A 205,025-nucleotide genomic window follows, 5' to 3' on the forward strand; every position below is an offset into this window, starting at 1 on the left:
CTGGGGACGCCATTAGCGGTACGACCAATTTAGTGGGTCACGATTATATGTATGTGTGTGTGTATGTGGGGCCATTAACCTCTGTGTCAGCTGGTGGGGAAGCGGGTGGAAATACCTGGCTTTTTCCTCTCTTATGTGGGGTTTCCACGCCCGAAGGTTGGGCTTGTCTTTGAAGGAAAGTGGTAATGTTACACCCGATTTAGGAAGGTGGTAGTGAGACCACCAAAACATGGGCAAAAAGTAACAGTGTTTGAGCTTTCAATCTTCTTTAAGAAAAATCTGATCATTTTAGCGCTAAAATAAAGATTATGGGTCAAAATGAGAAAATCCGGAAAACAAGAAATTAAATGACAAAAATGGTAAGAAACACAAAAACGTTTCTAAACAGAGAACGTTGACATTCAGGTGATATTCATATCATATAAACAATTCATGCCCATAGTCTAAAATCCTGTGACTGATCCACATGCAAGAACAACGAATAAAAAACATGTTCTATGCTGATGGAGTTTTGTCAAAAATGTGCACAATTAGCATTTAAAGGAGCCACATTATGTCTGAAATGTTACTCTCTAGTCATGTGATGCACTAAAATTATTACTGTAAGGAATAGCAGATATAATCTGTAATCTTTTAGGCAATAATAATAAAAAAAATACAGAAATAGTGCAGATTTTTAAACTAAAATCCTGCAAACAGCAAAAAAGCTGCATAAACTGTCAGTCTGACCTGAGTGTATTTTGGGTGCAGCAACATAAAGGGTCTAAAAATGTGTAAGATGTGAAAATGTGAACATGCAAAAAAATCACATCAAATAACACATGCAAAAAAGAAGTTAAAGGTCTAGTCCACCAATATTAAGTGTGTTAAAAAGAGAAAATTCTTACCTGAATAGTTCTCAAGTGCAGGGCAGGTTTGACAGTTGTGTGTGTGTGTCTGCTCTGAGCCTCATGCAGAGATATAAGTACCACAGGTGAGAGCAAAGGCGTTTACAGCTGTGGACACACCCACAGTTAGAGAGCTTAGAGTGTGCGAATGATTTTTTTTCTCTTTCCTACAGATCCCCCTTTCTCTCTCTCTCTGTAGCCGCTCTCACTACCTGCACAATAAAATGTGAAATTCTCTAAATAAGCTAAAAAGTGAACTTCTGAAAGACTTTCTCCCCCCGTCTCCCTCCTCCCTCCCTCACTCCCTCCTCTGTTTTAAACCTTCAGGGGGACCGCGGCTGTGACACAGAGGAAAACCAGATTTTCCATCAATGTACTACCACAATGGTTGGAACACACACACACACAGCTTTGCTATCATGCATGGAGGTGCACACATATATGCACACACAAAGAAAATCACTGAAAAATAATAAGGCCTCAGCTGCCAGTTGATACGAACTACAAGTGAACTCATAAACTGAAGTCACACACACACACACACACACAGTTGTATGCATGCATGCGCCTTAAGTAAGCCTGGGTTTTCCATTTGTGGCTGCAGGAGAAGCGCAGGGTCGAGTCAGAAGATATTGTGGGTTTGGGTCAACTGTGTGTGTGTATTGCACATGGTAGGTCTATTGTGGGGAGCGCCTGGCTCTGCATTTCCTCTTCCTCATCTTGCAAAGAGAATCCACTTAGCAACAACCCGCACCAAACTCCAGCGGGTAAAGACATCTCTGAGTATTAGTGGGAGTTATAGCAGCAGTATCTTTGTGGCATGAGCCTGCCAGATCAGACCACTGCTGACTGCGTCATTCTGTTTTGGTGGGTCTCCACCAGAAATTAGGTTTTAGGGTGAAGAAACAAATGTCTTTCTTGCTGGAACAGCTACCCCAGTCTTCATCATCATCATCATTTAGTACAATTACATGGTTTTAATGTGTTTTGGCATTATTCAGAAAAATATTATATTTTTACTAAGTACTTTATAAGTAAACAAATAGTTCTGTTTAAATGCATCAGATTTTCCAGCAGTGGCCAGCTTGTTCAACTGTGAGACACACACAGCATTCCTCACTCACTTAAAAGAGAGCCTGTCCACAGACCACCATGATAAACTGTCCCACTTTACAGCAGAAATAAACATGTTTACAGCATGGTACAGAATTAGGCTAAGTCTTAATTTTCATTTGGGGACATTTGTACAAGGATAAAGGCTATAATTAAGGGGATGGCCACATCTTTGCCTATATTTAGATTTATTCATGTATTTTTTTAAAACCTAAAGGAGTCATCCTCTCCATCCACTTTTATTTACCCTGGATGGAGAAGATGGATGCATATCCCTCATATCAGTAGTACTGTATCATAACAGTAGCTGCTACATTTGGAATGAGACCTAGGAAAAAATATGCAAACACAGTATGTTGTTTACATAAATTAAATCATTAAAGCATTGTCACATTCAGACAGTGAACTATTTGTGTACATGTAAACATACATACAGTTTCTGAGACACAACAGCACCTAGTACCACCCTTATGTGGAGCTACAGAGATAACATAGACCCAGTGTAGGTCATAGATCATAGATCCTGCATCTATGTGTAGCTACAGCTATGAAGTAACAGGCAGACATATTCTGTACTCCATACAGTTACGTTATGTGTACTGTACACACACACACACACACACACACACACACACAGCCCTTCTAAGGAAAACAAAATTATCACCTCATGGCCCCTCTACCCCAAACATTCCCACTCCAGTTATGTCAATGGAAAACGGAATGTGTGACATCATCACCTGAACCCCCCACCTACACTCACACAAACACACAAAACTATTAGTGTGTTGACTGTAAGTTGCATGGACAGCCGCGGTGTGTGTTTCTTCTGATTCCATGCCAACCGGAGAGAGAGAGAGAGAGAGAGAGAGAGAGAGAGAGACTAAAAATCTGAATGGACTGCAGCACCTAATCAGGACAGAGATGTGAATGAACTCAGTTGAAACAAACACAACTCCAGTGTGACTCAGCGGGGTGACTGATGTTTGTATCGCTTAGTGGCCCCGGCGCTTGTTGGCGCCATGGTAACCGTGGCGTCTTGAATTACTATAATATCATTAATGTGTCCGCTTCCACTTCTGCCCTGTTATTTTAATCTGTGTGTGTGTGTGTGTGTGTGTCTGTGTGTGTATGAAGTCTATTATATTCAGAAAATGTTTGTATGGTATGCACTGTATAATGTGTGTGTGTAGCCAATTTGAAATGTGTGTGTGTATCATTATGTCTGACAGGATATTGTGTGTGGTCAAAGTGTGCAAGTAGATGTGAGTGTAAGATAAATTATGTGTGTGTTTTTTTGGGATCTATTACAATGAGAGGGGAGGATTAGGCAAGGTTTTCCTCTTTCTAAGATGATGTTTTAGTCCAGCTGACCCATTTACCCCCATGTATAAACACACACACACACACACACGTATGCCGGCTTCATAAATGTAATCAATATTAAATGTGCATTTTTGTGTGTGTGTAGTTGTATAGTATGTTACACACACACAAACACTTAGCTAATTCAGATTGACAGGAGGAAAGTGGAGTTTCCACAAGGTGCTTACTCACTGAAGCTCAAGGTGTGCGCTCGTGAGGACACACACATGCAGGAGTAGTGGAAATATTAGCAAAGACCAGAATTGTCTACAACAATTACCAGAATAAAAGCCTTGGAATGTGAAGCTGTGAACTCGTCTGACAGTCTGCACGCTGAGGAAATGAAGAGGCAGTCAACAGTTTGGATTGAACTGTGCACAGAAACATGTTTTAGTGCAGTTTTAATGCTTGATATGAAAGTAGGTAAAAGGTTGATGTTGGTATGACTGTAGAAGTATCATGTGTGTTATTGCAAGAGAGAGAGAGAGAGATGCAAAAATAACTCATTACAGCTAACACTCACATGTGGAGATGCAGAATTATTAATGATCAGTCATGTTCTGACTGGGCGTCTGGTGCTGGTGTTATAGTGTGTATTGTCCTCTGATGCGGGACTGACGGCCTCCTGACATGTCTCAGTGTCCACTGAGTGTTTCTGGATGACACTGCATCTATTACTATTGGTTGGTGAGTGTGATATTTGATTGGCAGTAGTGGCATCTTTTAATATTTTGTTTGCCTTTATGCATTTGAGTGTGAGAATGCATGTTCATGCCTGAAAAACATTTTGTGGGAAAATGAATGAAAGCTTCAAAATAAAACTCAGACAAGCTAATGCCAATAGAATGATAATAAACAGCATAATATCACAATGGAGGGAACACAACAATTTAAATACAAATATACAACACGTATTACCAACATGAACATGTAGGATGAGAGACCAGAGGACTCACATTAGCTCTTCATCCAAACAAACCCAGTGTGACTCCATCACTGGGACCAGTAAGCTGCCCTCTCAGTGTTTTTTGAAGAATAATGAGAAAGGGAAGATATAGCTGCAAAGAGAAACAGAGGTTTTAGTGAAGGAACTGAATGTATGATCACTCCAACAGTGGGCTCACTCCATTTGGCTGCTACTGTATATCATTATTTCCACAAAAAGACTAAACTCGTCTTGTTTGGCACGCTCATGCTGAACATGGTCTTGTCAGTCCTTGATGCGCCTTCAGGATATCTTGGCATCTGCCTCAGCAGAAATCTCACAGAAATTCATGCATATAACAGCTGGATTTCCCCGTCCCATTGTAATCTGACAACATGCAGCTCTGCGGTACAAATCAGCGCTTGTTTCTCCCGTGGGTGTAAGAGTCAATCAAATAAGACAGCACACACAGATATACCAACCTGGCCAGCTGAGTCAGAATGCCTGGCTTTGCAGCGGGTGGTGCAGGTGTCTCCTCTTCCTCACTTGTGTTCTGTGTTGTCCCAGGATGTACTTCACCTGAAGTCCCACTTCCACTCACTTCATTGACACGCTGTAGGAGAAGACATGAAAATAACAATAGACCTAAAAAAGCAGCAGGCCATACCATAACGAATGTTGCTGCACAATCAGCTAGAAATAAATGAAAAACATCAGTGGCTGCAAATTAAAAATGCAAAATTATCTTGATATATAAATGTGTACTGCTCTATATCTATCTCCTTAATTTGTTTGTGCAAACAGCACTATGAATTCACCACAAACTTCAATCTTGTCGGAGTGTGCAGACTTGTAAAAAATATTTTTTTTTCCACTTGAAACAAACTTTGAGAGGAGAAAAAAGGCAAAGTTCAAGGTGGAAAAAAGTCTGAGTGGGCAAGTGTCGGGCGAGACCAACGGCTGTGGATGAGAAGAGTCATTTTAGGACTTTGTTGCTAATCAAAGTGAAGCACATCACCAGAAACAGCACATACACACATGCTGGCTCACAGTTACACAGTAACTCATACAGCCTGATGTAATGCCATTATTAACCTTAATCACACTTGTTATCCTACCTGTCTGCGCTAATGTTAGCCTGAGGCTGCAATAAAGACAGAGATGCTATGAGTGTGTGCTTATATGTGTTAGAGAGAAAATAATGAAAGGGTGCTGTGAGATGGAAGACGAATTGTTGGAATCAGTTAATTCTAAACAACTGCAGGCTGAAATGAAGGATGCGGAGGAGTGTGAATAATCAGTTAAATGTTATGAAATGAACGATAAAGAAGAATCACCTCGCCAGCATATCCTGGACCTCCTCTGACCTTCAAGCACTTATGGTCCAGCTTGCTGTTGGTTCAACACATTTGTTTTGTTAGAAACCTCCATAAACATTAGAACATGGATTTTCTTGCACATGTTTCCTGGTATGTCCCCCTGCAGGCCAGATTTGTGTGATATCTTTCTGATTGCTTAAAATTGATTATAGTAAAACATTTACTTCAAATAATCCTCAGATAATTGTCACCTCATCTGGGACCCCGATTGTTGATTTAATTGTATGATAAATGACACTTTCACAGATTATTGGTGAAACAGGTAGTCCAGTTTATCAAGAAATCCACCTCTTTTCATAGAATGCATTTTCTTCACTCAGTAAACAAACCTACATCTCTGGATTAAAGATCATCCAACACCTGGAATACATCATCAGGTCAGTGTGTGAGCATGTGCTACATTTTGTTGATTCACTGTGGAGCTACTGTGAAACTATAGAGTTTTTTTTTGAGATTGAGCCAAGTCAAGTTTGTGTCAAAGGTAAAAATACAATGCAGCAAGAAAGGAAACAAGGAAAAGTAAAGCAACTGTGAATATAAACTACAATAACCAGTGAAGAGCATAATGCTGTATGTGCATAAAAGCTTCATTTTTTGTCCATTGTGCGTTCACACTTGCTCCTCGAAACTTTACTGTTCCCATTTTTCCAGCAGGTTTAACACAAAAACAAACCATCTGTCGCTGCAGGCCTCATGTAGACACACACACATCAGTGATGCAGCAGAGCTCTGTAGTGCAGTACAGTTCAGTGTGTACTGTATATATGTTTCTCTGTGTACTAACCTTTGTAGGGTCATATCAATGCAGTGGTCAGTACATGCTCAGTGACTTCTCGTGAGGTGATGGTTAAGGTCCTGCTGTTAGCAGGTGTTTACACAGTTTGTGCATCTGAGTGTGCGCTCCTCCAGTGAAAGATGATTCAGTTTACATTAGTACAAACTAGATGAAGGACAAGACCTTGTTGTGTGTGTGTGTGTGCATTTGAAACAATAATTTTCGCCCCGCTGATCTGACTGTCAGAGTGATTGAGGTGGCGCCCGTTCGCCTCTTGTCTGTTTCATAACTGCGTGAACCACTGGAGCGTGTGAGTGTGAAACAAAGTGGTGGTCAGAATTGATTTTATCAAGGAGAACATGAATTTTCATTTCTACAGTGTTGGTACAGCAGTGAGCATGTGTTTGTGTGCAGTGTTATGTTTGTTGTTGTTATGGGCTCAGTTATAACTGTAAGCAGACACAATGCATGTGCATGTGTGCTTCTTTGAAAGCTAGTGAATGACATCGTCACGTGACGGTACATATAAGCTAATTTTGCTATAAAAAAGGAAATCAGAGGAGTGTATGTTACAGGAGAATTTAGTTGGATATTAAATACATTAAAAAGTAAGTGACTACATATGTTCTGACAACTGCAGATATATTTTACAGTAGTAGTAAGAACACTCACCCTGTCACTATCACCTTTCCTTCAGCCTCCATGTCCTTGATTAATGCCTTTATTATAGCCTCCTCTAGTGGTGAGTGTCTCCTACAGCGCTTTGGCTGCGGCTCAGAAACAGAATTGACGTGCCGCATGCCCTTTTTCTTAAAAAATAAAAACAAAACAAACACACCGGCCTCCATTAGAGCTCAGTTTTATGTAGATAATTCACTATTGCACTGTATTGCCACGCCTACCACACTCCAGTGCATGATGCTTGTGTTTATATAAAGCGTACATACTACATCACGCACATCTTTTATGAGTAATATAAAAACAGCTCACCTCTTCTGTTTGCCTTCCTGAAACAAGATAAATAAGCATGTGTGAGATTAGGATACATAAAGAGTACATCAGTGGGTTTGCTTCCTCATGGTTAGCTAAACAGCGCTAGTTATGCTTTATAACACTGGAAAGCTGCAGACCTGCAGATGTGTGATCATCATTCTGCATGTTTTTCTCCACGTACAGGATGAGAATAAAAGGGTAGAAATGTAAGTTCTTCTCGGCGTGTCTGCACACACTCTTCCACCTCTTCTTATCTGGAGTAGCTAAGGTTAACAAAATAAAAATCAACTGCAGTGCTGTATAATGATGTAAGGTGCAGCTATCGTATTGAACAAATGGCACTATTTCATGTGATTTACAACTTAAACACAGACATAAACACCAACATCAGCTGAAGGATACATGGAAAGACTGTAAAGTGGGTGGAGGAGAAGGGTTGAAGACTGTCCAGGTTACCGAGAACAGTTCTGATCATTTCCTGAAAGGCAAAAAGAGTGGGAGATACATAAAATGTGAATATTACAGTAAATAGGCCAGCAGCCATGATTACCTCCATTTCCTGATTGAAGTTTTCTCCCATTACATCATCTTCTCTGATAAAAGAAATGAAACACATTAACTATTTTCACAGCACATATTTATTAAAATCTGCAAATGTGATGGCAACATCTGTCAGTGTGAGTGTCAGACACTTCAAGTGTACTTGAGATAATAAAGAGTCTTCTTCATTCACAATGGAAAATGGCTCCAAGGCATTCTAGGGTCAGATGTTTTTGTTTTACTATCTGATCCTCCATGTTTGCAGATGAAAAGGGAACACACATCAGGCCATGCAATAGTAGCCATTAAAGGCAGTGGTGTTAGAAGAACTGATCTACAAAAGAAGCGTATCACTGTTGTTCTCTTGCCTTAAGCTAAGCTATCCCCCAGGAGCTTTCAGCATAGAGGGAGAATTGTTTAATGCTTTGAAGCTTTTTCCATAGAAAAGAATGTCAGCATGGAGGGAACTAAGAAAATGGGTGTTTCCCAGTGCAGGTTTTGTCTTGATGAGAGATATAACCAGTTTAATGGAGCACAGTGTTTGAACTGTGAGTGGCAGTGATGCTTGAGAGATGTCTTGCCTGTAGCTGGTGCCTCCTCTGATCTTGATCTTGTAAATGAAACTACCAGCTTTAAAGAACCGAGTTTCTGGGAGTGGGAAGGAGAAGGCCTGTAGCGCCATGTCTGACCTAAATCCAAACGTTAGCAAATTTATGTAACAACTATTTAACTGTTTTGTTCAGCTAGCTAGCAAAACAGTATATTTCACCACTGCAAAGGAAACGTTACACTAGCTGGCTTAGGTAGCGAAATGTATAATACATTACTTTTATGACACAAATAAAAACTTTGTTCTCTAGTTCATTGAATTACCGTAATGTCTGCACAAAATGGCGACCAAGAATTCGCGACGTCGTCCAGCAGGAGGCTAAAGGTCTCCCTCTAGCAGAACTTCAATAGTTAAAAACGTGTCCGTCAATCAAACGCCTGTCTCGTCTGTAGATTGGCTGAACTGGTCGATTTCCCGCCCTCTGGTCAACTGGGCATCTGTGATTAGCTGGAGCTTCTTCCAATGAGCGGTGTCAGAGCTAGTGTCACTATGGTGACGGAGAAAACCGCCCAAACCTCGTGTCACGTGTTATGTCAGCTGACCAGACATTCATAGCGGTTCCTCGGCGTGGGTAAACTCAGAAGTTGAGTGTCTTTACGTGCGATACTTTCTGCTATAAACATTGTTTTCTGTGGTTAATGAATAGACGATATAGACCTGCACCTATATGTCAAGAGAATTCCCCACAGGTGAGATGGAAGTGTTATCTACTAGCTTTCTATTCATTTACCTTAGTTTACGCGTTTCATGTTTAATAATTACTGCATCACTGTCGTTTACTCAGCTGTTCTCAGTGTCACAGTGGTTGCATGCATTAGCCACAATGTGATGTTATATAACCGTGTCTTCATTATTCTAACAAGAAAGTAGCAGAAGTAACAAACTCTTGTCTTTCAAATCTGTTTTAACGTTTCACTTTTAACTGTCTCCATCTTAGACGCAATTTGACCAATTAAAAAAATACAGAATTGCAGTCCAGATGTCTTCCTCCATCCCAACTGTCCTTCTAAATACAGGGGTTCAGATGCCCCTTCTTGGGTTTGGGACTTACAAGCTGTGTGGCCCTGAAGAAGTGTACCTGGCTGTAGATGCCGCCCTAGCTGCTGGTTACCGTGCCTTTGACAGTGCAGCAGTCTACCGAAACGAAGCAGACTTAGGTCGAGCCCTAAGGGAGCTCCTGCCAAAACATGGCTTGACCAGAGAAGATGTATTCATAACCAGGTAATGTGGAGGATCATCTGTTTTGAACTTCTGCAAAATCTGACTGCACATATGTTTCTGTTTTTTGCATATTGAACAAAGCATGCCTCTGTTGGTTTGAATGACAGAGCTAGATCACAGGGGAGTCACATGAATGAGTACTGGAGTGACTGTGCAGCTCTCTCCTTTTCTGTCCTTGCAGTAAGTTGGGTCCTAAGGATCAGGGTGACAAGGCCATGGATGGTGCCCTTCACAGCCTGTCTCAGCTGGACTTGGGTTACATAGACCTTTACCTGATCCACTGGCCTGGCACACAGGGTCTGGCAGTCGGCGACAACCGCAACCCAGGTAGTGTTCAGATAATGCCAGTATTTCTTTGTAACACAAATGCTCATGTGAAGCATTTTAAGTATCATTGTTCTCCATTATAGAACTCAAGCTGTCGTCTCACATTTCTTCTCTATGATGATAGAGTCCTAATTAATATTTGATCCCAGGACACCGAGCTCAGAGCTGGGCCACACTGGAGGAGCTGCACAGTCAAGGGAAGCTGAAGGCCGTAGGAGTCTCAAACTACATGCCAGCACACATGAGAGAACTAATGCAGAGTTGCAAAATCCCTCCTGCAATTCTACAGGTATAATGTGGAGGGTGGATGCAGGAGACAGTGTGACACAAGTGCAAAAGATAATGTTTTTTTTCTTTTGTGCACCCACAGGTGGAGTTTCACCCACGGCTGTGCCAGGCAGAGCTGAGGAGTGTCTGTGAGGAGTATGGAGTGTGTTTCCAGGCATACTCATCTATTGGGAAAGGAGAGCTAGTCACTGACCCTGTGGTCATGGAGGTCGCAAAAAGCTGCGGACGCACGCCTGCTCAGGTGAACTCTTATTATCCCGATTACAAATTTTTTGTGCAAACAGCTTGACATTCTCGTCTTTTGCTCTCTCCAGGTGCTGTTGCGCTGGGCGGTACAGCAGGGTGTCCCGGTGCTTCCTAAGTCATCCCATCCAGAAAGAATACAGGAGAACGCCAAGCTTTTTGACTTCACACTGAGTGATGCCGACATGGATAGACTGTCAGCTTTGGACTGTGGGCACAGATACTGCTGGGATCCATCAGAGGTGGCCTAAAACACCAGCATTAGGACACATTTTCCACGGTGCCACTGCTGCTTTTTTTTTTTTTTTAACAAAATAAGCATTTCACAGTTAGCAGCACATGACAGAATAAATGTGACACTGAGAGAGTCTGTTTTTCAAATGTGCAGTAACAATATGAACATTTTCCTCCCTATATGCCAAAAAGTTTTTTAAATATTTTTTTTTCTGTTTACAACTGTGTTCATGTGTCATTGTTGTTGTGCCAATAGGCTGTCGACAGTATTGTGAACAAAGGAGAAGCAGCATGCTCTGCTGGACACACCATGTGGTGGCACCATTACCTCTGCATATAGTTTTTAATTGGACAATGTATCTGCTGATATATATATATAAAAGTTATAACTTCTGTTTATATGTAGTGAAGAACAACAGAGAATGTCTTTAAAACCACTCTTAAAATGATTTATTCAAGACCGCATACCAGAGGCTTCACAGCTGTAGAGAACACACATTTACAAAAGTCATTAAAAAACAGAAAAAGGAAATATTAAAATCCATTTATCTCCACTCACATCTCCAGATTCAAGTAATATTAAAGGATGGTTGCAAAACTCCAGCTGCTCAGGCAGGTTTTTACTCTGGGGTGTATTCACTGCCACAAATGCTAAAACTAGAGCATGACTTTTTGATGTTTTCCTCACAGTCGTGACAATAAACACACCTCCACACAAGCTTTTTCATGAGCATAAATATGCAACAGTGTACAGTGAAGTTTAAGGCGGTAACTGGATAAGCAGACAAGGCTGGTTATGTGGCGTGACAACACAGGTTACAACATGTTCAACGTAGTTCATTATGACATTACACTCCTCCAGATATTTTCACTAGGGTAAAGCTTTCATGAGTGGCTCCAAGCTCTCAACACTGTGCACGTAGTCTCTGCCAAGCTGTCTCAAATGCACTTTGTGTGTCAAAGTCCAGGGATGTCTTTTAACATATGTGATCATATTTGATATCATAAAAACAGTGGAATCACATTTTAAAATTGACAAATGATTATCAAGATCCTCTGATTAAAATCCACATTTTGAAAAAGTTATAAAAACCCAACAATAGCAATCAAATGTATTCAAAGACGATACCAAGCAGCCCTGTAGCGTGCACAACCAAGCACTTCACCACTCAATGCTACATGCCGAGAGGAAGATAAAACGACACAAGTAGAATGCACCTTTTACCATTTCCAATAATCACATATCGATAAACAAGTCACAACTAGCCTAATTATGTTCACTGAGCTGTATAGAAATGCTGATCTGAGAGATGTTGTGTGTTTATGTGCTCAATAAGCTGCAAAATCTTGTATAAAACACATAAATATCATCAGATCAGCACTGCTAGAGCAAAGGCTTGACAGAATACGATCCCATTTTGCTCACATTCCAATGCACAATGTGAAAGTGAACGACCCACTTAATAACAAATTCTACCCAACACGAGTGGAAACCGATTCTCTTTCACAAACTTTACACATAGCTTCAAGAACAAGAACCTGTATTTAAAGGTGACTGGACTCTCTCAGTTCATCCTCTCTATGCACTGGGAGCTGAGTCAATGAGGCCAAAGGCTAAAGGCTACTGTGTACAGCAGTTTGTTCGTCCCTGCTTCTTTCTTTAAACACGCATGTAACGTTTATCACAACAGCCATGGATTGTGCACTGCCTATTGCTAGGTAAACCAAGCTTATTAAATAGCATGGTAAACTTGTAAATAAAAATCTGGCCCTGCTTATTATCCCCAACCCCCGATAAAATATTAACAAAATATTTACACATAAAAATTCTTATGTTCCTTTTTCTTTTTTGCTTTCCAAGGCTTTAAATAGATTTTTTTATTGGTTTTGTGCTTTAATATGTGTTTATTGTCATCAGCTATAATCTAACCCTGAAGTTTTACAAAAGATATTTATGCATCATCAGAGATTGTCCTTGTACAAGATTGTTCTTCTTTTGATAAATTTTACATATAAAGCAATTAGTGATAGTCGCGTACAGTGGTTTCTATGGTACTAGCTCACACATAGCAGAACAGGAAGTTGGAAAAAAGAGCCAGCTTGAATGCTTTAAAACACCATCCTTTCGTCTGCAGATTATTTTGTCACACAACTGAAGTAATTCTTATGACAAAACAACCCAAAATTACAACATAACAGACAAGAAGACACTTCTAACAGCATTCCCGCTGGCCTCCAGTTTTTAACTGATGTTTTGATTTCAGCGTGTTGATCTCTCCATCTACAATATACTGCATAGTGCTGATGTAAGAGACATCTATTAGCGGAGTGGTTATCTCTCCAGTCTACTAATATGCAAGTCTTTGTGTTTTTAAAGAGATCACCTCTCCTTTCTTGGCCCGTCTTTTAACCCTTTCTGTGGGATTTAGAAAATCAACAGTCCGTCCTTGTGCCTGACCAATTTCTACCATTACACAGTGGGCTGCCTAACAATATTCTTTACATCACCATTGACACAAATACAAAAAAATTAACTATATAAAAATGACTGAACTGAAAAGCACTGAGTACTTTAGTGCTGTCTACTTAAAGTCCCAGTCAGCCACCCATTTGTGTTCGGATCTTTTTTTGATCAAGCCAAACTTTTTGCTGTTGCAGATCACTTTGTTCCGATCTTAACTGTTCTTGGCTTCTTAATCCATTCATCCACCCTGCTTATATCTCCTACTCAGTGCGGTGGGTGTGGTTATCATGGTGGCTGTTCTCTCCCTCAGTCTCCTGATGACTAAAAAGGTAGCTCCACCAGCTTTTGGAGTGGTGCATCTGTTTAGCTGTTCCCGCACTCCTCACCCTCTTCATCCCCTGCACAAAACAGACACAGGCACATTGTTCATTTAAACAGACCAATCAAAAGCCTATGCCAAATATACAGCTACATATAACACTTGAATCTCATTCTCACCCCTTTGTCTAGCAAACTGTCAAACTCGTCGCTCATCCTGCGTAGCTGCCGGCCATATTTTTTGGCAGCCCACAAGGCAGGGGGAGCCGACCTGGACCGTCCTCTAAATGGAGCTCCATCAGTGGGTGTACCGGCCTCTTCTTCTCCTCTGGCTTGGAACTCCTCGTCTTTAGAGAATGTGGAAGCATTGGATTCTGAGTTCAGCCTGACCCGACCAGTCGCTACACAGAAGAATGGTCAGGTAAGAGTGGTGAGTTTCAGAGGAGCAGACTTATCTCAAGTCTTTCTTTGCACAATGCAGTATAATACATGTTTTAATTAGCTAACAATGCTAATTGTGTCCAAGTATTTCAACTTGTGTGGGAACCGGGTCAACTCAGCTCCAACTTCATTAGTAAATGGAACACAATATTCCCATCTGAAGTTCATTGTGGTCATGGGTACTTTTATATACGTTGGCAGTCTCCTTTGGACTGTTGCCCTCTCCTGGTACTACACATTTAATTCCTTTGTTGTATCCTACCTGGAATTCTGAGCTCAGGTAGGGTGAGATTGGGTCGCTTAAGAGCCTGCTTCCCTTGTCCTGGTAGTGATTGCTGCTGTTCTCTTTCCTCTACCTCCTCTGACGGTTCTGATTCAGTGTCTGAAATAGTGAAGCGCGCAGCCATCGTGACATCTGGAGAAATAACATAAACAGGGACAGAATGTCAGAGCATCATTCAGTACATGCACAAATCAATGTGACTGTAGTAACAGTATGTTGCCCTGTGAATTAATGGTGCTTAACCTGTAGGGGTGAACGAGAAAGACAAAGATTATATAAATAAAGATTATATAAATAAAGACCCTCCTTAATGCTAAATACCTGTAATCAATTAGACTATAATTTTGTAACCTTTTCACGGTGGGATTACACGTAAGGCAAGTGTTTAATAGTCATCACATGGCATCATCCATTGTATTGCCACTTGTCTAACACACCCTGCAGGCTATCTGTAAACTGATATTAGCCGGTCCAAAGGTATTTGAGGGTAACAACTAGCGAGATAACAGATTAGTTTTGACAACACAGATCCACATTTCATGTTAGAGATGTTTTGTCGGCACACAGTTGTTAAAACAGCCAACACGCCTGTTTCTTCCTGGTCAGCACACGGACTCGCTTGTTTTGTTGTTGTTGACTGAAGAGGACAAAAGAAACTTCCTACAGGGCGGAAGCGGCTACGGATAATGTCAGCCAACAGCGTTTGTGTAAAAAACGATTGTAAACAGGTTTTCTTACCCGAAATCTTTATAGCGTGGGTCCCAAGAGTGCTCTGGTGTCTTTAGTGAGCTTCATGCGGCCGCGTCTGTTGTTGTTATTCGTGTCTTCCCTTTTCACTGTACTATACAGTTTAGCTCCGCGCTCACCCAATGGCTGCGCGTCAATGCTCCGCCGCGGCGCGCTGACGTCACTGTTGCAGGCTAGAGGACGGAGCAGGGGCCTTGTTTGTCTCAGCCGGTTTACCGTAATGTGCTGAAGAGACACGCAACACGATTCATTGACAGGAGACAGGCAGCTTCCATTCATGTTTTTTTTTTCCATTTATAAATCAATACTAGAGTGCAGATCATGTTCTCATATCACACGTTGTTTCCACTTAATAACAATTGAGTTTAAATGTAATTAAATATATTTATTCACTGTCTGGTGCACCCAAATTGTACAGGTATGTCTACTGCTGTTTAGGTGTTGGGTGCTGATATCAGTGTCATTCTTCCTCATTGGTTCTTTCTTTTCTTCTTTTTGAGACTGGCAGGTAGTGTAAAAAAAGGCTAAAGTTGAATCAAACGCAAACAGTAAAGCCAGAACCTGTTTTATGCAACAGTTATGTGAGATTTCCTGGCAGATGTTGAGCCTGATAAGAAGAGGGTGGAGCTGTAGTCATGCAAGTGTAAACACAAACAGATTATACTGTGTTTATTACAAACTAAATAAACAAATAGTAATATTTTCACATTTATTTAATCATCCACAAAATTGAGTGCAATTAATTTTATTTAAACATCAACAGAATAGAGTTCATCTTAATTTGTTCCCTGTGGCACTTGGAGAGCACTGCGAACATAAGAGTAGTGTGTTGTCATACCCTTTATGAGCAGCAGGTGGCGTGGTAGCACAGCAAACTGAGCGTTCTTTGACTTTCAGCTGAGCTCTGCTGCTGTTTGGGCATACTGCTTCATCTGTGTGGCTGAAAGTGCAAATAAGTAAACCCATGATTTACCTGAAACCTTTTGCAGCGTGTTTAAACTCCAATGAATACTCCAATGTCAGGGTGGGGTGTCTGTGTAAATTGCTACATGAAGACTGAAATGTTTTTTTTAATTCATTTAACTGCAGAAAAATATTTTAGTCAGACCTAAATCTGTCCTATATGTGTGTAGGGAATTGTTAGAATAGAGCAAAGTTGTGAATAGAATGTGCTTTGTAATGTATGTCTTTTACTGACTGTCTCTCTTTCTGCTCTCTTGCACTTTCTTCACATCAGCGCAGAAAAAGTCAACCATGTAATTATCTACTATTTATATTTAGGTCTGCCTCTAAGCCTCTTCTACGTCCTTCGTTCCCCCTCTTCCCCCTTGGAAGATTTATAAAGTTGTTAATCAACACTTGAGCAGTACGAGCAGAGCATTTGTGGAAACTGTGATGGGACTTGAAGCGGCATGATGCAGCTTCTGATTTAGTGCATCCAAATAGAACTAATGTGAGTTTCTGAGCTTCGAGAAACATGCAAAGTCTGCACAGTCAGCTTCTCGTACACTGGTGTGTAGAGCAGCTCAACAAAATGTTCTTTTTGAACCCTATTTTGGGAGGGATTATATAGATATAATACATGGGAGTTCAGCTTGGATTTGGGAGCCGTTGGAGAATCATTTTAATCTGTGTGTCCCTTAAAAATGCCATCCATGAGAGTACGAGTAGGAGAGAACAAATGAACCTCTCATATGAACAGGATCATTTTCATACTGTACAGTGTGTGTGTGTGTGTGTGTGTGTGTGTGTATGCGTCTGCTGGATTTCAGTATAATCTGAAGGAGCCATACAATTAGCATCCATTTATATCTTCCTGTACCAACCTCACCCTGTCTCCCTGCCCCTCATCTGGTGGTTATTTTGGGAAGCAGAGGCGTATGCACACCCACACTGTCTCCAAACCACCACTCAGTGTGTATGTGTAGTTGTTTGAGAGCAAATGCAGCAGTGTTTCTGTGCAGCTCCTGAAATGTTCCTTTCAATACAATGACAGGGCACTGCTTTTCTGCCACCAACTGCAGCCACTGTCCTTTTAAATATTCTCCCCTGTCTGCAGAGACAGGTTCATTTTAACTCTGCAGAGGAGCTTTTGAATCATTTGAAGTGTGGAAGAGAAGAAAGGAAGGTGGTGTGAATGAAAAGGAGGCTCATTTGCTTTTCAGGTTCTGAAAAAGATGAGGGTGAGATGGTGTGAGAGGAAGAGACAGACAAAACTGAAAAAGCAACAGATGAAGGATCTATAGTGCAGCAGAGATAAAAAGGTGGCAGTAAATGTGACACACAAAAAAAAAGAGTCAGCGAGAGAGAACTCTGAGGAATGGCACATATGAACGTGATGGGAACATGGAAAGAGAGCAAACCTAACCTACATCAGAGTGAATACACTCCTGCAGCCTGCTCCTCCGACTCCAGCCCTTTCATCATTGCTCTCAGTACATGCTCATTATATACAGGCCGCTCCCTCGCTGTATTACTAAGTCACTCTGTGATCACAAGGCTGGCATATGGCAGCTTTCTAATTTAATTCACCCCACCCTTGTGTAACTTGCTGGTCTTGTAACCACGCTTTTACTAAGTTTGGGAATGAAAATGGTTTGCTTAGTTTTTTTTCAGCAGTGGATAAAAATACAGAAGTGGACTCTTCTGGTGTCAAGTGAAAAGTCTGTCAAATAATGGAGGGAACTCTCCTTGCAGTGCAGCAGTCAGCGCTGTGTCAGACACAGTCTGCTCCTGATTTGTTTAAAACCTACTTTTATCATCATCTTATCACTGTGTGTTATGAACTAGAACACACACACACATACATCTATCTCCACCCATCACTGAGATATATCTTGTCAACCTAAAAGCTACACACACCCATATTTGGCCCTGTGAAGCCTCTAATGTTCTCACTCACTGTAGTCTTGTTTTCATGTGGTTGGAGTGGTGGTGTGCCTCAGATATGTATAGCCTGCATGGTCTAAGACATAAGTACTCCATATGTGATGTTTAGGGTGCACTTATACACTCCTGTTATTATGTCATCTGATGATACAGCAGTTAGTGAACAGTTAACTTATAATTCACACAGGCTGTAAAAACAAGATGATGATTCAGATTTGATTTTTCTTTTTACTTTAACTTTACTAACATCTGAAAAATAGACTTTCACAATTTCAGTATTATTTTACTGTAACTAAATAATAGATCATGATACTCTAGCCATCACTGCACTGTGGCCATTGGTGTAGTTTTAATTAATTCAGCTTTTGTTAGCTAATCAGTTTATGTTTATTAGTGTGCAGCTTGCCTGCAGCAAAATGTATTTTCATGCTTCACTTGGTTATCATGCAGAACCATTTATACCCATATATACAGTAAGGAACCTACAATGGCAGTGGTTTGATGAACATACATGAACAAGAATGATTTCAAACACTTAATGATTCACAATGTGACTAAAGTCTAAAAAGCTTGCCTCAATTCATCTGGGTTCCTTTCCATCTTTCACAGCAGGAGTGGGTAATCCATCCTCCTTAAAGATTTTAATTGTTTTGTCTTGACAGTGATGAGAGGCAGGAAATTAAACGGAGAGGACACAACATGGGACAAAACAAGCGACACCTTCAGCTGGGATGACAGTACAAGGTATCTGCATTTAACTTCCTAATAACCTTATCATGTTCCTCATCATCACACACAAATACTAGTGTGTTTTTTAGTTTTTTAGTCTCTCTGACCCTGTGCCTCATATCTTTTTACCGGTCAGTATTCCTTCTTCTTCCTTTACCAGTGATCGTTTCTCTGTCTTGCTTCACCTCCCCATGCTCTTTCTCTACCTCCTTTTCTTGTACTTTCAGTTCTGCCTCTCCTGCCATCCTTTCCTTCCCCCTTGTATCTGGGTTGCTGTCTGAACTAGTTCATGGGGAGCTTGCTAGCTGATGGCGTAATTTCCCTTGTTTAATTGATGCTGTTGGATAGAAACAAGTTATTTCTTGGACTCAGTGCGGTTCTTACAAAATCTTAGGAGCCTGACAAGAAACAAGAGCCAGATAAATATCAAGAGGTAGGTAAAACTAAAACAAGGCAGACTGTGTTTGTTTAGCAATAACCGTTTGTGGACACAAAATGGTTTAATCCATTAGCAATTAGGCTTCACAGCCTCACACTTTTGCTTTACTCTGATTGCACTTTAAGTTGGCAAAGTTACATAAGTGCTGTAAAATACTGAGAGGGAAACAGCACAATTACATTAACAAACCATTGAATGCTAATGAGAACTTTCACTGACTGTTGGCTCCACAAAGTCCCAGTCAGCAGAACGGAAATGAGATGAGTAACTGTAACATTAGCATAACAATACAAATCTGCATAAAAATAATAAAATAAAAACCATGATAGATGGCCGTCATTACAGGGAAAGGAATTGAAATCCTTTGCCAATGATCCAGTGTATTTTTCACTATACTTCTTTTTTTAGCTCATTGTATTATTCAACTGCATCTTTCAGAGTCCAGTCCCTGCTGCAGGCTCTTGGACATTCCTTAAAGTGTCTGGAAAAAACACACAAATATCTACATCTGATGTAAATACGCCTGCTATATGTGTGTGTGTCTGTAGGCTGCACACATGTGTGTGTGTCCTGTGTGTAGTGGTATGAATCATAGTGAAAGGTCAGTATTGCTTGAGGGGAGAAGAAACAGAGGAGACAGAAGTGATGAATTGCACTTTGGGACCATTTCCCTGCAACACTGCAGGTTATATTGAACGGTGGGGTTGTGTGTATGAGACACACGCAAACAGAGAGGGTGCAGGTATGTGCAGACACGAAGTTAAGGTGTGTGTTATTAATCATGTGTGTACATTCGGAACACTGCGAATGACGAGTCTTTGCAGACATACATTATGAAATACACTGAATGGCAGTGCGGCATTAAAATGATTTAAAATGTGTTTAAGATCGAATTGTTTTGTTGTTAAAAATACATGTGCAGCAGCTCATTCTCACAGGCGCACTGATAACTGTGAAGTGGAACTTTCATTTCTGGCTTGTTTCACTTGCGACTTGTCCTTTTGTATTTGTTGGCTGGAACTGTGCAATAGCAACAAACTGCTGGGGTGCAGAGGTAGGTTGACGAGAAATGTTTCAGTTTTGATAAATAAGTAGATAGATGAATGAATAAGCGTCTTGTTTTGTTGTTATTGAGTTTTAAATGGCAGCTCAATGACTGGTGGGACACGTGCAGGGATTGTGTGTGTGTGTGTGTGTGCCTTCGTTTTGTGTGTATAGACTAAATGGTGTTTGCCTTCTGATTAATCAGTGGCTCCCTTTCAACACAGATCAATAAGCCAGCTACCTGATGGAGATGGTCCTCAGCTGTGTGTTTGTATCAGGCATGTCTATTTGAAATGTGCTAAATATGTGGGTAAGCAGATGGACCCTGAATGCTACAGAGTGCTACAGTGGGGTGTGTACGCTCATAACTGTCTGTCCCCAAGCTAGGTAAGCGACTTTTATTGTGATTGACGACGCGCCTAATAGCCTGAACGCCACAGCAGCAGATGCTCTGACGTGCCTGTTTGTCTGTTAGCTCAATAATAACCTGGAGTGGACAAAAAAGAATCAACTGGTGGTTGTGGGAGTTTCATTGTTTTATGTGTCAAGACGTAGTGTATGTACAAGCAGGCAAGAATGTATTACCCTGCATGTTTCAGCAGGCATGAGAGAGACCCAGTCTAGGGTAAGGGTTATGCTCGTCTTTGCTTTTTTTTTTGCTTTCAAATTATCAAGGCTCATTTGCTCACAATCCTCCTCATCATCATTTAGTTGTGTTTCACAGCTCCCCTATGGACTGTGCTCAGCATGACTTACAATTGCTTCAGTGGCCTGATACACGAGTCTGAGTCTTATTCTCATGAATAATCAGGAGCCAACAATGCTTTATAGGGTTAGAGATAAAACAGAATGGCTATATTAGTGTGCCGCTGTGTAATCACGGCCAATATTCGGGCTGTCTTAATAAGTTCAAGAGAGGATTGGAAATGAAATTTGGCCTCTAATAGCCTTTATTTACCAAAGATCGTTTTCTCTAATCACAACAGTCTGCTTTTCACACATCTGCATTAGTAATACTGGTTGTTTTGCTTTCTCTGCCTTGCAACATGATTTCATAATAATATGTTCTGCTCCAGGAAGTGAAAGTGATGTGACTGCAGATTATTTTGAAGTATGAGCTAGGTCAAAAGGACATCATTCATCTTGGCTTTATGAAGAGCAATAATTGACATTTAGAGGTTATACTCTTACCTGCTGTTTCTGCTTTTTGCCAAAGAGTTGGATGAGAATTAATTCCTTATATACTTATATACTACTATATGAAGAACATGGGTTTACATGCAGCTAAACCCATGTGATGAACATTTGAGCTTTTTGTCATTGTCATTGAAAATGACAGGCACTGTCTAAGAGGATGGAGAGCAGCATCCTGTCGCACAGAAGACCACAGACAAGGCGTAAGACATTTTTCTTAAGAATGTGTCCATGCACACCAAACACCAGTACACTAAGTGTCTGTCTGATATTCAGAGGAGATTCTGCGAGATTTCTCCAAATGTTTCTAACTGCAAACAAGACTCAGGTCCACTATCTCTAACCAGAGGTGACAGAACAATTGAAACACCAGAGTCTCTAGTTCCCAGAGAAGCCTATTTCAATGAGTTCTCTAAGCAAGGTGAGGGCCCACCACACTGATCTTCAGAGACAGCTATGGGCGTTTTTATATTTTTGCCCATAAACAAATGAGGAGCTGAGATTCTAATCTACAGTGAAGCAGAAGTCTGTAAAATCACAACATGGTTTATGGTTTTTTCTTCTCAGCCTATTTAAATGTGGGAGTTGCAGCTTTCTGCACTGATTCTTTGCTTTGAGGTCTCCGTTTGGAATGATCCTTCACACAATAGAACAAATGAATGTCGAACAAGAAACACGTGTTAGATATCTGAATACAACACAGTAGCAAGTGTATTGGTGGTTGCATTATCTACAGACAGCATAGAGCGACTTCAAAGCAGCTCTAAAGGGGACGGGTGGAGGAAACAGCAAGGAGGCCAAATCAGTGTGAAGAAGAACTAGCCTAGTTTTTAACTGGCTTTTGAGCTGTGCCAACTGATTGTCTGCCAAAGTCTGTGTAACACACGGCACAGTGTATTGTTCATCCAGGGAGGCGATCCAAAGGCAGCTTGAAAGCTGTGGTTGTTAAGAAGACTGAAAAATGCAGTGCGACGTGTCAGAACCTGCAGCACTGGTACCGAAGGAACACTTTTTCTTTTTTCTCATCCTTAACTGTCCCACTGGGCTAAGGTGACATAATACTTTGTGCTTGTGTGAGTACATGTGCAGGGACATTTGGAAGACTAATTAAAATATGAGGTAATCTCTGTACTACACAGACAGAAATAGTACTTGAAGTGTTTATATGTGCTTTTTTCATGACATGCTAAAAGAACTCTTGCATTGATTTCCACTATGGAATAACATCTGTTTTAAATGCAGTGCTACCTGAGGAGGATCATCATCATTCTGAAATTGCTGGCCTGGCCTCCATGAAATATCTTAATATTTCATGGATAGCAGCAATTATCTTTCAGCCTTTAAATGCTACACTCAAAGACCCCTCTGCTCGGTGCTACAGTCATCATTTACAGCCATATTTGAGAAGTAAAGGGCTCCCATTGCCATAGAAACCATGTAGAAATGTAGCTTTCGCTGAAGATATTGTTGTGGCTTGTTTGGCAGCATAGTAGTGAGGCAGGGAGGATCGCACGTCGAGGCGATAGGGGAGGGTTAATTGGCACTGAATCTGTAATGTTTTGATGGTGTGCTTTGAGGGGGAGACATGCAGTGGGAGCACCGAATGGTGTGTGGCAGTAATTTGAATAAAGTATCCCTTTATGCTTTTTTTTTTTTTTTTTTTTAAAAAAGATTCTCGTTATGCTTTGAATGGCTTGATAACATAGTGAACCTCTCCTGTCCTCATTGTGACTGTTAGATGCAGTGATGTATCACCTACATTCTAATCAATTGGACTCAGCCTCCAGCAGTTTAAATTGGCATTTGGAGTTGAATTAACCGAGTTGTCTCAGACCTTTTCTTGAGACTCATTAATCAATGACTTGTAGTGTTCAGCAATAACAGAAACAAAGTTTTTATTCTTTTTGAACAGTTGTGCCATTGCTTCAGCTGAGTACACAAGCATTCTGGGAATCTAATTACAAAGGCAACATAAAGACTGTGATCATATTCCTGCTTTGGTTCTGCCAATAAAGGAAGTTCTGGGAACTAAGCGAAGCGTCCCACTGTGAAGCTCCACCAAAAAAGTAGGCATGGCACAGGCCGACCTGTGTTGGCCATAGTTGTGTTACTATGAACATACTCTATGCCGAATTAGGGTGTGGACTCTTTGAGTGACAGGTGATGCTACAATAGGTCAGATAGCATCGCCAGCCTGTGATCTGCTACACTCACACTCCACTGTGTATCAGCCAGGAACTCTAGGACTGAAGTCAGGCCAGAGGCACCACTCTTCCAGAAACATGGGTGACATCACAGAGGGTGTGTCTACCTTTGTATGCTGTGTGAAACTTGCACTGTTTCTGTCATTCCTCCTGTGACTCTTGTAGATCTGTGTAGATCAATGTATACATTTTTTTCACACTTAATGTGTACCATGGCTTTTAGGGGAGTGAGAAAAGGACAAATTAGAATAGAGGAGATAAAAGCAGTCATTTTTTTCATTTGTAATTATTCTGACTGAGAATATGCAGCCATTCTCAAACTCCATGGTCTTCATTAGCAAAGCTCTTTAATATTTCATGCACATCCATTCACAGAATCCTCAGTTCTATTAATTTTCAAGACTTTACTCTGCTCAGCAGATATAATAGAAATCTGTGTGTGTGTGTTAGATGTATTAGCATCTGTATGTGTGTTGTTCTTTTTTGCATAGTGTGCCATATTGTGTATGCATGTGTGTGCAAATATGCTTGTTTGTCCAGCTATGAATTTGCAGATAATGCATTTGGACATGGTTGGTCGAATGAGTGTAAAGCTGTGTTCTCTCAGCATACCTAAGAGTTGGATGGAACTCTTAGTGTGTGTGTGTGTTAGTGTGTGTGATGTCCCCTTGGGGTGTGAATTAGCTTGCGGTGTAAAGGCCATGCTTCAAGCTGAGACAGAACTCTGATCAACTGTGTCGAAAAGACGGATAATGTAAAACTACTCCCTCCCCTCTCTCATTATTTACACCAACAGGGGCAGCACCCCTCTTTTTCAACACCCCCCACCCTCCTCCCGCACTTTCCCCATCTCATCAGCACCCATCTCCCTCATCCCTTCCTTGTCCGCTCTCTCGGCGTTGTTCCTGCCCTTCTCTCCCTCATCGATCTCCCTCCCTCACTCCCCTCCTCTTCTTATCACATAGGAGACTATCCTTCGTCTCCCCTGTAGAGAGGTCAGGCACAGCACAACAGCACCTATCAATACATGAATTAATTCCCATCCAAATAACTGATAAAACACATTAACAGTTCACTACAATGCACAGATGTGGTGATTTCCTTTCCAAGAACAACTTTTTCACAGCATTATTAATCTAATCAACACTTGTTGATTGTCAGAATATTTTTAGCAACTGTTTTTACAGATTCACAGGACATGGGGGTAGAAAGATGCAACAAATACTACAGCCAACAGACATATTCTTTTTTAAAAGTTGTCTTTTATTCATTTATTGATTACAAAAACAGTTCACAGTTTCAAATGCTGTTCATTTTTCCAATACTTCTATTGTAGATTCTTGTGTAATCACTCTTGTTTAACATATAATGATTACATAGGTAATCTCTCTTGTAATCTGGTTTGATTTGCTCCTCAAATTTGCACTACAGAACAAAACAAGTGCACCTTTTTTAATACAGCTTCAATTTCTGCAACAGTAAACCTAAACAGTCATCATTCTTCACTTTCCTTTGCTCCTCTCCTCCCCAGTGCTCCAAAGGACAAATAGTGTCCATCAGTGCAGGGGTGATGCTGCTGGGAGTGCATGCTCCTTTGGAGAACATTCATCCTCTGCCCCCCCACCACACAGTGGCACACACTCTCACACACACACACAGACAGTAATAGCCTCTGTCTAGCTCTGTGCCTTATCCCTGCACTCCTTGCTCACATCAGCTCATCCTTCCTCAGCTTCATCTCTTTGGTTTTTTATTTCTCAGTTCCACCTCTCTCTCACTCTCTCTCTCTCTCTCTCTCTCTCTCCCCCTCTGGTGATGGAGAGAGAGTGAGATCCAAAGTGCGCCTGCTCTGTCGCCGCCACCGCTTCAGAGGAGGAGAGAGGTTTATTCAGCAGCTGAATGAGGGAAGGAACGGAGGGAAGGATGAACAGATAGAGGGACGACTCACTGAATCCATGAACGGATCCCGACCAGGGCTTTTTTCCAGAGTACCGAACCGGTGAGAAGACGCAGAGAACGTGGGTATTGCTGCTCTTTTTACTACAAATGTAACCAATAAGAATTGTTTAGTTGCTTCTGTTACTCACATGTGAGAGCTGTTTGTGTGACAGGAGACAGTCGGTTGTAAAGGCATGTAGCTGCTGCGCGAGGTGCAGGAATCACTTGGCAGTTAATTGCAGCGGGTGTTTGCACAGATCAGTGCGTAAATTTGGAGCAAAGAGTCAGATCAGGCGATCTTAGAGTAAAAAGACTGACGAGGGTAAATAAGACCGCGAAGGAATTCACTGGACACCGGCGTGCCCTGCATGACCGGGGGTCTTCCTCAGGTATGTGCGACAGCGCAGAGCCCTGCCCTCTCCGGGAGACGCCTTTTCTTTAGCCGCTCCAATTAAGCATTTACCCGGCGCACAGCCTGGAAGGAGCGAAGGTGCGTCTAGCATCAGGGAGTCCTGACCGGCGCCGGCGGAGCAGAACGAGGCTCCCTCAGCTGGAGTGGCAGCCTCGGTGCTAAAAGGGTGAGCGACATTTCCCCAAAAACCTATAAGGGTATTTCTAACCCTGCGGAGCGGGGCTGTGAACCCGTTGGCCGGGGAGATTAGGGTTAGGGATATTGACAGGAGGTTATTGCATGCGAGCCAAGTCAGAATAGACGTCGCAGCCAAATTGCACAATAGCAGCAGGTGGATTATTCTACACATATAACTTTATCTCTTGGAGGATTATTGTGTTTACATGTTTTGTTGCGACAATGATTGTGTAAGTTTTGATGCAGATGATGGTGGAGAGCATTGTGACTGGAGTTTCAATGATAATAATGATGATATGGGGGACAATGATATATACTAGCTGGACTAATGGCTGCCTGATTAGGATGGCACGATGATGATGATGGAGACTTTTTTCAACAATGATAAATAATTAAACTAAAGATATGTCACCCTCTCAATAATTCAAGGACCCAAGCTGTCTAAGGAAATGTAGGCTATAAATTAATTTGCATATCTCAAACCTTTCCAGCTTACATCAGCAGCGAGAAGTCTTTGTGTTAAGCAGCTTTGATGCTGTCTAGCTGGATGCTGCTACCCGGTGGGCTTTTAGTGACTGCAAGAGCCAACATGGGCCATGTCTGCAGGGTGGTGATAGAATATTTTGGACTATTCAGACATGCAAAGTTGTTGTTGTCAGCAACTTAGGCTCCAAATTGTATTCTCAAGTATCCTAGCTGGAAGATTAAATTGAAGTAAAATAATAAGGGTACTTTATTCACTTAATTTGTTAAAAAGTGAGTTGAGTTGAATTTCCATGAGGAAACGATGGTTTCTGATTTAAAAAGCTTTTTTATTGCTCTCATCCAACTGGAACACAGTAGCTGTAGCTTGTTTTGAGCTGCCTGGGTGAGCAGTCTGACTGTCAATGACTGCACTGCCAGAGAATCCAGGTGTTTGGAAGTAAAATCACATGCATTTATTCATTATTTTTCTGAGCAGCCTAACCCTTGAAGCATCAATATTGACATTGATTTGGTCAAGCTGTCACATTTATAGTTTGTCTCCAGGTTTGTGTGTGCGCTCTTAAGGTTTGCTGCTTCCATACCTTGTTATTCTGCTGTTGCTACCAAAAATATCCAAGACTTATTCTCTCTGTCTCTCTCTCTATCTGTCTGTGCCTTGTTCTTTTCCTGTGACTGTGTCTTCAAGTAATCCATTAATGACTTAAAAAACACACTCACGTCTTGACTGGAAAGCGGTAACCCACATCTCGGCCTCTATTCTTGTCCATGTTAAGCTGATTATGCGCACTGATAACACTGGTCTCCGGTTACTTGTGTTGTTGTAGTAGTTACTTTCAGCATAGTCTGTCAGTCCAGAGAGGGACAGGAAAGTCCCTGTGGTCATAATCATCTTCTCTCCTGTGAATGTGTGTGTGTGTTACGTGCTGGTAGGGGTTGTTAGCCCTGGAGATAGATGGCATGGTGACTGGTGTGGCAGGATAGAAAATGATGTTGACAAGTTGTGCAGTTGGAAGGATTGACTGTGCTGTATTATTAGATAAGAACATACATTACATGTGGTTTTTAATTCAGTAATTATAATTACACAGCAGGCTGCACTGTAGTTTAAGTGGTTTGCTAGTCTCTTGATATACTAATCACTAACCAATTATTTTTCTGGCCTCCAGGGTTAAAACAGCTCCTGATGGTGATAATGTTATTGATTCTGAAAGTCATCATTTTCAGTGTTGGTCTTTAGAGCTTCAAAGTGTTCAATATTATTTTAATTTGAAAGACATTATGACTTGTTTTAATGGTTTATTTTTAATAAATACAGAATTGAACTAGTAGTCTGTGATATAAATTAAAATATACTTTTTTTTAGCCTTGTTAGAGCTTTAATTATTACTCAGCATCACCAAATACAGCCTGTTTTCCCAAACATATCCCCACAGGAGTCATCAGGGACCGAAATCACAAAGATTCTGAGAATCCCCTCAGAGAGCTCTTAGATCTTAGTACGGACTCTTAGCTTAAAAGTGATTTAAGAACACAAGAAGGAGCAGACTGAACATTTGATCTTAGTGAGGAGGCGTGGTTGACCCCATTGCTAAGTGTGATGCATTGTTTTAGGAGATGTGATTGGCTGACAGGAAAAACAACAGAATACATCTGAAGCCTTGTTTCAAATGATAATGTGATCATAAACACAAATAGCTTGGATATAATCAACCTATATGATATTAATGCGGGACTACTTTCTAAGCTGTTAACAGCTGTAAACTGTTTTTCACTTTAAGAACTCTCTTAAGGGCCATGTAGTTTGGTGAATCACTTTTATCTTTACTAGGTTAGGAGTTAGTTTAGAAAATGTCATAATTCTGAGAATTGTCTTAGAATTTCACCACTAAGGAAAATTCTTAGCGCTAAGAATCTTTTTGAATATGTAGCTTCTGGGACGCTTCGTGTCTGGTGTAAATACTCTTAATGACAAAAATGGAAGCATTTCACAGCGGCTGTTGCTACGCTTCTGTTACGCGTCCGGCTATAGAAAATGTCATAATCCTGAGAATTTTCTTAGAATTTCACTACTAAGGGAATATCGTAGCATTAAAACTCTTTGTAAATATGGCCCCAGATTTTTACCTATCGCAAACTTTTTCTCGTCAACAACCTTTTAATTTAGTTTCTCTTGTTTTCGGAAAATGTTTTTTTATTCCAAATTTAAAAAATCAGGCATTTTAATCTCACTGCAGCCTAACAGTGAGTCCCCCCTGAGATTTAAAGCATGGCCTTCTGCCTACAGGTTGATTAAGTAAGTCACTATAACAATAGAATGCAAGGACGGTGATATATTGTGCTGTTCATCTCTTCTCTTGCTTGACAGAAAGTCATTGCCCTGTCCTGTTGTATTTCATGCAGGGTTCAACATTTATTTAAAAAAAAGTGCCAGACACCACACTGCCCAAACACCGCATCACATAGTGCCAGCTCAACGCCTGCTGGATTGGTAGAGCATGTACTGTGACTGACAGCCAGGAGACTGCTGGGAATGAAAAAAGAAAAGTTTCAAAAGTGTTAAAAGTGTTGTGACCAAAGTGCAGAAGAATTTAAAATCAGTAAAGCACCACTACCAAGTATCAAAGGAAGCTAAATGCCCTGATAAAAATCAATAATCACTTACACAGAGGGCTGGAACAATATAGTTTCAGATATATTCTAGTTGAATTCCCTCTCTGTGTTTAAAAATCCTATAAAGATGAGTAGTGCTGACCTAATATCCCCCTTATTCCCCTCCTGGGACCAAACAGGTTGGCCAGGCCCCTCACATCATTCATCCCACTCAATTTCCAATCACTCCCAAAGCCTCACTTCAGGGATTCATTTGACACGTTTATTGCCAAATGGCGTGATTTCCAAGCTGGGTAGCAGGTTCAGACGTATCAACAGTGATCTCATTTTGCATGGCTGACTGATTTGGCCTCTCTCACTTGTGTACCTCACTTAGTCCTTCAGGGAGAAAGTAGCTGATGATGAACTGAGTTGTTAATGGCTCAGGGCACCGAATGTGGCATGCAGCAGTTTGTTTAGTCCACATATTGACCACACCAGGTAACTGGATTAGAGCAGATACAGTGGGGAATGGGGCTATAACTCCCAACACCAATCAGTTACTGTATATTTGTTGTTTGAACTCATGCCTTTTATCACCACCACCACTTTGTTTACACATAACACCTTGTGTGAACCCATACTGTAAGACTCTCCAAAACATATCTCACTGGCAGGCCGTCCTCACCAGGATAATGTAACATCAGGTCCAAATTTCAGACCTTTAAAACAGAGTGGGTGTTTCTGCGCCCGTCGAAAAAATGAACTTTACCTAACCCCTCACACTGTTTTAATGCTGAACCTTAACTAATTATTTTACTGAAAAGCACAGTTAACAGTGTACATCTGTGCATCCCCACACATGGCTGCTGGAAGATTCCTATGCAGAATGAGTCATGGAGGTCCTCTTGCCAAGACCCCAGTGACCAGGTTATCTTATCGATCTTCAAAGGTTAGCTACATCTCGCATGACTTCTGCCTTACAGTAATAACCTTCATTACCAGTGTCTGGCATTTAAAAAAACACAAACAAAACCAAACAAACATGTGCATGCACACACTCACAAAAGTTGATGCAGAATAACAGAATATGGACAAATGAACCTACCAGTAGACACAGACACACTTGATGGCGCCGTCATCAGTCATCCCACCAGTTGATGTTTAAACATGAGCTGGACATTGATATGCTGAGAGGCTGCCCTGCTGCTGCTAAGAATAGAAAACTCCAAGGTGGAGGGGAGCCATTTGTTTTATGAGGAACCTCAGTATACGACACACACTTGGACTGTGTGAGTGTCTGTGAATCTGTCTTACTCTGTGTCTGTAGCTGTCTGTTTCTCAGCGTGTGTGATCAGTGTGCGATGATTCACAGGGCAGACTGTCCTGAAGATGTTGTTATTGTTGTTCAGGCAACAACACAGATTTACAGATGCCCATCAGTGTGAAACTGTGCTAAGTGGACAAAAGTGGCAAAAGTGAATATGATTTGTGAAAGATAGAAGAAGCGACTGATGAGGGGAAAAAACACGCCTCATTACGTCCTTTTCTCGACAATCTCTGAGGGCAGACTCGGTGCAATCTGCTCTTTTGAAAGCGTGAATGGGAAGCAAGATGTGAAATGGACAATCACAGACTTGTCCAGCCAACTGTGAAAATGGGCTCGAGTGGAGCATACATTGACCTTTAAAATCCCTCCAGCCCCGGGCCAATTTTGGAATCTAAAAAAATGAACCCAAATTCAGTCCAACAGCAGCTCCACGACATGAAAGACAATTGGGAGAAGCTCCCCTTGGCTCCAAGCACAACAAATGATGGCCATTTGGGAGGAGTGTTCTGCTCTGTGACCTTCTCAAAATGGTGGATTGTGATTTAATGACAGCTCAGGTGGAAAGGGTTAAAGGTTTTCTGAACAGACAGGCATGAATAGGTCTGTATGTGAAGTGGACAGGTGAAGAAAGCAGCTCTTTGAAAGCTGGAATAAGTGAGCGGCCACTGGTTGTTGAACAGATGAAACGCTTGTTTCAGCAGATTCACAGCTTTAATTTTCTCTTGGTTTTCTGCTCACTGTGGCTCCGAGTTCATCTACCTCTCACCCTCCCTGGTGTACTCTGTTATTTTTGTCTTATTTTCCTTCTCCACCCCGTTTGTACAGCTTTCACTCTTTAATTATCTCCATGCCTCATCTCTTCATGCCCATCTTATTCCCTCCTCTTCTATGTTTATTTCTCTCTGTGTAAAATTTCCACTGCTTTTTATAAACCCTAGATTCCTGGGAATTGAAATAAGAAAAAACACCACCTTCAAAATAAATGTCTGCTAAGGAGGGCAACATTTCACAGGGGATTTAATGCTATTTTCCTGTGCTAAAACCTAAATTAACTTATAGCTAATCAACAACAATTAACATCATTCAAATATAATGGCCAAATCAAACATACTCAGAGTGCATATAGTACAGCAGTGCAACAAACACCTCCATCCACAATGTTTTTGTCCCTCTGAAGCATCAAAAACCAGCTAAAATAGACACCACTTTCAATCTAGTTAGCACGATAAAGATGTTTATATGCTGGCTCATTCTGCCACACAGCCTCTCAGAGATATTAAAATGGATAAGAGGATATGCTGAAGGACACATGATTTTCTATGGCTGGCATTCTGTTTTTAATCCATGCTTCTTTTAGGGATTTCCTTTATAATCTAACATATATAAAACCAGGAGAATTAGAGTTAATAAATTATGATAAGCCTATTAATTTATATGTGGCTGCTTAGGTACGTGAAACTAAATGATTATTTGAAGTCGTATTTCTGGCCACATGATAAAAGAAATACACGTTCTCATGAGGGACATGGTTGCCGCTTTATCAGGCAAATGCCTGACACTTTACTGCAGGTATTTAGTTCCATGAAACTAAAACCAGGAAGAAGTTGAGGAGGGCTGCAGTACTAGCACCTGCTACCACATTCACAATCATTAATGTAAAAATATTGAAAGGTGCAGCTGTAAAAATCTGGTTTTCTATTGTGGGAAACAGGGATCTATATTCAGAAAGTAATAACTCTGCAATCACAGAAAACCAATGAAAGTGTAGACTGATGAGCCCGTATGAGTTACAGCTGCGGAATACAATTTTTTTCTACAGTTTCTCTCTTTTACTCACTCTGATTACCTCCTCGGCTGTCACGTCACTCATCAGGTTCACTCCTCTCCCTCTTGTTATCCCCTAATCCCTCTCTAGCTCACCTCTGTTTCCCAACTCACCCCATTACTCCTTGCTTCCTCCTCACCTTGTGCCCTCCTCCATCCTCTGTCTGTCACTCTTGAGTTGTTTACTACCTTTATCCCCTCTGCCTCACCCCTCTTCACTGTCTCATCTTTGTGCAATTTCCACAATCACTCCCATATGTCGTTGTTACTGTCTCTTCATGCTCAGCTCAACAGCTGAATTGAATCACTTTATCTTACATTTCATTTCCGTGTTTCTCTGTTTTTTTTCTATCCTTGTCCTCCTGCCCCTTTTCTTCATTTCATTTGGTTTAATCTGTCACAGCAGCATAGACCCAAACCTGGATTATATAATCTGATAAGAGCACACACACACACACACACACACACATACACATACAGGCTGTCCAGCCCCATTGCATGCATGACTGCAGGCTAGTTTGTCATGCAATTTGTGTGTAATGGTATGTTCACGAGTGCATGCATGTGTGATTGTGAAATCTTGCAAGTGTCGGCTTCATTGGAGCGGGTGGTTGGTCCTATACGTGTGTGTCTGTGTGTGTGTGTGAGAGAGAGAGAGAGAGAGAGAAGGAAGGATTGTGATGTCTGCTGATTTTCTGATTGGATTAAAGAAGGGATGAGTGTCGTAAGCAAAGGAAGGATAGACGTCACAATGATAAATAATAAAATGAAGCTGGAGTGGATGACAAGCGCCACTAAAGACCCATAATCCAACCGGTTGTCATGCTATCGCCCCTGTATTTGTCTCTTTAATGCACATGTGCAGCTTTTCTCTCTCAGTTTCTCCCTACTCGTGTTCAGAGATCAGCCATGAGTGTCAGCGTCATTCTGTAAAATAATAAAATAGTTTCCTTTCTTTGCTTGAAATGATGTCCTCTTTTGAAATATATTTTGGAGTGTTTTCACTACTCTCTGTTGTTTCTGTAAAAGCAAGAAAAGGACAGTGTGTGGGTTTTATCATATAGCAAAGCGCTGAGCTAATGAAAGACTCAGTTCCATTTAACTTCATTAGTTTTACCACAGCTCTGTCGCTCCCATTTCCTGAACACAAACAAATCAAACGCAGTCATGTTATCCATCTGCTCTGTTATCAAACTCTACCGCTTCTTGGCATCGCTCACAGACCCAAACTCACGCACACACACACACTCAGTCACACAGTGTGACACACCTCTTTTTGGCATTGATTTGAAGAAGCAGTAATTTCTCATCACCACAGGGGTATTTACTTTTGAAATTAAAGAAATGGAGGAGAGAGAGAGAGAGAGAGAGAGAGAGAGAGAGAGAGAGAGAGAGAGTGCAGGCGACTGCCAGCTCTTTATGAACATGGCTGAGTGAGGAGCCAAAGGACTTGTAAAGTGTTTCCAAGCAGTGACAAGGCAGGAAGAATGATAGAGAAGAAATAGAAAGGAATCGTGTGTGTAAAAGACAAATTAGTGAACACTGGCTGCCATTTTCACCATTGTTTAGTAGCCCATTACTTCTCCATGCAATAGCACAAGGAATGGTTTGTCTATATGCACCCACTCAACTTCTCGTTTCTGTTGTTGTACTTTGCATTTATCCACAAACAAGTCAACCTGAACCTTTATTTATGAATCTTTATTTATAAAGTGATAGCTGGTCCTTTCAAACCTTGATTTCTTTTATGGTTTGTAGTTTGGAAGTCACTGGGACTAAACTGCTTAGCTACTCTGAACGATTGTGACATAAACATGGAGAGAAGCTTTGCAGCATCCAGGCTGAGTGTAGTGCAAACACTCTGAGACTGAGGTTCCCTTAGGATGGCTAGCATTTATGTGTGTGTTTCAGAGAGACAGTGCTTTTATGTACACCATAGATGTGTTGAATTTTGTTGTAAGCTTTATGTGTGCACACGTTTGGCCCTGCAGCGGAAAAAAACAACACTTAAATGAACACCCAGTTCAGATGCGTTGTGCTGTGTGCACTGGTGTGTCACCAAGTCATTGTAGCAAAAAGAAATCCATACGAGTCAAGGAACACTGTAAAAGCCACATGGAGGCATGGTACGTCACTGTGAGTATGCAAAGTTTAAATGTTCACTCTGAGTGTTCATGTTCATTTATTTATGCATGATAAGTGTGTGTGTGTGTGTTAGCCTGCTAGCTCCCTCCGGCTCTTTTGCTATCCTCTGTGTGACATTAGCAAGGGATGGAAGTCTGAGCACCGTGCTGCCAGTACCTCTCAACATCATACACACATACACACACACACAGAGGCACAAACAAACAAAGAGAGGCTGGCAGATACTGGATATGAACATCTGCAATATGACTTGCGCTCGGGGAGAGCAGAGTGCGCGTGTGTGTTAGTGAGCTTGAGCAAAAACATATCTATGACTTCCCATCCATAGAAAGACTGAAAGAGATTATGCTGATTGTGGGTTGCATAACACCATACGGGTAATATGCGTTATGAGATTGCATACATTACATTATGTGGATTATCTAAAGCCACAGTTCAGTTCCGTCAAACTGCCGTGATCAGTTAGAGGGAAGCTTGCGTACACTCTCACAGCATGCAGTCCACATCTGCATACAGTTTGCATACAGTTATGTTTGTAGCTCATTAGGAATCACAGAACACCTGGACTCTATGTTACATTAAATGTACGACTGCATGAATGCATGCGTGCAGAGAACTTCACAACAGGGATTTGGATGAAGTGAGCACAACGCTCATTTCAAGTGGCACCTTCTGCTACTTTATGTACATTATACTAAGTAGAACCAGGCAATCAAAGTCGAGTGTCGTGCCATCGTGTCATGTCATCCGGTGTAATTTTAAAAATTGATCAGGCCAGATGGTGATCCTGGAGCTCATCATGATTAAAGAGGATTGAATAATGAATAAGAGTTTAATTTCATTTCAGTATTACCAAATTTTCCCTTTCATCTGTCATTGAACTGCCAATATGTCAGTGTGAAATTATTTATCATTTATGTAGTTTATGTAGTTCATCTGTAGCTGGCTAGCATGTAAAATGTTACACTGCCAGTTAGTTCCTGGGATGGAATACTTCAACAAGACATGCAGACGAATCTCTCTGTGGTAACCAGGCCTGTAGCCTTTGTTGGGATTAAAGCCACCTTAAGCCCCTTTCTCACTAGATCAAATGCACACACATACACACACACACACACTACACAACTACATGGCTTTTGTCTAAAGTGGTAAAGAGTATAGCTGGTATGCATCCATCCAGCACTGAACGGTAGACATGAACATGCTACATTTAGTTCCTCTTTAAGTACTTCTGTGACTTCACTTTCTGCAGCTCTTTGCAATCTCTCACAAATTTTCCTTTCAAGTGGTGCATGATTATCATTCAGTCAGCACTGAGTTGGAAGAGACTGAAGTAAAATATATAAAACAGTTCATTTTTAAGTTTAATGGAGGTGATTGATTTTTATTAGGTGCCCTGTTTAAAACGTACCCACTAGTTGAGTCCGCCCAGCTGTTATTCCCTCTGATCCTGGATCATGCCTTTCCAAAGGTCTTACAGTAATTCACAAATCACTGTTCATTAAGTTCATTTTCTAATGTAGAGGTGGAATGAAACATTCATACACACTCCTCCATTCATCTGGCTGCGGATACTTCACCAGACCTCTCTGGCCTTGTAGCCTAAAGGGCTCGGTGACACTTTTCTCATTTCCTGCTCTGTATCGTTCTGCCGTAACTCTTCTGCTATCATCTGTGCTGCTCCTTTCTCTGCTATACATGTGCTTAATGTTTTTTTTCCTCACGCGTATCCTCTTCCTCCTTTCTGTTCCTCTCCTCCCCTTGCTCCACTCTGTATTTACCAGCATGAGAATCTGTTGCAGCTTCAAATATGCTTTTAGATGGATCAAAGTAGATATTAAGCACTAATGCACACACACACACACACATCCACAGGCACATGCATATGATCACACCACATGCGTCCATCTCCACACCCTCACAATGAGCCTGTTGCCAATTACTGGCTTCAAAGACAGAGTGTGTTGTCTCTGAATAGTGCACACCACACCTTCACACGTCCAAACCCACGCCATGAACTGACCATGTTATCTGGGCATAGAAGTACACATAGATAACATGCATAAACATTAAAAATGTATGAAAGTGGAACATCAGAAACATTAGACAGAACCAGTGCGTGGCTTTCTGTGTGTGTGTGAGAGAAAGGAACATAGAAGTGTGTGCACTGAGGGTGTGCCAGTGTAATGAAGGCTTGTTATTCTCAGATGTGCTGGTTAAGTAGGATGTTGGGCGAGGGTCAAACACTTCAAACGTTTCTTTCATGCTTTGCTTCAGTTTGGTCACATCGACCTCTGAATCTGTGGATCGATTGACCAACCTTAATTGGACTCATTTGGGGGCAACAAGTGCTCCCTAATAGAACTTTGACATTCACATGCACACGCTCTGATGAAGCATTGTGATGGACAGGCGCTTTAGCAATGTGAGTAATGCAGTGTTCAATAATACCATAATACCAGAGTCTTTTGTCTTTTTAAAATCTCATTTTTAAGGTATTCCAGTAATGTTCTGCTTTCTGTGATTTACTTATTTTTTTAAGAGCTGGAAACAGCGATGAGGTTGGTGAGAAGACATCAAAACAGCTGAAAGACACTAAAGTGCCCCATAAGCTGAGAGCAAGTGCAGAATTAGGTGACAGGCCTGTTGTTAAAAACACTAGTCATAGTTGTAGTAGATGCTATATGTTGTTTGTCACAGCTACACATGTGAGTTTACAACTGCAGTCTACAAAGGTATTAAGTGTTTCAGACACCAAATCTCAACATCTTCAATCATTTTGCCAATCAAAGGGTTTAAACTGCTTGTCAGAGGCAGCAGTTTAATTCATATTTTAAAGGGAACATGACAGGCTGGCAGAAAGTGGGTTTCACTCACATTTCCGCTGAAATCTTGTGCGTACATGTGTTTTTATTGACCTTCTTCCCCCTTTGCCGAACACATGCAAGAAAAGTGTATCGATCCAAAGATAGTAAAGCGGCCGCTGGGCTCTGACTAAACTCGTTTCACTGAGGAGTCCTCATTTCTCTTGTCTCTGTCTCACTCTGGCTTTATCTCTCTGTGTCACACACACAATCACCCACTCCTCTCATACCCGTAATAATAACGTTAAAGACTTTTGTATCTCATTAATCACCATAGCAACAGTATTGGCCCTACTTTCTGCTCTCCCTTTCTTTGTTTAACTGGCACGCACACATTTGTTCTCCTCCACTACACAGTCAGATATTCTGGACTGTGTTGAATATTATTGGATGTGATGTCCTGCTGATGCACACTCATTGTATCTTAGATTTTGTTGCGAAAGGATGTGCTGCTCCATTCTGTTATGATGTACACGTGTGTGTGTGTGTGTGTTCGTGTGTGGTGAAGAGTGTTAGTGAGTGTGTGGGTGAAACAGAATGAGTGATTGTCTGCTGAAGGCTGTGGCAGGTGTGTAACCCCCAAAGGGCAGAGTTACATTGTTAACAGAGTAGCGCTACATCTGTGTGTGTGTCTGTGTGTTTGTGTGAGTGCTCCAGGGACATCTGCATTAAGTAATGTGGGTTATCATTTGTTATGTAGGATGTATAAATGTAGAAATTGAGTTTGCGTGTCTGTGTTCGGCACCGTAAAGTGCTGTAAAGCAGGTGAGAACAGCTCAAGATGTGAACACTAATGTTATTGGAGCGTGTGCTGCATAAATCGTTTATGGTGTTTGTGTGTTCATGCAGCTGATTGTGTGTTTGTGTGCAATCATCACCCTGAGGGGGTTATACAAACACAGTTTCGTATCAGCCACTGCACAAAATTGTGCGGTGTAGTGAGGGGATGTGAGATAGGATACATATAGTAATTTTAATGGAATCTGTTTGTTATTTTGTATGCACAATTACAAATGAGCAAAGCAGGGCTGCACAAGGTATGATTTTCATCCAGGAAGCCAACTTGGTGGCATCCAGGCTAATGTAGTTTTGACAGTTATACCACATGATCAGAAATCGGGCTCGATTACGTAGTGGGATGGATGAAGTATTTGTAATCTGCGGCAATGTGTTTCGGGCTGTTTGTTGAAGTATTGTGCCCGTGGAAATGTGCAGTTGATGCGGTTGCGAAGAACAGTCAGCGGCAAGTGCTCTCGGGACACACACATGAGCAATAAAAGTAACATTCATTTTAGTAACATTTATACAGATTAAAAATTGCAATTGTTTGACAGCCCTAACATGCCCTGTGACAGTGCGAAGGCGCAAGACATCACAGCCAAGATAGCACAAATGATCGCAATGAGTAACCTGCAGTTTGCCTTTTTAGAGAACCCCGGATCGGGACACCCCTAGTTATAAGCACCTTTTGGCCTATAGGCAGTGGCGAGGTCAAGTTAGAACAGGCAGGAGTGTGATAGTGTTTATTTGAAGTTGTAACCTAATACTACTGTAGTACTGCATTTTATAAATGCTCCATTACAAGTTAATATCTTGCATTAAAAAATTCTGCACCAACATAAAAGCACTCCCTCTGACTTGTGTAGAAGCATGTGTACATGTACATACTGTACGGTTTTATTGTAAATGTATTTTTCTGTGTAAAATTGGGTTGGACGGTGAAACAAATCTATCCACTATCAGTAATGGGCTGCTGGATCACTGATAGCATCACTGATAACATTCAACTAAATAATGAGGCTGCATGTCCAATGCTATCCACTACAGTGGACTCTTCACTCAGCTGATTGGAAAATTTTAATGTCACCCAACCATAGCAAAATTATTGATTTCTATAATTAGTGGCAGTGTAGCTGTGTAAACAGCAGAATGATTATTATAACAGACTTTCATGTGGTTACATTCTATTATTATTATTATTATTATTATTATTATTATTATTATTATTATTATTATTATTTATTTATTTATTTTCTTAATTTTTATTATTATTATTATGGATCCAGTTTGAAATGACAGATCTTCAGCTTCAGCCAAGTTGGGCCCAAGTAGATTAATTTTGTTCAGTGTGATTCTTTAAGTGAATTCGTTCATAGAAAATTGGTTGAGCTTGTGTCTCGCTGGCTGCACCAGACTGAAAGACATTAAATCAGAGAAGTACTGCTGAAGGTGTTAGGTGAAGGGATATTGCTCTCAGCAGGGACTGGGAATTTGAGGACTTGGGCAAAATCCATAACAACTGTGGAGTGAGGTTGTTATGGTGGAATATCAACTGTGTTTTTCAGCTGTTTCAGATCATAACTGTGAACGAGCTTTAGGATTTGTTGTCCCATGGTGTGTTGACACTTTATTGGCTCATAATTTTGTCTGATTGTTTATTTAATTATTACACACCTGTTGGGGATTTGCCTTGCAATTCCAGGACTCATTTTTCTTGCTTGTTGGTGTATTTTCATGTCCTCTGACAGACTGCACAGACATGCCATGTTTGAAGTTTAGTGAAAGAAATGATGTGAAGCTTTTGTCTCAGCCTTGGCTGCTGACAGTGACAGTGCTGGCATATTTGGTGCCCAAGGCAAGATCACCAGTACTCAGCTTCCTTACATGACCTCTGAAAGAGTGAATCACGCAGTGGGCACTGCTTATAAGAGCCTGACATTCTTTAAATCATCAGCTCTCGAAAATATTATTAAAAAAAAAACACTTGATTGCATATTTAAGCAGACAGAGCAGAAGTGATTCAGCAGAAACCCCAGCAGTGTGTGTGATTACATTTTGAGCAGGCGGGTGTCAGGCAGCTAACGCCTCCTGGTCATGTAGAAGCAAAGACATCATGACTTGATGACTTGCAGTCAGACCTGTCATCTGCCAGCCTGTCTGGCTGCTGATATTGAGTGCTCCTCTGGGCACAGGCCTAATGGTAGCACTGCTGAAAGAAAAGTGCTCTGTGAGACCTCTCCTGACATGTAAATTGTGGATTCAACAAGTCTCTGGGACTCTGGGAGTTTTGGTGCAAGAAATTATCAACTTATATTATTAAACATTGCCCCTGCAACCCAACCGTAGATAAGCGGTTTTGAAGATGGATGAATGAATTAAACGCTGTCCTGTGTACTCTCCACCAGCCTGCCTCAGTGTGATTGAGGTATTGAGGCTGTGATTGGGATGTGTTGGTTGTATGGATTTGCTGTGCTTAATGAGGCCCATTTGAGAGTGAATTGGGGCTATATTAGCTCAGCATGCTGCTGGTTACACTTTTCCTTATTTCTGCCTTGCAGATAGTGTAGTGTATTTCATTATTTTTCAGCATTTAAGTTAGAATGATTCCAATTGGATGGCATTTTTTGTAATTGATTGATAATCCCAAAACAGCAAATACCACCATATATTTATATATTATATATTGACTGTTATTGGCTACTAGCAAAGACCCAAGAGTGCAATCTTATAAATTAAATTTCAGCAAAAAAATAGTAAAAGCTTAAATGTAGCCTTAAAAGAGTTTGAAAAGGCTACAGTAGCTACAGTAGCTTCAGTGGTTACTCCATTACACTGACCCATTTCATCTGTCTAAATCCAGGAGGACCATATACAGCATTATAAGAACATTCAAGGGTATATTTTTCACATGTCTCATTTTCATATATAACCCACTGTGCATGTCCTGATCCAGAGGGCACACACACTGAGCAGGTCAGACAGCCAGGTGGTAGCAAAGTTAAACTCCCAGTTGTGAACAGTGTCTGAAGACAAGTATGAGTCATCGCCTCAGCTGACTTACACACCTTTGAAAATGCTCAGTGCCCACCCGTTCAGTCTGTGTGTGTGTGTGTGCAGGTTATTGACTCTGTATGTGTGTCTTTTGGCAATGCAGACAGCCAAACAGGCAGTCAGCTGCAACAGTGAGTCACTTAGTCACTCACCCTCGACTCAATATGCTGCCATTCACACATGGCTGCAACACACACTGAGGTGTGTGTGTTTGTCTTGTATGTGGGCTTGTATTTTTACATTTAAGCCTTTCATTAATGTTTTTTTTTACATCTCTCTGTTGGGAAACAGTGCAGTGCATGTGAAAGACTGTGTGTGTGTGTGTGCTGGCTCAAGTCCATATTTGAGAATAAACTGCATGCATCTCTTTGACCTTTGGAGTTCCCTTGGTTCGTCGCACACCACTGCTTCACTATAGATCCACACACTCTGTTTATTAGGTATCTGTGTGTGTGTGCACTCTACAGGCACACTGAGAAGATGAGAGAGAGGGAGGGGAAAGGGGAGGGAGAGACATAAATCTTTAATTTGGAGTCGAATTTGTGCGATTTTTAAAATTGTTCATATATAATTCATAGCAGCGTCATGAATGGAATTAAAGACAAAGACTTACAGGGATAAAAATACACAGGCAAGTAAAAAAATGCTGTATTTGTGCTTAAATGGCTTTTGACCAGCTGGTCAGTCACATTTTGAGTGAAATAACCCTTTAACTGGTCACTAATAGATGCTGAATGAGTGCAGGAGTTTTATTGTGAGCTGTATGGATCCTGGCTTTGATCAATACCTGATTTTGTGCCTTGGTTCATCACAGGAAGACTAATGAATACATGAGTAGGTAATTGAAATGCATGCTTAAAAGGGTGAGAGCTTTGTCTGTTTCAAACTAAATCCTTCTAATATGATTGGGTCAGTCTAATAAAAGCGTATATTAGTAGTTAAGCAGCGGCAGTATGAATGAGGCTGGGTTTTGTTTTTCTCTCTTTGATTAATTGACTCAGTGTATTCAATTTAAAATGTTTTCCTTGGGTCTAAATCTTTACTACTTCCAGTGTTGACATGATTAGTTTTGCTGAGTCTGACTTACCCACACTGCCTAATTTGTAGCCATATGTTCCAAAGATGCTGACGTGTGCAGATGGTGCTGTTTTATTGCATTGGTGAATGAATAAATCAATAGTGCCAGAAAGAGAGGAAAAAAATGGAGGAAAGTGGCAGCGGGATGGTTGAGAAAGAACAAAGAGAAGGACAATGAGCAGCGTTATCATTAAAGGTAGGGTAGGAGATTTTGAAAACTCAGTGAGATTCAGCCAGATTTTGAAAGTAAACACACGCCCCTTTCTCTCGGAGTTCACCCCGAAGCCACGCCTCCCAACCAGTCTGTGACTTCGGCCATCATGCACGTACCTCTCTGGTGCGCGCAGAGCAGGAAGAGAGTGATAACCAGCCAATACTCTGCGCAGGTGTGCCTCGCAGGATTGGCTGATGTTTTCAGCGTTTTATAGCTTCCACAGATGATTAATATTCTTCGTTTAAAAGCGAAACTGCTGAACTAATCGGTTGCTATCGGATTGTAAAGAGAAGTTACACTACACTGCACACTACACTAACAAAAAGTGCATCAGAATAAAATCTCCTACCCTACCTTTAAGGAAAGGGATGGAAAAATAAGAATGCCATGGCAGGTGGCAGTGGGTGAGAGACAGCAGAGAGATGAGGAACTTAAAAGCACAGAGTGGTGGAGTGACGAAAATGCAGCTGCAGTATTGTAACTGACTACAGTCAGTAAAGATGATAATAAAACAGAGATGAGAGGGTGATGTAAAGTTGGAGTAAAGGGCTGCTGCAGCAGGTGGAGGATGAATGGATGATTGCTATGGAGATGGAGTGTGGGACAAGATTAAACCTAATTAGAACATTTTAATGACTTTGTAAGGTGAAGTGAATAGAAGCCATTATGCTGGTCATAAAGGATGGAGACAGACCAGCTCTTTAATGAAGAATAACACTGATTTCAACCAGGATCATTTTTTGTGGAGAATTCTATGTATGGGTGTAATGGATTATGTAGAGCTAATGAACAGCACAGGGACATAGAGATGAGGCAAGTGCAGACCAGAAATGAAGAAATGGCACCGGTTTTTTTTTTTCATTTTACAGGGTGATGAAATGCCAAACTCACCATGTTAATCATACTGATTCAGATGCACCCATAAGTGTCTTATATTATATTGTATCTGCTGAGTAAAAAATAAATCTAACCAATATTATGCCCTGTTTTTGGAATAACTATGATTCGATTCAAACGCTGTCATTTCTCTGAGTGCAGTTGGCATGCAGCTCTTGTCCTTGTTTGTCTGTGCACCAAACGTATCGGCACCCACAGAACCTCAGAGACATTCTGTCTTATCTAATATGACACTTAAGAAAGATCTGTATCAGAGGCTGAAACAGGGCGACTTAGGGGTCTCTCTCTGTCTCTTTCTCAGAACTGGTAGCACACAAAAAGTCTTGTTTACAGGGGTTCAAGTTGCCATAGAGCACAGAAACAAAAAGTGAGGCTGCTTTCAAACCTCACACAGACATACAGTGGGGAAAAAAAGTATTTAGTCAGCCACCAATTGTGCAAGTTCTCCCACTTAAAAAGATGAGAGAGGCCTGTAATTTTCATCATATGTATACCTGAACTATGAGAGACAAAATAAGAAAAGAAAATGTAGAAAATCACATTGTAGGATTTTTAATGAATTAATTGGTAAATTCCTCAGTAAAAGAAGTATTTGGTCACCTACAAACAAGCAAGATTTCTGGCTCTCACAGACCTGTAACTTTTTCTTTAAGAGGCTCCTCTGTCCTCCACTCGTTACCTGTATTAATGGCATCTGTTTGGAGTCGTTATCAGTATAAAAGACACCTGTCCACAACCTCAAACAGTCACACTCCAAACTCCACTATGGCCAAGACCAAAGAGCTGTCAAAGGACACTAGAAACAAAATTGTAGACCTGCACCAGGCTGGGAAGACTGAATCTGCAATAGGTAAGGAGCTTGGTGTGGAGAAATCAACTGTGGGAGCAATTATTAGAAAATGGAAGACATACAAGACCACTGATAATCTCCCTCGATCTGGGGCTCCACGCAAGATCTCACCCTGTGGGGTCAAAATGATCACCAGAACTGTGAGCAAAAATCCCAGAACCACACGGGGGGACCTAGTGAATGACCTCCGGAGAGCTGGGACCAAAGTAACAAAAGCTACCATCAGTAACACACTGCGCCGCCAGGGACTCAAATCCTGCAGTGCCAGACGTGTCCCCCTGCTTAAACCAGTACATATCCAGGCCCGTTTGAAGTTTGCTAGAGAGCATTTGGATGATCCAGAAGAGGATTGGGAGAATGTCATATGGTCAGATGAAACCAAAATAGAACTTTTTGGTAAAAACTCAACTTGTCGTGTTTGGAGGAGAAAGAATGCTGAGTTGCATCCGAAGAACACCATACCTACTGTGAAGCATGGGGGTGGAAACATCATGCTTTGGGGCTGTTTTTCTGCAAAGGGACCTGGACGACTGATCCGTGTAAATGAAAGAATGAATGGGGCCATGTATCGTGAGATTTTGAGTGAAAACCTCCTTCCATCAGCAAGGGCATTGAAGATGAAACGTGGCTGGGTCTTTCAACATGACAAAGATCCCAAACACACCGCCCGGGCAACAAAGGAGTGGCTTCGTAAGAAGCATTTCAAGGTCCTGGAGTGGCCTAGCCAGTCTCCAGATCTCAACCCCATAGAAAATCTTTGGAGGGAGTTGAAAGTCCGTGTTACCCAGCGTCAGCCCCAAAACATTACTGCTCTAGAGGAGATCTGCATGGAGGAATGGGCCAAAATACCAGCAAAAGTGTGTGAAAACCTTGTGAAGACTTACAGAAAACGTTTGACCTCTGTCATTGCCAACAAAGGGTATATAACAAAGTATTGAGATGACATTTTGTTATTGACCAAATACTTATTTTCCACCATAATTTGCAAATAAATTCTTTAAAATTCCTACAATGTGATTTTCTGGATTTTTGTTTCTCATTTTGTCTCTCATAGTTGAGGTATACCTGTGATGAAAATTACAGGGCTCTCTCATCTTTTTAAATAGGAGAACTTGCACAATTGGTGGCTGACTAAATACTTTTTTTCCCCACTGTAAATCAAGTTTTTTAAGGTACTTGGTGAGTATGTTGTTCCAAGTGTCTTTGAGAACTTCCCGTAGTTTCTTTGTTGATTTAAGTTACTGTGAGACTCTAGATCGTGCACCCTAGTGAGTTCTTGTTGTCTTGTATAGCTTGAGTTACTGCACCAAAGCAATTTCCCTGCGGGGATTATTAAAGATATTCTGATTCTGATGTTTAGATGGGAGCTCTGTGGGGGCTCCACCATCTGTTGCAGGACTCTTTTTTTGTTGCTAAAGGTACATCTTTATGAATATAATTATGCATCTCTGATAGGATAGCAAGGATTATTAGCATATACACATTTAAAGTGCTTTAAATATTTACATAGCACTGTTCAGTATTACGTTGTGTGTCCAGATACGTTTTTGTTATTCAGGAATTCGCAGCTGAATGAAGGTGAGGAAGCTTTAACAACCACCTCTTCATGCACACACTGCACTGTTTATGCCTGATGGTCCAGTTGGTGACGTTCATCTCCAGTCCACTATGTGAGGAAATGTACCACTGCCATTACCTTAGCTGCACTGTTGAGTGGAATATTGAGCTTTAATGGAGGCGAATTTGAAGTAGCTTGTATATTACCTTTCACACATATGCACACACACTTTGTCCTCACCGTCACACTGTCCTTCAAGTGAGGTTCTAACTCGGGTAAAGTGAAGACAGGTGAAAAAGTGCAATGGTGGCAGAGACACAGCGCAAATGCTGGAGCTTCGTAGTCCCCACAGACCCATATTAGGATGTTTACACTCTCTCTGTCGCCAACATTTAATATTTGAGAGCTTTGAATTTAATGCAGGGCTTAGTGGAGTGCTCCAGAGGCTCGTTTATTTCACTGCTAGCCAAGGTGTCATGAAGGTGATTTGTTAGTGAGCTGTGAGAGAGAAGGGCATCTGCATCTTAAGTGATTTGAGGCTTTATGTTTGCAATTTTATGTGATTCATACGTAACTAATAATAATGCTGTTGAAGGTGGTAAGAAATTGTGTGGAAGACATTTTTTTTTGTTTTAATTTTAACAATGTGTGTGTGTGTGGCTTCGTGCAGCCAAGGCAGATGGTGATGTCAAATGCAGACCACTGAAATCAAGTGCTCTGACATCATGGAGCAGCAGTCATGTGCGTGAGTGCGTGCATTGTGCGAATGTTCATTCGGGTGTGTGCTGCAGAAGGTCAGGGTGACTCAGGGACTAACTGCACCTGTTTGTTGGAGGCTCTGTTTAACTTTGTCTCTCCGCTCTTCACTTTTCCCTCTGTAGCAGCGGGGTGGTTTCACCCATGGCTGCACACACTCGCCAAGCGTGCTCAGCATAATGAACGAACACACACACACATGCATGCGGGCAGCAGCTGTAATTAACTGCTAACGGCGAGAAGCCATTATCATTACAGGAACGAGGTGGGATCAGACGCTCCCACCTACATAATGGACAATTAGTGTGTGTGTAGTCAAGTGTCCAGCACAAACTCTCTTCAGGAAGGGAGGCAGCGCTGAAGCATTCTTCTCTGACAGTAACATTTGACAGGAGTTCCTGTCGTTTCTGAGTATAAAATAGGCTTTAGTGCAATTTCTTCACTCTTCTCACGTTAACAAGACATTATATGTGAGTTGGTCTGAGACACAATAAAGTTTCTCCAAATGATGGGGATAATGGGATAAATGTTAAAATGGCTTCTGTAATTTTTTTAGTACCATTATATCAAATGCTTCGATTGTCTCTACAAAGACTCACTTCACTGTGAGGTGTCAGATCAAGCGTAAAGGTCTGAATAATCAAAGGCATTTTCAATAAACTGCCTGTTCTCAGAAAAAGCATTGTATTAAACTTATTTCTTGATATTACTCAAGTCTGGATGCAGCTACAGTCTGTTCCTGTTACTATATGCAGCACAAAATCATGGCTTGACCTGTGAAGTTAATCTACAAGCTGCAGCAATCTCTGAACAATGTTACAATTATATAGATTTTAAAGCAATCTGTTTCTGTTGTCTTCACTGAAAAAGAGGCAATGATCCTAAATAAAAATTGGGACATTCACCCAGTGGCTTTAGATCCAGCTGTGGACATTGAGGCTGAGGTGAAAACTCAATGTTATTCCAGTTTAATGAGTTGATTTCAGAGCCAGAGTATTCCAAAAGCAACTTGTGCTAATCTGATTTTTCTTCTTTAATCTCTGGCGGTTACAGGATTGATTCCACGTTGTCACAGGATAATGGGTAATCTGAGATGGAAAGCATTCTGAAATAAAACATCCAGGGCTCGCCTGCTAGCCAGAGATGAATACATTAGAGGCCAGACAAATTGGATGAAATAGCCCCCCACCACCACCCTCCTCCTCCTCCTCCTCAATCCCCTGCTACTCCGGCTTGAGCTAATGGAGCCACTATGAACCCATGGCCAAAGTGCTCTGCATGGCTGCTGTTGAAATTGATCCCAGCATCCACTTCACAGATTATACTTAAAAACAAGCTGTTTTGGTCTCGTTCCCTCCTCATCTTTCATTGTTAATACATTTCTCAGAGAACTCTAACAATTCAAAACAGCTGACTATAATTCAGTGCTTTTCTTATGGTGATTTCATAGCATCTTCCTAGATTCTTGGTGAAGACGGTGTCTCTGTGACTGTGTGAGCATGTGTATTGGATTTTTATTTCTTTTCAAGGTTATAATTTAGGACCACACTGTCCATATTAGTCAGGTCGTATATCTGCTCCAGCTCCTTACCTTTCCATCTTGAAAATGCTGCCTCATTTCCTGTGCTCACTGCTCCCATTCCTCCTTCCTTCGTTTGTCAGTCACATCATGAATATAAACTGTTGTTTCCTCTCCTCTCCTCTCCTCTCCTCTCCTCTCCTCTCCTCTCCTCTCCTCTCCTCTCCTCTCCTCTCCTCTCCTCTCCTCTCCTCTCCTCATCCTTTATCGATTGAGGCTCCTGTTAATTAACAAAATTTATTCCTAATGAGCCAAACACTGATTACCTTGTTCCTCTCTGAGAGCCAACCCCTTGCGCTGCTTCAGACAGACGTCCAAACACGAGGTCAGAATAATCAGACTGCACTCAGACCACAGCGTCTCTCCACTGCACCACTGCTGATATGACTTACATCACCACAGAGGTTTCACACCAAATAGCTGGAAAATGGATGCTTCTGCGGCCAAACTAAATATCATGGGACGATGTTTGGGTTTCTGGGCATTTAGGGTTTATGTTTCAAACATGTCTCACAAGAAAGGAAAAAGAGGATATACGTGTTGTGTGTGTCAGAACAGCCAGCCTCCTGCTGTTCATCTGGTGATGCAACAGTCAGCTGGTTGAGACTTCAGTACAGAGAAGAGAGAGAAGAGCTATCTCTTCAGTGACTTCTTTGAACTTTAGTGCTGTACACAGTTTACACTCACTTATCTCACAGAATGTTAGTTACCCTTTTAAGATCAGATGTCAGAAGCAATGTAGCCTGTCTAGACCAAGTGGCTGTGGCTCAAGTGGTAGAGTGGATGTCCACTAACTATGAGGTTAGCCATTTGATCCCTGCCCTGGTTACATGCTGATGTGTCCTTGTTCAGAAAAGTGCAGTGGTTGGGGGCAACTTATGCAATGTGAAATAGTGTAAAGAGCTTGAGTGACCATATAAATGCTGACTTTTGCATATGCCCAATTTTTTTACACATACCTAAGTCTCAGCAAAGTAAGTCCACATCAGCTGGCTCCATCACTCTGAAGCTCAACAAAGGCTCATGAGTGATTGTCAGCTAACCCCCTTTAACTAGTACTATAACATACAGTTTGTTACTCCAAGTTAAGCTTGAATGTTAACGAAGCAGCCTTAGAAATGTTAGTGGCTTTCTATAAATCTTGGGCAACAGCATCCAGTCCTTTTGATGTATCCATCATATGCACTTGCTGCATTGCACATGTGGGATGACATCAATTTTATGATGCTGAATTCACTGCTTTTTGTATTGTCATACAAAACACTTGAATGTGTAAATGGAGCTTTGTAACATCCAGATGAGTGCCTCTTTCCAACCACAGTGGGATCCAAAGCAGTATGTGCGTGTAGGAGTGCTGTTCAAGTCCTGCACTTTTCTCTAATCAATGCTCACACAAGCAGACGGCTAATCCTTTCACTGAGCTCCTCTAACTAGTCAATAAAGACAGAGCGCCGAGGAGAAGACCCAGACTGTGGAGACATAACACAGCACAACATTATTTGTAAGATGAGCATTCGAGGGTGAATCAGAATCGAGGGAATTTAAGTGACAGGGAGGTGGCATGCTGACGTGGTACGTCCCTAGAAATGGTTCTGGGTCCTGGGTCTCTCGCATTGCTGTCTGGTTTCATTTGTTTGTGTGTGTGTGTCTGGGTAGGTGTCTGACCTTGAAGTAACCAGGTCCATTCAGATGTTGATTGCTGGGCGTCTCTTGCACCACAGCTGGTAATGCTGTGTATTGATTGGCTGCCAAGCTCCCTAGATTTTCCCCTCATAATCTGACTCTGTCCTTTTAGCTCCTTCCTCCTTCCTCTGTCTTTTTCTCCTCTGCCTCACTATACTGCTATTCACAGGCTGGATTCAACTGTCAAGCTCACTTATCTGCAGCTAAACCTGTGCCACTGTGTTTCTGTTGTTAGTGTTTGTCAGTGTGCTAATTGCACCTGTTAAGTCTTGCCAACCTTGTTGGTTAACTGCCCTAGTCATTACAACAGTGGCAGCAAAGGTCCATCCACATTCATTTGCATTTTACAGTCATTGTTTGCGGCTGTGTGTGTGTGTGTGTGTGTGTGCAACGAATATGTCAACTCGGGTGTGTGTTAGTGCTCAGCCTGACAGATGCATTGACTATTCTTTTCCTCATAATAGCAGTTAAAGTCCTTTCTAAATACTTCACATTGTGAACAGCTGTCATTTGCATGTGTTTTAAATTGTTGCACTTCCTCTGCTTTCACCTCGCTGTCCCTCTGTGCATTAGTCTACACACACACACACCCACACACACACCTTCATTGGATTTATGAGTAGGTTTGCACAGATTGAGCTCAGGTGCATGTTTCGGTTCCCTGTGTCTGTGTGGATTTTGAAGATTTAAAAACAAAACAAACATTATTATTAGATGTGCTGCAGCATATATACAGCCTTCAGCCTTCACATTGCTCTGTCTGTAACATCATGTTTATCCCATATTAAAATATCACATCATTATATAGTACAATAATATAAGAGCCTAGAGCATACCACACACGGACATGGCATTTTTTCCCCACGTGACATCATGTTACATCTTAGCTGCTTCATTTGTTGATTATTGTTTTTTAGGTTTTTCCATGCCTTCAAGATGGAATCATACATACTCTCTGACTGCCAGTCTTGGTCTCAGAAGCTTAGGTGGTAGCAGGATGACATTTCATGGGTGTTGTGCCACCGCTGTTGTCTATGTCAGTTTCAAGCATCATATTTGGCACACCACCTCTCAGTGTGTTCCCACTCCTGTATGGTCTTATAGTACATTTCCACGTTTTAACAATAGATTAATTATACTGCAGAATATTCCAGTCACATAACTGAAGCCTGAACTCTAAATGCATTATTCATGCTGTCATGGAAAATCATCCCACACAGTTCTGACTGGATCAGCTGACACTTCAATTAAACCTAAAGGTCTTTATGTGAGGATATCCAGTGTGTGTGTGACTGTTTATTTCATCCTGTTATTGTAATCTCCACTTAACAGTTTAATATATGAGGAAACCCCTCTTATCTAATTGATTTAGTTAATGTTGTCCTGGTGAATAATATGCCAACATTACTCTCAGGTTTCTCCCTTCTGGATCACTCTCTCTCACACACACATACCCATAATGATAATGATAATAACTTTCCTAACCCATTAATCACTGTGGTAACGCCACAACAGCACAGAGGCCCATTTATTCTCTGAACCCCGCTCTCTCTGATCATCCCGGCTTTCATTTCAATATCACACACTGTACAACAGGTTTGCTCCGTTGGCACTGCACTCAAGATAAGTGCGGCTGTGCTCTTTGTTTGGCATTAGTGCCAAAATATTTGCAGCACTGGAAGGGAGAGCTTTGCATTGTGTCACAGTGCAATATAAATTACTTCATACATTTTTTAATTCACTGAGAGCAAGCAGGGTCTCATAAATATGGTGACCTTATATTTCTGACTGCAGCAACTTCTAATCAATATTATATAGAAGCATTCGTTTCTTGAGCTCTCATACAGGCTGATTTGAGAACACATAAATGACGAGTGGGATACAGGTTATCATGACAAAAATAATTGCTTAGAAATCATTTTAAATTTCTGTAAAATAAGTTAATTTTTTATTTTTCATCACTCTGCTTGGCTCACTCGGGACTTAAAGTTGGCTCTAAACTTTGTTGGCTGCATTTCTTTTACCATACACTGATAAATGTGTTTAAATTATGGCTGCAAATAATGACTGTTTTTGTTGTTTATCTGCTGAATGCCAATTTCAAAGTTCTTTCTTCATTAGTAGCTACAAAGCTAATTAAAATAGTCAACCTGGTCTATTTACAGTCTACAAAGCACAGATCGCACATTTACAAGTAGAGCAGAGGTTGAAGCAGTCAGATTCTTCACTTAACCATATCCCATAGTGATTAAAGCTGTGAAGCCCCTCCCGGCCCTGTGCTACAACTGTCCCTCCATGGATGATAAGTAAAGAGTAAGTGGATGTATGGACAGAGGAACGAGAAAAAACTGTGACTACATATAAATTGCGTCTATATTTAGAAACAGAAAAGTGACGAGAAGAAGCACGAGGACTGTGAAAAATGGCCGGCTTAAAGAACATGATTGGCCCTACACTGTTTCCACGGTGACTAATGGGATACCAAACTTATTATCACTGTATGGCAGGAAGAGAGTGGGTGATGCTTTGAGTGTGTAAAAAGATAAAGCTGAGAAAGTGTGTTTAAAGAGAGAGTAGTTACGCATACCAAAGTGTGACCTGTGAAGAAATGTCTGTGTGCTGACAGGTGTACTTTGTGTGTGTGTGTGTGTGTGTTTGCATGCGCTTACTTCAGTACTCAAGGATATAAGAGAGAGATCAGGAAGGATTAATGTAGCCTCCAATTATACTGCTCTTGTGTTTTCTTTCTCTCCCTCCCTCCATCCCTTTCTTTGACAAACACACATGCATGTACGAGCAAATGACCTCTGTCCCTTTCTCTCTCTTTTCTCTAAGCTCTTGGTGACAAGGGGATTTCCTTTTTATGAAGATTGCACATGTGGCACAGAGAGGGGCAGAGAGGAAGCGCGGATTGGGTGAAATAACAGAATAAAATAAAGGTGGAATGAAATGAAGAAGAGAAGCCAGTGCTAACAGAAATAGGAAGAAACGGACGAGGAAGATGAGAAAGAAAAAGAGAGCGAGAAAAACTTGCATCATCTCTCTAAAACACGCCTGAGGGTGGAGGAGGATAACATTTTCACCTTCAGTGACTCTGAAACAGACACACACGCACACATTTACAGACATTGATTCACCTCATTTGCTTCTTGTTGATTAACTTTTGTCACAGCTGCATCTTGATTCTGTGGTTGTGTTTATTTTAAAGCTGTGTGTAATCGTCTTCTTATTCTTATTTCTATATATAATTATATAATAATTAATTATCTGTAATACAAAATTATAATTACATAGAAACACAGTCAGTAATGCAGTCATTATGAAGCATCTGATCCACAGTCCCTATCATTTTTGACTGTCCAGTGTAACATGACTTGTTACAGTTTGTCTGCACCAGGATAAAAGAGGCATGATGAGTGTTCACATGGTGTGTGCTCTCCTGTGGCCTTGTCAGGAAATGCATGGTATAAAATGTTGGAGACGCTTGTTGCAGATGGGATGTGAGATTTGCTTTATGTTGTAAATCGGTCTGTGTTAACTCAAATTATAATGTCTCCTAAACCTGACTAGGACTTTGGACTTTTGTCTGTCTTAATTATATACTACTTAGGACATATGAAGTAGTTTAGGCCAGCCACTGCTGCTCCTGTTCACTTGCTCTTGTCCAGCTGGGAAAGATAAGACAGATTTTTTGGTTGTGTCCTGCCTCACATTCTGCTTTCTGTTTGACATGTGCATGCCAGCTGACTAAACAAAAGGACCTCGCTTGTTAACAGAAATCAATCTTAATATGTTAAAGTGCCTTGATTGGCTGCATCTTTACGATCAAGATATAGATTTTCCAATTAATATATTACTGTATTTTCCGGACTATAAGTCGCACTTTTTTTCATCTTTTGGCTGGGTATGCGACTGATACTCAGATGCGACTTATATATGAAATATGTTCTGTCCCTCTCCTGACGGTTCTCTTTCACCTCCAGCTTGTCCACACTTTGCATTCCGAGCATAGGTGACGTGCACATTCATGGAACGTGCGCTTGCAGCTGAGTCGATAGGCCGACAGGTCGCTAATTCCAGACAGCTATAGCACACAGTAGTCTGCCTTTTACTCATTTACAGGATATTTATAGGAGTTTCTGTGCGGTGAAGCTAATAATTTCTCTGTGTAAGGACTTGTAATGTGTGTGTCTCACACATAATGTCCTGCAGCCACACTGCTTAAGTTAAGAGGAATTCAACAGGCAACGTTATGCTAAAAACGTAGTGATTTACGCTGGTGTGACTAATACTCTGGTGCGACCTGTAGTCCGGAAAATACGGTAATATCTTTTAAAAAATGTAGCATCCACACCACACACCCCTACAGAAAATCAATCGGCCGCCATACATACATACATACACACACAAAACCCTGACACACACACAAACCCCACTGCCATCATATCAGGCATCATCTTTTCTCATATTAATGTCACAGCCCATTAAAACCCTTTTAACCTCATTTGGCTGATGTCCCCGCCTACACAAACTTTCACATGTTTCTGCAGCATGAAGGAAGGACAGAGAGAGAACGGATGCACAATTAGAAGGGTGAGAACTTTGGCTGCAGGCCCACATCTCCATACTTTTTGTAGTTTTATGTGACATAAGAATGTGTAGAAGTTAGATCCTATCACAGCAGATAAAAGCGGAGGGGAAAAAAAGCTAGCTGCTTCAGACAGGACCCACATTGTCTTGGTAGCCTGTGGTGAAATTGGTATTCTGTACTCTTCTGGGAATAGAAAAACAGCAGCTACTCCTGAACTTCACTTCACCTTCTCTTCTTCCTTAAATTATTTTGAGGCTGAAAATTGTCTTAACATCTACCACAAAAGGATGAGATGTTTACAAATTGTGATTTTTGAAGGATAGAGCAAAACAATAAATGTAAATAAGAGAAAAAAGATGGAGGTTGAGACCAGAAGCTGTGAGATTACAGTGCTTGCTGTCCCTCTCTCTCATTCTTAACCTTTGTGACCTTAGCTTCAGGCTTGATCTGCACATATGACGCAGGCAGACGTCGAGACATTACATGTAATGCCCTGTGTGTGCATGTGTAGCATATGCTCTACGTACTGACTGCTGTAGGGACCAGTGACTGATGTCTGTGTCCTTCATTCTCTCTAAACTTCAGAATGTACATCTCAGAAATGTTCTTTGTTTCAGTAACATTTTACATGTACAGAATACTGACTTAAAAAATACACAATTCTTGTAGACAGCATAGATCACTGGATTTATTTTTTAATGTTTTTTTTTTTTACTTTTGTTGAAGTGTTCGTCTGTAATGGCTCTTGTTAGTTAGCACATGGTTAAAACAACCTCCAGTAATATATATATGCTAATAGCTGAATGAAAACTATTTAGTAATTGTGCTGATTAATTGTTTCAGTAATCAATCGATCAAAATCAAAATTGCAGTTCTTTGGAGCCCTATTCTTGTGGCGATGTATTTTGAGCGTGTTTGTCCTCAGAGTGATGGATGTGCTCATTGCAGATCGATGTTGGGCACAGTCTTTCAGGGAGCAACTAACATTGAGTAGTACTGACCACACACACACAGACACACACTGTTTTCAGCCTGCAGCTGTTGGCCAGAAAAGGATTTGAGCAAAATACACTTCAAAGATAAATGAGCCTCCTACTAATTATAATTTAAAAGTGAAATATCCAATGTTTTGATTACATTCCAGAAAATAATTAGCCAGAATTTTGCACCTTCTTTGCCTGACATGACTGCAGTGACCTGCCTTCAGATATTCACTGTCAACATTTCTGCAACACTAAATGGCAGGAGACTGAGGAACAGGTGCATCAGAGTCTGTCGTGAGCTCCAGTGGGATGCATTTAGCAAGCACTCTGAACCTGTTTGTGCAACAACAACATTTAGAAACAGATTCCGCTGTCAGTGAAGGCACCACACACACATCAGTCTGTCTGAATGTAGAGTGAAAGACTATGCATCCTGTAGTGCATTTGCGGTAGACAGCTGTCAGTCACTGTACCCTTCAGAGCTGTGCACACACAGATCATAAACCCAAAGCTCACTGATGCATGTGCAACATTTTGCAGTGACTTATAACACTATTTTGAGGGCACAGCCCGGCTGTCCCTGATGTCTTTCGTTTTTGTTCCACTGGGTTGCGTTCAGCATCGCCTTAAAGCTGCACTGTGAGTATGGGCAGTGCTTTGCAGCACTCTCTAACGTGCTTGGACAGCTGTATCCATGGCCCAGTGGGGCGCGTTCACTATCACCCTTAAATCTGCCTAATTACGCATCTCATCAGCTCTTCAGCCACTCGATAGCTGTAATCCTAGCGACACACGCATACAACACACACACACACACACACTCTCTGTTTCTCCACCATCTCTTTGCATCCCTTTCTTGAATTTCTTGGGTTTTATCTCAGCCTCTTATATTTTTCCTTCCCTCAACATTTCCCTCCTCTCTGCTGCCCCTTTTAACCATGTTTTCCTCCTCTCTCTCTCTGTCTCTGTTATGTCATGCTCCTCAGCTCTCCTCTAATCTTGTCCTAACCAAGGAACCAAGCTCTTTGAGCTCTGTGTACCACGGGCCAGTGCAGCTTCTCCTCCATCCTCCCACAATAACTTCACCCTCCTGGGTTTGCCTTGCTGCCTCATTGCGCCCTCCCCACTCCTTTCTCTATTCCACTCTCCACCACCACCAAGCCCCCCCACTTCCTGTCTCCCCTAAGCCTGGAGCCTCTACAAGTCCAGCCAATGATCAGTCACGCTTGCACACACTCACACAACGGTCCCACAGACACACTCACAACCCACACAACACCAGTAAATTTGCAGGGAACAACTCATATAAGACACACACATAGAACCAAGATCAGTTATGCTGGCTTTATCTTGCTCCCTTTCAGTGTATGTGGTCGAGGGAAATAATAAAAACATTAATGTCTGTTAGTATCTTTTTTTTGTAGAAAAGTAGTTCATAATTATAAAACCAAATCACTGAGGCTCAATCACGTGAGAAGTTTAGACCAATTAAAGAAAGGGGTGGTCCTCATATTTTCTGACCTGATCTCCTCCTGTAGGTCAGTGTTTAAAGAACCTAACTGTAAAGTCCTTGCCTGAGTAACGAAGACCTCAGTCTGCACTCACATCCTCACAGGTCTGACGTGAAATACAATCAGGATCTGCTTCCATTTATACTTTAAAAGGTATAATTACAATCTTATAATCCACTTTAACGCCCCCTCATAGCCTCAAGTACAGGAGGTGCAGCAGGCTGCCAACCACTGTGAAGGTTACCTACAAATGGTGTTCTGGCTCCTGCCGCTGTGGTATAATATAGAGAACCTGAGACAAGTTCAACATTATGCAGACCATAGGGTCTGTTTAAAAGATGGACAGGGAGGATGAGCAAGAGAAAAAGTAAGGAATGACAAATAAAAGAATGAGAGATAAACGAATAAAATAATGCAGCACACAACCGAGCTATAAAACCAAAGAAAACAACTCTGGAAGTGAGACAGAAAAACCAATAAAAATATAGTTGTAGTCCTCAGAGAGTACATAAATCCAGCCACTACTGTGCTGTACTTATATAAAATGCCTCTATCTGGAGGGCAAACAGATATTACAAAAACCAAAACATTTTTTGGGGGCTGTTTCAAGAAGCTGCAGGTGTTTTGCATTCAAATGATGATATGATCTCACCTCAGTGACCGAGTGTGTGTTTTTATAGCTTCATGTGGGCATATGACTTGTTATGGCAGCTGTGTGAAGAGAGGACAAGAGGACATGGACACATAAAGTATGAATGTTAGCCCATGTTAAAAAATGTGATGAATCAAATGTCATCTAAGCCTTATGACATTGTGTGTATGTGTGTGGTGACTCGTGGTGCAGAGAAGCACATAGCTGATATGATATAAATCAGCAACCATGGTCAGTGCTCTTACTGCTCTCAGTAAGTGAGCTGAAGCTTGTGCGTGTGATGAGCTTCACAGTGCATATGAATAGAATATGTGCATTGTGTGCTGTCATCTCGTCCCGCTGCACCCTCTGGAACATGCTGCACAGTTTCCAAATTCACTTGTGACTCAAATATGTGCATTCATTTTGTGATGAAACAAGTTTTGTGGTGTCCCTCTTTTGTTTTAAGATAAAATTGGTTTAGATAGTTGCAGTGTTTTAGATTACAAGTTTGATTGCTGGATTTGGCCGCTTGAGCGACAGACAGTTGCCGTATCACAGCGCGAGTTTCCTGCTCCACAATTGCCCGCCCCCATAAACTCTGCTCGAGCTCCCCCTCTTTGTCCACATTTGGAGTTTTGGCGGACATGACGCTGCCAACATGGCGGCCGTCAGAGCGTCCCGGAGCCTCCCACCGAGCCTCAGAACGGCTCCTCAGAAACAAACGGGTGATGTCATCTAAGCTCTGCCCATAGTTTTTACGATCAATGGGATGAACACACAGGGATCCAGATACATAAACATACATGTTCTGTTTTTAGAGACTGAAATATTGACCTCATGTCATGTTTTTCTTCACTTTCTCCCACTGTTTTTTATTCTCTATTCGGTTGTGTTCAGACATTGAATAGAGGTTTGATGCAAATTAATTTTGTTTACCTATTAACCGGTTGTTTTACCAATAACTTTCAATTATGTAAACACGATTCAAGGAATTACCTTATTTGTCTGCAGCTGTTCACAAACAACACCTGTTAGCTGGTTGATTGACAACAGAACAAAACACATGCGACAGCTTTGTGTGTGTGTGTGTGAATTTATTACTGTCTGTGTATTTAAATATGTGGACATATTTTCATTTCTGTACATGCCTACATGCAGCGGGACACATGCATGAGCATCACTGTCAAGTCAGACGAGGTCATGGTATATATGTGTGTGTGATCTGTCAGAAGGTCTTAAGTCTTATACAGGAAGCCTTTGGGAAATAAAACACATGCACGCACAAGGATTAAGAAGTCATTCTAATACAGCTGTTCCTTTGCTTTCGAACCACTTAAGTTATGGAAAAAATGCTGCTATCAAACATCTAAATGCAAATAAACCTTTGGGAAAATTACCAAAATAAAAGCATGTCACAGCTACTTAATTTTTGTCAGAAGAAGTGTTATTTCTCAGCATCTGTTCCTTGTCTCATAAGTGTACTTTATAAGCAGACATTTCTCAGTCATGCAGCCTTGCACATTATTATTGAAAGGTGGCACTAACTCTGAAAATTAAAGAGCAGCTTGACTCTGCCCAGAAAAAGGCTAATAGCTTTTTCAAGCATAAATGCAAATTATGAACACCTTGACACAAAATAGACCCGGTAAGCTAAAATCAAGCCATAACTGCACATTTAAATCAGTTTTAAAGCTACAGTGTGAAGCTGTTTATGAATGCACATGAATGGTTTACTAACAGTCTTACAACATACACTCAAGGCTAAAATGCATTAATAGCAAGGAAGTCTTTCCACTTGTGTCAGCAGACACACATATTGTAGACTAGACAGCCACAGATTTGTTTACTGATGAGGACGACATGAAAGGAGCGATGAAGCTAGGCTGAGAGGAGGTGTGAAAGAGAGCGAGCAGAGGAATATGGAGAGGTGCTAAATACATGTAGTGGTGAGCATGCAGCGTGGGCAGACATGAAGGAGGAGGACACCAGGACTTTAAGTTAGGGCAGGGGAGGAAAAGCAGGTGGTGAGGGTGAGAGGGAGGTAGAGAGAGAGAGAGAGAGAGAGAGAGAAAACAGGTGATTTAATAAAAGCAGGAGAAAAAGATGAAAGGAAAGCACCACTCTGCAGATAGTCCTTGGATTTTACTATTGATCACTGACCGCCTACTGAGTATCAATACTAACATGATGAATTATTGTGATACCAATGACTTCTCATTGTTGCCTTTTAACAATACCATCCATCACCAGACAGACAAACAAAAAGAGAGAAAAAGAGCAAAACCCCTGGTGTGTAAAAGTCAGTGACTGTGTAGTCTCCAATCAGCTGTTGTCAGTGTCTAAGAACAAGGCTGGATAACAATTGAAAAAATAACTTCACGCTCTGAAGGGCTGAAGAACACATGTTTTCAGCTGCTGATAAAGACCTTGAATTGGATACCCTTCCTGTATACAGTTCTGTAGTGGTTGTATGAAGTCTGATAAACCTCTAAAGACTTGTAGAGTTAAGGTCAGATCTCTGTAGTAGAAGTGTAAAAGCTTGAGGCTACATCAGCTGTTACTAGCATAACACACTTAAATCTCTGACAAAATAATGTAATAAAGTTATTAATGGTAACAAACAGCAACTAAATGAGATGGCAGGGCATTTGCATACCAAGAGAATGTGGGAAGATTACAGTAGCAGCCAAGATGTGAAAGTTTAAGACATTTTAATACTTTTATCACTGTAAGCCAAAAACTTATAGCAACCTGTGATGCAGGAGTGAAGTCATTTAAGGAAAGAAGGAATAAAATAAGAAAAGTAGAGCGGGAGAGAGAACAAGGGAGAAGAGGGAAAGATGGTGAAGATGGTGGAGGAGAGAAGTGATTTTAGTATTGAAGTGACAGGTTGTTGTCAGGGCAGCGAGACCCTGGAAGATAGATGAAGACAGGGTCAGCGACTCCACTCTAATGTCACGACAGATGACTAACTGTGGTTGCGTGTGTGTATATATAGGTGTGTGTGTTTGTGTGAAAACAGGGTCAGCATTTTTGTCCAAAGCTGACTAACCCTGAGAGTTGTGTGTGTGTGTGTGTCAGTACAAGGTCAGCAGCTTCTGCACCACGGGGCTTGACAGAGACGGTTTGTGTTTGTCTCTGTTTTGTGTGTGTGTGTGTGTGTGTACATGTGTGTTTCCGATGGTTTGACCTAACGCCGCCAGATCAAATGGCTCTTTTTCTGTGTTTTCACTCACAGCATATTAACTTGACCCGCCTCTTCGCCTCCTCGTCGTGGAAACATATTGCTGATGTATCTCAGCTGCTGACTGCTGGTTCCAGTTTAACGTATGTTTACAGGAATCTGCAGCAGTGATCTGCACAAACATGCAGCGTCTGATAAGCGTGTGCGTAGAGATCCACTCATGAAAGACCACATTCAAGGCCCCTCTACTGCACTAGGGAATTGTTGAAATACTGAAAAATCAATTTTAAAGCTCCTTGTAATGTTAACGCTAAGTACTGTACTGTCTGTTCCCCCCGTTGAGATGAGAGCCTGCCCCGAGTTAGAAGAATCAGCACTGTTTGAACATTTGCACCTTCAACGCTCACTCACACCAAAATATTCATGAACAGTGGAGCACTTGGGGATTTTGTTTGCCCGTCTCAAGCAGCACATCTTTAACTTTGCCTGAAACTGAAGGATTATACAAACCTTGAATGTGCATGAATTTTAGGCCTCTTGTGGGATTAGCACATCAATGACCCATTATCACATGTTGCAGATGTAAACAAACACTTTTCTATGCACGCATGAAGCAGACATGGAACAACACTCTTTGTTTGTTGATTCCTGGTTCCACTGTTTGCTTTGTTTTTCTCTGTTTTGGTCTCCACCTCCTATTGAAGCGAACTCCTCTAAAAAGAGCATTCATGTAGCTATGCACTCTTTGGTGGTTGTGTGACGACGTGGTCTGTTTTACTGCTTTCAGCATGTCTTAATTAAAGGCCTTATATACTGATGGGAATGCTGAATTGGAGTAGTTCATGTGAACGTTGGTACTGAAAGGTGAAGTAATCCCTGCTGCCTCTTTCTGTCTACCTCCAGGTATTGGACGTCACCCCACCCTGAGCTGACCCAGTAGAGCTTAGGAGACTCCAACGAAGAGCCCACTGCGTTAGCAGAAATGGCTTCTGCAGCCATGTCTGGACCTCAGTCTTCTCTTAACTCCCCTTGCTCATCCCGCTTCTCCTCTTCTCTGCTCTTCCTCCTCCTCTCCCTTCTGATGCTGCTGTCATGTCCTGGATCAGTTCATGCAAGTTCATCAGAGAACTGTTCAGCTAGTGGCGACCCATGTCAAGAAGGTAAGTGGATCTAATCCCTGAACTACCTGCAGTTCAATGCGAATAGGGAGGGATTATCATGATTACATATAGATTTATGTACTTAAACCTTTCAATGAACATGGCTCACTGAAAGGGTTAAGTAAAGGGTTGAGCCTCCAGTTTAGCTATCAGTGAGCAGTCTCAGCTATGCAAGCTTTACAGTGACAGACTGCATGTTATTAGAGAGGCAGAAAGTAGTGAGATTATCACTCTCAAAAAATTATTTGTATTTTTTCTCTGTCTTGTTCAGGTGTGGTTCTGCCTGTGTGGAACCCTCAGAACCCTTCTGTAGGGGATAAAGTGGCACGGGCTATTGTTTACTTTGTAGCGCTCATCTACATGTTCCTGGGTATGAGCATTATAGCGGACCGATTCATGTCATCTATAGAGGTAAGGAAATGAATGAAGAATGTAGCATAGCGATTAAAGTGGTTATATTATACCATACCAGACAATAATTTAGTCTTTCGTCTTTGCTGTTTTCGTTCCCCTCCTCTGCAGGTCATAACCTCCCAGGAGAAGGAGATCACCATTAAGAAGCCAAACGGTGAGACCACAACGGCCACGGTCAGAATTTGGAATGAGACCGTTTCCAATCTCACTCTGATGGCTTTGGGCTCTAGTGCCCCAGAGATACTGCTGTCTGTTATTGAGGTCAGTACAATATGAGCCGGGTGACAACACATTAGATCAACTGATACGGAGTGTAATGGGAACACAGTAATCTGATTTTCACCCTAACTGTAGGTGTGCGGTCACGGTTTCGAGGCAGGTGATCTGGGTCCCAGCACCATTGTGGGCAGCGCTGCCTTCAACATGTTCGTCATCATCGCCCTGTGTGTGTATGTAGTTCCCGATGGAGAGACGCGCAAAATCAAACACCTGCGGGTGTTTTTTGTCACAGCAGCCTGGAGTATCTTTGCCTATATCTGGCTCTACCTGATTCTGAGTGTCTTTTCCCCTGGGGAGGTGGAGGTGAGGACAGACATAAGTAGGAGCTGTTGATGGAGGAAGAGGAGGCCTCTGGGTACGAGAGAAGCTGTTAACCCCTCTGTCTCTTCTCTCCTTTAGGTATGGGAGGCAGTGCTTACCTTCCTCTATTTCCCTCTCTGTGTGGTCCAGGCCTGGGTGGCTGACCGCCGCCTTCTCATCTACAAGTATGTCCGCAAGCGTTACCGTGCCGACAAGAATCGTGGCATCATCATCGAGACAGAGGGTGGGGCAGATGGAGGGATTGGAGGCATGGATGGAAGTGGGGCTGCACTGGGTCCAGGGGGCTTCACCAAGATGGATATGCTGGAGCTGGATGGACAGTTAGCATTGAACTGTCACAGTGGGATAGACGGAGGAATGATGGAGGAGGGAGGGGGGAAGGATGAGGAAGATGAGGCCAGGAGGGACATGGCAAGAACGCTGAAAGAGCTGAAACAGAGGCACCCAGATAAAGACATGGAGCAGCTGATCGAGATGGCTAATTATCAGGTCAGCAGAAATCATACTTATATTATATATATATATACAAAAATTTCTGTTGGTTGTATCAATACCACACTAATTAACTAACACATGCAGTTGTTAGCTGCCGTGAACAAATACTGACTGTATGTCAGCTGGTGGGAGATGCTGGGAGTCTGAGCTCATACAATACTTGGTTTATTCCAGCTCTCCAATTCTCCACTTTCAAGTTTTGACTCACTTTCTGAACTAACTCAGTGAAACAGTGTCAAACACATCATCAAATCTGATCTGCTGCTGTGCTCCTCCGACAGCAGCACTAAGGAGGAGATGACACACTGACACGTTCAGCCGTGAACAAGGTCTTCTAGGTGATAGCTGAGGTGACAGTATAAACTTGTTAGAGAAAGAAAATTCTCAGTTTTCCAAAGGAACTTCACAGCTGTTTATCAAATGATTTAATTTTATTATCTGTATAATTGCATCAGTAAATTATATAAATAAATAACATTTATGTTTCCTGAATCGAACACATTCACACCAGCTCACATCAAGATGAGTCTAAATGTGTGTATTTCAGTGCCTAAGAACAAAACAAAGCTGTTTTTAAGCTCTGACTGCAGAGCAGAAGGTGACTTGATTGACAGCACTGTAACATGTAACCCCTCTGCCATCCAGGTGATTATTTTACCGGTAAGTTTCATGAATGTTAGATTAATGAAAGCTCATTCTTGACTTTTTGAGCAGTAGCTTGACAAAAAATATTAACTTGAGGTCCCTTGCTGCCTCTGTGAAGGATGCAAATCGACCTTCAGTTAAGATTTTTTGAATATCTTAGATGAAAGGAGCCACGGAGCCAGAATTTAACATTTAGTTAGATTTGGTATTAGTTAAGTTAGATTTCAGTTTGTCACACTTGTCTGTTAATTCCTGTGAATAAATAAACGTAAAATAGATGGCTCTCAAACACACCCACACATCTCCCTCTCCCTGTTATAATGCAGAAAAAACTGGCAAATTAAGGATTTCCGTGTTAACTGCAGCAGCTGTCCAGGTCTCTCTGTGCCTCCCCCCCTTCTTTTCCATCTTAAGTCTTCTGTTTTGGTAGTGAAGGCATAAAGTGCACTGGGCGGCTCCCAGATGTTTGTTTGCATCCCTACCCACTGCAGCTGCTCCCTCTGCTCCGTGCCATAAATACGAATGACAGCTGCCCTGTAGATTAAACTCCACTGAGTAAATTAAAGCCTTTGTGTTCATAATGAATCACGGAATGAGAAATTAAATAGTTTTTACAAGCAAACATGTTCAGCAAAAAAACAAATCGTTTTTTTCCCAGTTAACTAACAATTACTGATGATTTCCATCTAAAGAGCTGCAGATTGTATGTGGTAAAACTGCCTGCTCACTTTCCTCAAATTTAAATAAATTACCAGCTCCGAGGCCACATTTAATCTAATGATCTCCACAGCTACAGTGGCCTGTTTGTTCATTTTCAATCTGTTGGATCGTTAGCATAATACATTACTGTTCAGCCATACATTTATATTGAAATCATTACTTATAGGATGATGGGGTCATTAAATCTAAAGTTTGTAGCTAAGTGAGACAACTACTAAAGTCTGGCACTTTACAAAGTGGATTTTAAAGTTACATTTTGTAACATTGTTTAACTAGTGACTTATTTTGTTGTCTGTGTTGGTAATATTTGTACCTATTTCTAGCTCTGTCACTGACCTTTGACCCTGATTAACCTCCCTGTGTGTGAGGAACCTTCCAAGAGAGATTCACTGTCTAACCTTTAAATTAAAAGTGAAAGCTTTCATAAATGTTCAAGTAATCTGGACAGACATCAACATGAGTCTGTTCATTCATTTTGTGGTTTTGTCTTTCAGGTCCTGATGCAGCAGCAAAAGAGCAGAGCTTTCTACCGTATCCAGGCAACCAGGATGATGATCGGAGCGGGCAACATCCTCAAAAAGCACGCAGCCGACCAGGCTCGCAAGGTGAGGCGGGTCTCCATTTAACATGATATTTACTGCTACAGCATGAGGATGCAGTGCACCTGACTGTGAGTGTTTTCCAGGTGGTAAGCAGCAATGAGACCCAGGCCCAGGAGGATGACCCTTACACCGTCAGGCTTCAGTTTGAACCCTCTTTGTACCAGTGCTTTGAAAACTGTGGCTCCCTGAAACTGACTGTTGCCAGACAAGGAGGAGACCCTGAAGTCACTGTCAAGGTGTGTGTGTGGAATAAAAGTCTGTGTTTGATAGAAAGACTCCTAAACAAAAATGTTCTCTGAAGAAATTCCCCTCACATCCCTGGCAGTCTTCCTAATCTCAGACTAATTGTAACATGTTCTCACCTCCAGAGGATATGAGCAGCCGTGTTGTCTTTTCTGTTTGGATGTTGTAACTCAAAGAAAACATGTATCCTTTTATAAAGAGTTTAACTCTGGCCTGATGCTCTGAATAAGAGATCTCTTTGAATGATATCTATCTGTTTGCTGTTACTACAGAGGCTTTGTGAGTCTGTTTCCTCGGTTCTTTGTATATACAAACGATCATGCAGCATCAGTGATGTCTGCAGAGGCATGCTGATGGCATACCCTCTGTCTGGGTTCTGCTGAAGGGTTGTTAAGTAAATTGGCCTATTTCACCCACACACAGGCTCTTCAGGAGTGGTAGAAGAGCAGCCCTGTAAAGACAAAAGAAATGTTTTTTTTCAAAGAGACGGCTTGATTAATGTCTGATGTGTTGGACATTTCCAAGTATCTATTCATAGTTCTAGGCTGCTGTCTGATTGGTCGATATGCCCAAGAGATGTTTCAAGAAATTAGCTCTGTACTCCAGCTTAGAAGCTTCAGCAATTTTAGCCCAAGGAGTCTTTTAAATCCTCCAAAACATTGGCCTTCATTTTGAAATATAATATGTATGTTTTTAGTCACTAAGCTTTTTGTTACTTTGTTACTAGGCAGGTGGGATTTTATTACCTATGTTATGTCAGCTTGGGCTGAAAGCTTTTTCTGGATGGCCATAAGCAAATGTTAACAACTACAGAGTTAGAACCTATGTTTTATTTTTAGAAAAAATCTAATCATTTTTCTAGAGGAACATTTCATTTTCAGAAATAGGGGCATAACAAATCAGGACACATGGATTATTGGTACCAAAAGCCTTATTTTCTACATCTCCATGCAAAAATGAAACAATTTAAAGCATATATACCTCACCTCATTTTAAATACTCATAGCATGAATTACTGCAGCTTTCATTTTGTATTAAATAGAATTATCGTCTGATTAATTAGACTGACACACTTCATATGATGTCAGTCCCAGGCATTTTCATTTTCAGGCAAGTTCTTAAATTTCTGTTTCTTGCATTTTAAAAAATACTGTTTTGGAGAGCAGTGCTCCACATTTATTACCAAGCCTCAGTAAAGTTTCAAGAACATCAGCCAGCCAGCTGAAGGATGCATGCAAAAATAAATGTAGCGCTCGCTGTGTCACTTATACACATTTCATGAAGTGCTATAAAAATAGCAGAGCCAAGAGACTGACTACACCAACACTGTCAGACTCACTGATTCAGCTTTGTCTACAAACTAAAACACATCATTTGAAATCATTTTTATACATCTGGTCACACATTCTGCTCATTGTAGGTAAGTTTGTTTGCAGCTGTGCATATAGGGAAGAGAGGATTAATAAACAGCAGATGGAGAGACAACAGAGATAGGACAGGATGCAGGGAAAGCTCTGTTGTAGTATCTTCAAAGTCTTTGTTATCAGCCTGTGTCTGACCACAGGGCTCGGTTTAATGAAGCTGTTTTTCTTGTTCTCTCTCACCCTCTGTCCCCATCTCCCCAAATGCCTCTTCTCTGTCCTCCTCCTCTTCTGTCTCTCTCCTCTTCCTCTCTCTTTGTGTTTATCTGCCCTTTTCATATCTGCTCACTTCTGTTTCATCTTTGGCGTCTCTTTGCGTTCTTTCTCTCTCCCCTCATGTTTCTGTGTTCCCTTCTCCCCCAGGTGGATTATCGCACAGAGGACGGTACAGCCAATGCAGGTTCGGATTATGAGTTTGCAGAGGGAACGCTGCTGTTTAAGCCAGGGGAGACCCTCAAAGGTAAAAACGGCGGTGACAGTAATAACTGATGGCATATTTTTAAAAAACATGTCACTGACTCTGACGCTCAAATAGCAGAGGTCATATGCAGCACCTGAGGTAGAATCTCTGCAGTTATGGTTTGAAGAGTTTATTGGATTTAATCTGTATAAAGAGAAACACCTCTAATTATTTAGGAACAAATGCAAGATCTCAAGGGGACATTTGTTTTTCCAGAGATCACAGTTGGTGTGATTGACGACGACATCTTTGAGGAGGATGAATATTTCTACGTCCACCTCAGTAACCCTCGTGTGGTTGGTTATCCTGAGATCGGCACCTCCCCTCTGGATGCCAGCCCAACCCCGAAAGCGGTGCTGGGGGACAACCACACAGCTACAGTGACCATCTACGATGACGATCACGCAGGTAAAAGCAATCTATGATATATTATACTGCTGTATTCTGAGTAGTTGTAGATGGAGCTGATGTTTAGAATAGAATAGAAATACTTCATTCATCCCAAGCTGGGATGAGATTAGACGTGTTTTCAGACCTGACAGATGCAATTTTCTTTCTGTCAGATTTTGCAGAAAATTCTTTATAAAATTTTCACATATTCATTTAAAGTGGCTTTAACAGGACTGTGTGATGTGCTGCATGGTCTGAGCCTATCATGGCTTCAAGATTTCCATTGAGGTTTAAACAGAATTTCTTCCATCTGCTGCTAGTCCTGTCCCCACCTGAGGTTTTACATGCACATGTTTGTACAACTAAACGATTACGTATTCTCTGGTTGTTTTAGCAGCCTTAAAATTCAGCTGACATTTTTCTGGTGAGAACAGGCAGGAAGTTTCTAGTTGTGCTAAGCCTTACTGGTGTTACAGGAAACACATCGGGTGCCTTAAAATACTGTGTGTACGCTGCATTACCTGCCTATTAGCACATGCAGATACATTCCAGTTGCATGAGACGTGTATGATCAAAGCTATGTTTGTCAGGATTCGTACTTGAGGTGGACACAGATGCGAAAATACAAAGCAGATTAAAGTCAAAACTGTCTTTATTTACTGACCGGGGGGGCCAGAATCAAAGTCTCTCCGTGGAGCAACAAAAAAAAATCACACTAAGCGTGGCACTTAGCTTGGGTTGACAAGGTTCTTAACAAAGAGCAAGGTTCAAAAAACAAAACAGATCCAAAGCATGGCATACGTGAATACATGGATGAACTCGATCTGGAGCAAAGGCTGGCAAGGCTTGGACATGGCCACAAACACACAAACATGCTAAAGCCTCCAATACACTGTGCGAAGTCTGTGTTTAACACCAACTCACACAGTATGAATAAAACACATGCGATGTCAAGTTAAAGCTCACGATGTATGTGCTCACACTGTATGGTGCAATGGTCGGCTGCGACGTCACTGCTCACACTACACACGAATTCAGGTGCTCAGGTGATCACATTGAACTGGAAATTAAACATGTCTAACCCGGAGCTGTTGCTGTTTAAAGGAAAAATCTAAGTCAGTCACAATCTGTGCTGGGTGTTGCTGCCTCAGCTCATCAAATATAGCCCAATGTCCAATGCCGTGTGGGCGCCACCATGTTTGTTATCATCTGAAACAATTTCATGTAGGTGCAGTGATGTCGAGCGTGTTCGGCAAACGCATGCGCAGTGGGGGAAAAAAAGACTTTGGGCCGTATCTCTGCTTAAACTGTGCGATACTCTCACGAGGGGCGACAAAAATATCAAACATGTCAGAAATTCAACCAATCATTCGATCACCATTTGTGCGACATTAATTGCCCTATGTGAGCCCCAGTACACTGCGCAATTAAAGCCGCACGACAAAGCTGAAATTCGGCCCGACCCAAAAAAAATTGTACGACTCAAAATTCTGGTCAAAATCGGACCAAAAAACGCACAGTGTATGCCCGGCTTAAGACGAATTGGTACTGAGTGAAGGAGAGACACACACTATATACACAGGGAGCAGGGAAGACAATGAGACACAGGTGAGACACATTAGAGAGAAGCAGATGATCACCAGGAGAGGGAGAACACGAGGAAGGGGAAGTCAAGACACCTGAAACGAAAGGTGAGTCAGTGATATCAAAATAAAACAGGAAGTACAAAACTAAACAGGAAGAGTATCAAAATACACAACAAAACACCCAAACTACAAAATAAAAGCCCTGGCTCAACCTGGAGTCCTGACAATGTTCTTCACTATGGCATGTCATGCTTTACAGTAGGCTAGGCTAAAGGCCCTACTGAGAAGGATAGTAGGCTGCCTTAATATTTTCTGGTTAATAGCTCTGATATCATAAGAAGGGGAAAAGGTTCCTTTTGTTGCCTCTTTTTTTGGCTTCAGGACTTTAATAACATCCAAAGAGAATTTAAGTGAGGAAGATGAGTGGTGAGTGGGTGTTTGCCTAATGCTCATTATCTTTTATCCAGAGAGAGTGGGTGGTAATCTATTATCCTCACACTATACAGTTGCCTATATACTGTATACCATGGAGAGCAAGCTAGTGAGTAGGAGTGTAGGTGTTTATTAACCTGGTCTTTTTAGTCTTTCTCCCCTGTGAAGTACCTCTTTCATTCTTTTCTTCTCAGGCATTTTTACCTTCGAGAGTGCCACTCATAAAGTGAGCGAGAGCGTAGGCGTGATGGAGGTGAAGGTGCTCAGGACATCAGGAGCTCGAGGCCTGGTAGCTATCCCCTATCGAACCCTGGATGGCACAGCTAAAGGAGGGGAGGACTACGAGCAGGCTGCTGGGAAGCTGGAGTTTCAGAATGATGAGACCATGTGAGTACAGAGACATTATCTTTCAACAGTTCCTGAGGAGCCACCTTTCAATAACATATCCTTGAGCATTCTTTTCTTTTGATGGGTTTTGTCAAAGAAAGGGGTTGACATATTTTTGAACATAAAACACACCGGTGACACATTCCTCCTGCTCCGGGTTCCTTTCTGTGTGATTGACTTCCATTCACATATTGCTGTGTGGGTTAATCGAGTGTTTCACGGTATAAATAGCTCTATTAGGTAGATAACAGTGTAATAATTCTGCTTTTCAAGGTAGGCTACTCTGCATTAAATGCTTGCACACACATGTGCACACCCACACACACTCGCAAAATTGCTCTGGCGTCCTTGGGCGCATGCATTTTTAATATGCTGATGTTAGCAGTGTTAAATTGACCAATACATAAAGCGGTTGGGAATGCAGTTTCCTAAGCGCCTCCTGGGGCCCATAAACAGGTACTGTTTATGTGTGTGTATGTGTGTTTATATATTCATATATATATATATATATATATATATATATAGGATTTGACTTTTAGATGTAAGGATTTTTTGATTGACAGAAATAGATAGACAGTGAGTCACAGTTGGAACAGAGAGTCGATGCAAGTTTATCAAATCAGTGAGTGTGCTAATGGGGAGCTATGGAAAGGTAAAGGTAAGGTAAGAATGTCTGGTCGGCTCCTGGTGCATCAATATGAGAAACTAAATACCAAGTTGACGTCAGAGGAACTGAGATTGCTCCAGATCAGATTAGCTGTTTTCTTTTTACAAGAGGATTATAAAGATCGCTACAGTATGTCAGAAATCATACGTTTTTAGGTCAAGAACAAACAGTAAACAGCAGTAAGGATCTTCCTCTGCTGGGAGTGGATTAGAAGTGCAGAGGTTGTCTACATGAAGCTTTTGATGATCACTGTTGGGACCATACTTCTGCCTTTCAATTAGGATAAGTACATCCTTTTTCAAGAAGCAGCGCTCGTGTACTCTGACTGTGATAAACTGCTGTCTTTTTGGAGCCAACAGCGACCATATTTGGATGAGCGGGTGAAGGAATGGATGGTTTCAGGCGGTCATTTTTGGAAAAGCTTTATGGGCAATCGTAAAAGGCAGCGGTGGATCGATAAGCTAGTGTTTCCATGTAAAAGAGTGTGAGGAGTGAGTGTTACGCCGGGAGGTAACCTCCCTGGTGTACAGTGATCTGTCCTGTTGTCTCTCACCTCTGCTTTCATATCTCATCTGTAATCTCTTGTCTCCTCGTTCTTTCTAACCGTCAGGACTCGTTTGCTTTCTTTCACTTTACTGCGGCTTTAGTCGGACATGCTGTATTATTAGGGTCCATTCATTCACTGCTGTTTTATGAGAAGTCCAATTACTTCATGACTTTGGGTTTAAGTTGGCTTAGAACCTTCCCTCATTATCAGTATCCTATGAGCTCCTTTGCTCTGTTTGTTTATCCCTCTGCTCTCCCACTGCCTCTTCCTCCACTTCTTGTTGCTACAGCTCTTTGTTTTTTCTTTTTATTATGCTTTTGAACTGCTTGTCAAAAATCCCACTCTATGCTAAAGTAACCCTTCTTTAATCTGCCACTCTGTTTGCTCTCTATCCATTGACCCGTTTTCTTTTTTTTTCAGTTTTCTCATTACATTGTTCTCATTTGTCTTTCATTTTTATTTCTCTCTTTCTTACCCATACTGTGTATATCTGGTATATTTTTTAGTCTTTTCGCTCATCTCCCCTTCCTCACCTTCCCCTTCTCTTCATTTGCATCTTCCTCCCTCCTTCCTTTCACCTTTACTTATTTATTCTGTTTGACTCTTCATCATCGTTTTGCCTTCCTCTCGCTTTACCTGGCACCCTCGTCTTCCTCTTCCTCTCCATCCATCCTTCACTTTCTAAGCTGGTACTCAGGAAAAAAGGGACTTACTGCCAAAGCAATTTAGCTGGATCACACACCAGGCATAACTCAGTGTCCACACCCTCCCGTCACTCCCTTTTGTTCCTCCTTCATACACCTTCCTTCAATCTGTGTAATAGTTTTGTTTACCCCCTTTGTCTGTTTCCTGCATTTAAGCAACCCCACATTAATCTGTCAACTTTTCTTGGTCACGCTGTCTGCTGGAATGAGCTTTTAGAAAAGCTCGGCAAAACAGTAAAGCAGTGAAAGAGGAAGATGAACTGAGAGAGAGGGGAGGATGATGAAGAGGAGGTGAGCTGGGTGCTGCTGAAAAAGCTTGGAAAAAGCTTAAAGCCGATCCAACATGAGAGGAAATGACACTTAATGACTGATACGTATTCTTACAAAGAAGTAGTCACTTTTTCATGCTTTGGTTTTAGTTGTCAGTTTGAAGGGATTTTTTTTTTGCCCAGCCTATCCTGACCAGCGTCAGTTATTGTAGCATCGCATCCTCCTGTGTTGTGTGAACACATGCATGTAAAATCTTTTTGGACTCATCACCATGGTAGACAAGAAAATGCTTGTTGCAGATGACCTCTAAAGTCTGCTGTCTTTTAAAAACCACGACTAACAACCATATATGTTGTTTTACTGTGAAAACAGCTTTATGTCTTCTTTGAATCATCTCTTTTGTGACTCTAAGACTGAAAATCTATCAGTATAATCAAGTGGTGCCATTTGGAAGATGCTGGCCTGCCTGAAGTCAAAAACATCACTGCGGTCTTTAGTGCTGCATATAGAAAAAAACTCCATCCTTAGAACAGAGTCATGAGTGTGTGTATGGTTTGCTGCGAGCTTTTAATATATGGTATAATATATTCACAAAGGAGCGTCGCACAAGACTGTCAGACTAAAGCTTGACAAAAGAAACAAGTCTGTAGGCGAGTTGAGCGTCCGTGTGAAGATCACAGTATATGTGGTACAGTGTATTCCGTGCCACTATAGCGTGATGTATAAAGTATTGTGCATCTATATTTATTCACTGTTCTCCTAGCATATACAACAATGAATTCTCCCTCTCTCTTTGGTCAGCCAATTAGTGCTTCTTTAATTTATCCCTCTGTTGTGCCCCAGTGGAGCCTACAAGTCTATCTCAGGTATCTGTCTGCAGCTCTGCATTTATCTGTTCCTCTTTTGTGTGTTTTATTAATCAGAGGGAGTGTGTGTGTGTGTGTGTGTTTGTGTGTGCAAAAGTGAACTGTGTATGTGAGAGAGATACACTCAGTGGGGTGCGTTTATTCTTAGCCTTCTTCTGACCCGCAACGATGAACAGAGTCACAGCCAAGACACTGACAACTATGTGACTGAGTGTGTGCGTTATCGGGTGTGTGTGTGTGTGTGTGTGTGGTCCTCTCCCCTGGCTGCTCATTATAAATTTGAAACAGGTGTCGCCACCAAACTGTGCCAACGCCTGTTCAATTACTGCCTCACCCTCAGTGTGTGTGTGTGTGTGTGTGTACTTTGCATACGAAAGCATCTCTAACATTATTACATTTTACACATAAAAGCTAGTATGCCAGTTTACAAGCAAAGATGTATTTAACCTTTACTTCATAATACATCTTTCATCATTCTGTCACCACAATATTACAGTTTTTACCTTTATACCCCTTGAGGTTACAGTTGTTATTCTTATTACACATTTTCTTCTCACAAGATTTTGGGACCAACACAGTTTCCTGCAGTCTAACTTTGCTTAGATTTGCATGTGCTTGGCTGTCAGTTGCCCAGGTTGCACTAAGTTTGTGTGTAGGTTGTGTTTCATACATGGCAACTTGTCTATTGTCAAATAAATATTGGCTGGATATTCTCTATCAGGATGCAGTCACTTTCATCCAGTACTGGCAACAACTACTGGCCAGTTAGTCGAGCATGCTAATACTCAGAACTAACATTAGATTCAGGCTTGGTGAATTATGCTTTGGAGAAACAACACAATTCAACCACTTCTCTTCCAGTTCTCGTTATTTTAAACTGTCTCACAGAGCTCCACTCAGACACCCATGAGCAGAGTTAGCACTTCACAATATTGGGTTTTATCTGTTGTAATTCCAGCATCCTGCCATGTAGCGTTATGTGTTAATGAAGCCCAAACATAACTTCCTAGTGTTTCTGACAAAACTGTCAGAGGAGCTGTGATCATACATTAGCTGCCGGTGAAAGAGAACTCAGCTAGCAAGTTTTTAAACAACACATTTTCCCTTTGGCGAGATGTTTCTTAGAATTAAGAGAGAGACGGAGGAAATATGAGGAAAGTGAGTGTGTGTATTTGTGTGAGTGTGTGTGTGTATGTGTGTGTGGGTGGATGGGTGGGTGGTGCATGTCGCAGTGCTTTGTAAAGTGTTTGATTTTTGCAACCTGTTTCTCCGTCTGTCACCGATGTAGGGTGACTAACCCAAAGCTGTTCCCAAAATAAAACATCCTTTGAACTCTCAAATCCCCTAGAGCTGTGTGTGTGTGTTTCTGTGCATGTAAACAAAAATGTGTAAGTGAGAAATTTGTGCACGTGTGTGTGTCAGCATCTCACTACTGTACTCACATACAGTGCACACACTCCAAACCATCATGGCATCTGCCCTCCTGCTTATCAGCTCACTGCCGGATAACCTGTTTATCACCATATTGAGATTGGACTGGTTTTAGACAGTAGCATGTATTGTTTACCACATGTGGAGTGCTGTGCATGATGGGTAATGATACAATTAACCATTATACAGTAGAAAAAAACACGAGTGTGGTGCTCCTTATGTTCATTACTTGGACGTTTTCCCTCTGCTTTGTGTGAAATTCACACGTTAATACTGCCAAGCAGTGTCACAATCACAGCGTGCATCCCGGTTGGTTAGTATGCATGCTGCTTCCTGCTGGGCATATTTATGCAGCCAAGTTGTTATTAGAAAATCATAAAACGCTTCAACGTGGGTTAAAAACAGCCTCTGGTGAGGACGACGATGTGTTGTTGTTTGTGTATTTTGATATCCAAAGATTACTCGACATTCATGATTGCCATATTAATTTTTCTATATTTGATCATAGTGAAATTATGCAGCAGCATGAAGATAAATTGTGGAAGACTACATGAAGAAAGCACCTCCTTTAGTCATTATCTATCTGGTCAAATGTGCTGTGTAGAAGGCAGATGTTTGTCCGTGATGGAGAGGAGCTTTGACGACGTCCTGCATACAGATTGTTCAACTCCACCCCCCAGGACCGAGATGACCTTGTTAATAAGTTCATGCATGTTTAATTTAAAATGCTGCCAAAGTTTGTACAAACTGCCTGTAGGGTTCATGGTACAGAGGAGAGGAGAGAAGTCTGCTTTGCATTCATTGTGCATAAATGATAAATTAGATTTTAAAGTATCTGGTGTTTACGTGCCTTCATGTTAGAAGATTGTTGCTTTATGGATGGGTTATACATACATGATTAATAAGTCTGAAGGTGTATGCTCAACAGCTAGATTATTGTGATCAGGTTCACCTTGGCATAATTAAAATTAGCAAGTGAAGTAACCACCTGTGGTTTTATACAATGCGCAGCAGGTATGTGCACATTTGTTGTATTACTCTGATGTCTTCCTTCTTATTCTTCCAGCTTCGTTCAGGTTGAAATAACAGCCTGCGAATGGACAGATAAACACGTCTTCTCCTCCCTCTGTTTCCACCCCTTCTCTTTCGTTCCGCTGAGGAGCGTCAGGATTCCTCCGTCACCATGAGGGTGACATATTCCTTTTTCGTCTTCTTCCTGTTTGTTGCCTTAGCAACTTTTGATCCCTCCCATTGAAAGCACAACAAAGAGGAGATGACAGAAAGGGAAAACAGAGGGAAAGATAAAGAATAAAAGGCAGACATTATAAGCACTTCTTTTATTTTGTCTGCTTTTTCTTGCCGTCACGTCTGCGCTGCAAGTTTAAGAACTTCATGATTACATTCTCCATTATTTCTCCCTGTTTTTTAATCTCCCGTGCTATTTCTCGTCAGATTCTGAAAGCGTGTGAACGCTTGCCTTCGTGTGTGTGGGTTTCATTGTTTGTTCTTTAATTAGTAAAACAAAACAATCATTGGCCAAGTGGATTATGAAGATTAAAGAGCAAATCACATTTTGGCGAAGTCATGGTCTGCCTGACAGAGAGAAAGAAAGACCGAGGAAAGAAAGAGATAAAGACGGACTGAATGAGAGAGTCAGAGAGCAAAAGAAGAAGATGAAGAAGAGGCCATCTTCTTTCTCCTCCTTCTTCATGCTTTTTGATTCTCCTATTTCCCCTCCTTCTGTATCCCCCTCTTTCTCTTCATCCCCTCTAATGTCAGAGCAGTCAAAGTTAAGTAGCTTAAGTCGTTAACAACTTTAGAAGTCCCCTGTGTGTATATGTGTGTGTGTGTAACTGTGTGTGTGTGTATGTGTAACAGTGTGTGTGTGCATCAGCTTCTGTTCATGCATCCTGTTTCGGCTGTGTATCAAAATCAAGGTGGCAGGCACCGTCTTTTGTTTGCCTATTGACATTTTCCTCCATACCACAGGAAATACACATACACACACATAGCACCTCCGGCTTCCTCTAAACACATTTTATCCCACTGTTAATCCATGCCTCTGGCCCCTCTTATTCACTCAGTGTCTTTTGCTTGCGGCTGCTATGCATTAAAAAAAAGAACTGATTTCTTGGTCCAAGGCGACGCCTGGAACCTGCACTTGAAAATGTGTAGTGCTCCGGTAGCATTTTATTGAAAGATGGCATGATGCTAAAATAAAAGAAACAGGCTTCCGTTAGAGCACTTGACTTTGAAATGCTCACCATGCTGTGGCTGTCTGGGTTAGGCTGTCTGTTTTTTCACTTGTGCTGTTGTTTTCTCTTCCCCTCCCTGTATTTGTCTCTTTGGTATACAATTCCATCGTTTAGCATCCCTGTTAGTCCTTGTTCTCCTTCGCTCTGTTTCTACTTCTTCACCCGGCATCCTCCCCTGTGGTTGTTTTTTCAGCCCTGTAGTTCCAGCAATTTTGCAGCCAACTATGCACACGCTCACACAAACACGCCCTATGGTCAGAGTCGTGCGCCCACATACACATGCGGTACCAGCTCAGGCACACCATGGCTCTTGCCAATGAATCCCTGTGATCAAACTCCTGCGGACTGCACACACCCTGTAATTATGGCTCACAGACCTCCCTGGAGCCCAGGCAACAGGCTGGTGGTGTGCTGCCTTTCATACCCATTTCCAGGCTCTCCAGTCTGCCCACCCTCAGTTCCAGTGGCCCCCACCCTGCATGATGACACCACATTAAAAAAGTCCTTGAGTTCACTGAGGCTCCAGGGCAGGTCAGCTGGGGTGCCACTTTCCATTTATTTAGTTGCAGTCAAAATTTTCTTACAGTTTTATAAACTGTTCATGACCAGACTTCATTGCTGCATGTTAGTAATGGTTTAAATGTGAACTTGATATTATAATTTTATAAAACTGTAGGGGGATTATTTCAACCTCTGCTTGCTAGAAAATTTAATATTTACATATTCACCCTAATTTGACCAAATAAATAATTAAACTAATCAATAACCACTATAATAAACTGATTAATATTCTATCCTCATAATAATAATAAACGTCTCTTCCTGCTCCCCCCCGATCAGTCTGTAGGCACAGCTTTACCCTCTGATTGATCAGACGATGTCAGTGACCTCTGTTTGTGGATGACTGGACGCTGCACTCAGTGAAATAATAATGTAACACAGGCTGGTGCTGCTGAGCCAGTGTGAACAGAGAGAGAGAAATGTCCTGATTGCAAAAAGCATGAAAGCAGTTCTGGTAGGAATCAGGTGCAATCAGGTGATGAGCGGCTGCTAGCAGCAACTTAAATCCCAAGGTGAGAAGAGAAAAGGTTGGAGCTGGATTTAACAAAGTCATTTTCTACATGTTGTCTCTGAAACCATGTGGATGACCATGTCATGTGGATAATACAATCACTCACATATACAAAACTGCTTTTGTCCCAGTGTTAATAATAGAAAATATATACAACATTTGCAGCAGCTTGTAGTGAAGTTTGTCAAACTGCTCCTATCCATTTAACCACTTACATCAACCTATTGAAGACCCACTAGTGAAACCTGCGACCTGTTTTGGGTCTCAGTCCAGAGCTTGACAAACTCCGCTGTGACATGATGAATGCACACTGCTGTGGAACAATGATGAGCCAGTTCCTGACTGCACTACCTCAGGGTAATCTGGTATGATACACACACACACACAGACACACACATATACACACACAGTGATGTCAGAGTGATTAAATCACTAAATGCTTGTGGAGGAGACGATGTGACTCACACAAGCTCTCCATCTCAAAAACACATCTCACCCTCTCTCTCAGTACTCTTTCCAGTACACTTTCTTCTGACTCCATTTAACTCAGTGTCTGTTTATTCTCTTTATCACCCTTTATTCTCTTCTTTAGTTTCGATCCAGCTCTCTTCTTTTCCATCCTAATACTCTGCTCTCATCTGCACTCAGCAGCCATACGTCTATCACTCACCTGTCTTCTATCTTTTTCTTTTTGGCCTCCTCCTCAGCTCCATCTGTCTTCTTTTTACTGTCGTCTCTTCACTTATATTCTCCCCATCACCGATATCTTCTCTGTCTCCCTCTTCATTTTGCAGGATGATATATTATCCCTCACCCTTTTTATTGTTCATCCATCCCTTCCTTCCGCACCTCTTCCGCAGTCTCCTTTGCTGCATCACTTCATTTACCCTCCATCTTTATCACCCCTTTCCTCCTTTCCTTTAAATTCTCTGATGTTTGCTATGTATGATTGAACATTCTCATCGAAACTGAGCTTAAACAAACTTGTAGACACACTTGTAGAGGGTCAGCATAGGTCAGACATGGTATAATGTGAGCACACACACTCTTCAGCAAGCTCTTGTTATTGTACTCTGTGGCCTGTGGTTATTGATTTCTTTACAGTGCCATAAATGCGTTGCCAAAAAAACTTGGTGTTATGACAATTTTTTAATAGTCAGTGCATGTTTCAGTTGTAGTGCCTTTCAGCCTGTATTTTTGGTTTATATAATAATAGGCAACTAGACAGGAAACATAGCCTTACTGAGCTATAATAAGACAGCTCTAATAAGATGATAGTGTCCATGTGATCACATTAGCTAAGTCCTTTTATAGCTACAAATTGCTATATGACCCTGAACTGTCTCTAGAATACCATTTTTGAATTATTGGAATTCATCACTACTCTGGCAGTGATATGTTTGTGTGGAAATATTCTACCCAGTAATTTCAAAAATCCCCAGGACTGATTTGCAGCAATCATTACATCATTCTGTACAATTCAGTGTTTATGTTTTTAACTACGCTGGGATATGTTCTGATTCCACTTGAGGCTCAGTAATATTCTGTGCCGCTCACTCCCGTCCCTCTCACTAATTTCCCCTGATAGACAATGATATAAACCTCTCATGACCTCCAGGTTATAAACACACTTGTGCAGGTGTTGGGAGTGATAGATAAAAGACGGAGGAAGAGGACGCAGGAGGAGAGTGAAGGTGTCACAGGAAGATGAATAGGTTTAAGGGACGGGGAGTAAATGAAAAGAGAGGAAGAGAGACAGACAGACACGGAGTCAGCGGGGAGAGGAACAGATGAATAGCTGGGAGAAAAGACAAGAGGAGACGAAAGGGCAGGTAGAGGTCGGACGAGCGAGAACGGGAGCAAATGACGGCTAGAGGGCGAGAAGTAAAACAAATAGGACGAGAGGAGGACAAGGAGAGTGGCTCACATTTGGTAAGGCCAACTGTTGGCACCCTGGGTGGTGAATGGAGGGATGAAGGGAGGAATGAGTGAAGGAGACAGAGAGGGGGGAGATTTTCCTGTGCCAGGGGCAGAGAGAGAATGAGGAAGAGTGTGTGTCTGTGTGTGTGTGTGCAGTATGAGTGAAAGCCTTTGGCAGAGAGCCGCACGCAGGCCTGGCAGTGGTTGGCATGGCAATATATATATCCCACTGCTTAAAAGCCCTCACCTTGAGCTGTGAATGGCAGTCTATCAACCCAAGGTGTCACATGCAGTGGATTGTCTCTATTTGTGAGGACACCTGCGGACTACATTTACTATCTGATTGATGACGTTTTAACGTTTTCCTTTGAAGCTCTGTCTGTACAACCAAATGGGAAATGGGATGGACGTTTTTAGCATTCTTATATTAGCATTTAGCTTAAAGCATCACTGTCCCTATAGAGATAAAGCTTCACAATAGTGTTAGCATAACTGTAGATCCACATTCTCTTATTATCCTCTCATCTTGTCCCTTCAGCTGTCCCTCAAGGTGTCAGCTTCAAAGTGAAGCTTATTAAGCTAAAAGGTCTCTCCCACCCCGACTAATTAGATTTGAGCATATTTGTTGGGTGCACCAATAATCCACCATATAAACTAATTTCACAGTTAATTTACAAACACCTGTTGCATAGGTACACTGTCTGACAGAGATTATCTAGTGTCAGCCAATCAGATTTGAAATGTTTCCCTGGCATGATATAATCTCCAATCCAACATAATAATGAGAGAGAGGAATGTTGCATTGCAACATATTGCTTAAAGAAATATATACTCTACTGCCAGAGAGTGGCATATACGATGGGTTAAGCTGTGAAAAAAGGACAAAGGACAAAGTCCATTCTAATGTCCTCTTCTAACAACATATGGCTGAAGTTTGTGATAAAGCAGATTTTGCTTTTGTGTTGTGACGTTCATCAAACAGCGTGCCGCTCCATGGCAGCTCCTTACATGACCATATTATAAATACTTGATGGGCAGTGTTAAAACATACATGAGAACAGACAAGAAGAGAGAGGAGGAGGGCAGAGGTACAAAGGATGACAACAGACGAGGAAGGGCGAGCACCAGTCCCTCATTTGTCTCTCTTTGTCTCAAACACTACATGTGTTTCATGATTTTTCAAGCCATGACAAAGAAGAACAGACAGAGAGCAGTCACAATGAAGTCATGTCTGACTGGGTTGTCTGTCTGTCTTGTCTCTTCATTCTTTTAGAAAACATTTTTTCCCAGGCTACATTTTTGTGGCTGTATAGTTGTCTTTAATCTCTCTGTCTGTCCTTCCCTGTTGGCTGATCTATCCTTCATCTTTACATTCATTCGCTTTTTTTATTTCTGTTTGTTGCTTTTTCTCCCAAGCCTTTGTGTTTCCTTTCCTCCATTCTCATTTCTATCTGTCCATCTCTCCACCCCTTGAGAAGACTGATGCTAATGTATAATTAAAAGCTGCTAAAAGGGTCTGCAGTGTACAAGGAGGGAGCAGGAACTGGCAGCCACAGCATTTAAACAAGATTTTCCTGAAACACAACAACTATGTCAGGTCAGCCACTGTGTACTCTATCCTGATCATCACCACGGCAACTCCTTAATGAGAGCTTTAACGATGTCAATCGAGTGTGTGACATGGATGTTATGATGTGGTGTCAAACATGATTTTATGGTTCATTTACCTTCTGAACGGAAAATATAGCACAGAATGGGAAAATGAATCTGATGTTGAGCTGGCAGGAGACAATCTGATGCTGATGATGAAGGTTTGCATGTATGGCGACTCAGAGGGTTCAAACACCTCTCTAAAGGCTTCTAAGAACCTTCCAACAACTTAAATGAGGGACAAGAGTTTAGGCCAAAAAGGTGTTGATGTGCTTTTACTCTGATTTTACTTACTTTCAGTTTCAATTCTTTTTCTCCCGTTGTGTCTTTTTTGCTTCCTTTACACTCAACACAGAGAGAACAGGCAGAGGCCGTCAGTTCAAGGTGATCTTAAGAATGGTGTTCCCTGAGTTTGAAAATCTGCAAGACTTCGAAAAACGGCTTAAATATCAGTCTTGTGGCTGCTTAATTATTAATCTATCAGTTGAAGTAGTGCAGGTGAAGCTTCCTCGACTCTTCATCATCGTGTACCATTTTTCCCAGGACTGTGCTGTACCCGCCGCCACTTCCCAGTAATGACAGAAAATGGCTGGCAACACACTCCGTTATATAAGCTGTTACATAAAGTCAAAGTGTTTGGTCAAAGCCCTGACCCATGATGAACGAGCCACATCAAAAACCTCTGAGCTGACTCACAGATTCATACACTCACATGAGTTTGTGTGATTCCCTTTGGAAGATAACTGCGCCGTGATTCCTCTGTGCCCGGGAAGCTTCTGTACCGTCGGGCTTAACCCTTCAAGATTCTTTTCACCTTTTGAATAGACACACATTCGACAAGAGGGGAGAAGTGCCATGTGTCTGTCTGTCTTCTGTGATTGACATGCTCAGCTACAGTAAGCCCTCATACTGTCACTGTGAATCAAATTCTGCATGCATATGACACAAAAGGTGCTAATGAATGGCCTTTTGCTTTTAATAAACCATATATATGCAGTCGCTTCACACTCATATGCAAGAAAAAGGGGCTTTTTATCTAACATAATTCACTTCCTTTCACTTGATTTTTGTCATTGTGCATATTTCCATGAAATTTTAATGCACTTCTTTCTCTCTGTTTAGTTTTTTCAACCTCTTGAAACCTGTTAAGTGCAGTCTTGTCCTCGTGAGACCATCTTCGAGTCACATCGCCACACACAGTAGAGGTAGCAAAAGATGCGGGGGGGAAAGCAACACACTCAATTAGGACACATAGCCATGGAGACGAGCTGATTTTTTTCCTGCTTCCCTGTTAAAAATCTAACATGAGAGGAATATATTTTCCAAAACTGGAGCAGAAACTCATACATCTGCATATTTCAGCCCCCTGTGCCGGTCCAGTGGACAGTCAATGTCATGTTGTGCAGCAAAGGCTAATACTCAACACTCATTCATGCAAATGGAATGAATTGAGTCTGAGCTGCGGAGGAGGCAGAGACGTTGTGAGGGTGGATGATGATCAAGGCAGAAAAGAAAGAGTGTTTGCATGTGCAGTCACATGTACATGTACACAAACTGTACGACACACTGCTGACTCTGTACAAGTCTGTACTGTGTGTGTGGGTGTCACCTGATTTGAGATCAGACCTCATTCATCTCCTGTCCGTGTTTTTTTTTATCATTTTCTTGCACACATCCACCTATTTTTCTCTCTCTCCATGTCTTTCTCTCATCTTCATTCTCCTTCCTAACCGAAGCCTCTCTAATTCTTGTCCTATTTTTTTTCTTTATTCTCTTATTGTACACATGACACATTTCCTGCTGCAGAACGTTTTTTCCTCATCTTCCTCCTTATTTCTCTTTTTTCCTCTCTTTTATTCCTGGTGGAGAAGAAGAGAAAAGTAGCTCCTCTGGATTAGCGCATCACATGTGTGTGTGTGTGTGTGTGTGTATGGTAATGTATGCATGATGTGATTTGTAGCATAGCCTAATCCTACACAATTCAATGCAGATGTGATTTCATTAGCATGAACATGCAGTGTATGTGTGTGTGTGACTGATCTGAAGACCAACTTAAACATGTACAGTATATGAGCTGTAGAAGACACTGTGATGTTCATGTACTGTATATTCATGTACTGTGTGTGTGTGGGGGGGGGGGGGGTGTTTGATACTCCTCTTCATGCCTTCATGGTTTCCATGCCAACCATATATGCTCTATAATGCCTGTAAGGGTTTCAGCTTCTAACACCCGTCCTCTCCCTTCCATTCTCCTCCATCTCTTCTTCCTTTGACTCCTCTTCCTCACCAGATGGCAGCTGATGGAGTAATGGAAGTGTCATTCATGTTGACGTGGATGGTGATGCCATTAGATTTTTTTGACTTCAATATACAGTTAAGCCACTGGTGTAAAGATTGGATTATAATTCAGTGTGGGGTGTTACAGAGATCACAGATGGATGTGTCATATATCATCTGTGCATTAGAAATTAGAAATTGGCAGCAAATGTGTGGCAGCTGCTCCACGATAACAAATTACTGCGATGCTGTAATTTGATTCAGTGATTTTTAAAGTTAGTTTTACTAAGACATACAAGTTTACTGTTGGTGGTTGGTGGAGGGCCATTTCTTGCATGACTGGCAGAGGAATCTTCTTGCTACCTTCTCAAATCTTCTTCTTCTTCTTACCTTTTTTAATCCTCCATATCTTCTTCTGTCCCTCCATCTTCTCCCTCCTACGCACATCCGTGATGCAACTTTGTTACTCATCACAGCAGGAGACCACTTAGTGTGTACGTGGGTGACACAATTTGTGTGTCTGTGTGTTGTGCAGTTTCTCATTAAGTGTTCCATGATATCATTAAGGGGATAATATCTCCCCCCTTAAGAGCTTTTTATCGCTCAGCGCTGCCTCTGCTGGCCTCCTTTAAATTGGTTTTGTTTTTTGTTTTTTTTGTGCTTCTGCAAAAAAAGCTGATCGAAGGATTTCTGAACCTGCTGGTGAAGGATTGTGTGTGTGTATGTGTGTGTGTGTGTATTCAGACCAACTCATATCGTTTGATCACATGTTGCTCTTCAGGTTTGTGCATTTTATACACTTTCTTGAATCTCTATTAAACAAAAGCTGCTGTGTTAGCAGCTTGCATGCTGATTGATTCATTCTTGTATTTACTTTGATAGTGTGACAGTCGAAGGTGGTGAATTCCTTTAAATTTTTTTTTGTAAAAAATCCTTTAGATTTGGCTTTGTGGTCTACAGATTACAATGTATAAACTCCATTAATCATCAGTACAGTGCTGCCAATGCATGCTGGTAGGCGAATAAATCTAACCGTACAAACAAAAAACACAGAACAAACAATGGTTTCCTAGAATGTGACAACTGCTCATCCGAATTATTCAAGCTTAATAACTCTGCTCCCACAGCATGAGATATGTTTTTTTATGCTTTGAATGACATGAGTGGAGTTTATTTTACAGAACGATTGAATCCATTATACGGCTTAATTGACATGACAAGTGATTACTGAGTTTCATTCAGTTTTGTCGAGCCGATTCAAAAGTAATTTATTTTTTATAATTTTCGATTAATATTTTATCATAGCTGATTCATTTTTATTATAATTAATGTGGGAAAACCCAGATCACCTGGAGTAAAAGTCCGTGTTTATGATACTGTCAGATATGTGGAGCACCATAGACTTCCTGCTATACTGCATCCACCCTCTGTGATGACCCCATCACTGGGCAGGCTGACCGAACTACATGGTCCAGTGCTACCAATACAATATATTAAATAAACTAATGTGGGATTGTAAAGTCACAGTTTACAAAATTAATGAATCTGTTTAGCTATGTTGATGTAACTCAGTAGTGCTTAATGGGTTTTTGAACAACATGAAATGCTGCTGCAGCATAACAGGCATAGTGGCCAGGTGAAGGTTTGCTCGGTGCTCTCCTCCTTCTCTCCTCTTCATCTCTGTTTGAAGCCGCAGCCAGTCTGTTTTTCAAGTTTTACACTTTAAAACTTAAATATTTTACCATCTTGTCTTGCTGCAATTTCTCTGTGTGAATGTGAACAAGAGATTTAGAGGTTCAACCATGACAAAGAACAGTAAAACAGGAGTGTGTGTATTTATCAGCCTCACTCAAGAAAATTAGTTGTTTACTGCTGCTGATCTCTAAGATATTCCTTCTCTCTCTCTCTCTCTCTCTCTCTCTCTCTCTCTCTCTCTCTCTGTCTCCTCAAAATCCACACATCCACAGTGGCTGCATATCAAAAATAGAACTGCAGCCAGAAGAAAATGGAAAGAGATGGAGACAAAGATATAAAGAGAGGTTTGCTCCACTAAGTAATGAAATGAGGTCTTAACCAATCATATCAAACTGCCACTCAGTCATTCACTTCTGTAACAACTGAAGGATAAAAAAACTTATCCATTAAATTGATTTACAGCTTGCTTGATTCAGTTTGGGGCTTTTCAATCAACAATACCTTTTGTTGACCTGTCATTCTTTTATTTCCCCTCCATGCTGCTCTCTGGAAGTGTTATTTCTGGCAGTGTTCATTGAACCTGTGTGTGTCTGTGTTTGGTGTCAGTGTGTTGACGGACTGGGGCGGTAAGGCTACTGTCTGATAGAAGAACTTTCTGGGGAGCAGGTGTCAGAAAGTAACAAAGTAACAAGGTGGATATCTCTCTCTCTCTCTCTCTTTATATATATATATATATATATATATAGAGAGAGAGAGAGAGAGAGAGAGGCAGGGGAGGACAAGGAACATATTTAATATTGTGTTTTTTCAGCCAACATCACCATGCTAATGCTAATACCTACAATATGTATATATAAAAAGTGTTAATTAGATCAAAGTTTATCTGCAGCTCCTGTGAATTTCACAACCAAAGTGTTCTCAGAGCTGTGTTTTTGCTGCCTACAGTCTCATATTAGAGCTCTGCACAAGCACCCATTTTCTAATAGCCCTTCATATTCATTACAGTGCTTTACGTGTATAATTGAAGGTTGAAGGTTGAAGCCTTCTGTGACCCTGAGCACAGCTTTTTAGAAAATAAATAGCTGGGTGCAGCACAGAGGAAGAAAAGGAGCAGAAAAATAGAAAGACATGTGATGAAAGTCTGAGGAAAACAAGAGAGAAAGAAGGAGGAGGTAAGAGGAGGGGTAAAAGAAGAGGAGGACACAGATGGGAGTGCTCTATAGCCAAGTATGAATAATGAAAGCACTACAGTCGGTGTGTTTACTCAATTATTGCTTGCTATGTTTACGACTGTCCCAGGTGTTTAGCTGAAAACATGCTTTCTTGCATGTGTATGTTGAGCTGAGTTGTGTGTGTGTGTGTGTGTGTGTAGCATGAATGTGTGTGTAACTAGTGGAGCATGAATGTGTGTGGGGGTGGCAGCCTGTCTGTTCATACAAACCACAATCTGTGGAATATGTGTAATGTAAAACAAGGGAAACTTTGTGCGTGTGTGTGCATGTTCCCGTGTGATTTGTTTATGTTTGCATCTGCAAGGTAAACAGCTATCCTTCACCGTGTGTTTGTGTGTTGATCTCCTGAGTGTGTGTATTGACTCGTAACCCCTCATATCTCAGTGGAGTCCATGCAGTACACTCTTCCTGCTCTCTGTGCTTTACATTTTTACCTCTTTTAAACTTTTTTGCACTCTTTTTTTAATCTGTCGGTCCTCCTAATTCTGTCTTCTTGCCTTGTCCAATATTTTGATGAGATCAAACCATCAGTGGCAACACCATCTGCTGCTAGCAGATAAATAATCAAATGTGAACTTCAGCACATTATTTTGATGACAGTACAGTGGAACTTAGTGACAAGAAAATACTTTAATCTGGATTTGTATGAAAATGTGCTCCCTAAACTCGTATATATATCGTAATATATATATATATATATATATATATACTATACATTAACTATAGCTAATAGTAGCTGCTCTCATCATGCACAGTTGTCAAACTGCAGTTCCTCCCATGACTTCTGGTGGCTGCCTCCAAAAGCTAGTCAGTTTACTTTACTGCCTGGTACATCAAAATTCAGTTTCCACATAATTTGCCAGTCACTCGTTTCAAATATTCAAATACGGTTTTTGTGATTAAGGGTGTGACCAATACAGGCGATTACTAATCCAGAGCACAATCTTCCTCTTCCTCCACCATTAGTTTAGGTGGGGACACTCTCTGGATGCTGTTACCATGGCAACAGACTCAAACTGACATTTCAGAAGCCCATAGGATGACATCACAGGTTCATCCAGTGTTTGAGTTGTGGAAATGTGCACGTTGCTTCAACATTAATGCAAAGTTTTTGTTAACTTGTCACAGTGTCACTTTATGTAAGATAATAGTAAGATGTTATGTAAGAGTCATTCTAGCATGTGACTGGATGTGATTAAAACAAACCAACCGCTGTCCTCCTTCCTCCCCTCTGGTCCTGCTCTGAATGCATTGGCATGTATGTGTAGGTATTCTTTCCTCTGTTGTTTCACATCTGACTACACAATATTTGAATCTATTTTTTGTCACTGCTGTGCGTGGGCTGCTGAGGCTGATGTGAGGCTGGAAATAGCAAATCCACCCAGTTTTATCCACCACAGCTGTTTGAGCCCACCAATAAAAACAATGCCTTTCCACTTGTCTACCCCTCCATCACTCTCTCACGTTCCTCTCTCCATCCTTCCAGGTATGCTCCACCTTCCATCTCTACTTTTTTTATTTCTCTGTTGAACCGCAGCCTTTTTGCAGCATGATTGTCAACATGACTGACAGTGTAGCAAATGATGACACAACCAAGTGGGAATGAACTCTCTCTTCGCCTCCGTTTGCCAGATACAGATGGATAATTATGATGACGATTATACCCCCCTCAGAGCAAGAGAAACAGTTTTTACATCAGAAATTAGTGATTTAGATTTTCTTACAGTGATGTTTATATTTGATACATTACACAGCAGTGAAATACATTGTGAAGCACACGCTGCTTTGAGGCAGATAACAATGTTTCTCTCTCTCTTTGCTGCCTCATCACGCTGCTATTTTCAAAAGTCCCCTCACCTTTATTTCCAATTTCATTGCTGTATCTTCGAAACTCCTTGTGCTGCGTTTTGGGGCTCTCCCCTCATCACTCTTAATTGAAAATATCTCAGCGGTGTCTGTGCTGCACTTACATCACTGTCAGCTGGGGGAAAATGATATCAGGGCTTGGGGGAGGACGTCAATTTAGCCTTCATCTTCCTCTGCAGGAGAAACAAAACGAGTGGAAGACATGCTGATTTTACTTCCTAATTGTTATTTAAGGTTAGTTAATAAGATGGCTGTGGATTGTGTTGGAGCAGTAGAAGTGACCTGCTGTCTGATTACAGCCTGACGGAGTGAGACTTTCTAAGTTTTAATCAAGTGCTCCAAAGACTTCTGAAGCGAACAACCTTTTATTATGAGCAAGAACATAAAACTGAAAGGGTAATTACTGGAAAATGCTCCCTGACTCTCATCTTTCTTTTCTCTTCTTTTACAGGAAGATAATTGAGGTGAAAATTATTGATGATGAAGAATACGAGAAGAACAAGACCTTCATCGTCGAGCTGGGAGAGCCTGTTCTGTTGGAGATAGGACAGAAACATGGTGAGTCTGTCTGACTGTCTGTCTGACTGTGTGTCTTAATGTATGTGTGTGTGTGTGTGTGTACAAAGAGAATATCAAGAAGCCAGCGGAGGGAGACAAGGACATACTGGCAGACAGAATGAAGTCTTTATTTAACCATGGTCAGAGAGATGCAGGCCTCCTGTCAGGCGTGTCCATCGCTAAGAAACAGGGTGAGACCTGCATTGATCACCTGAAGCCTCCAATCTAAACTCATCAGATTAACGGAGGAAACATTTCACTTTGAACCAATAAGGATGTGGATTTAAAAAACAAGCAGCCCTGAGATGTGAGCTGTTTTTTAAGCAGTAGTGTCCTTGTGAGAGGCAGGGCAGGAATAATAACTCTCAATCACTTTTTGCTGCACTTCATCACCTCAAACACAGAGGTTTAACGTATAATTTCACCGGAGTGCAGATCATTCCTGCCTGACGAACTGCTTCTTCTCTCTTTTCCAACTTTCTGAATCCACACATACTGGACAGAGAAATCTAAAACATCTAAGCTCCTCAACTTTTCTTTTTTTAAAGCGTAAGAAGCTTTCGTTGAAAACTTAAAAAGCTCATTACAGCAGACAGTCAGCTACTGTAATCTCTGGCAGGTGACTTGAGGCTAAAAAGAACCAATTCCAAAAGTCAATAAGTAATTTCTGCAGCTCAACTTGTTGTGCTCTCACTTCTGTAAGAAATTCTCAATTCTGCCACACTGAAAGTTTAAAAGAAGAAGAAAAGTCCTGCCTTCCTCACCTATATTACACTTCTTTGTCTCTTTGCACCCTTTTCGTTCCTTCACTAATTTATTCCTGGCTACAGCCCTGTATAATTTCATTCAGTGTCATTTGCAGAGACTACATCTTCTATACTTTCTGCAAAACAGCAGCAGTGCAGTTAAATGACTTCAGAGCCATCTCACTCTCCTTTCTGCTGTGCTAATGGTGCAGTTTCTGGGATGGAAATGTCAGTTGTTCAGTGTCCTGCATCGATCACCATGAAATTAGATACAGACATTCTGTTGTCTCCTCAGCAGCTGAGCTCTCTGAAAACGCACAGCTGAGAGGTGCATCACACAAAGGGGGTTATGTCACCCTGTGGGGGTCAAACGCTTATTGTTTAAAACATTGAGACCAGGTACATGTGTGGCTGTAGGCCTGCGTACAGAGCTGGATTTTGGCAAGGTCCCTACAGGAGCCCCGACCCAGGTTAGAGGTGCTGATGCTGACAAAGACACGGTTCCTCATCAGGTCACTATGTGAGCAGACAATTTTTATGTCTACCCAATTTAGACAGTCAAGGATGGAAAGCTCAGTCTCTTTTATTACTCTGCCTCTGAACACACACAGACTCTCCTGCTGGAGTGCAGGTCCACAGTCTGCATGTCTGACATGAAGAGCCAACAGCCTGGGGCATGTTTCATTACAAGGGAGTATAATTGGTTTTATAACGCTGTCACAGAGTGAGCAGACTGACACACACACACACACACATTGTATCATATACTGTGCATTGCTTTTCAATTCACAGAGCAGGTTTGCACTGACATACAGACATATAGATGAATGGAGCAGATGATGAATCCTGCGCATGTGATAATAATGAAGATATGAATATGGGAGAAGAATGAAATTCCTTGTGGGTATTTATATTTATAATAACAAACAATGTTTGACAGCCTGGATTTCCCATGTGACATGTTAGTGTTTGAATATTGGACAATTTACGAATTATTAAAAAAAATGAATGATACGTAACGTCTGTATAACCCTACACTGTTGGTCTGTTCACCTCTCTGCCTCCACAGGTGACTCCAATGAGAACAAGCCATTGGTGGGAGCAGAGGAGGAGGAGGTGGCCAAGATGGGCTGTCCCAGTCTGGGTGAACACACACAACTGGAGGTGGTCATAGAAGAGTCCTACGAGTTCAAGGTATTCGTGGATATTGCTGTTGTTTTTCTTTGTCCTTCTACCAGCTGTATTTCATGTCTGTCAAGTCCCAACTGTTTAATCCCTTCAATTCCAAATAAGGATCAAGAAGTTGAAATCCAGCCAGTTAAACAATATATTAGCTATTTAATAAATACTTTACATCGAAAGTGCACTTTACATTGGATCATTTTAATTGTGTAGCAGTGAAACAGTTTGTACTCCAACTGTGTTTGTCAGTGTTTTACTTTACTTTAAGTGTTACCCATAATCCTTTGTTCACAGATTTCATTTGCTCATTTGTCCGTTTTACCATCTTGTATGTGTGTGTGTGTGCAGAGAGCTGTGAACAAACTGCTTATGATGGCTGAACAGGTTTTTCTTTTTCTTTTTTCTGTGCATGTGTGCATGTTCCTCAGTCCAGACGTTACAGTCTGAAATGTTGTGATAGTTCTCACACCTCATAGGTGACTGCAAAAATACAGCACTTTTCCCTTTTGATGCTGCCTTTGGCACAGAGTAGAACTCCATGCAGGATGATCAGTGTAAGCCCTGTCAGCTGAGTGAGGATAATGACTGCTGGTGCTCTGCTCTGTAGCTCTTGTGAGCTCTTCTGCATCAACATCTTTTATTATTCTTCTTCTTTCTCGCTGCTTTAAAGACAAATCTCAAACTAGCATGCCTGAAGGTGTTTCCTAGATTTAACAGGGAGCACCAGTGAAACAACCACTTTCATGGCATCCTATTAATTAATATATCATATAGCTCAGAGTTATAAAATACACACTCTCTGTAATGTGGGCTTTAATTAAAAGGGTCACATTTTCCTCTTTCTGTGTGGCTGCGAGTGAATTAACAACTTGAGGGTGGTGTCTTTCCTGTTCTTCCTGGTCTGTGCGTGTGTGCATGTTTTTGTTTGTGTGAATGTGTGTGTGTGTAGAGTACAGTAGATAAGCTGATCAAGAAGACAAACCTGGCCTTGGTGGTGGGAAGCAGCAGCTGGAGGGAGCAGTTTGTCAGTGCGGTTACCGTTAGTGCAGGTAACACACTCCTGAACATTTATTTAATGTATATGATCACTGATAAGTCTCTCTGGATGTAGAGTTCGTTGCTGTCACTGACTTTTGACATTTTTGGGAAATTTTCCTCTAAAGAAGGAACCTACCTAAGCATAACTGTTGGAAAAAAGTTGGAGCAAAGATGTCTTAATCTTAATATCTTAATATCTTAGGATATCTTAATCCTCTGTCATGGTTGTTTAGTCAGCTATAAATGACTACTTCATGCTACGGGATGAAGCTCGGCTGGTTTAGTCCATACCAACAATGATAATTTCAGGAAGTAAACTGCTAAAGCTTATTTTGAAGAACAGCATCCCCTGTTTTTAGAGAAAATGTTGAACATTAGAGTACTTGGTAGGTGGCTGTAGGGAGAGCTCTTTATGCTAAGCTAAGATAAGCTAATTGCATGCTATGGTTCAGGTTAAAATGCTGCAGCTGAAGTTTATTTGTTCCTAAAGGAGATGACGATGAGGAAGAGAGTGGCGAGGAGCGCCTGCCATCCTGCTTCGATTACATCATGCACTTCCTTACCGTCTTCTGGAAGGTTCTGTTCGCCTTTGTCCCGCCCACAGAGTACTGGAATGGCTGGGCCTGCTTCATCGTCTCCATATCACTCATCGGCGTCCTCACTGCAGTCACCGGTGACCTGGCATCGCACTTCGGCTGCACGATAGGACTGAAGGACTCGGTAACGGCCGTGGTGTTTGTGGCGCTGGGAACATCAGTGCCAGGTGAGGCCAGAGAGAGTGATACAACACATAGGAAGCACAAAAAAATAAAGGGGAGTTTACAAGTTTATATAACAAATAAAAGGAGGAGCACTGGGCCTTCCTTTTCTATCTGATTTCAATATTCAGCTGCCCTCGTCTGCAGGCTGGAGATGAAATTGAACAGTAAAAGCCCGGCTCATCACAGCCTTCAGCCTGGGCTTGTCTCCACCCGGAGGGAACACGCTGTCCCAGAGCTTTAATTCAATTCCCCTCCTCATTCCCCCCTGCCAGCCACTTTATTGTTGCCCCTCTGTATGATTTATAGAAATGGCTCCTCTGCTACTCTTCCGGGCGGTAACTTTGATGGTCTGCGGCGAGGTCTCTGGAAAGTGTTTTAATCAGTTCCTTCAACAGCCATGTTGTGTTGTGTGGATGAGAAGCTGTAAACATGGATTTCATATCCATTATCAGCTGTCACCAAACATGTTTGGTGGCTTTTCATTTTTCTTCTTTTTATATTCTGCCAAGTTTTATCTCCTCATCCTCTCATAGACCAGCACACGTATCTGCTCGTGCCCCATCACGGTCAATTTATTATTCCAGCTTGGTGTTACTTTGCTCCTCTCTTTTTTTTCCTCCGCTTATTGGGTGTTGTGTTTTTGCTATTGAATCATCCATCATTCTGACCTGCATGTGTTGGGGTGCCCAGGTGTGTGTGGGTGAAAATGTGTGTTCTCTCAGTGGAGGTGCTGCGAGTTAGTGTGCAGGTCATTATAACTTCCTCTGGGAGTGTTTGGGTGTGAGTGTGAGAGTGTGTGATCGCTTTAAAACTTGTTAGAGACTCTCACCTTCTCTCTTGTTTTCCTTAAACCCTTCCCCCCCCACCCTCCCCCTCTGGATTCATTAGAGCATTTGTGAATTATTACATCAGAGACACACTGGAGAATTATTGGGCCAATTTACACCAAATTTGCCGATTCAGGCAATTAGAGGCCAAATGCTGATCGGGGGGCTCTGTGCGAAGGCTGTGCACTGCAAAATGTTTCTGTTAAAGAGCTCATTGGTAAACAGCTGAGCCATTTAAATAGTTAAGTGGGATTTGTTGGTGAACAACACTCGCACAGATTCTTCCCTAGAGAGCTGACATTGGTTTAAAGGCTTCATCTCACACGCTGGTACATCATCGGAGGAGTAAAAACAAACCGGCCTCACGACGGTCGAAACCCAGCTCATGTTCCCTGCATGAAGTCACAGAGTTTATACTTGCCGTTTTCTAAGCTACAGATGGCTGTATTGATTTTTGATGGTTGCTTTCAGCATTTTCAGACCTGTGAGGCTGTGGTTTGTGTCACAGACACTCTCAGGATTGAGGCTGTGTAAACCCAGAAGATGAAAATAATCAAGTTAAACAATCTACAGTTATGGATAGTTATCAATACGTCAAAGTGACAAAAAGTTCAGTTAATATAAATAGATCCTTTTATTGATTATATCAATGATATGGAGTGATATGACTTTATATTTATATTTCTTTATATTTAGATAAGACTGGAGTAGAATATAGCCTAGTCTAAAATAGCATAGCTATAGCATAGCAAGTTTCATGACCAGATCCGATCCATTTCTGATCAGCCCTGTCAGTCTCACAGTCTCTTTTTGTGTGACCCACCAGCAGGATTATATCGCTTCCATCCTCCTAAAAAAGTTGAGCGGATATTTTCATGTTAGGATATGAGTTTCAACTAATCTTGCAGACATTCAAATAAGAATTGAGACTCATCTCAGCAGCCTGTGTCTAAAAATAGAAATAAGCCGACATACAATAACTGGCAGCTGTTTCCCTGGTGTTCCCTGCCAGCCCAGTTGTAGAGTCTCTGTGCTTCTCATCCAATTTCTTCTTATAAAACATAATTAAATATTCAGCATCAGAGAGCTCACTCATGCACACTGATTGGTACATGTTGATGCCGCTATGTGACTATGAAGACTCACAATGCTTCTTCTCCCCCATCCAGACACCTTTGCAAGCAAGGTCGCCGCCATCCAGGACCAGTACGCAGACGCCTCCATCGGCAACGTCACAGGCTCCAATGCCGTCAACGTTTTCCTAGGCATCGGCGTGGCGTGGACCATCGCCGCCATCGCCTGGCGCTCTAAGGGCCAGCCTTTCAAGGTGGACCCAGGAAACCTGGCCTTCTCAGTCACTCTTTTCACCATCCTGGCCATGGTGTGTGTGCTCATACTGCTGTACCGGCGGCGGCCAACTGTGGCCGGTGGCGAGCTGGGCGGGCCACGGACTTGCAAGTTGCTGACATCACTGCTGTTCGCCATGCTGTGGCTGATTTATATCATGCTGGCTTCACTGGAGGCCTACTGCCATATACCAGGATTTTAAATAGAGGAGAGAAAGGGAGAGAGACCCACTGCCAACATGAAGAGATAGAGAGAAAGAGAGAGAGTCAATAGAGGATGGGCTTTGTGGCAGATCTTTACATTTTGTTGCTTCCAATCAGCTGGCTGCTGCAAAGAAAAGTGAAGCAGGTAAAGTGAAGCATAAAGGTGAGAGCTCACAGCAACAACACCAGAGAAGCAAGAAGTGTGTGTGGTGTGATGTTGATGGGGAGAGAAGATGAGGATAAAAGTAAGAAGAAGAAGAAGAAGACTTGGGCAGCCTCTTCACACTCCCTCTCTCACTCTCTCAGTCTTCACAGTTTTGCGGTCGTCATGGGAACACTTTTTTGAACTGTCGGTGACTTTAAACCTCTCTTTCCATTAAAACACACTGGCTGTCAATCAAGAAACACACACACACATACATTTGTGGGCGAGATGATAACTGACCGCTTCTTTCTGGATACACTGTGCAAAAATAATCCTTCTAACCCACAACACACACTACAGACTCTACACACTCCTCCACCCCTCTCTCTTGCCTTACTTTTAATCTCCTCTGTAGGAATAGTTGTGATAATGAAGCGCCGTAGTCGCCGCCAACTAACCTCCTTTTTTTATTTGAGCCAATCCCAACCTCCCCCCCCTCCCCACTAACCACACTTTTTTTCAATTTTAATGGCGTCACGTGTTGATGTTGTTACCGTGCAATTGTAAAAACAACAACAACAAAAAGAGATATATACATGGAGCATGCCAGGGAAGAGATAAAGAACGCTGTCAGGATTGGACGTTGGATCAAAAAGTCCAACTCCAAACAGCTGATTGTTGCAGAGCTGAAGCATTGCGCATGTGTGAGGTGCACTGTTTACACTCCAAAACACGGGGAAATGTGGAGAGACTTATGTAACATGGAGAGACGTCAATAACATGAGAAGGACCAATCCGGATGAAGAACAGAGACTCTGACGGCAATTATAAAAGACAATGACGGTGTTGTTGATGACAAATCAAAACTATGACCAGTGTTTCTAATTGTACATGATAATATAAAAAACTTTTAGTGATGTGTGTGAGAAGACATGAATATCTCATTTATGTTAAGTCACCCTATGTGCAAGATGATTTTTTTCATTTTTGTTCTCAGAAACTTTGCAAGTGGACTCATGGACTGAAAGGAGTCAAGTGGGGAATCGTATGGCAGCTCTGAAATATCATGTGACAAGGATGTGTCTTCAAAAGTCTCTGTTATCCAAAGATTTGATGGAACATTTGTCACAGATCACGCCACAAGCTTCTGGTTGTAGTCACTAAAAACAGTTGTTTCAAGGGTAAAACTCTGCTATTTATTTAGTTCTTGTGAACTGTTGGTGCGTGTGAGAGTCAGACATGGTGTGATATTAGCTGCTGTTCCTGTCTGAAGAAGTGTTGACGCCCAGATTTGCATTACATCGTGGTAATACTGCAGTCCTGCCCTGAGGCTGGACTGAAGCGGGGCAGAAAAGGCAGCATATGGCCTGTCAGTGCGGATCATTCTTAAATTAAATGCATTCTCCTTGTTAAGAACAGAATGAAAATTGGAACTGTGCAAGATGCCGTTTTTCTCCTCAGTTGCCCCCCATGCTGATTGTAAACTTCAAGGAAATTTCTCCTCACGGAAACAACAATTTACCCACGTTCAGTCCCACCTATATGCAGCTCAGCCGTGACCAGCCTCAGTCAGAGCTTTCAAAAAACAGAAGAGGGTTAATATAGTCCCCAAAACAGTGACATCAGCAGGTCCTCAAACAGCTGTTGTCTATCCCACATGCAGTGATGCCATCTTGCTCTGTTACTTGACTGCAGATATTTAACTGTGCTGTCCAGTTACCACCTGAAGAGCTTCTCTGGAGTCAGAGCGTGTTCGGTGGTATCAGGGCTGCAGCCTGGATTTCAGAAAATACTCTGAAGATACTGCTAAAAAAACAAGTTTGGAAAGTGGTTCCTTTGAGCAGCTGGGATGTAAACAGGAAGTCTACTGGTACAGATTTCAACCCAGGCCCACTACAAGTGCTCACCCTGTATGGTCAAAGGTCCTTTGGACAGTGTTTTAATTGAGCATTTGTCTGGTGATTCCAGCTTACTGTGCCATGAAGTCAGTGAGTTTTGCAGGTCGGATGCCAGTTATCTTCACTGTCTGTTGCATGCAGCTCTAAAATGTTGAGCAACAGTCTGTTATTTGTTTTTATTTGCTTCTCACTTCTCAGTTCTCGACCTTAAATGTCACCAAACTCATGTCTAATATAAATTTAATATATCTGTTTTTGTTTGTGGGTGCAGCTCCTACCCTGCTGAGGCTCCAGGACACCTGCCGAGCCTCCTTTTTTATTTTTTTTTTCTCAATGACTTACGCTTTTCTAACAGTTAGCAGTTTAAGAATGAGTGGGCAGGATAATAGTGCTGCTGACGCCACAGGAACACAAGAATACTGGGACAGATTTAGAAATGTAGGCTTTTAAAAGGTTGATAAAGCTGGATCCATACTCCGCGAGACAAAGAGCGGAGAACGCGCTCCACGGGTGGTAAGAGATACAAAAAAAAGGTCTTTTCCGCACTGAGGTACCATACTCCGCGAGACGCGTGTGTGCAGAACTCCTCATACGGCCCGCCCACTAAACTATAAGGAAAGACTTTACTGAGTTTTTTTACACACCACAAGGACTTGTGCCATGGCAAGAGGGCATTATACAGAGAGGGTGCCTGCAACAGCGTGAGATGTCCGGCGATGAGTTGTGAAAATGCGACATTAAAAGTAACAATAGCAAAGATTCAGTGTTTGTGCCTTTATGACCACATTTGCACATCTACTGTGTTCCAATGTGCCTGCGATACTTCAAACTGTCCGGTGATGAGCTGTGAAGATGCGACAGTAAAAGTAACAATAGCAAAGATATACAGACATTGTAAACGAGCCTGTTATGCCCGGGTATGTAGGAGTATATAGAATGGTAATAACAGTCACCATCTGGTATGTGTGAATGGCTGTCTGGAGTTATTGGTGACAAATCACCCTGACTTGCCTTTCTTTCTTTCTTTTATTGCTCATCATGCAAACCAGTATGGTCTTATCTAAATCTGTTGAATCAGCGCTGTTTATACACCTACCTATATACCTGGAGAGGCTCTTGCGCTTCTCCACTTTCATCACGCCCACAATAAATTCCGACCAATCGCAGCATGGTTGCCGCACAGCCTTGAAAGACAAAGTTCGGCCCGGACCCTGTGCACAGGAGTGCGGATCAGCGGGCGGTCAGAGACAAAAAATGACGTCATTTTGTGGGCGTAACGTCTGCAGGGGGGGAAAATGTCTTTGTCTCGCGGAGTATGGATCCAGCTTAAGCCTTGCTGGAGGACAGCTCAGTGTGTGTGTGTGTGTGTGTGTGTGTGTGACTGTGTGTATCTGTGCATGCTTTCTAAGTGAGTGAAGAAATGCAACCATATTTTTAGTCTTTTTGCCTGTTGCTTAGCGACCATCTATCTGCAAGCCGTTGTCTTCTTGACTGTTGCCGGTGTGTGTGAGACAATGTGTGTGTCACACTCTTTTGGTATCTCACTTTGTGTGCTCTGCTTGCCCTTCTCGTGGTCGTATAGTTTCTCATTCATCTTTCTTTTCATGTTGCTCAACATATGTTCATCTTTTCTACATGTGTGCTTCTTTTATTCTGCCTCCCCTTTCTTGCATGTCTATCCATATGTGCGTATTTGTGCCTTTATGTGTGTGTGTGCCTTTATGTGTGCGTTAGTTGGTGTTGTAATCTCCTTACAGGGGCTCGCCCTATGTGTCCCTGGCTGAGTCCCATATGCTAGATTAATGAATTTGAAAGCCAACCTGACCCACAGTAAAAATGAGTGGAAATTGGATTCCCTGCCTAGTATGTGTGTGAGTATGTGTGTGTGTGTGTGTGTGTCAAAGAGAAAAATACATATATTGCACCAGGTACTCTTCCCATGCCAGGTGAGTGTGTGTATGTGTGTCTGTCTGTCAAATAAGATTAGCTATCTAATAGATCTGGCTGTCGATCAAGACTGAGAATAGATGCTGGCACTTTGGTTAGGAAAGTGTGTGTGTGTGTGTGTGTGTGTGTGTGTGTGTGTGTGTGTGTGTGTGCGCCAAATGTTACTCACTTCTTCTCCCGATTGGCTGATCGCTGGATGAAGACATGTATGCTTAACTGTTTATACACATGTAGTGCACTCACAAGATTATTAAACACACACACACACACACACACACACACACACACGATGAGCCAGATGTAACATTTATATTAGCTAGAAAATGACTACAGTGGTCACCTGAGAGAAAAATGGAAAATGTGCACATGTGAGTATGTGTTAACAGGTGGCATATTTACATGATCTTTTTTGCATTACTCCCATGTTTTATACACAATTATTGATTTTTTTTAACTTATGAAGGCCAAAGTCATGTGACAGGTTCATGGATAAATACAGTCAGAACATAACATTGCATTTGTGAAATATTCCAAAATATGCTGAATCGCCAAGAGCAAACACTGCACTACACAGATGTTTCTTAATGTAAGCCTATACAAAGTGTATAAGTTGCCATCAGTTTGTTCATTGGGTTATATTAGTAGTCTGTGACACCACAAAATGATGCAGCTAGCATTAGCTCAGCAACCTGACCACTGCTGTGGTTCTTCACTGATAGGAAATAACACTACCGTGTCAAAATTACATGAGTACGTACAGAGTGTACAGTATATTAATATGAATCAGTTTTACAAGGTGAAAACCAATGAGAAATGAAGGCTTCTCTTACTTTAGAACACTTTTCTCTGATTGGCTGGTGCTTTAATGTTTTGGGTGATGACCACTCACATAACTGGCTCTACCATTAAAAAACAGAAAAAGACACATTTCTTAAGTAATGTAATTGCATAATAATGAGTTGAATGTTTTATGAGCATTTATTCATAGTATATATTAGATATTGCATCTCATTTCTTTTATAATATTTATTTCTTTACTCTTGGAGCCCTTAAGAAAATGAGGACACATGTAAATGTTGATGATGAACAAATTCATAAAGAACCAATGTTTTTTGTGCTCTGATTTTGAAACATGCATGTGTGTGTGTGTGAATTAAACCACATGATTAGATGTTTTTTTCTGTCAGCCAGTCCAATGCTCTCTGAAGTTTTATCCATGTTTTTTTTTTCACTTGACGCTCATGCAGCCCTGTTTATGAGGTCACAAAGTGCTTTTTATATGATATATCTGTATTTTAAGTAATCTTTATTATCATGTTGTTGTTTTTATTTGTTTGTTTTCATGACTGTGTTGTGTTGGTGTTTTTGTTTTGTAAAAAAAATCTTTGGAGAGCAGAACAACAGCATAAGAGTGTGTTCCTATTGTTTTTATGAAGTCTCTGTGTGTGTGTGTGTGTGTGGGCACGTGCATTCCTTTATATCATTCATATCACTCCGTCCATGAGTGTGTTGGTGCATGAATTAAACTCATTCTGAATACAGTGTTGATGTTGGAAATGTTGTAGTAAAGAGTAAAGTATTTTTAAATGCTGAACATGACATGATATGAAAATGATATAGATGTTTACGAAGACCAAACTTTTCTTTTCTCTTTTTTTCTCAAATATAAAATAAACTTGACTGGAAAAGAGTAATAAGCTTGGAAAATAATAATATGTGTCTGTGTGTGTGGTCGAGTAACTAACAGTGGACACAGTCATCATTATGCACGTGACTATATATTAATAAAGGATAAAGGTTAAAACTTTGAGATTAAAAAATGAGATACAAATGGTAAAAACCACACTGGACAACTGCATGAAGCTTTATTTTTCTAAGTCATTTTGAGTCAAATATACTGCAAAACCGTCTGTGTGTTTATGTGTCTGACACAGTTGAGTAATTGAAAATCTGAAGAATTAATCAGAGGAACTTGTCACAGTATGAGCAGCAGAACATCCTGATGTTACTGAACAGCTCATGACAAAATGACATGAAGCCTGAAAACAGGCCTAAACACCAAAGCAGGGTGCAACAAGGTGATAAGCGAGATCATGAAAAGAGATTCAGGAAAGAGGGAAAACCTGGAAAACAGCATTTATTATTCTCAGCGCCAATGACAGTGACAATAATCTGTTTTCTGCAGGGGGCTCACTGCATTTCAAACATCTCTGATCATTTCATTCATTACTGAGCTGACACGATGATGTCATCAGTGTTTGGGGACAATAAGGAGAAACAAGCATAAGGGGAAATGTAGTTTTCTTTGTGTGGCCCTCCTAAGAACTACAGCAGTCTGTCCTGCTGCTCCTGCTTGTGCCTTTATTTCAAACTGCAAATATTGTTTTTAAAATATGACGGCCTCTTTGTCACTGAGCATGCTCAGTCTGTCACTGTATTAACACTGTATTGAAAGTCAAACAGAACAGAGAGCCCTGTTTCAACCGTCTATTTGAACTTATATGAACTTACCATGCGCCATGCTGTATCACATTTTACCTGAGGCCACATTTCAGAACTGTCTGAAAAGGGGGGGGGGTGTAATCTGGTTTTTCACTCATTATCTCTTCAGTGAAAGAACCATGAAAAGGTCAAATTAGCATCATACAGGAACAGAACGGTTTGGGCCTGCTTAAAAAAAAACATTAAATAGTTGTGTTAGTGTATTTAGAGAGGTTCTGATCTAACCAAGCAAAGGACCATCAAGTACCATCAAGACACTAAGTAAGCTGTGTTCAGCTCCTGACTGCAATGACCTGGTGCAGACCAAAACAGTAGACATATAGTGGATTTAGTCAGGTGGTCAAAATGGGACTTTTTGCGACTTTGTTTTGGAAAAACATAATGTGTATGGTGGTTAGCTGTGGGAGACAGATATTTCGTTTGAACTCCTTGAAGTTCACCCTGACATTTGCTGCTTGAACCTGTTCCTTCCTGGCTTTTTACATTAACTTCAGTAAACATGCAAAACTGCCTCACACTGAATTATCTCATCAGCACTCACCTCTGCTCTGTAGCTGCTACAACAACATGGCAACCTGAGAAACACCATCATATTTATAGCACAGGCTGGAGGGGATGGTTGGTGGACACACACACACACACAGGAACACACACACCATCACCGCTGTGATGCTCACCATGTTTCTTCTTATTTGCTTTTAGGCACTTTGCGTGTGGGGAGGTGAGAGTGTGTCCACTCTCTGCATTACAGTGCAGGTGTTGTTTGTCAGCAACATCCGTTTCTAAAAATCAGATAATTAAAGGCCCAAACTTTTAGGAAACTTTTTTATGTTTCGCATGATTTTCCTCTGCTGCTCTCTCTCTCTCTCCTGTTTCTTGTTCTTCTCTGTCAGTTTCTCAGCGATGAAGTGGCAGCTGTTATTCCCACAGCAAGCCGGCGGTAACCACAACGGTGAGACACGTCTCCATCCTCCGCTGGAGGAGAACGAGTGGAAGAGTAAACACAGCAGTCCTGAGGGAGAGATGGAGGTGGAAGAGGCAGACGGAGATGAAAAGAGACAGGGAGGTAAAAAAAAAAGAAGAAGAAGAAGAAGAAGAAAAGATGGAGAGCTACAAAGTGTGTGAGAGGCAGACAGAGGAGGAGGAGGAGACCACAATCTGAGACAAATGGAAGCATGAGGAAGAGGTGATGGAGTTGGTGCTGACACAGATTCATCCTGTGGGATGAGGATGAGGACAGGAAGTGACACGCTACAGTAATCCCCTCTCCTCTCTCATGGGTCCAAATGTTTGCTCGCACGCATAAACCGATTTTGACACTTTTTAGTTGCTTAATTGGCTCTGCAGTTTTAACAAACATCTTATTAGTATTCACCACACAGAGTGTTGTTTCTCACCTCCCAAAAAAAAGAAAGCATAGAGTTCTGTTACAGTCATTTAGAGACATGAAAGGAGGCAGCAGGAGCAGCTGCGCAGGAGACACAGACGGGTTTCATCACTCAATTTATGTGAAATGATATAACAGGAAGTTTTGTCAGTGTTTATTACAAAAACATCTGAAGTTTCCTTTGATGAGAAATGTGATTTCTCATATTTATCTGCCAACACTAGCTGTTTGAAATTCAATTAAAAGCATCAACCATGCTAAAAAGGAGCTTCCACTAAAGAGGAAATGTACTTTAAACATAATCTGCATTCCAAAAGCAAGAGGTCAAAAACATTGACAGTAAATCTTAGGGAGCAATTTAAAAAAGATGAACTAAATGGAGCAGATGGTATATATATAATAATCAGAATTCACCACTGACTTTGGATAAAAATGTGCATAATCTCCACCACCTGACCGGCTCCTCTGAGACTCCATTGTGTTGCTGATTACTGCAGATTTGCAGCAGGTAATCAGTGATGGATTATATTTCTATGCTAGCCTGCTCGACCCTGCTCAGCAGCAGCAGCAGCAGCAAGGATGAGAGAGGAAACCAGAGAGAGGAGAGGGATGTGTGGATGAAGCTAGTTGTGTCGCATGCTTTCGCTCCTTGCCTGCTCTGACTATTATAACACGTCTTCATGTTGTTTTGCTTTTCTATGTAGTATTACAGTATGTCTATGTGCTAATTAGAGGTCAGGGGTCAAGTTGAGCAGCTCTAATAAAGATTAAGGATGAAATAAATGAATTTAGAAAATTACATTCACCAAAAATGAACACAGGAATCAACTGAAGGATTAAATTAAACACATTATTCTCTTACCTATGCATTATGACCTAACTAAATTATTTTCCACCTATTTATTTTTTTAAGCATTATTTTTGACACACATGCTTTTCTTGCACCATTTAAAGTGAGGCACCTGGACCTGTAGAGTTTTCTTGAAGACTTTTCGCTGCTCCTCCTCCAACCAGATGCTTCAACCTTTTCGAAGTAAAAATGGACGTGTTTATTACAACGGAATGAGAGGTAAATGCTCCAAAAACTGAAGCAGAAACATCGTCTTCATCACAAAAAAAACAGCCTGAGCTTCATCAGAGAAAGTTACATTTATTACTGAATGTTCAGTAAGATACTTTATATTAATTATGAAGGAACAATAAAATATTACATCTGAACCATTGTATAGTATTCCCTTTATATCCGACAATCATATACACTACATGTACATAGTTAACAGAACTCTACACATCTTGTCTAGTGTATATCTCATGCTGTCTTGTTCTATTTGATGTGTACAAACATGGCTGCTGCTTTTAATTCTCTGAACTAGTCCAAAAGTAAAAGATGGTCTCATTACTGCAGAGAAGGAAATGGGACAGTGAGGAAGAAGAGAGAGAGAAGACATGACAGCCAGGAGCCTCGGGGTGGGCCTGAGGGGGGACCAGTCACACCAAATGTCTAATAGGAGTAAAGTCAAGGAGTGATGTGTGTGTGAGTGTGTGTGTGACGCTAAAGTGAGCATACTGTGTAATAGTACGCTGCTGTGTTTTTGTCAGAGTATGATATTGTGCGTGTCTGTTTAAATGAGAGTTTTCGGCGTAAGCAGGACAGAAATAACAGAGGTTAAAACTCACGGTTGACAAGAAACAACCCCCAGGCTGCAGTCTGGTGGGAAGGAAACTAGCTGAAGGCAAACCGACTGCGCTTCCCTCCACGCGCTCACTGTGCCAAAGCCGCACGGGGCCACAGTGAGCGAGTAGTAAACTGAAGTAAAACAGTTTGAGAATTAGGTTACAGTTCTCCTTTCGAATAGTTCTACACATTATTTTTTTTTCCTTTCGGTGACTCATGGATGTGACGTTTGCACAAAATAATCTGCAGTAGCACTGACTTTATGATTGATTACAGTGCACATGCTGATAAGCACCTACATAAGGTAATCACACAGGGCGTTATTTAAAAGAAACCAGGAACCTGAGGTGACGGCCATGTTGGTGTATATGATGTACATGTGAGATGAGATCATTTGCTGGAATCACACATTACATCCTGCTTATGTGTGGGCACATAGTACCTGTTACACTTTAACACATCAGTGCTAGCCTGTAAGTTACGCTTCTGACATCATACTGGAACTATGGCAGCAAAAAACAGCATTTCTACAGGTCAAGTACCTAAGGGGATGGTTGTGTTTACGATACATACACACATATGTACAGATATTCTTCTTCTCTTGTGTTCCCTCCCTGTAAAAGCCTGATACACTGTGCTATACAGTGTGTAACTGCACTGAGGAGGCATGTAGTACTGTGTATGACTGTTGGGCTCCTCACAAATATCACTATTTTCATTAAAGTGGTAACCTTTGTTAACTAATACATTGCTTTGCTGGACTGTAAGCTTTGATAAAAGACAGGAGCACATTTTAAAAAATCATCTAGCATGTGATGTGAAGATCAAGAAAAAGCAGTTTTTCATCATACAACCTGTTTTAAAAACCTTTCTTGTGTCTTGTACAGTTTACAGTGTACAGTTTCACTTAAAAAGACAACTACTGACACTTTACACAACAAGTAAAATCATTAGAAAGTGGTTGTATTGAGAAACAAACACAAAAAAACAGAGAGTGGTAAAAGTGCATAAAAGAAAGGGATGTTTGTTTTCCTCATCAGGAAAAACTTCTCGAGTACCTGATCCATCATGTATCAATCACAGTCAAGGGCAACGGATGGTGCTGATTTAGATGGACTTGGAATGAACCGGAATGTGCTTGATGATGTGTTAAGAAGACTAGTGGCAGTTTGAGTCCACTTCAAACATTTAAAGCTCAGAGGTGAACTGTCTCCACTTATCAAAGGTCAAAGGTCAGTGTTTTGATCCAAAGAAAGTGCCTAAACCAGCAGGTGTATGTTGTGGCTGTGTTGTAGAACATTGCAGGACAATGTGTTTTGGGGGGGGGGGGGGTAATCAGACAGACAGGCAGCCAGTGCTCATGGAAAGATGGAGGTCAGATCTAAAAACCCTCCTGTGACCCCTCTCTGACGTCCATCTCTCACTAGCACTTGTGGTCAGTAGTAAAATACACTTTTAGATCTACACACGAAACAAACACACAGTACCATCATTGTAACCCCTCCTAGTGGGCAGGAACGCTGTTAAAGTGAGGGGGGGAAAAGCATAATAAATACAGAAAGCTTTGGTAGAGACAAGATAGTGTATCATTCAGTTTGTCCACACACACACACACACTGTGGGAGCAGTGTGGGCTGTGTTAAAGGGCAACATCAAATACAATTTACATCTATTTATAAACAAAATGGTGATGGTGTGATTTGTGCCTTAGTTAAAAGCAGCAAAAAATGATAAAACCTATAACAAGGAAACGCACGTTTGGTCATTTAGTCTGAAAAGACAAGTGCATTTTTAATGGAGATGTCAAAGTGCAGCTTTAAGTCACTCCTACAGTAGTGTTGCTAATTTAGCATTTGATGTGCTTCTCCAGGCTGCCAGACCAGCACACACACAGCTTTCCATTTAGTAAGAAGTATTACTGTCCTCAAAAGCAGATGCCTTCTCTGGAGATTAACTTCTGGCCACACACACACACACTGAGTTCAGTAATCTCTGATATTTGAAAACTCATCCACACACTGTCCCGATGATGTGTGTGTGAGTGTGTGTTATGTTTTTCAGACAGGGAATAAATTGGATGGGATGAGCATTTTGGAGAATGAGCCACTGAACCAATAAACCACATCTGTGTGTGTGTGTGTATGTGTTCACACATAATTTAGAAAGCGTTATGTCACTTAAACAGGTTCCTCACACACATCATTTGCAGACTTGTGTCTGCTGACCGACCCTCACACAACCTTGGATGGGATTTGACTGGAAATTAAAGGCCAGAGAGTTTATCCCGAGACAGGTGTGTGTGTGTGTGTGTGTGTGTGTGTGTGTGTTGGGGTACAGTATAAAAAGGATTATCAGAGCAGCTCAAACTGCCAATTAAATAACACAGTTAAGGCTGCAGCACCACCTGTTGGTCAGCTGCCACCATTACAGCTAAAAGTTAAAACAGGATAAAAATACACTCCTCTCCTCTGCTCATTCATTTCTCTGTGCAGATTCCGACATGTTCCTTATTTGTATGATGTTTTTGTTGTTTTCTAAACAGCGGGCCAGCCAAGTTTAACCCTGTCCTTCTGTTAGGACATTTAACAATTTCCAGAAATGACACAAAAGCCTTAAAGCTGCCACAAATAAAAAGCATCAGCAAAAGTTCAAAATGAAGCTTGTGTTGTGGCAAAACTGCAGAAAAGATCACAAAGAAAACGGGAGAGAATGTGACATTAAAAGCAGGACAAAGACGAGAAAATACACATAAAAAAAGTTTGGTTGATTCTTCCACAGAAGAAGAGCTATGACATGTCACCTGATGGCAAAATAAAAAGCTCTGTAGACATGAACAAAACAGTCTGTAATAAAAAAAAAGGAATAAAATTAGTGAATACTCTATACCATTACTATCCCAAATGATCATCAATATAGACCCCTGTTGAATGTGTTTGTACAACTTTAACCAAAGGACAGCTCTGCCTCTGACAGGACGGGAGTAGTGGACGATGACGTGGAGTCAGCCAATGAGGTGTTGCTATTGTCCATGCTCCAGGTGCTCCGGTTTGGCGTCGAAGGGTAAGATGGCGTGGAGCAGTTGGAGGGTGGGCCGGAGCCCGAGCTCGGGCTGCTGTTGTTGGACAAGGCTGAGAACAGGGCATCCTTACGGAGAGCTTTGTTTTGGAGCTCCACCTGAAGGTGCTGGCAGATCTCCTCAGGTAGTCGCTGATACTCCTCCTGCAGCTCCCGGTCCAACTGAGACTGGAGCTGGAGAAGAAGCAGGACGAGGGAGAGAACGTTTTGTCTTATGAGCATTATAACACAAGCTATAAATAACAAACAAAAACATAAAAAGTGCAAGATCTTTGATGATTTATTTAGCAAAAATTAAAAGAAGTACAACCTATTTCCATGTTGTCATGGAAACACAGCTGCAAATAGTAACAGTAATAGTTTTTCTCTCTCGTTTTGCACATCATTGAAAAATAAACTTGTCACATCTGGGAAATTAATGGAGCCAGGAACCATTAGCGTTAGCATTTTACAAGAGATGGTGAGTTTGAGAGCTCTTGTCATTAGCTGCAGAGTATTTATTCTGATGCATGTGTGTCTGCTTACCAGTGGAAGCTCCTCTTCTATGTGTTGCAGCACCTCCCGGTGTCTTAGCATCAGCTTGTCCTGCCTCCTGGTCTGCTCATCCTCCAGCTGCCAAACAGAAGTAGAAAGTCAGAAACAAAGAGCGGACGAGGAAAGGCCAAGAGCACAGAAGATAAAGTTTTAAAGCAGCGGGGTAAAGATGATGACAATGGCAGAATAATAAATAACAAATGGGCGCTCTCAAGGACTGTTGATGATAAGAGAGTGCATGTGACGGCAGGCATAGAGTGGGTACTTACCCCACGGATTAAGGCAACAGAATCATGAATATGTTTCCTGTTGATCTCATTCAGTTCCCTAGAGAGAGAGAGTGGATCACAGTAACGCCTGACTGCCAAACTTTATCTTTCCTTCTGCTTAGACACAAGTTTTAAAAAATGTATTTCATTACGTTTCAGCCTTGTCCTTGTCACGGGTCTTAGCTTCACTGATGCTGTTTTGTCTTTTCCTGTCCAGGATCTTCTGGAGCTCTTTTTTCTCCCTGCAGACACATTAAAGCAAAAAGACACCTAATTATCATGCTGGTGTTGACTTCAGATCCAGGTTCCTTCTTTCTTTCGTTTTTGTCCTTATAGGGCTGTGCTTACCTCTCACATGTCTCCCTGAGCTTCTTCAGCTGAGCTGCTTGGCATTCTTGAGCTGTCTTCTTTAACTTCTGAAAGGCCTAAAAAACAGCACAGCAGACGATGACCCACAAAGTCTGAGAGGTCAGCTGGTGACTAGCGCCGCGTGGGAGATCATATTTAAGAATTCATTAGAGATCACATTGAGGATGTGTGTGTGTGTGTGTGTTGTGACCTCTTGTAGGTGTGCTTGCTGCTTCTCTCTTTCCAGTGAGTGAAGCTCTTGTCGGAGCTTCAGGAGTTTTTTCATCTGCCCTTCCCGCAGCTGCACCGTCTGCTTCTCCAGCTCCTGATCCAGCGCAGACAGCTCACGCTGCACCGGTTCATGGGGTTCACTGAGTAGACGGTGCAGTCATGTGAGACCATTAATGGATGTCACTCTGCTGTCTGTGTAAAACTTCCTGACTAGCTTTTAGTGTTTCCTCCTGCCATCTGCTGACACACTCACTTCAGTCTTTCTATTGAATATTTACATCTCTACACCCCCCCCCCACTCCACCTCACACCAATCCATCAGTGTGTCCTTACTTTCTCTTGAGGCTGCGTTTGAGGCGTTTCTCCACCTGACTGCGTTCCCTCTGAGTTTCAGAGAGTTTCTGGCTATTGTGGCTCTTCTGCTCCTTATTCAGATTTGACACCTACACACACACACACAAATTCTGTTATGCAGAACACAGGAAAGGGTTTGTTGTAGGTGTGGGAAATGTTAGTCTACCTTTTTTAGGTGTTTCCTGCGCAACTCTTTTAGTTCTTTGCTCTGTTGCTTCAGCAGCTTCACGTAGTTCTTTTGCTGCTTCAGCTCTTCTACAGAAAGGACCTGGATGTCTGAGAGACAGACAGACAGACAGACAGGCGTCACGTAAATCCTGTCCTCGTCTAGTTTGTTAATTATCTACACACACCTCAAATGCAACAAACAAAATGATTTCACACATTTCTTTGCAGAAATGAATGATCTTACCTGTCAGAACAGTGGCTATGAGGTCCTCCCTCTGAGTTGGTGCTACACAAGCACACACACACGCAGACAGAAAGAATCACAAGAGAAGAAGCACGCACACACACGGCGCATGTGAATGGGTGATGAACAAATGAACACTGTGAATGAATCCCATTTCTACTAAATCTACTGTTAATCCATGAAAAGATGCAACTTTGGAGATGCATTTATTGGCTCATATCTTCTGGAGAAAAACAAATGATGCTTATTGTCAACACAATGCAGTGTACACTGGTCCAATGAAGACATAAGAATGGCTGTTAGCTCATTTTAACTTATAACACACCAGCCTTTACTGGATAAGACAACAAATCTTATCTTATCTTTGTGTGTCAGTGTGTTGTTCCTACCTGGTGCAGGCAACTTGTTTATGTCTGGAGATTCATCAAAGCAGGGAGGGACCACAGGGAAGGGGGAGGAGATTTGGCCTGATGTAATGACTTCACACCTTTGCTTTACGTCTCCATCTTTGGGCTGGTTGGGCACATGCTGGACAAAAGTAATACAGAATTTATAAAGTCATCAATTTCATACTTTGTTTTTTGCTTTTTATGAACATACAGACCTCACTGTTGTCCTCTAGGAGAACAGCCAGCTGTGTCTCTCTCTTGTGTAGCTGACTGATGTGTTTAATGGGGTTGGTGAGAGCCTCTGCATACTCTGAGAGTACACACAAACACAGCATTAATGACAAGTCTGTTGTTCAAAACTGTACATTTCAGCAGGAGATATCACACTTTTCCTTTAAAAGCAGATGTTTCCAGCCTGGTGTGGCCTGTGTGTTCTTACCCTGGTGTTCATTGGGGATGTAGTCCTGAGCTTCAGTGGAAACCAGGAGTGAGGGCAGCAGAAGTGGCTGATTCAGCTCATTCTTCAGGTTGATATAGTGGAAACCTGAGGGGAAAAAACTATTTAGAAATCAGATGGACTTTGTCAAAGCTTTATGTTTGAGTGTTTTGTGTGTGTTTACCTGGCCTGATGGATGACACCGGGAGAATCCTGTGCCCGATAAACTTTCCATTTTCCTCAAACACAGCTATCCTCAGAGAGGCCAGTGTTGGGAGGACCACCTGGAGGAGTGGAGGACACTATTAGTGTTAGGAGAAACACACAAAGGCACAGAGAAAAATCCTACTGACATCTGTGAGGTACCTTATTGAAGACAAACATCTCATCATCCCACACAGGGTCCAGAGAGTTTCCATTGGATGTTTTGGTCCTGTACTTCCTCTTTGTGTCAGCAGGAAGTCCAAAAATGTCCACTTCTACATACACACCCACCTTCTTATCTGTCAGGAACTGGCCTGAGATCACCTGGTGGAGGTTAGTTATGCATATTTAATACAACAATTCTTACATCATGGCATCAGGCACAGAACTTAGACTGTATGAACCTTAATTTTGACAGTATTGGCAACTATCCCATCCACTATGTTTTCTGTGAAAGGGTCAAAGTGTTTGTCGGTCCTCCTCATAAACTCTGGTTTCAGCAGGTAGCCACTGTGGCCATTGTACTCGAACACTCCCATGTTCAGCTGCATAGGGAGGTCTGAGAAAGAGAGAGAGAGAGAGAGTGAGAAGAATGATAAAGTTTATTATTATTTTCTGCACTATGACTTTGCTAAATTCACAGAGCCAAACTTCAGGTAAACAAAGCCCCTCAGTACTGTAATGTAGACCTAACTTTTCCTTTATAATTTTCTGGGACTCACCAAGAGTCTGGAAATTAAGCGCCACCATCTGGCAGCCGACATTCCAGAAGAGCTGAGGCATGTAGTTGGAGCTGTCCACCCTGGTTCCTTTAGGGTAGATTCGGCTCAGCTGGTTCTTATTGTACCTGAGAAAGCGCTGTTAAGGATTAACACCATATACACATGTGAGGAGCCGTGCATGTGCAGTGATGTATCTCATGGTGTTGTGCCATGCGAGACTTTTTGTTGGTGATGTAAGGACATCGCAGCAACACATGCTCTCAGTTTCAGTTTTTCATGTTAGTATGGCAGCAGACATTGCTTGTATTATTAAATTTAAAGCAGGACATTTAGTTTTGAGGGACGGCACACCAGGCGTCAAGAGGCTGACAACTTCTAAAGGATACTCGACAAACTCAATAGGGGAGCTCTTTAAAGTGTCCATGCCTTTGGTTTCCACAAAAGACGACATCTCAAAGAACTTCCTTCTTTCTGGTGGATGAGAAAAAAGGACAAGGGAGATTTATTAAGATAATATCTGGTATATGTGTGACAGGAATGAACATGACCCATACGTGAGTGCACAGTCTGTCTGCCTAATGAGCTACACATTAGGGGTGCTGAGAGCTAACAAGGCTTGTCCTGTCTCCGTCTCCCTCTTCATCATTCACATACACACTTACTAGTTGCCACTTCGAAGGTCTTAAATTTGACAGGTTCGATGTAGTTGACGAGAGTCGACATCTCCTCTGTAGCGTTCACCTCACTGCTGGCAGTACCCTGAGGGAGGCAGATACCACCGATCCATCAATCAGCCCATCAGTCGATCAAACAGTCCATCACTTTTCTGACGGCTCCTACCTCATCAGTGTTTGGCTTTTTCAGCTCTGTCACTGGTTCTTCCTCTTCTTCCTCCTCGCTCTCTCCTTCACCTCCTAATCGGACGTGATGAAAACAACTTGAAAATGTGAGAAATTGTACAAAAGTCTGGCACCCTGTCCACACATTTATTCCCTTCTTTAACTAACCGATGGACTTGCGAGGCTCAGAGTCTTTGACCATCCTCTCAGCCAGCTTTTCCTCCCCGTTGGACAGGAGCTGGCTCCCCTCGCCGTCTGTCAGAGGACAGTCTACGAAGATGACAGAAACTCTAAGTGTCAAACTAAAAACTTTTTAATTTGTGAACCCAACAACCCACCACACCACAGGAGGGTTTCTGCACTCACCATTGTTGGGTGACGACTGCTCCCCCGGCTCTTTACGTCTTATGCTGCCACTCTCAGACGGTCGGTGGTGGGGATGCTTCTTCTTGTTTTTTATAAGGATCTTTCCCATCATCTCCTGTGGTGAGGGGAGCAGCTGACCTGGGATCAGCTGAGTTCATATACACAACACCAAGGGTCAGTTTTGTCACAGCATTTTATAAGCACACTTTTATGACCCTGACATCAGGCAACAAGATCACTCTGTTTAGTTCAGCTAAACGAGTTAGAATCATGTTGTTTATATTTAATTGTTTGTTTATTTCAGATTAAATCTCAACTTCCTACTGATTACTTTAGTGAAGTTCATGTCAGATCTGACTGCATAGCAGTCTTACCGGATATTTTTCCAGTGGATCGATGAGCAGTGCATCTCCAAAGATTGTCCTGCAGTACTCTGCCATCTTGGCCTGCTGCTTGGCTCTGACAGGACACAGGACACAGGTTAGTTTCTGCTTTACGTTGATGACCACAAAAAGCAACATTAAAACCCAGCACCAAAGCAATAAATGTTGGCAGGACGTACGAATCAACGTGGTTTTCAAAGGACAGGATGACGGGGTACGGCGAGGTCTTGAAAGCACTCTCTGCTATCGCTTCAATGACCTCCTGCAGTTACAGAAAGACACAGGTGTGAACAAAACAAAAAACAAAAACTTAACTGCAGCATTCAGTAACACATGATTCCTGTGTCTCCCACCTTAAAGGGGATCTCAGTGGTCATGGTGAACCCGTGTGTGATGTAGGGTTCCTCGTCTTGCGGCCGGCCTTTCCAGCAGTCCAGCTCAACGCAGCGGCATCCGGTCAGCAGCACCTGTCTGTACATCTCCACCGACGACAGACCGGTCAGCTGACCCACTACAAGGACAAGGTTCAAATGTAAATGGAGTGCGGAAAAGAAGAAGAAGAAGAAGTGAAGTTTGCCTGCTTTCCGACCGTGTTTCACCTGTGAGGTATGTGTTGTGTGAGGAGTTAATAAAGTAGTGAGACAGCGGCTGGTTCATGTCGTCGATGATGTCCAGCCTCTCTGGAGGGACGAGGCTGTTTTCTTCACCGCCCAGGTACCGGCTGAAAGCCTGCAAACTGATCTGGTCTACAAGAGAGGCCGAGAGCAAAACAGAAGATGTTTACTTCAATTATAAAAACAGTCGATTTAATCAGACTGAGCAGCATCCATCTGCATGTGGCTATCAAAATAACTGATTGGATCTGAAGGGCAGCGGCTGGACTGAATTAAAGTTATCTGTCCTAGCAGAAAGCTCCTGTTCACAGACATCAACAGGCGCAGAGGTCAGCTGCAGGTTAGGCCTGAACACCATGGACTGCAGAGTGGATCATCTTACTTATTGTGGCTTAGCAGAGTCCTGGCAGAACTGCTCATGGTTGCTTTTGTTCCTGAGTTTTGAACATTTTATCCACAGTAGAACGCACAAAGGAACACTTAATTACTAAATGAGTCCCACATTTCGGACATGTCCATGGCCAAGAATTTCTGAACACCACTTGCTGTAGTAAGAACGAAGAATATCTGAAAATGTATATCTGCTGCTGCTAATGAACCTGCGTTAGGCACAAACAGATGCAATTTACAAAAACACACAGCTGTTATCTAGCAGAATTACATCATTCTGTTGGTCCATTTTGGAGCACAGGAGCTGATAAAAAGGTAACAGTATCCAGGTCAAGAGATTAATATAAAAGTGGACGCCGGTTTGGAAAGAAGCACAGATGATGCTGCATATCTTAACACAGTCACAGACCTCTCTCCAGTTGGCTGATGTTGGTCTCGTATCTCTCCATGATCTGTCGGACTTGCTCCCTTTTCAGTGGAGGGTACAGCACCTCGTTCAGCCTGGAGTCTCGCTGCCGACGGTTGATGAAGTCCATGAACTGGTCCAAAGAGATGAAGGGCTTCCTCTTGGAACCACTGGAGCAAAAAGAAAAGTGTCTGGTTCACATTGAACATACAAATATGACTAAAGCTTATTCCACAAGAATCTGGGGTGAGAGCTGAAATGTGTTCTTTTTTGTGAAAGTATAATGTGCCACATACCATTCCTCAAAGATGCTTTGTATCTCAGGCCGCAAACATAAGCTGTCGAGAAACTTCTGAAAGGCCTCCCACGTGAAATCATCTGGCTTTAGTCCCTCTGACTGCAGAACAGAGATGTTTGTGTAGGAAGAGACAGAAAGAGAAGAGAAACTGACAAACTGACTACACCAGCACAGATAAACTACTTTCTTAATGAATGTGAGTGCCTGTCTGCTCGACTGAAGTGGTTAAAGTTAGTTTCTGTGTGGATGTGTGAAGAGGTCGGCACAGTGACAATTTGATCCTGTGAACAGTCACTCAGCCTCACAGCGGCCATCTGGCTGCTGCAGCTCACTGATACACCAATTACTCACACATGCTGCATACTAACCAGCTGAACACACACTTATCCTACAATATTATAATGTATGTATATATATTCATATATATATATATATATATGCATGTTTTTGAGTTCACTTAAGCTCATACACAATTAACAACTGTAAATTTATTTATTTAATTTGATTTATTTTTTGCACAGCACGTCTTTCCCTGTGCGACCAGCAGAGGGCACCAATGCACAGAAATGTGAGCAGAACTGCTGACTGCACAGTTTATACAATCTGGTCTCTTTTTCATAAAAGAATGTCTTGTGACTCCAAACTGATTTTTGAGAAAGATTGGGCTGATTCATGAAGACACAGGATACCTTGTTTTACCTAAAAACCACAAGCCAGAGGTACCACTGCAGACACAGGCAAAGATTTAAACAACAAAGAGAAGCACATGCTGTATTTCCATTGAACTCTCAGGTTTGAAAGAATGAATGGCTCAATGATTGTTCTTACTTTAACAACAGATGATCTCTCAGAGATGCCACATTTAAAAGGAAAAATCCTGTGATGCCAAAAAACCTTGACATTAAATTAAACTAAGAATTCTCTAATCAACAATAAGTATCAGTGCACACACTCTGATTGGATTAGTATGTTTGGAAGAGCAGTAGCTGGACCCTTCAACCACTACTGTTAATGCATTTTACTGTTTATCCATTACTCATATAGTGTATTCCAGCTGTTTATCCACTGTGTGCCAACTGTTTCCACTGTGTATCCATTATTGTTGGCTATGTCAACAGTTTATTCATCATTTAGCTTTATAAAAAGGTTATAAAATAATAATATATACTGAATCCATTAACTGTTTTAGCTAACTGCATTCACTGTTTATCCATGTTTTTGATATCTTCTTCATTATTTTTAGATATGTTAGTGATGCTAACACCTAACCAGTTCCACAGTTTATTTTTAGCTATGTTAAATGTATTATTGTTGCACTTTTACCTGTTTACCCATTTGTACTTTTAAACAACTGGATTTTTTGTCATTTAATCCATTATATTGTAGTTTATTCATATCTTATAGATATCAATTTAAACCTAAATAATCATGCATGTTTGATGCATGCAATGTAAATCAGAAACCAAAAGGTAATTAAAATGTAAATGAGCATGTTTTCAGGTGTTCTATAGGCATGCAGCCTTTTTGTTGCCTTCCTTACATTGCAAAGGCATGCTAAGAATGCAACTGTATGGAGCACCCTGGGGCAGGAGACACACATCTGACCACTTCAACCTGCTGTTATGTAGAAACCAAATACAACACACACACATCTTAAGTAGCCCTGTGGTCAGTGATTGCATTTGATCTTACCCTGTTGTTGACGAGGCCACACTGCTCCAGAGCCGTCTCCACCCTCTTTTTATCAGAAAACATCTTCAGAATACTGAAAGACACAGAGTGGACAGAAACAGTCAATTTAGTGTTTAGAGTTTTTTTATTAGAACCACACTAAAGCCATGATTGTTCACATCTAATTTAAGTCAGCAGAAAAGGCTCCAGGGCCGACTAAAGAATCACACATCAACAATGAATAGAGATCAAATAGACACAAGAGAAAGTGGAACAGAAACAAAAGAGAGGAAGTACAATCCTGTCTAGAGTTTAAAAGTTCTTGGTGCTGTGTGTTACTCACTTCTTCACTGGAATCTTCCCATCCTGATTCACTTGGAGCTTTAATTTAGTGTACCTGAATCCAACAGAGACAGTTTCAGAATAATGATCTAAAAGTCTACTTCTCATGTCAACACAAGATACACACAAAGCCTTACGCTTTGAGAAGGTACGTGTTCCGTGATGCATTCTGGGAAAGTATGTTTGTGGCCAAAGTGAACAGCTCATCTGTCCAAATCTGGAAACACACACACACAGGCAAGAATGAGGGGATAAACGGTGTTGTTTGACTGTTCGTCTAATGTCAAAACTAAGTTAACATGTTGCTATATACAGTGTAAAACACACATGCGTACACAGGAAATAATCCCTCTTTACAACTCCTAAACATGCACATGCCTTTAAGTCAACATTGTAAAGTGAGTAATCAGCATATGGCCTGAGGGGAGTGAGTGAACCAGATTGGAAGCAGGAAGGACGTGAAAAGCAAGAAATGTCATAAACTAGAAGTAATTTTAGGAGATAATGAGATGTTGGTTTCCATGGTTACCTTGGCCGTATCCTCCTGCATGGCCTGGAAGTTCAGGTAGGAGATGTTGACCAGGTCGCTGCCATAAACGATGGTTACCAGCTTCCTTTCAACGTTCTCCTTACCGAAGCCCAGCACCTCCCGCACCTTGGGCTCCTGACACATTTAAACTTTTTTTAGGATGCTTCATTTTATTGGCACACACACACACACAGCATGACAGGAACAATAACACGAGCACTCAGCAGACAAATACAAACCCATGCCCATGTCTCTGTCTCCTGGGAGCAGTAAATGTGATGCATGCGGTGCAGCACTCTGATCTAATTAACCAAACAGCCCTTTCCTCCTTTTTAGTCCAGCCTCTCTTCCTACCACAAACTCCCTCTCACACACCATGTCCTTCTGTCAATTATAGATCAATTAACCATAATGACTGTTTATAAAGAAATATGGAGCCAATGAAAGGCACACAATGCAGAAGAATTGGTTGAAAAAAACGCTTTGCAGAAAGACAGTTCACAGACCTTACTATCAACTGTTTTCTTTGGAACTACTAGAGAAATAGTGCTTGTAAAGCATGTGACAGTGTGCTCTGTTCAATTTCTACTGACAAAAATGTCACCGCTACATGTATGTTTTTTCTGAACCTGAATTAACCTCTTCTTTTAATGACATTTATTTGAAGAAGTGTTTTAACTCACATGATGAATACATAAATAAAGCTAATTGCCCACTATGTTCACCAGGCAGAGTGAGTGTGAATCAAAACTATATCACTACTATAACACTTATCTAAAAGATGCTAAAACACTCTGCACACACTTGAACTGTTAATCAATAATATGTGGCTTATTACTAGTGCTTCTGTCTGAGCAAGCTCTGCGCTCTTGCACAACAACTTCCTTACTAACAGCCACTGGTTATATCACTTCCTGTCTGACAGTCCATCTGTCAGCAGGCTCATTAACGCTCCGTCACCTTTGTGCCATCAGCTGAGAGAGGAAACACACACATCTTTTGGTGACAGTCACACTTGAGCATCACATATCTGGTCAGTGGACTACGGAACTGACAGCAGGTGGTGACAGCTTCTTTCTCTCACACTCTCACAGACGTGCACAGATACATTGCTGACCTTTGGATGTTTGGCGTATTTTCCTGTTCTGGTATCCCTGATGGTGCTGATGTCCAGAATCTCAACCTCCTGAAAGACAGAAATATTTGACTAGTAAGATTTGTGTTATTGCTTTCTGAGGTGAAGACTGTGTACACTATATTGATATACACAACTTAGTGACATAATATTATGGTAAGTCATTTAGAAGAGGAGCTGTTTACATTACACAGAAATTCACAGGTACATTTCTCTTATTAGCATATTACTTGATGTATTTCGTGCAGTCTCAAGGCCATGAGCGGTTCTACAAATTGGAGCCCCAGCAGGTGTTTGTTCCCACTTTTTCAGTTGTTGGCACATAGATAAACACAATCCTGCTATTTACATACAGTGTGGGTATATGGGGGAAAGGTATGTTTATACAACATGGGGGCAGTTTTACTTCCATTATTTATGGTTTATGGTTTATGTAAGATGCAGCAAGCAGAAATGCTGATGAAAGAAGAATCTGACTTGGATGAATGGGGGGAAAAAGAACAACAGTTGAACAAAAGCTGGTGCAAAAATGAATTCCTCAGGCTAGGAGCTTATTCTCTGTCTACAGTCTCTCCTCCTTCCATTAAATCCTCTTTTATTTATCTTTTATCTGACTCTCCAGCTTCTCTAGACACAGTGACATATGATGAGCCTAGACAAAACAGAGGTACAGCCAGAAAAGTGCTTACACACACACACTATCTTGGACATATCTTTAAAGCACATTTGCATGCTTAATGCTGAACACATACCTTTATGCATGCATACACATGCAAACAGGCAAAACAGGTAGAAGGGAGCAACATATAACAGCAGGTTGAAATTGGAGGGCTTTTGTTGTCTTGAGGCAGATGTAAGAAGAGGAAACGAGAATGGTAGGGCTGGACAGGAGGAGGAGAATGTGGTCATAAACCCAGCCATAAACACAGAGAAGCATGCATGCATTCTGCTGTGTAAATATTTGTTTAGCTCCACACTCATTCCCTGAGCTTTTTTACTTTATGGCACATGTCACCCTTTTCTCTGTGACATTTTTATGCATTTCTATCCATTTCATTTCACAACGGGTCATTTCAGAAAGCTCAAATGTTTTGGTTTCTCTTCCTGTTATTCTGCATCCGAGCTTATAACTGTCACAGCTTGTCAGATGTCTCCTTGGCCTCGTTTTTCCCCTCTCCAAAAACAACAGCAAAGACACACTGAAAGTCACCACTGCCGGACTAGGTAGGTAAAACTCATGCCTTCCTCATTCCTTCTTCATTATTTCACTCTTGCTGTGATGTCACCGCCCTGTAGGCCATCTATTCCCTTCAGATTGGTTGTGAGTATTAAAGGTCAGAAGTGGTGGACCAATTGGGCTAAACTTTGTCTCAAACTTTGTCCTCTGATTGGCCTGTGGAGAATAACTTACTTCTTTGGGGAATACTACACTTCTGGGTCTGTAGGACGGACACACACACACACACACACACACACACACACACACACCAGACTTACACCCCTCCTCTCCCACAGGCCATGGTTTCATTCTGCCATTGCCATGGTGACTCCTTGGAGACCAAAGTAATGAGACTACAACTTTTTCTGTAGCCTGTGTCTTTGACAGTTAACATTTTCTTTCTGGATAGAAATGTGAAACGCACACACACACCTCGACACACACAAGAAAGTAGTAATATCCACACAAGCATATCCTCAATGTGCAGGTCTCGACTTGTGAAACATCCTGACCTGTTGAGTAAGACAGGGTGTGTATGTGTGAGTGTGTAGGTGTGTGTGTGTGGAAAAGCCTTGCAAGTCGGTGCACATTGGATGCATGTGACACTAAGGCAGTTCATTGAAGATGAGCAGAAAAGTGTCAGCATGTGATTGTAAAAAAGTGTGTGAACCCAAATGTGAATATGTGTTTTGCCACATAGTTGTGTATCTGAGCGCATGACGTGGTGTGTATGTCCGTGCGAAGGTCGGTCATCACTGAGAGCACATTCCTAACATATTCAGGCCTTCTGCTCAGTTAGCGTGTGTGTATCTGTGAGTTTCAGTGTGTAATATTTAGCTAGTAATGGCAGCTGCAGCGCTCCATTCATCTCTCTGTGCTAAGCCCAAACACAGCTCACTCTATTTATCACTTCAGACTAAGCTGCAGGCTCATTACTGCCCCAAATGAGTCTGGGTGAGAGTTTTCCAGGAGTCATGTTGTGATAAAGTGCTATAATTTATTGTAATTTACTGTTTTTGCTGGACTAAAGCACTCTACTTCTGCCTGTCTTATGTATTTCTGTCTGATAACTTGAATTCCTACATTTCCCAGAATGCACTAACAGGGCTGTAGATCACAGGTAGCCAACACCTGCACCGCATTCTTGTCTATTCAGCCTTTTTAGTGACACTTCCTTGGAGTGTCACTAAAAAAATACTGAAAAAAAATTATTGCTAATACTTCCTATTAAACATAATAAAGTTGTTCATCTGAATACTTTATTGAGCTTACTGACAGGTGGCTCTGTAGGTTATATGAAGTTTATCTTAGCACAGACAAAAAAATAGACAACAAACAACAAATCTATCAACCAATACCCTTGAGCTCAAGAGAATCTTGTTTAATTATTACAAAGTTTATACTTCCTTCCTCTAAGAAATCATTGTCAAAGCTAGTTGTGTCCATGCTGAAAGGCGACCTTTTGATGCATCCATAGGAGTTGATCCAGTAATAGGTCAGCCTATATTTAGGCACCTTAACACAAGTACGGTAAATGTGTTGTGATTTGGGCCTTGTTCACTTTCTCCTTTCCTTCCTCCATTTCTTTGATTGACTTTACACTTCCTCTCCTCCCTCCTGCCCTGCCGCCGTCCTCCATTCATTTTCTTAAGATTATCAAAATATGAAAGGGCAACTAAACAATCAAGAGAGCGCCACTCCTTTCCTGTGACGCGCCTGAAAGATCACCGCCGCTAAATATGTCTCAGATGACCAATCACAGCTCCTATCATGTGGCACATGATGACGGCATAAAGGAAACTGATCCTCCGGGAGTATTTGTACATATACACTTGCATGGACAGTGCCAGAACAGCATGCATCTGCACCAGAGGAGAGAAGGCTCAGACAGAGGAAGAATTTAAAGGAGATAGAATCAGCAGAGAACAAAGAGAAGTTCAAACTGTTTTACAGCTGCGATGGGAGAGTTGGCAAGGTGTTTAGAGAAAAGGGAGGCAGACACTTAATACTCATGTGAAGCCAGGGGCAGCTCTATAACTCTGTCATCTGTTACATTTCCTCTGTGAATATCAATAAGATCTCACTCTCCCACTTTGCCCCTCCTCCATCACTCCCTACTTTATCTCTTTCACACTTGTCTTTCTTCCTAAATCTGTGGTCTGCAGAGAAAATGAAGAGCGAGTACATTAACATTCACATTTTAAACAACCATTGGAACTGGAGTGATTTAGACTGTGTGTGAATCTGCACAGAAGGAGAGAAGATGCTGAATGAATGGAAAAAATCAGGAGAGAAACAATAAAACCTGAAAGAGAAACAAAGACTGTGCACAAGAAAGGAATAACATTATCCCTTATGGAGAAGAAAAGCAAAAACAACAGGAACATCAATAAATTAGACACACACATAAACAACACAGTCATGCCAAACGTCTCAAATAAATACGGGCCAAACACACACACACACACACAAAATAAAAATAGTTGCAGTAATCATAAATCTGTCATAAAACACAAACACACATGGTTCAAGTTGGAGCAAACCCGCATGTGCAGCCACCCACAACCCACTAACACACAAAACACACACACACAGGAGACAGAAAGCTGGAATGTGAGTGTGTGCTCACTCAACACACTTTTTGGTCTAGAGTTAGGTGAAGTAAAGTAAGAAGCTATGCCTGCATGGAATCAAGCTTAGTGTTAGGACTGTTGGGGTGTTTTCAGAGGGGCTGGGCCTGGCTCTCCTGTGGCTGATGACACACCTGGCGATCTGGCTCCACTTCCTCATCACCTCATAAACTTCCCTTTATCTGCTAGGAGCTACAGCCAGTCGGTGCCAGATCACTCAGTAACACTTTCTAGGCCACCTAGAGTTAACTCTAGTAAAACGTCTTTGTGATTAAATACTAGTCTTCTCAGTGGTAGTAATCCCGAAACTCGGTTTCTTTGTCAGGTGGACATTCAGCCTTGCAGCCTGGCCTCCTGCCTCTCACCCCTCTGGGATACTAAAGCTCACAGAGAGCCTTACTGGACTATTCCCCCTGTTTTCCTGTTAAATCAATAAACTGTTAAACCAGCTCCTGATATCAGAGTCTGCATCACAACACTTAGCTTAGCATAAAAACTGCCAACTGCCTCTCTACACTACAGAAAAATTACACCCAACCAGGTGTAGAAATTGGAGAAGTAATGAGGTTTTCCTGACTTAGAATTGGCCTTTGGGGGATGATCTGCATATAGTGACAGCACGAAAAACATTTTTTTCTTTTGTTCATGTAGAAAACAATGTATATTATATTTATAACAACAACAAAAAACACATCACACCACATTGGAGATTCAGTGGACGAAAAAGAATGACAAAGATGTCACATTTAAGGTGAAGCAACACAAGTCACTGCTCTGCTGTAGGAACTATCATAATTAACAGCCAGAAAAATAAATATCTAAATAAATCTTCTAAACAAACAAGTATACAGTGACATGTGTAGACACACTCAAACAGCCACACACCCAGACTGTGCAGGAAGCATCTGCTTAGACAATGGATTCGATACCATGCAACGTCTCAGTTCTTCTTCAGCGAAATTTCTATATTGCAAAAGTGCACATGTCTGTGCATAACATATTTATAAGTGTGTGTGCGTGTGGGGGTCAGTATGCCTCTGCCTGTATGTGAGTTAAAATAAAAACTGCTGTGCCATATGCTCAAACTGATAATGTCAACAGAAAATAAAACATGCGACCATGTGGAGTAAAAAAACTAAAAAGAGAAGGAGGAAGCAGTCACATTATCAACTGACACCCAGCCACCTCCCCTGTGAACCAGTGTGTGTGTGTGCATGTGTGTGTAATAATGACCAAAAGTGTGTTATGTAAACCCAGAGTCAATTCCTTGTGGATGTTTGACTTGAGCCGGGGGCATAATCTCTATTAGATCTCCACTTACACCTGCCAACAATCATGCTACTAACAATTCACCTTGCTCATTTACAATCTCACACTCACACACTGCTGCTACATTAACACCAAAAGTCACAAGTCAGATACTGATAGAATAAAACAATTCAAAATAATTAAAACAAAATGCTGAAAATATTTCAAACCGCTAGAAAACAAATCATGTCACAAATTGATGATGAAGATGAAATAACAGCTTTTCTTACAACCATACCTCAGCTGTGACCACCCACTAATGATGTCTGCCCTAAAATCCCATCAAATGTAACACCTGACACAGTGGAGTGGGTTTTTGTTTGCGGTTTGCGTGTTCAGGCTCTCAGTAGGTCAAGGTATGTGAAATCAATTCCACACCATTAGACGCTAAATTGGTGCTCGGTGGTGGCTCACTTACATCCCTGGGGGGCAAATGTCTGAATGTCCAGGTGCTATTGACATGACCTGTGCACCTTTAAGGAAAGAAGGAGAGAAGGAAGAAACAACAGAGGAAAGGAGGGAAATGTAGACAAAAAAGGGGCTATTTGAAGAAGGAGGAGTGAGGGGTGGGTGGGAACAGGGGGCAACAAAATTCCCCAAAACCCCCATGTCGGCGTCTGAACAACTTCCTGCCCACTTTCCCACGCCAAGAGAGAGAATGAGAGAGATTAGAAGTGTTGTTACAAGAAATTAAGGAGCAATAACTGTGCAGAGACGTGACCATGTGAGAAAACTGAAGCATCGATGAAGAAGAAGATGGGAAGAGAGGGTGGAAAAGGATGAGGTGAAAAACGTACATAGCAAGAAGAAAAATGCAGAGCAAAGAGGGAGGAAATGTCATCCTTCAGTTTATACAAGAGGAACAACTTTTGCCTCATCTCTCTGATGCCTAGCAGCTGCCCCAGGACAGAGATGTGGGGAAGGGAACCGGGGAAGAGGAAGATAAATTGAAGAGGGATTATCAGCCCAGAAAGAGAGCAAAACTGTGAGAAAGCGGAAAAGACAAAGTAAAAAAAATGAAGAGACAGGGAGTATTCGCTGCTGTGCCAGGTTCATTTCAACTTATCTCATCGTGGCAGGTGAGGCTGCGCTCAGCCAGGATCAGCCTGACCGCGGCGCGCAGCATATCAAACACTGCTGTTCATTTACTGGAAAGTTTTAGCTGACAAATCATCTTTGCTGGCAATGATAAGGAAGATAAGTGCAGGACAAAGCAAGGGTTCATGACTAATGTCGGGCAGGGCAGTGGAGAGACCAGGCGTTACACACTTTAACTTGAATCATAACATTTTGTCTATTCTACGCATCTCAGCTATTTATTTTCCAGTAAAGATGTGACGTGTAAGAAAAAGGACATTTTATCCAAAAGTAAAGGTTAAAACTGACGTAGTAGAATGGCTGTTTCATTAGAGAACTATCCTGTTTAAGCATATTCCATTTATTCACTTATAATAATAATAATAACTAATGGCTCAGGTTTAGATAACAGTTCAACCCTTATCGTCTATCTGTCCCTATTATTTTAACCCAGGGAGCATCTGTTTAATACCCAAAATGTCACCTTTACATGCAAATGTAGAGAAAGAGGAGAAAAGTTTGGCAGGATGACAGAAAAAGGACACACGTAGCCGGATTAGCAGGAAGCTTCACGCATATGTTGTAACAGATGTGTGGATTTGAGATATGCATGTGGATCTTGTGTAACGCAGGGCCACCAGCATGCACTTTGCCTTCAGCAAAGGCTCATCTCACCAACCTGCAATGGGAGTGTGTTCTCGCAAAACACAAATAATTTTGGGGTCTCCCTGAGGGGAACTATCCACTGAGGAGCCTTGAGAACATTTCTGCAAAGACATAAAGACATGACAGACCAGTGCATAGTGGTCAACGCATGCAGTGTTTGTGTGTTTCTGTCAGCCACAGTTGGCTGTTATCACCACTGTCTCAAGCATAAATGGGAAATTCTGGCCTCAGAGTACGGACGCACACAAACACAAAGGTCTTGTAAGCTGAACCTCTGAACCTTACACAAAGATGGAGAGAGGGAGATAACTGAGAAAGAGGATGGGAGGAAGGGGGCAGAGGAAGAGGGAGAGATGTGAACAATTACTATAGATGGATGGATATGGTTCTCAAGAAAAAAGCTGCCACCACAAAGACGGTGATGAATGAAGTTTTGGAAAAAAGTAAAGAAATATTTAAAAGAACATGTTAAACAAAGGGAAGCTTAAAAAGAAGGTGACACAAAACAGATGGAGGTGAGATGAGACGAGGAGGAATAGAGGGATATGAGATGGAAAGAAGGGTGAGTGAAAGAAACCAGATTTGATGTGGAAAAAAAAGATAAAACAGAAAGAAAAGGTGAGAAGATGGAGGAAGGAGAATAAACATGAGGCTAATAGGAAGATGATTGATGGAGCGATAGTGGAACATGCGTCTCAGGGTTGCTCATAGGCCAGCATTCCTACAAACGTTCACACACTTCATCTTTGATATTTGGGAGGTGTGTAGGCCATCTCCTGTCTTTGTTGCCCATAACACTCTTCTCTGGAGACACATTTCACACGTTTCTAGGGGACCATAACTGCACCCAAAGCAAGAGACAACATAACCGAGTACATTCCCAACAGATTTCTGCCTTGCTTCTCAGAGCTGCTACTCAACATCGTTTAGGCAGCAGCGGCTCAGTGGTAGAGCAGGGTTGTCCAATAACCGGAAGGTCGGCGGTTCGACCCCAGCTCCTCCTCCCGTCATTGTTGTGTGTCCTTGCCTCCAGTGCACTCACTGGTGTATGAAAGCGTATGAGTGAATCGGCGGTGGTCGGAGAGGCCGTAGGCGCACCTTGGCAGCCACGTCTCCGCCAGTCTCCCCCAGGGGAGCTGTGGCTACATCTGTAGCTTACCACTGCCACTGTGTGAATGTGGTGTGAAAGAATAATGCATCTCAATGTAAGTGCTTTGAGTGCCTGCCCAACAGAGCAGAAAAGTGCAATATAAGACCAATGCATTATTATTATTATTGTGTGTGTGTCGTCTTACACATAAACCCCATCAGTAGATATGATATGAAGTTAAAAAAACACTTTTTTCAGACCCTGTTTTGGCTTCATTCATTTTGTCATCAGCATTAACACACATCCAGATCAAAAGAAAACATTTATTTTAGGCCACCATAGTGAAGATGTGTCCTCCTGAACTCCAGCAGCAGAGCTGAGCTTTTATGCTTTATGTGAGTCTGTCCTGAATAAAGTGCAATGTCACCTTTACAGTATGACACATTCATTTTTCTCAACCTGCACATTGCTAGAAAAGAGGCTCATGACATTTTTGGGTCACAGACTTTTGGACGTCCTTGCTGAGATACTTAAATGACTTTGGGCAGCGTGATCCAGTTCTACACACTGGCCAGGAACACGGTCTAAAGCGGTTAGACTACATCTTGATCATGTCCAATAGAGAGAATCTATTTTTGGTTTACAAGCCCTGACATTCAAAGTAATAAGAAGAGAGCAGCAGAAATAAAAACTGCACAGGAGATACAATATTTCGGGCAGCACTATTCAGAGAAATGGGTTCCACCCAGAATACCCATTCATCTGTGTGAAAGCATATTAACTGTTCTCATTAACAATAGCTGGATATCTGTGTTGCAGTGTCCTCTTTCTTTTCAGCTTGGAAATCTCCAGGGGAGCCACAACGCTGAATTAAAGCTTCACTCTGGGATCAGTGACTACACAGTCACTTTGAAACAGGACTTCTGTAAAGTCACAGCTCATTTCCCTTTATTCAGGTGTTCAAAAACACAATCTCTTAAGAAGGCAGCAATATAAAACTTTGGAACAGAACATAAATGAACTACTGTTATTAGTCACTGCCTACTTATGCCTACATTTCCCTGTAATTAGCCATAGTGGTCTGGATGTTTTGAGGCACATTTCATCTTTAGTGGCCCTGACTGTCAGCGAGCTGCATTCCCGCTACTGAAATAAGAATAGTGGCCACAATCCAGCAGAGTCACGCCAACATTAACAAAGATGAAAAGCAGCAACGGAGGAAAAGTCAAACATTGTGGCACATGAGGCAAATGAGGTGGAATTAACTGAGCTTTTTGCTAGCATTTCCAGGACAGCCGCCCTGTCTTAGCAATGGTTGTGTAGTGTTAAGATAAAATCTGACAGCAATATGAAAATGAATCATTTGCATAGATGGAGGCCAGCATACACACATATGAGAGATTTTACATTTAAATTTCTGTCATCACACTCAAGGAATCAGAAATGAGTGATCTGACATGTTCTGTCTCCACAGCCTGGCCTCTTTTCACCTCCACCTACACACAACACCTAAACAGCCTCCTTTATAACACTAAAGAAAATCTATATCACTGGAGAGGGAGCTGAATGCCAACATGAACAATGATAACAGCAACCTTTCTGGCTAGTTCGATTGCAAGGAAGAAGGGAAGGTGTGTAGACTGTGCGTCAAAATAGCAAGGAGTCACGCAACCATGGTGAGCATCCACCAGCAGGTATTGTTCTCTCAGATGAGGTGATATCTAAACAATCTCCTGTTTCATGTTGTGTGTTTTCGTACGACCTTTTGTGGTTGGGGAGTGTAGAACAGCATTTACCAGCCAACTAAAAAGATCCAATGACTGGCAGCCTGACTGCTTGCTAAACAGTGTCACAGTTGCACCCCAGGCGACAAATGGCCTATTATCTCAATAACACGCATGCACAAGTGAGACATCAGGATGAGTATTTAAAGCTTTATGTGAATGCATGATCACATACTGACGCACGTGCACACGCCGGGTCGGCGTAGCTGTGGCCCACATACGGACACACAGAGCACAGTGATAATATTGGCTATCAACAGGTCATTCCATACATGCCTTTAGGATACACAGATAGCCAGAAATAAAGAGAGAGACAATGTGTGTGTGTGAGAGAAAAACATAAAGAGTAATAGGGAGGGGTGTGTGGAATTCAACTGGGCTGAAATGTCCTTTGATCCGAGCGGCCTCACACCAACATGACATAGAGTATATAGAGTAAATAGAGTAGATGGGGAGATGAATGGGAGATGCATACATGATCTGAAGATAAAACTAACTTTAATATAAACCACCTATAATTCATCTAAACTACACCAACCTGATCAAAATCTCTGCCCCCTGCATCCTGCTTACTCGCTGCTTATTGCATCTGGCTGATTATGTCAGCTAAATGCCTAAAATGTAAAATTCAATATTAGGAAACTAATGGCCACCACAGATTGGGGGGGAGGGGTGGCTGCTGGGAAGTAGATGGATGGATGGAGTGGGTTAAAATGGAGGGCTGATGAAGACCGCAAAGACAACAGGCAGAAGCAGGATAAGGAGTCGGAGGGACAAATTGATGAAACCCATTTTGACTAATGGATAAAACCACACAAAGCTTAATGTAAACAAATAACAAGTGTAGTACCCCATAATAGCACTTACTTACATTTAAAAACCCATTGCGGCTTGCTTAAGAGTGGTCCATTTTTGTTTTTGTCAGAACGTTGTGAAACGGTTGACAGTCCATTTGGCCTATTTTAGGCCAAATATTTTTAACACCAAACAGTGTGTGTGTGAGTGTGTCTTACCAGGTTGGACCCGCCTGTCCAGTAGAGGAAGAATCCATCTGGATCAACTTTCAGCGTTACCAGCGTGGGGGGCCCGCTGCTGGGCTCCTAGGCAACGACAGAAATAGACATGTTAGAAGGACAAACTACTCACAATAATAATAAAAATAATGTTTGTTCACTCACACATCACACAGCAGCATGTACACATCCTGAAGCATACTTTGATTGTTTACAACACAGGCCTTATTTTTACAATTCTGGCAATGGCTGGGGGGGGGGGGGGGGTAGCCACCTTATGTGACCATAATAACTAGAGGTGTAAATTAGGCCTGCTGAGGATGACCACCAATAAATATACATCCCTTCAGTTTACATCAGTTCTGCCAACATGTGTACCATATTATTTTAGTTTGATCACTACTGTTCTACCATCGATTACACTGAATCCCTGTGTTCTGACATATACTTACATAAGGTTCCTTTTATACTGGGAAGTACCTGCCATTAAGGAACTCAACAACACCACAACAATGGCCTTCTAAGAACCACAGTCATCTTCAGTTCCTGCAGTGCACACCCACAGACAAACATATAGGAACTATGAAAATGTTGACTATTGTGTGTCTTAGTCCAATATAACTGTATGACTAAACTAAAACAATTTGTAAATATGAGGACTATCTGACCATACATGTTTTCATTTTGCAGGATGGTCTGCAGAGAGGGCTTCAAACAAACTCACCTGACTGCCTGCATGCCTGACTGCCCTATCACTAAACTAGGCTTGCTAACACAAGATAAAGCAGCAATCCTGCTCAAAGGAAACATTAAACCATCTGAAAAGTAATATGCAGCCAGAAGCAGTGTGGATTTTGACCCAACGGATCACAAATGCAGACTGCTGATTTGAGGCAGGTAAAATGGCAGGTAAAAATAAACAGAACAGTTAGGGTAGAGCAATCTGGATTTCATTTGAAGTGGATCAATGAAACTACATTTGAAATATGGCCAAAGTTAACAAAAATAAGACCCATGTTGTGAGAAACAATCAATTAGTGTACAACAGCTACTACCCTTAAGTAGAGGACATGTGAGTTGGAGTAAGCCGGTAATGGCAGCAGTGGAAGTACCTGCTATTATTGGATCGTACACAGATAGATAGTAAGACAGGAAGACTGTTTATCACACGTTAGGCAACAGCTGTTTTGAAAAACCACACGCTTTGGCCAGCATGGAGATCTCATTCATGTGCAGCATAATGATGACACAGGAGCCTGAATCAACATGTCATTAGCATCATCATTATGGGGTCATACACAAGGTACTGCGAGCGCATACACACATAAAAAAATACAGATGTACCCGCAGCCTCTGTGTCTGTAATTATACTCATACCCCAGTCAGACAAAAAAAACAGACATCCTGAAACAACATGATGGTTCAGAATCCAGATGACTCATGGACACACATGTCGTCATCTGCATCATCGACAACATCAGAAGGGAAAAGGTCTTTCTGTAACCCACGCAAAACTGTCCCACCATCATACTATGAGAGGAAGGAACACCGACCATAATCACAGGCATTTAATAATGTGGGGAAGAAACAAATGAAATGGCTTCATATGATTTTAATACAGCAATAATCAATTATAAAGCAATAATGCCATTTAAGAGTAAAATTCTGCATCAACACTGTAAAATTAATTAATGCAAATTAATTTTACAGTAAAGCAGACAACCAAGAGTCCATAAAATGACTCAAGCTATAAATGAAGACATTAGAGCAGTTATAAAAACACATTTGGACACACAATGCCAAGTCTTTTCACTGCTAAGCAGATCAGAAATACAAATATAAATCACCTCGCACTGTGTGTAACCTTCAGACAAAGCCTAAGCAGCCATTACATGTTAGCTTATCATGCTAACTCTCAGCGAGAAAGGAATATTTTGTTCCTTTCTACTGTTCCTTAAAAACTCATTCCTTTTAAAAATGTACATTGTTATGGCACCTTGAGCTCAACATACCTTGAGTTTAGGCTCCAAGGTCGGCTAACGGAAAGAGAGAGTTAGCACGACGGGTAAATGTTTGGATTAGGAGAAGGATGGAAGGAACAAGAGTAGAAAAGGAGGGAGGGTTTGAGAAGGAGTCAGGTTAGAAGAGTATTAACTATCATTAATAGTGGTCACAGTATTGGTATAAGACATATACACTATTTGCTAGCAAGCTACCTACTTAGCTAAATTGCTAAAGTTTGGGTCACTTGGAAATGTCTTTATTTATTTTTTTTAATGTTTTTTTTTTTACATAAAGATAACATTAAAGTAATCAGACATACAGTCTAGACATTATTAATGTGATGAATGACTATTCTAGTTAGAAAAGGCTGATTTTTAATGTAATATAATCAAAGGTATACAACCATCACTCCTCTGTTCTAATGATACATTGTGTTAGCAAATCATGTTAAAAAGGCTAAAATGATTAGAAAACTCCTGTGAAATAATGTTAGCACAGCAGAACTGTTATGCTGATCAGAGAAGCTATAGAACTGGCCTGGTGACCCCAAACTTTTAAAAGGTAGTGATTTACAGTATGTCTGTAACCCTTTAAACAACCAGTAATCCCCTTAGCATTAGATTTGTGCTGAACATACCAACCCTGTGCAGCGCGGGGAGAGAAGTACACGTGATCAACAAAGAGATTTCAGACACAACTTGATGACTTAATAAGTAAAAAGTGGTCGTCCATGGCTTAGATTTAGTGATTCTGATGCAAAACAACGCTTCACTCTGCACCATCATCAAGCAACAAAGACACCAAGATGACCCAGTGACCCAATAACTGCAAAACATTCACTTGTAACTTTAACTGCAAAACGGCCTAGACCCTATACATTACTGAACTTGTGACCTGTGTTTATACTCACTGGTACAACTGGAAAGCTTAATAAACTCCATTTCACGCTGTGATTTGTATGTTAAGATTGTGACCTGATGGGAGAGGGCCCAGGCTGTACTGTCTTTTCCTCTTTCAGTGAACTTGCAAACCTGCCGCCATATAGCTTGTGTTTGTTTATTTTTTTGCATGCTAGGTTGGAGTTTAACACAGCTGAATTGAATGCAATGCAAATTAAAAAAAGGCCCTTATGTGTTATGCTCCACAGTATATTACATGCTCAGACATTTGCAAATCAAAATGCCTTTAACAGGCAATAGAGTTTTTTTTACCACCACACTAAATACATGGGGAAATTTAGAGTAGAGCAGCAATCAATATATAAAATAAGATTCAACAGAGAAGAGAGGAAGATCACAACATCTTCACTTAACACCAACACAAGGCATCGCATTGTTGTGTTGTAATATTCCTTTAGCAGTTCAAAAGCTGCCTGTTGTCACCGTTTAATATTAACAGAGCAGTAGACATTCCTCAGTGTTCACAGATAATGCAGCCCAGACGAATGATTCTTAAGCAGTGTTTTCATATTACAGAGGGAGAAAATTAGCAGCCCTATATTTCAACTCATGCAGAATGAGCAGCAGAGAATTATATCACTTGGTGTTTTTGCACTGCAGGACCTGGAGGCCGGCAGCAGGTTGCACAAACATCGTCCATTAATTGGCCGTAAATCAAAACGTCTCATATCTTGATTGTCGGTGTGATCAGCAAACACAACCTGCACCTTTTTATTGGTTCATTTGTGACTTTTCCTTTGCGATCATTTCTTTGTTACTGTAAATGGTGCCTGCAGGTTGAACTAATCAGTGTTGAGCCCAGCTTGCGCTTTTTGTGCAGGCAGCTCAATAGTTTCAACCTCATAGTAGGTACTTTCCCCCTTTCCTTTTAAAGTCATGAAACAGGTTCTACAGGGAAGTGCCAGTTCCTGTGGTGGAGACATGCATGATGTCCCTGCAGTGAAAACCACCACCTATGTAGGTTCGAGTTGTTTAAAGTGGACCAAATCACTGGGCAGACAAGTGGTTTAATTTCCTTTTTGACTGTCGTTCGCCCTTGTACATTCAGCGTCAATACACACTTTGCCGTAGATGGGGAATTCCAATGGGAACAGTAAACACAGATTTACCCAGAGGAGTGTGATCCACAGGCTCATGTGACCAGAAATACAATAACATCACCCATAAAGCTTTCAAATAAGACACACACACCACTGTGGTTGGAAATATTTGCATGTTCTGCCTTCTGAGTTTTACATGTCTGTCAGTTGCTTTCTTGCTGTTCACCATGACACACACACACACACTCACCCTCACCCTCTGAGTTTCATGATTTATCCACGCCCTCCACCAAATTCTTTCTTTATTTTTGTTAATGATTTAAAATCAAGCAATAAATGCCACACATTCTTTGCTTCCAGCTTCAATAAAGTTTTGTGCTGTTGGTTAAAAACAGCTTGTAACTGAAGATTGAAGCCAGCAGATAAATCAGAATAATCAAGTCCAGTTTAAAACCTCTTTCTCTTGTTTTCTCAGCACAAAGGTTACCTCTGAAACGAATGGTAGCGTGTAGAGACCTAAACAGGAAATAATTAGTGCAACCTCACGCAAACATCAGCACACCTTGTTTACCGTAAACATGCACCCTATGGTGTGTTTCTGTATCAGAGTGGGTGGTAGCTCTATAATTGGTCTTCGCCCCACACTCTAATTAACCACCATATCTAGACAGCGTCTGAAGTCTCGCCTGGCTTCCTTCCTTTCTGTTCATTCTTTCATGTCAATCATTGCTTCAGCTCCAACTCTCTCTCTGCAACATTTTGATTTCTTTCTTCCTCTTTAATTGATTAAAGGCCACATCTCTCTCTCCAGACCCCCTCCAGGTGCCCTGAGCTTCAGAAAAACACTTTCATTACCTGACTGTAATGTCACACACACAGTTTCCTTGGAGGGACCACCCTCTGAAGCTGATGTCTTACATGGACCCGATAATGAGCACCTCCATAAGTGTATGTCAAAGTCAAACACATGGCTTCTCTCCCTGCATACTATCCTCACCACAGATTAATGTGTGTCTGTTGTATAATGCCAGTCAGGAGAAAACCATTAGTGGGAACCTGATAAAAGTGGCTGCTCCAAGTACACCTTTGGTCTGTGTGTGTTCAGTGTACAGGAGTGGTGTGTGAGAAAAAGGGCCAGTGTGCACTTTGTGCATGTTTCAGCTGCTTTGGCAACGCGGTAAAAGTTATGACTGTAGGTAACCTTTGGACTCCAGCTACTTTGTATGCGTCCCATTCGTTTGCTGCAGGTGCTGCACCATTTAATTCCACCACAGGGTTCATTTAACTTTCATCTGATCACACTGACTATGCAGCAAATGAACCAATCAGCCATGTTCTACGTGTTGAACAACACCCCAGTGTAAACAGGTTTCATTAACCTATATACACCGGGAAGATTCGGCGTCTGATTTTTTTCCTCTGCACTGTACCTCCACTGTGAACATGCAAATTACTGTGTAGTTCACTGATGTGTTACCAGCTGAGATATTTACAAAAATGAAGATACACCATACACCACTTTATTACAAGCTAGTTTGAGGACTGGTTTTAGAGCCAGTCTTGAACCAGTTCTTCAAGTTTCCTCAATTGAAGAACCATTTGGCAAAGACAAGTGGCACCAACCCTTGGCTGGTCTGGAACCAACAACGGCTCACCTCAGATCCTGGAGGCAGGGTATTACAGACTGACTGAAAATTTGTTAAAAGCATTTTTAAACAGCAAAGCGTGCCCTTTGCAGAATTACAAGAAGACAAACACAGTCAGCTCATGCCTCCCAGCATTTCCAGCCACCCTTATTCACACCCTTAATTTGCATGTCTGTCTATCCTCATACATTTAGTATGTTTTGTTTAATATTACCCAAATTTTCTACAAAACAGGGCACACTATATCATTTCAACCAGAAAGACGTTCAGAATGAATATGAGGGAGCATCAGGAATGAAAGAGAGTGAAGACATAACGTCACTATGACAGCCAATGGAAAAACAAACCAGTTCTTAGAAGGTTACAAGTTGAACTCCAACCGTACCACTAACAGACCAGAACTACTCACTCATTCAGACACTGGAAAGTTTTACAAACTCATCAGTTAGCAGCACAAGCAGTAAAAAAAGGAAAATCACAAATTGTGCTTTCTGAGATTGATTCTGAGATCAAAATGTGACCTTTTTTACGAGACAAATGAGCGCATAGTGATGCTGCTTTTATAACATCTATCAGACAGTTACACTGGCAATTTAAGAGAAATCAAAACTGAAGACAGACAGGAGGACAGTAAGAGAAGGAACTAAAAGTCAGGAAGTAAACAAGACAAAAATGCCAGGAAGCAGACAGATGAAGGAGGAGTGATAGACAGATTACAAAAAAATGAACAGAGAAGAGATTGCATGGGAGATACAAGGAGACAGTGAGGCTCCATGTGTTATGAGGAATATCATTAGCAGAGTGAAAAAGGAGGAATGGAGATGGAGCAGTCCAGATGTCAGCCCCACACTTCACATGTGGCTGTGGTTGACCTTCCACCTCCCTCCCTCCCTCCCTCTGTCCATCCAGCGCTTGTTTCTCACCGCTCTGTCAGGATGTCAGCAGTGCTTTGTCAGTGTGGCGTCAGACTTTAGCGCCATCCTGCATCTCTTCCTCCTCCTCCTCCTTCTATTTCTTGGCTCTAATCTCACAAATATCTATTTTGAAAAGGCGCTTTTGTGGCTCATTGCTTCCAAGTATCAATCTAATGCACAACCAAGATTTCCTGTCGCATAGGAACACTTAGAATAAAACACAGAAAACAACCATGCAGAACGCCCTAAAGCACCTGAACTGAAGCTGAATAGACCACACATTTGTTTATAGATGGTCCTCAAAATAAATGGACATAATGGCAACAGTAGTAAGAAAAGCTGGTGTGAACATCAGTTTGATGAACACACAGCGGCAGTATCAAGTGTCCTTAGCATCCTTTGCTTAGATCATAGTGCCGCAATTATGTAAGGTCTGATCAAATAATCCCAACCAGACTGCAGAAAACAGCCCTGAAATGCAACATTTTACGGTGCATCATGATTCGTTCAACTTACAGGGATTCGAGACTGAGCCAAACCCTCTAATCTCAAAAAGGATGTCAGCTCTGCCCAATTAATGAGTGACTTTGTGTTTCTGTGTTTTTTGTTTGCAAGCCCTGGTCTGCAGTGTGAATATAAATGCACAGTCCACTAATTTGGAAGGGAAAAGGTGCAATTCTCCCATCTGGTTCTGACCAAAGAAAACATGTTGGACCCTAAAAAGAAGAGCCCATACAGTGGAAAACTCTGCATAAGAACTGAATGTTGTGGTGCCTTGACATACATTTTTTATATCAAGACGCTCTACAGCACTCAGACAGAGCGCCAATCTGCTCTGTAGACAAAATGTCTGCCTCTGTTTGTTTAATTAGTCGTTCAGGGGGAATTTTAACCAAATTCCAGTTGGAATTTGTCTAAATTGAATTGTGGCTGTAGCAGCAGTGGGCGGAGCAGGAGCAGCAGCAGTGACGACGGCAGCGGTGGTGGCAAAAGACTGAGGGAGAGAGTGGGAGAGAAGGAAAATGCTTTGGCTCTGGAACCTTACAACAAGCTCGAACAGGAAGTCGTTGAACGTGAAGCGCACACCCAGAACAAAACAACCACACACACACATACGAGCACACATGTGTATACAAGCCAAAACACAGGGGGAAAGAGGGTCAATTTGGAATGCATTCCTCCTCCTCCTCCCCCGTGCATGAGTCAGTGTATGTGTGTCATTTGATGTAAGCTTCCCAAAGGCCACTGAGAAACAGAGGTTTTGTTGTGGGAGAAAGAGACAATAAAAGTAGGAGCAGATTACAGCAGGAGTGTGACTGACAGAATCCAGCAGAGGAGAAGGCTGACAGGATGTTGGGAAAAGATGAAAAACTGAGCCATGTGGAGAGAGGACAGAGTGATGGGGAAGAGGGGAGCAGAGAGGGACGGGGTCAAATGTGCGGTAAACACACTGCACTGCCCTCAGGCTGATTCTGTGAGTGTGTTAGCTCTTATCTGACTTTGCCTTAAAGGAATACACCATGGTTTTTTGCCGCAGCAGCAGAACAACTTGTAAGAACAACTCAGGCGTACATTGCTCTGAGATGACCAATCTCGCCTCAGTCAGTGATAAGAAGATCCCCATGGGAACTAAACCTGTTGCTGCTGCCTGTTAAGTCTGTTACATAGTTTGTATGGATGAAATTTACTGTATCTGTAAACTTTAACAAATTGCATTTTCACACTCATGTCATATTCTTTCCAAAAGATGTTAAGATGTAATTTTCTATGTCCGCATTTAGTTATCACATTTGATTAGGTGGTGTTGGGTCAATAAATAGACCTGGCTTCCTGCCACTTCAGGGATGAGGATAGCACAGCCAGGACAATAAGCGAGCACTGCTTGAACTGACACAGACGAAGACTGCTGATGAAGCTGCTAAAAGTTGAGGAACAAAGAGGAGAAAATTAGGTTTAGAGTGGCTCATCTTTCCATCACTGTAGATCTAAGCTGGGGGCCTTAACACCTGTGACCAGTGCAGTCACGTGAACGAGGGTCACATGTACTCACTGCAGTCCAGTGTTTCTTCAGGCCAAGCAGAAGCACCATTTGAACAATACAGTTAGTTAGTTTGATGAACGATGGACTTCAGTATTCCTGCTTCAGATTCTGGACACTCCATAGTGGGTTCAGTTGAGGATCATAAGACCTGACTGGCTGCAGTATGAGAAATACTGACCTACTGATTTTAAATCAGCATCTTTGACATCCACTCCACAGCACAGACATGTTCTTCCAAATATTTCATGAAATCTGTAGATCTGACAAAGGCCATTATGCTTCCTCTCTCTCATCTCCATTTATTCTTCATAATTCATTCGTTGACTCAGCTAATAAAAGGAAACGGGGTTTAAAAAACACACTGATGTTTTTGAATGTGCACGCACTTAATCACCAGCATAACCATTTCCTGGGAATTCCCTTAGAGAGAGAGAGACAGAGAGAGTTAGTGTGTGTGAGAGGGGAGGAGAGGAAATCAAAAGGACATGGCATTCACTGTTTGCGTGACAAGATGCTCCTTTTAACACACACACACACACATCATGTTTCATTTTTCCATTTTCCTTTTGATGAACGAAAAATCAACACCTAGCCTGACCTGTATGGCACCAGCTTGCACAATACACACACACACTTTACATGCAACTGTATTGTAAATCCAGGCGTCCACAGTTTGAACCCTTCAGTCAGCCACTTGGTTAATCATTAATAAGCACTCAGACACATGGACACACACACCTACTCTCTGCACAGGGAACGCCAACACACATAATTATTATGGTCAATGACACGGGCAAGCGCATGTCCAAATCGCCAGACACGCTTCTACAGAATTAACGCGCGGAAGGAAACTGGAGCCGGGAAATTGTTTTAAAATGTGATTTAAAGAGTCACAAAAACACATTAAATATGTAAATTAGGTTTTTAAAGACATTATTTGCAGAGTCTCTCAACTTCTGACACAGACCCTGCAGAGACAGGTGTTTTCTTCTCTAATCTGCAGGGGAGGGGAGAAAGGGGGGAGTACACAGAGAGGAGAGGGTGTGTGAGGGCGTCTGAACTTAACCGGAGCCCGACGAAAACCGGCTTGACAAGAAATCAGCACAACACACACATTCACACACACCACAGCCTGCTGGCGACTACAGGGGAATTCTTTTTATACCACAGATCTGATTTACACCTCACAGATATAGTGGGCTTCTGTGTCCCGCGCGGGAGTATGCACACACCTGCACACGAACACACATTGTCCGTGTCTCACACACTTCACAACAGTGGGCCTACTATCATGAACAGGCTGTCATGTTGTCCAGAAGCGCCTCTTGATCCAGACATCATTTCACTTCACAAACTTTTAAACATTCTCTCCTCACCTCGTCCCACTTGATGAATTTGCCCCCCTTCTTCAGCTCTTCGAGGACGGACACGGGTTTGAGCTGCAGCGCGTGGACTCCCGGCTTGGCCCCGGCCATGACGAGGGACTCCCAGCCCGGGTGCCAACGCCTAAACCCCGGCTACGGCGAGCTGGACTCCTCGGAAGAAACAAAACGCTCTTCCTTCCTCCTGGTTCCACACAGGAGCCCCCTTGTTGTCTTTCCTTTCCGGGGAGAAGGTTAATTGAAAGGCTGGGCGGAAGTTTTCCTGACAGTGTCCTTTAGAAGTTAGTGAAGCTGACCGAGAGTTTGAAGAACATGAGGAATAAAATCCAGAGAGAAGGACAGGACTTGGCTGTTTCAGCGCACACCGCCGCTGTCTTGTCCTGTCCGCGTCCACGCAACGCGGTGGCGCGCCTATAATTCCCCCTTTTTTTATTATACGCTCTGATTCATATATTTGTTTATTTATACAGAGTCCTTTAATCGCGCACTTGAGCCCGGAGAGAGATCTTTTCCTTCCTCTCTTCCTCCCATCTGGTGGACCCCTCTCCTCTCCCTCTCGCTCCTCTACCAACTTTCTCTGCTTCCTCTCTCTCTTGTCGCCTCGTTTCTTCTTTTCTCCTCCTCCTCTCCTTCCTGCATGTTTTCTGCAGGGGAAAAAAAAGGAGAATTTCTGAGAGGAGTGAGAGAGTCGGCGTCAGATAGCGCTGAGTGAATGAGAAATTAGAGAAAGAGAGAGAAGGAGGGGGAGTCGGAGTTTGTGTAAATGGGTGTGTTTTAATTTAGTTCCTCAGCCTGCTTGCTTGTCTCACTCAACAGAATACATTAAAAGTACTCTGAGCATGATACTGTTAATGTATGTTTATTGATTTTCCCTCTAGTGTATTAACATTAAAGTGCTGAGAGTTTACAGTCAATATGCAGATTAAAAGAAGAGTCCAGAAGAGGTGAGGTGAAACTGAAGGATCATGTCCCATGATGCAACTCAAAGTTGTCTGTTGGTACTAGTAGGACCCATGCTTTTTGATGGATCACTCTGATTGGCTGTTCAGTTTAATATAAATATGTTCACAACGGTGCAGAAACTGTAGACCAGCTGATCCACAATCAACAGATGGCATGAACATAAAGACTGAATTTTCTACATGCTAGTTTCCTAATAAATGAAAAGAACTTTATATTTACTTTTATATTTATTTTGTTGTTTATTTCTGTATTTATTTGATAGAAATAGCTGCTGATCACTGCAAAAGACAAGCTAAATAATGAAATAAAGCAGTGTAGCATCACTGATACACACAGGTGCCTGATTCTCTGTGTTGACATCTAGCTGGCACAGTCAGTGTTATTAAAACATGGCGGCACAGTTATTAGAAATCACAGTAAGCAGCTTAAATGTGGTTTTTGAGCTTCTGTTAGGCAGCCAGACTGAAGGCATGTTTTATACATGGCTGTGTTACCAAAAACAGGAAATAATAACAAGGTGTGTGGTAACTGAAGCCACTCTGCAGGTAACTTTTCCCTTCAGTGGCTGCGTATCATGTTTTAGGAAGAGCAAATAGTCCCACTGCCAAGCAACATTACAACTACGACTTCTCGTAAAAAATAAAAAAAAATAAAAAAAAATTGCTACAGAGCAACAGATTTTCTGGCAACCGTCGCCATTCTCCAACTCCCTAACTACACCCGGCAGGAATGTGAGCTATGCTGCAGCCTGCTGACTGACTAACTAACTGATTCTTGGTGTGTATGATCAAAAAAAATTGTAGCAGGGGGGAGATTAAACACAAAAAAAGGACAGAAAGCAGTCCATCAGACTACATATTTGTGTGTAAAACATGCGGCTGTGTTACATGACCCTGAGTGAGCGAGTGCATCCAGCAGGAGAGACATTGTTAAACAATTCAGCAGCTAGACAGACTGGTATCTCTGTGTGTGTAACTGAGTCCAGGCAGACTGGTGATTAATCTGATCTCGCAGATACACTGTGTGTCCGGCCTGCCACAAAAACAACAACAACAACCTAAAACAACATGAACACATGCATACGTGTCCTCTCAGCGGGTTATTGTGTGACTCTCTGCTGTATAATAAGATGCACACACTGTCATATACACACACACTTCATTTGGGCAAACAATGTTGTATTGAACGCTGCATTTGAAGTGCAGACACCTGTGCTGTCAATAGACCTCCTCTCTCTCTATCTCTCTCTCTTTCTTGAGGTCTCTCTATCTCTATCATGTCTGCTGCAGTTTCTCTCTCTCTCTCCAACAGGTGTCCCACTGGACTGTTCTTGGGGTCCTTACCTTAAGCCACACACTTATCAATCAACCCTTGTGTTAAGTTAGTACACATTACTTTTATTTTGAATAAAGGGATAAAACTAAAAGCCTAACAAACAGAGCAAAGGGAAGTATCATTTTAAGAGATTGGAATGAAAGAGACAGAAGTACTCCAGCCAGTGTAAGATCTAATCATATTCAGGCATTTAATTTTCATGCAACAAGGAGGCCAAGACCTCCAGTCCTCCCAGCTCTCTGTTTAAAAACTGAGAGTCGGAAAGAAAGAAAAGGTAAACTCAAAAAAGAGAGCCTCATAAAAGACACAAAAGACGGACAGCAGAGGTTCAAAATGGAACAAAGCAAGGGACATATGGAGATGATGTTGTGGAGAAAGGGAAAGACCCCCAACCACTATTCTCCCCTCTCTCTCTCTCTCCCTCTTTCCCTCTCTGTCTAGTAACAGCCAGATTGTTTTCTCCAACGCAACGCCAAGGACTCACAAAGCCACATTGTGTAAAGACACACAGCCATATTCACTGTCTGTCCTCACACACGGAAACAGACTCCAGCATGTACAGCATACACACACACTAGTTTTAATGGGAACGGCCTGACTCAGTACCAATAAAAAGTCGATCAGATTACTGTCCTTGGCGTTCTGAGATTTTGGCCTGAAGTCGCTGACAGTAGACTGAAGACCGGACCTATCTGTCTCCATAACACTGCAGGATTATTGTCCCTGTGTTTTGGAGAAATGCTACCATGTGGGCGTGCAGGCAAAGTGCTGATTACAGTTTTCGCCCTCATGCACAATGCAGATACACTTTGCTAAAAACTATGATTTACATTCATTATAGCTGCATTCATACCACTCCAGTCTGTCCAAATGATATCTGAATGTGTTCCAAACACACTCTGATGCAGATCTTCACCGCCTCTGGATGACTTCATCATGATCTTATACTGCCCTCTAGTGGCTGCACAACAACACTGAACTCCCCTGTTGGTTGTGCAACAGTTGGGAGGAATGTGGAAGTACTGGTTTCAGCTCTGCTTCAGTTGCAGCCTGCCCCTGTACACCTGTCAATCTCAGCAGTGCATGTGTGCACAAGTGAATCTGTGTGAAACTGCAGTGTGTACAACAGCACATTACATATACAAGTGTAGGTTACAAAATAAACACATTTTGATGCTTTGAGGGAAAGAATGTGCTTCCTGTTTTACTGAATATGTATTTATTGTAAGTATATCATTGATAAAAACTCAGAGGAACTGAGACCACTTATTGTATATCAACAGCGCCCCTGTGTGGACAGAAAACACATGACACTGTGCATCAACAAGTAAGCCAGAAACAGGCTCACAACACTAATCACCTATATAAGTGGAATCTGACTTTAAAAAAAACGTTTTTAAGCAGCTGTTTTATAATCTTATACGATGGTGCAGTATTCAGGAAGTTTTTTAGTCTGTGTGAGATCAGTGTTTTTTACCCCAAAAGACATTAATTTGAAAAGACATGTAGCAGCGCACATTTTAAATAAACAAAGTGCTTACCTATTAATGCATTCTTGTGTTTTCCTACATTTTAGTCCCAAAACAGGTTCAATGGTCACATCTGTCTGCCCTGTACATATCACTGATAGGTTGAGTGTAAAGATGCTGCTTGCTTCTATAAACACACACACACACACACAGGGGCCACAGTGTTGACTCTTTATTCTCACCATATAATCTAATAATCTGTGTTTTACAGTGATTTGCAGGCTTGAGATTCTTATAGAGATTACTTTCACATCCATACACACACACCATACTTATATAGGCCTACTGACCTTGTTCATTTCTACTCCACCAAGGCGAAGAGATTTTGCATATTACATGCTAACATCATACTGACCGCCCTCTCCAGAGGTCTGCAGTCTAGCACGAAGAACCCACTGACACTATAGATTTGTGTCAAGGTTTCTTTTTGTATAACTGTGTGACTGTGTTTTTATAACCAGGCACATTTGAATGTGTAAGTTACCTTGTGTGTGGGTATGAGTGTGTGTTGATCTGTCTGTGCTTACTCAACTGTAAGTTTCAGACATGCTCACTGAATTATTCAGGCTTTTATGTCTTGTTGCCATGGTTGTCTCTGAAATGGTTGCTTGGGCCGGTAAGACACACACACACACACAAATATGAGCAATGTTGACAGATGTGAATACCCCCATACTCACACTAAAGGAGGAAATGAGTGAGAGACGGATTCACTCTCCCTCTCTCTACTCCCTCCTTCACTTCACGCTTCTATTATTATTAAAACTCTTGTTATTAAGCAGCCTGGTTGGGCTGTGGGCTTCCCTGCTGTTACACCACAATGGACAGACTGTGAAGAAATGCTACTGGTGAACTCTGTTGGGGGGGGGGGTTATTACTGCTAACGCCTGGTAATAGAGCACAAAGTCATTTTTTTTTACACCAACCCCAAACTAGAAAATCCAGCTGTTCCAGCTGCTGAATCTCAGAAGAGACATTTCACAAACCTGGGATTCTGTGTTGGGCAATGTGAAATGTGAGCTTGCAGTAAATCATAAAGTGTGAGATCAACGTGTGAAATTTTGCTCATGTCTACATTTCACACATTACTGGGAAGACATGAAAATAAGTGATAAACATTGAAAACAAAGCCTGATTGGTGCTGGATTATGGGTCCAATGTCAATTTTAGAGGTAAAAAAAGACGTATTGCAACTGGTATTCATATCATATTGAAAGTGTGAAAGTCAAAAACTGCAGTGCCCCTTTAAAAAAACAGCCAAATATAGTGTAAGGACAAAGAGCTCCACAAAGGTTTGCCTCTGGCCGGCTAACGGTGCACACGATGACATATAATGGGCTGTTTAGAAAGTCAAAGAGTTTGTCAAAGGTTGGGCTGCTGAATAGTTCCTGTGGATAAGGAAACAAGTCTTTGAAGTAGACAGACAAAAATAACGTGTTGAACCGTGTTAATGGGGGGGGGGGGTGGGGGGGGTGACCTGCAGGGGGGAGCTCAGTGAGAGGGGGGGGGGGGGGTTATAATGTAATAGAAATGAAAGTGGATTTAAAAGACGTGTCTGTGAAGAGGATCCACACTTTTTTGTTTTTTTCAGTGGCGCTACGTCGGATGCGCTCGAGTCCAGGAGAGCGCGCACGCAGTTCTCGTGGGGTCGGAGAGAGAGAGAGAGAGAGAGAGAGAGAGAGAGAGACGTGTGATTTCTCTTTGTACTGAATGAAGAGTTGAGGCCGGCGCCTTCTCTTTTTATATAAGCAGAGTTTGCATGCTGTAAATAGCTCATTAAGCCGGTTGCTCTTTACGTTTCGTACCAGCCGCTCTCTGTACTGAGGAAGCCGCCAGCCGCTGCCAATGTCCATCTGAGCGATTTTCTGGACAACAAAAGCATCAGGTCCAGCGCCGTTTCTTCTTCGGGGGATTTCTAGTCTCACGTTTTATCAGCTGGGATTTTTGCAGTGCGGAAAAAGCCGAACGTCCTCCGTCCGCTTTTCGCCTCCTTTCACACTTCCACACCTTAAGGGGGGGATTTTTTTTAAACAAACCGAGCGACAATGGCAGCTGTAACAAGCCCGGAGACAAGCCCTCAACCCCGTGTGTATTTCCAGACGCCGGCCGGCACCACGGAGGAACCGGAGACTCCCGTTCGCAAGCAGGGGCGCGTTACCGTCAAATACGACCGTAAGGAGCTGAGGAAGAGACTGAACCTGGAGGAGTGGATTATCGACCAGCTAACGGACCTCTACGACTGTGAGGTAAAGACCCCAAACAATAACCGGCCTCGTAACCGATCGAACGTATCGATTAGGCGGCTCTGTTAAGTAATAGTACTCCACGGTGTTGTTTCAGTAAGTCAGCCTGTGAGCTGTGGGGCTCGTCTGTCTGTGCAATGTTACAGCAAACTGTTGACAAAGAAACATTATCAGGCCCTTTGTCGGAGCTTTTGGCCTAGCCCGGCTCGTTCTGTAGGCTATAGTATGTGTGCCATGTGCTGATGAGGTAATGAAGACATTTAAAGCAGTATCAACATTACAGTCAGAGAACGTCGCATTAAAGGCTCGTTTTTAAACTCACAGGGAAGCTAAATGTGGCACATGTAGCTTTATAGCCCAGGCGTGACACAGGGAGCCTGTGTGCTTTGTTCTGATTGGCTGAAAGATTTAAAGCACACCTGTGAATTAATTTATTGTATTATTAATGGCTGACCGGAAGTGAGGGCTGATTTCACACATTTGTCCTCAAACATGTTGTTTATCTGCTGTTTGGAAGCAGTTATCTTTCAGCAGCAAAAGCAATGATCTATTGAACAAATTATATATAATGTTGTCCCTGTCCATAGTCATGACCGTGCACAACCACCAGCACTATCTAACTTTAGAGCTCCAGAGCACCAGCACGAGATCAGACCCTCGGTCATGATGACACATGAGAAGCCACTGCAGTTGCGATGTAACCTGGCGGCAGCTGTGGTGTAACTGCTGGCGTCAGTAGTTGGTAAGCTCATGTCAACTCCACTGAGCTGGCATTGACCCACATTCTATTCCTAGCACGAGGAATACGGCGACTTAACAGGTTTGGAGAATTCTTAGCTGGATGACAAGACGGGAGGCGGGAGTGCAGTGGGCTGGTGGAAGAAAGATGTTTTTCCAAAACACTTGCCTCAAACATATGACTAAGGCTATAGTCCCATGCAGACACTGACAATAAAGATGCAACTAAGAGGTGTTCCAAACATGCATATTCTACCTGAACACTCACTTTTCAAAGTCTGAAATTTCCCTTTTCTACCTGCACATAATGACACATGCACCCTGAGGTGTCAAAATTTATATCGCACAGACCCCACCAGAGTAACAACTTCAGATGACCAAACAATTTACAGATTTTACAGATTAAGACTACTTTAACAACTTTGTTTTAGCTTGACATCATCTGACACAACTTGGTCTACAGTCATAAACCAGAAAGCTTCCACTCCACCAGATATTACATCAAGCTACAGTTTAGCATGAGTACAAAGCTCTCAGGGAAAGCTATAAACTGATCATGTGCTGTCAGAGAAGCAGACGCCTTTTGTTTCTCCTAAATGTCAGCCGAGAATCTCTCCTGACGGGCAAAGTGACAGGGACGTCATGTGAAATCACACTGCAGAGTTACAGAGGCATGCCGAGGTGATTAAAGGGCCTGGAGTGGATTTTTAAATCAATGTGCTTTGATTGTCTGCCAATAATGGATTAATATCCTAGTTGTAGAGGCCAAAAAAGTCAGAGTAAATGAGCTCAGGAGAAAAGCTTAGCGGTGCTGTAAGGTGATGACAAAGTGGATCTTTTAACATTCTGCTTGGGATCAGAGTGGTTTTGTTTTTAATCCACTCTTTGCCGCAAGAACCCGATGATTGACACCAGACTGTTCAGTTTCAAGGACAAATACACATTCCTTCATTCACTCATCCATCTTTCATTAATTAATTTGTCCAGTCTCTCCGTCGTGCTTAATGCACTGCTGATTTGTAGTTGGTCTGCGTAAACAGGGTCACAAAGAGTACACAAAAACTGCGCACACAATGACTGTGATGATCTGTTGATGTTAGATAGTAAACCTGAGCCTTGCACAGATTTGTTGTGGTCAGTTCACAGGGTTATCAGGTTATTTAAATGGGATACTGATGATGTGTTTTACATATCTGGACACATGTCTTTCATTCATCTCTAATTGTGATGCTCAGTTTTTGGCGTTCATCCTCAGTAGTTCCCCATTTTCATTGTCCTGATCTGGTCCCTGCCTGGGCTGTTAGACAACAAAGAGATTAATTTACAGTCGCTTCACTAATGGAGACACATCGGGCTCATTTAGATGGGGAGATGGGGAGCACGTGCTACTGAGCAGTGTAACAGGAGAAACAGCTTTAGCTGGTCACAGAGTGGAAAGGGTGCTGGGAGAGCATGGATGGCATTTATGTATTTATCGCCATATCTTGCATATCATAATCCATATTTATCCTTTTCCTCTTCATTATTTCCAATCAGTCACCCCCTTTTTCCTGTCTCCTTTTGTTGCTCGACTATTAATAAAACTGCAAGGAATTTGTTCAGAGGGGAATTCATTATGAGCAATTTTCCCATTCATATAATCCTTTTAAACATGCTACAAGCAGTCAGCCAGTCAGTCCTGCCAGCCAGCTTGTCAGATTTTCATCCAGCCACTTAGTCAGCCTATCAGTCAGAGTTGCTATGGGTAATAGTAGGGAGCCCAGCCTTAGCATGATTCCATGGCAACAAGGCTTGTTAAATGTTTATGTTGGTTAACCATGCAGTGGAAAACGGGACGGGTCCATTTAGTAAAAAGATATTATTCATTATTCCCAGATTATAATAAGAGTCATTCAGTTATGTTGGCAGCTTACCTGCAGCTGATGTTAATGTGGCATTTGCTTTGTTAAAGAAACACTCGGCTGCTTTGTTGGCAAGCAGTCAGTCTGAACACACACATCTGCAGCTGCTGAGTGCATGGAAAGATTGGGAAGTAAGCCTTAATTATAATTGAGCAAAACATTTGATCTGATGTTGTGACCATTATGAGAGTGTAGGAAACTCTAAATAGTGTGTAACCAGTCACTAGCTTGTGACTAGCACTGTCTTTAGCTACTAGTGTCAGAGGACCGACTGAGAGTAACTTATAGTCTACCCAAAAGTTGGCTCATGAGTTCAGCAGTTTTTAGGATTCTATAAAAAGACAGTGTGTTGGACACTCTGCAGGAAATGTTGATAACAACTGCGGGCAGGACAACTAACATTTTTTTCATCTTTGTAAGGCACCGTTATAAGTTAGGTCAAAAACTAAGCCAATTTAAAGATGAATTTGACACATGTGGAACTTATCAGGTGGTGTTGCTGCAGGTTGTGGAAACAGCCGCAGTAGAGCCCTAAAATCCCACAATCCCCCATCTCACAGTTAACGTTATAAACCAAACTGTGATGCTTTAAAGAAATAAACTGGCAGTAAATGTTGGGATTTAATGATGTTATGGGGCACATAACTTACTTTTGGAGTGTTGTTTCTTCAAGCGTAGGTGCTAGTAAAATATTGTCTACACAATCTTTGTTGTTACTGGGCCTACACTCTATTAGTGGCTTTGGCTATAAGGTGCTAAGTGAGTTTGAGCTCCCTCTGGGGAAAGGAAAAGTGTGGGTTACACACAGCTCTGCTGTGAGTAAAATAATCAAATCTCTCTCCAGTCTTGGTATCATTTCCATGGTAACTGGCCTGTTAAATTTTTATTTGTCAGTAAAGGCTCATTTTTCCCACAGTTCACTGTGTTTTTCTTCGTCTGTACTGGAGTTGACCAGTAGCTACATAGTTAACCGTGAAGCAAGTGGGCGGCCCATTCCCCAAACTCCAGGGTCCTACGTGGCCACACAGACACACAGACACACACACACTCACGTAAACACAGATGGGAATACGAGAGAGAACAGAGGCAGGATTGGTGAGCAGGAATGCAGTAAACGGGGGAAGAGAAGGGAAAAAAGCAGAAGAGATGGCAAGGAGGGAAGGAAAGAAGAAGAAAGACAGAAATGCTTTGGTGGCATGTATCCATTGCGGCTGTATGCTGTAAACACCAGTCACAAAAGTTGTGGTATTTTCAGCACTGAAAACAGTTCACTGACCTCTGACAGCTGCTTGAGCTAAGAGTATAACATCGTTGAAAAGCAATAGAGGAAATAGAGCTCAGCTGTGACACTAGATTCATTGACTTAACCTGTTATTTAAAAAAAGGACCAGACCATTCTTGTTAAACCTGTTAAAGTAACACAGGAAGAGTTTATCTGTGCCCTTCAAAATAAAAGCATCTGTAAAAACAGTATAGTATTATAAATGAACTCAGGCTCTTCCCTAATGTTTCACTTTTGAGTGCTGTGGTCTCAAACATCAGACACTGTCAGGTCAGTAAGTACACACACGACACACTGGTGTTGTGTGTCTATGCAGGAGAAACACTCGTTAGGGGAAGCCTAACTGTTGGAACAGCTGTAATTTCACAGCTTTCCCGCTCATGGATTAAGTTGGCCTCCTTTACTGACTTTGTGCTATAAAATAGATGCATGCACAAAAACACACAGTGTGTGTGCAACATTTCCTTAAAGCATACACTTTAGGGACTGAATACCAATCAGCATTACCCTGTTTCACTTCACTGTGTGTGTGTAAGAGGGTAACTACAAAGAGTGGTTGTTACACAGCATGAGTGAAAGACTCCACTGTGTCTTTGTAAACACCCCCTACACCAGTGGACACACACACAGATAGACATACACACATCCTAATAGGTTACATGTGGTTGTACATGTTGAACACATAGTTCTCTTCCTGGTTGAGTGGGGTGGTGAGTCAGCATGTACTGTAGCCTGACCCACTGACTGGCTGTCTGAATGCCGTTAAAACATCCAGTGAATCAATCACCTTAGTGAGTGTGTTTTGGTTAGTGTGTGTGTGAGTAAGATCGGAAGGAAGTTAAGAACGCCAAGCGAGAGAAGGCATGGACGAAGAGGGGGAGGTGGGTGAGTCACTCAGAGGAATGTTTATCCATGTTGTCACAGGAAGTGTGTGAGAAAGGGGTGAGACAAACGCACAGGAAAAAAACACAATATTTACTTTCTCTGAAATGTACACACCTGTTGAATCACACTGGTTTCATCAAGTCAATTTGAAAATCCCTGTAAATGTCAGAAGGGTTTAATGAAGCACAGCAAGAGGTCAAGGACAGTATTTGTGTCAGATTTTGTTTGTCTTTGTACACCAGAAACATAACATTATTTTCAAGAACTACATTTTGTGTAGTATTTCCCCTTTCTACGTGACCTTCAAATCACAGTTTGAAAAGGATTTTCATTTGTGCATTGAGTAATCATACACACTGCTGATGATTGGTAGGGTGAAAACAGTAGCACTACATCAGCAGTCAACAAGGATGATTATTTTAAAAGAGAGTTGTTGGATTGTAAGAAAACAAACTTACATTTAAGGATGTGTGATCTAGACCGTATTCATTTTGTGGTAACCCCTACTTACGATGACGCAGCACACATGCTGCAATATAAATATCAGTTTACATGTTTGCTTTTTTGTTGTCGAGCTTGTGCTCTGTCATGTGTCAGCCAGTGTCCTTAAGTGTCAGCAGTGGCTGAGCTTGATGAGCCTGTCATTCCAGCCTTCGTCATGGGGGTTTAGGAAAACTATTCCAAAGTACAATATGAAAAGTTAAACAACAGATAAGAACCATTAGATTATGACACATGGCTGCCTGTAGCTATGTGGAGTTGCTTGTTCATTGTCATGAGAAGCCATTTATGTTTTTGTATTTTCCTGCTGTACACATTGCTTTTGTGCATCTGTTGGCATCCTCAAGCTGTTAACAGCTTCCATAAATATAATGACTCTGCTCACTGTACAGAATGATCCACAGTGTACAGTATCAGACTCTTCTTTTCAAACAGAGTGCTCTGCTGCTGTTTGTAATTAATTATATTAAGACTACACTTTGTTTCTCTAGCTTGTGCACCCTTGAGGAGGCATTTTAAAGTGAGCATGAGTGTAGTAAGTGTTGTTGTTGTTGCTATATGGCTCCAGGGTATTGTGTCAAAATGAAATGTGATATGTGATATGTTTTTATTGGCCTCTGTGTGGAAACCATTAAGCATTACTATCACAACAATGAAAGAAGCAAGCTGCTGTGCTAATATTGAACAGTTGTGACTGCCGCTGGCATCAGGTGATAATGTATCTGTGGAGTCGTTATCATCACAAGGTCTGTTTAATGGCGACAGGTTGAGTGAGGTAACACAGATCCACTCAGGAGGGTATTTTAGTCCCGGGGGGTGCATTTAGAGCAGACGCCAGTTGAGCTGTTAGTTGGCAGCACAGAAGCACAAGTCAGTATACTGTGTTTATTGTACAGTTTGTGTGCCAATAACAGACTGCACAGGAGCGCTCCACAATGGTTTCTCTGTATACAAATGAGGTCAGACTAAAGATGTGATTTTTGTTTTTGTAAATTAAACGTAGAGACAGACGATGTGTTTGCATTGTTAGTCTCTTCCCTGGCCTGGGGTAAGTCTCGGGGAGACTGACAGCCAACCTGTGCTCTTACTGACAAGGTCAGACAACATGGCACAGGTGCCATGTTGTTGTTGTTGTCTGTGATGTCAGTGTTATATAACTTCATGGAACTACAAAGTAGGAGAGAGTGAAAAAAACATGGCAGGATTCATGGTGTGTTAGGAAGGCTTTACTCAATGTGTAGTTATACACTCTGTGCATCCTGGTCTGGGCAGAGGTCATCACCATTTTTAACAGGAAAATAGCAGTTAAGCTTGTTATAGTCGGTGTGTCTTCTAACACGTGTTAGGATGTCACATATCACTTTTTAGTTTATGTATGTGTCTTTAGTCAAGACTGTCACTAGAATAAATTACGGTAAATCATTTAGTTTCTGAACAGGAAGGAACAACTAACCATATTTGGGCAATGTTTATAAGTTACAGGTTGGTTCACAAGTTGCTGATTCACCAGGAAGTCAGTCTCACCCCTTTATCTGCTGCATATTCTTATAATGATGAAATACAATTGTTAACCTGTTGCTTATGCTGCAAGCCATAAGCCAAAGGAGCTAATATAGTGACTTGACAGAGATGGCAGATTGGCATCAAAGGCAGAAAGTTCCCACTTAAAGGATGTAATTTGTTCCATTTAAACCTCAGAGCAGAGTAACACATTGAATGAAAAAACCTGCCGTAAAAAACGTCAGATAAATAAAAATAAAGATTAAACAAATAAAAAATAGACACAGACATAAGGCGGGCAGGTTTTTGATCAATAATTTCATGTTTAATCTTTAGTATGTTGTTTAATAAAGTAATTGAGGCTGTAACACCCACAGAGGGTGTTACATCCAGATTTCCTGCTTCAGACCAAGCCTTATCTCCCTCTTTTTGACTCTCCTGTATCTGATTAAATATGGAAATAACCCTAAAGCATTAGCTGATTAGATTACCACACTCTGTTGCCAATGTTTGAGAGGTCAGAGATTGTGTTGACGATTGATCTGCATGAAGGAATAATAATGTGCTCTAAATCCCTTTAGAAATCCACATGGATTATATCTCAATATTGTTGGAATGAATTAAAGGCAGAGCAAATAAACATGGACATTACTTGGATAAAAATATTGAATCTTAAAAATATTGATCTTCTTGTCTTCTATGCTGTCTGACATTACCAAAGTAAAGGAGTAAGTCATTTAGTGAGTGACATGGCAAATGAACAAAAAACATTTAAGCTTTTTGGGTGGGTGAGTGGCACTTGCCAAGAGTGGCATAATGATAATCTGCGGTAATCCGTGTGTGTATGCATTCTTGTTTTAATCTGCATGTAATCTCCTCTTTCAGTCCAATAGTAGTGGTAATGACTCTTCTGGAATAAAGTGGTGTGTGTGTGTGTGGTTTCAATGTAATGCCTCACTGTTTTGTATTACGTGTTTGCATCAGTGATACATTGATAGAGAACTGAGGAAAAATGTGTTTGTTGAAACACCTTGTTTGTCCAAATACACTTGCCCACACATAGCACACACACACACACACACACACACCATCTATATGAATTCATGCAGCACTGCGATTCCTTTCTCTGCTGCTCTCTGTAGCAGAAATGACCCACTCAAGAGAACATGGCGGGTGAAACTGGGCACTCTAGGCCTCACATATTAGAGGAGGAATTTTGTAATTGGGAGTGGGCTGAAGAGTGACACATGGTTTTGCTATGACAAAAAGAGAAGCTGTATGAAAATGTGAGGTTAGCTTTGATAGACAGATGGCTCATCCACTCACCTGCCAAGTATTATTTTGCAGTCTTTTTCCACACATGTTGTGCTGACCACTTGTTGCTATGCTTCACTGCTCCTGTCAATCATATTGGGGGACTGTAATGTCTTTACTCAAACCAAAAATGCATCACTCCCAGTCTGGTCATCTACACAGTGGAGAGTGGGAAAAGGTTTTCATGAGGAATCCACAGGTTAAATTTGTTATTATTCTGATCCTTGCTTGAATGATGTAAACAGCAGTGACGAACATGAAGCAGTTAGAAAGCATCATCCAACCCTGCCGGCGCTGCACAGTTACCAATACAAGTCTACCTGGGGCTGGTATTGACCCTGAGGGACCAGTCGAGTGTCTCCTGTGAGAGGCCGTAACACAGACACGTCCAGTCAACACACGGAAAACCACTGAACCGTTCAGTCAGGCCAAACAAGCTGATGTGTGAATCATTCAGCCAGGCAACCATGACTATAGGCAGCTTTTAGAAAGAGGTCAAGGTTAGGTGACATTTTACATTTTAACTCTGCTCTTTGTAAATAGACTTTTAGAATTGTGTGTGTGTGAGAGAGAAACAGAGACAGTGTCCTTAGACTGACTGAAATCAAGCTAGGCTTCTATACTATATTAAATATACTGTATATTTTCTACAAATGCTGTATTTTTTGTCACCTAGTTACAATGCACAAATCAAAAGTAGTGTGCTTTCCTCCTAATTATAGAGATGAGTGCTTGCTGGCATCATGTGAGGATTGGTTCAGTGTACTTGGAGCCTGCTTGGTTTGGCTTTCTCCTGCAAGATGTCTGAAACAGCCCACACAGCAAAGGGACACATTAGCATGCCCACATCACAACCAGCAGGCTCTGGAGTCTCTGCTTCTTTTTTTACTTTATATGACAGAGCCGTTTGCATTTTATCAGGAGCGAGATAGCAGAGAGGCTGACAGGGCTGCAGAGTCAAAACAGATGGAGGTACTGGTAGGATGAGCTGTCTTTAGAGAGATTTTATAACATTAATGGGCTACACAGGTCCTTATTTCTAATAATCAGCTAATGTGGGGTGAAAATATGACTGATTAGAACATTTAAATCCTATTTTCTAGTCCCTGTCCTGGCTATAAGCCAGCTATAAAGAGGCTACTTCAGATAATCTGTTTTGCCTGCAGGATTTTCTGTCTGCTTTTCATATGATTCAAAACAGGACATCATACTCTTCCTGTGAGGAAGTACATCCAACTGATTAGACGTGCAATAGAGATGACGATCAACCGTACACATACACACACCGTGGATTCAATACATTGCATTGATTAGGGATTGCTGTGGTTTATGGTTCATGGTTATGTGAGGCCACATATTCATTACAGCCATCAGTCACCACTCAGATTAATTGCACACACACTCAAATCACTAATGTCGCTCCGTCAACTCTACCCTATTTAGGTGTTTCTGTTAACAGATATCGCTACACCTCCCCCTGTTATCACTCAAGGTCACATGGACAGACAGGAAGTAGCAGGGTGCTCTGGTGGTTAACCCCTTCAGTGTTGAAGAGGCCTTTGTGTGCTGTTAGCAGTGTTAGGGAGAAGAAAAGGGAAGTTGACAAAACTGCTTGTTATTGTCAGACCTGCAGATTTCTGATAAGCACCGTGTGTGAAACAGAAGGGGATATAACTGAGATGGAAAGCAGCAGGCGATGACTGACACAATGCATCTCCAATCCCTTCACCCCCGTTGACCCCTCAGCGACTCCCCCCGCTCTCTCTCTCTCTCTCATAAGTGGTTTCATGCCCGTAGCGAAGTGGCTGAATCGGTATGTACTGTCCTATTACAAAGAGAGTACCAGCAAGAGAGGAAGACCATCAAAGGAGACGTAGAGATAGAGACAGATGGCGAAAGTGAAGCAGGAAGCAGGTTCAAGCCCAGTATTTTTCCACTGTTTCCACACTGGCCTTATCCTCTGTGTGTATATGTGTGTGTGTGTGTGTTACTCAGAAGACCATAGACAAAATGACCAGATCTGTCACAAGGGTGTCATGAATTACAAAGTCAGCTTCAGGCAACCCATATTAACTGTAGAAGTGCCTCCACTTCTGATAAAGTCCAATTTCTGATGTGACTGTTACAGATCCTCAGACATTGAGGACACAGATTTACAAGTCTGCAGTGTATGTGAAAAAGGGGCTGACTTGTCTGCGCATATTTCCATTTTTATCTGCCAGCATAACCTTACCTCCTCCACTTTGCCAGTGTTGTCGACTAGGGAAACTACAGCACAGTTCTGAGAACAAAAAAGGTCTTTGTCTTCAGTTTCTGTTCCATGTAGCCAAACCCTGGTTCTGCTGATGATCCTTCCTTGCTTTATCAGTCAGTGTTTATTTGATACACAGGCCTGCACATGCACTCAGTGTGGGAGTTTAAAGCTATTAGCTCATGTGTGGGGCAGAATCCCTCACATTTTTTTAACTGATTCTAGCTGCTCTGGTGTCAGCGATGCAGAGCTGTGAAACTGGCATGCAGACACAATGTCCTCTCAGCTGTGAGAACCAAAACACACAGTTCTGTCCAACAATGCCTGTGCTCTCAGAGTGTTGGTGCATGCACGTCTGTGACTTGTCAATGTCAGCGTGCACATATTTTGTACTTGGGTGTCCGTGCCAAGTCAACCAGCCAGGGGTAATAGTTTTAATGGATGCACACACTCAGGCTCACCCACTTTCTACAGTGTGAACACTCAGCAAAATTCCCCTCCTGCATATTGCTGGCCTCAATAAAGAGACAAAGGCGCACAGTGTCGGTAACATGTCTCACTCCATTTGTATTTTGTGCGTCTCCACACCACTGTGCAGAGAAAAGAGATGTTGATGGATGCATGAAGGATCAGCTCGCCCGCAAAACTGGCTTAAGTGTCATTGTTACCTGCCACACGGCCTACTTTTCCTACTTCTTTCCTCCTTCCTCCATCCTGTCTGGTCCAGCCATTACTTCCTCCCTCATTTATCCCCTCCACCTCTTTGTCTCCCCGTATCATAGCCAAACATTGTTTTTGTTTTGTAGCAGAACGGGCGCTTGGCCCATCCTGAAGTCGGGTTATTTTTGTCCTAGTTTGTTACTGAGGAAGTAGAAAAGCAAAAGTCGCTGCTCACCATCATACAGCTTCTGATGAACGTTGCTGCAGTACATTTTAAACATGACACACAGAGTTCACACAGGTCCTATCAAATGAATCAGTGATGTGGTCTGTTATCACTAGAAGACATGCTGAGTAATCCTTGTAGGTGGCCGCTGTGACCTACTTACACATCGAACATGAAGCTTCCTACAGGGAAAAGGTGTTGACTTATATCCACCTATATATATTAGTCATGTGTCTAAACAACACACTTCTCCCCGTGTGCACTGTAAAATCGCCACAGTTGAACTTTACAGTAATTGCCATGTCAACTCATCATAGAATCAAGAAAATCAGGGTGACAGTGATGGAAGTTTTAATTGGTTATGATGGCTGTGAAATTAACTCATGCACAAATAAAAACCCCTGCTCTTTTTGTCTTTTTCCAGCAGCCACAGTCAGTCTTTTTGCGACTACGAGGATACTGACCCACTGTGTGTGTGTGTGTGTGTAGCTTGTTTGTCCAGTGAGGAAGTCGTATCTGGCATTTGATCCATCCAAGCTTGCTGCAGCTACACAGCGCAGCCCCCCAGTGAGAGAAGTAGTACTATGACCCACACACACAAATATACACACACACAAACTCACTCGCTCTCATAGTGTCACATCTCATTTGGCTCTGTTCTACAGGAAGCCTCCAGATGATCTGTGTGTCTGTCTGTTGCCCACTCCCTGGCTCTCTGTTGGTGTTTAAATCTTATTTGCAAGTTTATCAGACAGAGTGTTATAACGATACAATAGAGTTTAAAATGTGTGTGACACAGGTGCAGGCATTATTCTGGTGCCGATAGAGAACCAGAGGCTTCTCTTAGTGTCATGAGTGTGTGTTGCCCAAAGAAAAACTGTAAAAAGAAATTTGCTGAATGTCAGTAGGAGCTTGAAGGATTATAAGACAGTTACTGTTAGTTTGTGGAGGTGGTGCAGAGGTTGCAACAACTGAGCAGGACTGGAGCAGGAACACCCCCTATAGGAGACCTAATGCAGTCTGTATGAAAGGCCTGGCAGCCCAGCACTTTGTTGTGTATATAATGCAGGGAAAAGGTGCATTAAACACCCAGATAATGATCCAAATGTTGTTTGGAAGCGCTGAAAAGAATAAAGCTGATCCTCCTCCTTGTTCCTCACCACACTCCTTTGTTTACAAACCTGCAGTGCGTGCCAATATCTCGCAGCCACCTTTTATTCCAGACCACATCTGCAGCCAACAGTAAACCCTCCAGACTCCAGACTAGTTCAGTAAGTCAGTCTGGAGGATTGTTTTGGAAATCCTCCCTCGTGATTCCCTGCTTTCTTTGTGTCTCCTCTCTGAAGCCTGTCTTCCGGCCTTTTTCAACATCTCCCTCTCCTCTCCCTCCTCCTCGTCCTCTCTCTTTCAGCCTCCTCCACTCAGCTGCTCCCTCTTCTCGATATGCTCCTTAACCTCTTACCTTCCTTCCTCTTGCCGTTCCCTTCCCCCTCTCACAGATTTTAACAGTGTCTGCTAAATCATTTTTAGTAAGCTGCCTTAAACAAACATCCTGTATGCTTTTCAGTACATATTACATGAGCATCTCTATTAAAGTTTTAAGACACAGAGCCAGGCTTGGTTTTTATATCCACTGGCTTCCTTCTTGCTACAATAGCACATGGAGCCCACATGTTGTGCGGATCAGTCTTTGTGTGACACCTCCCAGCCTTTATGTGTGTGTGTTAATCACAGACAGCTTCAATATGTCTGCAGTGAAGCTGTGTGTGTTCTGTAATTGCACAGTGTGTGTATGTATGTGTGTGTGAATAGCTTGTTTTAATAGTGTGTATTTTTTTCTCCCTCTTAATCTCAGTCATTGTGCACATGTCAGTCTTCTGGCTCATTCTTGTCTGTGTTGATGCTTACAGTAGGTCTGAATGTCGGCGCGTGTGTGTGTGTCTGCGTGTGTCCGTGTGTGTGTGTGTATATGTGTCTTGCTTTGCTGACAGTAAGTCTGTCTGTCACCTCCAGTCTCTATCTCTCATACACAGGCTGTCCTACTCTGAAATAAATCCTCACACCCCACCCTACACACACACACACACACACACAGATTTATTAATGCACATTTTATAATTCTTTAATCCATGTGGGTGATGTTGAGTTTTCACCACAAAAAACTACAGTTGATGTGTGCGCTCAGCATGCTGTGCCTGTATGTGTGTGTGTGTTTGTGTGTAAGGGGCAGTTGGGCAGGTGCAGAGACAGCTGGTGTGGGCAACTCTAACCGAGGGGGAGGACGAGAGTGAGGGAGAGATTCCTGGAGAACGACATGAATGTAGGGTAGCAATTGAGCTGCAAAAGAGGGGAAACGAGTGATTTGTACGAGTGTGGTCGTGTCAGCAGTGGTGAGACGCTTTGATAAAACACACTGAGACTCTCTGTGTGTGTGAGAGACAGATGAAGAAACAGATAATAATAACAATCAGGAAAAAAAGTGATTAGATAAAGAGAAGTAAATTAACTCATGTGAACTCTGCTTCCTTTATTCAATGTTTTTGCTAAAGGCGAGTGTTTCCTTAAATTTCATTTTACCGATTGGGCAATAATTCCGTTGAATAATGTCAAAATGTTTTCTTTCAGTACTTTGTTTTAGTGTCAATTAGTACAACCACCAGATATGATCAGCTTAGCTTAGTGTGATAATGTATCACAAGCAACAGCATGTCTTCAGTTGATCTTACATTTGGTCACATTTACATCCTGGGTGCTAGCCGTTTCCTCCTGCTGACCCTCATTTTGCTATGCTAAACTAAGCTAAGCAAAGCTAAGCTAAGCAACTGCTGAGCAGATACATCAATTTTCACATCAATAGTACATTAACTGTAATTGTGATTTGTCTGCTACAAACAGGATCCTGCTCTTTTGTGTCTCACTGATATCATGCCTGTGACCCCCACGTGTGTGTCTGTCGGGCATAGCGCCTCCTGCTGACACACAGACATGTTTGATTTCTGTAGGAGTTAAACATTTAAAGTCCCATCTTTAAAACTGTTGGGATATGAAAAAAATAAAGATAGTTATTTGTGCTTAAGTAGACGTTTTCTTTGTGTACTTTGTTCAAAAAATCTGTCCGCATGCCTGTTTCTTTTTGTCTCTGCCTATTTTTTCCTGTCATGTACATGCAGGTGGACTGTAGCACAGCACCCTCTAGTGTTCAGACATTAATAGCTCCACATCACACAGGCCGAGGGAGAAATACTGTACTCGCTGGTCTATTTACAAACAAGCACACAATATAACACAGATGCCATGAATAGAACAGAGATGAGGATTTCGTTCCATGCAGGACACACTGACAGTCAGCTGTCATGTAGAAGTTCAGCCTCTCACTCTGCTCTCCTCTTGCTCCATGTGTTGTAGGAGGAGGCCATCCCAGAGTTGGAGATTGATGTGGATGAGCTGCTGGATATGCCCAGTGATGTTGAACGGGCAGCCAGGGTCAAGGTAGGACACGCTCACATATCGGTGTGAAAGCACACAAAGAAACCAGAGCACTGTTAACATTATATGTGTTTTATTGTTTTACAGGACTTACTGGTTGACTGTTTTAAACCTACTGAGGTAAGAAAAAAACAGTTTTATTGTTTCTTAACGATTATAAAATGTAGTTTTTCATTTTTCATGTGTTCTTTTCTCTAGGACTTCATCTCAGAGCTGCTGGATAAGATCCGAGGGATGCAGAAGCTCTCCACGCCTCAGAAGAAATGATGGCATCCTCCCTCCTCTTCCTCCCCTCATATATTCCTTTCCACCTCAGCCCTCACCTCTTGTCTTCCTACCACACCCCGTTCTTTTATTTTCACGTCACTTTTCTCCCATTCAAGAAGGGTTATAATTGAACCCTCTGTACTCCACTGTAGTTGCCTGGATCCAGACACATATGTCACTTTTTTCTTCTTCTATGTTTCCATTTTCTGTTGTTCATTGTTCAGTTAAAAATGTCAGCAAAGAAGAAAAAGTGAGGAATCATAAATTCTAAAAGCGATTTATAATCAGGTCCTTATCCAGGCAATTTATTTCCCTTTCTTTTCTACCCCAGCCCCTTCTTCAGCTATTGCTTGGCTCTGCTCCCCTTTCTCACCAAGCTCCTCTTCCTCCCGTCCTCCCCCTCACTCCACCCTCCATCTGTCTGAGGAGGAAGAGGAGCTGAGTCCCGTAATTACTGAGAGCAGAGGAGCCGAGAGTGGGAAGAAGAACAAGAGGTGGCAGCAGCCAAAAAAAAAAGTGGAGGTTTGGAAGGAGGAAGCAACCAATCAGCTTGAAGCAGGGCCTAATCATTGTATACGACTCCACCAATGAGATTCCTTATGTTCTTATTTGCTTTAACTTGTAAACCAGAATTCTGTTGCCATTTCCTGGTTCAGTTTGAGGGCATGGGGAAATTCTCTTCACTTTAGTTTTTAATTAATTAACTTTTCAGGGGGTGAGTACAGTCTTGGCTAATTATCCCCCTCCTTAATCAGAGGCATTGCTGCAGTGGTGCATTTAAAGACTGTCTTTTTTTGTGTGTGTGCATCTGTTTAAGAGCTGTACTGTGTCATTTCGGGAAGAAAAATCCGAACCTCTGACCACAAAGAATAATGTATGGTGTATCTTTAGTACAGCAAAGAGGAAAATGTGATGCCTGGAAACAGAGCTTGAACCTTTGAAAATAAAAGTCACTGGTTGGCTGTAGTGGTCATATGGCCGGACCAATTTTAGACGTGGGTTCTCTTTAAAGCTGCATGTGAATTCTTACAGATTTTTCTCTCTCCTGAAATACACAGTACAGTCATGAGAGGCTCCTCGGAAGCCACTGCTGTCCAGCCTGCACATACATGTGTATGTCTGTGTTGCTAAATGCTACGTGTGTGTATGTTGCTATATAATGTACAGCAACATCTGTTTTAGGAGTGTTTTTTGGGCCTGTATATTCTGCTGTTGTGTACGACAGATTTTTATTTTATTTTTTTTAGTATAGGACTGGTTCCTCTTTTTTTTGGTCACACACACACTGACAGTCCAACAGGGGGACCCAGAACAAAGCTGCCTTTTTGAATCTCTTCATCTTTTCTCTTTTCGTGTCTATAAAACTATTTAGACAACAATAATCTTTTTTTGTTCAGAGCAGTCACATCTTGGTGCTCCGTCCTCTGCCCATCATTTCAGCAGACTGACCAATTAGACGTCTGAGTAGGAGGAAGGACATTGTTTCAAACTGAAGCATCATTCTCACACACACACACACACACACATTGACAGACCACCCTTTGGGCGGAGGAAACGGAAAGACATTAGCTAACACAGCTGCCTCTGGCACAGATGTGCACACACACATGGGCACACAGAGAGGGAGAGAGAGAAAGGGAGAGGGATCCACCCCCTGTACCCCCACTGCAGCTGCCAATCATCTCTGAGATTAAGCCATCTGCTTCTGATCCTGGGCCAATCAGATCAGAGACTGAAGCCTATTGGCTATCAGGCAGAACAGCAACACATTGCTGTGATTCCTGTGACCAACTGCTAACACCTGAGGTGACAGCAAACCCTCACTGTCTACCTTTTTCTCTCTCAGTGCCACCACACACACACACACACATTTTCTGGCCCTTTTTCATCTTGCTGCTCTGTCATTTCTCCCTGGCATCCCCCTCACTCTCTCTCTCTCTCTCTCTCTCCTCTTTCCATCCATCTATTTTCATCTTTCTCTCCACCCTCTTTCTCTCTCTTTATCCTTCCTCCGGATTCCTTTTTTTAAACAGATGTTGCCTTAGGTATTATTTATGTTACACAAACCAAATAAACAGGAGACATTCATTTTTTAAAAAAACTGCTAAAAAAACGTGAGCAGACCTGCAGTGTGTGCAGAATCTCTGATCTTCTGTTGCTCCTCTTTTAATTTTTTCTTTTTTTTTGAGAAACAAAATGAGATTCTGTTGTTTTTTTAGAAGTGAGTGTTTAATACTTAGGCCTTGATACAGTGATTTTGTTTAGATAAACAATGTTCTTTACATTTACCATTTGAATACTGGTCTGTTTTTATTGTGATCATGACACTTATTTGACACCAGGCCTTGGATTAACATGTAGTTGTTGAAGAGAAATCCATTCAGATGCATTTTGGTGCGATTGCTTTTGCCTTTCTGCTGACGTTTCTGAAATCGAGACGTTTTGATTGGTCGGATTGTACCAGGCAACTTCAATCAGTAGCTGAATTTGAGTGGATTTTCATTTCTAAATCCAGGTTTGGATTATACCTTCTTAGACTGTTATTGAGAAGTCTGTTTTTTTACTGTTGGGGAAAATTGCAAAAAAAATATATATATACTGATTATTATCATTGAGGATGAATACAAGAGCTAAACTAAACAGACCAGAGGAGTGCTGGTGTTTCTTTTTTGGACAATGATTAGATCACAACCAACAAACAAATGATGTAGCAATATCAACAACAGGTCTTGTTTTTGCCCAATTTTGTTACACTTTTATGCAACTTTAATAAAAACATGTAAAATAGCCATTTTTTGTCTTTGTGGTGTTTGTTTGCCAGTGATGTGTATATTTACCAGCATTAAAATGACTTTTATGAAATAAACATAGTTATAATGTTAATAGAAAATAGATACCTCTGATATTGCGGCACAAAATTGGGAGGGTTCCTTTTAAAATTCAGCACACTCAGATGACCCTGGTATAAAACTGGAAAAAAGGATAGAGAAAAGCTGACATCAAGAACAATCCAGCCTGAGGTACAGTGCAGAGGCTCTGTTTATAGAGACAGACAGTAGCCAATGTGCGGGCTGTGTAAAGATGCCCCTGAGACAGTCCAGCGCATAGTAGCAGTGTCTAAAATGCAAGCTTGGACAGCATGCACTGACTGAGGCATTAGAGTCTATTATAAAAACAGAAAGTACCATTAAATAAATGACAAAAGCATTACCCCTGCAATCCATTGTTATAATCAGCATTGATGTAACCCTTTAATTGACAGAGCTAAATGGTGTGCTGACATTATTAATATTATTAACACTTGTCCTCACACCTCAGAATACCTACAGTAAAAAGCCCCGTCCTCCCGGTTTGTGTTGCTGTAGTGACACCTTGTGGTTAACTTGCAGTATGACAGATGCCTTCAAGCCCTACACGTGTATCCTTACTTCTCCAGGGTTTTTATTGTGAGTAGATGTCATGTATCTGAGTAGATGTCATATATCTGATTCTGATTTCACTGGTCAGTGGCTTATTGTGTTAGAATATGTAATATCTCTATAGAAAAAAATATATTATATTATATTACATTACACTACATTACATTACATTATATTATATTATATTATATTATATTATATTATATTATATTATATTATATTATATTATATTATATTATATTATATTATATTATATTATATATTTGATAGTTTGTGATTGGTTAACGAAACCAGCTTTGGTTTTTATGATTGGCCAGCGGGCTGGTGGGATGGGCTCTCCTATTGGACGTCCCGTAAGGAAGTCTCGACGCTGATTGGCTGCGCTTACGGATTGTAGAGTCCGGCAAAGTGTGGAACTGAAGAAGCCTGGAGCGAAGAGGAAGTACTTTTTAAAATGGAAATATAGTAAATCATACTTCACCTGCGTGCACCTGAACACAGGGACACGGTGAGTGGCTGTTCTGTTGACTGTCCACAGCGGGACGGTTGTTTGTTTACAAACAGCGTCGTCTGCCTCAGTGGACGGGATAATGTTATTTGTTAATCCGTGTGCATTAGGGACATAGGGTCAGTGTAAGGGCTACTCCGGTGGTTCTTCATTATGTTTAATGACGTTAAAACGCTGACTGAACTGCTCTGTGTTCGACGCCACATACAGAAAATAGCTGCTACGAGAGAAGTTGAGTTGGACATTGTGATGAGCGGGCAGTTATTCCCTCGCTGTGTGTGTGTGGTTCAGTTGTTAGCTAGTGTTGCACTTGACTTCACTGTGGTCTGTTTGCCGCTATTTTTCAAGAAGACGGAACAGTGACTCTCGGTTTGTTTTTAGAAGGGCTGTAAATTAACGGGACTGCTGAATACTATGCTGCATGCTGCTCTCTGGTATTTATTTTAGTGTAAACACCGCCGTCGCTTATAACGTTTACTGTTCTACTCTATGACATCACTACATGGGGTTAAGTCAGGAACATTAAAGGCGGGCTTCCGGTATGGAAACAAAATAAAAGCCCAAATAATACACTTATACAGATGTTTAGAAGAAACTTAAATGGTGATTTATTCTTAATTCTTAGTTTCTAGGTGCATATTTTGGGATATTTTTGAATTTATCACATTCCTTGCAAAAAAATATGTTCATTTCCGGTCTTGCGCTGTGTTTGTGCAGCGTGCTTGACAGAGACGTTGATGCCATAAGGTAGCTCGGTGTCCCACTGTGTTCCCTGTCTGCAATGTAAGCTGTACTGTACTCATGACCACAAGCTTTATCAGCAGCAGACTTTTATCCTGTAAAGTACATAATTATCATTGTTTCAGATTGTTTAGTATTAGCAAAAAATATAATGTGTTTGAAAAAATGGCCATGTCTTTATTTTTGATACCCGTACATTTAGGTAATAGAGACACAGGAATGTTCTATGAAAACTGCAATGTGAACTCTTCTGTCTAATAGACATGCAAATATGTTTGTCATCATGTTTCCAGCCCACCATGCCCGCCCAACCCCCTGTGAGAGAGCCAGAGGAGGAGATGGAGGTAGAAGGAGAGTCTCAGCTCCCTGAGGCCAATGGAGTGGTAGAGGAACCCAGAGAGAATGAAGGAAGAGGCGGCAGAGGCGAGGAGACCATGGAGGAAAGTATGGAGGAGAGGGAGAGCGACTTGGAAGAGAGTGAAGAGGAAGAGGAGGAGGAGGAGGAGGAAGAGGAGAGTTCAGGTAAAGTGCTTTGTTATTCAGATAATTGTTTTGTAAAAAAAAAAAAGTGTCAATTTATTTTTTTCCTCTGTTCTCTGTGTGAAGAGATGGATGATGAAGACTGTGAGCGGAGGAGAGGAGAGTGTCTAGATGAGATGTTGGATCTGGAGAAACAATTTCAGGAGCTGAAAGAGAAGTAATTAAAAATCAGGACTAGAGCGCTGTTGATCTCAGAAGTATGAATCAGCATAAAAAAACTCTGTGTATTTACAGGTTGTTTCGGGAGCGGCTGAACCAGGTCAAAGTGAAGCTGGATGAGGTGCTGACGGGGAAGGCTGGAGAATACAGGGAACCGCTGGCCACTCTACAGAACAGCATGCAGATCAGAACACAAGTAGCTGGTAAGAAAAACACACACAGCAGCTGTGTTTGCCTTGATTTGTAGTAGTGTAAAGGTAAGTATTATCACTGTCTCTGTCTGCAGGAGTGTACAGAGAGCTGTGTCTGCAGGTGATCAAAAACAAGCATGAATGTGAAGTACAAGGAGCGAGGCAGCACTTGGAGGTAGCACACACACTGTACAGCTCTTGTACACAATGTCATCAAGGATAGCAAAACTAAATGTGTGTGCATCTGTGTGTGTGTGTGTTGCAGAGTGAGCGTACATTGCTGTTTGATGCCATGAAGACAGAGCTGCTAGAAAAAATACGGAGACTGGAAGAGGACAGACAAAATATAGACCTCACCTCAGGTATCAGTAACCGTTTTTTTGTTCAGTGCTCTCTCAGTAAAAAGTCTGACATCAACGCTGTGTTTTCTCCCTCTAGAGTGGAGCGATGAAATGAGGGGTAAGAAGTGTAAAAGAAAGAATCTGCTGGGTCGGTCAGAGAGGAAAAGGAAGGTCGCCCTGGTTTCAGGTAAGTCTGTGATGTGTGGAAGTAATGTATTCCACCCTGCAGAATTTAATAACACCTTCTCTGTCTCACAGGGCCGTTCATTGTCTACATGTTGAGAGAAATCGACATCCTTGAAGACTGGGCTGCTATTAAGAAGGTACTAAATCATTACATTTATCATTTATCTCCTGACGTTGTCAGCTTCATCACAATAAAGATGCAAGATAGATAGCCACACATGTTAATCCTCATGGATCTCCATGTTGAAATGGCGATCCTTATATAAACAATAAATCTTTCACAGCCTGATACAAACTCTGCTAGGCTTTGTTGTTTTACATCTGCTGAAAGAAATAATTATTCAAACACTGTGTGTGTGTGTGTTTTCAGGCGAAAGCAGCACTGTCACCACTAAAAAAGAAAGTTGAAAGTAGGTCTGCTTCTGTCATACACATATGGCATTTAACCCTATATTATGGAAAAAGGTTCTCACTTTTGTCACTTTTGTGTTCCAGAGCGGTGATAATAGGAGGATCTCAGTGACAAAGACACACACACACTCAGTGTGTAACATTCCCACCCACTTCTACTTCCACTCTTTCTGCGCCTTTGACCCCAACTGCCAACCGCCCTGCTGTTCGTTTGTTATCTATTGCTATTTAAAATAAATTCTTAATGATATGATAACAATGTATTTATAGAATTGATTTATAATGCTGATTAAAATTTTAATCTTTTATGACACAAGCTTTTGGTCGTCACCTTCTCTTGTGTCTGTGCACATATTCACCTAAATCTTCACACTCAAACTTTAGCCTAACATATGTTAAATCATAACGTAATCCTTTGGTTTAATTTCAGGATAAAGGACAGAGACATAAGGAAGCGGGTGTGTTTGTAAAATGTTTATTAGAGATGGAACAGAGGAGAGGGATGAATTTTGTCTGCGTGTTTACAAGTGCATTTTCTCTTCTTTGTTTTTCTGTGCTCACACATATGTTTTGTTTTTGTTTTCTTCGGAACTCTGAATTACTCAAGCAAAATCTCAAAGAAATGCTTCTCTACATAATATTTTGTCCTAAACTACAATGTCCACAAATCAACCTGCTCCTCCTCTTCCTCACCCCCATATTCTTCCTCTCTTTAACTTAGTTTGAATGGGATGCTTGTGTCAGTTTCCATCATCAGCATCTTCCCTCTTCCTCACAGCTGCTTGCTGAGTTTACGTGCCTGCCTCTCCCTTGCCTCGAAGGCATTTTTGACATCGATGAGCTCGTCCAGCTGCCGGCGGATGCGGGCCATGTCGAGCTGGGTTGCCTCACACTGCTCCCTCAAGGCGGCTGACTCCACCCTCAGCTGCGTGGTGGCCATGGCGAGCTGCTCACTGCGTTCGCGGCACTGCATCTGCATCCTTTTGGCATCGTTTAGGAGGGACTCCACGCTTACTGCCACTGAATCGCATTGGTCTTGAGACATTTCCTGGACAGAGATGGACGAGCTATGGTAAAGATCCAAAGAGAAATTTATAGGGTCTCTAGACTCGGTCTTTCACTGCTTTTACCACATACACCCAAATTAAAAAGGGAGTAGTTCATTCATTTGTAAACTTTAATAACAAGGGGGCGGGGCTTATCCTGATATGACATCATAAGGGGCAGCAAACCTAAACTGCCCTTTTTATAAAGGAATTAAATTGTTACATTCTGACCCCAAAGACACCAAAATATGCTATATTATTACTATATGTAAATTAAAAGGTTGAATTTTCACCCACTTAAGGACTTTTTTAATCTGATCAAAGTAAAACTGCAAATAAATCAGTAGCTACAGCAGAAATCAACTGGTTTGAAACTGAACGTTTGATCTGTGAAGTAGCCTAAAGAGGCTTATCAAGGCTTACCTGAGTCGTGTCTACTGCTCTTCTGTCTCTTTTTTATTTCTTGTGTAATTACCACTAATTACACAAGTGCTTGATTTGCATAACTCACCTTACAGGAGATTTACAACCATAGCATTTAGTTTTTCCCGCCTAATTATTAATCTGAAGAAGAAAAACCAACATGTGATAATATCTTACCATAAACTTCAGAGTCTAATTTATCTTCAGCCTGGTTGTCTTCTTCTGAGACTCGAGGTTAAGGCAGTGCTCACCGTTCACTCCCTCCTTTGCTGTCCGTCTTGTGTGTAGAAAAATAAATAGGCTATAACTCCAAGAATTATTCTTATTTCAGATGCAAATGTTGGATGTGGTTGAGATTTATTCCTTTAAAAAGCCAATATATTCTTTTACCTCTCTCCGGTCTCATCTGTGTCTCTCTTTTAATGTGTTGCCTCTCCTTTCATTCTCTCTTCAACCAGATAATCCACAGAGATTAGATAGTTAAGGACAGAGGGAGTCAGGTTGGAATAGTAAGAGTAAGCTCATTCGGTCTATTTTGATCGATTAGGTAACAGGTAGTGAAGTCATTTGGACATGAAACACCAATCATGCTTTAAAAAGCATTAAAAAAATGAATTCTGATGCATATTTTGAGTGAATACTTTAATGATAGATTATCTAGACCATGTCATGATGACGTCAGCTGCTTCTTTAGATCACTTTGTAACCATTACATTACAAACACTATCTATCACACAACAGACAGCAGAACTGTAACTAAATATGAATGAAAAATCTGCCCAAAAACTATTAAACAATTAAACTGCAAATGCATCTCAGACAGAGGTCAGTCTGTATGACCAGTAGAGGGCGACATTGCTGCATATTAACACATCTCCATTCTCTCTGACAGAAATTTGAGACACTGTGATTTCACTCTGTACTTTATTTGTTTAAAGAAGTAGCACAAAAATATCATATTAACCCAGATGGTTGATAAATTCCCATTCAGCCTTTCTGTGTGCAATATCTCAAACACAGGTCAGATGTCTGATACACGCCTGTGACTGGATTTTAGAAGAAGCTATGGTTTGTAAGGGCTTCGAGTTGATGTAGTAGCTTTTGTAGAAGGGCTTTGTGAGCTCAAGATCAAATGTGTACAGACAAAATGAAAACAGCTTCTATGTCAATAAATTAATTTGTCATAAATAAGAATTCAATCTGCGTGACAGAGAACACACTATGATCTCTTTAGGTTTAAATGTGAAGGTTTTTAAACACAGATGATGTGCTCTGTAGTTGGTGGTAAAATTTATCAAAAAAAATATTGGCCTGTCACAGAAAGTACAACATCTTACAAATATGAAATGAATGCCTACGATAAACACTCTCCCATTTGATGACTGTGTAAACATCTGAAATGGCTTTGGTGGGTGATATGAGGAAAATGTAGGAAGGAGCTAATGCACACATTAACACTTCGATCTTTGGATTTCTGCAGCTTATGTCAGGCAAGTCCTGGCATCTGCACAGATTTTATGTCAATGAAACCCAACCCAGCAGACGAGGTGGCCGAGTGGTTAAGGCGATGGACTGCTAATCCATTGTGCTCTGCACGCGTGGGTTCGAATCCCATCCTCGTCGCAGATTAACATTATTCTTTCTACAGAATCCAATTTAAATCCCAAATTAAGTAATCACAAATTATCACAATTAACCTTGATGAAATAGGTAAATGTGCTCACTTATTTCCACATCTGCTCCCACATATTTATGTTGTGCTAATGTATGTGTTTTTGTAACTCCTCTGTGACACCTGTCCTCACTGCGGCCTTGCAGGGCGGTTGAAAAATGGCTCTGTCTCAGCAGCTGTCACCCCTGGATCACCGAACAGCCCTCCAGCTGGCCCGCTGAACCCTCCTGCGATGGTTTTTGACCCTGAACTCTGACGCCTCTGAACGATCACCAAGACCCCGATGATGAGCCAGAAGAAGAAGTTGACCCACACCGCCGTCTGAGAGGGAGCGAAGGTAAGGAAAATGAATCACTGAGGCGTGAGCTGCTAACTGTGAGTTTAAATAGTGTTTCTTGATAATACTGACCTCAGCTTTGTATAGACTGTTGTAGAACCTTCCTCCTTTTAGTGGACTCGCCCACTTTCTGGTCTGGGCTTCATCACAGCTTGTGAGACAGAGGCAAACCTTATATTAGTAGCTAAAATAATGTTTGAAGTCATATAGAAATAGTCCTCTTAAAATATATATTATCAGTATTTCACTAACATTTGGTATAAACTGGCAAGTTACACAACAATTACATAAATAACACAAAACAATAGAGGCCCATGACACTGCAGTCTTTCATGGATGGAAAAGCATGCAGCTCTTTTTTTGTTTAGTTTAGTTTTATTTTGGAGCTTGGTTTGTGCATGTGCGTACACGTTACCTGGTGATGTTGGGAACGGCGTGTATGACAGAGTTGCAGAGCGTGTCGCGTCCGATCTTCAACATGCAGCCCGTAACAAGCAGGAAGAACAGGAAAGCGCCAGACACGGCCATGATCAGGTTCATCCACACACGCTCCCTGTGAGGAAGAGAAAAAAAAACTAAAGCGTGAGAACGGGAAAGAGAAAGGAGTGACACACACACACACACATATATATAAACAATGTTATTTCAACCTCAGACTGAATAAGGAGATCAAATTACAGAATCTAATGTGACTGACTGATCACCTTCTGATCTCCCCATCGATGCAGAAAGTGTAAGCCCAGTAAAGAGACAGGGAGAAACACACCACCGCCACCATGATGGATATGGCTGACACGAAATAACACAGAGATGAGGGGCTGGATGACTGGATCCCGATTTGGCTCGCTGTTGCATTGTAGCTGACGAGTCCATACAGCATACACACTCCTCCAAAATTACCCTGAGGAGAGATGCAGAGAGATGAATTTAAATTCATATAGTGTGTAAACAAACAATAAACTGCGGCACCTGACTTCTATAAAGAGGAATAAATGGGCACGAGGAGCGTCTGGGTCACATGACGAGACTCGCGCCTGTTCACAACATTTATTAGCTCGTTCGCGCGTGCACGTCCATTTTTTCACGCGCATTTCCTGATTGGTTAAATCGGGGGCGCTCGTCTTTTTTTTTTTTTTTAGCTAGCAGCGTGTAATGGAGACAGAAAATTAACGCTTGTTGCCAATTAGCCGCAGTATCGTTCCTACTCAAGTTGACGGTATGTTTCATAATCTACTGGTAACTCTTCCGTAACACATAAAAAGTGTCTGACTGTAGCTTTGCTCACATATTTAGCAGGTAATCAGAAGAAAGTGAAAGCGCGTGCCTTTTTAGTTCCTCGCGCTCTGCCTTAGACAATTAGCTACCCAGTAAAAATACAGCTGTATAAAATCAGTCTTTTCTGATCTACGAACGTGTAAAAAGGATCCATTCGTAGCTTAATGCGATTTCATAACTCATTAAGGACATAAACATAAAGCAGGGGAGCTCTAAAAAGCACAACACACTTAAAACATGGTGTTTTTCTGTCTTTGTTGAACTTTCCAAGCGCAGATAAAGTTGGTCTACCCGGAAGAAGATGGAGATAACAGCCCTACATAGACTGAGTAAGTACAAATAAAAAGTCACCTGAACAATAGTAATGGATGCGGCGGTAACAATCCCGCAGATGAAACAGCTGGCGTACAGACCCAGCTCCAGCAGCAGCAGCCCCGCTAACGCCATCATCCAGCTGCCCGATCTATACCCGTCTGGAGAGAGAACAGCGTGAAGGCAGCAGCTGACACTGAGGACTTCCGATAAAAGGTTTCAAAATAAAATCCTAGCTAATGCTGCAATGTAAAAACAAAGAGCTGGAATCGCTTAGTGAGAAGAAGGCTAAGCGGATAAAGCAATAATCAATAACAATATTGAATTTTATTATTAAGCGTATAACAATAATCAAAGCTCAAGATAATAAGTTTGTCACTCCACCTCTGCTCCGACTTACACATTTCCTTTTGCTGCAAAAGAATACATTAGCCTACAATACTGTTAGTAAAGTAATATCTAATCAGTAAAATCCACATAATTCACCTCTGGTGTCTTAAGACGGCTTTTGGCTTATATTTTGAAGGTAAAAATATTTAGTTTCCGGTGATATTCTGTCTGTTTTATATCGGTTCAAATTGCCCAAAGCTACAATCCTGCGTTGAAGATGTCCTTCTCTGTTCGGTCTCAAAAAACACTGCTGCTTCTTTTCAGCTTTGCCCAGTCCAGACACCAATGCGTTAAAAATTGTTTATTTGTCACACTGCTTGGCAGATAAACTTGGACACTGCTTGTCATACAGGTCGATTAGCTCCGCATCAACAGTCAACTGAAAACTCAGAAAGATACAAGTCTGCAGGAAGCTTCAAGACAGAAGAGTAAAGTCTTGATTAATAAAATTGTTTATTTATTCTACGAACTTATCAGTAAGCTTATGTGTAAACACTTGCTTAAAAGTTCAGCTTAAATGTGTGTTGTCCTAAATGCAAGATCAGGTGGCTAGACTTAGTCGAAAGGCAGAGCTACTGGGCGGTTTACAGGCATGTCATCCAGGATTTAGACTTGGCCTGTGTATGTGTGTGTGTGTGTTAGATAGCTGCAAGTAGTACTTATTTCCCAGAATGCTTATTCAAACCTTGTGACTTATGCCTTATGACCATGTCATTTTTTTTTCAAATATACATGAAACCCTTTTCAAGTCTGTTCAGTTCACCTTTGCACCAGAAGCTACTCATTCCTGACACATATTCACTGTTACATCATTCAAGCTTAGTAGGAAAGCTCTAATTGCATTAAACAGACGTGTGTGATATGATTACAAAGCTCCTGCAGTACACTGTTACTTTTAATAATGCAGTGCATCAAGCTGTATGTGGCTACTGCAGAATCAGTGCTTTCTGTTGTGTAGTGTCAAAAGGAGATCACAGAGCTCTTTCTCATTTTGGGGAAGGGAAGAGTGTAAGGGTAACAAATCAGGTGAGCAGGGTGATGTCAGCTATCATTACTATGGAGCTGTTTCAAGGATATTTATGATTAAGATTAACTTTATTGATCCATGTAGGGAAATTAGGTTGTTGAAGCTGCAGTGTGCAAGGAAAGATTACAATAAATATGTCAGTAAGGGATATTGGCATTACTGCGACAATAAAGATTCTATTTATTAAGAATAATGTAGAACCAAGGTGAACTTCCAATAAAGAGGTCAGTTAGGATAGTTTTGCATTTATATGTATATCCTTGTTTTTCTGTTTTTTGTCTATTGTCCAACCTCTTAATTCATCAACATACCAAATTTAAACTACTATGTGAAGAATGTATCTCAACCAGTCCCAGTGTGACAGGGCTCATTGTCCACCTTGTGATTAAAAATAAGGGCACAGGAACTGAAACTGTGTGTGTGTGTCTGGTCTGACTCGTGGTACAAAACCATCATCCAAGAATTAATGTGAGTGAGAATGTGTGTGTGTTACTGTTGTTAGATTAAAGGCTTAAAGTTAGGATAGCATTAGCATTGACTACTGAGGCCTGAACACCAAAAAGCATGTGTGTGTTTGTGTTCAGACATCATGACACAAGCTTGGTATCACTTCTTTAATTCACTTATAAGTTTCAACATCAAAATCCACCCATTTTTTCCACAGTAAAGACTACAGTATGTACAGTATAAAAGAGAAATCAGTGAGAGAAACAGAAGAGATTACAGTACAAAATGCAAATCTGGGAAACATGCACTTGAGAACACATCACATACAATCATGGGCTCGTGAAGAGCAACCCACTTTTCTTCACGATAAAAGAGTCATGATACACAGCAGATAGAAATGTTGATAATTGTGCTATTTAGTTTAGCGCCACCTTAGAAGAATACAAAACATAAGTAAATATTTCAAGAAGAGTACATCAAGGAAACAACAAAACTTTATATCAACTAATTTATACTCAATATATTGTCCCTGTTAACATTTGATTGCGCTGTGCCATCGTGTACAAAAGCTCTACAATAATTTAATACTGATGGATATACAAGCAAAAGAGGGTAATCTTCACTTTTAAAATCTAACAATTCATATTACTAAGTGGATGACACTTGTAGGGGATAAGAAAAAATGACAATGGATGAGCTCAAACACAAGGCAACTATTACAAGGTTATTTATAGCAAACAATCATATTTAGTGCTGAATGACGAACGCCCCTGAGGGAGAGCAGCTGTGGTATGTTTGGGTGTAAGATGCATTTTGTGCAAGACTGTTATTCAATACAATATTACCACTATTTGCATTCAAATTTTTGGTCTGCACACAATTATGTGTAACACTCCCAGTATGCAGCAGCACATTTTAATCAATGAATGGGTGCATTTTGTATGAACTGAAGTAATTTACAAGGGAATGTGTGTCATACTTTAATGTTTGTATGAGGCTTACAAGTCTGGACAGTGCGCCTGGAAACTCAGCCATCTTATTTCCTTACTATTAAAAGAGTTGCTTCCTGGGATTTGGCTGCAGCAGCTCTTATTCCCATGCTATCTAACCTGTGTAGTAGTGCTGCGATTTCACAAGTCAACTGACTGCTGCGAAATGTTTGCAAAGGGAATTCCTGCTCTGTCCATTTTAATTCAATGGTATGGTCATGTTCCTTGAGTCACAAGACTCTTATCACAGCGCTGAGTGTCAGTGAGGCAGTGAGTTTGTGTGAATGTGTGTGTCTACACACAATATGTCAGGCTAAATGCTTTTAATATCCTAGATGAAGTGAATAATAATGGTTTGTAGACCTGAACTAGACCGCCTCACACAAGTAATTATAGTGTCAAATGGAATTTATGAATGTTATTTTTTTAGTAAAGTTGTGTTTGAGCATGCATTTATACTGTATGTACCAGGTAAAGGCAATTCAGTCATCAGCCAACTGGACACCCTGGCAGTCTGAATGCATCTGGTAGAGGACTGTCAAGTTTACAGATGATCTTATATATCCCTTTCTTCCAGCAGGGGTCACTGTCTCTTCCAGTCCATATGGCTGAGTAGAACTCCCTTAGAGCCACCTCAGACACCTCGATAAACCTCTCTGGAACCTGCAGTCAGAAATATCAACATTAGAAGGTATGAATGTGTTCTATTTAAATACGTGTTGGGAAAATCATTTCTTTTGCAGCAATATTACTGTTACAGTCTGAAGGAAAAGCAGGTATTGGTATTACAGTTTGTCAGCTTTCTGTCTGATAGTATGTAAGTCATCCTGCACTATATGAGCCAAGGCTGTGTCATTAAGTGACAACAAAACATACAGAGGGCCTTGGTGCTCCTGTGTTATTAGTGTCATTAAGAAAAAGTAGTCAATCAGATTCAAGGTCTTTATTAAATTAAAAAAATATATAACTGTTATGCATTCACTGTGCTGAGCACCCAAGGACTGTATACACAATAGGCAGGCTGAAAGCTAGAGTACTCAGTGCAAACCCTTCGTACCTGGTAGATGTTACTTTTGTTGTAGTGCATGTTCAGTATGCGGAACAGCTCTGTGTCACGTCCCACTCGTAGCTGGCTCTCTCTGCCCAGACGAGATGCACCATCCCTTGGTCACACAGACAGGCAAAAAGATCCTTTCAATGATTGCACCATCTATGCATATTTATTCATAACACTAATATTCACATATGGTATTTTTGACATAAATAAGTAAGTAAATTCCAGTCAAACTATGAAAGTCCTGCAGATAAATGTTAAACATGAACTAGTGCCACCCCAAACCGACCGGGTGAGAGCCTCGCGGACAGCCTGGCGTGCAAACCGCTCCATCTGGATGTAGAAGAACTCTCTGAAGTTACTGAACCATTTAATCATCTGGGAGGTCACACAGCGGTTAAACTAGACAGAGGACAGCAGGAGAGGACAGAAGAGAGGAATCACATTTAGAGTTTATGGGGAGATTTTTGCAAACTTACAAATATATTAGTAATCTAGTATATGTTCATGATCCATAAAAACAACTCTAATATGATTTAATGGTTTTCTGTTGAAATGCAAACAGCAAACATGTTAAGTAGAGATAATTTTAGCTTGCTAATTATACTCTGAGGGGACAAATTAAATTGTCCTGTTTTACATAAAACAAAAATGTATTGATCAGTATTATCAGCCCAGGGTCTGAACTACCCTTTAAAATCAAGGCCGGTTAGCTCAGTTGGTTAGAGCGTGGTGCTAATAACGCCAAGGTCGCGGGTTCGATCCCCGTACGGGCCATAAACCTTTTGTGCAACCATGTCTGCCTAAATGGCATTCAGCTTCACTTACATTGCACCTGTCAAGCAAACAAATGAGGGTACTTCAATGTTTGCCTTTGCAAGTTAGAATCATGTACATTATAGGGTAGTTTTGTTTTGTATAAAACAATGATAAAATATTTATAGAAAGTTTTTTCTTCTGTTTTTCCGGAATGATTGACGTCCTTTCATATGCTTTACATGGCCGGTTAGCTCAGTTGGTTAGAGCGTGGTGCTAATAACGCCAAGGTCGCGGGTTCGATCCCCGTACGGGCCGGGAATGTTTTGAAAAGTGTATTAAATTAAAGACTGTGATGAAAAATAACATTGACAATACATTCTATACATGAGGTATTTAGCTGACATTATACTGATGCATACTTTGTTGTTGGCCTAGTAGCAGTGTCTAGACTACTACTTTTTTAAGTGTTATGGTACTACACATAAATTCCAATTCCAGATAACCACACCTTAGTTATCTTGTAATTAATAATTAATACGTTTTTTTGTGTCTCTTTTCTTCAAACTCATGTAAGACAATAATTTACAAGCCAAACCTCATAGGGGGCAGGAACGTGCTGGGACTGGGTCACATTACACACACAGGCAATAAGTAGACACAGGTGTGTGTGAATCCAAATTCAGGCTGCTCTGTCTGGCTAGTTACAAATTAATCTAAGAGTTTCTAGAATCTAAGGTTTAGCACTGTTACATGTTTTTTTTTTTACAATTGCAGCCTAATGCATTGTTGACAGAGAAAAGTGTGTGCCAGCACTGTGATGGGGTACACACACCTTGACATCAGGGAAGTACGTCTTGAGTGTGTTAGAGCTGGGATAGCGTGTGTAGAAGAACATGAGCTTGGCTTTCTTCAAATGGCAGGGAGACAGGCCCTCCTGGGTGTACACATGAGGACAGTTAAGGAGACACTAGTCTTCCTTTTAAACACACACACCTCTCCCTCACACCACACAAACCGATGAAAGGATATTCCCCCAGCTGTCAGGTAGAGCTCTCCTCCATCCATTCCACCCCCTCCTCTTATGCCTCCGTCGCCCCTCATCCCTCTATCCCTCTCTCTGCCTCCGTGCGCGTGGCGTCCAAGCGATGGGTCCAGGTGACCAAGCAAAGGAAGAGGGGGGAAGGAAGGGTGAGATGAGAACTCCAGGAAAGGGTCGGAGCTTAAATAGTCCTTGCGGGATGGAGGTAGGTGGGAAAGTTGAGGGTGGTGAAGAGAGCGAGAGAAGAGTTGCTGCATGGAATAGTGGAGCAATGGGAGAGGGAGAGGAGGGGGTGGAGGAGGGGGAGGCACAGGGAAGGAAGTTGATGAAGAAGTAGAGGAGGATGAAGATGGGTGGAAGGAAGAGGATGAGGGATCCTTAGTTTGTGAAGGTGGAGTTAGGATAGGAGGATGAGACAGAGGTGGAGGACGAGGTAAAGACGGGTGATGCAGGGAGAGGTTTGGGTGAGGGGGATTGAGGTGAGCAGATAGAGGTGGGCCAAGGAGTGGGTAGGTCTTTCGTGTGTCAGGTGACTTTTGAACAGCCAATGGTATTGGCAGATCTGATGGCTCTGAGCGATGTGGTGGTCCAGGAGGCAGAGGTCCCACACTGTTCATCTTTTGCTTCCCTTTCTCTCTGTCCTGCCCTCCTGTTTTCTCCTCTTTACCTCTCATTTCCCCCACTCTGCCTCTTGTCAATAGCCCCATCCACACTCCCCCCTCCTTCCCCCCATCACCCCCTGAATCAGACGGCAGAAAGGAGATGGTAGCATTAGGAGAGGAAGGAGTGAAGTCTGTCATCTCTGTGTAAAGGCGGAGAACTCGGTCAATGACTCGTGCCACAGCACTGCCCAGCTCCAACTTGAGCGCCTGAGCAAACTTCTGCCCTCCCTCCTCACCCTCGTCTTCTATCGCACCATCCCAGTCTCCTCTCACCAGCCCTCCGCAGTCGAACCACAAACCTGATCCCTCTATCATCCCCTCCAGACGCAGCCCCCCTCCTCCTCTCTCCATCCTCCCCCCTTTGTCTTTTTGCAAGTCTTCCTTCCGTTTGTGGAAACTATCAAAAGGGGAAGCAGAAAGAAGGGAGAAAGACTCCTTTTCTATTTCTCCACTATCAATGTCCTCTTCATCATACATCTCATCTGTGATGTCCTCCTCCTCCATTATCGCCAGGTCTCCTTCACCCACACCACTGTGTCCATTCCTGCGCTTTCTTTTCTTCTCCTCCTCTGCCAGGTGCTTTTCCCCAAAAGCCCTCCACACTTTCTCCTGCAGGGCCTGTAGCCTCTCTCTTGCCTCCTCCAGCTGTTCTTTCAGCTCCTCCCTCTCTCTTCTCCTCCCCTGTCTCCCTCCCTCACGCCTCTTGCCTCCTTCTTCTGCCTCACCACCTCTCTCCCGTCCTTCCAGTTTCATCCTCTTTACTTTCAGGATGTCTTGACTCCACTCGGCTGTCAGGGTGACATCATTATGCCTCTTTTTTACCCCCAGCAAACTGTCCTCTCCCTCAATCACTCCCTCGTCTTCTCCGTCCATCCCTGGCTCCACCTGCCCATCTCTTTCTCCTTCATCTTCCTCCAAATGTCTGTCTTCCAGCTGTCTATGAGAGCTCAGGTTTGTGTTGAGTGGCGGTCCAATCCTCCTGGTGCCTCCACCTGGCTGAAGAAGATGGTGGATGAGGGGAAAGCCAGGGGGTCTAAAGGCAGGAGCTGGACAGCCGGCTCTGGCCTGAGGATGAACCCTGGGGAGGTCACTGGGAGCAAAAGTATGTATTGGAGGAGCAGAGTCCTCAAAAAGATCTGTAGGTGAATCCATCACTGTGAAGACAGAGACAGAGAATAATTGTGGTTGTTTTGCGTTGTTTTGAACAGGCTTCTAGTGTTTGGCAGACGATTACACTAATGATACATTAACAGTAGAATTGTTTGGTTCTTGTGGTCATTCATTATAAAATTGCAAAAATTACAATTACAATAGAATGGAGATGAAAGAAATCATATTTGTACAACTCAGCTTTAAAAATTTAAATAAAAACATCTCTGTTGGAACCACAGAAACTGTCCATATTAAACAGTGAACGGTGTTTTCTTTTGCAAAACAGAAATAATTTTTTCAATGTCATTTATAATGAAATTCCCTTTATCTCAGAAAGACAGATAATTTGGATTGGGATGGGGTGTTGGTTTAATATCTACAAATAGCAGAATAGCAATAAAGCCAATCAGCACAGATAGGAGAAATAAATTCCATTAATTATACTGTTACAATGGTTACCGTTAGTCACTTGTTAATGTTGATGTGAAAATAGACAAATGTTTGGATCTGACAGTTGCCTTAAAGGTATGGTAGGAGATTTCATTCTGATGCACTTTTTGTTAAATTAGTGTAACTTCTCTTTACAATCTGATAGCAACCAATTAGTTCGGCAGTTTCGCATTAAAACTAAGAATATTAATCATCTGTGGAAGCTATAAAACACTAAAAACATCAGCCAATCCTCCGGGACGACCCTGCGCGGAGTATTGGCTGGCCGTCACTCTCTTCCTGCTATGAGCGCACCAGAGAGGTGCGTGCATGATGGCTGTCACAGACCGCAGCTCGTCTTCAGGTATTGCACGTCCATGTGATTGGAGGCTGGCTTCAGGGTGAGTTCGGAGAGAAGTGGGCGTGTGTTTACTTTCGAAATCTGGCTGACTCTGACTGAGTTTTCAAAATCTCCTACCCTACCTTTAATACGATGTACAGATGACTGTCAGAACTTGTCCAATGTTTTTAGTATCTGGTTCTAGGGAAAACCACCCAGGAGTGCCTAAGGCTCAGCAATGATGACAGGAACAAAGGCGGCGCTCATGGCATCCACTCTCACATTAAAGCTACTGTAGCACAAGCTGGTTTAAACCATAAGGCTGGCTACATAGAAAGCTGTCAGTGTATTGTTACCTGCACCAAACTGTGTAGTATACATGCAGGCTGTGTCTCACAACTTGAGCACTTAAAGGATCACTATATTAGGCAGGTGGCTTTAGTGCTGTAGCTGATCCATGTATGTCTCCCTTGAAATTCATAAGAGTTGTTGATTTTAACACATGATGCTGTTACTACATGGCTAGATGCCCATCATGATGTGACTGGAACATGACTTCCGCTTACCTGGACTGCAAAATACAGGTCACTGATCCCTCACAGGGCACAGCCTCTTCCACTCAGCTTGTAATAACAATGCACTGCAATGTCCTTGCATAGAGCTGCAAAATACAGGCATTCATTATGACAGTGTTCAAGAGAGCCATTTTAGCTAAGCACTGAAAATATGAATATTCTGATGGGGGAAAAAACACACACACTGCATCCAAAAACCAGAACCTGCAGGACATGAGAGAAAGATGGTGTCAGGTCAACAGATGTGCACTTGGAGCACAGGGTTAACATCTGGAACGTGATCTTTGTCACATATCACCCTTCACTCTTAATGCCATCTTTCCTGTTGTGCTGAATGAGTGCTACAGCAGCACAAACATCATTAAAATACGTCACAAAATTGCACCTGGCATAGAGCACAATGAGAAAACATTTTGAAAAACATATTTTGCTCTCTTACAGGAAACTTTCTCAGTGTGTATCTGTATGCCATCCTTATGTAGCTATACAATACATGGAAAAGCTTGTAAAGTGGGAAAACTTTGAATACTATAGGCTGATCAAGATCAAAAATCGCCACATTGCCATTCCTTTATTTTTGTTGAAACGTCCTCTCCAGCTCAATGTTCCTCTTTCCTTCCTCTCTATTTCCTCTCTCATCCTCTCTTCCTCCTCTTTCTCTGTTATCAGTTCGGCCAGCTTGTTAAGCACTGTTTGATCAGAGTGTTTACCGTCAAACACACACACGCACACACACACACATACACAAAGCAAAAGAGGCTTGAGAGCTGACTAACAATGGTCAATGGTCCTTGTGGAGCGAAATGGAGTGAGTGTAGCATTTATGTATGTGTGTGTATCTGTGTGTGTGCCTGTGCGCGTGCAAACAGTAGTCCTACTTAGCTTTGATAACACCCCTAATCCACTTCAGATGGATACGCCACAGCTCAGTGAACAGAAAGATGGACAGATGCTAAATGGACAGATGTAAGGACAGGCTGGAAGAGGTAGAGCAGGTAGACAAAAATACAGAACACACTTTATACACTGAGCCACTAGATAGATAGATAGATAGATAGATAGATAGATAGATAGATAGATAGATAGATAGATAGATAGATAGATAGATAGATAGATAGATAGATAGATAGATAGATAGATCATGCCCCCCCTGGTGCAACATGAAGAGAATAATCCTCCTATAAATAGCTAAATATCAATTATTCAAATGCCCTCTCCTCTCCACTATAATACAGCCCAGATGGCAGGCCAACCAATGCGCTTATATCAGGGACAGATTAGCTTTTCAAAGCCAGAGGAAAGCTGCACAAAATATGAACACCGAGCAACGAAAATGAAAGCTATTAACCACTAGATTAGGCTTAAGAACGCTGCAGTTGGGCTGCTCGAGCTGTCACTGGGAAAACTGACAGGACAGAGACATGGAATAAACTCAAAGTATGTCAGTAAGCTATATTTGGATATACATCCATAAAGTTCATGTGCTGGTGACGTTCTCTAATACTGAACAAAAGATAGAATGGAAAAAAATATCACAAAGGGCAACAGGTTACTAAACTCTCTGGACAGGAAGACATTATTTCCATATTGTGTGTAAGGCTATGAAACCTATCACTGCAGATTTATATTGTACTGTCACGTAAATATGCAGCCATTTAAAAAGAAATCATTGTTAAATTGAACTTTAAGGTAAATTATTTTTGATAAAGCAAAATCTGCCTGTCTGTGGTGTTAATACGACGTACTTTGAATTATTTATATAATGTTTGAAGCCTCCGCGTGGCAACATCTGCCGGCTCTGCCACGCGCGAGGAATCCGCTTTGACCACTCATATGCGCGAGCTGTCACTCTGTGTGTGTGTGTGTGTGTGTGAGCGCGCGCCCGTTGAGCGTCCTGTGACTAATTGGCAGCGGTGGACTAATGTCGCAGTATGAAAGAAAATATAAACAGAGGCAGGGGGAGGGAGGGGGGGAGCGGACACTCACCCTCGCAGGTTATTAGAAATTCAACACAGCGGTGTGAAGTTTCAAATGTTGGGACACTCACTCGCAGTCACAGAGAAGAGCTCCGGCGGTGTTCGCGTCCACTCCAGCGGCCGTAACAGTGCGCTCCGTGTCGGTGTTCAGCAAGCACCGGACGGGCCTCGGACATCGGTGCGGGCAGAGAGAAAGCAGCCAGCAGCAGCGAGGTTTCCCCCGCTCCCCCTCTCCTCTGTGTGTGCCCTCTGCTCCGTTACTCTGCCAGTTTTACACTCACTCCTCGAACGCCTCCTCTTTACTCTTGTTGTGTCACTCTGCAGGTTTTTCCTCCCTCGCCATCCATCCATCCATCCATACATCTATCTCTGGCTGGCATCAACCTCACGCACTGCTCCCGGTGTAGAGTGGCGCGCGGTGGGCGGGCGGGCTCGAGAGCTGTCCACTTGACGGTCCAGTCCCTCCCATGTTGGCATGACCCCCAGTATGTGCACGCACACTCACGCGCGCGCGCGCACGCACACACACTCACACACACTCACACACTGTGCGCTGCATTGAACAGCTAAGAAGCTAACAATGCAGGATCACTTCTAATGTATTTCAAATTATTTATAGCTTTATTGCTAATTCATGACAGCAACAGTTTAAAGCGTGCATATTCAACAAGCGGGCACACCCATAAATATGCAGATAGGATCAAACAGAGGAATGGTCTGTGATGTCGAAACTGCATCAAGCAGCACATTCTCAGCCACTGTTAATGTTTTATAATTATCTAGTCATTCATTAACAGTTTTATCTCACTGCAGGATCCAGCACTGAAACTGGAGACAAACAGAGAACTGATAATAACAGTGCAGACGTTATGTTACAACAAAATACATGCAAGGAAAGTCCAGTCAGACGTTGTTTTAAAGATCATTTAAACAATTGTCACAGCTTTAATACAGTTTTATTTAATCTACAACCTGATCTAATTAGTATTAGTAGCGGTAGAATATAACTGATAAATATAATTCTAAAAAGTTGCACCATCATGGTCTTTATACAGCTGTTTATTGTGCTTTTATTCAAAAGTCATTCAGGCTCCAGGGGAAATATAAAATATTTATATAAAATGGTATATAAAAGTTGTAAGATTGTTTACTTAAAAGGTGTAAAATATACTAACCAAAATTTTCAACAAAATGTGAAGAATTAACAGCTATTGCTTTTTTGTGTTCCAAAAATCTACTGAGTTTTTGAATTCAGCATTCTAACCAGCTACTGACATCATGTAATACCCTTTGTACCACAAGATGAGACTACACAGAAACACCAGTGACCCCTCTGCGTAAAAGTACAACACCTGTTTTGACAAATCACTGAGAACGTTAAATACGAACTCGCCTCTGTTCTCAGGCGGTTTCCATTCCTCACTTTATTCTGTTGCTTCCACCTCTTATCTCTTTTTACATCCATTCAGTGCATCACCTGACCTTAGTAACCGTTCCTAATTCACCCACCTCTTCTCTCTCTCTTTCTGTCTCATCTCATCTCTGTCTTTCTGTACTTCTGATTAAAAATGGTTATGCACTGAGTGAAAGGTCGCAGTTGTTATGGAAACACGGCTGGTAACAAAAGCTGGACACAGGGGTGCAGAGGGAGAGAAAGAGGGGTAGAAAAAAATAGGGAGATGTGTCTGAATAAACATAAACATGCAGAGAATAGGAGAGGGGTAGGAAAGAGAGAGAGAGGGGTCTGAATAAATAAAAACTGAGAGGAGGATGAGAGATGACGAGGTCATGAAATGATGGCTACATCTGCAATAATAAAAAACAAAAGATAATACCGGGTTTTTGTCATTCTAGGAAGGCGGCTGAGGGACAAAGGTGCATGTGTGTATTTGGACAGAGTAGGAGAATGCAATTGATAGATAATACATGGATCTGCTGCACAAGCTGGAGAATACTGAAAAGCACAAATTGTTCACAGAAAAAAGCCTAAAATTGTGTGTGTGTGCGTGTGTGTGTCTGAAAATCATCTCTCCGAGGGCTCATATTATGTTAACCACTTAGACCAACATCAAACACTCACACACACACATGCACACACTTCAGTAGAAGCATGGAGGTGCCAGCCATATAAATAGGATATCCCAGAGCGAGAGATATAAAGAGAAAGGGACTGAGAGAGAGAGGGGGGAAAGAGATTATAAATTCAAAGCAGATACACAGAGGGGTGAAAGAAAGGATGGGGAAAGAGTAGAGAATAAAAGAGGTGGGGGGGCAAGAGCGGGAGGGGGTGAGGACAGATAGATATAAAAGGATCAATAAATAGCATAAAGTGTATGTTCATTGATTCACTAACAGCAAGAGAGTGATGTGGGAATGAGGGGAAAGAGAAAGCAGGGGATAGAGAGGTGGAGACAGAAAGATAAAAACCAAATTAAAGCTGCATTTATCAATAATTTTATATTATCAGTGGGTCAACTTCAGTGTAAAAGAATCCAATCAGAGAGACGTCTCATGGGATCCTGTGCGGCAGCCTCTTTTAGCTCATTTTCAAGTCTGAAAAGTAAAAAAGTTTTCAGTGATAAAACAGCCATTCACTGCAAGACACTCCTTTTCAGAAACCCCCACCAACTGACTTCTGGCATTTTTCTCTGCAGTGGGAGAGGGTACAATCAAATTGTGTCACATGACTGCACTGAGCTTCTGAGGGAGTTCCCACATATGCTGAGCTCCTGTTGGCCGCTTCTCTACTAATCCAATGCCTGCCTAACTGGGCTCATTTGCGTCTAGGCCTGGAAGTTGTATTTGAGTTCAACTCATGTGATCTCCATCAACTTTCCTTCACACATCTTCTTTAGCTATGTTTTGGGATTTTTCTTCTTGCTGAGAAAGGGTTAAAGTTACCAGATCTTACATTTCCATGAGTCAACAGCATGTTTTATCAACTTTGTAGCCTGATGATGCCTTCACAGACTGTATAACACTCCTCAGGATAAGAAAACTTGATGTGTACATTTGGTGGAGTGTCCCTTTAATTTTAAACAACATGCAGACTGCTGTTATGATACTAACGTTCAGGCATTGAGGTAAAGTGACACAGGTTGAAAAAGAGCATGAGGTGGACAGACAGACCGACAGAGAATTAATGTGTGTGCGTGCATGTGAGAGAGATATGGGAGGGAGTATGAGAGACAGAAGTGTACTCAAATAGCTGAGGGCAAGGTGACAGAGAGAAACGAGCAGGCAGAGAGGGATAACAAGCTCGTCGAGGGGGGATAGTGTGTGTGTATGTGTGTGCGTGTTAGACCAAAAAAAGGAAGACAGAGGGCGGAAGGGAAGAGGAATAGAGGAAGTTGAAACAAAAACAAAAACAGTCAGTAAGAGTAAACTAGACTATTTGTGTGTGTGTGTGTGTGTGTGTGTGTTTAGACAGCCGAAGGTGTCACAGTGTGCTGTTTGGTTTAATGATGACCCACTGGGCATGTAGGTCATAACGGTTTGTGTCTCCAAGCCATGACTGTACGCCTGTGTGCATCCATTAGTGTGAGTGCGTATGAGTGTGTAAACAGAAACTCACTGGACACACACACATATGTAAAGTGGGTCTCCTAGAGTGTATTTAAGAGTGTGTTTGGTCAGAGGTTGGAGAAGCAGTTTTTCTAGCCAGTAGGATACTTCTAGCCAGTTGAATACTCACACACACTCGCACCCACACATGCTGCAAATCCAGTTTTGGCACACACACACCAACAGCTGCCCTTTATGCCATACATGCACACGTAATGCACCATGTATGGCACTAAATTATGCACAAATACACACATATCTCTTTCTTTTGATCTCTCATGATAACACACACACACACACACACACGCAGGGGGAAGCTATTATGCTCTCAGGCTGGAGTGTTTTGATGGTATAATTGCAGTGACCAGTGAGGAGAAAGAGACAGAGGGAGGGATGGAAAGAGGGATGGGGATGGAGGGAGAGAGAGAAAAAAAGAGGAGAGTGCTGACACTCTCAGCATGCTAATGTTGTGAGGCTCTACCTCTACTCCCCCCTCTCTGATTTCAAACCTCCCTCCCTCCCTTCCTCCATCTCTTTGTCTCTCCATCTTTCTCTTACACCCTCTGCATTTCACAGGTGGAGCATAGAATGAGGGGGTGGGGGGTGGTGGTAGCTGGGGGGATGGACAGAAAGGTAGAGAGGTGGAGAGAAGAGAGGAAAAGAGGGATACATAACAGGATGGAGCAATGTTATCTCTCGCTTTCTCCGCCATCCCTTCTTTCACTTACAGCTCCCCAACAATGGTCAAAGCAAAGCAAAAAATGAGAGAAGGTATGGGGGGATGAAAATAGAGGAAGAGGGAGGGTCGTTTTTTTTCCATCCCTTTAACAATGGAGGGATGATCTCTGCTTATCCTCTAATCTCATCCCTTCTTTTTTCCTTCCCTCTGTCATCTCTAACTCCCTGCAACCCCTCATTTTCTCATCTGGTAGCCTTTTTCCTCTCATCGGCCTCCCTCTTTTTGTCGCCCCTCCATCTGTTTGTCCTTCCAGACTTCCCTCCATCCCTCTTTCCTCTCCAGAGAAGGGATTCTGCTACATGGCAGGGATCTCTTTTCTCTTTTTCGCATCCCGTTATTTTCACTTTTCTTTTCTCTCCAACAACCACTGTTCCCTGTTGTTTAGACAGTCTTGACCTCAAAAAAGGTTGTTAATTGGCATATTTAAAATCTGTCTTTTTCTAAACGAAAATGAATTGTAGCACATACATACACATCCACCTATTCCATCTGGAATACATGTCAGGTGTAAAGCATGGGAAAGGACTACAGTGTGATAAAGAAAAAGGGAGGTAGACTAGTTTGCAACTCATTACAGCCCTAAAATGACCCATGATATATGGCGGCAGCTAAATGAGTGATCATCTCTAACTGTAACTGAAGCTCAGGTGGTGCTCTGTGGTCAGAAATGATTAGCTCAAGAAAACATATTCTGCTGCCTTCTACTCTCCTCAGTCACAACCTCCTGTATCTGATTTCAGCATCTAAACAGGGGATGAGGAGTTTCTGCACAGGAGGATGTGAAAATAGCTAATACCTAATAGCCAACAGCGCCACTCAAAGGCACTGCTTTGCTACTGCAAACTTGGAAAACTCAAGAACCACTAAGTTGTGTTAATGATCAAATGTGAAACCACCACCACAGACCCTTAAAAAGCAGTACAATGTTTTTAAATTATATCATATTTATTAACAAAACACTGTGCAAAATGCAAATCACTAGTATAGATACACATTACTGTATTCAAGAAGAGAAGATTATAAAATATAGATAAAAAGAAAAAGACAACAAGGGTCAGTAATCCATTAAGTATCCATACAGTCACTTCCACTTTCCACATATTGAGATTTTGTTGCAAATTTTTTCCACTTAAGTAGCAGTCTGAAGTCTAGTGCAGATCTCAGGAGTGTGTTTGGCATGTACAGTACCGTAGTTTTTCCAACTCCAGTTTTGTGTGAGTGTGATGTGTGTATGCTACAACCCTGAGCTTCCCTCTTTGTCTTTGATCCGTATTAATACATTATGTGTGTATATTTCTACGGCTCCTGTGCATGTGTAGGTGTGTGAGAGTGACTGGGCGAGGAGTGCCTGTCGACCAACATTTCAGCATGTTTCAGATACTGGGCTGTCCGTCTCATCACTGACTCCCTGCGCACTGCATCTGGATCTCCTGTGCAGACACAAAATAGGTCTCATTAGTGGCCAAAGAGCTAAAAAGAAGGGTCCATGGCAGCAGTGAGATTTGAAACTATGCCTTTATCCAGCATCGGCCACACTTGCATGCTAGTAACTATATCGCTGCTAGTCACCTCATGTGCAACGTTTTCAATATTAGATCTAAAGAGAGGGGAAGAAAAAACAATCATAGAAAAACTATCAAAAGGGGCAAAAAGATGTGTAGATGTTAGGGAGGTAGGTGTTTGATGAATTTTTCATTGGACACTTAAGGTTTCCAGTTGCTACTTTATGCATGCTTAATCTTTAATTGCCAGTGGTGAAAGACCCCCCATGTTTGAATTCATTATAGTAAAGGAAAAGAAATTAAAAATGTTATAGCAGTGGTGGGATTTGAATCCACCCCCCCAAAGAGATTAAACATCCAATTCATCAGATACTATCAGCATTTTAAAAGTCTCACTGGCAGCAGTGGGATTTGATGCTACCACATGAATAGTCCACACAAAGACACCAAAAGTGAGAGAGGCTTGACACGACACATGATTATAAATAATTGCAAGAGATTGTAGATATTCAAAGTTGTCTCACCTTGTACTCCAGTGATGAGGATATCCACTGCTGCCCTGTATCCACGAATAGCAGTACTAAATTCTCCCTCCTTCTCCTTATCCATGGCAGCTGTCAGCTCCATGGCTGCTTGGTTCAAGTAAGCCGCCTCCCCACCATCCACACCGAGTGTTGGAAGGGACAACAACTCCGAGTGGTGACTGGAGAAATTTGATCTATCTGATATAGAGAGGAATACAGAATACAGAATTAAAAGTTGCTCTGTAGTGTTTTCAGTAAAATGATGTGACTTCCCATTTGTAACAAAAAAAAATTTCTATCAGAAATTCCTAATATGACTGAAGTCCTGCATCAAATACAAAAACCATGTGCAAATTTAACAATTTGTGGATTCATATACAAGATATGAAAGATCCAACAGCCTGATACTAGAAAAGTCATGCTGGCAGCGGTGGGATTCGAACCCACGCCCCCGAAGAGACTGGAGCCTTAATCCAGCGCCTTAGACCGCTCGGCCACGCTACCTCTGCCTCCTCAAAAACTGCTGTCTTATGTCGTTTGGGAAATGGAGTGCCAGTCATACTATTTCTTTCACCTTGTTTATAGCAGGGGTCAAAGACAGCCAAGTCATTATCAGACAATGGAGGAGGACCTTCTTCCTTTGGGGATGGGGCTTGATCTTCTGACATGGAGTCAAACAGAGAATCAAATTCTTCCTGGGTCTCATCTGATTGGTGGTTTTTAGCTGGACATGGTTCCGGAGATGGAACTGGAAGTGGAAACATGGGCCATAAAGTAAGAGCAAGCATAATAAGAGAAAGCAGAGAATCTTGAAAATTCTATTATTTGTACTTCGGTTATCCAGTTCTGTATCACTAAGCTCCTCTTGCTCCTCGATGTAGGCCTCAGCTGCTATCTCAGGTACTCCTACTTCTAAGTTCAGGCTGGTGCCCAGATCCTGAGGCAATGTAGGAGCTTCCCTCCCCTCTTCCTCTTCTGCAGGCTCACAGTCGGAGGCCCTCCGCTTGGGGAGGGGGATGAGAGGGGGAGGCAAAGGCCCAGCAGAGGGCATCGTGGAGGGATCCAGAGGCCTTGTGACCTCACCACTCTAAAAGGACAGACAGGGCATGTTAGAACGACAGTTAGAATAGAAGAACAGGCTGTGGGATATAGAAGGAAATATTGTGGTTATACATTTTATTACTGTATTTCTGGTTGGCTTTGTGTGCCTTACTCTGAAGAAGTCTTTGAGCTGTGGGCTGTTGTAAAGTGCAGGTATGGTGGTGGTGAACAGAAGCATGTTTTCTGCAGCTTTCCTCCTCTCCTCAATCACAGCCTCATCGAACCTTCCTAAAACAGAATATATATATTATGCTGACACTGTAGAAAATAAAGTAGTGAAAAACAGCATAAAAGGAGATTATAAATTGTGTGGACCACCATACTGGCTTTCCTGCCGATATATCAACATCAAAAGAAGCAGCTAACTTCTCTCATGCTTAACAAGGCACAACAGTATATATTGTAATATAACACAGCACAGTTAAGCTCAGTTAGTTTATTATTGTAAGAGTAGTATGATACCAAACACTTGTGCACGGGGAAAGGGAGGAAACTCCTCTTGTCGCCTAAACAGGTTCCTGTGCGTGTAGGATAACTCCCCGTGCAGCTTCTTCAGCTCTGAAAACCTCCTCCATACCACCACCTCTTTCACATCCTCTGGATGACGCTTGGACACAAACTGCACATCAGAAAGGAGGAAGGACAGGTTGTCATTCTAGGTGATATCTGAAATCAGATCACTTGGACATCTCTGTCAGTTAATCCATATGAGGGGATGTGGCAGAGGTTTGGCTTTGACCTACAAAGTCAAGATACTCTTTGATTTTCATGCATGCCTGTGTAAACCACGGGGTATTAGTGTGGTCATGGGGGTGCTGGAGTCACAAGTTCTTTCTGTTTCAAATAAAAGAGCCATTGTGTATTAATGTGTGTGTGAGTCACCCACAGGGCCTTTCTGACTTAACGGTCACAAATACATAACAATACACAGCCGGTGTGTTGTTATTGAACTAACCAAAGAGGACGACAGTTCAACATACGTGCTAAAAAAAGATAATATTCTGGTAAAAACAAATCTGCTCACCTAATAGTTATTAAACATAATTACAACATGCATTACGTGTCTAATAATATCAATGAAGCTAAAAAGATTTGGAGCATAAACGAACCCGTGCTGTCACTTTGTACTCGGTGTGTCCCTTCTCGTGTGTGCGTGGGTCGGTTACGGTAAAGAAGCGATAATATTCTTCTTTTGCTTTCCGTGACATGTCCGTTTTCGGTAATAACAAAAACAACACAGCGTGTTTTAGTAATACAAAAAAGACACAAAGAGCTGTCAAAAAGCTGTGTAGTGGAGAGTAGCTCTGTTGTTATTCTTCAGTCCCTCCCATTTCCTGGTTGGTGACGTATACAAATGCGTGATTGCGTATGTAAATAGTACGTAAAGTGTTTTTTTTTATTTCTTTGATATTTAAATCGAATATTTTGTCATTTTTCCCTCTTTTGTTGTATTCTTTGTGGTACTAGCTGTAGTTTGCATTCAGTCTTTAGTTGTTTTAGTAGAAACCAAATTAATATAGTTATAAAAGGCCCTATAAATCTCATATTGCTAAAAAGAAAAATTAAGAAAAAACTTGCCTCGCCCTGGAGTCAGATTCTTATAAATTAGAATGATGCAAGCTACAATAAAAAACATTCCCTCCAGCTTCAGTGGATTAGAAATGTAGTGAGCATTAGAATTCTCTAGAGGGGGCTGTATGATCAGTTTACCCAGAAAGGCCATAGAAAGTTTCACATTGTGCAGATTCAAGACTATTTTAATACACATAATGATATTTAAAATTGTTTAGTAACCTGGCCCTTTTTTCTCCAATAACCAATTTAAACATGTGTTTATCCTGCTAACAACAAACCAGCTGTGTATCAAAGATGGAGCTTAAACAAGAAAGTCTTAGACAATAGAATAAATGAAACAACAACAGACATTACTGAATGTTTGTTGACGAAGTTCCAGCTCCGCATATTCTGTAATATTTACAATATTACCCAGTTCATATCTATCTGTCGCAGAGGACCATACAGTATTCATTTGATTTCATTTTCCATCCACAGACATACAGAGCTACTAACAAAGGATGTGGTAGCTGGTGTTTTATGTCTCTCGAGGCTTTATATCCACCAAGCCGCAGCTCAGAGGTCAGTGTTCATGGGTCCTGGTGTTGTTTTCCTCTCTTGTAATTGCCTGTGTTCAGCAGGCACAAATGAGGTAAATATTTAATCTGTGATTAGTGTTTGTCTGGTTTGCCATTACTCACCAGGAGTGAGAGGAAATTACTCACATTTACAAGCAGCTTATTTCAGATAGATTTACAGGTGACGCTGGGTGTATATAAAACACTAAGAGGATGTCAGTCAAAATAGCAGAGGATGGTTTCGATCCATCGACCTCTGGGTTATGGGCCCAGCACGCTTCCGCTGCGCCACTCTGCTTAGTGACAATACAGCAAGGCAAAGTACTCCATCACTGGACTGTTTTACATTCCTCTCACAGTGCTGAGCATTCTTACATAACGTGCAGCCATTGTTTCCTGCTGACAGGGGGAGGTGACAGTAGAGTGAACTGGGGGCTCAGAAAGGGGAAAGGGAAAAAAAATGTTCTAACTAAAAATGTAGTCCTTTCAGTCGGAGTGAAGCTTTCCACGTTGAACAGACTCTTCTTTGTCTATGAGAGTAAAGTAGGCCGCACATCCGTAGAGGAAGAAAGAGCATGAGGGCAACATGTGACACACAGAAGAGGAGGACAATACATAAAAGTTAAACAAGCAGCAGAGCAGTGCATGTGTGTCAGTTCAGCCTGCTATGGGTTAAAGTCTACCCACGATACAGCAAGGATATCTGCAGTACTGAACAGAAACCCTTAATATGATGCAATATAAGATAAGCACCAACATTAAGGGATAGCATGAAGTCATGTAGGGGCAGGATGAACCACTAAGAGCCTCATAAATGAATAAAACCCCACTCCTCAGAGAGGGAGCAGGCCATCCAGTCCTGCTGTGCAACTTTCAGTCTTTGTTCAGTGACAAACAGTGCCCAAGGGTTTCAGAGTTGCAGCTGAGCAATGCAAAAATGTTCCCACTGATAGGAAACCTCAGAAGTGGCTTGTCATTGATTTCTGTTTTATCTGCACTAAAAAAAACAACTTTATGGATTTTTGACTGCTGAGTCAAAAATCTGACTTTTTGTTTCTAAGAAAAACACAAATTCTTGGAACAAATGAATGCTAGGCCTTTTTTTAGATGAAATGAAAGCACAGTTTCCCCGAACTTCAGTGTGAACTGTAAATATGAATGCACATAACAGGGATCCTGAAACAATGGGATGAAAGCACGAGCCCTCAGGCAGACTGGTCTGAACTGGTCTTGGCCTGCTCTGCTGTGTTTTTTTTCTGTCGAACACACGCTGTCTTGCTAAATAAACTCTCTCACAGGGATCAGACAAGGGTTTATAGTGAAGCACTGTGTGTGTGTGAGTATTCATGGTCTCTCTAGCCTTCACTCACTAACAAACCTCTACGGCATTATGTCTGTGTGACCTTGAACTACAAGTACAATGTAATATACAGTAATCCCTGCTTTTTCCTCTCCAGTCTGACAGTCGGTAGCGATGCTTTCATTTCCTCTCTTTCTGGGACAATTTGTGCAGACTTACAGGCTCATGTAGAGATACTGTCCCCTCCCCTCTCTTGCCAAAGGCATAAACACACAAGCTCCACAATAGTTATATCCTCAGCGTCCCTCATGAAGTTGCTGTTTCTGCAAAACCTGTTATTCAACATCACAAAATGTTCAAATAAGTCTATGAGAACTGGTCCAAACAACATGTGGGCAAAGGATTTGAAAAAGGACACTAGCTGAGTTACTTTTGCTCAGAGTTGCATTCCTATTAATACACATGGCTGTGTTCCATTCTAATTTTTTTCCTACAATATTTTCTTCAGCCTTATAAGCATGTTTACTCATTGCTGCCCCCTCCTCAGATGGATGTTTGCCCTTTCCCCTCATTACTCTGGCTCCTCCTTTGTCCTTACTCATGTGTCATGACCACTCCCTACCCTGTTCTCTTTTCCTTGTTTTCCTCCTGTCAAATCTCAACGTTAGTCTTTAAAAGCAGAAAAGTTAGAGAGCGGAGACACGTGAATAGTGGAGAAACGGACGACTTTTTTTTCCCTGCGTCTTCCAGATCAACACGTTCACTGAAGCCAGCGCTCATGTTACAGCCTGACTCTACAAAACACACGTGATCCTCAGGCTGATATAAACACAGTAACAGATGGTGTGTGAGAAATAGGTTCACTTGAGTGAATGCTTCTCCACTCACTTAGTTTAATAAATAAATAAAGTAAAATAATGATCAAAATGAAAAATGAAGCAGCAGGATAGATTTCCGCTTTGGAAATCTATCCTTATGACTGGATGGTTATTAAAGGTTATAAAATAGAACGTCAGAAAGACCAGCATGTGTGGTCAAATGCCAAATAGTGTCCAGATGATGGAATTATTTTAACAGTAACTAGTGTATTATTATGCAAAGCACCTCATATCAGTAGGATAAAAGGAAAGAATATATGAACTGATCAAGCACACACAAGCAGTAAAGTGGTGGAACACGTGCCTTTATAGAGAGAGGGGCAGATAAAAGATAGATAGATAGATAGTGTGCAAATTCAAAGAGCAGCAGTATCATCCATATCATTATTCTGTGGTTAGACACTTATAAAAACACTTTCACTTTGTTACCAGATCTCATCAGTCTTTGTTGATCAGTCTTTGTGAAGTTGTAGAAGCTCCAAAGCCTTTTAGCAGTTAAAAATCACATGAGGATTTCAGGCTGATTCGAGCATTCAGGCTTCATACTGTCCAACAATAATATACTGTATTCCAAACTGTACAAGTAGGAGCAGCAACATGTCACAGTACATATTGTACATCAGAACTTTTCCTAGAAGTCTGCAGTTCCTGTAACTCTGTGATGGTCAGCAACAGCTGGGGGAAGCTATAGAGCACGAGCAGGGACAACAGGATTAGCTGCTCTAAATCTGATGTGGTTCATTCATTGGATTTTTGAGTAAAGTAATGTAAACAAGCTGAAATTTAGTAAAGTAAAACAACACAGAGACCAATCTAACACAGCTAAACTTCTTGTACTACACAGAGGCCCACTGACCTTATTTTGTTGTTGTGGTTAGCACTATAGTGTGATTATGATCATGTGAAATCCTGTTAACTGGAGGGTCTGTATGATAAAACACAGCCAGCTGATGAATAGACACCTGGGTTAAATTAGATCAGTAAGAAATCTCCATTCATCAACAGAACAATCAATCTATTGATCAGCTTGGCTTGTGACATTGATTTGTATCACTTATCATCAGGACATTTCTGAGCAAACAGTTGGAATCAAATATTTTCTGTGGGTCTAATGGGCAGAGCAGGCGAGAAATGTTAGTAGCTTCAAGCTGTAATTCTTAGTTTGTTTGTTTGTTTGTTCAGGTTTCTGGGAATAGAGAGAGGCAGAGAGAGGGTATTGGCTGTAACTCCGGTAGGCGGAGAAACTGGGCTACAAATACTCCCTGAGCCTCTTTGTCAGATTAGTACCGAGAACAAGGAATAAAGGATTTACCACAAACACGGACGGACTCTACGGAGTTTTACACAGGTAACGCCGAATTTACGTCATTTAAATCTTAGTGTAAGTGAGCTCGCATTAATTCGTTATGAATTAAACAACATTATGAGTGGAAAATACAGGACGCTGTCTCGTGCGTCTATTCCACGTATGACGCAATTGTATGAGTTTGATTTCACCATCTATAAAGTTACACGATGTCAAAGTTGTGCGTCAAGTTAATGTACTGACCGGGCTTCCTTTGAGAGTAACATAAGTAAAGGCAGGTATTTGATTTGTGAGGGTTTTATTAGACAAATATTAGTGCTGAACCAGAACAAACCGGTCCACTAATAGACTTCCGGTAACAAATAAAAGACGGTTGTCTTGTGGAATATTATGCCAAATAGTGGTCATGGTTATCATATGTTAGCAACACACGTGCTAATTTTATCCTTCTAAAGGTTAGAATGACTTTTTCAATCATTTCGTTTTTTAGGTTTTTTTTTTTCTAAAACTACAGTTCACTTTTATTATGAAAGTTAGCTGCACTGCTTCCGGTTGTTTGTTTAGCGCTTAAAGATAGTTTGTAAGAAGCCGGCAGTGTTTCATCAGACAACCGTTGTACACGTAAAATACATTTCATTCATTCATTAATAATTTGCAGGTTTAAATTTCTGTTGCAGCAACGAATATTGTATGCAACTAGTTAACATTGTATTAAGTTATTGTTCCGTCCAGTTTCATGGCCGAAAAGTTGTGCTAATAAATGTTGTAAGCTAACTTACGACAACAACTAACTGTTGGACTATTAGCATCACTCATGTTAGCGTTAGCAATTAGCCGTTTTTAACAAGAGTAGCCTTTGTTTTCGTTCCCTCGCACGGAGCAATATAACCTAATGCTAAAACAGGCTATAAATGTTAACACATTTCCTTAAAACAGCACATATGTGTGTATGTGCCTCTATATTGAGACGAGACGACGATGAGGATAACACATAATTGTCAGATAGTAAATGTGGTTTAGTTAAACCCTGATAAATTGTATCCACTTATGTCATAACAATTTATTTCCTTCTGCTTCACACATTCTCAGATTAAACCATGAATAAGGACACGGAGATCGACATGAAAGAAGTGGAGCTCAATGAAGTTGACCCTGAGAAGCAGCCCATGACGAGTGACGGCCAGGCCTCAGGCGGTGAGAAAAATGGCAGCGTCAAGCTAAAGGTTCCTGAGGATGAGGTGACATTCACAGGCCTGTCCAAGGAGGAGCTGATGAAGGTTGCTGGCACTCCCGGGTAAGAGTTGGTTTAAATGTCTTTTTTTTTCTTGTATAAGTTTGTGATTTTTAACATTGTTCCCATATCTGGGTTTAGATGGGTGCGAACCCGCTGGGTGCTTCTTGTCCTGTTTTGGCTTGGCTGGGTCGGCATGCTGGCTGGAGCCATAGTGATCATTGTCCAGGCCCCTCGCTGCAAACCTATCCCTGAGATGAACTGGTGGAATGAGGGGCCTCTGTACCAGATCTCTGATCTTAACACCTTCTCTGAAGATGGTGGACTGCAAGGTAGTGTATTCATGGCATTTCATTTTTTTTGCTGAGTACCCATGGCTTTAACATCTTATGTTGCTCCCAAGACAAGATTACACAAGGCATTCTGGTCTGCTCATAAGACTGCTCACGTGAGCAGTCTTATGACAGTGTCTTCAGTTCCTTTAGTTCTGTAGTGTGTGTGTAATAGCTGGCTAGATACCAAATTGCTGACGAGGCTAATGCAGAGTGACTAAAGGTCTCAGGCACATAGGAAATTAGCGATTCATATCTTCCATATCCTAACCGCTCTGATTTGAGGTAAAGTTAAGGGACCCTGTGCACTTTCCTGTATGGTTTAAAAAGAGACAGTAAGGACATATTTTACTGCAGCAGTTAAGTAAATTAGTAGAGTCCTCTGGCCTCAAAGGGTTTGGGTGGAATTCCAGAAACCACCCATGACCTGTTATTGTTCTGACTTAAAAGACTTTCACATAATGGAGCAGGAGTACTCACTCTACAAGTCTTCATTTTGTTGTCTCTCCAGCCTTCTGCCCTCCCTGTCTCACCCCTGACCCTGCTACTTTTCACACCCTGTTGTCTTTGCCAGTGTTCAGGTTCTCACACAAACCATCTGTTCATCTCTTTTCTTTTTCTAGGTGTTGAGGAAAAGCTGGATAATGTGAACCAGTTAAAGGTAAAAGGTCTCATTTTCGGGCCTTTTCACTCCGTCCAGGCCGACATGCCAGTCACACTGAATCTGCAAAAAATTGATGGGACCCAAGGAGAAACTGAACACCTAGCTAAAATTATAGAGAAGGCCCACAAGAAGGGTAGGTCATTAATTAACTGACGCTGGTTGTGCTGGCTGTAGTTTGCCTGTTGACAAGTTTGTAAGAACACTTTGTGCCCTCTGTCTTTAGGCATTAAAGTTGTACTTGATCTCACTCCAAACTATTTGGGATCTCCTGCCTGGTTCGCCAGTTCTGCAAATGAAGACACACTTGAGAAAGTTATGGTAGGACATGGTGGTTTTTTTTTTATTATTTAATAAATGATGCCTCCATAAATTTTTTTGCCAAATGCAAGTACAGTGTTCTTACTGCTATTTTGTCATGTCGTCTTGCAGGCTGCAGCTGAGTACTGGCTAGGTTTAGGTGTTGATGGCATCAAGATATCTGAGCTCAATGTTCCCACCAGCTCTCCTGATTGGACAAAAGTGCGCAATGCTATCCAGGGAAACCGCACTGATGGCACTAAGAGCAGGTAAGAAGGCTGCCACTTTATGACCTTCTCAACTTAAGTAAACAAGCTGTGCAGAAACAGATTTGCACACTTACTACTTGAGTTTATCTACATATTACCTGCAGGTATGGAAAACCTCAGGACTAGTTTAATTATTTTTTAATCTATTATTGTCAATAAGTTAAAATTATGATTCACTTTAAATTTATTATATAATATTACTTTAAAATATGTGAAGAAATCACAGGACTGGTCTAAAATTTAAGGCATCTGTAAAATGTCAGCAGACCAGCCTGTTTCCTGAGGGGCCTTGGAGATTAAAAGCATTCCAGTATGTGGGTTTTAAGCAGAGACGGATACACAAGGTGTTATTTTTACACTCAAAGCAAAGTGACACCTTGTGGAGAGTTTGAGGAACTACCCAATTGGAATTCAAACATTCAGTTGACTTAAATTGTCAGTGTAGTCAGGTTGCTCTCTGTCCAGTTGTTATGATGTGACTGACCTAATCTTATGCATTTTTTTCATCTCTCAGGGTGCTGATGGGTGTGGTTAAAGGTTTTTCTGCTTCAGGGGTGTCTCAGTTGGTTAATACCTCTGGTGTAGATCTCGTCCTGTCTGATTTGCTCAGCAGCAACAATGGAGGTTGGCATTCTTTTAACATTTTAACTCTTTAAAAGTTTTATTTGTTTAGTCCCACTTGTACAGCCCTTCTTGTGCTTATTGATGAGTCCATATCTTTACCTGGATACCTGCAGGTGTGGAGCGTATAAAGGCCATGGACACCCTTCACCTTCAGCAAGGAAGCCTGGGCTGGGGTCTTGGTGCTGCCCAGCGTGGCCATCTTTCTAAAGCTGCAACAACTCCAGCCCTGATCCGTTTGTACCAGCTCCTGCTGTTCACCATGCCTGGAACACCAGTGTTCACCTATGGAGATGAAATCGGCCTTCAGGCAGGACAGGTAAGCTACCAAACAAAATGGGAATTCATGTTTCACTGGCAGGTGTCACAGAAGCTAACCTTTGTTGTTCTCTTTTCAGAAAATGCTTTGGGACGTAGAGAAGGAGCCATCTAAAGATGCTACAGTGGATGAAGCTGCTGAGGTAAGTACTCCATTAAACGTTGCCATGGAGCAAAATTCTTCTGGGTTTCTGTGTTATATGTACATATGTCCTTACATTTACAGGCAAATCGTACTGAGCACGTTGCTGTCAGGAAGTGGTTCAGATCACTCAGTGACCTGCGAGGCAAAGAGCGCTCTCTCCTCCACGGCGACTACTACCCCCTTTTCGTGTCTAACACCTCCCTGTCCTTCCTCCGCCTCTGGGACCAGAGCGACAGGTACATAACAGCTGTCAACTGGGGCAACACCAAAGAGACGCTCAAACTCCAACTGGCACCTACAGGTAAGCTACAGTTCTGTCACTGGACAGCAGCATACAATAGCAGCGTGTGTACCCGTTTTAACACAACCATTTGTTTCTGCAGAAGGAGTAGAGCTGCCAGAGACAGCAAAGGTGAAATTATCAACTGATGACAGCCTGGAGGTGGACTCGTTTGTCAGCCTGGATGATCTCATCCTAGGACCTGGACAAGCAGTCCTTCTGCAGTTCCCTTATTCAGCCTAAAGATGGCACTAAATGATAGAAACATGCCTAAAAGTTTTTTTTTAAAGACTACGAGCTAGTCCTAATCCTTAGGTGAAAAAATTATTCACTGAAAACATACAGGATGCTTCTTTTTATTGTAATAACTTTCTGTCAGTTCACAAAACATCTGGCATAAAGATGTAAAAGAGTGGCCAGTATCAGCTCATTTTGATTGTGGTTTGTTTTTATTAACTTTGTTTTTCTGTGCTAAAAGATACACACTCATCTGTTTTTATTTTGGGCTGTCTGTCCAAATATTTGTGAGACATTCCATTCCTGTGTTTGGGCATTTCTTTAGCAGTGTTTTGTTTTTCTTTTATAACTTAAGAAGTTCTGTTTTTAGTGTCTTTTATTCTGATGTTTATTTTGTTCTAAAATCTGAAGACGCACAGAAACTCTGGACACGTGTGGTGACTCAAGCACAACAAGTGAACTGAATTAGTATCAAATAAAAAGAAAGTTCTGTCCTGACTACGTACTTTTTTGTTTGTATGTGTGTGAGAGACAACTTTTTTATAAGCAAAAGTTGTGTGTTTATGCTGAAGATAACATCAGATGAGATGTTTACCGTCTTCACGGTGAAGATAATATCAGGATCATTGTTACGGTGTATACAGGTGTGTAAAAGTGTGTCACAGATGTTGACAGAGGAAGCTCGTCTTTTATCAGAGATGGGCTTTAAAGGCACATTGTACTAGACTCATGCATGAGTTTCACTGGAGAAAATATAAACCATGCCTTAGAGCAATTTTGATATTATAAATACTAAAGTTTTTTAAACTGAATGCTTCATAGTTGTGTATGAAACTAATTATAAGAGTGACGACAACAAGTTCCTCCTTTCTGTGTGTAAATACAAATGTGCGATTGTGTACTTGTACTAGGTTTTGTACTTTATAAATGAACTAATGAGGAACAGAACTGAGAAAAAATGTACACTTAGGTCAGGAAAGTGTAGAGGAAGTAGTGAAGCTTGGTACTTAAGTAAAAGTACAAATACCGAGCAAAATATATACTCAAGTAAAAGTAGAAGTGCTACATCAACAATCCTACTTAAGTAAAAGTCTTAAGTACTTAAATATACTTAAAGTATTAAAAGTAAAAGTACTCACGCACCGAATATATATTATTGAATTCCATTGCAAAGGGTATAACAATGTTATAACCTGTTGCAAACAGGTTAAAATAATCAAAGAAATCATCTTAGAATTAAAATGGACAATGTGTAGTTAATTTACATTTTCAGAACAGAACCATCTATGGACAGGTCTGTGTGTCATGAGGCAGGCTGTGGGCATCAAGTGAACAGAGAGGCTGGTAATAAAAAACAGGCATTCACCATGTTTACTGCGTAAGTTTATCTGCTTTAGATTAATGTTATGACTACCGGTAATGTTTATCAGACATTAATGGATGGATTTGTGCTAGCAGACAGTAGCTAACTAGTCAGCTAACTGAGCCAGAGCATCGGCATCATGGCTCACAGCTGGCGACATGACACCACCTCCATGCAGAGTCTGACCTCACATCAGTCCAGCACTGTATTCATAACATGTAACAAGTAACTACAAACACTGTAGAAATGTAATGGAGTAAAAGTATAAAGTATGCACTATTATTTTACTTAAGTAAAGTAGAAATACATAAAAAAATTACTTAAGTACAGTAAGGAAGTACAAATACTCAGTTACTTTCCACCACTGATTATCAACAGTCTGTTTTTTACACAGGCTGGCAGTCAAAGTGTCACTTTATTCTATAAAATCTATCTTACAGAAAATCACTATCACTTCTGAACTATTAATTCAACACTGCTGTAAATGACACTGATTCACACCTAACATCTGTTCCTGTATGTGGTTTATTTATACATTTATATGTATATCAGTTGTAGTACAAAGTGAATACTCAATATTAGTGCACTTCTGTTATTGTGTCTTTACTATGTGATCAATAGGGGGGGTTCAGATCTTTACTTGTAAATGCTTTTTTTATTTTTTATCTATGGTAACTTTGTTGTTCCCTTAAATCTTACCGTAAACATGTGGCACCACCTTCCAGTGCTGAGGGTGGATACTGCTACACAGGTTCCTTCAGCTATAACTTCCACGTGAGGTGGTTCAAATGTCAGACCTGGTGCAAAATATCCAAATTACTCAACTTAAAATTATGCATCTACAACTACAGGCACTCTAACTTCATAAGCATATTTGTAATATAGAGAAAAATCTGGCCGTGGCTCATTCAGAAAGACAGGTTTTAAGATTAATCTTGTGATAAAAAATGTCAAAGAATTCCTCCATCAGGTGAAACTCAACTTAACTCAGCAGAGTTTCAGGGTCTTTGGTACAATACAGGGCCGCCGTGTTGCTGTGGTATCACAGGGGAGGTTTAAAGTCGAAGATACCGGGAATCAGAGCCCGTCTCAGCACCTCTTTACGCACCCCCGCCACTGAGAAACCAAACCACCGCCATGCACACTCATGACTGGCTCTCAGTCTGACTCTGACACACATACATATGCACCTTTACATCACAGTGACATGAAGATACATGACCTTTCATCGGCTTTCATGGAACACTACAGAGTCAATGCAGCAGTGTAATGCATGCACTGCTCCTAAAGACCTGAAAATGAATATTAGGATCACATATTGTACTAATTTAACTATATTAAATACCACAGGGATTATAAACACATAATCCATCTCCCTGACATTTAGTTAAGCATCAATTTCAATCACTGAATTTCTTTAATGTAGCACTGCCCCTCCTGTTTAGTGCTAGATTAACCTGTTCATCTCCAAATAACCCTGTTTAATTTCCTTATAACAATAAAAATATAATCCTGTGTCACAGTATTTATTGTATTTGTAAAGTAGACCTAAACCTAGCATAAGCATTAGCTTAGCACACAGACTGGAGCTAGGTAGAAAGTGTCTGCACAGGTTACAGACCGAACTAACATTACGTCTCGCTTGTGAGGTTGCTCACCCCCTTTTCACCTTCCTCGCAGTATTGTACAGTCTGTGCCTTTTTTTTTTTAAACACCATTTCCTCTCATTTTTTCTGCTCCCAGGTGCCTCTCCTGCTAAGCCTAACCTTCAGGTAAGTACAATTTAAAACACACTAAAATGTACATTTATGGAAGACATGTTTCATAAGTTTAAATTTAGTAAGAAAGTTTCAGAATTGGAAAGGTGTATATATTGTCTCTAATTTAACATAAATTAGCATTGTTTATTTACAGCGCTAGCCATAAATGTGACAAGAAAGCTAGCTTACTGACACAGAACGTAATTCTGCCAAACAAAAAACAATATAAACAACTATATATGTGTATAAAACACAGAGTGACTACTTTGACTCCACTACAGGTCCATTTATTTGCTTTTTGCTGAGAAATAGAGTGCAAAAAAGGGTCATAGTGAAGAGTTATATTGCTAGCTTAGCAGACTGAAAACAGCTAGCTAGACCAAAATTAGCCTCCAGCACTGAAGAGACTTACTAATAAAACATCTAACATGTCTAAGTTAAGTTGTGACTTTTTAATGTTATATTGAACCTTTTTTGAACAGCTATTGAGGATAATGTTATTATTATTGATACAGCATATCGTCAGGTATTGTGTTTATTATGGTGGGGCCGTGTTATCAAAAATGAGCATTCTGATTATGTGAAATTATGTTTGTTTTTTTTTTTTTAAATATTTAACAGACATTTTTTATTTTTAAAAGTTGAACAATCATGCTGGTCCCATTTTAGAAAAAGAACTTCCTCAGTTCTAGACTTACATACTGTGTATCCCACTGAGAAATAATCTTACTCCAATGTGTCTTTAAATAGGCTCGCAGTCACACATTAGGTGGGTAACAGGTGGATGATTTATGGAGATTCAGCCGATGTCAGACTTCATATGCATATCAATAGTTATAATTTGCCACAGACACTCTGAAGAGGAGATTCATATCCCCTAAAACCTGGTCTCACAGCATCTGATGTTCAGCACATTTTATTGTATCTATTTTATTCTGAGTCTCAGTCTATAAATAACTTGTCAAATCAAGGTAATCTTTGAAATTGTTTATTGTGCTTTTTTGTGCTTTTTGACACAGTACAGTAAACATCATAAACTAACTACAGCGTACTCTCTGTTTTGGTAAAACCTGCAGGATGATTTAGGTGAAGACGGTGAAGGAGCCACTAACCACAGAAAAAAGTGAGAAGGTAAAGAAACGCTGGATCATTGTAGGAAGGAGATAATATCAATATTAATATGTACACTAATACTTAGCAGTCACTAAGTGCTGTCCGTATGCATATATAAGGTACTGTATTAATCTTCTCATCTCACTCATGGGAAGTCTTTCTT

General features: G+C 41.6%; 10 protein-coding genes and 4 non-coding genes across 21 annotated transcripts; 8 read left to right on the forward strand and 6 right to left on the reverse strand.

Moving 5' to 3' along the window:
- Nucleotides 1–9,132: 9,132 nt before the first annotated feature.
- On the forward strand, nt 9,133–11,361 carry LOC114451023 (glyoxal reductase). 3 transcript variants are annotated; one of them, XM_028429536.1, is made up of 6 exons: nt 9,133–9,273; nt 9,522–9,805; nt 9,987–10,132; nt 10,282–10,421; nt 10,503–10,661; nt 10,735–11,361. In XM_028429536.1, exons 1-6 carry the CDS (start codon nt 9,223–9,225, stop codon nt 10,912–10,914), a joined length of 960 nt encoding a protein of 319 aa, XP_028285337.1. In that variant the 5' UTR covers nt 9,133–9,222; the 3' UTR covers nt 10,915–11,361. The 3 variants fall into 3 exon arrangements, with proteins under 3 accessions (XP_028285337.1, XP_028285338.1, XP_028285339.1); XM_028429537.1 differs by having other exon boundaries at nt 9,551–9,805; XM_028429538.1 differs by having other exon boundaries at nt 9,601–9,805.
- On the reverse strand, nt 11,325–15,290 carry badb (BCL2 associated agonist of cell death b). Its single transcript, XM_028429539.1, has 4 exons — nt 15,142–15,290; nt 14,383–14,535; nt 13,860–14,080; nt 11,325–13,759 (listed from the first exon to the last, which is right to left on the reverse strand). The coding sequence occupies exons 2-4, from the start codon at nt 14,525–14,527 to the stop codon at nt 13,622–13,624; spliced, it is 504 nt and encodes a 167-aa protein (XP_028285340.1). The 5' UTR covers nt 14,528–14,535; nt 15,142–15,290; the 3' UTR covers nt 11,325–13,621.
- Nucleotides 15,291–25,471: 10,181 nt separating this feature from the next.
- slc8a4b (solute carrier family 8 member 4b) lies at nt 25,472–97,929 on the forward strand. 3 transcript variants are annotated; one of them, XM_028429447.1, is made up of 17 exons: nt 25,472–25,667; nt 61,666–61,922; nt 62,194–62,333; nt 62,445–62,597; nt 62,691–62,918; nt 63,015–63,425; nt 65,291–65,401; nt 65,482–65,634; nt 67,426–67,522; nt 67,739–67,930; nt 70,125–70,317; nt 89,221–89,327; nt 91,143–91,267; nt 91,604–91,639; nt 92,205–92,304; nt 92,784–93,056; nt 95,051–97,929. In XM_028429447.1, the coding sequence occupies exons 2-17, from the start codon at nt 61,745–61,747 to the stop codon at nt 95,428–95,430; spliced, it is 2,877 nt and encodes a 958-aa protein (XP_028285248.1). In that variant the 5' UTR covers nt 25,472–25,667; nt 61,666–61,744; the 3' UTR covers nt 95,431–97,929. The 3 variants fall into 3 exon arrangements, with proteins under 3 accessions (XP_028285248.1, XP_028285249.1, XP_028285250.1); XM_028429448.1 differs by having other exon boundaries at nt 25,472–25,648; XM_028429449.1 differs by lacking the exon at nt 91,604–91,639.
- Nucleotides 97,930–105,840: 7,911 nt separating this feature from the next.
- On the reverse strand, nt 105,841–140,416 carry plcb3 (phospholipase C, beta 3 (phosphatidylinositol-specific)). Of its 2 annotated transcripts, XM_028429445.1 has the most exons (34): nt 139,700–140,416; nt 129,720–129,806; nt 118,915–118,983; nt 117,798–117,932; nt 117,406–117,485; nt 117,270–117,323; nt 116,948–117,020; nt 115,254–115,354; nt 114,961–115,127; nt 114,147–114,293; nt 113,901–114,058; nt 113,727–113,809; nt 113,539–113,623; nt 113,165–113,312; nt 112,967–113,068; nt 112,800–112,873; nt 112,622–112,718; nt 112,346–112,430; nt 111,960–112,084; nt 111,642–111,796; nt 111,400–111,561; nt 111,218–111,317; nt 111,037–111,141; nt 110,813–110,907; nt 110,598–110,736; nt 110,209–110,250; nt 109,963–110,072; nt 109,776–109,885; nt 109,423–109,582; nt 109,212–109,288; nt 109,016–109,105; nt 108,864–108,921; nt 108,586–108,672; nt 105,841–108,234 (listed from the first exon to the last, which is right to left on the reverse strand). In XM_028429445.1, exons 1-34 carry the CDS (start codon nt 139,796–139,798, stop codon nt 107,929–107,931), a joined length of 3,765 nt encoding a protein of 1,254 aa, XP_028285246.1. In that variant the 5' UTR covers nt 139,799–140,416; the 3' UTR covers nt 105,841–107,928. The 2 variants fall into 2 exon arrangements, with proteins under 2 accessions (XP_028285246.1, XP_028285247.1); XM_028429446.1 differs by lacking the exon at nt 117,798–117,932.
- Nucleotides 140,417–145,108: 4,692 nt separating this feature from the next.
- ppp1r14bb (protein phosphatase 1, regulatory (inhibitor) subunit 14Bb) lies at nt 145,109–163,577 on the forward strand. Its single transcript, XM_028429224.1, has 4 exons — nt 145,109–145,778; nt 160,439–160,522; nt 160,607–160,639; nt 160,718–163,577. Exons 1-4 carry the CDS (start codon nt 145,578–145,580, stop codon nt 160,784–160,786), a joined length of 387 nt encoding a protein of 128 aa, XP_028285025.1. The 5' UTR covers nt 145,109–145,577; the 3' UTR covers nt 160,787–163,577.
- Nucleotides 163,578–164,585: 1,008 nt separating this feature from the next.
- Nucleotides 164,586–167,598, forward strand: brms1 (BRMS1 transcriptional repressor and anoikis regulator). Its single transcript, XM_028429365.1, has 10 exons — nt 164,586–164,713; nt 165,748–165,976; nt 166,061–166,151; nt 166,229–166,356; nt 166,440–166,519; nt 166,610–166,706; nt 166,783–166,872; nt 166,944–167,008; nt 167,242–167,281; nt 167,367–167,598. The coding sequence occupies exons 2-10, from the start codon at nt 165,754–165,756 to the stop codon at nt 167,372–167,374; spliced, it is 822 nt and encodes a 273-aa protein (XP_028285166.1). The 5' UTR covers nt 164,586–164,713; nt 165,748–165,753; the 3' UTR covers nt 167,375–167,598.
- Nucleotides 167,599–169,658: 2,060 nt separating this feature from the next.
- tmem179ba (transmembrane protein 179Ba) lies at nt 169,659–172,858 on the reverse strand. The gene is made up of 6 exons (XM_028428757.1): nt 172,834–172,858; nt 172,387–172,508; nt 171,465–171,661; nt 171,176–171,313; nt 170,833–170,911; nt 169,659–170,744 (listed from the first exon to the last, which is right to left on the reverse strand). Exons 2-6 carry the CDS (start codon nt 172,483–172,485, stop codon nt 170,553–170,555), a joined length of 705 nt encoding a protein of 234 aa, XP_028284558.1. The 5' UTR covers nt 172,486–172,508; nt 172,834–172,858; the 3' UTR covers nt 169,659–170,552.
- Nucleotides 170,293–170,374, forward strand: trnas-gcu (transfer RNA serine (anticodon GCU)). The gene has a single exon. It is a non-coding gene; the product is annotated as a tRNA-Ser (tRNA).
- Nucleotides 172,859–174,439: 1,581 nt separating the features above from the next.
- prox3 (prospero homeobox 3) lies at nt 174,440–183,638 on the reverse strand. Of its 3 annotated transcripts, none has more exons than XM_028428752.1 (7): nt 183,258–183,638; nt 181,202–181,296; nt 178,043–179,868; nt 177,846–177,953; nt 176,544–176,656; nt 176,258–176,363; nt 174,440–175,863 (listed from the first exon to the last, which is right to left on the reverse strand). In XM_028428752.1, exons 3-7 carry the CDS (start codon nt 179,864–179,866, stop codon nt 175,690–175,692), a joined length of 2,325 nt encoding a protein of 774 aa, XP_028284553.1. In that variant the 5' UTR covers nt 179,867–179,868; nt 181,202–181,296; nt 183,258–183,638; the 3' UTR covers nt 174,440–175,689. The 3 variants fall into 3 exon arrangements, 2 of the variants coding, with proteins under 2 accessions (XP_028284553.1, XP_028284555.1); XM_028428754.1 differs by having other exon boundaries at nt 183,197–183,638; XR_003672102.1 differs by lacking the exon at nt 174,440–175,863 and having other exon boundaries at nt 176,330–176,363; nt 177,844–177,953.
- trnai-aau (transfer RNA isoleucine (anticodon AAU)) lies at nt 176,958–177,031 on the forward strand. The gene has a single exon. It is a non-coding gene; the product is annotated as a tRNA-Ile (tRNA).
- On the forward strand, nt 177,255–177,328 carry trnai-aau (transfer RNA isoleucine (anticodon AAU)). Its single transcript has one exon. It is a non-coding gene; the product is annotated as a tRNA-Ile (tRNA).
- Nucleotides 183,639–188,453: 4,815 nt separating the features above from the next.
- snx15 (sorting nexin 15) lies at nt 188,454–191,947 on the reverse strand. The gene is made up of 7 exons (XM_028428756.1): nt 191,726–191,947; nt 191,079–191,235; nt 190,729–190,844; nt 190,347–190,602; nt 190,090–190,263; nt 189,516–189,713; nt 188,454–188,919 (listed from the first exon to the last, which is right to left on the reverse strand). The coding sequence occupies exons 1-7, from the start codon at nt 191,822–191,824 to the stop codon at nt 188,786–188,788; spliced, it is 1,134 nt and encodes a 377-aa protein (XP_028284557.1). The 5' UTR covers nt 191,825–191,947; the 3' UTR covers nt 188,454–188,785.
- On the reverse strand, nt 189,938–190,019 carry trnal-aag (transfer RNA leucine (anticodon AAG)). The gene has a single exon. It is a non-coding gene; the product is annotated as a tRNA-Leu (tRNA).
- Nucleotides 191,948–196,125: 4,178 nt separating the features above from the next.
- Nucleotides 196,126–200,671, forward strand: slc3a2a (solute carrier family 3 member 2a). Its single transcript, XM_028428755.1, has 11 exons — nt 196,126–196,274; nt 197,322–197,526; nt 197,605–197,795; nt 198,419–198,592; nt 198,683–198,777; nt 198,889–199,025; nt 199,540–199,649; nt 199,763–199,965; nt 200,045–200,107; nt 200,191–200,410; nt 200,493–200,671. Exons 2-11 carry the CDS (start codon nt 197,330–197,332, stop codon nt 200,630–200,632), a joined length of 1,530 nt encoding a protein of 509 aa, XP_028284556.1. The 5' UTR covers nt 196,126–196,274; nt 197,322–197,329; the 3' UTR covers nt 200,633–200,671.
- The last annotated feature ends 4,354 nt before the right edge of the window (nt 200,672–205,025 follow it).

Source organism: Parambassis ranga, chromosome 18 (assembly GCF_900634625.1).
Source record: "Parambassis ranga chromosome 18, fParRan2.1, whole genome shotgun sequence".
In the NCBI taxonomy this organism is placed as follows: Eukaryota; Metazoa; Chordata; class Actinopteri; family Ambassidae; genus Parambassis; species Parambassis ranga.

Coding starts and splice junctions, on each gene's coding strand:
- brms1 (XM_028429365.1), top strand. CDS start 165,754: ATGCCCGCCCAACCCCCTGTGAGAGAGCCAGAGGAGGAGATGGAGGTA. Junction 165,977..166,060: donor GGAGGAAGAGGAGAGTTCAG/GTAAAGTGCTTT, acceptor CTCTGTGTGAAG/AGATGGATGATGAAGACTGT. Junction 166,707..166,782: donor AAATATAGACCTCACCTCAG/GTATCAGTAACC, acceptor TTCTCCCTCTAG/AGTGGAGCGATGAAATGAGG.
- tmem179ba (XM_028428757.1), bottom strand. CDS start 172,485: ATGATGGCGTTAGCGGGGCTGCTGCTGCTGGAGCTGGGTCTGTACGCC. Junction 171,662..172,386: donor CATCCATTACTATTGTTCAG/GTGACTTTTTAT, acceptor ATCTCTCCTCAG/GGTAATTTTGGAGGAGTGTG. Junction 170,912..171,175: donor GCCGTTCCCAACATCACCAG/GTAACGTGTACG, acceptor CTGTCTCACAAG/CTGTGATGAAGCCCAGACCA.
- plcb3 (XM_028429445.1), bottom strand. CDS start 139,798: ATGGCCGGGGCCAAGCCGGGAGTCCACGCGCTGCAGCTCAAACCCGTG. Junction 113,624..113,726: donor TTTGAAAACCACGTTGATTC/GTACGTCCTGCC, acceptor GTGTCCTGTCAG/AGCCAAGCAGCAGGCCAAGA. Junction 112,085..112,345: donor TCCCCTATTGAGTTTGTCGA/GTATCCTTTAGA, acceptor GCGCTTTCTCAG/GTACAATAAGAACCAGCTGA.
- ppp1r14bb (XM_028429224.1), top strand. CDS start 145,578: ATGGCAGCTGTAACAAGCCCGGAGACAAGCCCTCAACCCCGTGTGTAT. Junction 145,779..160,438: donor CGGACCTCTACGACTGTGAG/GTAAAGACCCCA, acceptor CATGTGTTGTAG/GAGGAGGCCATCCCAGAGTT. Junction 160,640..160,717: donor ACTGTTTTAAACCTACTGAG/GTAAGAAAAAAA, acceptor TCTTTTCTCTAG/GACTTCATCTCAGAGCTGCT.
- slc3a2a (XM_028428755.1), top strand. CDS start 197,330: ATGAATAAGGACACGGAGATCGACATGAAAGAAGTGGAGCTCAATGAA. Junction 197,796..198,418: donor TGAAGATGGTGGACTGCAAG/GTAGTGTATTCA, acceptor TTCTTTTTCTAG/GTGTTGAGGAAAAGCTGGAT. Junction 199,966..200,044: donor TCGGCCTTCAGGCAGGACAG/GTAAGCTACCAA, acceptor TTCTCTTTTCAG/AAAATGCTTTGGGACGTAGA.
- prox3 (XM_028428752.1), bottom strand. CDS start 179,866: ATGGATTCACCTACAGATCTTTTTGAGGACTCTGCTCCTCCAATACAT. Junction 177,954..178,042: donor TCTACCTGACAGCTGGGGGA/ATATCCTTTCAT, acceptor CCTCATGTGTAC/ACCCAGGAGGGCCTGTCTCC. Junction 175,864..176,257: donor ACAAAAGTAACATCTACCAG/GTACGAAGGGTT, acceptor TTCTGACTGCAG/GTTCCAGAGAGGTTTATCGA.
- badb (XM_028429539.1), bottom strand. CDS start 14,527: ATGGCTGCGCGCTTCACTATTTCAGACACTGAATCAGAACCGTCAGAG. Junction 14,081..14,382: donor ACCTGAGCTCAGAATTCCAG/GTAGGATACAAC, acceptor TCTTCTGTGTAG/CGACTGGTCGGGTCAGGCTG. Junction 13,760..13,859: donor ACAGTTTGCTAGACAAAGGG/GTGAGAATGAGA, acceptor TGTTTTGTGCAG/GGGATGAAGAGGGTGAGGAG.
- LOC114451023 (XM_028429536.1), top strand. CDS start 9,223: ATGAATAGACGATATAGACCTGCACCTATATGTCAAGAGAATTCCCCA. Junction 9,274..9,521: donor GTCAAGAGAATTCCCCACAG/GTGAGATGGAAG, acceptor TCTCCATCTTAG/ACGCAATTTGACCAATTAAA. Junction 10,422..10,502: donor TCCCTCCTGCAATTCTACAG/GTATAATGTGGA, acceptor GTGCACCCACAG/GTGGAGTTTCACCCACGGCT.
- slc8a4b (XM_028429447.1), top strand. CDS start 61,745: ATGGCTTCTGCAGCCATGTCTGGACCTCAGTCTTCTCTTAACTCCCCT. Junction 91,640..92,204: donor TGCTTATGATGGCTGAACAG/GTTTTTCTTTTT, acceptor GTGTGTGTGTAG/AGTACAGTAGATAAGCTGAT. Junction 92,305..92,783: donor TGCGGTTACCGTTAGTGCAG/GTAACACACTCC, acceptor TTGTTCCTAAAG/GAGATGACGATGAGGAAGAG.
- snx15 (XM_028428756.1), bottom strand. CDS start 191,824: ATGTCACGGAAAGCAAAAGAAGAATATTATCGCTTCTTTACCGTAACC. Junction 190,264..190,346: donor TACAGAACTGGATAACCGAA/GTACAAATAATA, acceptor TTCCACTTCCAG/TTCCATCTCCGGAACCATGT. Junction 188,920..189,515: donor CCTCATCACTGGAGTACAAG/GTGAGACAACTT, acceptor GTGTCTGCACAG/GAGATCCAGATGCAGTGCGC.